This window comes from Melanerpes formicivorus, unplaced genomic scaffold, assembly GCF_026170545.1.
Source record: "Melanerpes formicivorus ecotype bairdi unplaced genomic scaffold, bMelFor1.0.p_v2 SCAF_3, whole genome shotgun sequence".
Classification (NCBI taxonomy): Eukaryota; Metazoa; Chordata; class Aves; order Piciformes; family Picidae; genus Melanerpes; species Melanerpes formicivorus.
The window spans coordinates 41,668,168-41,954,442 of NW_027142355.1; the positions used below are offsets into that span (position 1 = coordinate 41,668,168).

Here is a 286,275-nt window from a genome sequence, read left to right on the forward strand (position 1 = left end):
TATCAGCCAGGGTTGGAAGGGACCACAAGGATCATCTAGTTCCAACCCCCCTGCCATGGGCAGGGACACCCCACACTAGATCAGCCTGGCCAGAGCCTCAGCCAGCCTGGGCTTAAACACCTCCAGGGATGGGGCCCCAACCACCTCCCTGGACAACCCATTCCAGGGCTTCACAGCATGTGTGCAGTGGCTTTTGCAAATGGAAGAGTGAGCCAGGATGTCACAGAAACATCTCACACCTAAAACTCCTGCTTACAGTGCTGGCTGGAAGGACACCTCTAAAGCCACAAGTCCCCTCCAGACACCAAGAGAAGCTTGTCAGGGGCACAGTTCCTCTTGGGACCCTTCTCAGCTTCAGCTCTTCAAAGTGCCCACGCAGAGCTGTGAAAGGAGCAGGCAGTTCCTAAGGCTGTGACAGCATGAAATTGAACATTACTGTTCATTAAGTGCTTTTAGGTGTCTGAGGGCATCACCCAGCCAATGCTGCATTATCTCTAAAACAGAAGCACTATCACCACCCCAGGCAAGCTCCTGCCCGTTTGTACTGCCGTTAGAAAGGAAGTTAAGAAGAAGATACAGCAGTGCAGATATTTTCTGACTTCCTGCAAACCAAATGCAAGAGGATGTTTTGGAAGAGAATTCCTGTGGTACTGTGGGAGGGCTTGCAGCAGGATGGCTGCTACCTTATATTTCATTTTAGGGAAAAAAGCTCCATGTTAAATTGTAGGAACTCATGTTCTCAGGGAATAGTTTGAGGTTTCTACAATATATTTAAATTAAAATGACAATAAATGTGTTTGGCTTGTTTGTCCTGAATGATATCTGAATGTGTGCTGGCAGGAAGAGTGTGCCTATGTTAATTAGTGTTAATTTGCATGAGATGAAAGCATCAGTTGCTTAGCAGCCATGAGACACAGGTTAGAATCTTATCAGTCTGAGTTTTAATTCACACAGGTTAACTAATAGTTGTGTGTGCCACCAAGACACTGCCTGGAAGTGTAACAACTCCATCTGCATGCAGAGGTACACCAACTCACTTTGGGGTTGCAAACAAACACACCTCTGGTAGGGAAACACGGCTCCACACCCTGACAGCATCTAGAGCTCATTAAAGGGAGCTAACATAGAATCACAGAATCACAAAGGTTGGAAGAGACCTCAAAGCTCATCAAGTCCAACCTGTCACCCAACACCTCATGACTACTAAACCATGGCACCAAGTGCCACATCCAGTCCCCTCTTGAACACCTCCAGGGATGGGGACTCCACCACCTCCCTGGGCAGCACATTCCAATGGCCAATGATTCTCTCAGTGAAGAACTTTCTCCTCACCTCCAGCCTAAACTGCCCCTGGCACAGCTTGAGACTGTGTCCTCTTGTTCTGGTGCTGGTTCCCTGGGAGAAGAGACCAACCTCCACCTGTCTACAACCTCCCTTCAGGTAGATGTAGAGAGCAATGAGGTCTCCCCTGAGCCTCCTCTTCTCCAGGCTAAGCAACCCCAGCTCCCTCAGCCTCTCCTCACAGGGCTGTGTTCCAAACCCCTCCCCAGCTTTGTTGCCCTTCTCTGGACTCGTTCCAGCAAGTCAACCTCCTTCCTAAACTGAGGGGCCCAGAACTGGACACAGGACTCGAGGTGTGGCCTAACCAGTGCAGAGTACAGACTGCAACCAAAAGAAACAAGACATGTTAAATTCTCCAGGTGTCTCCTGGCTGCCAGGTATCCACTGCTTACTTTCAGCTTACTAGGCTCAGGCATCCAACTGCTTAAGAAAACCAAAGGAAACAAAGTGTGTCCAGCAGATGACTGAAGGAGATGTGCATGTTGGAATTTTAACTCATTTCTTTGCAAGTGGCTTTAAAGACACTTTACACTTTGCTCAAGCATTCAGAGGATGCATACATTTTCAGTCATTATCCCACACCCTTTCAAACCACAAGAGCAGCTGCAGCATGTTATAACCACTCTTTAAGATAAACAGACACCAAGACACAAAGGGTAGTTCAGATCACGACAGCACATTGCAAATGAGATTCTAAACTGGCAATTAACAACTCATAGAACACATTTCAATATGCCATCAGACTGACCTAAATGATTCACAGCGACCTGGAAGCATGTTACTGCAATGTTTTCTCATCTGATTTGAGATACCAACTTTTCTTTTTTCCTTCCTCTGATTTAGGCCCCATCCTTGTAAAGGGATTATCAAATACCTTGTAAGGGCATGAACCCAGGTGGATGCAACTTTCTACTGCACCAGGTCAGCTGGCAACAGATGGAGCACATCTGTCCCAGAGGAGGGGAAAGATCAGAGTGGATGAGAATGGCCTCTCCCTCAAGGGGAAAAAGATCCTGGGAAGGGAATTGGCAGGTCTCATCGACAGGGCTTTAAACTAGATTCAAAGGGGGAAGGGGCTGAAACCAGTTCCCCCAGGCAGGAGTCTGGGGGTGAGAAGCTGGAGTCAGAGGTGAAACCAGCAGCCCAGCTGAAGTGCATGTACACTAATGCATGAAGTGTGGGCAACAAACAAGAGGAGCTGGAAGCCTTGCTGCAGCAGGAAAGTTATGATGTAGTTGCCATCACAGAGACGTGGTGGGACGACTCACATGACTGGAGTGCTGCAATTGATGGCTACAGGCTCTTCAGGAGAGACAGGCAAGGAAGAAGGGGTGGAGGGGTGGCCCTGTACATCAGGGAGGCACTAGATGCCATTGAGCTGGAGATCAGGGCTGATCAGGTTGAGTGCCTGTGGGTGAGAATTAGAGGGAAGGCCAACAGGGCTGACATCCTGGTTGGAGTCTGTTATAGACCACCCAACCAGGAGGAAGATGTTGATGAAGCATTCTATAGGCAGCTTAAGGCTGTCTCAAGATTGCCTGACCTTGTTCTCATGGGTGACTTCAACCTGCCTGACATCTGCTGGGATCGCACCTCGAGTCCTGTGTCCAGTTCTGGGCCCCTCAATTTAGAAAGGACATCGAGAGACTTGAAGGTGTCCAGAGAAGGGCAACAAGGCTGGGGAGAGGCCTTGAGCACAGCCCTGTGAGGAGAGGCTGAGGGAGCTGGGGTTGCTTAGCCTGGAGGAGAGGAGATTCAGGGGTGACCTTATTGCTCTCTACAACTACCTGAAGGGAGGCTGTAGACAGGCAGAGGTTGGTCTCTTCTCCCAGGCACCCAGCACCAGAACAAGAGGACACAGTCTCAGGCTGTGCCAGGGGAAGTTAAGGCTGGAGGTTAGGAAGAAGTTCTTCACAGAGAGAGTGATTGCCCATTGGAATGGGCTGCCTGGGGAGGTGGTGGAGTCACCATCACTGGAGGTGTTCAGGAGGAGACTTGACAGGGTTTTTGGTTGCATGGGTTAGTTGATCAGGTGCTGTTGGATGATAGGTTGGACATGATGATCTTGAAGGTCTCTTCCAACCTGGTCTATTCTATTCTATTCTATTCTATTCTATTCTATTCTATTCTATTCTATTCTATTCTATTCTATGTTTCCCCTTTCTAAACATTTCTGGCCACAGTAGTTCTTTCTACTGGCAAAAATGTCCTCCTTTAGCAGATCATTTGCCAACAGCCTAGCAGGGAACTAACTATGCCTAGGGCAGAAAATTATGAATGTTTTTGCTTTTCCTTTCAAAAGTACTAAGTTCACAATCACCTCTGATTTAGGGTCTCAGGTAGATTCTCCCTGTATGGAATTTGAATTCACTTTCATTTAAAAATTGCTGTAAATGTTTTCCATATTTCCTCAAGCTAAAACTGTCCTGCTTTAGTGACAGCCTTCTTTCCAGAGCATGAAAGAAATACCAGGATATGTGCTCCTGCTCCTTCTCCTTCATTATCTCTTGGTAGTGTGATATTTAAGCGACTCCAAGACCTTTTAAAAGCTGCACTACCCACAGACATCTGGGGTGAAGGAAGCTTTTAAACTTGGTGAGGGACTTTTAAAAGACATTATCTCAAATCATTGAAGGGATGGCCAAAGCACGTTTTAGGACAGCATTTTAACACTTCCACTCTTGCCATAGTTCATTGAAAACTTACTTTAACTCTGACATTTTAAATCAGGCAGGGACAGAGTTTTAGATGGCACAAACCCAAGCGTGGTGTGAGTGGCCAGGCACAGATGTGTATGAGAGATCTTAGTATTAGGATCAGAGACTGCAGAGGCAAAGGAAACTAAAAGAGTTATCACACAACTCTGAGGGGTAAGAAAACAAATTGATTCCTCTGGGAAAGTGGTTGAGTATGTGTCCAGAGAAGGGCAACAAAGCTGGGGAGGGGTTTGGAGCACAGTCCTGTGAGGAGAGGCTGAGGGAGCTGGGGTTGCTTAGCCTGGAGAAGAGGAGGCTCAGGGGAGACCTTATTGCTCTTTACAACTACCTGAAGGGAGGTTGCAGCCAGGTGGGAGTTGGTCTCTTCTCCCAAGCAACCAGCACCAGAACAAGAGGACACAGTCTCAAGCTGTGCCAGGGGAGGTTTAGGCTGGATATTAGGTGGATAAGTTCTTCATGGAAAGAGAGATTGGCCATTGGAATGGGCTGCCTGGGGAGGTGGTGGAGTCACCATCACTGGAGGTGTTTAGGAAGAGACTGGATGGGGTGCTTGGTGCCATGGGTTAGTTGATTAGGTGGTGTTGCATGACAGGTTGGACTTGATAATCTCAAAGGTGTTTTTCAACCTGGTCCATTCTATTCTATTCTATTCTATTCTATTCTATTCTATTCTATTCTATTCTATTCTATTCTATTCTATCCTATTCTATTCTATGTAGCAGACTCAAAGCAATGCAAGTGACAACAAGGAGCTGTCCACCATCAGTACCCCAGGTAAACCTGGCCACAGAGAGCAGAACAGGATAGGAAGAAAAAGACTTCAAAAGGAAAAGATCAGATCTGAGGAAAACACAGTAACATCTACAGCAATTTTTTTCCTTAGGAGATGCATCATGAGCAGCAGGTAACTAATACTATTTGTTTTAAAAGTACAAAAGCATGAAGCAGCATATTCTGCTAGCCTTAACCCAACTGAGTAATCCTTATGCCAGGGAAATTCATTATTCTTTTCAGAGAGCAAGACATTTCTTCCAGGAAAGCCAGAATCAAAGCTCCAGGAACTTTCAACCACTGTATGCAGACACAGACTATTTGCCCTGACATTAAAAAAGAAATCCCAAAAACACAGTGAGATTAATGAGAAAATGCTTAATTGCACCAGACAACACAGAGGAGAAGGAAGGAGGAAACCACTGATGCTTCCCAGCTGCATTACAAGGCGAAAAAATACCTGCCAGCAGAATGCTGCATTGTGACAGTCAAAGCAGCAATTATCTATGTTCCAGGCAAAAAAAACCACCATGAAAATAATCTATTGCCCTAAGGAATGAAGCAAACATAGCAAGAGATGATAATGCTACGGTGAGGATTACCAAGAAGGCAGAGCAGCCTGCAGAGAGTGCTCATAGCTTGTCTCTAACTGCAAGCTAAAGAACGCTGGCTAGCCACCAAGCTCTGCCATGTCCGTAAGAGCTGCACATGGGGAATGCTAACTGACAGGAACTCTGGACAAAGGGGCAGCAGAGGTTCACAGAAGCAAAAACTTTCTCGGTATTAGATGCATTTCAGCATGGAAAATCCTATGAGTCAACCCCTAATCTAGTATTTAATATATCATTTGAACTTTATAAACATAAGAGGATGTTGGCGTTCAAGGCGGATGGAGGCAAATGAAAGCACAAATTACCTGCAGCAGAATGCTGCTAATTTGCACATCATTAATCTTCCTGCCCCATAATTCAAACACATAATAACAGTAGTCTCTCCTGTGTTTCAGCAGCAGCTGAACAATGGTGCTGCGCTCTCACATTATGCATTCAATTCTCTGGGAGGCAGGGCTGATAATACCAACCATTATTGAAATTGCTTATCTTTGCCTCCTTAGAGTTCTCAGAGAACTGTGTCTGGTATTAGCCATCCAGATGAATACTCTGTGTTGTCCTTAAAGGAGGGTTGGGGGGGGGGTTGTGGGTTTTTTTCAAATGAAAAGCTTGAGAAGATAATTCCCTTCATTCCAAAAATATGGGCTTGTGAATGGGAAATGTGTTTGTCTCTGCTGAGCAGCTTTCTGTGTTAGGGTAGCAGCTTGAACAGGGCAGTAAATGCCTCTTCATGTATTGTTCTTGCTGTCAGTAGAATAACTATGATGGGAGGGCTAAACAATTTCCAAAGCTCTGCCTCATCACAGCTTGTGGAGTTGTCAGGGCTGAGCAGCCAGTGCATGTACTCCCTGCTTGGTGCTACAAAGCATGTTCCCACCTCAGGAAGGTTTTGCACCTGTTGATGGAGCAAAGCCAAGCTGTGTAGATCCTGAATGTGATATTTGGGATGGGGAGCCTGGGGTGGGCTAGGTAGGAGTGAGAGTGCCATTAGGAAGGCTGAGATGGACCAAAAGAGGGATGAGTGGAAAGTAATGGCAGAGGTGAGGGCTGGAAGTCCCAGGCTCACTGTTTACCAGTGGGCAAACCTCATCCCTCACTGGTTTTGTTTCACAACCCACAGATGCTACCTTTCATTACTACTGCATCATTATCCCTGGGGATCTCTGTGCTGGACCCACAGCTCTGCCCTGAGGCTGCACAAAGGAAACAGATCCATTGTCTTTTCCATAACTGCAGATGATACACACTATGTACTAATAAGAGCATCATGAAAGTCATAGAAGCAGGCAGCAGCTGGGATGTGTAAAACTGAAGGCATAGAGGTCTGAATTCACCTCTCTTACACATATACACAAAGGGGCAGCCTTTAAATATCTGATCCCATGCAGGTTTTCCACAGGGTGCCTCTGAGGATCTCCATATGCAGCAGACCTTGCATGGACAGCCCTCTTGCTTCTGCTGCCACTGCTCCCAGCTCTTTTTGCTCCCCACTGGTCACAGTTTCTTCTGAAAACAGAGCAATTAGCTTTCATACAGGGTCTCCAGGGTACTATTGGCAATGATCATTTTAAATAAAAGCCTCTAGCTGGTGAACAAACACAAAGATCAATATGCACAGAATAGCCTCTGACTCCAGCTGTGCTCAGCCTAGTGCAAAGCCAGAAAGCAGCGTGTCAGATGAGCACACAGTCAGTGATCACCTGTGACAAGCTGGCTTTACATGGCCAAGGAACAGAGAGGAACAGACCTGGGAAAGGAATGGTTGCTGGTTGTTTATTACTATTACTACTATATTATGATCAGTATCAATTATCATTATTATATCTGGGTGATCAGAGCATGGTTTTCTATCTGTAGATCAATATTCTTTGGTTTATCCAACAGGGATACTCAATATTCTTCAATAGAGAGGAAAAAAACCAAAACACCAGCATGTCCAGTCAATCTGCACCCTTTCTTTCAGGGAGAAACAACCTATTTCATTTTCTATCAGGGTGTTTTGCAGACTTGTTTAAAGTCCTTGCATACATGTCAGTTTTTAAATGAAAACACCATTTCATACTGAGATGATAGCAAGTTTAATTGTAAAACTCATGGACACCAAGCTCTTACCAGGGTTTCCCAGGAGAAGGGAAGAATCCATACATAAGGGTTAAATTCAATAGAATAGAATAGAATAGAATAGAATAGAATAGAATAGAATAGAATAGAATAGAATAGAATAGAATAGAATAGACCAGACCAGACCAGACCAGACCAGACCAGGTTGGAAAATACCTTTGAGATCATCAAGTCCAACCTGATCAGCACTATTCTTAGTATCATACTATCATAGTAGTATCATAGTCTCAGTCAGGGTTGGAAGGGACCACAAGGATCATCCAGTTCCAACCCCCCTGCCATGGGCAGGGACACCCCACACTAGATCAGCCTGGCCACAGCCTCAGCCAGCCTGGGCTTAAACACCTCCAGGGACAGGGCCCCAACCACCTCCCTGCACAACCCATTCCAGGGCTTCACCACTCTCATGGGGAAGAACTTCCTCCTCACATCTAGCCTGAATCTCCCCACCTCCAGCTTCATTCCATTCCCCCTACTCCTATCACTCCCTGAGATCCTGAGCAGTCCCTCCCCAGCCTTCCTGTAGCCCCCTTCAGATACTGGAAGGCCACAATGAGGTCACCTCAGAGCCTTCTCCTCCAGACCGAACAGCCCCAACTCCTTCAGTCTGCCCTCACAGGAGAGGTGCTCCAGCCCTCTGCTCATCCTTGTGGCCCTGCTCTGGACACGTTCCAGCACCTCCAGATCCCTCTTGCAATAGGGGCTCCAGAACTGGAGGCAGTACTCCAGGTGGGGTCTCCCCAGAGCTGAGTCATTCCTCCTCACAAGCCATTTCTATGCAAAATTGGATCAGGATCAGAAGCTAAACCAAGATATTATCTCTGCAGCATGTTCATAAATACTTAATTCTATAAGACAGCAGATTCATAAAGCACTCCAAAGGTTTGTCCCTGTTAAGACATCATTGTGGAATTAGGAGTTTCTCTGGGTCACAACTGAGTGCATGCCAGCAAGTTAGAGGAATTCCCATAGCATAGATGTGAAGCGTTTGAGGCATCTAAAGTTATGCTTTAGCACATCTTCCTTCTTAACTACATTCAAAAGGGAGTCCTTCTAGAGATGGATAGAGAGCATCATTGATAGCACTGAGGGATAGTAGGAAACCATCATTTGATAACTACCAGACACACCTTTCACTCTTATTCAAGTGATGCAGGGTTTGAAGGTGCCTCTTGAGATCATCTAGTGCAAGCTCCCTGCCAGAGAAAGCTCACCTGGAGCAGGCTGCACAGTACTGTGTCCAGGCAAACTTTGAATGACTCTAGAGATGAAGACTCCTCCACCACCTCTCTGGGCAGCCTATTCCTCATGTTTAGATGGAACTTTGCATGTTCAAGTTTGTGCCCATTAATTACCTCTTGTCCTGTCACTGGGCATCACTGAAATGAAGAACAAGCCCATCCTCCTGACACCCACCATTTAAGCATGGATAAGATCCCCCATCAGTCTTCTCTCTTCCAGGCTAAGAAGCCCCAAGTTCCTCAGCCTTTCTTCATAAGTTCTTGTCCCCTAATCAACTTCATAGCCCTTTGCTGTATTGTCTCAGTCAGCTCCTTGTCCTTCTTCAACTGGGGAGCCCAAAAAGGGACACAGCACTCCAGATAAGGTCTCACCAGGGCAGAACAGAAGGAAAGGATAACCTCCCTTGACTGATTGCTATACTCTTCTTGATGCCATTATCCTTCTTGGCCACCAGAGCACATTGCTGGCTCATGGGTGTCTTGTTGTCCACCAGGACTCCCAGGTCTTTTTCCACAGAGTTGCTTTCCACACACCCTCTATACACAGTGTCTGACACTACAGACCCAGCGAAAGAGAAGTTATCTGACCTGTTTCTCTGTGCACTCATCAAGACTCCAGAGGTGGTGGATGTCTCCCACTCTGTGTAGCAGGAAAACTCCCATCCTGCCCACAGGAACCCCCCAGGCTCTGTGGAGTGTGCTCCATGTGCAGATGCATAGCAGCTCTGTCCAGGAGGGGTTGCTTATGTACTGAAATGTCTCCATGTTCACTGTGCTCCTGGGATATGCCAATAGCTTTCTAGTAGATGCCTTCAGTCCAGCCGAGCCTCAGGGTGCATCTGAGCCTCACAGCCACTTGCTGCAAATCAAACCAAACACCATCCTGTGTGCTAAAGGTAAAGACTTTTGGAAAAGACAGAGATAAAATGCATTTAAAGGTCAAGCAAGGAGAAAACCAGAGCCATTTCAGAGGTGGAGAGAGTTGCAGGCATTTTACACCAGGTGCTCAGAGCAGCAAGAGCTGCTCCTCAGTGTAGGTGGGATGTTGTGAAGCAGTGGGCTGGTCCTGGCATCTTCCCTACCAGCAGACCAAACAATGTTAACCACACACCTTCACAAACATATGCCTGGTCAGAAGTGAGCCTGCTGACACAAGGAAGATGATGATGGCTGCTCAGGGAGGCAGGTGGTTAGGAAACAGGGGCAGGAGGGCTCCCAAATGCCACCATTAATTAGTTCCCGAGTCAGGAAGCCACAGCAGTCCATCCCAGTCAAAATCAAACAAGGATTTGGGCAGCACAGAGCCTGAGTGACATGTTAACCATATTCACACCTCTCCAGCACCCCTCTTCTTTCCACATCCCCACCCACAGCTGGGCCCACAGGGACCTCCCGAGCAGTAGCATCTTCCCAGTCACTGTGTTCCCTGAAGGAGCGATGGCTGGCCCCAGCCAGGGGCTGTGAGAGCATGCTTGCCTGAACAGACCGCCTCCAACTGTACCTGCTTGCACGGGGCACTTCCCCACCATCACTTCCCAGCAGGGAATGAGGATCACCTCATCCAGAAACACCAACTTTCCTTGCTGTGAAACCAATGCAGCATGCAAAGCACCTTCCTTTTTGTTTGTTAAATCCTCTGCAGGGGGCAGCAAGCCAAAGCAATCACTGACACACATCCCCACAGAAAGATAAACGTGAAATTAAACTCACTGAAATCACAGAAAGAATAAACTGGGAGAGGAGCATACCTCCACCGATTAGTTAATTTTACAGTACACTAAGTCAGGCTATTTGCTGATGGATTTTGCTGTGTTTGATTCAGTTAACAAGCAGCCCCCTTCCTCAGGATGGACTGGCTGGCCACAGCTGCTTCCCCAGAGATAATGTGAGCAGAATTTCCATACACTAACTGCTCTAGCTCCTCAGTAGACAACTAACTCTTAAACCACTGATGCTGGATTTGCCTCTGTGCTTGGATGAGAGGAAATCCAAGATAGTGGAAAGTAATAAGGAAAGATCCATGTTCAGGCTCAACTCCCCTTAGCTGCATGCAAATGTGACTAAACATGCAAAAAGGCTGCTGCTGAAAAGCCACCACAAAGGTCTGCAGCTAATCATAAATAGCTTATGAGCAAAATTGAAGTGAACCTTTCACACTGCTACCAGGATTGCAAAGGAGCATTTCTTGATTGGACTGGCTCCAGGCCAGGGTTTTCTAGAGCCACCAAGATGATGATAATTTTGTTGCAGAGCCACAGTGTGAGCAGGAGGTGGGATCGCTTCCAACCTGCACCTCCATAGCTCTGCCTGCAGCACCTCAAGTACCCACACGCATCTCACCCTTCCTTCCATCTGCATCCCACGAGTGGAGTCTGTTACTCTCACAAGCACTCAGCAAGACTCCTGCCTGGGCTGGGAGATGCTCTGGAAGGCATCCAGGCAACATCCCATGAATGGCAGACTACATATTTTGCAAACGGTGTTCTGAAATGCTCTAATTCGACTCAGCTCCCATGGGATTCACAGCTCAGTCACTGCTGGGTGCCTTGAAGAAAACCATCCATGGGACCCAGAATGCACAAGCTTTGGGCAGTGTCAACGCTTCTTCTGGGCAGGGGGGAGAGAAGGGAAGGTAAGAGATTGCCCATTGGAATGGGCTGCCCAAGGAGGTGGTGGGGTCACCATCGCTGGAGGTGTTCAGGAGGAGACTTGATGGGGTGCTTGGTGCCATGGGTTAGTTGGTTGGGTGGTGTTGGATTGGTTGACGGGTTGGATGTGATGATCTTGAAGGTCTCTTCCAACCTGGTCTATTCTATTCTATTGCCTGCCCCAGCACACACTCCTTTTCCTCCTCCTCACCTGAGAGATTTTCTTCTCTTCTGCCTCCAGTACTGTGTGGTCATTTCCCTGTGCAAAGCTGCCTATTATGTGCTGGAAACATTTCACATCCAGTTTCTGCAGGAATAAACTCAGCAGGAGCAAGGAAGTGAGAAGTTAGAGAGCAGAGCACTTTCCAGCATGCTCAGTGAAGTGGCTTGTGATGGATTTTTACATTCTCAGTTACTGGCCCATCAAACAATTTCTTCAGAAGTGCTGGTTGCTCACCATCCTTTCCCCAAACGACATCAGCAGCAGCACACTGTGTAAGTTCCAGCTTTGCTGGTAGGGCCCCATAAAGACTCAGGTCTGAGAACACCTTTCTCAGGCTCTGCACCAGAAGAAGCAACACAGGATTAGGACCTTAGTAGCTAGTATAAGCTGATATTAAATCCAACTGTACTCAACCTGCTGGTCACTAAACCCAGTCCTCTAAGGGACCCAAACTTCAAAGTTCTTAGGCACACAGCTTGCTTCTGCTGGGTCAAGGTTTGGGCAGATTTCTTGCCTGTGGCCTCCTGCGGTCATGATCTCTTTGGAAAGTCAGACATGAAGAAGTGTGACACTGCTGAGAAAATTCAAAACTTCCTCATGAACCTTCCAGCTTCCCCCTCCCCAGAGAAGTCTCTTCCTCTTTCAGGCTACCTATGCCCTTTTACCCTCCTTCCTCTGCGATGTCTTGAACTTCTAAGTCCGCTCACCTCGCTTTCCTGCCTTGACTCATATCTGTCATGGGGCTTTTGCCATACCTCACGTGTTACAGCCTCACAGACACCACCTTCCCTCACCCACAGAGCTGTAGACTCCAGGCAGGATTCCCTCACCCTGGAATCCCTAAGAGACAGCAATATCTGTGGCAAAGAGGAACAGAAACTTACAGTCCCCTCACCCCACTGGATGCACCGGCAGACCCCTGGTGATAATGACAAAGGACAGGCAGGCTGAGCTGGAGCAAAGTGGCAAAACATGATTAATAACAAAGTCATAGTAAAAGCAAGCCAGATGGCAACAGCATCATCCATCAGCAAGCAGGATTTGTGGGGAGGGACCTGCTGTCATCTGTGCCTTGAAAAACCCAAAGGCTTGTAGGAATTGTGTATAGTGAGGATGCCAGCGCACCTCCTCCCCCCAGCCCTTGTCCACAAGTCTTACCTTGCACCTACAACTAGCAGCATCTGACACACTGCTGAGCACCACTTTGGGCACGGTGGTGACTGGACTAGCACTCTGCAGAGGCAAAACCATGAGATGTAGGGCTCACACTGAGGAACTCAGTAACATTGCTGACATTTGCCCTCTGAGCTTGGCACAGATGAGTTCACAGAAGACACGCCTTGGTAAACAGATTTCACATGTAAGGTGTTACACAAGGGAATGAAATGTGAAGCAGGCACAGGGATTCACAGTTATAGATATGGCCCTTGTCTTTAAAAAAGTACCATTATAAAGACATTACCACCCCCTGGAAGCACATACAACCCCAGTCTGCAGTACTTTAAGCTCCCTCAGATATCACCTGTGAACACCATCCTGCAACATGGTCTTTGGGATGCTCAGCATGCAAGTAGTTTGACAATAGTTTTACATCGTCAGCCCTTCCTCAGAGCTAAAAAGCACTGCAAGAGCAACTCAAATGTAGAAGGCTTGACCTGCTTGCTGAGCATACCAGATCAGTCCAGGTGACAGCAACCTCAACTAAGCGTTTTTGTCTGTGATATTTCCAAGAAATTGTTTCAGAGATGAAAAAAATATGCAGTGCCATAGAGAGAGAGATCTGAAGAAGCTAATCCTTGCTAACCCTTCACAATAGGATTATGGTTACTATGATCCAGATGTAGTTTAACATCCCTGTTTGGGTACGCTTAGTTCTTATTGTTAAGATTAAACTCTACTTCATTGTACTGAATCTGGCTGATCATCACAGAATCACCAAGGTTGGAAGAGACCTCAAAGATCATCGAGTCCAACCTGTCACCACAGACCTCATGACTAGACCATGGCACCAAGTGCCACATCCAATCCCCTCTTCAACACCTCCAGTGACGGTGACTCCACCACCTCCCTGGGCAGCACATCCCAATGACCAATGACTCTCTCAGTGAAGAACGTTCTCCTCACCTCCAGCCTAAACTTCCCCTGGGGCAGCTTGAGACTGTGTCCTCTTGTTCTGGTGCTGGGTGCCTGGGAGAAGAGACCAACCCCTTCCTGGCTACAACCACCTTTCAGGTAGTTGTAGAGAGCAATGAGGTCACCCCTGAGCCTTGTCTGGAACCACCCTAAGAGGCTGTTCCACGTAGACGTCAAAAGTGTGTAGGGATGTTTTGTTTTCTCCCAATAAACTCTGAGACTTTCCTGTCTCTCCCATTTCAAAACAAAGGGGAGAAATTAGTTCAAAAAGTATATTAGAAAGAGAATGAAATGGTAAATCTGTACCAAGTGGAAGGGGGCTGTAGCTTTAGACTATGAATCAAGCCCATGAATTCCAGACTGGTTTTTTCAAGGCTCCTTTCCCCACCTCCGCTCAGAAGAACAAGCAGGGATACAATTTCTAACACCTTTTTTTATCATTATTTAAGAAACTTTTGGCACAGCAGATGACATCAAATGTGTTAGCTGCCTACATTTGCAGAGATGCCCAATGAACTTCAATACCATGCTATGAGCCGAATTAAATTGTCTGCTACAGGCAAGCAAACTTTTCTAGGCAATCTGTTATTTGACACACTCCAACCAGTAAAGCCTGCTGTGCCATCTGCTCTGTATAAAGTGCACAGTACATGCTTTACATGTTCTAAACTTAGCAGTGAGCCACAGTCAACATTTCTAGAGTGGGGATCCCCAATAAGAAATGATACCAGCAGCTCTTGCCCTTTTGGCTTCCTGTTCAAGATCTCAGAAAATCCCTGTCACAGTATCACCAAGGTTGGAAGAGACCTCAGAGATCATCGAGTCCAACCTGTCACCACAGACCTCATGACTAGACCACATCCCCACATACTTCATTGCCCTTCCAGACAGACTCAGTGTCAGGAAGAAAAACAAAAAGAAAAGAAAGTGTCTTCTCAGAATAGGTCTTGCTGCTGAACTCAGGAGTAACTTTAAGGACTAAGCACCAGGGTCAGACCTGGGGCTTTTCGAGCTCCCTAACACTACTGTAGGATGGAAGCTTTACAGATACTTGCACACAGAAGTTACATGCTTTAATTTCTCTTACCTAAGGTATGTGATTTGGAAGAGTCTTGGTGTGAGAGCTGTGTTTCTCTTCTCTGTGCTGTAATTGTCCCCCAAACAGCCTCCAAGCTCTGCCTTAGATGCCCAGCCTTCTGCCACACTGCTATTGAGAAAGGCCAGCATCCTGACAGTGTTCTTTATGTGCATAAAACCTGCAGAGTGCATGTAGAGCAAACCTGAAGTCTGCCTAATCCTACCTGCCTACTGCAAACCTCAGACATCCCCAATTCACACCACTGCACACAGCAGCTCAGCAGCAGGTGCATTCCCACCCCTACCAACTGGCATCCAGAAACCCCACTCCAGCCCACAAAAGCACCCCAGTGCACAACAACTGCATCAGAGGAGTCTAATCTGCTGGAGTTCTCAAACACCCAGACATTTTCAGAACCTCCCTGCTCAACATTCTCCTGCCAAAGAACACATCCAGGGAAGCTGTCTGCATAGAGGGAGACAGCCGTGTCCTGCCTGCCTTGCCTCACGAGGTGAAACAAGAACAGCAAATTACCTCATTACTGTGATCTGCACACACTTCTGCATCCCTAACATCCTGGGTCACTCAAAACAGCACTTTATCTTCTTTTTTTCCCCCTTTTGTATGTTGGAGGAAGGAGAAAGGAATTCTTCTGGCGTACTGCTGAGAAACGTTTTAAACCTCTACACACAGTATCCAGCTGGTGTCTCCAGATTTTTTCACAGCTTTTTTGCATTGCAAATATAACTTCTCTAGAAGATTCTCAGTGACAGCCCAACAGCTCTGAGCACAGGGAGGAGGAGCTGGCACTGCAGAAGGGCAGCTGTTTGGCCACCTGGGCCAGCGTCACAAAGGGGGCACAAGAGGGAGGAAAATTGAGGCTGGGAGAACAAGGAGTCAGGATGCCAAAGTACTGAAATATGCAGGGGAAAGAATGCATGGCAAAGACAGATGCTAGGAGGATTCTGTAAATTGAGGCTGACTCATATTTTTGTGTCATTTTAGTTGGTGTGGCTGTAGAGGAACCTGACAAAATACATAGATCTGATGCCACTCCAGCTTCTTTATATTATTATGACAGTATCAGCACATAATGTGGTCCAACCTGCCTAAACTATATTCTATTTCACAACAGAACTGCTTCCTTCAGATGCATTCAGGGTCATATCATATGCTTCCAACAGCCTTTCTTGCAAAATCATCCACAACCAGAGCTACTTTGAAACTTGAGGCTTTTTTCACTCCTATACATTTTATTTTTCCTGGCTTTTGGTTCCTAAAACTCTGGTTAATATTTACAGGCTTTAAAACACATTATGTTCTCTCACCTAGGGTCGAGCTGTCATGATCTGACAGGTGGTCCTGAGAGACATCCAAGCCCAGGAACCACCCAGACCCCATCGTCCCACTACACATTACACCAAAAGCAGGCCCTTCAGTTTCAGTCCCTAAGACGTAGGCTGCCCTTGCATGGAAGTGATAACTGAATGTGGTGCTTCACAGTTTTCATTAAAGGAAAATGCTTCTCCACTGGGAAAAGTGTGTTATAGACAGAAAAATAAAGAAAGGCAGAAAGCAGAATGGAGTGCAGACAAGGTGGAAGGAGATGGGGAAAGTACCGCATTTGCATTGCACCACTGGCGTTTCAGCCTATGGATTCCAACTTTCCATTGGGGTTGTGCCCACAACAGTTAGAGTCTGCCTCCATCACCCAAAAGAAACACAACCACACAGCTGCCATGGAGCTCCTATGGCTTGAGAACAAGCCCAGCACAGACTGCAGCTCTCCACAGGAAATCAAGCCCTAAATGGGCACCCAGAACACAAGTGCAGGGGACACCATCAACACCTGAACTGCTGTTCCCCAGCATTTCAGGACAACAAGCTTTTAGAACCCAAAAGTAGCTAGTTCCCATCCAAACATCCAGCCACTGTTCTACAGACAAGATTCATCTGGTTTTGACTAAGCCATTCCCTTTCCATAGAATCATTCAGGCTGGAAAAGACCTTCAGGATTGTTGCCTCCAACCATTAGCCCTACTCTCCCAAGTCTGCCACTAAACCTTATCCCCAGGCACCACATCTACACAGCTCTAAAACACCTCCAGGGATGATGACTCAACCACCTCCCTAGGCAGCCTGTTCCAATGCCTGACAACCCTTTCAGTGAATGGCCAGCCTACACCTTCCCTGGCACAGCTTGAGGCCATTCCTTCTTGTGCTATCACTAGTTACCTGGGAGAAGAGACCAACACCCACCCCTCTCCAACCTCCCTTCAGATAGCTGTGGAGAGCAAGAAGGTCTCCTCCTCAGCCTCCTTTTCTTCAGGACTAAACAACTCCAGTTCCCTCAGCCACTCCTCGTGACACTTGTTCTCTAGGCCCTTCACCAGCCTAGTTGCTCCTCTCTGGGCATGTTCCAGCACCTAAACATCTTCCGTGAACTAAGGTGCCCAAACCTGAACACAACCCTCAAGGTGTGGCCTCACCAGTGAAGAGGGATACTCACCTCCCTGGTCCTGCTTGCCACCCCATTTCATGTACAAGCCAGGATGCCATTCTCGTTCCTCTAACATTTATCTCATGTTATTTTACTGACCTGATGGCAATATTTGTGACATTTAGTAAATACAGCATGAGAAAGGACATCTGTGGCTAAGTCCTTAAAGATTGCAATTCCTGCCAGTAGCCAGAGCAGGATGGCTCAGGGAATTCCAGTTGTAATGGAATGACATGGAGGGGGAAGGCTTAGAAATCTGGAGGCTCCAAAGGGAAAAGCCAACAGCAAAGGTGCCCTGAGGTGCTTTGTCCAAATCAAAATGCCAAAGAAACAGAGATGCTTGGTTGTGAGGGTTTTTTCCATTTCCAGAGCCTACAACTGACTGATGGAGACACCAGGAGTACAGGGACCTCCCAGTCTACACTGCCCCCCACTTGATTTCATTAATTCTAGTCTCTAAACTCACTTCTCCCTAGCTGATCTGTGTCCTGGCTCACCTTGTCACCATCCTAGACAACTTCAAGTAGCACAGGGAACCCATCCATCCCCACAGCAAGCAGCAGGGCTCATGTACACTACCTTCTTTGCCCAAAAGTAACACTTTCAACCATTGCTTGTTAAGGTATTAATTGACAACACCACAAAAAATCAAATGTATTTAATTTGCTTAAAAAGATATCCATTGCTTTCATTCTGGGGGGAAACTTCAGAAGCCTGAAACAGGAAGAACAGCAAGATCTGGTCACACAGACAGAAAACCACCCATGCCCTTTGGTCTGATGGAGAGGAAGAATTTGAATCAGCTGTTTTCATGGTTTGAAAGCCTAATTGCCAAAGAGACTTTTGGAAGCTACTGAGAGGATATTTCCCTGCAAGAAGCAACAGAAAAGAATCCATAGAAAAAGAAGAAAAGGGGAAAAGGAATGAGGAAAGAAAAGGATAGTCATCCAGAATGGGCTCCAACACATAGGTGCTGCTCCCACCTGTCAAGTGCATTTGGGGGCTGCCAGCCTTTTCCATCTGTCCAGTTCCCAATGAGGCACAGCAGCAAAGTTCCAGCTTTGCTGGAGGTCTGTATCCACACATGGGCATAAAGAAGACAGCAATGTAATCCCAGAAGAGGTAGCTCCTGAGAAGTGGGGTTTGACAGCAGGGACAGATTCCCAGTTTGCTTTCCCAGGCTTCACAGGCAGTCCCTGTGACAGTCCTTTGATCCCATCAACAAAACCTCTGTGCATCTGCCACTTGCCTGGGAGTGGTTGTGGTAACTCTGCCCCTTCCACCCACACTTCTCTCCACACAGGTCCTTGCCATTCCACCTCTGGAAAGACAGCTTTCTAGTCATAAGGCTGGGTCATTTGGAAAGGCAGGAGAAGAGAAAGATGATAGCAAGCAGGAGCTAGAAACACTTCAGCCCTGTTCCACATCCCAGCTGTTGCCTGTAGACTCTGCACCACGTGTTTTTGAGACAAAGGAAACAACAGGAGCAGCAGTAGGACTCTTCTCTGCCTCAGAACTTCTTGCACCATGTGCTGGTTATGTAAAAGATAAACAGACTCCATGTTCTCTCTTGGAAACAGAGCATGGCACACAGATCAGACTGGAGACCAAATGTTGAAGTCACTGATGACAGAAAGTTAAGTCATAGAATCACAGAATGCTAGGGGTTGGAAGGGACCTTTGGAGATCATCTAGTACAATCCACAGGATCACTTAGGGCAAGCCAAACAGGAACACATCCAGGCAGGTTTTGCAAACCACCAGAGAAGTATAATCCAAAGCTTCTCTGGGCAGCCTGTTCCAGTGCTCCATCACCCTGACAGTAAAGAACTTTTTCCTTATGCTGAGGTGGAACTTCCTGTGTTTCAGTTTGTGCCTGTTACCCCTTGTCCTATCACAGGGCACCACTGAAAAGAAGACTAGCACCTTCTTCTTGACACCCACCCTTCACATTTGTAAACACTAATACAATCCCCTCTCAGTTGTCCCAGGTCTCTCAGCCTTTCCTCATACAAGAGATGTTCTATTGCCATTATCATCCTCATAGGCCTATGCTGGCCTCTCTCTAGTGTTTTCCTGTCCCTCTTTGAGCTGGGGAGCCCAAGACTGGACATAATACTCCAGACCCGGTCTCACCAGAGCAGAAGGAGAGAAGAACTTCTCACAGCCCGCTAGACACACTCCTCTGAATGCACCCCAGGATACTACTAGCCTTTATGACCACACAGGCACATTGCCGTCCCATGGACACCAGGATTCCAAGGTCCTTCTTCAGGGAGCTGCTCTCCAGCAGGTCAACCCCTGACCCATACTGGTGCATGGTGTTATTCCTTCCCAGGTACAGGACTCAAAAAAAAAGGCAAAATATTTTAAAACATCTCTTCTAAAAATGACATCTCAAGCTTTCTGCAACACAAAGATGACAGAGTTCTCAGGTCAAGTGGAGGCTTTGAAGGCATTCTGATTTTAAACCCCTGTGAAAGACCAAGAGTGACAGCTTACATAAAGTGCAGCTAGCCTCACCACATCCAGAGGGAGTTGCTGGGCTGCCTGGGACAGTTGTCAGACAAATTCAGCAAGAAGTCTTAGAGGCTTTTGAGAGTCCCCATAGCACAAGCATGCTGTCAGAAGTGACAGAAGCTGAGAGTTTCACTACTGCTGCCCATGATGGCCTCTACTACCAGCTGCAGAAGTCAGGATCTACCTACCTCTTACCAGAGAGAAAGCACAGCAGTGTTAGTTACTCTTACAACATGCTTGACACAGGAATCACCATTCTTATCAGACAGACATTATACTAGAGCTGAACAGGCTGAAGCTGGCCATAGTTTGGCATTAGCTTAGCAAGGAAATAACAGCAACTTCCCATGGCTATGCAGGAGAGTCCTCTACTACTGCACAGTCTCACATCAGCATTGTTATTCTGGATCCCTTTTCCACAGCTGAGCAGGCAACTTGTGAAACTTCTAACAAACAGCTGATAAGCTCAGGTTCCATTTCAGTTATCTATTCATTTGATGACCAGTCCACATATGCTTGCATGACAACAGCTGGCCACTGTGCCCAAAAGGTTTTGAACTTGACCTTCAAGCATGTCCACAATCTTCCCAAAGGTGCTGTGGTGGGTCCTTCACCTCTCTAGTTTCCAGTGTGAATCAGAAGCAGGGAAGTGGAGTGGTTGCAAAAGCAGCTTCCAACTTAATCTCCAGAAGCAAATAATCCACAGTGCAGATGAAAAAAAGCATTGTACTTCACTGCAGCATTAGGGAGGCTCAGAGAGAACAAGAGACAGAGCTGGAGCAAGAGCTCCAGCCACAGAATGACACAGTACACTGTGTGACTCAGGTGGTGCATGTGAAATTTCACAGGGATACATACTTGTATACAGCACGGAACACAGCAAGTGTCAAACCAGTTTGTGCACACAAACAGTGGCAAACAGCTGGAAACTGAAAAGTCAGAGCATCATTTAAACAAAAACATATAAAATTAAAAATAAGAGGCAAAACCAAAATAAAACCAGGCCCAGGATCTCTGCCTTGCTCTTCATGTTTCTTTGGTCTTGTATTTGGAATACAAGCAGTAGAGGATCCGCATGGTAGACTTCAGGTCTCCCTTCACAATATCTGTAAGACCCAGAAGAAACAACAAAAGCAGACAGGAAGGGTGAGCAATCACTGGAACAGAAAGACACTGCAGCTGCCAAAGACAATCCCCCACCTCCTTCCCCAGTTACAAGGTGAACTTAGACAGTCTAACAAGAAGCAACACAGCAACTACAGAGCTAGTAAATTATGTGCTTATTAAATTAAGGAAAAGGGGGGAAATGGGTGCTTGCTGGGAGTCTGGATACATAACACATAGCAAGAAATAACTATGCACTAGCAGGGAACAGATCAGATCAGTTGATAGGTCTATTACAGATTTACTTTGTAATGGTTCTTCTGTGGCAGGAATCATGTTGGAAATTACTCACTTTTATTATGTTTTTAATTCTTTTGGTGGTGGCTGTTGTAATGTTTCCAGTGCATCATGCTGCTCTTGGATGCTTTTCATTTCTTTGGCTTGGGGCTTTTTTTCATTCAGGTTTTAGCTTCTGTGCTCTTGGCTAAACAAACTGCCCTTGTATTTAATAACTGCAATAAGAGAGGCTAACTGATTTAGAAGGTTTACTGTTGTTCTTACAGTGCTGTAAATCACTGCAAGAAAGACTACCAATTAAGTAGTAGTAAATTAGATCCTTGAACTCTCTAAATAGTGTAGCTGTGTTTAGTGCCCCTAAATCATACTGAATTCAATCACTATCTGAGGATTATCCTGGTGAACCTAAAGGACCTGTGGATGCTGGCACCAATATTCCCTACACTGATCAGCTCTGTGTCTGAGGCAGTGCAGAATAGCCAGAGGAAAGGAGAGACAGAATGGTTTTAACTCCTTTCTTACAAAAGGTGGCTCTCAGCACGGAGATTATTCTTTTCAAAGTGAGCATAACTAGCTTCCCAAGCTTCTAGCTCTGTGTAGCATGGCAACACCCCACAGCTCGTGCATGCCCATCGTGCCAACATCATCAAAGCCTCGGTAGAAAAAGAAAACAAAGAAAAACCAAAGTCCTAAACTGTGTCCTTGCCTCTCATATGATGCCATGGGTTATGGACTAAACACATGCAAGAGAGGAACACGAATGTACATTGACTCGGCAAGGAGAGCATTCGCTTGGGTGCAGGAGATCAACGTTCAGCTCTCAGGTCTGAAGGAGGCAGAAGAGCAACTTCAAAACTCTATAGTTTACATTCAGGACACTGACCCACCAACTCTTCTGGGTTGCAGTGCTTCTGCTTTTCAGAACACATTCTGCAAGATGTCTTCCCACACTAAACAACCTTGGTCTTAAAGTGTTAAAACTGTTTATGAGATAGGGGAACAGCTTTCCTTCCAGTTCAGCTGCTGGAAGTTCTCCTGGAGTCGCCACTGTTTGAAATCTTTAACAAATACCAACTACTTATAAAGCTGAAGTTTATTGTAAAGTGGCTAAGATTATAACAATACAACACTTGCAGCATAGAAACGTTGCTGAAAATAATTCTCAGCTTTGTCACTGTTCATTCTAACTGAGCAGCTATAAGGCAACTGTGTTATTAAACGTGTCACTGTCACACTGCAGAGCCTACTTGAATTACTCCACTATTTGCTAAGCCAGGATGTTAGCCATTCTATTCCAGACAAGTTTCATGTCATGACTCACCTTCAGAGTTCACAGGGAAGTCCAGAAGACCTCCATCTGCCAGCAAGTCCAATGCAAGGTTAACGTTGTGAAGCTGTTGATGAGAGAGAGATTGAGCAATACAGCAGGATATATTTTTCACCCAACAGTACAGTGGCCTGAAGATGTTGCAAAGTATTTCTCTAGTGGCTGAAGATACTGATTCATATAACATATACTCATATTCCTCTCCTCAGTCTTGATGGAGTGCTTTTCAGAATTTCTACCAATTATCATATAAAATTGGATGCAAAAAACTCCATCTCCCAACACCACCTCTCCCATGAGGTGAGCAGAAGAATCCATGTATTTAAAACCAGACCTTGCATGTGAAAGTCTTGTGGTAATAGAGGTTTCCACAGGGAAAACAGGCTGGACTCATAACTGGATCTAATAGATGCAAGGAATTTGTTTCCATATTTGCTCACCACATTTGGAACCCATTAAAAAACCCCAAACAAACCAAAACACAAACGGGAAAAGTTCTCTCTATTTAATTCAGAATTGCAAAGATCAGAAACCTTTCAATCAGCTCTACTTGGGAGCTGGAATTTCATGCTTTAACACACAAAAATGTTTGTAGACAATAACAGAAGTGATAATACCTTTAATATTCACAGAATGGTTTGGGTTGGGAGGGATCTTAAAGATCCTCGAGGTCCGACTCCCCCAGCATTGGCAGGAACAGCTTCCACTAGACCAGATCGCTCAAGGCCTCATCCAACCTGGTCTTAAGTACCTCCAGGGAGGGTGCATCCTTGGGCAACCTGTTCCAGTGTCTCACCATCCTCACCATAAAGAATTTCTTCCTAATATCTAGTCTAAATCTGCCCTCCTCAAGCTTCAATCCATTCCCTCTTGTCCTACAAGCCCTTGTTAAAAGTCCCTCCCTGGCTTTCTTGTGGGCCCCCTCCCGGTACTGGAAGAGCACTATAAGGTCTCCCAGGAGCCTTTTCCCCCCAGGCTATATTACTGCTGCTAAATTAAGCACACATGTATGAATGAAGGCTGAAGGGCTGGGGCTTTTTTCTGATTTTTCCTCACTGTTTCTCTCTACATTCCCCACATCAAAGCAGTACCACACACATATGCTGTAGTTACACATTATTTGAGGGTGGTAGAGCAATGGAACAGGCTGCCAGAGGGGCTGTAGTCTCCATCCCTGCAGGCATCCCAAACCCACCTGGATGAATTCCTGGATGGTTTACTCTAGGTGATCCTGCTCTAGCAGGGGAGTGGAACTAGATGATCTATGATTCTATGATCTTTAGAGGTCCCTTTCAATGACACTCTTCTGTGATGTCATTATTAGCTTCTAACAGCAGAAGGGTAGTGGTTTACTTGGCTAGCAATTAGCAATCTCCCTTCCTCCAATGAAGTGACTAGGTCTAGACAAACTTCAGATTGTCTCTTCATGCATTCCTTTGGCTACTGAGCAATTTATGCTTTCAGAGGTACATCAGAACTGCTGCCACGCTATCCCCTGTTGTCTTCTGACAGTAAGCACAGGAATCCTCCATAGGTAAGCTAAGCAAGAGCTGTGTGCTCCAAAGTAAAGCAACAGGTTCATCTTTTACCTAGTTCTCTGGTTTATGATTAACTGAGACTGACAGTTTGGATTCAGGCTTGTTTTCTTCCTTTGGCAGCCAGGAGACCTTAAGCTCATACAAATCTACCAAGGACCCTCCATATTTTTCATCTCCTGTCTGCACAAAGTTCACCTCTAATTTCAGCTTGATCTATTTGGTGACTACATTCCTTGTCTCAAAGTACATGTCCTTCTCAACATGAGTGCCCACAGCGGGGCTTTCTTTACAGTTACTTGTCAACCCATCCATATGCAGTGCTGTCACCTTGAGCTGCTGGGTGGGTCACATCCCAAACTTCTGCTCCTGCTTTACTCACCCCCGGTGCTCCTCTAACGCAGACTCCTGCCCTCTCTATTTCTTGTTCCTATTTCCACTTCAGTGTCACTGTTTCCATCCCAACTTCCTCTCCTTGTGCTTCATTAAGTCTGTGTACCAGCTCTGACACACCGGGTTTCAGCATCAATGAAAGTTGATGCAACACACTGATCCTAACAGCACCCTTTCCATAACACAAATAATAACATGCCTCACAGACTGTGTTCTTATGCTTTATTATACCAATTAATGTCTAAAGTGACAGGGAGTTAGAAAGCACAGGGGAACTGGAAGACATATTTTATGTACAAATGACAGTCAAACTAGGGTGACTCAATATTTCAGGTTGCATTGTCATCCCACTTTTCATCTTGAGATGAGTATCACAGGAGAAACAAATGGTAAATACCACTTTGGCAAACTCCCCAACAGTCAGTCCAGCACTTGGAAGCAACCTTGCTAAGATGAAATTACTAGGATGCAGGGAACTGCACTGAACCAGGCTCCAAACCCATTATATCCTTCTCTGAGGCCAGTGACCAGCATGTACAGGGTAAGAAGTGGAAAGTCTGAGCTCTGATTTGTACCTGAACTGTAGGGGCAATAATTTCTTCAAGTGATCTGTGAGCCTTGAACAGGGCTGGTGCAAAAAGGTAAAGGTTGTCTATCAAATTTTACATTAAAAAAAACCCAAACACTTCCTCTGAATAAACACAATGGAAATATTGAACATTCATTTCCAAGTCAATGGACCAGAGCAAACAATTTTAAAACTGAGGGGAGAAGGAGAAAGGCAAGAAAAACAATTCATAGGAAATGCTTTGATTTTGTTTGATTCAACCCTTCAAAATATATTTCCCTTGTTCCTAGATTGGGACTCTGAATTCTCCTAATACCTTAAAGGGTCATCAAGTGACAGCAGAGAACTTTTGACAAGACTTGAACCCACATCTCAGACAATTGTGATTGTGATAGTTTGGGTGGATGAAAAGCTCCACAAGAGCATCTAGTAATTAGCATGGCAGCTGAGAGAATTTTCATTACAAAGAAATGTTGTCCAGGGAGGTTAGGAGATTAGCTGCAGGGAGGTTGGGAATGAAATGAAAGCTTCACCTGTAGGGAAGGGAAAGGGGGGAAGGGGGGAAGGGGGGAAGGGGGGAAGGGGGGAAGGGGGGAAGGGGGGAAGGGGGAAAGGGGGAAAGGGGGAAAGGGGGAAAGGGGGAAAGGGGGAAAGGGGGAAAGGGGGAAAGGGGGAAAGGGGGAAAGGGGGAAAGGGGGAAAGGGGGAAAGGGGGAAAGGGGGAAAGGGGGAAAGGGAAAACAGCCACCAAACAAAAACCTGCCACTTTTTACCTTCAAAAATCTGAAGGTGAAATGTAGCCACAGCTGCAGCTGACCCAAATGAAAACTCCCTACCCATGCCAGGGAGAATTTGAAAATAGCTAAAATATTTCAATGTCTTAGATCTGTGGAGGAGGCATTTACACAGGCAGCCCAGCATGCACTACCTCGGGGCTGATGCTACCTTTTCCTTTTGAAGAACAGATGAAATCTGCCTGGCAGAGGTTGAAATAAAGGAGCCAAGTAAGTCTGGATGTGTAGATTACAGCCTTAGGGAAGGGAAAGATGCAAATTCTCAAGAGCCTCCTGAGCACAGAAGGAGTCTTCAAAACGTCCTGGTCATGTCTTGATGGAGGTATATTTTTAGGACAGCATAAGGAAACCGATAGGGATCCAGTTCTGCTGTGTAAGAGGTGTCAGCCACTTAAAAATGTGGCTTGCAGGACAGCCTTGTAAGAGATTGCATATTGATTCCTCATCACACAGAGCCTCTGCATTTCACTAGAAGGCTTCAGAGGCACGTATCTGTCAAATAAATGCAAGCAATAATAGCTTGCCTCCCTTGAGGGAACACATTTGAAGACGACACCAACCTGTTCCAGGATATTTTAACATCAAGTACCTGCATTTGTACTGCCCCAAACCACTACCCTGTAAACACCGTGCACACACATGGCTGACTTCATACACAGCAGCAGTTAAAGCAAGAGGCAGAGCTCTTCACTGGCATATGGAAGACGTTGGAAGCCTCAAGCTCAAAGCAATTAAACAACAACCTACCATCTCCACAGTGCTGGCTGGAGTCAGGAAGAAATCCCTTAAATTCAGAAAGTAACCCTCCAGTTGTCCAATTAACAGAAGTAAGATAACACCATCTGCAAACTAGAGGAAGAACAATCTGTGTATTATTTATGATGTTGGCTTTCAGTGAGATACTCCAAGAAATGCTATTCTAGTGATAAAAGAACTTTAGTGGCACTCTGGCAAGCAGACAGCCCAATGACTCAAGTCCCTCAAACTTTTTTTACAGTGAACTCTGTATTTAATTACACAGGACTCCCAAGTTCATGTTAGAGAAAATATGGCCTCGTGAAAGGACAGCTATTAAAGCACACAGCTGCAGATAGGAAGAAACTTCAGACGACCACAAACAGCAAACACATGCCTATGAATAAAAGAGAGTTGTGCCTAATGCCTGAGATTTATGACAAAACACTTGCAGAACTTCCTTTCTCTCAGCTGCCAACTGGTGAAACCTAGAAGAGCACTGGAGCACAGCTCTGCTTTTCATCCTCCCAGCATAAATCACAGGGACTGTCACAGCACAGAGGTTTTGAATGCCTGGAGCAAAGCGAGAGCAGTGGGCTCATTTCTGTGTGCAGGTTTGCAGAGGCACGGACTAAAAAGGCACAAGGGATGTCCCCAGGCTCATTTCCCACCACTCATTCACCCTTGAGAGAGGTGTGGGAAGGATGTTGCAGTTCCCTGGCTCCATGCAAGCAGCTGTCCACTCTCCCCACAGACACTGGCAGTGGAGGAGGATGATGGAGGAGAGCCTGGTGCCTCTCTTCACTGATGCCCAGGGAGGTGATCTTGAGGTGCCTAATAAGAAGAGCTTCTTGTGCAATTTCATGAGCACTAAAGGAGCTCAGCATCCAGAGGATTTTGGAACTTTGAAATATAATGAAAATTTGACCTTCCCACCATGAAGCAAATCCAGAATTATAAATCTCTAAGCACCAGCAGTCAACTTGGCCTTTGGTTGAATTGTCAGAACTATAGTGGTGAAACCCTGGAATGGGTTGTCCAGGGAGGTGGTCGAGGCCCCGTTCCTGGGGGTGTTTAAGAGCAGGCTGGATGAGGCTCTGGCCAGCCTGATCTAGTGTGGGGTGTCCCTGCCCGTGGCAGGGGGGTTGGAACTAGATGATCCTTGTGGTCCCTTCCAACCCTGAATGAAACTATGAAACTATGAAACATCTTTATTTCTATCCCAGTGGAACGAGCATCCAAAGGAGGTGGGCAGGCTCTGAAAATTACTTCCTGTAGCATTATGAGGGCAGCAGTCAATACAAAGTCAGAGACTAATCTGATACCTGTTGCATGAAGTGAAGGGTAAATGAAGGAAGAGATTAATCCCCTTACATTCTAGCCAGGTCTCAAGGATCAGAGCACTAGGGGCAGCTGGAATCATCTCTTAACAGGGATGCTAATTAAGATGTGTTGCTGCAGGTCTGACACCACACACACTAGCAGCCCAGTTCTGCAGTAGGACTGGTCACTGTATAAAATTGCAATGACAAGCATAATTACCTGGGGTAAAATGCACACTCAGTTGTAGGTGAGGCTGCAAACCCTACCAAAAGGTGTGAAGCATGGGAGTGAGCTTTCCAGTTGCACAAATGTTCCTGGATGGGCCTTTCAGCCTTGATGTCTTCTGCTAGGAACAGTTAACTGTGGCCAGGAATAGTTAATTGCTAATAGCTAACTTGATGGAATGAGTCCAGAGAAGGGCAACAAAGTTGGTGAGGGGCTTGGAACACAAGCCCTATGAGGAGAGGCTGAAGGAGCTGGGGTTGCTTAAAGGCCTGGAGAGGAGGAGACTCAGGGGTGACCTTATTGCTCTCTACAACTACCTAAAAGGATGATGTAGACAGGCAGAGGTTGGCCTCTTCTCCCAGGCAGCCAGCACCAGAACAAGAGGACACAGTCTCAGGCTGCGCCAGGGGAGGTTTATGCTGGAGGTTAGGAAGAAGTTCTATACAGAGAGAGTGATTGCCCATTGGAATGGGCTGCCTGGGGAGGTGGTGGAGTCACCAGCACTGGAGGTGTTCAGGAGGAGACTTGATGGGGTGCTTGGTGCCATGGGTTAGTTGTTTAGGTGGGTTGGATTGGCTGATAGGTTGGACGCGATGATCTTGAAGGTCTCTTCCAACCTGGTCTGGTCTATTCTATTCTATTCTATTCTAACAAGCAGGAGAAAGGGAAAACCAGGACCATACTTGGCCCCAATCCACATTTCTCCTCAATGTCATCACAACATGGACCACTGGAACTTCACCCAGCCTCAGTGTCTGTTCTGGCAGAAAATAGCAAAGCTCACCACAATTGTCTGTTCCCAACAATCTGAAGCTAAAAATAATGGTTGCTGTGCCAAGTTTCAAATGGCTACAACAAAAAGGAGGAACCCTACTGGTGAAGTGAAATGCTCAAGTGGCTGGCCAAGCATGGTTAACGTGCAGCTCAGAGCAGGCTACCTGGGATTCGATGTCCTTCAGATTTAATCCTAATTTTCCAATGTGCTGGTTGACGAAGTGCAAAAACACCTAAAGAAAACAGAAGAGGAGGAGAGGGTGGAAGAAAATATTGATTTTTTTTTTCAGTGAAGTCACAAATTGCTTTACTTTCCACATTTGGGTGTGTGTCAGAAAAGTAAATTACCTTTTTTACAGCATCCAGTTTCTCTGGAGCACGGCTGAATAATTCATCGAAGGCATCATCCTCTGTATCAAAACAACATTAATTAGTATTTGGAAGGACTGTCAGATCAGAGTCGCCCCAGAAGGATAAAGTTGCTCATACCTTACAAACCAAGGAGGAAAAAAGGCAGAGGGAGATGGGGGAAAATTCTGATTTTCTATTTATCAGAGGACAGAGGGAGAAGCTTCCCTTCAGCCTGACTACATCAGAGAAAACAATTTACTTCATTCACCTCAGAGATTTTTGCCTGCAGAGGCTCTCAAGATTCATGCTGCCACCAGAATGAGCAGTGGCCAAGTTTCACATCTCTCCAGTCTGCCTCTTCTCAGCTATGCTTTTTAACCTTGAACCTCTGAGCTAAAATATTGTGTCCTGGGTTGAGCCTCCGGCTCAGGACAGAAGGCAGGATTTACCCCAGAGGAGTCAATAGCAACACTCGTGCACAACTGGAAGTCAAATAGAAGTCATATTTACAAAAGTAAACAAAGTACAAAAGATATTGAGGGGAAAGGATGTATACAACCAGGCAGGCCTCGTGAGGCAGCAAAAACCAGCTTCCTGCCAGCCAGCCTCCCTCCCACACAGCCGGAAGAGAACGCAGCAGCTAAGAGCCAAAACGCCCAGAGCCAAGAGAGACCTGGCCAGAAGGTCTGCTCTTTATATAGGGATAACACAGGAAGAGGAATGGAATAACATCACACAACATCTGATGCCTCCCTCTGGGGACCTCCCACCCCCTCAGGGGAGTTCCATCTCTATGGCATAACAGTTAATCCTTAACCTACAATGTATGGTAATCAGAGAAGAGCTCTACACTTTACTGCTCTCCCCCAACAGAAGTGTCAGCTACATCAAATTTGCAGGAAACCAGTCCCCCTCCCATACAAAAATCCACAGAGTGTATTTGGGTTTGGCAACACTGTCCTTCCTCTGAAAATTCACAGACCTCAACAGCAACTGGTGCTGCCAGCCAGCTTAAAGGCAGGCAGCCAGCCAGGGCCAGAGAGCTAGCACGAGTGCAGAGACTTCCAAGGAAATGAGATTCCCTCTGCAAATGCCCACCCTTGCCTTTATTTTCAGAATCATGGAATTATTGAGGCTGAAAAAGATCTCTGAGATCCAGCCTATGACCCAACACCGTGACATCAGCTAAACCATGCCACCAAGTGCCACATCCAACCTTGTCTTAAAGGCAGAGGCAACTCCAGTGATGGCAACTCCACCACTTCCCTGGGCAGTCCATCCCAGAGCCTAATCAGCCTTGCTGTGAGGAAGTGCTTCCTAATACCTAACCTAAACCTCCCCAGCACAGATTGGTACCACGCCCTCTTGTCCTGTCACTGGATGCCTGCAAGAAGAGCCTGACCCCCACCTGACTGCAACTTCCTTTTAGGTCTCCTCTTCTCCAGGCTGAACAACCCCAGCTCCCTCAGCCTTTCCTCACATGACTTTCCCTCCAGCCCCCTCATCAGTCCGGTCATTCTCAGCACAGGATTAGTGAGAGCAGACTACATCACCTCACTATCCCAGCCACAAGACTGCTCTGATTCAAGAAGGAACAAAGCAGCACAACTAAATAGGGAACTGATTTTTATAGTGCAGGAAAGCAAAAGGTAGCTTTGCTTGTGGAAGATTCCTCTCGGAAGGCTCCACTGTGAAAGGGTTTTCACTGGTTACTCATTCTCCCCACCAAGGGACTGTCACAGGAGACAAGGAAAAGGAAAGCTAGGAAAAGGAAAAGGTGAATCTATCAAATAAATCACTGAGGAGCAATCTGAAACCCATGACAGTCTCACATCCTAGAGTACCCTCTTCTGGAGGTGGACATGTTTCACACCGTACAAGCACCAAGGGTAAAAACTCTGGGGACACTGTTTACACTGAGCTGCCATCCCTAATCGAGTGCCAACCAGGCTTCAGAAACTCTGGCATCAACAAAAAGCTCAGTTCTCAAGCCATTATGCTCACAAATAGTCCCAACAGTGAATGAGGTCAATGTGCAAATCCAAGACAGAATTTTTTCAGTTAGCAAAGATCTTCAAAGACGGAGTCCAACCGTTATCTAACTCTGCCATGTCTGGCACTAAACCACAGCCCTCAGCACCACATCTCTGCATCATTTAAACACCTCCAGGGAGGGGATTCGACCACCTCTCTGGGAGCCTTTTTCAGTCTTTCAGAAGCTTTTCAAGGAAGAATTTTCTTCGAGTAGCCTACCTAAACCTCCCCTTGTACTGGGCCCCTCAGTTTAGGAAGGAGGTTGATTGCTGGAGTGTGTCCAGAGAAGGGCAACAAAGTTGGTGAGGGGCTTGGAACACAGCCCTGTGAGGAGAGGCTGAGGGAGCTGGGGTTGCTTAGCCTGGAGAAGAGGAGGCTCAGGGGAGACCTTATTGCTCTCTACAACTACCTGAAGGGAGGTTGTAGACAGGCAGAGGTTGGTCTCTTCTCCCAGGCAAGCAGCACCAGAACAAGAGGACACAGTCTCAAGTTGTGCCAGGGGAGGTTTAGGCTGGAGGTGAGGAGAAAGTTCTTCACTGAGAGAGTCATTGGTCACTGGAATGTGCTGCCCAGGGAGGTGATGGAGTCACCATCATGGGAGGTGTTCAGGAAGAGACTTGATAGGGTGCTTGGTTGTATGGTTTAGTTGATTAGGTGATGTTGGATGATAGGTTGGACACAATGATCTTGAAGGTCTCTTCCAACCTGGTCTGGTCTGGTCTATTCTATTCTATTCTATTCTATTCCTTGAGGCCATTTGTCCCCTATCAGGTTTTCTCTGTTAGTTCATCAACCCAATGCTTCATTTCTTGTTTCACCTCCCATCTGCTGGCTGCAATCCATGGACAAAGTCACCAGCCAATTTCCAAACCCCATTGTGCTGATATGAACAGACATCAGCAGAGTACACTTGGAGAAGAACAGTAAGAGAAAGGCATGAATCTCCTTTACTTCTAGTGGGAGCACACAGATTTTATCAGGAGGTAGAAATGGATTAGAGTGTGGGGTGTAATAGCGAGACACTGCACTTGGCCAAGGCAGTACTTACCTGACTGAGCTCCTGAATTCTTCCTAAAAGTGCAATAAAAAGCAAGAATTAGAAAAAGCATTCAGTAGAACTAATCTTATTCCTAAGCAGAGCTTATCTGGGGCACCAGCTATCTCGTAGAGCAGGAGACAAGGCACAAAGCACCATTAGCTGTGTGTCAGAGTAACTTTTCAGGAGAGATTTTTTTAGGTACTGTGTGTATCTGCATAAGCTCCCAGAATTGTATAGATGAGAGTTTAACTGCCCCACAGACCAATGGACATGGTTAGGCCATACCTTGAGTCCTGTGTCCAGTTCTGGGCCCCTCAGTTTAGGAAGGAGGTTGACTTGCTGGAAGGTGTCCAGAGAAGGGCAATGAAGTTGGTGAGGGGTTTGGAACACAGCCCTGTGAGGAGAGGCTGAGGGAGCTGGGGTTGCTTAGCCTGGAGAAGAGGAGGCTCAGGGGAGACCTTATTGCTCTCTACAACTACCTGAAGGGAGGTTGTAGACAGGCAGAGGTTGGTCTCTTCTCCCAGGCAGCCAGCACCAGAACAAGAGGACACAGTCTCAGGCTGCGCCAGGGGAGGTTCAGGCTGGAGGTTAGGAGGAAGTTCTACACAGAGAGAGTGATTGCCCATTGGAATGGGCTGCCTGGGGAGGTGGTGGAGTCACCATCACTGGAGGTGTTCAGAAGGAGACTGGATGGGGTGCTTAGTGCCATGGGTTAGTTGATTAGGTGGTGTTGGATTGGTTGATAGGTTGGACACAATGATCTTGAAGGTCTCTTCCAACCTGGTCTATTCTATTCTATTTTATAAGCACAGTTCACAATATCCTCTTCCAATAAGCTGCTCATGATATTAGAGTTTGAAGACACTCTAATGTATAAAAGATGAGAGTAGGAAAATGACTTTCTAGTTTCTGAAATGATGTCCATATTTTCTCAGTATATAAATGGCATCCTACTACTTACCTCCTTTATAATCATTGCAGTATATCACAAACTCAGCAAGGTCAAACCTTTCCTTCACAGTAAAATAAGAACAGAACTGCCTCACGACTCTTTGTTATGACACAAGAGAAATGAAAGTAGATTTAAACCAGGGTGACTCTGGAAAGCTTCCAGTTTAGTCTGGGAAAGGCACATTTACAGTACTCAATTTTTAACATCATATTTGCTGTTGCATTCCACAGCAATGGCAAACAATCAGTATATAAAAAGTAAAGCAGGGCATTATCCCATAATCACAGGATGTTAGGGGTTGGAAGAGACCTCCACAGAGATCAATGAGTTCAACCCCCCTCCCAGGGCAGGACCATAGAATCTAGCACAGTGAGAATGCAGTGAGATGGCTCTTGAAAGTCTCCAGAGAAGGAGACTCCACAACCTCTCTGGGCAGCCTGTTCCAGTGCTCTGTGAAACTCACAGTGAAGGAGTTCCTCCTGATGTTGAGGTGGAACCTCCTGTGCTGTAGATTATACCCATTGCCCCTTGTCCTATCACAGGGTGCAACTGAGCAGAGCCTGTCCCCTCCCTCTTGACCCCCAGCCCTCAGATATTTACAAACATTTATTACATCCCCTCTCAGTCTTTTCTTCTCCAGACTGGAAAGCCCCAGGGCTCTCAGCCTCCTCTCACAGGGCAGTGCTCCAGTCCCTTAATCATCCTGGTAGCTCTCCTTTGGACTCTCTTAAGTAGATTCCTGCCCCTCTTGAACTGGGGAGCCCAAAACTGAATGCAATATTCCAGGTGAGGTCTCACCAGGGCAGAGCAGAGGGGAAGGAGAACCTCCCTCGACCTGCTGGACACACTCCTCAGTGCACCCCAGGATCCCACTGGCCCTCTTGCCCACAAGGGCACATTGCTGACCCATGGATATCTTGTTATCCACCAGGACTCCCAGGTTCCTTCTCCACAGGGCTGCTCTCTAGCAGATCACCTCCCAGCCTGTACTGGTGCAGTTTGTTATTCCTTCCCAGATGAAGGACTCTGCACCTATCATTAGGTTACTCTTTGAAGAGGGGAAAAAAACCAAACCAAAACAAAGACACCAACACCCAGTTGTCATGCATATGCATGCCTGAGCTTTATGGTTTTTGTCATCATCATGACCCCAGCTACTTTTTCTAAGGCAGAAAACACCCACAGCATTTCCTTTGTGATTGACAGTGCAAACCCCAGCTATAACCCCTCTCACTTGTTTTCTGTGATGCATTCCACCGCATTTGCTGTCTTCAGTCCTCTGGAGGTGTTCTGTTGAAAACACAGGAAGTATTTTTGGTTCTGTTACCCAAAAAAACCCACAATAAAATCAATCTCTAAGCATTAAAAGGTTTTGCATTGCTTATTTGTTGCCTTAATATGAATAGCAAAGGGCACTTTTTCAAGGAGTCCCACACAATTAGCACAGGTGCTCGGAGATGCTGCTGCTCCCTTCTGCTTTCTTCCTGCTTCAGCCAGAAGTTACCAACTGCCCCCATCAGAGGAAGTCAAATGAAAAAGCAGAGAATCCCTTCAGCTGGTGAAGTTCAGAGGCTGGCATGTTCACCTGGAGACCTGATGAGAAAGCATCAGGCTGCTCTGGGCAGGCAACAATTTCCTTGCACACCTCAGTGCATTAAGAAGCCTTCAGTTTTACAGTGCTGGAGATGGTCACCTCTGCTTATAACCACCTCACGCCATGCTCTGCCACCCTTCATCAATCTCCCTGCAGAGGGCTTAGGTTTTGTGGGCTGCTTAGATATAGATGGACAATTCTTGCTATTTCTGGAGTGCTTTGGGACATGGTGGTGTTGGGTTAATGTTTGCACTCCACCTTAAAGCACTTTTCCAGCTGAAATGATTCTATAGCACGCCACAAAACATCAAAAAGCCTCCTAGCGCTTCAACCCAGCTTGCAGTCCAAAGAAACAGCAGAGCTTGGTATGCCTGCTGCTTTATTCAGGCACCTGCCAAGCATCTCTCACCAAAGAAAAGTCCTCACTGTTTGCCACTGTCTGCTTTCAGGCAGCAAAAAATGGCAAGTCCTTCCTGAAGTCACATTTTGCAAAGAGACCAGGCCTCCTCTGGTCTCCTTTGGGCTGCCTGAACATTTCCCCCTTCCTGCCTTTGACCCTGTCTCCAAGCTATGCCTTCATGGGTTTTTCTCACTTTTCACCTAATGATTACCATTCCCATGAGGGGCATTGATTTCTCCTACAGGGATTCAGTTCACTACCCCAGCCCCATCATATCCTTTGCCTCTCTTCTTTCCCAGGGTTAACAGCTTTATCCAGTGCTGGGGTTTCATAGATAATGCCTCCAAGTTCTGTGCAGCCGAGGCACTCACAGCCACATGGACTAGACACTAGAATGAGGGCTGCTTTCTTCAGGTCTGGGTTGTCACTGACCATAGGCAACAAGGCACAGCATGGACTTCCATTAGGTACCAGAGAAACCACTCCTGCTGAAGTTCTCAGCTGGGAGGGAACCACAACGGCTACCATTGCAGAACCAAAGCCAAGCTGTCTCTCCATGGCACTTTTAAACCTCCTGATGTGACACACACAGCTCAAGGGCATGCCTTGTTTCAGTTCCAGTTATGATCCTCCAAGTTAGCTCATGCCACACAGACCACATGCTGGACTCCCCACAGCACTGAATTGCAAACCCTCTGTTAAAACTGTAAACACAGCAGCGCTAACCTTTGCAATGTATCCCAAGCCGAGACATTTGCTATCGTCCTGAAGCACCGGAGAAAGCCAAAGAGGAAGAAAGCACACAGATCTCGGCTCACCAAAATGGGACCCCAAAGGAGGAGAGGTAAAAAATCCCTTCCCCTAAAGAAATAAATCCCCAGAAGGCTTCTATTTTAACACTCAGCCAGTACAAGCAGAACGTCTCTCTGCCTCTTTGCGAAGATCAACAGCTGTTTCCAGTTGGGACCGTTCCCTTTTTTGTGTGATGAAGAAAACTCAGCAGAGTTTTTCTACCCTTTCAAAGACACAACATCTGAACTGTGCACAAGCAGCAGTCAAGCCCAGCAAACTCAGAAATTAAAAGTCACAGTTCACAGGAAATCCAAGCATCCCTTTCACAGCTGAGCAGACATTGCTCCCTCATTCTAAGCACATACAACAAATGCTGAAATTACAGTTACCTCAATGGTGATTGTTTCCACTTGAACACCTGAAGGCATGGGCAGGTTGGGGTCGAAGTGCTTTGCTATTGCAACCAGAAGATGCAATGTGCTCAGCAGGTCCTTTGTCAAGATAGCTATGCCACATGAAAAAAGAAAACAATCTTTAATGTGCAAAACAAGGAAACCTTTCTCTAATAACACGAATTCTCCCTGTGCGGAGGAGAACCTTGAAGTCATGCAGGGCCATAACAGAGGTGGGACGTCTGATTGGGGTTTCTATATTTCCACAGTTCAGCAAAGCCACACTTTGCAAGTCCCTTCTGTGAGACACAGACAGATGCTAAGAACTGTTAAGTGGTGCCCAAGACACATATTTACACAGTGCAGCTTGCACAACCAGTCAGGATCAGATATTCCCATCTCACTTCTGATCCAAGCCTGAAAACAGGCTGCTCGGTTACATTTCTGGCACCTTTTTGCCTCGTAGCAGCCTTACAGCAGAGGAGGCCCCATGACAGATAGTTTCCTCCACATTCTCTTTCTGCACCTACATTCCACACTCCACTTCAGCTGGCTTTCTTCTAGTTGCAAACTCTTTGCCACAGCTTCCAGAATCACAGAGAGCTTCTGCCGCTGCTTTCTTTCCGTCAACGCGATCTCGTCAACATCCAGCTTGAGAGACCCTAGGTTTTCTTTTGACAGGAAGAAGATGGAGGTGTTTGAGCACCACCACAGGAAAAAAATTAAAACCAAATCAGAACCACAACGTGACAGCAAAGCTCAAAGCCTTGCTTTAAACGTTCAATACCGCTTAACAGCTTCCACAAGCCCGGACACCTTGAGCGCTCTGAAAGCCTCAGTAAAATCAGTGAAGCTCTGCAAAAGGGAAAGGACTCAAGACATCCCCTGCAGCATCATCCCCCAACCCTAGCAATCCACGTCCCTCCTTCTTCTGCTGTAAGCTGCAGGAACCCAACAAGAGAATCTTTTCTGTGGGTACAAAGCTCAAACTCACACATACAGAACAAACCCCGGCTCATTTCTTAGGCAAGTCAACCACAAATATAAGCCAATCCTGTTCACAGTGCTGCCTTCAGCCTTGGTGAAAAAGTTACCATCTGGAAGACATCCCCAAAGAAAGTGAAAGGGAAAAGAAAAAAATAAGTAGGGACAGGAGAGATGGAGAAATAAAACCAGATCAACAGGCTTGTCCATGAGGCAACATCTTTATACAAGCACTTCACTAGATTTTCATCAGTTCCAGGCTAGTGCTTTAGAGGCCTGTAATTTCACACCTCAGAGTTCACCTTGCTATTATGTTAACCATCAGCCAAAAACACTTTCTTAGAAGAATCTTATAAAACCCCTAGTAGATCATCATGCCTCTGTTCAGAATGACAGCTGTCACAGACGGCTCACAGCTTTCTCTTCTAGCAGGAAGCAAGGCTCCAGCAGCTCACAGCTACTGTGATCCATGAGGTTTATTCTATCATCTGCAGGAGCAGGGAAGTCATTGTGCCCCTGGACTCTGCATTGGTTAGGCCACACCTTGAGTCCTGTGTCCAGTTCTGGGCCCCTCAGTTTAGGAAGGACATCGAGACACTTGAAGGTGTCCAGAGAAGGGCAACAAGGCTGGGGAGAGGCCTTGAGCACAGCCCTGTGAGGAGAGGCTGAGGGAGCTGGGGTTGTTTAGCCTGGAGAAGAGGAGGCTCAGGGGTGACCTCATTGCTCTCTGCAACTACCTGAAGGGAGGTTGTAGCCAGGAAGGGGTTGGTCTCTTCTCCCAGGCACCCAGCACCAGAACAAGAGGACACAGTCTCAAGCTGTGCCAGGGGAAGTTTAGGCTGGAGGTGAGGAGAAAGTTCTTCACTGAGAGAATCATTGGTCATTGGAATGTGCTGCCCAGGGAGGTGGTGGAGTCCCCATCCCTGGAGGTGTTCAAGAGGGGATTGGATGTGGCACTTGGTGCCATGGTCTGGTCATGAGGTCTGTGGTGACAGGTTGGACTTGATGATCTTTGAGGTCTCTTCCAACCTTGGTGAGACTGTGATCTGGAAGCTCCTCCATGATGTGTTTGTGAGATACACTCAAAGCAGCAGCTTACCCAGAAGATGATGAAGTACAAGTCCATCATACAGATCTTCTTCCAGACTTTTGACTACTATGTGCTCCTCTTTCAGAGTTGTGTTGATCCAGTCAATCAATAACTGCAGAGAAAACAAAGCAGCCACTCATGACATTCCTGCTGCAATTACACTCTATCCCCTTTCCACAGTAGAGCGCTCAGTGCTCTATTGCATTGCGCCTCACTCTTCAGTCCCTTATCTCACACCTTGGGCTGTTCTCTGCCTCCACTTCCCTCCGTGTGCTCTTTGGTTGTTTTTCTCAAGGGAAATGAAATATTCTCCCGAGCTGTGAAGTGAGATGGATGTCTCATGCAACATTTCTCTGACTTTTGTAGAAACAGTTATACATGCAGAGAGACTCTGTGCCCACTGCCACAACGGAAAAGGCTTCAGAGTAGACTTCCAAACCCCTGCTTCTGTTAACCATCACAGAGTTCACACAAATTCAGTGGTCAAACAAAACCTTTTAAGAATGTATTGGTTGTTTCTCCTAGGAATCCATGTTCCCAGCACTCCTCCCCCTCCTCTCCTAGTTTTGCTCTCATCTTCATTCTGCAATTTCCTCCTAATCTGTCCCAGATACCTTTTCTGGGAGGAGAGCAAAACAAAACAGCACAGCATTCTGTTTGTTTGGCTTTCTGAGGTGGCTGCCGCCCTTTCCAATATCCTTCCTGCCTTTGCAAAGGGAAATTGCTCAGGAAGCCAAAGCCTGGCTACAGCTGGAAAGGAACCACATTCCCAGTTACATCCCTTGGCCCTGCAGGCGTTTTCTCAACCACTGTGCTCCTACACAGGTGACCAAACTTGCTCCTCCTCACTTTCCCAAGCATGTGTTTCACCCACATATGAGGACAGAAACAGAAGATGAACTGCTGAAACAGACCTGGAAAGCAGTAGCCCCAGCTGGCTGCTACAAAGAACCTTTAAAAGAGGGATGAGTATTGCTTGCATTGCTACAAGTGAGCCTCTGGAGTTTCTTGTGTGGATAATATCCTTCTCACTTGCAGGGACAAATTAATAGCAGGTCCCTCTAAGTTACCCAACACCAGCAAAAATGTAAAAAGAAATTTGGGGAAGAAAAAACATAATAATAAATAATCTCTGAGATGCTCAAAACCACCCCAAGGAACAAGATGGCCTGGCACCAGCACTTGCCCAAACTAAGAGTCTGTCAAGGTGTTTGTAATATACTTCCACAGCTAAGAAGTAAAAGGTTTCTGGGGCAGAAAGCTGTGCTCCTCAGCTAGTGCTGGGAAGTCAAGATCTGGCAGTGCTTTAGATGTGAGAGTGATAAAGCAGTAGCCCAGACCTAATGGTGCCACAAAGAATTCCGCTGAGCACAGATGTAGAAGGTCCCTTGTTTGCTCTCTGGGCTCTAAACAACCCCAGCCTGCAGCTCACAACTCTGCATTCTGTCCTGTGGTCAGGGCCCTGCTCAGCTGCACAGCAGAGCACTGTGTCTGAAAATGAGTAGCACAGTATGACCAGGGTTGGAAGAGACCTCAAGGATCATCCAGTCCAACCTGTCACCACAGACCTCATGACTAGACCATGGCACCAAGTGCCATCCCCTCTTGAACACCTCCAGGGATGGGGACTCCACCACCTCCCTGGGCAGCACATCCCAATGACCAATGACTCTCTCAGTGAAGAACTTTCTCCTCACCTCCAGCCTAAACTTCCCCTGGCACAGCTTGAGACTGTGTCCTCTTGTTTAACCCTCCCTGGGCAGCACATCCCAATGTATAGAGGGAAAGGAGAAAATTAATACTTCAAGATGTTTGCTATGGGCCCCTAAAGGTAACCATTTCCTATCCTGACATGCAACTGATGTTTGAGTAAGTACAGCAATACATTTCAGATTCCTTGGTTTCCCAAAGTCACCTGAAAATGAAAATGCAGTGGAACAGATTCTGCCTCCCAAGCAAGCTTCTTTGTTTTCCTTACTTCTCCTTTGATAATGCCGCCCTGACCCCCCTCCACCCCAGCCTCTTCTCTAGAGGAACTATGACGTCTTTAGGTTAATGGGCATGCAGGGGACCCTTGGAGCCCAATTTCCACCTCCTCATGATCTGAGGAAATTAGATGGCAAAAAACATTGTTTGAAGAGATTGAAAGGAGCTGGAGTAAGCACTGAACCTGACAGAAACCTTCATAAACTGAGAAAAGCTCTTCACTTTTGACAGTCTGGAAAGAATAAACTCAGTGTCTCTGTAGACAGCATCATTGCTTCTTGCAGCACCACCACCTTGCAGATTCTCTCCTTTGTACCAAAGCAGTGTGAAAGCCTGACCAAAAACAATTAAATCTCTGTGGTCAAGTGTGCATGAAAAGTCAAGGGAATGCACTACAGAAATGCCACACAATGCACACACCAGCACAGAGGCTAAGAGGGCTTGTGTTATATTTACAGCAACTTTACTCTCTCCATAATGCAAGAAGTGCTGGTCTCTTCTTGCATGCCACTTTTCTTCCTGGAAATGTCACCATTCCAGGCTTTCCCTGGCCTATGCCAGCAGAGAAATGCAGTGAGTGAGCACACAGGGGGGGCTTTCAAAATTACTTGGACATAAAACCATGAAATAGGATTCTTCCTTCAAAGTTACCTCAAACAGACAACTACAATGAAGTAGGACCTGGGTACTTCTGGTGTGGCTCACACATATGTCCCAAGTTAGGAGAGGTGTCACGTAAGAAGAAACTCAATTTTTAAGCCATTGTGCCCTGGTACTCTGCACTGGTTAGGCTGCACCTTGAGTCCTGTGTTCAGTTCTGGGCCCCTCAGTTTAGGAAGGACATTGAGAGACTTGAAGGTGTCCAGAGAAGGGCAACAAGGCTGGGGAGAGGCCTTGAGCACAGCCCTGTGAGGAGAGGCTGAGGGAGCTGGGGTTGCTTAGCCTGGAGAAGAGGAGGCTCAGGGGTGACCTCATTGCTCTCTACAGCTACCTGAAAGGTGGTTATAGCCAGGAGGGGGTTGGTCTCTTCTCCCAGGCAACCAGCACCAGAACAAGGGGACACAGTCTCAAGCTGTGCCAGGGGAAGTTTAGGCTGGAGGTGAGGAGAAAGTTCTTCACTGAGAGAGTCCTTGGTCATTGGAATGTGCTGCCCAGGGAGGTGGTGGAGTCCCCATCCCTGGAGGTGTTCAAGAGGGGACTGGATGTGGCACTTGGTGCCATGGTCTAGTCATGAGGTCTGTGGTGACAGGTTGGACTCAATGATCTTTGAGGTCTCTTCCAACCTTGGTGATACTGTGATACTTTAACACACAGCAGTGACCACTCTTGGGTGGTGCAGGCATTTGAAGCTTGATCCTGTATGGCTCTAGCCACCCTGGCACTGTGCTGAAGCAAAAGCTCTTGCTTGCTTGTGTGGAGCCCAAGTACCAAAGCAGAGTTTGTCCTGATCTGTAGAGTGGAGGACTGGAGCCAAAGAGTTTGGTGATTTGCAGGGCTGAGCATTATTCAACAAGTTAAAGCAACCTGAGGAGAGGCTTAAGCAATCCAGTAAAAGCAGCAGTACCAGCTTTAATTCTTCCAATTTGGGGTTTTTGCTTGAGGTTGGTTTTATGAATTTCTTCTTCTCACCTATGAAAGGAAGCAAAGAAGATACATCACAAATATTAGGTGTGACTAATGGACATTTGCTGTGGAATCTGCTATCATCTCACTAATACTCAGTATCACCCATTCCCATATGCAGAAACACTTTTCTTCATATAATTGCTTCCTTATGAGTGAGAAAATGGTCTAACAGGGTACTAAGACTGCTGTTAAAATTAGCTGATGTGAATTACATTGCAGCATAAGATCTGGATGGATAATTAATGAGAGAGGCAAACAAATGTGTATGACATTTGAATTCCAGCTAAAGAACCAGCTAGAGTTTGTGTTGCTTCGTCATCTGTCTCTAGAGAGCCAGCAGCCAAATTGCACTCCCAAAGCTTCCTCACTGCTGCTACAATCGTGGGACCACTGCAGAGAAGTGCACAATTACATACAGAGCACATCTTCTGCTTGGTTCTTCAGGTCATTCTTCGGACCTTTTTCTCTCCTGGCTGATACAGCCCATACCTTGAGCGATGACATTCTCAGCTAGGAATTCATTGACTTCAGGAGGCTGTATAAATGCATTTAAGAAGTCTGGGTCCATTGTCTGTTCTCACTCCTGGTAAACTACTGAAAAACAAAACAATAAATATATATATATGGGAAAGGAACATGAGCAAAGGCATGTGAAGATCACAACTGTGAGGAAAACAAAGCAAACAAATGGACTGGGGTTTTTTCAGCTACTGTTTCATGAGGTATGGATTGCCTATCAAAATGAAATGTGAACATTCAGATGTACCTAAACAAAAAAGATATAGAGAACTTTCCTTTGTTTTCTGTTAATTGCCAAAACATAGGGAAAAAAGCCCTGAAGTACTAAAACTGGCCTTAAACCCATCTCATTCTGTTTTATCTGGATTAGGGGGACCCTACTTCAAGTGACACAGCCTCAGTTTCCAAGGTATCAATAGATTGCTGCTAGACTAGTGACCAATACTTAAGCAGCATTAAACCAAGTTAAATTACTGAGATGTATTTATCAATCTAAGCTGTGCCCTTTATCAGGCCAGCTCATGCAGCTGCTGGGAAACAAAGGCTTATTTTGGGGTAGACAACACCATCTTCATGTAGGATTAAACTAAATGGCAGATGTGACTGTTTCATTTTAAACACATATTGGAGAATGACTTTCTTTCCCAATCCAGATGTCTTCAAGTGACAGCAGAATGACAGTACACAATCTACCTCATCAAACCCCCCAAAAGTATGGGTGGAGTTTTCCAACAGAGCTAAGTGGCTGTGTTAGAGGACAGCAGATATTAGAGAAAGGAATGGGGTTGTCAGACCTGAGTGGAGAGGCTACATAGCCATGGAATAGTCTGGGTTGGAAGCGAACTCCCAAGGTATCACAGTACATTAGAGGTTGGAAGGGACCTCCAGAAATCATCAGGTCCAACCCCCCTGCCAAAGCAGGATCACCCAGGGTAGTTGTGCACCACCAAGATGAGGCTGCCCCCCTCCACTTGACACCCACCCCTCAGAGATTTATGCACACTGATGAGATCCCCTCTCAGTGTTCTCTTCTCAAGACTAATTAGTGCCAGGGCTCTCAGTCTCTCTTGATAAGGGAACTGCTGAAATCCCCTAATCATCCTCATGGCTCTTTGCTGGATTCTCTCCAGGAGGTCCCTGTCTCTCTTGAACTGGGGAGCCCAAAACTGCACACAGTATTCCAGGTGTGGTCTCACCAGGGCAAAGCAGAGGGGGAGAACCACCTCCCTAGACCTGCTGGTCATCTGCTCCAACATCCTCTGCAGTAAGCAGGGGCATACTCCACTAGATCAGGTTGCCCAGAGCTCTATTGAGCCTCCCTTGAGTATCTCCAGGGATGGGGCCTCAATCACCTCCACAGGCAACCTGTTCCAGTGTTCCACCACCCTCATGGGAAAGAGCTTGTCCCTGACATCCAATCTAAATCTAATTTGAAACCATTGCTCCTCATCCTATGCTTTTGTAAGCAGCCTCTCTTCATCCTTCTTGTAGGCCCCCTTCAGGTACTGGAAGGCTGTTATTAGATCTCCCTGGAGCTTCTTCTCCAGGCTGAACAACCCCAACTCCCCCAGCCTGAAGTGCTCCAACCCCCTGACCATTTGTGGGGCCCTCTTCTGGACTCCATCAAATCCCTGTCTGTACCTCCAGATGAAGTTCCTCTCTATCATCAGCAGCTACCTACAAATAAGAGGTTGGCAATGATACCTTCCCACTCTAAGAATCTGTGACTCACATCACAGTGCGAGTGGGGAGAAGTCTGATGTTTTTAGCCATGGCTATGGCAAAGTAAGGCTGTGCCATGCTGCCTACACAGACAACACAAAAGACAGAGCCATGCTTTCCAAGCAGCTTACATGGTAGGCAATGTTCAGTTTTAAATGCTCATTTTTTGAAAGCTTCATGTTTGCATAAAAAAATTTCAGTCACATCCACAAGAAAACAGAAAAGGAAACCTTAGCTTGGCAAAGACTGCAACTCAAGAGGAAGTCATAGCCAGTAGAATCTGAACAGCCTGTTTTACTATGCTTGGTTGGAATTCACCCCCCAACAAAAAACTGCCAGAGCAGCTCAGCTGAAAGGAGATGAAGCTATGTTTACCAGCCAAGCTACATCTAAAATACAAAGCACAATGAATAGGTACCCAATGTGCAATATTTACACTTTATAAAGAGCACAACCTTCCCCCTGGACAATACCAATAGCTTCCCCCTCCCTGCTCCCTTCCTACCCCCTGCACATGAGACAAAAGAAAGAGCAGAGATTTGCTTTTAGTACTTAACCACAAGGAAGAGCCCAGCCAAGGTCAGCAGGAGCACCAGTCAGTACCTGCCAGAGTGAGGAAGCCAAGTTAGTGTGCAAAACTCACTCTGGTAGGTATCAGCCCAATGGGATTCTTTAGAGCCTATCATTTTCCCCTTCTGCATCCAATGGCAACTTATTTACATTCTATCACTTTCTGTTCAAGATCTGTGGAAAGTTTTCCAGGCACAGCCTAAAACCACCACATTTACTAACTGTATTACAGAATCTTTTAGGTTGAAAAATGCCCTTAAGGCCACCAAGCCCAAGTGCAAACACTACCAAGTCCTCCATTAAACCATGTCCCTACATACCACATCCACGTGGCTTTGATATCCTCAGGAACAGCAGCAAGCATCCACTCAGGGGAACAGCACTTGGAGATTGCAGAGATCAGCCTCTGCATCCCTGTGGCAGCTCAGCAGAGTGGCAAGGCTTGGTGTGCTGCATGGGATTTTGTTCACCTGCAGCTGGGTTACACATGGCCAGCAGAGCAACCCCTGCATCGAGCTGGCTGCTCGAGAGAGGGGGTGACGTGGGGGTGGAACTGCAGCCTCAGCAGACTATTTAAATGTCCTCAGCAACCAATCAAGGTCAAACAAGGTGGGGTGGGTGAGTCATCTGGGCATGTGGTGGAAGTATGCCAGTTAGTCACATAGGTTGGAAGAAATATGGTTGCAAGCCAGGCAAAAGCTGCTGACACAAGAAATGTGGTGACCCAGACAGTGGTCCCAGGTAAACTGATCAGTGTCCAGGCCCCTGGCTGTGGGGAGCACCACAGCAGTGACCCTTGCAGTGACAGACTGCACAGACAATGCCTGCCTGAGAGCAGCTCAATGACCTGATCGACCAGGTAGTTGTAGAGAGCAATGAGGTCTCCCCTGAGCCTCCTCTTCTCCAGGCTAAACAACCCCAGCTCCCTCAGCCTCTCCTCACAGGGCTGTGCTCAAGGCCTCTCCCCAGCCTTGTTGCCCTACTCTGGACACCTTCAAGTCTCTCAATGTCCTTCCTGAACTGAGGGGCCCAGAACTGGACACAGGACTCAAGGCGCAGCCTAACCAGTGCAGAGTACCGGGGCACAATGACTTCCCTGCTCCTGCTGGCCACACTGTTCCTAATGCAGGCCAGGATGCCATTGGCCTTCTTGGCCACCTGGGCACACTGCAAATACCTCAAGGGAATCCAGGGGAGCTCTGCTAAGAAAATGATGCAGATAACTGCCCAGCTGAAGTGCCCCCACATGAACACATGCAGCATGGGCAAGAAACAGGGCCAGTTGGAAGCTACTGTATGGCTAGAAACCCATGATCTGAGCATTCTGCCAGGCCAAGAGAATTGGTATAAAAATAGCAGTTGGATGCTTTTGCACATCAGTCTGGTAAAACAAGAGGAACAGGTCATGCAGAACTGGTTTCATTATGGTGGCTGCAAAACCAAATGCTGTCTCTTAAAGGGGCTTGTTAAAAATAGGATAGGAGAAACTGAGTCATTCAGCACTCAAAGGATAACTGAACTATCGAAGATGAGGCTTCCCAGATGACATGAACAGAGAGAAAAGCCAGTTAACACAGAGCAACCCAAGGACAGCTTAGTTGTGAACTAAGGTTTCTGGTAGCTGTTATGGCTCACAAAGTCCTGCTCATCAGTCTACTGTAACTGTCCATGTGAACCACAACTTGCACCAACTCAGCTTCTCTGCAGTACTCCCTTATGGAACTAGGTCAAGTAAGAGATACACATCAAAGCCATGTGTGCTGCCTGCCTCAGCCCTGCTGTTTGTTTGGAGAAGGAACCTAAGCACCACAAGGCAGTCTAAACTTTGGAATTCTGTAAGAAAAGGCCTGAAATGCAGAGTTTGCAACAGCCTAAGTTCCTATTCTCAGGCCTCAGTCCTGTGGGCCCTACTCTGAGTGTTAAAATCGCTATAGCCTGCAAGACACCTTGCCTGCTCTCCAATCCCTTACAGTACCCAAAAGCAGAACCTTAGGAGAGACACAACCAAACAAACAAGTAATCCAGAACAGAGCAAGCAAGTTCAGATACCTCTCTAAAACACTTCCAAGAGCCTGCACCTCAGCCTTCCTAAATTGAAACTGGCATCCTGCTAATTAGGAGCTGTCAACACATTTACTTTCCAAGAACTTCTCCTTTGCCCCTCGAATATGTGTAAGCCCCAGCACTCAGCAGTGCAGAGATGAAGAGCATGGCATCCCCCTGCCTGAAGCAGCCCCTCCTGTTGCTGCTCAGCCCTGCCAAGCAGCACCTTCTCCTGAGGCATCCCCGCTATGCACAATGCAAAGACAGCAGCTGATTCACACTACTCGCATCGCTGTTACTACTCTGTAACTACCCTACACCCTCAACAGTCATCTCTCTCCAAAACTGAAGAAACACAACTTGCATCTCACTTGTCCTTCCCAGGGAGACCACTCTGCTGCTTTCTGAACTCTCTCCCAGTGCTATCATACAGTTTTCTTAGGTGCTGGGAAGCAGACCTGCAGGAAGGCACACTGCAGCCTCTCATCATTTGCTGTGCTGCTGCCCATTCCTAAGATAATTTGCTTTTTTAGATCACTGTTTAGCACCAAGTCAACAGTTGAACAGACCTATTACATCCCCAAGATCTTATTCCTCAATAGCAGTGCTCTGCTAAGTGCCCATCGGGAGAGCTAGAGTCAGGCATCCCCCCACCCCTCTCATTGTTCACTTCACATTTACTCAACTTGATTTCCCACCCCTCAGAACCTGAGAGGTGCAGCTCCTTGGCTTTTCATAGACTCGTTGCTTATTACTAGTAATTAGTATTCACAAGCAGGTTTTCATGTGACAAGTTCACTATTTGTGAGGCTTGACACTAGACACCAGCATTTCATTTCAAAGGATAACACACTGCAGGAACAACAAAGAGGAAGACAGCTGGGTCGGGACTCAGTTGTGGGGTTAGGTGCTTAATGAGAAACAGGAAGCTAGGAAGAATTTGGTTCTGGCATGCAAGCTTCCATGTTTGCCTCATTCAGCCTCTGCAGCCCACCTCCCAAATCTGCTGTTCAGAGCTGTGACTCACAGGCTGTTTTTCCCAGCTTCCATGCTCCTGCCTGTATTATTTGTCAGTGCCTGGAGAGCTCGTTGCAGGAGACAGCAGCTTGAATGCGTTTCACAATGGCATTTCTAAGTAAGACTGAGGTTCAGTTATTGGCTATTCAAATGAAATGCTGTAATTCCATCCTTCATCCTCTGTTCCTGAGACAAGGTCACAAACAGTACAGGACTGCCTTTTCCCAACCCAAGTAATGTTTTATTTCTCCTCTGTCACCTGCTGAGGCAGCCACCAAGCGAGCGTGTCCCAGGTCGAGAGCGAGACGATCGCAGCATTGCAACGCCACACTACCAAGAAAACAACTAATTCTCTAGGTGGGTCAGAGCAGCTCACTTCTCCTCCAGCAGCCTTCACACATTCTGGCTCCCAAGCAGCCCCAGTGTAAAGCACCAATGAGCTGCCAGCGGTTTCTGGTACTTCACCTGCTGCAGAATACACACAAGGCACTTACCAACGATACCAAACCATTCCTAATGTCTTATTTTCTGCTTGAAAAGAAAGCCCCTGCTCCTGCCTGGGCAGGCATTGTCCCAGCAAAAGCTGTCAAGTGAATCTCACAAAGGAGGAGAGAAAGCCTCATGAGAAGTGCTAAGATGAACAGTAATATTTCTGCCTTCAGAAAGCCAGAGAGAAACACAACCCATGTAAAAAATACACACTGTGTGCCCAGTTTCAAACTTACTTTTACTTCCTTGTTGAGCACCAGACTTTTCGAGAGCTGTGCTTGTTCCTGGGCATCAGAAGAGATGTCATCTTAGCAGGAGCAGTCCATGTGACACAGAAAGCCTTGCAGCTTAAAAAATAAATAAATAACAAATGGAAGGGGCAAAAAAAAAAAGAATCTCTAAGGAGCCCAAAGAGCTCCTGGCCCCAGACTTACAGTTCCCTCCTGCAGTACTCCTCCAGCAGCTCACCCAGGAGCTTCTCACAGCAGGTATGATGCAATCTGCAGGGAGAGGAGACGGGCTCTCCAGGCTGTGCCCCTGCACCGAAGCTGCAGGCTGCCCTGTGGGCTGGTGCCAAGCCCCCGCAGTACGGCCGAGGGAAGCTGTGCCATGCGCTGCTGCCTGCGCTCAAAAGCGAAAGCACGGCCGCATCCGGAGCCTCATCGCCTCTCTGCCTGCTCCCTGCTGGGGACTAAGGTAAACAGAGCCACAAAGCCAGGAAACGTGCACCTCCACAACTCCTGCAACACGTGCTGGCCCTTCCACGGCACTGCATGGCAGAACTGCCTGCTAGCGTGCTCCTGGGGCAGCACAGGGCAGTTTTTCCTTGCACATAACAGCCAACAGGTGCAATCATCATGCTCCATTACACCTCTCAGTCATCATCACTTGAGCATTTGCTAAAGCTGATCAGCACTACTCTTAGTGTCATAGTAGTATCATAGTATCAGTCAGGGTTGGAAGGGACCACAAGCATCATCCAGTTCCAACCCCCCTGCCATGGGCAGGGACACCCCACACTAGATCAGCCTGGCCAGAGCCTCAGCCAGCCTGGCCTTAAACACCCCCAGGGACGGGGCCTCGACCACCTCCCTGGACAACCCATTCCAGGGCTTCACCACTCTCATGGGGAAGAACTTCCTCCTCACATCTAGCCTGAATCTCCCCACCTCCAGCTTCATTCCATTCCCCCTAGTCCTATCACTACCTGAGATCCTGAGAAGTCCTTCTCCAGCCTTCCTGTAGCCCCCTTCAGATACTGGAAGGCCACAATGAGGTCACCTGGGAGCCTTCTCTTCTGCAGACTGAACAGCCCCAATTCCTTCAGTCTGTCCTCATAGGAGAGGTGCTCCAGCCCTCTGATCATCCTTGTGGCTTCATACTTACTATAAGGAAAAACCTAGGCAGAAGATAAATTCCTTTGTCCTTAGAGAGCTAGAGCTACCAGGACCCAAAATAACTCACCCAGACCAGGAGCTGTCTCCACTAGGCAGTATTGCTGCTCCTCCCTGCCTTTTCTATCATTGATTGGAGAGGGAAAGTTCCCTACACCAACCACTTTACCTGAACATTCCCTTCAGGTACATTCATTGGCTCCTCCAGAAAGCCAAAGCAACTCTGCAGGCCTCTGTGTAGTCTCTGAATGAGGCAGTAGGCAGTGACACTCATTAGGCTGCTCTGGTTTAACACTCTTAGGGGACCAACCGCTGTGCTCAAGGTCCATGCAACAGACAAGAACAGATAGTTAAGCATGAGCTAAATGGGACTGTGGTGGGGAGTAAGCTCTAGCAGTGGCTCTATCATCCAGTGATGCCTCCCCAGCAGAGAAGGGAGATCAGGAAAAGGAGAGAAGACCCACATCTTGAAATGAAAACTGATTTAATGCAAACAGCCAAGCTGGTATCTGTGTCAGTGCAAGAGATACAAATCCATACTCAGCTCAGCAGAAGTGCAGCAGTCAAAATATTCAGGAAGGCAATCCTCAAGTCCAGGAAAGGGAAGAGGAGCAAACTGAGGAGAAACCCCACCAAGAGGCTCCCCTCTCCATAGCAAACTCTCTCTTCATGGTCTGGGCTACACCTGTCAGCCAACCCAAGCCAGCTGTCCTGGCTGACTCAGATCTGATAATGGCATGCAGCCTATGGCTGGCCTTGTCCTGGCATTCTGGCCCAGCAAAACCAGGACAGGGATGAAGGGCAGTGGTTTGAAAGCAGATGTCCATCTGTGATGGTTTATTAGCAATTGAGAACTTATTCCCAAATTTTGAATCCAAGGGTAAACTTCACTGTATTTCCTGAGCAGGTAACAAGCACAACACATCAAATGAGCAAAGACCCAAGCAGGAAGGTCTGGGAACTTGGGACAAATCCAGCTTCATCTCAGCAGGCAGAAGGAGCAGGAAGAATGAAATGCTGGAAAAAACATCTGTAATTACTAGGTCTCTCTCTACTTAACTGGCAGATCAAAAGACCTCTTTCCTGAAAGCCTCATTTATGGGCTCTCAAGGCTTTCCAAGGCTGTCAGTGACAAAAGCACAAGACTGAAATATATGTGATGGAAAAGCATCTTTTTTTTCTACAGAAACTGAGGTTGTCACCACTGTGCTAAGTTTCCAGTTCTCTGGCTGGAGAGCTGAGCAGGGATAAACTTAATGAAGTTCAACAGGGCAAGTGTAATGTCTTGCACCTGGGAAAGAACAACCCCATGGATTAGTACAGGCTGGGGACGGACCTGCTGGAGATCACAGCATCATAGTCTCAGTCAGGGTTGGAAGGGACCACAAGGATCAGCCAGTTCCAACCCCCCTGCCATGGGCAGGGACACCCCACACTAGATCAGCCTGGCCAGAGCCTCAGCCAGCCTGGCCTTAAACACCTCCAGGGACAGGGCCCCGACCACCTCCCTGGACAACCCATTCCAGGGCTTCACCACTCTCATGGGGAAGAACTTCCTCCTCACCTCCAGCCTGAATCTCCCCACCTCCAGCTTCATTCCATTCCCCCTAGTCCTATCACTCCCTGAGATCCTGAGCAGTCCCTCCCCAGCCTTCCTGTAGCCCCCTTCAGATACTGGAAGGCCACAATGAGGTCACCTGGGAGCCTTCTCTTCTCCAGACTGAACAGCCCCAACTCCTTCAGTCTGTCCTCACAGGAGAGGTGCTCCAGCCCTCTGATCATCCTTGTGGCCCTTCTCTGGACACCTTCCAGCACCTCCAGATCCCTCTTGTAATAGGGGCTCCAGAACTGGAGGCAGTACTCCAGGTGGGGTCTCCCCAGAGCTGAGCAGAGGGGGAGAATCACCTCCCTTGCCCTGCTGGCCACACTTCTCCTGATGCAGCCCAGGATCTGGTTGGCTTTCTGGGCTGCAAGTGCACACTGAGAGCTCCTGGTGAGCTTCTCCTCCCCCAGCACCCCCAAGTCTCTCTCCTCAGGACTTCTTTCCAGCCAGTCCCTGCCCAATCAGCAAAGATCAGTGAAGGTGAAAAGGACCTGGGGGTCCTAGCGGATGGAAGGTTGACCATGAGCCAGCCATGTGCTCTTGTGGTCAAGAAGGCCAATGCCATTATGGGGTGCATTAGGAGGGGTGTGGTCAGCAGGTGGAGAGAGGCTCTCCTCCCCCTCTGCTCTGGTGAGGCCACATCTGGAATATTGTGTCCAGTTCTGGGCCTCTCAGTTCAGGAAGGGCCTCAGGGAACTGCTTGAAAGAGTCCAGCACAGAGCCACAAAAATGATGAAGGGAGTGGAACATTTCCTTTGTGAGAAGAGCCTGAGGTTGCTGGGGCTCTTCAGCTTGGAGGAGACTAAGGGGTGACCTCATTCATGTTTATAAATGTGTAAAGGGTGAGTGCCAAGAGGATGGAGCCAGGCTCTTTCAGGTGATGCCTAATGACAGGACAAAGGGCAATGGGGGGAAGGTGAAGCACAGGAAGTTCTGTGGAAACATGAGGAAAATCTTTTTCCCTGTGGGGGTGACAGAGCCCTGGAACAGGCTGCCCAGGGGGGTTGTGGAGGCCCCCTCTCTGGAGATACTCAAAACCTGCCTGGATGCATTCCTGTGTGATCTACTGTAGGTGATGCTGCTCTGGCAGGGGTTGGACTGGATGATCATTCTGGGGCCCTTACAGCCCCTGACATTCTGTGCTTCAGTAGGACAGCACCAGCAAACTCTGTCAGAGGTGCATTTATTCCATGCTTGTGTGCATCCCTTCCTGCCAGAGTCTTTGTGCATTCCCAAAGCACATCCCATGCACACACACCCCCCTGGCCCTCACATAAAAATAGCCACTGAGAAACAATTCAAGGAATCAACAGCACTCCCATCAATAACATGTTCTGGTAGTGCATCTTCCTGCTTCTCCACACAGCCTTGCTTTACTGGAGAGCCACTGGATGCTCTCTCCACAACAGAGCACAGGGAAGCACGTAGGCATCTAAAGAGCAGGGGTCAAGAGGATGGGGCTGGGCTCTTTTCAGTGCTCAGTGATAAAAGGAGGAGCAACAGATGCAAACTTGAACACAGGAGGTTTTGTTTAAACATAAGGACAAACTTCTCCACACTGAGGATGCCAGAGCACTGAAAGAGGCTACAGAGAGAAAATGCACATCCTCCTTCTCTGAAGAATTCCAAAGCTTGCCTGGACACATTCCTATGCAACATGATTTTAGGAGAGCCTGCACAAGCAGGTAGGTTGGACTTGATCTCTGGAGGTGCCTTCCAACCCCTACCATCACAGTGTCACAGTATCACCAAGCTTGGAAGAGACCTCAAAGATCATCCAGTCCAACCTGTCACCACAGACCTCAGGACTAGACCATGGCACCAAGTGCCACATCCAATCCCCTCTTGAACACCTCCAGGGATGGGGACTCCACCACCTCCCTGGGCAGCACATCCCAATGACCAATGATTCTCTCAGTGAAGAACTTTCTCCTCACCTCCAGCCTAAACTTCCCCTGGCACAGCTTGAGACTGTGTCCTCTTGTTCTGGTGCTGGGTGCCTGGGAGAAGAGACCAACCCCTTCCTGGCTACAACCTCCCTTCAGGGAGTTGCAGAGAGCAAGAAGGTCTCCCCTGAGCCTCCTCTTCTCCAGGCTAAACAACCCCAGCTCCCTCAGCCTCTCCTCCCAGGGCTGTGCTCAAGGCCTCTCCCCAGCCTTGTTGCCCTTCTCTGGACACCTTCAAGTGTCTCAGTGTCCTTCTAAACTGAGGCCCAGAACTGGACACAGGACTCAAGGTGTGGCCTAATCAATGCAGAGTCCAGGGGCACAATGTCTTCCCTGCTCCTGCTGGCCACACTGTTCCTGATGCAGGCCAGGATGCCATTGGCCTTCTTAGCCTCCTGGGCACACTGTTGGCTCATGTTTAGGTGGCTGTCAATCAGCACCCCCAGGTCCCTCTTTGTTTGGCAACTCTCCAGCCACTCTGACCCCTATGACATTCTATGACTCTGTGTGATTTCAATATCACTCTGGATTTACTTGGGCCTCTGGCTTCCCAAGTCCTCTGAAGACACATATGGGACTGGCTTTGGCATGCCAGGCTTCCCTCCCCTCTGTCTGTGGAGGAACTGGGCTCTAAGTCTTCAAACATTGTCAGAGAGTGGAATTCAGTTAATTTTTGTGGAAAAGAATTAAACACCTTGACCAGGTCCAGTAGCTGAGCAGCACCAAAGAAGAAGTGGATGATGAAATCACTCATTGGTGTCTGCTCACACAACCCTATCACCTGTACCGAGCTCCAGAAGTCAGAGATTGCTGCTTTGCTCATCATCTACCCAGGACCCTTGCTGAAGAAGAGAGCTGAAGCTCACCTTTCAAGAGCTCTTCCCATGGACCTGCAACAAAAAGAAGAAGAAAAAAGCCAAAGGTAGGAAGCCAAGTGATTGACATTTATTTCTTTCTTTATTGGAATAAATAGCACAACTGCCACAGAGCATGCATAACACTCTTGCTGGGATCTTTAGCAAACAGAGCATTGCATTTCAGTTTGCTTACAGTACACAACTCTTGTCACAAAGGCTATGACAAGTCCAGAATTTTCTCTGTAAGGCTGGTTTGAAGTCGTTAGAAAGCCAGAGTAAAGACTGTTAAAAAGAGTAGAAAAATCCTCTTTAAAAAAGACATTAATACTGAAAGCACTGGGCTGGGAGGAAGAGGGCTCAACAGTCCCAGGAGGTTTAAACTGAGCTCCAAAAATCTGCCACTGTTGGGTTTTCATCTTCAGAAACAGGATGCAGCTGAGGAGTAGCTGTGCTGCTTCTGTGTTAATAAAGCTCACTGCAAGTCAGTATGCTGAGCAGATGCATCTGAAAGGCAAGTGCTGTGCCCTGGAAAAGACAGATGCTCCTTAAGCACTGACAAATGTGGGTGCTGTAATGCTGCAGAGCATTCAGCTTTCCAGATGAGCTCAAGAGCATTCAGATCTATCCCACTGCCTCCCTGGGAACAGATCTAAAACTCCAGCATCACAAAGAGTCCTTGAATAAAAATGTTCACTTTGACTTATCTTTTTGAGAGGAGAAAGTATCACACATGGGCAACAGAGAGGATAGAAGAGCAGGAGTTTAAGGCAGCTTTACCTACATTGCTCTTCCTGGAAACTGGATTGATCAGGATGAAGCTCCAGTTCAGCTAAACCCACCCTACTGTCAATCTGGTTAACAAGAAGAGCAGCACCTACAGGAAGAGAGACCTGGCTGGACAGCAAGGCAGCAAGGAATGCAAAATGTATTTTCCCTCTGCAATGTTTGTCCACAGACTGCTGCCCAAGGGATTTCTGGCACAGTCCTCACTGACCAAGGGAGAGTTTTCCATTCTCCAGACTTTCTCTCTTACCTCCAGGGACTGGGATTCCAGCCTGTGCCCGTCTAACCAGTTCCTGACTGACCTGACTGAAGCTCTATGATTGACAGGTGACAGTGGCTCTAGCAAACACATTTCTCCTAGACAGGAGATGAATCAAAAAGTGGACACCAAAAAGATCAGCTGCTGATCCCATTGCCAGGCATATTCTGTGGGAGCAGTGAATGGCAATAACACTGAGTGGCACAAGATTAACACAAAAGCTGAAGCTCTGGCCATTAGCTTCAGACAGTGCCTGTAATCCCCCCCATCCCCACTCCCCCAGCAGCAGAGACAAACCCTTATTTTTAACAGAAAAGGGTCCCCTTCCAAACACATTTCAGTGCTGGCTTTCCATTGCTGACAATTAAGATGGGAAAATCACCACATACCAGTTGCAACCAAGGAGTATGCAAAAGAAAGTGAAGTGTAGGACTGAAGACTCTCCAGCCATGAGGAAGGTCTCACGTTTGCCCTGCTCAGTGGGTGAGGGGTTAGTGGTATATTTCCTTTATCAAAAGAACATTTGTTGATCATCACAAACAACAGAGCCAACAATATCTTTGGGTAAAAGTGTGAAATGCCTACATCATTTTCAAGTGACCTAGAGCATACACTTGTGTTACTTTCAGAGGGAATGTCAGGCACACAGCTATAGAGAGACCACAGCTGCAGAAAGAATGCATGAGTATAGCATAAGGCACAATGGGAGCATGCAGAGGGAGTTCGTTGTGATTTCTGCCTAAGGAGGTTGGAAGAATGAAGACCTCAGCAGCTTCCAGGATCATTCAACATTCTTGTACTTTGTGAAGAGGTTGTATAGAACCCTGAGAGTAGACTTCAGATCCAAGTTGACAACATCTGTGGGAGGAAAGGAGAAATCCTTAATTTGCTTTTCATTCTCCTTTGTTTGTCTTCAAAGGAGCAAAAGTCCCCACGTGCCTGCACCAGTGAGATCAGCAACAAAAATCTCCAGAGCCCTGATCTCCCCAAGCCAAGCTCCTGAAATGTCCCATGTGATGTACTCCAAGCCACCTTCAAGATAACACAGCCACAGCTAGCTTCAATGGAAAAAAGAGAAAGAAAAGAAGAAGAAAGGTAATTCCCTTCCTCATCTTAAACTGGTTACAGAGAAAGGCTACCTTTGTCTGAGAGCTGGGATAAAGACTTGGGGAAATGCTTCCACTGACTTGACTGGCCAGAGAAGCAGGAAACAGCCACATACATCATGTGAGATGCTGAACCTCACACATTCACAAGTCTGCAATGTTACAGCCTGCAAATAAACAAAGCCTGAAATCTCCTAGCAGAGTCAAAGGTTTCTATGATCTAATAACCCTTCTTACCCTCCTAGGCCAGGGAACAGGTCTGAAATAGTTAACAACAAAACCCCAACTCTTTTCTGCCAGTGCCTCCCAACCTATCACTATACTAAAATGCCAGGAAACACCACAGACATGTCATCCAGGAGCTATGGGGGGGAGCACAGCACAGGGAAGGCTGAAGAAGTAAAATAGCTGAAAATAATGCTGTAAGAAAGGAGGAGGAAGAGGAAGCACAAAGACCATAGTAAATAATATATATGGAATTAGAAGTAAGGAAGGGCAGATAATGAAATCCTTCAAAGAACTAGGGAGACATCAGTTACCAGCTGAAGCACAATGAATGTGAGATCCAAGGTAAACATTTGCTGCCTGTGTTGAAGAATCATTGCTAGGACCTCTCCACCCTTCTTTCCCACCCGGTACTGGATAGGATAGCATCCTAACCCCCACACTTTATCTATTCTTTTCAATAACCTCTCAAGCTTTTCTTTCTATTCCCTTTTCCTGTATAATTTTACATATTTCACTTAGCATTTGGTGTTTTTTCCTCCTGCCCCAAAGAAAGTGTGTCCAGAGAAGGGCAACAAAGCTGGTGAGGAGCTTGAAACACAGCCCTGTGAGGAGAGGCTGAGGGAGCTGGGGTAGCTTAGCCTGGAGAAGAGGAGGCTCAGGGGAGACCTCATTGCTCTCTACAACTACCTGAAGGGAGGTTGTAGACAGGCAGAGGTTGGTCTCTTCTCCCAGGCAACCAGCACCAGAACAAGAGGACACAGTCTCGGGCTGTGCCAGGGGAGGCTCAGGTTGGAGGTCAGGAGGAAGTTTTACACAGAGAGAGTGATTGCCCATTGGAATGGGCTGCCCAGGGAGGTGGTGGAGTCACCATCACTGGAGGTGTTCAGGAGGAGACTTGATGGGGTGCTTGGTGCCATGGGTTAGTTGATTAGGTGGTGTTGGATTGGTTGATGGGTTGGACACGATGATCTTGAAGGTCTCTTCCAACCTGGTTTATTCTCTTCTATTCTATTCTAACTCCCTGAAAAAACAGCTATCTTGCCTGGGTAACTGAAACACAAGCTGCTAATTTTTCCAGGTATCATAGAAAGTTGCTTCCCACCACAGCATTCCCAGTAAGGTAACACCCAGAATCAGCATTAGTTCCTCTTCAGAGACCCAGCTTATCTCCTAAGACCCAGTACATTTTAAACCCCCAGATGCATTTCCAGTGTAAATTCAGCCCTGGGAACCAAGACCTTGCAACAGCCATACGTTTCTAAAGCTGGGAAATCAAGGCAAACACCTGGAGAAGAGAGAACTGCCAGCACATTTGACCCATGATGCTGGTTGGATAAACAATTAAATGCCAAAAACCTGGCCCAGACACTTAGGTTTGTAGTGGCCAGGGATTTGTAGTGTGTCCTTGCCCCATTCCACCCAATTAGTTTTCTTTTCCTCAGGCCTGGAATGCTTCCAGAGATGGAGAGTCCACAACCTCTCTGGGCAGCCTGTTCCAGTGGTTTGCCATCCTCAAAGGCAAGAACTTTTCCCTTATGTTTATGTGGAAGCTCCTGTGTTCCTCTTTGTGTCCTGCCACTGGACAGCACTGGGCTCTATCAACCTGACACTCCCCCTTCAGATACTGCTAAGCATTAATGAGATCCCTCAGCAGTCTCCTCTTCTCCAGGCTGAACAGCCCCAGCTCTCAGCCTTTCCTCATAAGGCAGGTGTTCCATAGGAGTCCCCAACTCCAAAGAAAGCACTGGACCCTGTTCTTCCATGTGGCACTGCACTGCTGTGAAAATTTAGGGTCAGAAGGAGCTCCTGTGGTGACACAGCCTGACCTCATGTGCAACACAGTCCTTAGAGAGCTGTGTCTTGGAAATCCTGCATTAAGCACGAACCAACCAGTGGCTGAATTAAAACATATGGTTAACATTGCATGCTTTGGGTTTGGGTTTTGCCCTTTGTAAATCCTCCTGTAGTGGAAATTCCACATCCATCCCAGAATGACATAATCACAGAAAACATCTGGTTGGAAGAGACCTCCGAGATCATCCAGTCCAACCTTCAGCCCAGCACTTTGGGTCAACACTAAACCATGTCCCTAAGTGCCAAGTCCACATGCTGCTTAAACACTTCCAGGGATGCTGACTCCACCACTGCCCTGGGCAGACCATTCCAATGTCTAAGGACCCTTTCTGTGATAAAGTATCTCCTCACATCTTAAGCCTGAACCTCCCCTGGAGCAGCTTGAAACCATTTCCTCTACTCCTGTCGCTTGCCACCAAGGAGAAAAGGCTGCCTCCTCCTCGCTCCAACCTCCATCCAGGCAGCTGTAGAGAGTGAGGAAGTATCCCCTCAGCCTCCTCTTCTCCAGACTCTCTAACTTCTATTTATAATTACATTTTCAATCAATAATACACTTAAGCATATTCTGCTGCCTACCAAATGCACACACCTTATCCAGAGCAAATAAAAGATCTGCTCCACTGGTGCTAGTGTGAGGATTCCCTCGTGGGAAGGAAATCCACTCTTTTAGATCAGCCAATTAAGCAATGGAAATAAAATAAACCCACAAAAGACAAGGACAAGCTTTCAACTGGAGAAGTCTTCCCCTAGTTTTTTTGAGAGCTTTTGTCTCTCAGAACAGGTTTACACAGCTGTCCCAGTCTGCTACTGCACTCTGCTCAGCTCTTCTGCTCCAAACACTGCCACTCCTGACTGGGCATTTGCATTTCACCAGGTTCCTTGCCCTCCTCTTACATCCACCGACTCAGCTCCAACACTCAGGACACATTCACTTTCCCAAGTCAGTCTTGTTTCACTGAATCCCTCAGAAGGACTTTTCACCCCCAAATTCAAAAGAGCAGCACTGACAGGATACACACATGCATTTAGTATTGGCTTCTGCCCTTTCCCCTCACCATAACTACCTCCACTGCTTTTTACTCTATTTATTATCACCACTTTGTCTCATTTTAAGTCAGACTGAACATTTCTTGGGGGCTCCTTTTCCTTTTTCTTTATTCTGCAGAAGCCTCTAACACATGTAGCTTGGAACATCAGGCATGAAAGTTGCTCATTTAGCAGTCATAAAGTTTGAATTCCTCTTTTTATCCCTAGCAGCGTGTCCATACCTTCAGGGCGAGCTTTGGGCTTCTTCAGTCCCCCATCTTGCATCAGCTCAAAAGCAAAGGAAACATTATGGACCTGAAAGAGGCAAAGTGTTAGACAGGCATTAAAACCCCTCCAGCCAGACTGTATCACTGCTTTATTCTCTCTGCACTTGACACAGAGAATGATCTTTCTATTTGAATCAATATTAAACATGAAGGTGTTTAAGTGTGGGCAGAAGGTACATATCAGGGACTAAGACACTGAGGGTTGTATCTTTGTAGGGCAAATATTCACTTTTTGATACAGAGGAGGTAATTTGAGATTTCCCAGGTTAAAATGTATAAATGTGAGTAGGTACCACAGGAACCAAGAAACTCTGTTAAGCACTGATCTCGGTCTCTGTGGCAGAGGCAGAGAGTTCCCAGGAACAACCACAACAGAGTTGCACTTGTTGAGTTCTTCCTGCCTGTACCCCAGAGCAGAGTTTAACACTACATGGCAAGAGATCACTTGCCATCCAGAGCACAAGGAATGTAACAGAAGTGAGATAACTGAGCAGAGATGAGAAAGTATATATGGGTCTGTAAGAAACAAGATCACTAAATGGAATTGTTTGCCAACAACATTAGTCTTGCATGCATTATCCTCAGCTGCATATCAGACAGCATCTCAACATTATGGGGTGCTTGGTGCCATGGTTTAATTGATTAGGTGGGTTGGATTGGTTGATAGGTTGGATGCAATGATCTTGAAAGTCTCTTCCAACCTGGTCTGGTCTGGTCTGGTCTGGTCTATTCTATTCTATTCTATTCTATTCTATTCTATTCTATTCTATTCTATTCTATTCTATTCCTATTCAGGAGCCAGGCTGCATGACCTTGTCCTACTCCCTTAGTCCCTCAGTGCCCTGGCTGCCTCTACTTGAAAACAGAGATAAAAGTCAAACTAAGTTTCTCTAATGAAGCAAATGCTTCAGACAATGCTTGATGGTGCTAGTTCCCAGACTTCCTCATGCAGCAGATCTGTAAAACAAGCTAAGTACCACTGTACAGAAGAAGCTTCCTGAACAAACCACCAAGGATCACAGAGGAACATAAAGCCAAAAGAAAGAAAATGAACCGAAAGGAAAAATGCAAGAAACTGGGTGTCTTTTAATCCCTCCTTCGAGAAGCAAACCTTATGGTGTACAGAGATCTGCACAGCATCTTTCTCATCCATGCTTACTAAAATTTGAGCAAGGCAATTTGCATTATGAAATCTGTGCATTTTTGTTACTGCAAATGACAGTTCTGGAGACACATAGCAAGGGGAAGAGATTTAATTAAAGCTACTCATCTAGAAAATCAGAATTACACATACAAGGCTCCCCCATTGGGGCTTACTGCACAGGACTCTGTCAATCTCTAGTTACTTGCTCAGCCTCATCCGTTGTGACAAAGCCAATCATTTTAAAGACACAACTAGTTATTCTTAGAATAGAATAGAATAGAATAGAATAAACCAGGTTGGAAGAAACCTTCAAGATCATCATGTCCAACCTATCATCCAACACCACCTAATCAACTAACCCATGGCACCAAGCACCCCATCAAGTCTCCTCCTGAACACCTCCAGTGACGGTGACTCCACCACCTCCCCAGGCAGCCCATTCCAATGGGCAATCACTCTCTCTGTGTAAAACTTCCTCCTAACATCCAGCCTAAACCTCCTGCTGGCCACACTGTTCCTGATGCAGACCAGGATGCCATTGGCCCTCCTGGGCACCTGGGCACACTGCAGGCTCATGTTCAGCCTACCATCAACCAGCACCCCCAGGTCCCTCTCTACCTGGCTGCTCTCAGCCACTCTGACCCCAGCCTGTAGCACTGCCTGGGGTTGCTGTGGCCAATGTGCAGAACCTGGCACTTGGATGTGTTCAATCTCCTGCCCTTGGACTCTGCCCATCTGTCCAGCCTGTCGAGGTCCCTCTGCAGAGCCTCTCTACTCTCCAGCAGATCAACTCCTGCCCCCAGCTTGGTGTCATCAGCACATTTACTGATGGCCCAGCTGACACCAAGTTAGGTGGAGTGTTGACCCGCATGATGGTAGGGAGGCTCTACAGAGGGACTTGGATAGATTGGATCAATGAGCCAATGTTAATGGGATGTGCTTCAACAAGGCCAATTGCCAGGACCTGCATTTGGGTCACAACAACCCCAAGCAGTGCTATAGGCTTGGGGAAGTGTGGCTGGAAAGCTGTCTGGCAGGAAGGGACCTGGCGGTTCTAATCGACAAGCAACTGAATATGAGCCAGCAGTGTGCCCAGGTGGCCAAGAATGCCAGTGGCATCTTAGCTTGGATTAGAAGTGCTGTGTCCAGCAGGAGCAGGGAGGTGATTGTCCCCTTGTCCTCATTGTCCTCACTCAGCTCTGGTGAGGCCACACCTTGAGTATTGTGTCCACTTTGGGGCACCTCAATACAAGAGAGATGTGGAGGTGCTGGAGCCAGTGCAGAGGAGGGCAACAAAGCTGAGGAAGGGCCTGGAGAATAAATCGTATGAAAGTGACTGAAGGAGCTGGGGCTGTTTAGTCTGGAAAAGAGGAGGCTGAGGGGAGACCTCATTGCCCTCTACAACTACCTGAAAGGACATGGTAGAGAAGCTGGTGCTGATCTCTCACAGGTAGTAAGTGATAGAACAAGAGGGAATGGCCTTGAGCTGCACAAGGGTAGGTTTAGACTGGATGTTAGGACAAAAAATTTCACAGGAGGAGTGGTCAGGCATTGGAATGTGCTGCCCTGGGAGGTGTGTGAGTCACCAACCCTGGATGTGTTTAAAGATCATTTGAATGTAGTGCTTGGGGATATGGTTTAGGGGTGAGCTTTGTAGAGTAGGGTTATCAGTTGGACTCAGTGATCCTGAGGGTCTTTTCCAACCTGAGTGTTTCTGTGACTCTGTGAAGCATACAGTACACACCACCTACCACTGGTTTATTAATTCCAGACATTTGTGAACTTTAAGTCTCATATGATGCTGGCAACCAAATATTTTTCTTCCTTAACTGTGGTAAATTTACCCATCCATTTCACAAGTAACTTTAGTCACATTAACTATCAGGTGTCACATCTTTGCTAAAGCTAAAGCTAAAGCTCCTGAAGAGAAGAACATACCAGGTTCCAATTTACTGGGCACAAAGAGAAGGAGCACAATGACTGGGGAACATGTGATAACAAAGCAAAAAGGAATATAGGGTTTCTACCTACCTTTTGATCAAAACTTTCAGGTGTTAAGTAGAAGTTGTGAAGTGGAACAAAATAGTCCTCAAGGAGACCCATGAGCAAAACCAAGTAAACACCATCTGCAAACTAAACAGAAAGGCTGCTGACATGCCTGGGTGAAAGCATCTGCTTTCAAATCAGCATTCATAAACAAGCAGAACAAAGAAGGCTTGGCCCAAATTATGTGCCTTGATTTCTACCAGTGCTTTTTGCTAGTACAGAAGGGTAAGATGGTTCAGGAGGCAGAGACCGCTCTTTTCAGGCATAGGAAGGAACTGACAGCAGTGTCAACAACTATTTAGGGCTTTGCATCATCTGTTCCTTGGATTCACCTATGCCATTGCATCCATCAGTGAATCAGTCTTTTCTTAAGAGCCTGTTGATACAACTGCTTTAATATCAGTTCTCTAAGAAAACCAGAGGATACAAAGCCTTCTCCCTACATCTGGAAGCATTATTTCCCCTGCTCTCACTTCCTGAGCAGAACAAGGAAGCCCATCAGTTACTGCTATGGCATTAACCCATGCAAGATCATAAGCCAATGACTAAATTGCCTACAGAGAGTAAATAGTTCTAAGCAGAAGACATTAAGAGCAATTCACCTGTAAGTTGTTTACAATGTCTGCTCTGTAGCTGTGCAGATTATTTGGTCTGAACAGGTGAGGGCTGAAAACAAAATCTTTATCTCCAGCCAGCTATCTATTCACTAGGATACTGAATACTCTGGGCTGAGGTCAGACTATCTCTCTGTGTTCTTGCCTTTCCTCATGTTCAATTTTGCTAGCTGGAGGAAACATCACCTTTGCCACAGTATTTATCAAAACTTTTTTGATGTGAAAAAACCCCACAACCACCAACATGAACAAACAAGCCAAGAGACCAGAAAACAGAACCCCGCTTCCTGGGGAAAGTGTTTGCACATTGCACACTCCCAGTGTCACTACTACAGTACCTGGTCATGTCAATCAACATTCCTTTTAAGTTGTGAGTGTTGGCCATTCAAATCTCTGCCCTGAATCAGAACTTGAAATTAAGTCACCCCTCTCACAGGTAGGAAGTTTAACTTCACAAAAGAAGGGTTATTTTCAAGTCAAAATAGATTGCTGACCCTTTCACTAAATACTAAATCATATCCTAAATGCTTTCAGCAATACCATCCAGTATTGCTTGCAGACAGGACAACTGCTCCTGGCTAAGGGGGGTACTGTGTGAGCCTCATATGGCCTATGTCATACCCTCTAACCTTTGAGAAAATACATTGCTGGGGACTTCCAAGGCAGTAAGCAGCAATTCCTTACAACACATCAGATTTAGCCACCCATTTACTTCAGCAAATCTATAAAATAGCAGTGAATGACTGGTATTAAACTAACAGCAGCTTGGGCTCAAATCAAGTACTGGCTCTGTCCAGCCTGATCTAGTGTGGGGTATCCTTGCCCATGGCAGGGGGGTTGGAACTAGATGATCCTTGTGGTCCCTTCCAACCCTGAATGATACTATGATACTATGATATTCCTGAGTTAATTCTCTAGATGTTGTGCTTGTTTTATAAGTGGGTGAGTAAGATAACCATCTCTCCCCAGTTCAGCAAACTCTGGCAACACTCTCTGCTTCTGCTTAGCCAAGCCCATCCCTGAAAACGGCTTCATTTTACCTGTAAAGGCAGAACTACCCCGCTGACACTGAAATTCACACTCACTTAAGGTTTCTAAGCATATTCAGTACCCAGCTGTGCTCTAGAAAGAGGGAACTCCACAGGAGACAGTGGTTGTTGACAGTCACCTCCACTAGCTTTAAACAAACTAACCTGGATGCTACTGGCAGTCAAGCCACTACAGCATAGGAGTTCCAAGTCATTAATCCACACTGCTGAAAAGCAAGCACAGTGCATGTGCTCACAAGACAGCAAGGTAAAGAGGAGGATATGAAGGCCTTTGCTGCAGCAGCAAAATTGTTTCCAGTCCCACTCTGATGTGATCAAAGCTCACACTGATATCTCTACAGTGAACTGCATGCTGCAGTCTGCACTCCTCCCAAGAATTGCAGACAGCTCACACCAGTTCACCATGAATCACCACAGCTAGAAAAAACACAACCCATCATCCACCCATAACTGCACCAGCTGCTTTGCAGCACTCCTTTCATCCAAGAGACAGGCTGCCCTGAAATCCACCCATGTTCTACAGCCTTTAATAGGACCCAAGAACCTCACATTATAATACAAATCAACAGCAACACAGAGTAAGGAAGGAACAAAGAAAGGAAGCATCAGTGAATGTCATTGTTACTTCAAAGACAGAGGCCTTAAGCCATCAATTAATGTGCCCAAACAGAAACAATTCCATCACAAGGTCTATGAAGTGAGGGCCTAGATTTGGAATTCACAGTCAAATATTACATACAAACCCCCCAAAGTCTCCTACCTGGGTTTCTAACTCTGTTACTTCCAAATTCAGTTTGTTCAAGTGCTTGTTCACGAAGGTGATCAGAGACTAGAAAACAGGAGAATCAGCCATGTTAGACACGCCAGTCAGTGTGGGTGTGAAAGGGTTAACATCCAATGTTAAGATGCTCTACTGAACCTGCAGGTGTGCTGTTTGTTCCTGTGCAAACAGGCACCTAAACCCGAGAACAAGGTAGCTGCAGTCATTTCCTTGCACCACGTGCCAGCAGCCAGCAGAGGGTGCTGTAACACGCAGCTCACTCGCACATAAAGCCTCCAGCGCCACGGCTAAAAGCTGCGATGACATTGGGTCTCCTGTAGGTTCTTGATGAAGACGAAGCAAGCAGTAGGTGCACTGATTGTCCACGCTACTCTCTTCAGGCTGCTAGAGAAGATGCACTGCCTGGCAGCAAGGCATCTACAGCACTGTGCTGAGCCTCCCAAGAGAAGATGCCAACACCGCCCTGCACGCACCTGGGTTCCTGGGTGATGTGCGCATAGCAATAGCAAATTACAGGCAGGATACAAACCAAGTCTGGCATTTCTGTCTCCCCACAAAGCAGGCACATAAGATCCTGTTGCTATGAGCCAGATACATGCTCATACATCAAAGCACAGAGACCTGCCAACCTGCCTACAACATCTTCAAAAGGGCCAGTGTTAACCCTTCGATTGCATGGACAGAGTTATCTTCATTCTTTATCAGCTTTCAAAACACTCTTCCAGAAGATGCTTCAGCCTGGCGAGAAAAAGCCTTCCAGAAACTTCAAAGCATTATTTTAAATGCATACATCCTCTGTTTCACACAAAGAGAAAGGGCAAATCACAGCACTGATCTTCACATACCACTGCTCTACTAAAGAGCTTAACAGCCCTGGTGGAACTAGCTGATGGAACAGTTGGAGTCTCTTCTTTATGTGCTCTCTAAAACTAAAAAGCTGTCAGAAATCAACAGCTACTTTACCCCTCCACTATGGCTAGCACAAAGAGCAGTGTCAAGAATATGTTTGCAGATGTGCTTTGCAACGATGCACAGCCTTGGAGGAGAGACCAGAGGCCATATGAATTAGTGTTAACTAGAAGAGCTCTCTGACCAAAGCAACTCTTCCGTAAGAGCTTTACATAAACATGAGCCAGCAGTGTACTCAGGTGGCCAAGAAGGACAACGGCATCCTGGCTGGGGTAACAAATCACATGAACAGCAGGATTAGGAACGCCCACACCTTGAGTACTGTGTTCAGTTTGGGGTCCCTCAGTACAAGAAAGACACTGAGGTCCTGGAGCAAGTGCAGAGAAGGGCAGCAAAACTGGTAAAGTGTCTGGAGCAAAAGTCTTGTGAGGAGCAGCTGAGGGAACTGGGGTTGTTCTGATAGATAGATAGATAGATAGATAGATAGATAGATAGATAGATAGATAGATAGATAGATAGACAGAGTGAAAAGAGAAGAGAAGAGAAGAGAAGAGAAGAGAAGAGAAGAGAAGAGAAGAGAAGAGAAGAGAAGAGAAGAGAAGAGAAGAGAAGAGAAGAGAAGAGAAGAGAAGAGAAGAGAAGAGAAGAGAAGAGAAGAGAAGAGAAGAGAAGAGAAGAGAAGAGAAGAGAAGAGAAGAGAAGAGAAGAGAAGAGAAGAGAAGAGAAGAGAAGAGAAGAGAAGAGAAGGCAAGGCTGAGGGGAGACCTCCTTGCTCTCTACAACTTCCTCAAAGGAAGTTGTAGCCAGGTGGGGGTTGGTCTTTTCTCCCTAATATCAAGTGATAGAATGAGAGAAAATGGCCTCAAGTTGCACCAAGGGAGGTTTAGGTTGGATTACTAGGAAAAAAGTCTTCCCTGCAAGAGTGGTCAGGCATTGGAACAGGCTGCCCAGGGAGGCTGTGGAGTCACCATCGCTGGAGGGGCTCAGAAAGTGTGTAGACATGGCACACTGCGACATGGCTTAGCAGGCATGGTGGTGTTGGGTGGACGGTTGGATGTGATGATCTTAAAGGTCTTTTCCAAGTGAAACAATTCTATGATATTTAGCAAACCTGTTTACAGGTGAATCACATTTCAGGGCACTGTGGAAAACATCTTCCAGTTGGGGACAATCATCTTTAGTACAGGAATGAACTGAAAACCAAACAGCAAGTGTCTCTTAGGGAGAATGGGGCTGATGACACACACAACCCTGGCAGCCAGAGCCTAGCAAAGGGGTCACTACCACCAGGTGCTCAAATACTGCCAGAGCAGTTTTTTATAGCCTGCATCATTTTTATTGCCTCTAGCAGCACTACCTAGAAAAGCCTTGGCCAGTAAACCTGAGCAATGAGAGCAGCCTGACCGAAGATAATGAGTCCAGGTATCATCCAGCTTTGAAACAAGCAATCTTTGGGGGATAAACACCACTGTCACTGTTTCAGAATCCTCTTTTGGATCTTTTTGGATCTCTCTCCAAAGCATAAGGGGGAGGAAAAAGAAAAAAAGGTAACATAGAAACTCAAACCTGAATTACAATGTTTTACCTTCTTGACGATGCTGAGTTTGTCTGGAGCGTGGTCAAAAAGAGTGTCAAAGGCATCGCGCTCTGGATTGGGGGCGGACAAAAGCAAAACAAAATCAATATGCCTCCAACAGCTAAGTATGGGAAGCAGCTTATGCTTCCAAAGCTTAAAGGTTGCTCTCAGAAAGCTGCACAACAAGCTAGAAGTTATCATCTTAATTTGGTGTCTGTCTAAATGCCAGAGTGAGCTGCCCTGGGAAACCTAGAGGCAACTGGAAATGAATACAACATTCATTGATTTCCTTCTCATGCCCCGCATGACAGGTACACAGGTGTCCAGAGAAGGGCCACAAGGATGAGCAGAGGGCTGGAGCACCTCTCCTATGAGGACAGACTGAAGGAGTTGAGGCTGTTCAGTCTGGAGAAGAGAAGGCTCTGAGGTGACCTAATTGTGGCCTTCCAGGATCTGAAGGGGGCTACAGGAAGGCTGGGGAGGGACTGCTCAGGATCTCAGGCAGTGATAGGACTAGGGGGAATGGAATGAAGCTGGAGGTGGGGAGATTGAGGCTGGAGGTGAGGAGGAAGTTCTTCCCCATGAGAGTGGTGAAGCCCTGGAATGGGTTGTCCAGGGAGGTGGTTGAGGCCCCGTCCCTGGGGGTGTTTAAGCCCAGGCTGGCTGAGGCTGTGGCCAGGCTGATCTAGTGTGGGGTGTCCCTGCCCATGGCAGGGGGGTTGGAACTGGATGATCCTTGTGGTCCCTTCCAAGCCTGACTGAAACTATGAAACTATGAAACACAGGCAGGTGGAGGAAAAATGGAAATGAAACATAAATCCTAACTTAAATAATGAGCTGGTTTAAAAACAAAGGCCATAGAAAGTGCTGGAATCTGGCAGGTTTTCCAGGTTTGAATTCTTTTCACTCACAGAACATATTTTTATAGTTCAATAGGCAAAGCACATTTACTGTCCAAATGTCTTTGGTATCTGATGTTACTCAGCACCTTCTTCTCCAAGTATCATTAATCACTAATATAGATGCTCTGCAAAAGGAGAGATGTTAGGGTGCACACATTTTAACTGGGGATCCCAGAAGCCAAATGGCTTGTTCTTCATCACAGACAGTCCCTTACAGGACCCCACACCTCTTTGGTGAGAAGCGACTTCGTGTCACTAACAAAACTGAACGCAAAGAGAGAAGTCTCTCAGCTGCAACAAATCTTTCTTTAGAAGACCTGTGATTGACAAGATCCAAAATCTAGTCAGCACAGAAGAGACAAGATACTTCATGCTGAAGAATTAGAGAGGGTTGACTGGTGCTGGAAAGTGGGCAGATAGGCAGAGCTTTCTCAGGTCTCGTACCATAGACATTAACTCCAGGAATTGCCATGGATGCGCTTCCACAGAAGCTAAACGGTCACGGTACAAAGCAGGTGTTATTCTTGTGGCTGGGGCTTACAGAGGTTTTTACTTAAAAGCCACTAACAACAGCACTAGGAAATACTGCCCTGTGTTGGGTTTTTTGCTATTCTTTACATGGTAATTAAAACAAATCAATGGCAAGCAGTCCACAGAGCAGAAGGAGGAGCTGGTTCCACTCATTATGCTCCACAGCTCTGTGGAGTAGCAAAATCTGCCCCTGCAATGCATCCCACCCTCACAGAAGTGCTCAATCCATTGTCTTCATCAGCTGATGGAAACCAGACCAGATGCCTTTGCCTGGCACAACAAGAAGTTTCACAGACAGCTGCTTTACTTACCAAATCTTCCCATCATCATCCTGCAAGGGAGAAGATGCAAAAACATTGCATTAGTTCATGAGCAATGGCAAGACCCTGAGCTCCCCAGGCCTTGTCCTACAAGACGCTGAGGGCTAACCACTCCCACCAGGTCAGGGGCCTGAGCTGATAGATCAGACCCAGCATGCTGCAGAGTGTCCCCAGCAGACCACCAGTGATGTCAGGGAGATACATTAGAAATGAATGGGTTTGTACTTACATTGTACACATAAGTATGATGTCTTACCCATAACTATTTTAATGATGAAGGGTGAATGAACAAATGCACTTCTATGTACAGTTTACACACATAGTCAGAGAGTGGTCTGGGTTGGAAGGGACCTCCAAAGGTCATCCAGTCCAACCCCCTCTGCAGTAAGCAGGAGCATCCTCAACTAGATCAGGTTGCCCAGAGCCCTGTTGAGCCTCACCTTGAATATCTTCAGGGATGGAGCCTCAACCACCTCCCTGGGCAACCTGTTCCAGTGTTCCACTACCCTCATTGTAAAGAACTTGTTCCTAACATCCAATCTAAACCTACTCTTCTCTAGTTTGTAAGCCACTGCCCCTCATCCTGTCACTGCAAGCCTTTGTAAGCAGACTCTCTCCACCCTTCTTGTAAGCCCCTTCAGGTACTGGAAGGCTGCTATTAGGTCTCCCTGGAGACTCCTCTTCTCCAGGCTGAACAATCCCAGTTCCCTCGGCCTGTCTTTGTAGCAGAGGTGCTCCAATCCCCTGATCATTTTTGTGGCCTTCCTCTGGACCCTCTCTATGTCCATGTCCTTCCTATACTGAGGGCTCCAGAGCTGGACACAATACTCCAAGTGAGGTCTCACCAGAGCAGAGTGCAGAATCACCTCTCCAGATCTGCTGGGCAGCACATCTTTTCATGCAGCCTAGGATGTGATTTGCCTTCTGGGCTGCAAGCTCACACTGTCTGCTCATGTCCAGCTTCTCATCCATCAGCACCCCCAAGTCCCTTTCCACAGGGCTGTGTTCTATCACCTCATCCCTCAGTCTGTATTGATAGTGAGCATTGTTCTGCCCCAGTTGCAGAACCTTGCTCTTGCTTTTCTTGAACCTCATGAGGTACACCTGGCTCCACTTCTCCACCTTGTCCAGGTTCCTCTGGATGATATCCTGTCCCTCTGGTGTATCCACAGCACCACTCAGCTTGGTGTCATCTGCTAACTGAATGATGGTGCCCTTGATCCCACTGTCTATAGCATTGGTAAAACTATTAGACAGTACAGGTCCCATCAGATACTACACAGCTCAGCAAGGACATCTATCTATCTATCCATCCATCCATCTACCTATCTGTCTATCTGTCTGCCTCAATGTAATCTGTTTTCTCTCAAGAAAGAAAACACACATCATATCTGGATATTATGTACATAAAACTGCCACAAATGAATTAGACACACAGCTAGTGGCATCACCAGACATACACAGATGCTGATCAGCTGAGAGTCAGGCTCTGCTTTGCACAGAGGCATCTGACAATATTCAATGAATGTTGAACTCTGCTGAGCATTTTCTGTAGCTACACAAACATTAAACAGTGAATTTCTTAATACTGTGTAGTATTAAATGATTTAATGAAGTATGTGTCTGAACACACATGCAGATCTGGAAATATGGCTCTTGCTAACAAATCTCTAAACCCCACTCCACAGATCACATCTCACAAACCACATGTGAAGGAGAGGACAGGCATAGTGCAAGAGCAGAGGAGTGAGGGGAGGAATTTTGGCCCACAAACCTCAGGCAGAGCTCTCATCCTACCAAACCCACTAGGAGATCTTTAATGTCTGTGCAGAGATGTTGTGATCTCATTTGTGAGCGTTTCCATCTGAAAGATCTCCCCCACTGAGCTAGCCACATGGTGCTTCATTTATCTTCAGAGGCACGAAAAGCTGGGCCAACGTTACAGGGAGCCAATACACTGATGAACTGGAGGAGGGCTCGTGTAAGCCCCTTGTAGATGAGTTGCAAAGGAAAATCTCAGCTTTTATTTGCAGCCAAAGTGCATGTCTAGCCTTCTCATTAGAAAAAGGCTTGCAAACACATACAGCAGAGTGATCTGTTACAAAACCCAGAGAGGGAAGAGGTTCATTCATTTGTTTGTGCTGAGCTCTAGTCCTGAGGTACTACAAAAGACAAGTGATAATCTCTCCTGGCAATTTTAACAAGGAAAAGTATTTCAAAGCTCCATGTTTCATGGAATAGAATAGAATAGAATAGACCAGACCAGACCAGACCAGACCAGGTTGGAAGAGACCTTCAAGATCATCGTGTCCAACCTATCATCCAACACCACCTAATCAACTAACCCATGGCACCAAGCACCCCATCAAGTCTCCTCCTGAACACCTCCAGGGATGGTGACTCCACCACCTCCCCAGGCAGCCCATTCCAATGGGCAATCACTCTCTCTGTACAGAACTTCCTCCTAACCTCCAGCCTAAACCTCCCCTGGCGCAGCCTGAGGCTGTGTCCTCTTGTTCAGGTGCTGGTTGCCTGGGAGAAGAGACCAACCTCTGCCTGTCTACAACCTCCCTTCAGGGAGTTGTAGAGAGCAATGAGGTCTCCCCTGAGTCTCCTCCTCTCCAGGCTAAGCAACCCCAGCTCCCTCAGTCTCTCCTCACAGGGCTGTGTTCCAAGCCCCTCACCAATTTTGTTGCCCTTCTCTGGACTCGTTCCAGCAAGTCAACCTCCTTCCTAAACTGAGGGGCCCAGAACTGGACACAGGACTCGAGGTGTGGCCTAACCAGTGCAGTGTACAGGGGCAGAATGACCTCCCTGCTCCTGCTGGCCACACTGTTCCTGATGCAGGCCAGGATGCCATTGGCCCTCTTGACTGCCTGGGCACACTGCAGGCTCATGTTCATCTGTCCAGCCTGTTGAGGTCCCTCTGCAGAGCCTCTCTACCCTCCAGCAGATCAACTCCTGCCCCCAGCTTGGTGTCATCAGCAAATTCACTGATGATGGACTCAATGCCCTCATCCAGATCATCAGTGAAGATGTTAAAGAGCACAGGGCCCAGCACTGATCCCTGGGGCACACCACTGGTGCCTGGCTGCCAGCTGGCTGTGGCACCATTCACCACCACTCTCTGGGCTCAGCCTCCAGCCAGTTCCTAACCCATCGCAGTGTGCTTCTGTCCAAGCCGTGGGCTGACAGCTTGGCTGACAGCTTCTTCCCCCCAAATACCTACATTGTGCCTTCACTTGACAGGCAACAGCACTAGGCAGAAATTAGTTTCCCCTCCAGAATGAAAGGGACCAAAAAAAGAACCACAAAGGCCCACAAAGATCACTTCCAATGAAGAGCTGAAAGCTTCTGTAACTCCAGACCCTCAAGACCACGATTTTCTCTCTCACAACACATTTGCAGAGATCAAGGTATTTCTATGTGTGTCTATTAACTGCCACATTCAGGGTTTCTGTTAAATTTAGCAGGGGCTGGGGGAAGATTACAGTCTCTCCCCTTTGTAAGTTGTCTCACATCATGCACACAGACATATTCCCAAGCTGAATTGTTCTGTGCTTACTCTGTTGTAGTCGTCAGCTCCTCCGTAATGTGAGTGGTCTGAAGGAGGCCTTCGCGTTTCTGCAAAGGAAGGTGGAGTTAGAAACTGAGAAGGCAGTGGTAAAGGAGAAGCTCATTAGGGGCTCTCTAGCATTCAGCATCTCTCAGAATCCCAGAGGAGAAAACTGGATAAAGCTTGCTCACAGAGTTTTGTAGAGCTAGAGGTGAAGCAGCCGACACAGGAGGGCTCCCTCCCATCACAGTGGCATTTATCAGGCTGACAGCCAAGTGGATGTTTGTAATATGGAGATGTGTGTGTGTGTGTGTAGATATATATATATATATATAGAGAGAGAGAGAGAGAGAGAGGGAGATTTGTAGCCAACAAACCCACTAACAATTCTGCTCCTCAGACCAGAGCCAACATCACACTGGAAGCCAAATCAGAGAGAGTTTGTCATCCCCAGCTTAAATTCCCCAAGGGCACCCATTCATCTCCTGGTGTCAACCAACAGTTTTACACAATTGGCAGCTGGTCTCTCTGGAGAGATCTGGAGCTGAACTAACACGAATGGCTGCCCCAGACCAGGGCTCTGGTGTGCCAGCAAAGCTTTGTTGGCATGAGGGCAGCTCTCCTGGAGCTCTCCTAGCACCTACGGAGGCCACCAGTCCGAGGAAGACATCCACCAAGGAAATGCAGGGAGCATAAAACACCCAACTGCTGAGTTCACAAAAACTAGTGCTTTCCTGCTAACAGATTTCCTCTGCTTGGGATCATTTTCTGCGTGAAAAAGGAGTCCCTTACCAAACAGAGATAGCATGCAGTGAGATTCAGCCTGAACACAGCTTTATAACAGCCTTCTCAGGGCTTTGAAGACACAGCCTCCTGACACTGGCAGGATCAAATGTCCCTGAGCCTCTCTACAGTTTTGGAGACATAGCATGTGCCTCTCAGAGGCAGGAAGAGTTTTCTCCTGAGTCAAAAACTTTCTTACCATCTCTATGGGTGCCTTCCCAAACTATGGGATATAACTTTGTAACTGAATGGGAGGATTTCTGTGCTTCCTGATCTATGCTTAAAAAGCTGACACAAGTGGCTCAAATCTCAGCAGCCACCTAGGATTCAGACCTGTCAGAATGATTCATGGCAGGGTTAATAAAGCTGCTAGCTCAGATAAGCAGGGAAACCACACCTGTCAGGCACAAGCTCCATGCACATAGGACATTGCATTAATTTTTCACCAGCTGAACCCCAAACAAGAACTTCTTAGGGAGGACAGATTTGAAGTGAAACACATCCTTCCCCAGGAGCAATCCAGGAAATAAAAGCTGAAATCTAGACACCAGTACAAAGAAGAACTGCCCTTCCCCTGCCCTACTCAACAAATGAAGGCAGCATTGCTTTCTCAAGCCACCACCCAGGGAACCTGGCTGACAGCACAGTAGGAGCCAGCCTCCCACTGCTGTGCTCTCACAGCTCCATGCCTGAGCTGGGCCCTGTGCTGGATGCTGCCAGCTGGCCACGTCTTCACAGCCTCTCACTTCCCTGCCATGCATACAACTCCTCCTGCTCCCATGAGGGAGCCATGGGAATAGTACCAGAAGGTTTGGGGAAACAAGCCAGGATGACAGCATGGATGGAAAAATGAAGCAGCATCTGACAGGGCAAAGTTTTCTTGCATACAAAGCAATGTTGTCTTTATTCCACCCCACCACATCTCTACTGTAATTAACACAGGTTATGGACCTTCCAAGCATCAGGTACTCCAAGGAGAAGATCCTATGAACCTTGAACAAAAGCTCAGTCAGTGGTGACTAGTGCATAACATCTCCCAATGCCTGACTTCCCAAGAAGTGGAAACAGCAGCATTTCTGCTAAGCCCCTTCCAAGCAGCTGAGCATGCTGCTCACACAGCAGGCTCAGATCCCCTGGCCTTGCTATCCAAAAGCAAATGTCATTCCCGGATAAAACTTTGAGTCCTTACGCCACTGCCACCAGACACGTTTGCTCTTCACTGTGTCGTGCCTCTGACCTTTCAGCCTGCAATTCAAACTGCAAGGGAATTACTGTGAAAATACCTCAGATCTCCCAGCAGTACCAAGGTGGTACATGCTGCAACAAAAAGCATTAGGATGAGGAAAGCTAAGTGCAAAAGATGGCAGCTCCTGAGCCCTGTAAGAATAAGCAGCATAGTGAGCCCTAAAAACAGCTGCTGTGCTGGTTCACACTCGGTTTGGTTTCCCCAGGCAGGGCATTGCTTTGTCCTGCAAGTTTACATTCCAAATATCCAGGACTTTCAGTTCCCACTGAGACCATGCATTGAAACCACCAAGTTTCTCTCTCCCCTGCCTTCAGTGAGGAGAGCTGGAACAAGAGGCACATGCTGAGTGACACCAGCATTAAACTGTGCATCATCTTGGACTCTCAGCTTAGCACCTGGAGTAGCTACGCTGGGTGAGTCCTGTAGATGCTCTAAGCAATACTGACAGAGAAGTAAAGCCTCCTCCCACCTAGAAAGGCCTCTCTAAAATGCCTGTGGGTTTTGAGCAAAGGGCAACAAGGCTGGGGAGAGGCCTTGAGCACAGCCCTGTGAGGAGAGGCTGAGGCAGCTGGGGTTGTTTAGCCTGGAGAAGAGGAGGCTCAGGGGAGACCTCATTGCTCTCTACAACTACCTGAAGGGAGGTTGTAGCCAGGAAGGGGTTGGTCTCTTCTCCCAGGCAACCAGCACCAGAACAAGAGGACACAGTCTCAGGCTGTGCCAGGGGAAGTTTAGGCTGGAGGTGAGGAGAAAGTTCTTCACTGAGAGAGTCATTGGTCATTGGGGTGTGCTGCCCAGGGAGGTGGTGGAGTCCCCATCCCTGGAGGTGTTCAAGAGGGGATTGGACGCAGCACTTGGTGCCATGGTCTAGTCATGAGGTCTGTGGTGACAGGTTGGACTTGATGATCTTTGAGGTCTCTTCCAACCTTGGTGATTCTATGACTTTTCTTATTTTCACAGTGTAAGCACAGCCCTTTGGGCATGAAGCACCACATGCATCTGCACAGCGTGAGGATGGCTCAACAAGGCTGATAATGATAACCTTAAGTCAGCAGTGAAAGTGAGGCTTCATTAGCTCTGAGAATTTCAGTGTGGCTGTTTTCTTGCACAATACTTCCACAGCATCTTGCAAGGTTTTCTAGCTGTGGGGCCAGTTCTGCAAAGGATGCCTGTGAGATAGATAGAATTAACCAGGTTGGAAAAGACCTTTGAGATCATCAAGTCCAACCTATCACCCAACACCATCTAATCAACTAAACCATGGCACCAAGTGCCTCATCCAGGCTCTTCTTAAACACCTCCAGTGATGGGGACTCCACCACCTCCCAAGGCAGCCCATTCCAATGGCCCATCTCTCTTTCTGTAAAGAATTTCTTCCTAACATCCAGCTTAAACCTCCCCTGGCACAGCTTGAGACTGTGTCCTCTTGTTCTGTCGCTGCTTGCCTGGGAGAAGAGACCAAGCCCCACCTGGCTACAACCTCCCTTCAGGTAGTTGTAGACTCTTACAAAGAAGTCACTTAACGAACTGTTGATTAACTCCTCCTTTAAATGCATATTCAAGCAGGGGGAGACATTGAAATCCAAACTCTCACAGAGCAGCTGTGGTCTAGGCTGACAAAACCCTAGTGACCATTTGGATCTGTAAGGAGAGATCATTCAGCAATAAATCATAATTGTTACAATGATCTTCTTAATTATTGGGAATAATATTAATGTCATTACCACTCTTCTGTGTGTCATTAGTACAACAAAGGCTAAACAAAGTCCATTTCAAGGGATCTGTGTTACACCACCAGTTGTATTTGTGGATTGATTATGGATGCTGAACTACAAAACTTCAACTCCCAAACTACAAAGCAAAAGTTGTTGTTCTAGCAGAAACGTTACTCAGTTTGTTCTGTGCCTTGCTTTCCATTTAAACAAACTCTTCAGGGCTTCAAGCTTCTTCTAGCAGTGGGACAGCAGGGTCAGACTTAAGACCTGTTGTGTGGGGCCAGCTGAGGTAGGCTCACAGACAGACACTGCCATTACCATGTCCAGGACTCCAGGCTTTAGGTCTCACAGCCTTTCAAGCTTAAATTAATGGGGACACAGGAGCTCTTCCTTTCCCTTTCTTTCCCTAGGTTCTGTCAGCCTATACCTCATTCTGCCTTCACCTCAGCCTTATCTAGCTCCACATGCAGTGACTCTGGTGAACCAGATGCTGTCAGTAGCTATCTCCTCTCTCCCTTCATCAGGCAAAGATGTGAAAACATTTTCTTCACAGCCTTCCATCTCTGCTAGAGGTGAAGGGTCCTGAAGCTTGAAATAAGCACAAGGAAAGGGAGGCTTTATCTCTCTGCCTAAAGTTTTTTCCCAATTTACCAGTTACAGAAGCCACTTTGCTGTGCTGGACAGGAGGAAAGTTCTATCATCAGGGGGTCAGAGGCCTGTTGACTCTCTTATGTTTACATTTTCCTCCTTACCTTTCCAAGACATTCAGAAGAAATTAAACAAAACCCAAGCAGTCTCCTATCACCCTTCATGTTACTTTATACCTAACCCATCATTATTTAAATGAAGCAAATACAGAAGCCTAAAAGCAGTTCAAAATCACCTCTTAAAGATTATGCATCCATTTACTCTGAGCCAAGAGTTGTTCCTTTACATCATACCCTGTGCCTCCAGAGCATTCAGGCAGGGAGCCTGGAAATGCCATTAGTTAAATGTAAAACATAATGAGGCTTGCTTTATCAACCACTATGCAATCTCATCTTCTGAAGAGATCCACACTGCCAAAACAGAGCCTGAGATCACTTCATCTTCTTCATTCTTTAAAAGAAACCCACTGCAGCCTGACAGCTCTAAGAGTAAATGACACAAACAGAAAGCACTTCCACAACCTGCTGCCAGCAGCTGAGCTTGCCTTGCAACAATGGCACTGAGCACCACAGCACTCACGGCCTGATCAGTGCTGGCTGGAAGAGCTCTGGCTGCTGTTTCAACAGCTGCTGAGAAAAGCTGGGCTTGCATGCTACAGACTGTACTGCCACAGGGTTTCATCTGGGATAGAAGAAGAGATAGAAGACAAGAGCACATCTGCTCCAACAGTCTTTGCAGAGCGAAAGGAAGCGGTCAGCACCAAGCACAGAAAGGAATAACTACAGCAGTGTCTAGGGCAGGAGGTTCCTCAGGTCAGACATCTTCTCCATATCTAAGGAAAGCTAACTAAAACACAATGCTGTGAAAGAAATGATGGAAGTCTCTCAGCATGCCAAGGAAAACAACATGTCTAAGTCTATACAATCAGCCACTGAAGAAAAACAACATCAGTAACAGTCTCCCCCGACTAGGGAGACTCTACGTGCTGACACTCTTTCCTGTGCTGCTTGTGTTTCAATGTCTTCCCTGCAAAAAAAGGCATGGCACATACTGTTTCCTAAAGTTCAAGAGATCAGAGATACAACTCTCTCCTCCACAACATCCCACCACGTTTTCAGCTGGATGCTGCAATAGCAGACAGTGGTCCCACACATATTACAGATAGGATGTTCTTGGGAGTCACACTGAGGCACATCAATAAATGCATTCCTAGGGCTTGGATTAATGAAGCAGCTTGGACAAGAGTTTTCTAAATGAGAAGAGACTGAAGTGCAATGGATGGAAGCAGCCCAGGACTGCAAAACCAGAACAGCAGACCGACTGTGCTGAGCTCATACTCACCCGCACAACCACCACTTGCACAGACACGTGTTCAGGCAGTCGGATGGGAGCCCGGAAGTGCATTGCCAGAGCTACCAGAAGGTGAAGAATGGAGATCAGATTTTTGCCATGGATTGCTGCAAGAAAGAAGGAAAATGAAGCAATTGAAAAACTACTGAGGCCCTACCTTAAACAGACATCTCTGGGAAAAGGCAGCAGAAAGACAATGAAAAATGCCTTTGGTGACCACCAAGGCCTGCAATATAATTTTACAGGCAGCAAAGACTAGAACCAAGCCTCTCCTTAAGTGACATGCCTAACTTAAGAGTCCAAGCAGTTAGGCTCCCTCTCTAACCTATGAAGACAAGCAGACTCAATCACTTGCCTTCCACTGAACTGGAGAATATCCTTTTATGCTCACTGTGCTGGTCTGAAGGATTAGATCACCCTCCAGAACTGACTGGCTAACACCCTGTTCCTATCTGTGGGGATTCAAATTCAGAAAGTGAACCAAAACTTCCTAATAAAAGCATATCCTTAAAGGAACAAATAGCTTCAATTATCCCTTGCACAGCCATGTAGATCTTAAAGACCACAGAAGAAGACAGCAGTTACAATCCATATGTGGATGTGGTAATGCTCTACACAAATAAGTAATGACACCAAGCTGGGTGGCTGTGCTGATCTGCTCGAGGGTAGGGAGGATTTGCAGCAGGACCTGGACAGGTTAGATCAATGGGCCAAGGTTAATTGCATGAAGTTTAACAAGGCCAAGTGCTAGGTCCTCCACCTGACTCACAACAACTCCATGGTAAGCTACAGACCTGGGGATGTGTGGCTGGAAAGCTGCATCTCAGGAGAGGGACCTGGGGGTTCTGGTTCATAGCTGACTGAACATGAGCCAGCAGGGACAGCAGAGACTCAGAAATGGTGAGGCCACACCTTGAGCATTGTGTTCAGTTCTGGGCCCCTCACTACAGGAAGGACATCAAAGTTCTGGAGTGTGTCCAGAGAAGAGCAATGAGGCTGGTGAAGGGCCTGGAGCACATGGCCTGTGAGGAGGGGCTGAGGAAGCTGGGGGTGCTCAGTCTGGAGAAGGCTGAAGGGAGACCTCATTACTCCCTACAACTCCCTGATGGGAGGTTGGAGAATGGAGAGGGCAGCCTCTTCTCCTTGGTGGCAAGCAATAGGACCAGAGGAAATGTTTTCAAGCTGCACCAGGGGAGATTCAGGCTGGATGCTAGGAAATATTTCTTCCCAGAGAGGATTCTCAAACATTGGAATGGTCTGCCCAGGGCAGTGTCAGTGTCACCGACCCTGGAGGTGTTCAAGCAACGTGTGGACCTGGCACTTAGGGACATGGTTTAGTGTTGACCCTTCCGTGCTAGGTCAAAGGTTGGACTGGATGATCTTTCAGATCTTTCCAACCAGATGTTTTCTGTGATGTTAAAAAACTCATTGCAACAGAAAGCATCTGCTTAACCTATTGACTGCCATGTCCTCCTTGCCCAGGAGGCTGAGTCAGACAGCACAACAGAGCCCTTACAGTCAACATTCCACTTGATCGTCCAGCCGTGGGGTCGGAGTAGATCATGGACAGCTTCCAGGACTGTCTGCAACTTCTGTTTCTGCCCAATTTCAGACTGGGTCACTTCTGCCACATTCAGCTTACGGTCAGCCAGCTTTTCTGTATTGGAGAAAAAGAACAAAAAGAACAGGCAGTGTTGGGCTGAACAAAGGCTTGAATGGGAGTAGTGAGCACAGAGCAGGGCAGAGCTGGACTCTGCTAGAAACTTTCCAAGAGAATAATTTTCCTTAGGATGCAAAATAGCTGAAAGCAAACCTTTAATCCAAGTGTGTCAATTCCAAAACCTGTGAGAGAAAACTAATGAGGTCTGGCAGAATGTGCTTAGCAATCCAGAGTCACAATATGTAACAGGCATCAATTTAGTGCTGATATTTATTGTACTTCCCATTGTCTTTCACTGTTGCATATTGGCACAACACAGCCACAGGGTTTAATGGACTGCACAGGTTTAATGGAGTATTCTTATAACAAGTTCTGCCAGGTTCTGCACATTGGCCACAGCAACCCCAGGCAGTGCTACAGGCTGGGGTCAGAGTGGCTGAGAGTGGCCAGGCAGAGAGGGACCTGGGGGTGCTGGTCGATGGTAGGCTGAACATGAGCCTGCAGTGTGCCCAGGCAGCCAAGAGGGCCAATGGCATCCTGGCCTGCATCAGGAACAGTATGGCCAGCAGGAGCAGGGAGGTCATTCTGCCCCTATACACTGCAAGGCCACACCTTGAGTCCTGTGTCCAGTTCTGGGCCCCTCAGTTTAGGAAGGAGGTTGACTTGCTGGAGTGTGTCCAGAGAAGGGCAACAAAGTTGGTGAGGGGTTTGGAACACAGCCCTGTGAGGAGAGGCTGAGGGAGCTGGGGCTGCTTAGCCTGGAGAAGAGGAGGCTCAGGGGAGACCTCATTGCTCTCTACAACTACCTGAAAGGTGGTTGTAGCCAGGAAGGGGTTTGTCTATTCTCCCAGGCAGCCAGCACCAGAACAAGAGGACACAGTCTCAAGCTGTGCCAGGGGAAGTTTAGGCTGGAGGTGAGGAGAAAGTTCTTCACTGAGAGAGTCATTGGTCATTGGAATGTGCTGCCCAGGGAGGTGGTGGAGTCCCCATCCCTGGAGGTGTTCAAGAGGGGATTGGATGTGGCACTTGGTGCCATGGTCTAGTCATGAGGTCTGTGTTGACAGGTTGGACTCGATGATCCTCGAGGTCTCTTCCAACCTTGGTGATACTGTGAGACTGTGATAGTGTGATCAGGAACACCACCACAGGCATGACATTCTTTGCCTCTGGCATGAAGAGACAGCATGAAGATGGATGGATTCAGCACAGTAAGTCTTGCTCTTGCTGAAGAAACCAAGGCACCACTGAAGAACAACATCAGACTGGGGCTGAGCTGTGATAGATTTAGGTTGGGGGAGAATCTTTTGCTCTCCAGTCAGAGACAAATAGGAAGAAAATGAGGAAAAGTCAATCCATTTGAGGTCTCAGGCTGCAGGGTGCACATGCCCACCTTTCCTAAGGCCAGCTGGCTGGCTGGCTGGATTCGTAACTAAGCACTTGCTAAATGCATGCAGGTCTGAGGGTGGAAGCATGGCCTCCACAGGGAGCATAAGAAGCAGTGATACCCACAAGAAACAGCTGCTGTGAAGTGCACCACCAGCTGCTGAAGCAGAAGTGTCTATCTGCTATGAAATACAGCTGCATTCAAATACTGCCCAGCTAAAATGAATCCTACACCTCTGCTCCCCACCATGCCTAGAGGGTCCCCACTGCAGTTTAACCAAGCAGCAGTAAAAGCACTCTTCTCTTACTCCTTGAGCTATTTTTGAGGAGTTTTAATTGCACACAAAGTTAATTGCTGTAACCAAAATGCTGCAGACCTGCTGTTTAAAGGGCATGAAAAAGCAACTCAGTAAGCAGCATCAGTGGAGTTAGCACCACTAAGTCCTCTAGCCCTGCTCTGACATGTACATCCCACAGCCCAGCTCACTCTTGGAAACATGTCATAAGTAAACTGAGAGCAGCCTGACTCTCTGCCCCCAAGAAACTGTGCCTTTACAAAGCCACTTGAAGCTTCAAGTCTCTTTGTTTGCTAAAAGCACTCCATAAATCACTGCAGCATCGTAAGGTTTTCTCCACTGAACACACACTGCCAAGATGTAAGGGGGCTGCAAAATGTCATTTGCTTAACTGAGTGCATCCTTTAATGAACCACTCACACATAAGTGCACATTATGGGGATGTGACTGCTGCTGTGCATTCTCCTTTTCTTTTTCCCCTAAACACAATTCTGTCAGGGCTTTAGAACAAAGCTCCCAGGCCAGAAGCTCTCAGAAGCAACCAACACAGACAACATTTTTGACCAAAAGGCTTCTGCTGTAAACATAAATTTCTTCATCTTTTTTTTCTGCCACATATTTCAGCTGTCTAGACTATACTTAGTCCATGAAACAGATAGGTAGGAATCATCTAGATTTCCTCCCCTTTTAGCAGGCAGCCTGAGAAGAGCAGATGGAGAATCTGACACTGGAGCTATCGGTGAAACAATTTGCATCCTTAGTGGGAGAGTGGCTTACTGCACAGATCTGCTGCTGTCTGCAGCTTTGGGCCCCTTCCAGTCTCTGGGGCTGCCTTCTCTTGCATGAACTCACCTAGCAGCTTTTGCAGCACCTGCCCATCATAAAGGTCTTCTTCAAGTTGTTTGACAATGATTCTTTCCTCCACCAGCACATCATTAATCCAGTCAATTAGAACCTGGAAAAAGAAGGCAAATGTCTAAAACCAGCTGATACTTTATCCTCCCAATCAAGGCAGTGATAAGGAAGAGAGCAGAGCAAGAGTCACTATATTTATGCATTGCCAAGTTACAGAGAAGTAACAAAGACATGCTTTTGCTCTACTGTCTTTAGTTCAGGTCTTGCAGCACTGCAGTTAGAGTTACCTCCATTTTTCCTCATTAAAATGTTTCCTTATCACAACAATTCTAAAGCAAGTAGCCAGCAGCAGCTCTGCAACATTAATCTTTGCCAATATCTGTGTTCTCCAGGTCCCAAAGCTCAAGTCTTACCTGTTTTATGTGAAGAGCAGACCTGCCAAAAGATGACAACACGTGTGCCCACGCTCCCACCACGTTGTCTACCCTGAAGAGGTGTGAGTGGTGTGCCAGAAAAAAGAGGTTCAAAGAGTGAAATGCTCCTACTAACAGAAGCTGAACAGACTCACTGGCTAGATTTCTGCCATTGCCAACAGGACAAGGCATTTTATCTCAAGCTATTGCAGCATACAGAAGTCTGCCATTAACATTTTGGTGGCCAGATAAGCATTCTACACATACCCATTAGTCTCTACATGCTGACCACTGTAACTAGTGCAATCACTCGATCACCTGCAATGAACACAAAGAACCTTTCAAAAAGAAAAGGAACTGAGTTAAGTTTTCCAGGTGCCAAAGACAATAATTTCCAAGCAGTTACAGGAAGAAACAGCCTTGCCCACTGGAGTTGGCAGTAGTGCTTTCCTCCAGTTTGTTACTTGAAAAATTGAATTACTTTCTCAAAAGCAATACAATTCTGTGAGGGGAAGCCACAGTAAATCCTGCTAAATGCTTGTCTCCACAAGAGGCAAGAGTGTTGCCCATTGCAGACATGCCAAATCCAGCTATCAGAGTGACCCAAAGCAGTAAGCCTTGCTCCAAAACTCAACAATTAGAAAAAAAGGAATATAAAGTTGTGGATTCTTTACAGACACTTCTGATCAGTGAGACTTGGACAGGCTGCAGAGCTGGCAAAGGATGTGCTCTGCACCAGTACTACTGACCCATTGCTCTGCTGGGAATGCAGGGATCTTATCCATCACTCAGGCCATTCCCTCTATGATATGGCCTCTGCTGTGCAGGTACAGCTACCACCACTGTTCTAACACATGCTGCCAACTTCTTCCACATTCTCACAGCCATCTAGCACCGTTTGTTAGGCAGGAGGGTCATACAGCTTCTCCATCTCCTCCCCCTGCTTCATGGGCCCCTCCTGCAACACCTTCATGGTTTGCACTGAAAATGAACTGACAGTTGCACTTTGTCTTGAGCAGCCCAGCTGGGTGCCATATTGGCTACCCTGTGGCACCTGGGGTCCTAATTGAACAGGGGGTATTGCAGCACTATGCCCTCGAAGGTACAGTCAGCAAATTCAAACACATACTTTAAGTTAGCTTTGCTCTTGTCATTTGGCAAACACTGGGCAAGGAATAAAAAGAAAACCATATCTTTCAGATAGCAGGAGCAGATGCTTTTGAGGCACCATCATTGGAGGTGTTCAGGAGGAGACTTGATGGGGTGCTTGGTGCCATGGGTTAGTTGATTAGGTGGGTTGGATTGGTTGATGGGTTGGATGCGATGATCTTGAAGGTCTCATCCAACTATTCTATTCTATTCTATTCATTTCTACATATATATATAAATAAAACTCATCTCTCACTCCCTGCCTGAATTTTCAGCTTTAGTGATGGTGCTGCTCAGCCATCTAGCCAACTGTGCTTGATTACACAGCAGAGCAAATGAAGTGAGCAGAAGAAAGGCTGCTGGCTGCAAAGGGAACTGAATTGAATGCATCCTAATGTTATGGCCAACTGTTTTTAGAATGCCATGGGTGGTGATAACAAACAATGCTTTCAGGCATCATTCTGGCTCCTGACAAATTTCATAGGTACAGGAGGATTTACAGTGGTTATTTCAGCACCCAACCTAAGCAGCCTTCGACAACAGGATGCACTGTGTCTTCCCTTGAGCAAGAGTGAGGAATTAGGCTCATTTTAGGCTTGGTGGGGCTTTTTTCCTGTGGGTGTCTCTGTGTTGCCACAACACTATGCAACCTGTGTCTCCAGTGCATCTCCAGAGTTACAATGGCTCTGTCAAAATCACTTCCAAACACTCACACAAGCTCTGGCTGGTCAATGCACTGTGCTTGTAGTTTCTATGGCGTGAGGCTAGCAGAAACTAAAACAACATTTTGTGGAGACAAAGAGAGGATAAATCAGTGTCAGTATCAGGTATCTCTGCTGCTGCTTTGCACTGAGAACCACTTACCCAACTGCATGTGAGTACAGAACAGAAACACTCAAAATCAATGGTGGCATTGGCAAGTCTAACTGGTGTTGAAAGAGATTTGGGTTGGCAGGAGTGAAACTAAGTCATACTGCCAGATTGCAAAAGGCTCTGCTGCTGCTATTGACACATTCCTCTCTAAGGGGAGAAGAGAAAGCACCACTTTGAACTAAAAAACCTCCATCTATTAATCTCCTCACTCACCAGTCAGTGGAGACCTTGCAGTTGAAATTCTGTGGAACAAGCACTCTCTTCTGCTGGCTGCTCTGTACAGCACTTACCACAGCTAATTCTCACCCATCCCTGGGGCTCTTGGAAAATGTCATTAACCACAGAAAACAAGGAATAAATTGTTCATTTTTTGGCACTACCAAACCCTGGTTTTGCCAACACAGCTCCAAGCCTTACAGATTCACCCCAACAGAGTGATAAATATTTCCCTAGCTGAATCTCTGTGAAAGCTCTCAACTGCTGAGATGCATCCAAACGATTAGCAACTCTCTAAATGACATCATTTTCAAGTAGGCACTCCACAGGACACATCTTTCCTTTGAGGATGATCTCAAAGAATTAATCTCCAGTTACATGCTCTTCCCTGCACCAGCCTCTCCAGTGCAGCTGGCATTAAGTTGCTCTCTTCATGCAAGTGTGAATTGAAGCAGTGAGCTGAAGTCTGATCCTGCAGCATACAGTAAGCACTCACTCGTGTTCTCGAGTGCTGCTCTAGCCTCGGTTTTCCTTCCCCCTGAAGGCTTCCAAACTTCTAAACTGGGAAATATAATCTTGATAGAATAGAATAGAATAGAATAGAATAGAATAGAATAGAATAGAATAGAATAGAATAGAATAGAATAGAATAGAATAGAACAGAACAGAACAGAGCAGGTTGGAAGAGACCCTCAAGATCATCGTATCCAACCCATCATCCAGCACCACCTAATCAACTAACCCATGGCACCAAGCACCCCATCAAGTCTCCTCCTGAACACCTCCAGTGATGGTGACTCCACCACCTCCTCGGGCAGCCCATTCCAATGGGCAATCACTCTCAACAGGACATCCAGGGAAGACTCACCAACTCATATCAAATTCAACAGCAAAATTCACAATTTAAAAGTAATTCCAATCTCAGGATCCAGTTTCCTGCACCACAGAGTGGTTCTGGTTTTTTCACTGCAACGACTCTGCTTCAGTTGAATTGCTCATGCTAATCCTGCTGCTCCAACAGCAAAGAAACCACAGTCCAGTTTGCAAGATCATCATGTCCAGCCTATCATCCAACACCACCTAATCAACTAACCCATGGCACCAAGCACCCTAGCAAGCCTCCTCCTGAACACCTCCAGTGACGGTGACTCCACCACCTCCTCGGGCAGCCCATTCCAATGGGCAATCACTCTCTCTGTGTAAAACTTCCTCCTAACCTCCAGCCTAAATCTCCCCTGGCACAGCCTGAGACTGTGTCCTCTTGTTCTGGTGCTGGCTGCCTGGGAGAAGAGACCAACCTCTGCCTGTCTACAACCTCCCTTCAGGTAGTTGTAGAGAGCAATAAGGTCACCCCTGAGTCTCCTCTTCTCCAGGCTGAGCAACCCCAGCTCCCTCAGCCTCTCCTCACAGGGCTGTGTTCAAACCCCTCACCAACTTTGTTGCCCTTCTCTGGACACAGTGCAGCAAGTCAACCTCCTTCCTAAACTGAGGAGCCCAGAACTCACAGGCTCACAGTCTTTGCAACAAACAAAACCAGAGACTGCTGTTCTAAAACTCAGACATCTGTTTAGCGAGGCACACTGTATAAAATATGGACTATGTCCAACCCAAATGCCCTTTGGTTAGGAAGTTCTAGAGGCTGAAACACATCCTAGCTAGTTTGTAACAAACCCTAACTCAGTCCACTTTGGCTCAGCCTCTGAATAATGTGATTCTTCATTCTGTTCAGCAAGACTATAAATGAACAATGGAACTTTACTCCAGAACTACCAAGAGAACTCTGACTTCTAGGATTTGCTTGCTTCTCTCAGTGTTGCTTCCAGCCTTACCTTGTTGAGCTTTGTTTTCACACATACTTCAGTAACAAATGACTCCTCAGCAGTTCTCTTGTAGACTCCATCTCACTAGTTAAAGGTTTGAAGGACGTAACAGCAGTTTCCTACCTTGATCAGTTCCTTGAACTTGGGGTCCTCTTTTGAGTTGGGATCAATCATAGTGCGTTCCTCATTCTCCTCTGTCCAAGTAAAATGGGAAACTTTAGTGAGATCCACTTTAAATGCACACTGCTGAAATCCTGCAGCCATTCCTAACCATGAACCGGCCCGTCAGCTGATCAAGAAATGACAGTGTAGAGTCATCAGCAAGGAACTATCTGATGATCAAAGTGTCAGTCAGATTTAGACACACAGAGGAAGACAATGGAACCTTAACTTCCCTAAAAGAAGATGGTTTCCACTGACCATCCCCAGCTCAGACCCTGCCATGTGCAGAATACCTCAGGAAAATCACTGCCCTCTGTACCCTGTGAGGCATGTTAATATCAACATGCCATGAAGTGCAGTAAACTACCTTTCTCCCTCTCCTCCATTTGTATTTCCTTTCTGTTTGAAAATATCTGTCCCACATTACACCATCTTCAGGAGTAGAGCAAGCTGATGGCACTACGCTCAGCGCAGCTGCTGAGACTCGGGCTGACAGCTTGTGCCTCCACTCCCTGGCTCCCTGAAGTTTGACCATGCATGCAGCCCTGAGTCCATTAATTCCTTAAGCTCTGGTTAAGCTGGAGAATGAAAACTACTCCAAGCTGTATTTGTGCATGGGGGAAAAATACAAACTAGATCTCTCAGGTGCAGTGTCTTCTATTTCCTCTTTTGCTAGGAGATGAAGAGAGATGGAGAGTGTTTGTCAACAGCCAGCAGGACAACCACAACAAGCATGAATAAGATTAACCTTTAGAAGGGATGATTTGCTACAGAAGTGTTGGTAGCAAACCAACTTAAGCTCAGTAAGACTAACAATCTGACAGCCCTGGGGAGAACCACCCTCACATGTGTACCTGCTACCATAGGTATGGACACTGGGATTCAGGAAGCAGCTGGAGCAAGCCTCACATTCCAAGTACTGGTGCTTGCTTCCAGGTAGCCTATCTCTCTCCCTGTACCCTTCAGTTTAGCTCCTTTAGCAGCCAAGTGGTAGCTGTGATCTTGGTTAGATTTGTTCCTTTCATTGGAGAGCAAACCTTGGCTACTACAGAGCAGGCACACAAGGATGGGTGGCAGCTAACAGCTACCTGAGGAAATTCCTTCCAACTAAACCCCACGGATTTCTCCTCAGTTGCATCTTGACAGGCCCTACAGAATCCTGTTTTCCTACTGATTTCTCAGTTCTTTCCAGCATGACAACAAAGGAGGGGGTTTGGTGTGACTGTTGGTCAGGCTATTGCCACACTGCATGGAGGACTCTACCATCTAACTGCTTGTCTTAGACTTCCTCTGGGCGTTTGGGTTCAGCGCTGTCCAGGCTCCCCAATCTTCACAACAAAACCCAAGACTCTGCTGTCTGAACACACTTGACAAACGTCCACAAACTACCAAATACATGAATTTCTGTGCTGCTCTTAACTCTTTACTTCCTCATTACTGCCTAGGATGAGTCAGGCAATCTAGTCAGAAGGAAGTGACACCCACTACACACCCAAACTGCTGCTAACTGAAACCCTGAACAAGATTCGACCCATGATTGTAAACACCTCTCCACAGAACACTGCTTAAGGCTCACTGATGGCCTTCAGGAGTGGTCCTACGTCTTCTAAACTCATACATACTTTTAGTGGTACCCAGAAGCAATCACCTGGGGACACTCCTGTGAGAAGGTCTCCTTCCAGCCTCCTCTTCTCCAGATGAAACAAGCCCAGTTCCCTCACTCACTCCTCAGAAGTCCTCCAGCCCCTCCACCAGCTTCATTGCCCTTCTCTGGCCAGGTTCCCACACCTCAAGGTCTTTCTTGTAGTGAGTGCCCCAAAACTCATCCCAGTACTCCAGGTAGTGCCTCAGCAGTGCTGAGTACAGGGGCATGATCACTTCCCTAGTTCTGCTGTTCACACTACTCTGGATACAGGCCAGGATGCTGTTGGCCTTCTTGGCCATTTCAGTCCATGCAGGCTGTCAGTCAGCACCCCCAGGTCTTTCTCTACTGGGCAGCTTTTCAGCCACTTTTCACCAAACCTGCACTGCAGTGAGTGGTGAACTTGTAGCAGTTGAACCTGTGGCAGTGAAGCTGTAGCACTGCAGTGTAGTACATGCATTGAGGAAAGGCAGTCTAAGGGTTCCATGGGAGCCACAACACAGATTTCTGCCACAGGCTTTCTGTGACTTGGCCCTTTTGCACTTCACTTCCCTATGACAAGCAGAGTCCCTCAGGGATCAGCCCTGGGACCAGGCTTGTTCAATATCTTTGTGGGTGACATGGACAGTGGCACTGAGTGCACCCTCAGCAAGTTTGCTGATGACACCAAGCTGTGTGGTGCAGCAGACAGCTGGAGGGAAGGGAGGCCATCCAGAGGGACCTGGACAGGCTGGAGAGGTGGGCACAAGCCAACCTCAGGAGGTTCAGCAAGACCAAGGGCAGGGTCCTGCAGCTGGGTCGAGGCAATCCCAGGCACAAATCCAGGCTGGGCAGGGACTGGCTGGAAAGCAGCCCTGAGGAGAGAGACTTGGGGGTGCTGGGGGAGAAGCTCAACAGGAGCTCTCAGTGTGCACTTGCAGCCCACAAAGCCAACCAGAGCCTGGGCTGCATCAGGAGAAGTGTGGCCAGCAGCCTGTGCTCAGCTCTGGGGAGACCCCACCTGGAGTACTGCCTCCGGTTCTGGAGCCCCTATTCCAAGAGGGATGTGGAGGTGCTGGAAGGTGTCCAGAGAAGGGCCACAAGGATGATCAGAGGGCTGGAGCACCTCTCCTGTGAGGACAGACTGAAGGAGTTGGGGCTGTTCAGTCTGGAGAAGAGAAGGCTCCGAGGTGACCTCATTGTGGCCTTCCAGTATCTGAAGGGGGCTACAGGAAGGCTGGGGAGGGACTGCTCAGGATCTCAGGCAGTGATAGGACTAGGGGGAATGGAATGAAGCTGGAGGTGGGGAGATTCAGGCTGGAGGTGAGGAGGAAGTTCTTCCCCATGAGAGTGGTGAAGCCCTGGAATGGGTTGTCCAGGGAGGTGGTTGGGGCCCTGTCCCTGGAGATGTTTAAGCCCAGGCTGGCTGAGGCTCTGGCCAGGCTGATCTAGTGTGGGGTGTCCCTGCCCATGGCAGGGGGGTTGGAACTAGCTGATCCTTGTGGTCCCTTCCAAGCCTGACTGATTCTATGACACTGTCGACACACAGAGACGACAACACTTCCCTGTCAAAGAAGGATGTCTGAGATGCACTTGGCCAATGGCTTAATGGAACTGAAGTAAATCTTTTGTGGATAGATTCAGCAGTATTTTTTATCTATTTCTTTGAAAGCTTCAACTTCCTATCTCCCTTTAGGATGATGACAGATGAACTCCAGCTCCCTCTCAATTCATGAACAAGTCAGTTTCCCATAGCCTGTCTGGTTTAGGTATCTGCATAGTTGATGCCGTTCTTTAAATGCCATTTTTGTCCCTTCTGATTTGTACCCTCTGTGTGACATGCAACAGTTCTCAATTCTCATGCCAAATTCTCTCAGTTTCAACTGAGCACTCTATGATCAGCAGTAAAGCAAAGGATATGGGGGGTCACAGTGGCCACCTTCATTAATAATCACTTAGTTGAAGTCTGTAGCACAAATACTTTACCTAATAGTGTGTCTTCTGGATGGATGTCCACAGTGCTTGGGTTCATTGGTGCATTGATAGCATTTTTGCCCTCTTCTTGGAGGTCACTCACTGAATAGGGAGGGAAAAAAAGAAAGACTGTAATCAATGCAAAGTTTGCAGATACGCAGGGGTTTGTTTTCAGAAAATGAGAAAACAGCTGGTAGGTCCATGTCAAAAGAGGCCCACTGCTTATGGAGTAAGAACTGCAGCCACAATGGAAAATAAAATCCAAGTAACACCTTTGTATAGCTTCTGATCAAACTGGGCTAGCAACTAGCTGAAAACATTTCCAAAAGACCCCACAATTCTGTGGTAGGAGCAACATCAGAGTGCAGGATGGCCCAGACCTAGAGCAGACAGCACACTGCATAAACAAGCTCCTTTTCGGGTAGCACCACCACCACCTCTTCCAGCTGCAGAGCTCCAGGAGCTGCAACCTGCTGCTGGTCTTAAAGCAAGCCTCAGAGAGTCACAGGGAGCCACACCATAGAAAGATGAAAATGTGTTCAGTTCTAGCATTGCCAACAGCTGAGAACAGAGTCTGATGAGGAGAACACCAATCTGGCATTTGTGATTTCACGCTCTTGTCTGTAACCTAGAGCTCTCCTTTGGGAAAGCACCCTTCAGCAATAAAATGGCTATTAAAATGCTTCTTGATATCCTGCCACAGGAACTGAACTTGAGGTCAAGTACTGAACAGCTCTTTAGTAACTTCACACAGCTTGACAGTGAGAAAAGCAGTGGCAATGTAATAATGCTTTAACATTCTCCAAGGCCACATCTCCTCCTAAACTCAGCTACTGATTATCTATTGTAAGGCAGGCTATGGAAATAAGAGCATCTGAAACAGCAGAAACAAAGACACTACAACAGCCCCATCTATTCACTGACAGTTCTGTGCTGGCATGGTCTAAGATGGCTTTTGGCAGCATTTGTGGTGTTCCAGTGTCCTCTGGAAGCACTCCAAGTGCCATAGTCTTCTCAGGGAAAACCAAGGACTTCCAAACAAAGAAGGTCTGCTGGACAAACTTTTCTGGGGCAAGAAAAGGAGGAACAGTTAATAAATAGTCACAGTATCCCAAGAAGCACTTCCTTCAAGAGCAGTGCCTGTTCCCCTTTCCCACTGGAAAAATCAAACCACAGGCACACTGTTTGCACACACTCTGCAAAGGTTACAAAACCCTCTAGCAGGTATTGGCTTTTGTCTTGCTTGATTGAAGGGGAAAACACAGAGATCCTGCTGCTCCAGGGGAGGACAGGGAAGGATAATACTCTATAATGCCCATTCCTTCTCTCATGGATACCTGAAAGGGGTACTTCAAACAAGTTACCACACTTTTTTGACTGCAGTCCCCAAACATGAGTCAATTCTTCTTCTTGGCATGACCTTGAACACGACTGAAACCCTCACTTGTTAATTGCTATTCTTATGTTCTCCAAGCAACAGACACCAGGCTCATACTTTGAGACCTTATGGTTGACAAAGCACACTAGGAGCAGCTGGTTAGAGAAAACATGGCACAAAGCCTGGGGAAAGGGGGGGCTGCCAGCAGTAAGCATGGCTTGCTTGCTTTGTGCATGCTCTACAAAGGGAGAGAGCAGCATCCTCAGCTGCAAACAGAACACAATGCTCCTACCCTGTGATGCCAACAGGCATACAGCCACCAGAAGGGACAAGAAGAGTTATGTGGAAACTGGGTTTTTAAAGTCCTGCTAGCACTCTAAATGTTCACCTTCAACTTCAATCAAACTTCTTTTAGATGTGCCAGCCTTGTTTCTAGGTGCAGCTCTCTCTTCATTCTCACAGCACTGCTGTGACTCTGGAAACTCCGAGCATTCAATGAGGTTCAGGCATTGCTGTTCTCAAGGCTCTGCAAATGCAGAAGACAGCCACCCAGCTTCTCTGGGCAGGGAATGTATAGCCCTGCCTCCAGTGTGTGCTAGGGAAGCAAACTCATGCATACATTTCAAGCCAGGATACTCTTAAAGCAGTTGTATCACCAACAGCTGAATCAAGATGAGACACTTGCCTTTCTTTTTAAAGCTAGGAATGGTCTCCACTCTTCCTAACACAAATACCTTAGTTTTGAGCAATCTGCTAAACTGAAAGAAAGCATTAATACCAATTTGTGCATTAAGCCCCCAAGCCTCACAGCATGAAGAGCCACATATAAACCCTTACAATTTGCCTCCAGATCCAGCGGGGCTGGGCCAGATACCACAGAGCAGAGCGTCGTGAGCTACAGCTACCAGCAAAGCAGGGTTATGGCAGCAGAACCGAAATGCAGCTGCCCAAGGAAAGCCCTGCTTACAGACAGCCTGTACACCAGGTCCTAGGCAACCAGCTTAGAGAGATTCTTGCTACAAACACAGTGTTTCCTACCTCCTTTTTTGCGCCTCTTACACAGCAGCCCTGCCATCCCAGCCCCGGCAGCCCACACGGCTCACAGGCGAACTGCAGGCACTGTCTGCATGATGAAGGGGCAGCGGCAACTGCATGAGGGGTTGCCACCTAGGGACTGCCAAACCTATGTTAATTCAGGCATGGTGACTCAGGAGGAGGTACTAAGATAGCCTCCCAGCTGCTAGGTGGAGGGGGAGGGAGGACACAGCACTTGGCTACGGACTCCCAGTCAGCAATCCCTCCCTATCCCTGCTACTTCTGAAGGAAGCCAAGTGCCTCCCTTGTCCTGCTGCTGGCCACCTAAGGGCAGGTGCCACAAAGAGAGTGTTTTCTCTGCAAGGAGCTTCCTGAGAAAGTCATCTCCACCCTCTGAGCAAAGCACAGTTGGGTTCCACACCTCGACAGCACGCCCCAGGAGCACAGAGGCTCACACAGCAACAGCCAGCACGCAGAGAAGCAGTTGCACTCAGGGACCTAAATTTGCCAGGGTATTTCCAACTCCTGCTGCGCTCCAGGACCCTTTCATGTTGCATTGGAAATCTGCTGAGGACTTTTTCCCTGCTTGCTACTCTGCAGTAGTCACTTATCACTGCAGAGCAAACACAGCCAGGAAAAGGAAACCAAGCCACAATGCCGAACATACTAAAAAAAAACCCAACCAACCACCCCCAAACCACAAGAGCAGAGAACCCACCCAGGAGCAAGGGCAGAGGACAGGTCAAGGAGCCAGCATGGAGCACCCCGGCGTTAGCCATGCTCTCCCAACCCCAAAGGGACTGCAAGAATGGATGGCTGGTAATTGCTTGTCAAATATCAGCCTCCTCGACTTTGTATGGGCAAAAGAAGCTTTGCTGTGAGGTTTATCACAGCTCCTTACACCTCATGAGCCAGGCAGGCGAGGCAGCATCTCACCAGTAGAGCAGAGCTGTGCTTGTGCAACAGATTACCAGTCACAGCAGGCCCCACACAAGGTATTACTGCTCCTTGCCTGCTCTCCCTCAGTCTGCCCATTCACAGAAGGTACTCTTCTCTTCACTTTCCCTTACCCATAGGCAACAGCTTCCTCTGTTGGGCTGGCATTGTCCTTTGCTCTCTAAGTCTGTATAAAGTACCTTTCTCCAAAGCCTGATCATTGAATTTCATAGATTGGTCAGAGGAAACCTGCAGCAGGGCAGGGGAAGACAGGATGGGGCAGGAAATTGAGGACAGGCTGGAGTAGTATCACTTAGTCCAGGCTGATCTCCATCAGGAGCTTTCCTGTATCTCTTGCCCCAGGCTGTTTTGTTTGCTCCTGCTGGCACTCCATGCCATGCCAGGGCAAAGGTCTCCCTCATACAAGCAGCACCAACATCCAGGGAATGCTCTCCCGCCTACCAAAAAATGTCTGCCCCCACCTCTTCCTATGACCCAGACTGTGCTGAATGGTTACAGCCTGGATGGAAAACTAGCTGATGGTCTAAAGGATTCAGCTGTGAATTTACACCAGACTAGTCAGGTGTCACCACAGGCACAGAAAGGTGATGCCTTGGAAAGGTTTCTGGCAGAATTAGCTATGATTTCTGATAGATACCTGCTAAAGCCTCCCTCCCTTCTAGCTGAACATCTACTGTCTGAGCAGATCCTGAACTAACAGGCAGCGCTAGTCACAGAAGCACATAACATCAGGGGTTAGAAGGGAACTCAAAAAATCACCCAGGCCAACCCCCCTCTGCCAAAGCAGGATCACCCAAAATAGGTCACACTGGAACACATCCAGCAGGGTTTTGAATGCCTCCAGAGAAGAAGACTCCACAAGCTCTCTGGGCAGCCTGCTCCAGCATTCTGTCACCCTCACAGTGAAAGTTTTTCCTGGAGAAGAGGAGGCTCAGGGGAGACCTCATTGCTCTCTACAACTACCTGAAGGGAGGTTGTAGCCAGGAAGGGGTTGGTCTCTTCTCCCAGGCAACCAGCACCAGAACAAGAGGACACAGTCTCAAGCTGCACCAGGGGAAGTTTAGGCTGGAGGTGAGGAGAAAGTTCTTCACTGAGAGAGTCATTGGTCATTGGAATGTGCTGCCCAGGGAGGTGGTGGAGTCCCCATCCCTGGAGGTGTTCAAGAGGGGATTGGATGTGGCACTTGGTGCCATGGTCTAGTCCTGAGGTCTGTGGTGCCAGGTTGGACTCGATGATCCTCAAGGCCTCTTCCAACCTTGGTGATACTGTGACACTGTGATATTTACATGGAACCTCCTATGCTCCAGCTTGCACCCCTTGCTCCTTTTCCTCTGAACCACTTCAAGACCCCTTTGGCCAGCAGCAGCAAATTCTAAATGTACCAAAGGATGGGCAAGTGGCCAAGGTATTCAGGCAAAACCTGAGGATTTCTCTCAACCAGAAACTTCAATTCATGAGAAAAAGTGACTTCTCTGGCAATCCCCAGGAAAGCAGCTCTCTGATGCTTGAACAGCCTTCTGGCAGCATCAGCAGTCAACATGATTTAGTTGCACTGGAAGCCGTGCTGGCCTTGCAAACACACTAATACAAGGAATGGACTGTGTACACACAGGCTGTGCAGCCCTGCATCTCTAAGACAGGGAGTCTGTCTTGCTGCATGAGAGAAAACTGCACAGAGCAGAGGCAATTAGCTGTGGAAGGTTGGAAGTGCTACCAGGGCTGCCAAGTATTTCTCACAAGCCAGGAAAGGGCTTTTAAAGTCATCAGGAGTGCTGTAAAAAAGAGATGCCCCTGCTTTATCTCTTTCAGAAGAACGAGCAAGCTGACATCAGCAGTTTGATCCTTTCTGCCTTCGCTCTTCACACTTGTAGTGTCATTCTCAAACGCGTCAACAACAGCAGAGTTCACCTCTGAAGTCTTTACTATCCACTGTCTTATTAAAAAATGGACTGCAAGCCTCTGCCTCTTACAAAAACAGATGGCAAATGCTACTTAATTTTAGCTCTAGTGGATTCTGAGTGCAAGGCTGAATGCCACAGGTCAGAAAGCAGCAGCTGCTGTGACACTGATCAGGGGGCTCTGGATACAGTGCGTTCCTTTGCGTTCAACAAGCGCCAAGCTGGCTACTCCGCATCACCCAACCACTACTTCTGCATGATGGTGCTTTATTTGGTGATTAAAGCCTAACTTTGGGAGCTACTAGACTGCTTTGTTACCTTTGGCTCCAGTACAGATGACTTGCTTAAGTGACTTTGTCATCCTCTTCGGTCGGAGCCGCACAGAGACGGGAAGCGTGCGACGACCACGTAACTTCAGCGGCACAGGAAGCTCTCTTCCTGCTTCCAATGTCTTACTGCTTCCCAAGTTTCCTTGCTCTTCCCAAGGACAAAACCATGACTAGCTGCACTTTCCAAGACACTGACTCACCTGCCTGGAATTCATATCCCAAGAGTTGAGATAATCACAGGGGGGAAACATTAAACCCAGAAAGTCCGTATTCAAGAATATTTCTGCTCCCTTCAGAGCACAGAATGGTAGAATTGTTCTGGCTGCAAAAGACCCCAAAGATCATCCAGTCCAGCCATCAACCCAAGACCACCATGGCCACCAAATCATGCCCCAAAGTGCCATGCCCTCATGCTTCTGGAACATCTCCAGGGATGGTGACTCCACCACCTCCCTGGGCAGCCTGCTCCAACACCCGACCACTCCTGAAGGAAAGACACCAGTGACACAACCTTCAGTCACTCACACCTCAGGTGAGGTGTGGCCAGGACAAATCCCCCTGATGATGCAGCCAGGCCTGCTATAAAAGATCAAATGGCTGCTGAAGCTCCCCCCTGCCTCAGGAGGTGTCACACCTGAAGGCAACAAGTCCCTGGTGGGAAAGACCCTGCAGTTTCTGTCTCCTAACCTGCTGCTCTGCCTATCACAGTATCACCAAGGTTGGAAGAGACCTCAAAGATCATCGAGTCCAACCTGTCACCACAGACCTCATGACTAGACCATGGCACCAGGTGCCACATCCAATCCCCTCTTGAACACCTCCAGGGATGGGGACTCCACCACCTCCCTGGGCAGCACATCCCAATGACCAATGACTCTCTCAGTGAAGAACTTTCTCCTCATCTCCAGCCTAAAATTCCCCTGGCACAGCTTGAGGCTGTGTCCCCTTGTTCTGGTGCTGGTTGCCTGGCTACAACCTCCCTTCAGGTAGTTGTAGAGAGCAATGAGGTCTCCCCTGAGCCTCCTCTTCTCCAGGCTATGTGTATAGGCAGACCAAGACATGCAGACTCTTCACCTGACACCTACAGCTCTTTCACACACAGAATTGCTTTCAAAACTGCAAGCCTTCCAGGAGCACTGAACAAAAAGGACTTTACAAACCCCTGGCATTTTCCAAGAGAAACTGTTGCATTGCAAGGCTTCAAAACCAGCCCCAAACCCAGTGCATGCTGATATGGTGAGACTCTGCCTGTGCAGACAAGCCACACACACAACTCATAGCTCTGCTACTGCCTTAGTAACTGCTGAACATTTACCAAAGGCTCCAGGACCTTTTGGTAGAGACTCCAGGAGAAAGACAGAGCCTCCTAAATTATAATAGAGAATTAATAATCCCAGGCAGATCCAAGACTTGATCAAATCCACACAAAGGCATTGTATCAACAGACTGCATTTAAAGCAGCACTGTGATGAGAAAGGCAATTATTTACACACCTCAGTAGGCAGACAAGGCACTCAGAACAGCCATGGGCCACACAACAGCCAGCAAAGCAAGGCCAGCTAACCATGCTGTTACACTGCTGGAATGACTGAACAGGACAGACAGATCCTTGCTCTGGTATTAATCTGGCAATGATAGCAACCAGCACAGCCAGAGCCAACCCACAGCTGCCTGGCCATAAACAGACAGTGATAAAAGCCAAGATGAGCCCACAGTACCAACACAGAGCCATCATATCAGCAGGAGGCAAGCCACAGCTGCAACAAATGCTGCTTAGCTGCCTTCCACAATGAGAGTCAGGGGGCACACCACCTGGAGGCTGGGCATGACTGTGGCAGCTCTTCCTGCTCCCTTCCAGAGCTGCTTGTCTTTCCTAAAGAGCTTGTATCTATCCATTCCCACCCTCCAGTCACAGGATCCATCCCACCACATCTCAGGGATGCCCAATGTCATAGCCCTGTAGGCATCCTGGGTTCAGTTTTGGGGCCCTCACTACAAGAAAGACATTGAGATGCTGGACTGGGTCCAGAGAAAGGCAACAACTGTGGTGAAGGGTCTGGAGAAAGGGTCTGGTGAGAAGTGGCTGAGGGAACTGGACACAAGCAATCCCTACAACCACGTGAGAGGAGGCTGGAGCAAGGCAGTGGCTGGTCTCTTCTCCCTGGTAACAAGTGAGAGGATGAGAGAAAATGGCCTCAAGTTGCACGAGGGGAGGTTTGGTTTGGCACCGAGCACCAACAAGACTTCTTTAACCAAAACCAGCTCCAGAAAGCAGAATCACCTCACTGCTTAAGGTGTTTGATGCATACAGCCAAAGCAAATCAAGGGAGAGACAGCAGGAGCTGTCAGAAGCAGAGCTAATAGCATCACCCTGGAATAGAGATACTTAGTTCATTCACACAATTCTTCTCTTCTGCACCATGAAGAAATCTGGGAGAAGTAGTTCAGTTTCCTGCCTCCTACAAGCTCTGATCCCACACACAAACCTTCCTGTGCAAGCTCTGCCAGGCAGAACTCATCACATCAAAAAAGTCACTGCTGAGGCCTGTGGTAGCATGTTTTACAACTGAACTGGTTTCCATCCCTCCCCCAGCTTCTTTCCACCTCCTCCTCATGGTTTGACACTTCATTTGTGTGTATTTGAATGGAAGCCCCTTAGGTAACTGCCCAAGCAGTTTTACCTGCCCCAGCTCACTGCTTTCCCGTTCCTTTCCTCCCCACCACCACTTCCCAAAGGCATGACAAGGTCAACAACCACCACCAGAAGCAGTCTGCTGTGCAAATACCAAAACATCTGCTGTTGCCTGGTCTTCTTAAGGTGTCAAGAGAAGTAGAGAGCAATAAACTCACTTCTGAAGCAGGGATGGCAGGTGAGCACAAGACACAGCAGAAAGGCTCCGTCCTCTCCAGGCACAGCTCCAAAGTTCAACAAACAAACTCCACACAAATGCAAATGAAGCTACAGCTATGACTTGCAAGTCCAAAAAAGCAACATTTAGCTTGTGTAACATGATTCTGCAGGAAGAGTAAGCGGAGATAAATGAGGCTGCAAACCACAAGCACTGCACGTGCCTAATTGCCGGAGGTGCCCACACGTCACCCCGACAGCCAAGGAAAACCCTGGAAAGCAAACCCTGTTTGCAACACACATGGTGAGGGTTTGCTGCTCTTCAGTTAATTTGCTAGCTTGCAGCTCAGCAGAGCACAGGACCAGTGGAGGGACAGGCAGCACTCCAGACTAGAAGCTTGAACCTGAACACTCCACACACAGCTCTCAGAGTACCATAGACTGAGGCTGCTCATGCCTAGCTCTTTCTTTCCGGCATCCTACCTGCATCCAAGACACTAAAGCAGTGCACTGAACTGTCTCCTTGTACAAGTAGATGCTGCAAAGTGTAAAGAAGTTCTCTCAATGGTTTCCAGAGAAGTAATGTGTGAAAAAATATTTCAGTTGTTGCTTTGAGCACCAGAGGAACATGCCGAGAGAAGCACTTCAGTGGTAAGGACTGCACTACAGACCTCACAAGAGAAGACAGGCTGGAACTCTCTGGAGCTGCCTTTCTACTCTGCTGTGCACAACAGTGCAGAACTTGGCTCCATCTTCCCAATCATCTCCTGCTGTTTTTTCAAGATGTCCATGAAGCAGTCTCTTCCAGAGAGTGAAGAAGTTCAGCTCCCTCAGCATTCATTGCAGAGACCTGGCCTACTGCTGAAGGTACCCCAGGTTAGCCATGCCTTTCCTGTATTGGGGAATGGGACTCAGTGTATCAGATGGGATCTAAGTGTTGAGTAGAGTGGGATAATGACTTTGCTCACTCTGCTGCTGTGCTTCTGTTAATACAGTCCTGGGTATGGTTGGTTTTCTTCACAGCATTGGCACACTCCTGGCCCATGGGCGCCTCACTTCCCACCAAGGGCCCCCTGGGCCTTTCCAGCAGTGCTGCCCACCAGGAAGGCAATCTCCAGCCCAGAGCATTGCAAGAGGCTCTTCTGTCTGAAGTGCAGGACTTTTTCCTTGCTCTCACTGGATTTCAGAGTGTTCCTGTCAGCTCAGTTCTCCTGCCTTGTGTATAGCTCCCTGAACAACAGCCCTGCCCTCAAGTCTATCAGCTGGTCACCCAGGTTAGTGCATCTGCAAACTGTATGAACAGGCACTTCATCACCTCATCCAGGTCATTGATGAAGATGTTGAAGAGGACACACCCCAGGGCAGACCACAAGACACAGATCACACAACACAGGGGCAGTGCCACAGGTAGCCGCAGAATCGTTACGGCTGGAAGATCGTCGAGTCCACTTGTAACCCATCTACCATGAAACTATCCTGAAGCACCACATCTACAAGCTTCTCTGACACCTCCAGGGATGGCAACTCCACCACCACCCTGGGCAGCCAGTTCCAACTCCTCACCACTCTTCCAAACAAAGACATTTTCCCTAGTATCCAATCTAAACCTTGCCTGGCACACCTTGCACCCATTTCCTCTGGTGCTATCACTAGTTATTTGGGAGGGGACTAGCACCAGCCTCACTACAACCTCCTTTCAGGTAGTTGTCGAGGGCAGTAAGATCTACCCTTAGCTTTCTCTTCTCTAGACTAAACAACCCCAGTTCCCTCAGCCACTCTTCATACAACATGCCCTGCAAACTCCTCACCAGCTTCATTGCTCTTCTCTGGACACACTCTGGGACCTCAATGTCTTTCTTATGCTGTGGTGCCCAGAACTGAACACAGTAGCTGTGGCTTCAGCAGGGCCAAGTACAGGGACACAATCACTGCCCTAGCCCTGCTGGACACACAGGTTTTGGCACAGGCCAGGAAGCCATTGGCCTTCTTGGCCACCTTAGCATACTGCTGCCTCATGTTCAGCCAGCTGTCTACCAGCTCCCCCAGGCCCTTTTCCGCCAGGCTGCTTTCTATCCACTCCTCCCCAGGCCTATAAGTGTTGTTTGGGGTTGTTGTGACCAGAGTGCAGGACCCAGCAGTTAGTCTTGCTAAACCTCATTCCATTGGCCTTAGCTCATTGATCTAACCTGCCCAGATCTCTCTGCAGTGTCTTCCTACCCTCCAGCAGATCAGCATGCTTGCTCACTTTAGTGTTGTCTGCAGAACTGCTGAGGGTGCACTCAACCCTCCCATCCAAATCATTGATATTAAACAGAACTGGCCCCAGAGAGCCAAGGTCCCTGCCAGACCAAATTCAGTACAGATCCAGGATGTCCCTGCAGTGATAGCATTCCTGCAGCCTGCCTAATTTTCCAGTGAAGCCAATTCACTGGAACAATAGTGGGAGCCACAGAGAGGGCAGCCAGTGACAGCCCTTCAAGGGCAAACTTTACAACTCCAATCCTAAGCAGAAAACACAAGCTTGGATGCCCTCAGACTTTGTCCTCTTCTACCATTTCTGAAGAAAATCTCCTCAGTTCTGCAAAGCCTCCAAATCCATCTGCTGGGCTAGGAAAGTCAGAGAGCAAGCAACACTACTCTGTTTTAAAATGACAGGAGTGTCTGCATCTGTTTAATAACACACACACACATCTGCCAAGCAGGCACAGGGGAAAGACACTTTCTGAGGATGACACATTCTGCTGGTTAAACTCAGCAAAAAGCCTCTATACAGACCTCAGAATAGCTCTCCTCCACATCCAGCCCTCACAGCCTCCTTCCTTACTCCAGATAAATGGTGTGTGCAACCATTTCAGCTAATTCAGACCCAGCAGTAAGGCCATGTGGCAGCTACCATGGAAAATGCACTCTTGCTTTTTTCAGGGGATATCACTAGGGTTCAGCCACACGCTGACAGAAGTACTAAAGAAGAAGCTGCAATTCCAGAAACCAGAACAGCCTACATGTTTTGTAGCCAAGGTGCAGCACACAGTGAAAAGAGATTTGTTAAGAGTGTAGATCTGGCCACCAGAAGGGCCTTGGGGACTATTATGAAGCCTTTGTAACCTTGGGAGATAATCACTGAGAGGCAAAACTGAATTCCCAAGGAGGCTGTTGCTCGCCACTAGCAAAGTCAAAACCAGAATCCCACCCCACAGCCTCTCCTCCCAGCCTGAGGGCTCTGGAGAAGGCTCTGCAGTGGGTGCAAGGAAATGAACCATGTGTACAGGACTTACAATCAGAAGCTTCACTGTGCAGATATCTGTTCCTCCAAGAGGAGGAAACAGAGGTTCAGGCAGTCACTGCTCTCAGCCAGTGCACGCTGCCAGGTGTGTGTTATCTCCACATCTGTTTTCCAGAGCAAGACTTCATCAGATTCCAATTACAGAACCCCAGAACTATGCATGTTAGCCACAATATTTTTCCAGCTAAAGCAGACTTACACCACAGAAGTCATGGATCTGGGGTTGCAGCTTTCTACTTAGTCAACAGAAGAGTACAAATTAGGAAATTTACACCTGAACAGAGCAGACTTCACCCTGGAGAAATCACTTGGCCGTGAGCAGCTCGTTGTACAACACAGAGGTTCCTGTTCCCACTTCTCCTCTGAGTTCAGCTCAGGCCCAGAGAAACATGGGAGTCACTGGCACCCACACTAGCACTGTTGGTGTAGATCACCTGAAGACAGCCACTCCTGTGAGGGTGGGGATGGCATGCCCCACCACTGCACAGCCTGTCCTGCAGCAGAGGTCCCAGGAGCCAGTGCTGCTCCTCCCAATGGCACCTGGAAGAGCCCCTGAAAAGCAGAGGCTTTCCCCTTTCTCACCCTTCACCTCCCTCCCTTCCACTTCCCTCTGCCCCACCACAACAAATACCACAACTGCCTCCACCCCTCAGCCCAGAGTGAGAAGCACCCTTGCAGCACACGACAACAACCAGAGGCAGGGGCACCACAGCCACCGGGCTGGGTCATAAAGCAAGGACCAGTCCATGCAGACCCCAGGGAAAACCTGCTGCAGATCCACATGCTTTGCAAGTTAAACAACTCTGCCAGCTTCATCAGCTGATTTTGCTGGGCCCTGAGGAAAAAAAACAAGCTTCATCAGTGATAACTCACATATATAACACACCTCACAGAGCAGGCAAGAGAAAGCATAAGCAACAACCACAGTCACCGTGCAGAGGAGGTCAGTCAGAGGGTTGTGCAGAGGAGGCCATGTGGGCAACTTGACAGCTGACCAGAACAGAGTCCTTGCCATCAGTAACACACAGCTAATAGTACTGGCTGCATCTCATGCTGGAGCCACCTGGTTTGAGCTTCAGGCAGCTGGCTTCTGCAATAAAAATACCCAGATCCCATTAGGTCAAAGAACCTGAAAGTTTGCTGTCATGGCTGATATAATGAGCAGAAGTCAGCATGTGGGGGAAGAGTTATACTTTCACATCAGCACAAAGAGAAGCCTTTGGTAAAAAAGGCTTCCCTCCATTCTTTCCTGGTGGCCTTAATATCTCCTAAAATGACAGTGAGGGGGCTTGAGAGCTGGCCCTTTGCCTGCTGCTGCAGTGAAGACTTATGCCCACAAGCATAAGAACATGGACTGAGAGGTGGTTGTAGCCATGATGGGCTTGGTCTCTTCTCCTAGGCAACAAGCAACAGAACAAGAGGACACAGTCTCAAGCTGCACAGGGGGAAGTTTAGGCTTGATCTTAGAAAGAAGTTCTTCACAGAAAGAGAGACTGCCCATTGGAACAGGCTGCCCAGAGAGGTGGTGAGGTGTACATCCCTGGAGGTGTTTAAGAAGAGACTGGATGAGGCACTTGGTGCCATGGTCTAGTTGATGAGTTAGGGCTGGGTGATCAGTTGGACCTGAGGTCTCTTCCAACCTGGCTGATTCTGTGAAAATGCTGAAAAGGGAACAAGACTGCAGTGCTGAGAAGGCAGGCACAGAGCCTCCTGGATCAACAGTGTGAGCAAGGGTGGCAAGGATCACAAACAGGCCCAGGACTGGGGCCAGTTCCCTTTAATGTCTTTAGCAATGACCTGGACAAGAGGATTGAGTGCACCTGCAGTAAGTGTGCAGATGACACTAAGCTAGGAAGTGCTGGTATGCTTGAAGGTAGGAAAGCTCTGCAGAGGGACCTAGGCAGGCTGGATCAATGAACTGCAGCCAGCTGCAGGCAATTCAACAAAGCCAAGTGCCAAGTCCTGCACTTGGGTCACAACAACCCCATGCAACACTCAAGGCTTAGGGAAGAGTGGCTGGAGAGCTGCCTGGCAGAGAAAGAGCCAGGGGTGTTGACCAACACCTGGCTGAACATAAGCCTCTGTGTGCTCAAGTGGCCAAGAAGACCAACAACATCCCAGCTTGTATCAGGAAGAGTGTGACCAGCAGGGCCAGGGACACCATCATGCCCCTGCACTCAGCACTGGTGAAACCACTCCTTGAGTACAGGGATTCATTTTGGGGCCCTCACTACTGAAAGACATGGAGCTACTGCAGTGGGTCCAGAGAAGGGCAAGGAAGCTGAAGGCTCTGGGGAACAGGTTTTATGAGGAGTGGCTGAGGGAACTGGGGTTGTTTACTCTGGAGAAAGGGAGGCTGAGGGGAGACCTTCTCACTCTCTACAACTAAGAGGAGGTTGGACTGAGGTGACAGTTGGTCTCTTCTCCCTACAACAAGAGGAAATGGCCTCATGCTGCACTGGGAAAGGTTTGGACTGGATATTAGAAGACACTCTTTGACAGAAAGGGTTCTCAAAAATTGGACTAGACCCTCCAGAGTGGTGGTTAAATACCCATCCCTGGAGGGGGTTAAAAGACAAAGAGATGTGGTGCTGAGGGACATGGTGTAGCACCAGACTTGGTAGAGCTACATAATGGTTGGACTTGATCTGGAAGGACTTTTCCAGCTGAAACTGTTCTGTGACTCTGTGACGTTATGGGGGAAGCATAAAACTCCTTAAGGTACATGTCAGTGTCTGGGACATATGAGCCTGCCAAGTCCATCACGTCCCAGGAGCTCTGACAGGGACAACCCCCTCAGGTGCATACTTTCAGGCTAAGATTTCTGATGGTGCCAAAGAAATTTGCACACTTGGCTTCCTTTGAAAACTAACAGTAATTGGGCCCCCAGATCTCTCAGAGCAGCTCTGGAGTACCAGCTCCACTGGCACTTCCACAGCTACTAACTTTGTTATCATCAGCTGTGTCCATGGCACTTGTATGCTTAAGATGCACACACCAAATTTCCCTCCCAGCTGTAGCTGTTGAAGCACCTCAGCCTGCAGCCAGTAGCCTCTGCCTTGCACTGGCCTTGCCACAGGCCACATAACCCTGCATCCCTCAGCAGCACGTTGCTCTGACATGCTTTCACAACAGAAGCAGCTTGCCAGCTAATCTCCAAAACCTCCCAACAGCAAAGTATGATCCAAAGCTCAAAGCAGTCCATTAGAGCACTCCCCCAGCTTCATCTGTCTTCAGATCAGCTGGCCTGGAACTGTTCTTGGAGTACACAGAAAGACATTTGGCACTGTTGTGCCTAAATACATCACTACATCTGTGCTCCTGCATTGCTGACATGCAAGTCAGTGAGGTGCATTTGTATTAGTAAAGAAACCTAACTGCCACAACTCTTAAAAGCCCAAGCACTGTGTGGTAGTTTTCATTCACTTCCAACTGAGCTGGTCTGGCAAATCTAATGCTGGGGGGAGGGGGAAATTTCAACCCACCACACACTGAAGTCAAGATTAAAGCATTTATGATAACACATCATAGAGCACAGGCTGATCTGTCTGCACAGACCCACCAGTGGGACCTTCACATCATCCAGCAGAGAGCACCTGCACAGCCTTTGCCTGAAGTCATGCCTCCACAGCTCGTTCCATTCCTATCAGCTCCACATGCAGCCCTCCACACATGAAAGTCTCCAGGGCTCACCCACACACTCCTCCAAACAGAAACAGCCAGATGCCTGCTTCTGGAAATGTTATAGTATCATAGTATCAGTCAGGGTTGGAAGGGACCACAAGGATCAGCTAGTTCCAACCCCCCTGCCATGGGCAGGGACACCCCACACTAGATCAGCCTGGCCAGAGCCTCAGCCAGCCTGGCCTTAAACACCTCCAGGGACAGGGCCCCAACCACCTCCCTGGACAACCCATTCCAGGGCTTCACCACTCTCATGGGGAAGAACTTCCTCCTCCCCTCCAGCCTGAATCTCCCCACCTCCAGCTTCATTCCATTCCCCCTAGTCCTATCACTCCCTGAGATCCTGAGCAGTCCCTCCCCAGCCTTCCTGTAGCCCCCTTCAGATACTGGAAGGCCACAATGAGGTCACCTTGGAGCCTTCTCTTCTCCAGACTGAACAGCCCCAACTCCTTCAGTCTGTCCTCACAGGAGAGGTGCTCCAGCCCTCTGCTCATCCTTGTGGCCCTTCTCTGGACACCTTCCAGCACCTCCATATTCCTCTTGTCATAGGGGCTCCAGAACTGGAGGCAGTACTCCAGGTGGGGTCTCCCCAGGGCTGAGCAGAGGGGGAGAATCACCTCCCTTGCCCTGCTGGCCACACTTCTGCTGCAGCCCAGGATCTAGTTGGCTTTCTGGGCTGCAAGTCTCTCCCAAGCTGTTAGCATTAATAAAGCATTTAGGAAAAATGAAAGCAGGTATCACTGAACAGTTGGTTTTAAGCAAGGGCAGACTCCAATGAGAAAAGGAAGCCTCTTCCCAAATCCTTGCATTAGCATTTTTAAGAAAAAGGAGGATGAATAATACCACCAACAGGAGTGATGCCCTCCAAGTGAGTGAAGAGGGTCTTCAGGAGCCCTTACAGCTGTGCATGGTTATAGGATCTATTTAACAGGCATCTTTCAGCATCATTTTAAAGCTAAGTATCTCTGCTGGCATTCTTAAGCAGCCACCAGGCAATAGCTGCAGCAAAGGTGCAGCATGCAGAGCCAGAGAGGTTTGGTTTGCTTGCAGTTTGTTTACACAGACACCCCCCTGGAGATCAACTAACAGCACTAACAAGAGAGTTTAACTACTTTGAGCACATCATATTCAAAGGAAAGTTGAGAACCATTTTCTAACCAACTCTCCTATCTCATTGCAGCCAAGGGGATGCCTTACAGACCTGAGGTATACTCACCAATGCAGAAGCAATGAAGCAGAGTTGGTTTTGAAGGACTTTTCCCTTCAGAGAGGGATGACCTGCACAAGCAGCCCCATCAGTTTCAAAGGAATGATACAGAAACTGTTTCCTCCAATTTAATTCTGCTGTTGATCTTATTTCCCCATGTTCTCCCCTCCAGAAACCAAAGTGGATCAAGCAAGATGAGCAGTCCCACTTGAACAACTCATGGGTGGGTCTTAGCACATGTAGAGCTGTGGGAAGTGGGCAGATTATGCAGCACCTTTGCCTAAGGATCAAGGCACCCAAGATAGAATAGAATAGACCAGGTTGGAAGAGACCTTCAAGATCATCACAGCCAACCCATCAACCAACCCAACACCACCTAATCAACTAACCCATGGCACCAAGCACCCCATCAAGTCTCCTCCTGAACACCTCCAGTGATGGTGACTCCACCACCTCCCCAGGCAGCCCATTCCAATGGGCAATCACTCTCTCTGTGTAGAACTTCCTCCTAACCTCCAGCCTAAACCTCCCCTGGCGCAGCCTGAGACTGTGTCCTCTTGTTCTGGTGCTGGCTGCCTGGGAGAAGAGACCAACCTCTGCCTGTCTACAACCTCCCTTCAGGTAGTTGTAGAGATACAGTTTCCTTCCAGAGCTTTGTCACTGCCTTGCCAGATGGCTTTGAACAAGTCACTTCACCTCCCCACCCTCCACCCTTTCTCCCTGAGGAAGAGAGGCACCTGCTGCCATCTCCCTCTTGCCATCTACTGATGAGCATCCACCGAGCTGCCAAGGCGGTGTGCCCGCAGACAAATGCAACAGCAAACTTTCCACAGGCATGCCATCCCCCTGTGACACTGAGCCACACACCCCAACAGCAATGCTTCAACCTCCCTTGATATGCATAAAACCTTCATATTATTCAGCTGCTGCTGCAGTAATTCCACCCCCTGCAGCACTGTCATCTCCTTCCTTCTTTCCCTGCTCTTCTCTGGACCGGTTCCCTCAGCCCTATGCCCAACCTCAATCATGTCACTGAGAAACAACACTAAGCAATTACTTCTGCTGTATTCCCTTCAAGGACTCCTCCATACAGGCCATATAAATACACACAGGTACAGGAGACAACAGCTGACACCCGCTGCTCAGATCTGTTATACAGGGTGGGATGAGGAAAAGAAAACAAAGCTTTGCAAGCAGGCTGGGAGCAAAGCTTACAGAAACCCCCTCCCCTTCACTTCAGTACAAAGGCATCGCCCTCACCAATAGGAGTGGGGAGAGGTTTATTGATTTGGCACTATGTGGAACTACCTTTTGCAGGGTCTGAGAAGAAGCTATGGGACAGTGCCCTGCTAAAGGCCCTGACAGCACGCCAAGAGCTTCCTGAGGGATTCAAAGCAGATTTTGGAGCTCCTGAACATTATTAATCACATTACAGATACAGCACCTCTTGAAAATCCAAGGCAGAGCAAGACAGAGCCATGCCACAGTAACACCAGGCAAACCTGGATTCTTGCAGATTTCCACACACTCTAACGAAGGGCAGGGTGGGAAGTAAAAATCAGGTGGTCACAAGGATCACTAGAACTAACACACCCCACTTTCTGAAGGATGTGTGTCATGACTGGCTGTAAGTGCTCATCTCCATGCAGTGTTCTACCCACAGCCAGGCCCTTTCTCCAGCTGTGTCCCTCCCATATAAGCCCTCTGGCAGCCCATAAGGGTTGGGCTCATCTGCAAGTTTTCCTGCTGCAGGACTTCACTAAGGTCTTCCTGTAGTCATCTGTGACCTATTTTTGACACAACCCACAGCCATTTAATAACCCCTAAGGCCAGTAGTTGCCTCTCAGGGGCACTTTTAGCCAAACTGTGGGTTAAAAATATTCCTGGAAAGGAAGAGGAAGGGAGGAGCCAAACAGACAGCGAGACACCCACCCTGTACTTCCATAGGAAACCGGGGTAGAAACGGCTTCCCCATACGAACAGCAGTGGCTACTGCTTCTTCTAAGCCACATCTGCCCAACACATCAGTTCAATCATAGCAATTCTGAAACATTAATACAAAGAGCAACAGCACAGAGCACATGTTGGAGGTAGGAATTCAAAGGCTTCTTCAAAGAGTGTAAGCACACTATAGAATTGGACTTAAAATGCTGACCAGTTTGACCTGAGGTCTCAAACCTGTCTCACATTCCAGCACTTCCAAAGCACTGTGTCACACCACCACGTTAAAGCAAGAGCAGCAGCAAAGCTACTGACATGCCACAGCAAATACTTTGAATGCTGCCACAATGGCTATCACCAGTGTAGCTGGGAGCCTTATCTAACCTCCTGTAAAGAAGCAAGGGTATGAGCTCACAGTGTCTGCCCTGATAAGCCTATCACACCTTCCTCTCCAAAAATAGACTGCAGTCTGTTAGGAAGCAGTTAGCCCAAAAAGTAATTCTATTGAGTTGGTTCTGGGTTGCCAGACATACCTTGGAGTTATTTGCTGCATGGCTGCCACTCATGATTAAAGAAAGGAAATGGCTTGGGTGACAAATGCCAACTTCTTCAGCACCTGCATAAGGATCATCAAGCTGTGTGGCTCAGAAGCTGTGCACAGAGACACACAAAAGAAAGGATAGATATAACTGGATTATAGCTCTTGCCATGACTGGGTTAAAGGTCATCAGGTGAATACAGCTGAGACAGTGACAGCAAGCCCACATTTATGATGCAAAAGACAGGCTGTGAAAGCAAGAAGTATGTATAAAGAAGATGCCAGCCTGCTTGCTGGTAGAGGCAGAGTATGCAAGGACGACTTCTTGTTGTGGCAAATCAGCAGTCAACATTTACATTTGCTGCTGTGAAGCAGTTGGTGAAGGCAGTTATTTACTCAGGGAAGATCACTCTGACCTCTGCTGGGCCCCTCAGAGAAACCCAGCAGAAACCACCTGAAGAGAGAGAGAGAATGCCCCATGGGCAGAAGGATTCCTAAGCACACAGAAGAAGTTGATTGCATGGCTCTTAGGTGGTTTTATCAACTCATTCAATGAGCTCCACTCAGAGGAGCTTCCAATTTCTTTCTGCTTCACACTCACAAAGACTTAGTTTCTATCCCTGGAATTTGTTCCTGCAGCTGCCCAGATCCTACCACGAGTCATGGACCAGTCTGTCTCCCCACCCCACCACCTCATCACTGCTTAGCCCTTTGCCTCCTCCAGCTTCACAGCCACGGTCTGGACAGCCTACATCTGAGAGCTAACTCACAAAGAAGCTGCAAGATATGAAAGGGCAATAAGCAGTTTCTCCTTACAACAAAGGGCCAAAGCTACCTGCAGCACCACAGCGTGTCACATCCAAGGGGTGGTTCCCCAGGCCTGCAGGTAGCCTTTCCTCTCTTCACACACTCACACTGGAAGAAATACTCATAAAGCTGCCCCACATGCTTCAGTTTCCTCCCCATCACACTGGCAGAAGCATGATGGTTGTGCTTCATATGACCACAGTAATGGTTCCCCACTAAATACCGAGGGCAGTAACCAAGCCAGGCCCTTCCACTGCCAAGAGGCACTGCAGCCAGCAGAGCAGGCAAAGGAATGGGAAAAGTCAGCCAAGCGAGAGGCTGGCCCCTGGTGAAAGTGGTTACCTCAAAAACATCACCTAGCAATGCCAAAATAGAATCATAGAATCAATAAGGTTGGAAAAGACCTCAGAGATCATCAAGTCCAACCTGTCACCCAACACCTCCTGACTAACTAAACCATGACTCCAAGTGCCACATCCAATCCCCTCTTGAACACCTCCAGGGATGGTGTCCCAGCAGCAACATCCCTAAGTATCTGTTTCTTATTGTGCACTATATGAAACTTGAGGGCTTTGGAAGAAGCAAGCAGAGGAAAGCATCCACCACAGCAAACAACATGGCTGGAGATCTCTTACAACCATCAGCATCCTCCTGAGGAGTGGAGAGCAGCTTCTCTGCCACTCAGTCCTTGGCTTTTCCATCTTACTGCTGATGTGGCAGAGGCCCACACGAGCTCCTACACAGCTCAGCATCAGGCCAGTGCTGAGCAAGCAGATCCTGATGCCCCCCCATTTATCACATTATCTGTGCAAGTTAGGCCAGTTTGCAGCCCCTGAGGACTCACTCAAATCTCTCATTTGAGAGAGACACTGTCAACCTGTGTAAGCCTGGAGGCCACCTTTGAATGAGTTTTTCTCCACCACCTTCCTTCAGAAGCAAATGAGATCACAAGTAAGACATGGCCATTTCTGCTGCTCCTCAGCAGAGCCAGTGGGAAAACTTGGACTAAAAATAAAGAGAATGCTAGTAAGCCACACCACAACAGCCAGATGAAAGTAAGCTGAAGCGTGACTTATGTCCCTGCCACGCCTCTCAGGCACTAGAACAAAATCAACACCAGCTTTAATCAGCCAGATAGTCAAAGTTGTGTTAAACCTCTCAGGCAAGGACAATCAGATTTCCTGCTAGCAGGTGGCAGCAGTCTGGGGATAATGCAGGGGAAGTTTCTCCACAAAGCCAGTATCTGGGGAGTCAGGGAAGCAGAGGGGGACAGAGTGCATCATCCTCAGAGGAGACAATGCTCAATAGAACAGCACACTTCATACATACAGAGCTAAACTTTCTTTATCAAATCTAGCAGCATGATGCTGTCTTCCTATCTACAAAGGGGGGAGGAAGAAAAAAAACAGTCATGTTGCTTCAGAGTAAAGAGTGCTATCTCCTCACAGCCTCTGCTGTGAGCAGCCTGCCTGCATGCATCCCCATGTGAGAAGGCTGCTCCAGGGATGGAGTGCCCAGGCGGGTCCAGCCAGGAATGGCTGCATGGTGATGGCTGAGCCACGCTGATATGGGTGCCAGTCCACTTAGGGCTTAGAGTGAAGAAGCTTCTCCAGTCACCCCACACTGAAGAGGGAGGCTGACAGCTCCCTGCCTGGCTGGCACTGGCAGTGACAACCCCAAGGAACACACTCTGGTATAGCCCAATGAAAGCATACCCATTTACACACACACTTACCCACACAAGTGTATCTTGTGGTCAGGGGCTAAGCGGCTTTGCTGAACATACCTGGCTATGAGAAACTGTCTGAGAGGAGTACCCATCTTACAAGCCTATGGATGAAGTGGGCTCGGGGTCCCTCGTGGCTCCCTCAACTCCTAGGCTTGAAAAAATGATGCTCACAGTGTCCTCGGTCACCAGAACTTTATTTGACAGCAGAAAGTGGGTTCTGAGGTTCCCTTCCCAGCTGCGGGCAGGCGGACATAGGAAAAGCAGAGCTGGGAAGCAGTGGTGCCAAGTGGCCAAGCCCGTTCCCGGCCCTGAGGAGATCCTAGATCAATGAATGGCCACCTCCCACCTGCTCCCAGGCGCAGCTACCTCCCGGCAGCCCCGCCACCAGCCGACTCCCTCAAAGCTCGCCTAGGGCCCCGGGGCTCCCGCGGGGCGCAGGAAGCGCTCTCCCGCCGGGCTGGGGCGGGCGAGGTCCCGTTCCTCGCCGGGGCCGCTGCGGGAGCAGAAAGCAGGCACATCGCCCTCCCGGCGGCCCCCTCCCCAGGCGGCGCGGGGCCTGGGGAACAAAAGAGGAGCTCTGCCCCGCAGACCGCAGGCTTCCCGCGGAGGGACGGGACGGGACGGGACGGGACGGGACGGGGAAGCCGCTGCCAGTCACGGCGGCTGGGTGCGCTTTCCTTCCTCCGCTCCGCGCAGGCGAACTCACCCTCCTTGGCTTTCTTCTTCCTCGCCAGCGTCCCGCCTAGCTTGCCTAGGAACGACTCGTCTTTCTTCATCCTGTGGGGCCGCAGCGTCGGGGATCGGACGGGCGCGGCAGACATCGGCTCTGTCGGAGGATGCCCTGCGGATGAGGCGGCCGGCGGAGCCGAACAAAGCCCGGGAGCTGCCGGATCGCCCGGGCCCGCCGGGAACAGAGGCAGGGGAGCCGGCGGGGAGCGGGAGGCGGCGGGGTGGGCAAGCCGGAGCCGCACGGAGGGCAGGGGACGGGCTGGGAGCCACCGCCGGCGGCCACAGCGCCCTGCCACGGCCTGGAAGTCTGCGGGAGGCGGGGGCGGGCCGCCGCACGGAGCCGGCGCCGGGGGCCGCGGGGCGGTGGCCGCTCCGAGCCCAAGCCCTGGGGCGCCTCAGCCACCCCCGAGCGGACGCCGAAGCTTCACCGGCAGAGAGCCGGTTGTGCTCAGATGGCCGGCAAGGGAGCCAGTCCGCAGCCGTGTGTGCGCAGCGGCAGCCTGGCGGGGCTCTGCGGCCCCATGCACCGCCAGACGAGGCATCGGCCAGACCCACGGGGTGGGGAAAGAGCGGGTGAAAGACTGCAGGAAAGCAAAGCCCCGCGTCGCTGCATGGCCACGCCACAGGGCAAGCTCGAAGGCAAACTCTTAGCCTGTGCCATTTGAGAGGGCTCCCCTTTGCAGTTTCTGGCGAAACTGTGTGAGGGCTTTGTGGAATGTACAATAAAAGCAGATCCTGAAGAGTTTATAGTGCGAGGCTTGGACACATCACAGAATGGTAGAGCTTGGAAGGGACCTGTGAAGATTGTGTGGTCCAACCTACCTGCTGAAGCAGTTTCACCTCGATCAGGCTGCCTGTATTTAACTTTAGTCCCCTGAAATAGTGCTATTGACTTTAATGAGACTAGTGAGTGCCTAAAGTCACGCACAGCCTTTGGCCATGCTCTCACGAGCATCTCCCTGTCAGCAGCCCATGCCCTAACAAAGAACCACATTGAATTAATGTGACTTGGCACAAGAACTTTTGTACCAAGACAGATTTTCATGCCTGACCTGACACAGAGTAACACCACACGCTGTATCCTGAGCATAAGTTTTCTGAGCATGTAGTTTCACGAGAGAATCGACCCAAAACAATCCCTTGGCATGAAGAGCTATTGTTGCCCCCCACCTCCAGTTGCTTGTTGCTGTTCTTGTAGAATTTAGGCAACTAATGAATAAAAAACACAAGCCAACAAACCAAAACCACCCTGCCCAGCTTTCCGGTGTTACCGAGCGTGAAGTAACTCAAGTGCAAGTGGCAGCAGAAGGGAAGCAGAGGAAACACATGACTGTGGCTGTGAAGATCCTTTCAAATAGCAGTGCACACTTCCATGAACTTATAATGGCTGTGCAGCCTGATCCTATGATGGATACTATAGTATTTTTTGGAGTAGCTATTAATACTCCACAGATGCAACTCTAAGTGCATTCGACAATGAACACTAATTTCTTTCTTCCCCTCCCCCCAAGATAATGCTCTCAGAGAAAGGGGCAGGACTGGACAGGCACATTTTAATACAGCTTTGAGCGTTGCAATCTTAAAGACATTCACAGCATCACACAAACATGCAGGCTGGTTGGACAGGAGCACACTACCTTGGGTTAGGAACTGGCTGGAGGCTGAGCCCAGAGAGTGGTGGTGCATGGTGCCACAGCCAGCTGGCAGCCAGGCACCAGTGGTGTGCCCCAAGGATCAGTGCTGGGCCCTGTGCTCTTTAACATCTTCATTGATGATCTGGATGAGGGCATTGAGTCCATCAGCAGTGAATTTGCAGGCAACACCAAGCTGGGGGCAGGAGTTGATCTGCTGGAGGGTAGAGAGGTTCTGCAGAGGGACCTGGACAGGCTGGACAGATGGACAGAATAGTATCATAGTATCTGACCCCAGCCTATAGCACTGCCTGGGGTTGTTGTGGCCAATGTGCAGAACCTGGCACTTGGATGTGTTCAATCTCCTGCCCTTGGACTCTGCCCATCTGTCCAGCCTGTCCAGGTCCCTCTGCAGAGCCTCTCTACCCTCCAGCAGATCAACTCCTGCCCCCAGCTTAGTGCCATCTGCAAATTTACTGATGATGGACTCAATGCCCTCATCCAGATCATCAATGAAGATGTTAAAGAGCACAGGGCCCAGCACTGATCCCTGGGGCACACCACTGGTGCCTGGCTGCCAGCTGGCTGTGGCACCATTCACCACCACTCTCTGGGCTCAACCCTCCAGCCAGTTCCTAACCCACCTCAGAGTGCTGCTGTCCAAGCCACGAGCTGACAGCTTGGCCAGGAGTTTGCTGTGGGGGACGGTGTCAAAGGCCTTGCTGAAGTCCAGGCAGACTACATCCACAGCCTGCCCCACACCCACCAGGCAGTCACCTGAGGATGGAAGGAGATCAGGTTGGTCAGGCAGGACCTGCCAGCAGCGCTTCACAAACAACATGCACAAAACAAGTTCTTAAGGCAACAGGATACATCCAATTTATCAAAAGGTTCAACTTTGACCTCCCAGGAGAAAATCCTAACAGTATTTTGGTATCTAAACATTCCCATTCTTTTTTTTTTCCCCATGTCAAAGTGAAGATGGTGCTGGAGAAAAACTAGCAGCAGTTGTTGACATTCTTAACATAGTGTCATATGTTATCTCATAACAAAGCCTTTTTCATGCTCTTTCCTTGTTAGATACGTATCTGCTACAGCAGCTGGTGGATACACACACCGGGAAAGGCTCTTTGAAATGAACCTGACCTCTGTCATTCACACAGGGTGCTTTGAACATCAATGAACCTGTTGCTACAGTTTTATAGGAAGGGAAAGATTTGTGGTGGAATGGAGCTCTGCAAAACTAGGCAGAGCAGCTTCCAGCCTTTGTCTTTCAGAAAGTGAGTTACCAACATAAACAGGCTTAGTTAGGGTGCAACAGCAACAGGTACCAAGGCTAAAGCAATGTATTAAACTGGGGTCTCTTGAAAAAGAGTGGAGTCTCAGTGCTAACTCGACTGGGAAAAGGAATTCAGTCTGGTTCCTTGGAGCTGGCCAGGCAGAGGGGGTACAGGTTGATGGTAGGCTGAACATGAGCCTGCAGTGTGCCCAGGCAGCCAGGAGGCCAATGGCATCCTGGCCTGTATCAGGAACAGTGTGGCCAGCAGGAGCAGGGAGGTCATTCTGCCCCTGTACACTGCACTGCTTAGGCCACACCTTGAGTCCTGTGTCCAGGAATGGGCTGCCCGGGGAGGTGGTGGAGTCACCATCACTGGAGCTGTTCAGGAGGAGACTTGATGGGGTGCTTGGTGCCACGGGTTAGTTGATTAGGTGGTGTTGGATGAGAGGTTGGATGTGATGATCTTGAAGGTCTCTTCCAACCTGGTCTATCCTATCCTATCCTATCCCATCCTATCCTATCCTAATCCTATCCTATCCAGCAGTCAAGTAGTGTGCCAGTAAGTCCAAACCTGTGTCTTTAGAAGACATCAGGCGTATAACTGTTTCTGTATTTCTGTTCTACTCTCCCAGAATTTTCTTGGTGTCATGATTTTAAATTTTCCAACACTCAATAACAAAAAGAATTAAACATTTCTCTGCAGGGAAAGTGGATTCTAGGTTGTGATTCTAGGTTGAGGCTCTAGGTTGAGACTCTAGGTTCAGATTCTCTTAGGATGCCAACTCAGGATTGACAGAAAGAAAAGGGGAAAAAAAAAGTAACCCTCTTCAAAGACAAGTTGTTAGGACTAAAGCAGGGAATCAGTCCCACCTTAACCCACTGGAAGTCATGCCCAGTGAATAGGCAGGAGCTCACTGTTAGCTGGAATCACAACTGAAGAAGTCAGCCAGGAGGCATGCCTCGCACACAAGCACGGGCGGCAGTTCCCACACGGTCACCTGGCTGGGCATTCCCTTTGTGCAGGCAGAACAAGAAGATGCTTCCAGACCCACATCCATGGCTTCACTGACAGCACTGTAACAATCACAACCATCCCAGAGCTGAGAGCTCTGAACCCATTTTTTGTGCTAGACAACCGACTTCAGTTCTTGCAGTATGCAATTCAGGCTGCAGAAGCCATTTCAACATCATTTCCACTCCAGACTCACACTTGGTCACCCCAATACCTGTGAGACTTGTGCTTAGTTTCATAGCTTCATTCAGGGTTGGAAGGGACCACAAGGATCATCTAGTTCCAACCCCCCTGCCATGGGCAGGGACACCCCACACTAGATCAGGCTGGCCAGAGCCTCAGCCAGCCTGCTCTTGGAGGAGTGAAGGCTGTGCAGGCCAGTGAGAACTAAGATCATGTGAACTGGATCCAAAAGCCAATTTTTGAGACCAATCCCTACTATTTAAAGTAACAAATCATAACTCAAAGCTGTAAGCTAAGAGCAACTGGAATCCTACAAATGCCCTTCCATTGTTGACAAGAATCAGAGTACAAGAAACCTTAAGAGCATAATTGTTTAATGTAGTTCCTGGTGGAATCTGAGAGGCAAATCACTCCAATGTGTATCCATAGTTGAAGGAAAAAAGTTAGACCACATCAATCTATTTGAGAGTCTTGATTCCAGTGACAGAGCACAACTGCATACGCTGAGGTAAAACGTTTGTGAGCTATAGAAATCTAATTCCTGCTCCAAACTGCACACCATCACATATCCTGAAAAGAAACAAAGAAGTCATGTAAGGGATACACAAGGGACTGGTTACATGAAAGTAAGACCTCCCTAGCTCCAGACTGCCAAGGTTTGCAGCCCTTGGAAACTCACAGTTGGAATTCCAGCTGACAAAGTGGGGGCTTTGAATAAACACTGTGCCACTCTGCCAGCCACAGGGAGTCTGCAAAACAAAGCCCTTCATTCCCCCACTGCTGTTACTCATTCACATTTCCCATGAGTGACAAGTAAGAAACACAACCCAGCTCCTGGGCAAAACATAGAGCATCTCACACAATACTCACAGGCAAGAACATGTCCCCTGAGCTTTACTGTGTACTCTAGTGTTTGCTGGATGTAAGATAATTGGTGGCTAACAAATTAATTTATCTATGGTTAAACTTGGTTTCATTTTTCAAGCAAAGACATTGAACTCAGTATTAATCTATCAGGAACAGTGTGGCCAAGAGATGCAGGGAGGTCATTCTACCCCTGTACTCAGCACTGGTTAGGCCACACCTTGAGTCCTGTGTCCAGTTCTGGGCCCCTCAGTTTAGGAAAGATGTTGACTTGCTGGAAGGTGTCCAGAGAAGGGCAACAAAGCTGGGGAGGGGTTTGGAGCACAGCCCTGTGAGGAGAGGCTGAGGGAGCTGGGGTTGCTTAGCCTGGAGAAGAGGAGACTCAGGGGTGACCTCATTGCTGTCTACAACTACCTGAAGGGAGGTTGTAGACAGGCAGAGGTTGGTCTCTTCTCCCAGGCAGCCAGCACCAGAACAAGAGGACACAGTCTCAGGCTGTGCCAGGGGAGGTTTAGGCTGGAGGTTAGGAAGAAGTTCTATACAGAGAGAGTGATTGCCCATTGGAATGGGCTGCCTGGGGAGGTGGTGGAGTCACCATCATTGGAGGTGTTCAGGAGGAGACTTGATGGGGTGCTTGGTGCCATGGGTTAGTTGATTAGGTGGTGTTGGATGATAAGTTGGACACGATGATCTTGAAGGTCTCTTCCCACCAGGTCTAGTCCAGTCTAGTCTAGTCTATTCTAATCACTTGTTTTTGGAAGACTTCAGCAAAATCCCATAAGCTGTTTGAGGGCTCATTTCCCCTACAGAAATTAAACCTGCTACACAGCTATTCATACATTTCCACAACTGATCTGGAGTTCAATGAACTTTGAAACCTGAGAAGGAAATTCTTAAGCCAAGAACTCCTGTGAAAGCATCGCAAATAAAGCGAGCTGAAGGAAGAGCACCAAGAGGTGAAAGATCTCTTCATTCTGCTGGTGCTATGCCAGTTTAAAGGCAGCAATTCTCTCTGGCAAAGTCAGATAGAAGTGCAGCAATCTTTAAGCCAGTTACTACTGAAGAAATGTCAGTGAGAGACAAACCTGTCACCAGACTGTACTCCCAGGGGGAAGCAGTAGTTAAGTTCTAATCTGGCAATGTTTCCAAGTCGGAGAACGATCCCAGCACCGTAAGACCATCGGATGTACTCTGCCAGTTTCTGCAGGTGAGCTCTGGGACCATCACCTGAAAGCAAAAGAGCAGAAGATGAAGCCTGAAAGCAGTCTGTAAGGGTAGCCAAGGGCTCACTGGATTTTCAGAGCTGGAATACAGTCTACTTAGGGGCACGTCCTGTAGATTCGTTATTTATTTACTGCCCACAGCTCCCATAAATGCCAAGTGCCTTGGACTCAAACCACAACCATTTTAGCTGGATTGCTGTCTTCATTTCTCACTACAGGGCACCCACTTGCATGAATCTGGAAATGGGTATTAAAGACTTAAGTATCTTTAGTAGGCCTCTAATAGTTTTAATTGATTAACCTACTTTTCAGTTGTGCATAAAGTGTCTCACTCCTACATGGAGGCCGCCTCTCTTCCACCACGTGAGGCAGACATCACATATCAGTGTGTCCCAAAGGTGGTTGAAATGATATTGGAAAGTCACACACAAGTACTCTCAAAGAAGATTGGAATGGAAGAAGAAACCAAAAACCAAGAGTCCCATCAGCTACCACACCCTCATACACCTGCAATGCCACCAGGCTTCACTGACTCCATCCCAGTAAAGGTCACAGTCCCTCTAAAAGATCATCTTCCAACCTCCCTTCAGAATGGTGGAAGACAAGAGATGGTAACTACCAGACTGGACTGTCAACATTGCCAATTCACTGGATCTCTTTCCTCCAAGTTGTGCCAGAATTTATGGAGAGCTCAACACAAATAAACGACTGCCAGTGTGTGCCAAATACACGAGTTATAGCAGCAGCTTGTGAGAGAAGCCAAAGCACACGCAGCAAACACTGTGCTTCTGGGTAAAGACACAGAGTAACTCTCCTTTTTGCTTGTATGTACAGAGAGAAGCAGAGGTTGTGTCCTGTGCCCTTCTACTGAGTCTTACCATAGTTAAGATTGCAGAGGTTTCCAGCATTAAGGAAGAAATGTGTTCGGAAAAGGTCTCCAAACCCTCCCTGACCTGGCCGGAAAGGGAGAGGAGTATAGAGATGCAAGCCGCCAGCCCAGTAGGCTTCTCCTCCCAGATAATCACCTGTTGAGGCAAAGTGTTGGAATAAAAACATTCACTGTGGAATACACTAAAGGAACCAGTTGTTGAAGGCACAAGAACACATCCTGAAGTGGTTTGCCATTGCCCTTCTACCCTTTACAACTCTAGGCATTTGCTTCTAGCCCTCTCCAACCTCACCGGCCGTAGCAGTGACACAGTTCTCTAAGCCTCCCAAGGGAAGAGCCCTTTCATTTCATTCCCTCACCAGACCAGCCTGAGGCAAGCACCTACCTGTGACTTAGAGAATACCTTCTCAACAGCTCTGAATGCTTGCCTTACTTTTAAAAATGAGAACATTGATACAATCAATTAGCTTTAAATCCTACTGAATCTGTTGACAACGGCAAGGCAGCAGCAAAGAATTCACCCTTTGTTGAGCAGATTGTCTGCACATCTTCTGTATCAAACAGATCCAATGTGACTGTTGCTGTGACCAGCTTTTGGGCACGTACTGAGGTTGCTTCCTAATCCAAGGGGCATGCAGGAAGTATGCAATTCTGAACACAGGCTTGGTTTACAAACTGGGCTTATGGCTTAACTAAGAACTGCTGGGCTTTACTCCAACTAGTACACCAAGACAGATCAAAGACCTCTGTTTTCTCTGACTCAAAATGCAGAACAAGTGCAATTCTTTTTAAGCTACATAAAGCTTGAGGACAGAATCTGACTGTGCTGTCAGAGGGATGAGACTTAAAAGCTTCCTACCTTCACTCTGGGGCCCGATGCTGTACATACTGAATCCACGCACGCTTGTTGGTCCACCAAGGTAAAACCTAGTGAAGACAGTCAAACTGAATCCAGTGCTGCTCTTGGACAGATGTAGTTGAAAACATCTGGCTGTACTAGTAACAAGGCTTTTCAGAGTTACAGGTAGCTTGGCAGCAGATTTCAAAAAGATTTAGTAGTACAAGAAAGCACAAGGTAGGAGTGCAAGTAGTACAAGAAATTAGATCTACATCTAAACCTGGATGGATTTGGCCCAAAAGAATAAAACCGAAGTATTAAACACAAAAATCAGTTTTCCACCACTTACAGAGATCAAAACAGAAGGGCCTGCACCAGGAACAGTGTGGCCAGCAGGAGCAGGGAGGTCATTCTGCCCCTGTACACTGCACTGCTTAGGCCACAACTCGAATCCTGTGTCCAGTTCTGGGCCCCTCAGTTTAGGAAGGAGGTTGACTTGCTGGAACGGGTCCAGAGAAGGGCAACAAAGTTGGTGAGGGGCTTGGAATACAGCCCTGTGAGGAGAGGCTGAGGGAGCTGGGGTTGCTTAGACTGGAGAAGAGGAGACTCAGGGGAGACCTTATTGCTCTCTACAACTACCTGAAGGGAGGTTGTAGACAGGCAGAGGTTGGTCTCTTCTCCCAGGCAGCCAGCACCAGAACAAGAGGACACAGTCTCAGGCTGCACCAGGGGAGGTTTAGGCTGGAGGTTAGGAGGAAGTTTTACACAGAGAGAGTGATTGCCCATTGGAATGGGCTGCCTGGGGAGGTGGTAGAGTCACCATCACTGGAGGTGTTCAGGAGGAGACTTGATGGGGTGCTTGGTGCCATGGGTTAGTTGATTAGGTGGTGTTGGATGATAGGTTGGACACAATGATCTTGAAGATCTCTTCTAACCTATTCTACTCTACTCTACTCTATTCTATCTCCAGCACTGAAAAATCAGAATCCTGCCTATCTCTGTTTACTGTAATTTGAAGTTAACACTTAGTATTTATTGTAAATAAATCTATGTCTAAATGGTTTCTGCTAATGATCTTTGAACACAAGTGTTAGGGGGTAAAAACTGTCTAAATAGCCAACCTAGTTACAGCATGGCTTTACTTCTAGAAGCACTTACAGCATTACCTGTGCCTCACACTAAATTCTGCAGATGGTAAATAGCATTTTTCAAGCACAGCTGGCAGAGCTACTACACTGCTAATTCTGGATCTACACTACCCCAACACGAGAATCTAAACCAGAAAGCATGGCTCTGACTACTAGATGCAGTTAAAGCTAAGCAGAAACATTCTGTTCTCCTCAGAACCACAACTGCTGCTGCTCCTTCTCTTCCAATGTAGAGTTTTCTTTATGTCTTATCTGGGTTGACTGCAAACAAAATGGAGAATCATTGAGAGAAACTTGCCTGTCAGCTATACTGGATGGCTTGTCTCCAATAGGCACCAGGATTCCACCCCAAAGTGATGCTGAGAAAACCTTTGGGGAAAAAGAGAAGCTGTTTATGAACACACATTACCTGGGTTTGCTGAAATGAGTGTTAGGAAAATGCTGTGGCTCAGTAACAGGCAGAGCTCCCACTCAGCTGTGAGAAAATTACAGCTGATCTGCCTGTGTCTGTGTGTCTGTCTGTGTGTCCCTGTCTGTGTGTCTCTCACACCATCTGTAATAAGTATTTTCAGGAAACTCTTGACCACTGCTGCCCTCTTTCTCTCATGCAGTGCTACACTCACCTAGCTTCCACGAGGAAGTCTTAATTCTTGAAATGAGACAAGACTGCTGGCATAAATCAATCCTGGCAATTAAACCCCCAGGAGGCTAAGCCCAACAAATAGCTACCAAAAATGTCCAATTATTATTTGTCTGTAAATTAGCCACCTCCTGCAACTCACTATATTGGCATCAAGTACACCTACAGCTTTGCTGATTACCTACACAGCAATTCTTGGGAGCCAAAGCACTGTAACAAACACCTTTCATCATTTGCTCGCTGCCTGCGTACCACCAAGTGCTGCTGCCAGACGGTGAGATCTGAGGGGTAAAACCTCCCCTGCCAGGGGAGGTTCAGGCTGGAGGTTAGGAGGAAGTTTTACACAGAGAGAGTGGTTGCCCATTGGAATGGGCTGCCTGGGGAGGTGGTGGAGTCACCATCCCTGGAGGTGTTCAGGAGGAGACTTGATGGGGTGCTTGGTGCCATGGGTTAGTTGATTAGGTGGTGTTGGATGAGAGGTTGGACGCAATGATCTCAAAGGCCTCTTCCAACCTGGTCTGGTCTGGTCTATTCTATTCTATTCTAATTCTACTGGTATGAATAACATCTCTAATTCTTACAGCACACTCTTGCTCCCTTCTGCACTGAGTGCCCCAGAAGCCTCCCCTGCCGTTACCAGAGGTGACCTCATCAGACAGTGTGCACTTGTCTGGTTGCACAACGCACTGCCTAGGCAAAAGCCAGCTGTACCAAAGTCTACACTCATCGACTATATGACACAAAATGATGTACAGCATGTGGTGAGACACGCTTCACTTTCACTCACAGTGGGGTCACATGAGCAGCCATGGGAAAGAGCAAAGTCCTCTTTGCATAGCCATGAAGCCACTGAATTACCTCACACTGCTTTTCTCAGCTGAAGGTCAGCAAAACTTTGCACGGTGAGTTGTACTCAGCAGGCACTGCCTCTTTTTCTACCACATGCCAGGTGCAAATGTGATACAATAAAACTGGTTGTAGCAAACAGCTTTTATGTGTCCTGTGTTAGCTTCAGTGGTCTAATCCAAAAGTTACATTGCCCTGAGTCACCTCCAAGTGGAAAGGGTGAAGCAGCAGCCACACAGATCCTTACAGCAGGAGTACCTGCAGGAGCAGCTTTGAGTTCTCAGTTGTACTGCTGCTGTAATGCTAACATTCTTCCAGCACCCTACCTTTTCTCTGTTATTTTAGCACTTCTCCAAGAGCTGCCAAGAGACAGAGACCTTCTCATCTTTTTCACTTTGGTTCAGGGATTTTATTGGGTTTTGTTTTGTGACTTCTGATTTGTAATCCTCACAGAGGCCTTATTTCAGCTAGGAGGCCAATTCTCCATTCAGCTAGGAGACAAGAACTTACTGCACATCTCCCTGTGCACATCTCCAGACAGATTATTTGAGAGAGGTTGAATTTTTTTGTAGAACAACTGTTTCCACTCAACACTAAGTCTGTGCTGTTACAGCTGCCTGAAGCTTAGTATCTCAGGGCTCTTGTAGGAAGCTGGACTTCCCGTCCTCGGAAGGACATGGAGCTGGTATGCACAGGAACTGCTCTGCCAACCCAACCAGAACTTAAAGTGGTGATGATGATTTATTTCAAAACCACACAGTGACTTCAAACACAAGGACTAACAGAGAGTCCACACCACAGGATCTGTGATGAGTGCTGCCAACAAGCTGGGATGGCACACAAGCGTCTCATGGCACCACGTGCCTTTCCTGCTGGAACTTAAACTGTTCAGTGTGCAGAAAAGGCTGCAGGGATTTCACTGCAGTGCTAAGCTTGCAGTCTTCTCATTCTTCCCCAATAATTGCACACACAAAAATAATGACATGCTATGTCATCACAATCAGTGGTCATATGTTCATAGTTTACAGTGACAAACAAAACCCAAACACAGATTAGCCAGGCTGCTCATAGCCACCTGGAGGAGACAGGACAAAGACTGCAGTAAGGTACTGAAACAAAACCAAAAATCACCCTGTTAACAAAGATCACAAAGAACAGACACACCCAGCACTGCTTCTGAAAAGTTCACATGGGTCACTATCAAACAAGGCAACCAGCGCCAGAACAAGAGGACACAGTCTCAAGCTGTGCCAGGGGAGGTTTGTGCTGGATGTTAGGAAGAAATTCTTCATAGAAAGAGTGATTGGCCACTGGAATGTGCTGCCCAGGGAGGTGGTAGAGACACCATCACTGGAGGTGTTTAGGAAAAAACTTGATGGGGTGCTTGGTGCCATGGGTTAGTTGATCAGATAGTGCTGGATGATAGGTTGGACTCGATGATCTCAAAAGGTCTCTTCTAACCTGGTTAATTCTATTCTATTCTAAGTAGTTCTTTCCAAAATGCCCTTCAGGTGACTGCACATGGCAAGAATGTCTGCCCCTGTACCCTGCACTGGTTAGGCCACACCTTGAGTACTGTGTCCAGTTCTGGGCCCCTCAGGTTAGGAAGGAGGTTGACTTGCTGGAACGAGTCCAGAGAAGGGCAATGAAGTTGGTGAGGGGTTTGGAACACAGCCCTGTGAGGAGAGGCTGAGGGAGCTGGGGTTGCTTAGCCTGGAGAAGAGGAGGCTCAGGGGAGACCTCATTGCTCTCTACAACTACCTGAAGGGAGGTTTTAGCCAGGAAGGGGTTGGTCTCTTCTCCCAGGCAACCAGCACCAGAACAAGAGGACACAGTCTCAAGCTGTGCCAGGGGAGGTTTAGGCTGGAGGTTAGGAAGAAGTTCTACACAGAGAGAGTGATTGCCCATTGGAATGGGCTGCCCAGGGAGGTGGTGGAGTCACCATCCCTGGAGGTGTTTAGGAGGAGACTTGATAGGGTGCTTGGTTGCATGGGTTAGTTGATTAGGTGGTGTTGGATGATAGGTTGGACGCAATGATCTTGAAGGTCTCTTCCAACCTGGTCTATTCTATTCTATAATAAAGAGCATTTCACTTTCAAAAGACCCAATCAAGGTATCTACACCTTCCATCTTCCACTTCCATAACATTTTCCTGAGTGAAAAACATCCTGAAGACACAGATCAAATAACCTCATTGGTTAACTCAGACCAGTGAGTAAGGTCTCTCTCAAGACTGTACCGAATCCCAGAGCAGTTGCTTGTTCAGCTGGAATTCGAAGTCCTCTTTCAGAAAGCTCACGTCCCCACCCGTGTAGCCAGCCAGCTCCTGCAAAGACATAAGTTTAGGGAAGTTGTTATGGGGATTACATGGGTTTTTCCTCTAAAAGTTCATCAGGTCTACAGGAGCAGTGTTTCTGTACTTCTTTGCACAGAGGAGATGGGATGAAGAGACAACTGAATTTGAAACCAATGGAGACAGCAGGCATGGCCCTCAGAACGAGCTGCACTTCTCTGTGTATTTAACCAAGGCATTGCTTTCTAAGCCATCTGGTAAATGATGGCAAAGTAGAATGGAGCTGGTAAATCCAGCAGCTAAAATGAGATCTAGGGCCAGGAGGATGAGCAGAGGGCTGGAGCTCCTCTCCTATGAGGACAGACTGAAGGAGTTGGGGCTGTTCAGTCTGCAGAAGAGAAGGCTCCCAGGTGACCTCATTGTGGCCTTCCAGTATCTGAAGGGGGCTACAAGAAGGCTGGGGAGGGACTGCTCAGGATCTCAGGGAGTGATAGGACTAGGGGGAATGGAATGAAGCTGGAGGTGGGGAGATTCAGGCTGGAGGTGAGGAGGAAGTTCTTCGCCATGAGAGTGGTGAAACCCTGGAATGGGTTGTCCAGGGAGGTGGTTGGGGCCCTGTCCCTGGAGGTGTTTAAGCCCAAGCTGGCTGAGGCTCTGGCCAGCCTGATCTAGTGTGGGGTGTCCCTGCCCACGGCAGGGGGGTTGGAACTGGATGATCCTTGTGCTCCCTTCCAACCCTGACTGATATTATGATCTCTTACTGTATTTACCTAGACCTTCATACATACTAAATCAGGGCTGAAGAAGCAGGCAGCCAGCTGCATTACACCAGTGCTAGTCAAAATAACTCTCAATTATATCCACCTTTCTCACTTGGAAACTGAATAGTTCACTGCTGCTTACAGGAACACTAGCACTCCTAGTTCCAAAGGCATCCCAAAGCACTCTGCTTCTAAAGCACTGCAGAAGAGAATGCTTCTAGAGCATCAACCCCTGCAGCAGAAAGCCAGCTTTTCTTAAAGCTCTGTAAGTGACAGGAGGAGACCAAAATGATCTCTGTGTATGCTCTTGGCAGTTATTTTTACCTACTCATTAATTATTTATTGTAAGACTCATAAACTTAAGCTAGCAACAGGACCACAGCCTGGTAGTCTTACCTGGCAGTGTGAGAAAACAAAGACTACTTTACAGGGTAAATGCTGTCAGGGATAACATAACTCAGCTAACAAACAATTTCACACTCATGGTGAGATAAAATGGCTCTGCTGTTTGATCAGTGACATACAAATGAAAACCTGCCACCATAAAAAAGGTATCAGGATTTCATCTTTACACTGTGTGCCTTTTACAAAGTAAACACTGAGCAAACTTCTGGCCAAGCCATCAGCGCCTGGCTTGGATGGGAGCACACTGAGATGGGTTAGGAACTGGCTGGAGGCTGAGCCCAGAGAGTGGTGGTGAATGGTGCCACAGCCAGCTGGCAGCCAGCACCAGTGGTGTGTCCCAAGGATCAGTGCTGGGCCCTAGGGATCAGTGCTGGGCCCTGTGCTCTTTAACATCTTTATTGATGACCTGGATGAGGGCATTGAGTCCATCAGCAGTAAATTTGCAGCTGACAGCAAGCTGGGGGCAGGAGTTGATCTGCTGGAGGGTAGAGAGGCTCTGCAGAGGGACCTCGACAGGCTGGACAGATGGGCAGAGGCCAACGGCAGGAGATTGAACACATCCAAGTGCCAGGTTCTGCACATTGGCCACAGCAACCCCAGGCAGTGCTACAGGCTGGGGTCAGAGTGGCTGAGAGCAACCAGGCAGAGAGGGACCTGGGGGTGCTGGTCGATGGTAGGCTGAACATGAGCCTGCAGTGTGCCCAGGCAGCCAGGAGGGCCAATGGCATCCTGGGCTGCATCAGGAACAGTGTGGCCAGCAGGAGCAGGGAGGTCATTCAGCCCCTGTACACTGCACTGGTTAGGCCACACCTTAAGTACTGTGTTGTTGATCAGATGGTGTTGGATGATAGGTTGGACACGATCATCTTGAAGGTCTCTTCCAACCTGGTCTGGTCTGGTCTGGTCTATTCTATTCTATTCTATTCTCACTATCTCCTAGTTAACATATAAATGAAATTCTAACTTCAGTAAGTTTAAACACAAACACCAATCAGACAAATAAAGCCTTGCTCAAAGACACTTAGGGACAGACCCCCACCCCAGCACAGAGTGGTTTAGTAATACCTGATTGATTTTGAGCAGCGCACCTCGCCTCGGCAGAATGGAGGAGTTCCGGGAATCGATAACCATTGCATGCTGAAAAGAATCAAACAGTTATGGTTAGGCTCTTCTGTCTGCTGAATACCACAGAGAGACACCTAAGCTCCTGCAAAAACTGTGTGCAGTGGGAGACAGCCAGAGCTCCAGCAAAGGCTGCTGTAGCTCCAGGGCTCTGGGGGTAAGGTACCTACAGACTAACGCAGTTTGACTTTGAAAGCCACGTCAAACAGATACATACACACACCCCTCGTAGCCAAGGCACACACAAGAAATCACCCATTTTGTGACAGCAACCTGCAAGTGAAATCTCCTGCAATTTGTTATCTAGCAGTTAAAGATGGCAAGTGGACAAAAACTGGTAGGGGGAAAAAATGTATTCAGAAAGAGCACGGTGGTGTTTGTAAATGCCTGGGGGCTGGGGCTCAAGAGGGAGGGGACAGGCTCTCACTTGTACTCTGTGATAGGACAAGGGGCAATGGATATCAACTACAGGAGAGGAGGTTCCACCTCAACATGAGGAGGAACCTTTTCACTGTGAGGGTCACAGAGCACTGCACAGGCTCCCCAGAGAGGCTGTGGAGTCTCCTCTGAAGATTTCAAGACCCCTCTGGATTCATTCCTGTGTGACCTGTGATAGATTCTATGGTCCTGCTCTGGCACAGGGCTTGGACTTCATGATCTCAAGAGGTCCCTTCCAGCCTCTGACAGCCCCTTTGATCCTGTGACTGCAGGATGAGAACATCTGATCCTGTGTTGACTACAGTTCTGGAAAAAGAGATGGGAGGTGGCAGGGAGGGAGGCTCTGCAGAAAGCACACACCAGCCCCAGCACAGTCAAAATGCAACAGGCAGCTGGGAAAGTGTTTTCTAGCTGCACCTCCTGCCTGACTGTGGGAATGACAGAAGCAAAAGATGTCTGCAATAAATCTCACTACCTAGTGAGACAAAAGCTACCATTGGTGAGTATTGAATGACTCAAAACAAAGTGGTTTAAATAATGATGAGGAAAGGAGCCTTACAGAGAGAGAAGATTTAAGAGAGTGTCCACTTTCCTCTCGAACGGAAAAGGATGCTGTCCTAGCAAGGCAGCCAAGCTCTCTCCACACACCCTCCCACTTCAGCGTGTGGTTGGTCTTCCAGATTGGGAACTACAAAGAAAGAATTGAGAAAGACATGGAAAACAAAAATACCACTGAAAAACCTGGAGTAAGCATTTCCCTGAGAACCCCTCCTCTCCACAGCTCATTTACACACCACTCCAGGCTCTTTGGGTTTACTGCCTGGATCAGAGAGAAGCCCTTTTGCAGTTCAGAGGAATGCTAATTCTGCTGCAGCCCAGAGTTTCATCACACAGGTGCACACTGCTTAATCCAACCCAAATGAAAAAGCATCCTGAAGTGAACTGATGCAGTGAGGAGACAACCAGCTGCTTCCCTGGTGTGACACCACAGAGCATTACAAACTTGGAAACAAAAACCCCACAGTGGTGTTTTCCTGTGGCCAAAGTAAGGCTGAATTCTAACCAAGTGGCTAAGGTATATTATCTCTGCCATTTGAAAGCTGTTGACTTCTTTCAGATGAGGACCAGCCAGCCCTGGGAACAAGTGTCTCAAGCCCAAAACAGCCAACCAAACGTTTGCAGCAGCCAGCTGCGAGCGGCGCCAAACGTAGATGGAGCTTGTGCTACACTTACATTAAACTCTGTGGAGATTCCTCTGTCGGTCTCACGAAGAGAGCTCCAAGGAAACTGCCCAGTTACTTTATAGAGGTTAACTGAAAAACTGAAACACAGCAGCATTGGCAGGTTTGAAGTGAAACCGTTTGAGTAGGTGGAGGTTTAACTTATCACACAACAGGTCAGAAACCAGCTCTCCCACGTTAGCAAACCATCACAGGAGGAAAAGGAACTCTCCGTGGAAGACCTTACTAATTGCTTTACATTGCTTCATTAAGATAAGAAGTACTCAAAAAGGCAACCCCTACTTTCTTTCAAACTTGCCAGGCTGTGGTTTGAAGAAGGACAGGCCGTAGGAAGTCTCCTTTGTCCCGTAGGAGAACTGGAAGGTTACCTTTTCTGCACGCCCAAAGAGATTTGGGAATTTGAGCCCCAGCACCTACAGAAAATGAATTAAACAAACAATCAGCTTCACATCTCATACAGCTTGCTGCCTTGCTTCTTGATCACATGCTGAAGACAAGCATATCTACCACGAGAATGAGAAACAAAGCCATTACAAACTGCTCTCAAAATCACATTCAGTTGCAGCGGTCTCTCTGTGCTGGCAGCAAAGGCCATCAGCACAGCACGGGTTGCAGTTAATCACTCCATGGCTCTTGCTGCTGACTAAATCTGCATTCTCACTGCATCATCAGTACTGCTATTATTTCAAGCCAAATCTCTCAGCCAGTCACAAAGCCCAGGGAAGTAAGTCTTTCATAGAATCATAGTATCAGTCAGGGTTGGAAGGGACCACAAGGATCATCCAGTTCCAACCCCCCTGCCATGGGCAGGGACACCCCACACTAGATCAGGCTGGCCAGAGCCTCAGCCAGCCTGGGCTTAAACACCTCCAGGGATGGGGCCCCAACCACCTCCCTGGACAACACATTCCAGGGTTTCACCACTCTGATGGGGAAGAACTTCCTCCTCACCTCCAGCCTGAATCTCCCCACCTCCAGCTTCATGCCATTCCCCCTAGTCCTATCACTCCCTGAGATCCTGAGCAGTCCCTCCCCAGCCTTCCTGTAGCCCCCTTCAGATACTGGAAGGCCACAATGAGGTCACCTGGGAGCCTTCTCTTCTCCAGACTGAACAGCCCCAACTCCTTCAGTCTGTCCTCACAGCAGAGCAGCTCCAGCCCTCTGCTCATCTTCCTGGCCCTGCTCTGGACACCTTCCAGCACCTCCACATCCCTCCTGTAATAGGGGCTCCAGAACTGGAGGCAGTACTCCAGGTGGGGTCTCAGCAGGGCTGAGAAGAGGGGGAGGATCACCTCCTTCGACCTGCTAGCCACACTTCTCCTGATGTGGCATAACGAGCAGCAACCAGCAGCTGCTCTGTAACTGCACACTTTCCAGCTGACCATCACAACAACTACCAGCCAGGCAGAGTTCATCAAAACCACAGCAAAAGCCAAGGGGAAATTATCAGTCCAGAGCACCTCCCTACATTAGTTTTGAGTAGGGAGATACTTTCACAAGCAGTGCTGCTGGCACTACCCCAAGTCATAGTAATTCTCCAGAAACTAGTTAAACACTTTTGCCAGCTCTGACACAATTCCTCACATCCCTTTGGTAGCTCTTAACCCTTCTGCCCAAGGATGCAGCAGGTTTCCTTCAAGCACAGCCACTGCAGAGCTTCCCACTGTTGTGTGCTCTATTTCCAAAGAATGTTAAAAAGCTCCCAAGTCCTGACTGCCTTTGTCTAACACCTGTGGGAAGCACATCAGTCACCTGAACTCCATGATGACAGCTACTATGCAATTATCCAACTAACCAGAAAGAGCCATTAGCATGAAATATTAGATCTCCAGGCTCATTGAAGCAACTGGAATACATGTCAAAGCCACCCAGCTCTTAAGGCAGCAGTTTCTGCTGCCAACACCAGCACCTACAAGTCACATTTTTCTGTCATTCAAATGTTTTACTCCTCTGTAACAAATTAAAACCAAACAGAAGAGTACAAAGAGAAACCCAAGCAGCTTTCAGAGTTTCTGAAGGCACTACAACCAGCAAGCAGACTCCCCACTGCTTTCATTCAGCCCACAGCTGGACTCTGGACACTGCTCCTGGCAGCAGAGCTGCCTGTGCGGCTCTCAACTCACTGAGCTCCTCTCCTCCCTGCACGTGCAAAACACCAGTGCCCAAGTCATGCAGCATCTTATCCAGGTTAAAAATACCCCTAAGCAGAAAAGGATGAGTCCCTTGATCTGGCTTATCTACCAGCCCCAGGCACAGCTGCACTGGGCACATGAGAAAGCAGGACAGGTGCAGGACAAGCACCTGAACACGATTTACTTGCACCAGCACTTCTGTGAAGAGGTTGTTGTACAAGTACAACAGCATGGCTGTTACTTTTGGTGTCAGCTTGGACGTGTTTTTCACACAACATTTTAATCTGATGGATCCTTAATTGAATCAAGAAGTTCCACAGCTTGGTTCTGGAAAAGCTTTCATTTTACACCACAGAACAACTGGGCTAAAATACTTGAAATCAAGGACAGCTTCTCCATCAAATACAAAGCAGTTTGAGAAGAAAACACTTTAAATACACCTCACAGAAACTAAATGCCCAACTGATTACTACTCTCCCCAGCAGACAGTGTCCTAAATATTACCAAGAAATAATTTAAGTTCCTTTTAACACTTAAAAACCCCAACATACTGGGTTGGAAGCTACAGCACACTGCTCTAGCTCAAAACAGGCTTCTGCTGAATGAAAGCCTGGCTAATGGAAAGACTCTTTCCAGACAAAGGTCTCACAAAGCCTTACTAAAGCTGGAGCAAGAAAGTAATTTGGCTTGGATCAACAAATGGCTTGCTGGGCTTGAAACATGAAAGGAAGAGGGATATCAAAACAATTCATCATTACTAGAAATAATCCATACCATGCTGCCTTCATTGTTGCCAACCATAGTGTTGTAGCTTCCAGTTAGTCTTCTCAGCTCCGTTACCTCAAAGGTCACATCTAAACCATTTGGAAGGGCATCATCTCCTACACAGACAAATGTATGTTAGCTCTAAAGACCCCCACAACACCCCCACAAACAGAAGATGACTTGTTTGAAAACCAGTTGCTTTTCATTAGCCAAGTCCACAGGGCAAAGCAGAAGGGCTTGAGAAAGAGACATGGTTTGGGGAAGAGTGCACAATGTGCTAGACCACAGGATGACTGACTTTAGGCATCACACATCTCAGTTATGAAGCAGTGACACTGGCTTGCTACCCCCCCACTAGAGCCAAAGGTGCACATAAATCCTGCATCCCAACAAACAGAAATTACAGAGGCCCAGGCACGGCAAGAAGGACACTGTCAGTATGGCAGAGCTCCCCGAGGGTGCTCCCATTTCCCTCAGGGCTCTGGCTACAGCAGCTCTCCAAGGTACCTCATGCTGCTGGGAGGAAAGGGGACAGCATTCCATCCCCTGGGGGATTACACTGCCTTTCCTTCTCAGTAACAACTTCTGTCTACTGAAAGGAACAGCATTCAGCCTCTCACGCTGTATCAGTTATGGGATGTGTAACACAGGGAAACACAGGACACTTTTTAAAGCTTTTTCTCAAGTGCCCCTCTGAAGCTTTGACTTAAGAGCTATGTAATTACTTCAGCAGGGGAAATGCCCTCATCTTTTCCAGTATATAGTTAGTATTTATGTACTTTTTAGATAAGGACACATGCAAATCCACCTTCCACATAACAATCACAGCATTACAAATCATTTCAGTTGGAAGAGACCTTCCAGGTCACCAAGTTCAACCATTATCTACCTCTACCACATCTGGTGCTAAATCATGTCCCTCAGCACCACATCTCTGCCCCTCTTAAAACACCTACAGGCACAAGGATTCAACTGTTCCACTGTTTGGGAACCCTTTCAGTCAAGAATTTTCTTCTAATAGCAAATCTAAATCTACCCTGGTGCAACCTGGGCAATCACTTGTTACTAGGGAGAATGACCAACTCACTTCAACCCACTATCAGGGAGTTGTAGAGAGCAAGGTCTTCCCTTGGCCTCTTTGTTTGACAGTCTACAGAACCCCAGTTCCTTCAGCTGCTCCTCAGCAGACCCATCCTCCAGACCCTGTACCAGCTTTGCTGCCTGGCCCTGGCCCCACTAACACGGATAGATACATACACTTGTATATATAGCACAGCACAAGCACCTCTGACACATAAAGGTGTCTGCCAAACAGAGAGGGACCTGGGGGTGCTGATTGACAGCCAGCTGAACATGAGCCAGCAGTGTGCCCAGGTGGCCAAGAAGGCCAATGGCATCCTGGCCTGCATCAGGAACAGTGTGGCCAGCAGGAGCAGGGAAGTCATTGTGTCCCTGTGCTCTGCACTGGTTAGGCCACACCTTGAGTCCTGTGTCCAGTTCTGGGCCCCTCAGTTTAGGAAGGAGGTTGAGAGACTTGAAGGTGTCCAGAGAAGGGCAACAAGGCTGGGGAGAGGCCTTGAGCACAGCCCTGTGAGGAGAGGCTGAGGGAGCTGGGGTTGTTTAGCCTGGAGAAGAGGAGGCTCAGGGGTGACCTCATTGCTCTCTACAACTACCTGAAGGGAGGTTGTAGCCAGGAAGGGGTTGGTCTCTTCTCCCAAGCAACCAGCAGCAGAAGAAGAGGACACAGTCTCAAGCTGTGCCAGGGGAAGTTTAGGCTGGAGGTGAGGAGAAAGTTCTTCACTGAGGGAGTCATTAGCTGTTGGAATGTGCTGCCCAGGGAGGTGGTGGAGTCCCCATCCCTGGAGGTGTTGAAGAGGGGATTGGATGTGGCACTTGGTGCCATGGTCTGGTCATGAGGTCTGTGGTGACAGGTTGGACTGGATGATCTTTGAGGTCTCTTCCAACCGTAGTGATGCTGTGATACATGCATGTGTCTGTGTGCAGCAGAGCAAAGAGCCAGGTGAGGAGTGATGAGGCAGTACCTACCCTGGCAGGTGTCAATCAGCACATCCACCTGCCTGAAGATCCCAAGGCGCAGCAAGTTCTCACGAGCTTCATGTGATTTTCTCATCACCTACAGGATGAGAGAAGTAGCTCAGCCTTAGGATCAGAGAACACCTTGGGCTGACAGGGACCCCCAAAGCTCATCTAGTCCATTGGAGCCCTGATGTTTACCAAAAACCAACTAGGACAAAGCAGTAAATGCAGTCAAGGCATAAAGCATTCACAGCTTTTGCACCTCCAAAACAGGTCACTATCACTGCAACACTTGAACATGTAAAGAAATAAAATTCCAGAGTACCCAGTTCAATTCCTGCCTTTTGTTAGCTTGCTTCCCAATTCTTGCAACACTCAAAGCAATTATTCACCTGCTTCAGTAGTTAAATATTACTTCCCTGTGTGCAGAGCCCATGCTTTTGGCAAAAAGCCCAAACACTCTGAATCTGCTTAAACTTAGACCAAACTGAGGTCTAATCCCCAGCCACACTGCAGAATTATTGCAGCCCAGGAGTGCAAGGACACCCAGCCACACTCACACTTGGATCCACTGTGGAGATGGACAACAATCATAACCTGCTGAGATCCAATTTACCTTAGGCAAATTCAAAGTGTCTGTGGTGGTGTAAGCCTTAGCTGGGAGGTAAGAGCTCAGATGGGGGCAAGGCTGAGAATCTCTCCCCTGCTCCCCCCTCCTCCCTCCCAACAGAGAGGGGAAAAAAAAGGGAAGGAGCAAATCCACCAAGCAGTAATTTGGAGTCAGCTTGGGAGGAGAGAGGTAAAGAGTTTCCTTTAAACAAAATAAATATATATGTAACACTAACAGGTAAGGCTCACAAGGGCAAGGAACAAGGATGGATGGGAGGGGGACAAAGAAGAGGAATACAAAAGCAGTCTCTCTCTGAAGAGGCACAGAGGCAGCAGGGAGAAGGACCAGGCCTGACCACATGGCAGAGGAGCAGGAAGGCAGCTGCAGTAGCTCTCCTCCAGGAGAGGCAGGAGCCAAAGGAGAGCTAATGACTGCAATGCCCTGCTTTTTATACCCTAGCTGGGCAGGGAGGGGGGAGTGGAACAAACTCAGCTTCCCAGGGGGGAAATGCCCTGCAGGGAGGGCAAAGCACCCACAAGCCCTCCCCCCTGCTTTGTTCCTTTTCAGAACAGGCATTAACCACCACAGTGTGCCACACACAGCTAGCAATTGACAAATGGGAAGGCTAATGCTGAAACAGTATCAGAGAAGAGTCTGACATCTCAGCACACCTTTGGACAAACAAAACCACAGTATCTGCCAGTATTTCATGTTTAAGCCTGGCTTCTGGATCAGAAGATCAGAATCATCACACCACTTCTCAAGCTGCCCCATGTCTGAAGGGCCTAGCCCAAAACAGGGAAAAGGGGAAAAATGTCATCTGAATTGTTAGCCAGCATGGAGGATTCTGCAGTACTTACATCAATGAGATTCTTAGCCTTGAAAACATCAGCAATTTCATACATGATAATATCATCTTTGGTCCTCCCAAGTCCATCAAAGTGCACATGCTGAACCACCACCTAAGCAGAACAGAGGTTTAAACACAAATACTGAATTTGCATCTCCTGATGGGTATCCAAGTCACCACCTAGGAAAAAGTACTGCTGCTCAAGTGAACAGCCCTGAACATTCCCAGGGCAACCACAGCCAAACTACATCACAGCCTGGGCTGCAGCAGGAGAAGCAGAGCCAGCAGGTTGAGGTAAATGATTCTCCCCCTCTGCTCAGCTCTGGGGAGACCCCACCTGGAGTACTGCCTCCAGTTCTGGAGCCCCTATTACAAGAGGGATCTGGAGGTTCTGTCCAGAGCAGGGCCAGGAGGATGATCAGAGGGCTGGAGCACCTCTCCTGTGAGGACAGACTGAAGGAGTTGGGGCTGTTCAGTCTGCAGAAGAGAAGGCTCCCAGGTGACCTCATTGTGGCCTTCCAGTATCTGAAGGGGGCTACAAGAAAGCTGATGAGAGGCTTCCTAGGGTGTCAGGGAGTGATAGGACTGGGGGGAGTGGAAAAAAATAGAAGTGGGTAGATTCAGACTGGATGTCAGGAAGAAATTCTTCCCCAGGAGGGTGGTGAGACACTGGCACAGGTTGCCCAGGGAGGTGGTAGAAGCCTCATCCCTGGAGGATTTTGCAGCCAGGCTGGATGTGAGCAGCCTGATCTAGTGTGGGGTGCCCCTGTCCATGGCAGAGGGGTTGGAACTAGATGATCCTTGAGGTCCCTTCCAACCCTAACAGTTCTGTGACTATCTAAAATCTTGGGCAGTTGTTCTCATGACATAAAAACTGAAGGGGAAAACCCTCCAACAACAAAGCCAACAGTGGTTGTAGCAGAAGGGTTTTAACTGCTGCATGGGCAAATAAACCACTGCAGAGATCACACTGAGGCATTAGGGTATGTAAGACAAAACAAGGGGGTACTTGTATTTGCCTACTCCTTGTATCAGCTACACATAAGCAAAGAGCTGAAAGAAAAACCAAGCAACCCTAAACCCATTTAAACTCTATTTGTAGAGACATATAATCATTTTGCTTGGGAAAGACCTTTCAGATCAGTAAGTCCAACCACTACCTACCTCTGCCAAGCCTGGTGCTAAGCCATGTCCCGCAGTACCACACCTCTGTGTCTTTTGAACACCTTCAGCACTGCTTGAAACTACACTGCCACTGGAGCAGGGCACTTGAAAATGCATTCAAGATCATCAGGCCCACAATGGTTGATATTTTCTTTAAACCATTCAGATAATTTAAAATCTTGTTAGATAAGGACCTGAGATAGTTTTGTCTTGGAAGCCACAACACGCTCCAAGTTAGCTGGTCCCAAGGGGCTGCAGCCATGGCAGCTCCCTGATTCTCCAGACTTTTCCTTGTATTGTAATTCAGAGGCAGGCATCAAACCCCCACACCTGCAAATCACAGTACCACAGTACCACCAAGGTTGGAAGAGACCTCAAAGATCATCGAGTCCCACCTGTCACCACAGACCTCATGACTAGACCATGGCACCAAGTGCCACATCCAATCCCCTCTTGAACACCTCCAGGGATGGGGACTCCACCACCTCCCTGGGCAGCACATTCCAATGGCTAACAACTCTCTCTGGGAAGAACTTTCTCCTCACCTCCAGCCTAAACTTCCCCTGGCACAGCTTGAGACTGTGTCCTCTTGTTCTGGTGCTGGGTGCCTGGGACAAGAGACCAACCCCTTCCTGGCTACAACCTCCCTTCAGGTAGTTGTAGAGGGCAATGAGGTCTCCCCTGAGCCTCCTCTTCTCCAGGCTAAGCAACCCCAGCTCCCTCAGCCTCTCCTCACAGGGCTGTGCTCAAGGCCTCTCCCCAGCCTTGTTGCCCTTCTCTGGACACCTTCAAGTCTCTCAATGTCCTTCTTAAACTGAGGCCCAGAACTGGACACAGGACTCAGGGTGTGGCCTAACCAGTGCAGAGTCCAGGGGCACAATGACCTCCCTGCTCCTGCTGGCCACACTGTTCCTGATGCAGGCCAGGATGCCATTGGCCCTCTTGGCCACCTGGGCACACTGCTGGCTCATGTTTAGGCAGCTGTCAATCAGCACCCCCAGGTCCCTCTCTGTTTGGCAGCTCTCAGCCACTCCAACCCCAGCCTGTAGCCCTGCATGGGGTTGCTGTGGCCAAAGTGCAAGCATGCTTCCCACATTCCCATATAATAAAACTCTGGGACAAGAGCAACCCAGCATTACTGCAAACTGCTTGCAAATCCCTTATCAGAATATACAGAATGAACTAAATAAAAAGGCTGCCAGCAGCCCACTAGTGAGGATGGCTTTGAGCAGAGCAAGAGGAAGGAAAATGTCAACAGCAGATTAAGGTAGTGCATGGTATCTCACCCCCATAGCATGGCTCAACACACCATGGGCCACGACAGACATGGTCTAATGTACTTAAGAAGGAAAAAAGCTACTGGCCCCTGCTGAAATTAGCATTTCTCTTAGTAATACCATGCACCTGGAGGGACTTCACCCAGGCCTGGCTCATAGTGCACTCCAGGAGACTGGGAGCAAACCAAGCAACTGCCCTTAAGCAGTGCTGCAGAAGCAACAATCTTTTATGAGAAGAGAAGGGAAAGGAGCACCTGGAAAGAGGTCTTTTGGCTGAAAGGTGAATTTCACTAACAGCTTCTGTGGCAGGGAAAAACAGAACAGGAACTAGACAACATCAGATCACATTCACAGCACTGAATGTAACTCACATCTCAAATCACAGTTTAGAAAGTGTCCCTAAGAAAAGCAAGCAAGACATTTCTCTCAATGAAAGAACTGAGGATGCAGCTCAGCTACTCACATCTTTGTTCTCAAGAATTTCCTGCTTGGCCTCAGGTTCAACTTCAACCAGTTCAGCTTCCTCTCCCAGGGCACCGAAGTCTGGCCCCGGCATTGGAAGGGGCTCCAAACTCTGCAGTCACAAACAAAAGCACAGAGAATACACAGAATAAACCAGGCTGGAAGAGACCTTCAAGATCATTGTGTCCAACCCATCAACCAATCCAACCCACCTAATCAACTAACCCATGGCACCAAGCACCCCATCAAGTCTCCTCCTGAACACCTCCAGTGATGGTGACTCCACCACCTCCCCAGGCAGCCCATCCCAATGGGCAATCACTCTCTCTGTGTAGAACTTCCTCCTGACCTCCAGCCTAAACCTCCCCTGGCACAGCCTGAGACTGTGTCCTCTTGTTCTGCTACTGGCTGCCTGGGAGAAGAGACCAACATGCATTTGTGATTTATGATGTCTGCACAGGACATAAATTCCAGCTCTTGACACTGTGCTCATCAGATCTTGAGGGGAAAAAAAGCAAAAGAGAAGGAGTGAACTGAGGGGTTAGTTACCTGCCTGCCTGCTGCCACTGTTAATGGCAATAGCTTTCCTGCTGAATGCTTTCTCAGAGAATAACCTCCCTTGCAAGGCACCTTTCCTGTGTTAAACAGGAACTCTACCTTCTTAAAACCCCAAATCTAAAATAAATAAATAAATAAATAACAGGGTGTCAAAACTTGGTTTGTGAGGTGAGGGTAAAGGCTCAACAATGAAAAGAAGGGAAAACAGAAGTGTTTCCAGGATGTTACTTTGCATGCAAACATGCAGTGTATAAACAGGGAGTGATAGGACCAGGGGGAATGGAATGAAGCTGGAGGTGGGGAGATTCAGGCTGGAGGTGAGGAGGAAGTTCTTCCCCATGAGAGTGGTGAAGCCCTGGAATGGGTTGTCCAGGGAGGTGGTTGGGGCCCTGTCCCTGGAGGTGTTTAAGCCCAGGCTGGCTGAGGCTGTGGCCAGGCTGATCTAGTGTGGGGTGTCCCTGCCCATGGCAGGGGGGTTGGAACTGGGTGATCCTTGTGGTGCCTTCCAACCCTGACTGATACTATTATCTCTTACTGGATGTACAGGGGCAGAATGACTTCCCTGCTCCTGCTGGCCACACTATTCCTGATGCAGGCCAGGATGCCATTGGCCTTCTTGGCCACCTGGGCACACTGCTGGCTCATGTTCAGGCGGCTGTCAATCAGCACCCCCAGGTCCCTCTCTGTTTGGCAGCTCTCAGCCACTCTGAGCCCAGCCTGTAGCCCTGCATGCGGTGCTCTTCGGTGCTTCATTATAGCGGCAGCTGAGAGCGGCCCCGGCGCCTAGCCCCGCGCCTGCCACCAGCCGAGCCGCAGCCCTGCCCGTGGCGAGCCGGGGGTCGCCGGCCCGGCTGCCCAACACAGCCTCAGGCTGCCACCGCCAGGGCGTGCGCGGAGCCATCGAGTGAGGCGGGGCACGGCAGCGCACGGCGGAACGGCCCGCTGCTCATCTCCTGTCCCCGGTGAACGGCGCTGTACCCGCCCGAAGAGCACGGCCGGCGCTCGTCCCCCTCCCCATGCTCGCTGTGAAGGTCGCGGACGGTCCCCCGGCGACCTTCCGGAGAGGTCCAGAGGTGAGCGCCGGGCGGGGCCTCTGAACCGCCCTTCGCCGGGCTCTTTTCCCGCCGCCCCGCCCCGCGGCGCGGCGCTTACCCGTGCGTGCACGGTGCCCATGGCGGCAAGGAGCGGCAGCGAGGAGCCGTGCGGGCTGAACAGCTGTAGGGAACTCAAGGCCGTGGCACGGAGGCAGCCATGACACACAGCCCCACCTCGACTCCCATTGGCCGGCGGAACGGGAAGAGGCGGGGCGGAACGCGCCCTCCCCTGTTGCTCCAGCCCTGCAGAGGCGCACGCGCAGGCAGGAGCCGGGAACGGGGCACGCGGGGGGACAAAAGAGCGGCGCGAAAGCGGAGCCGTCTCACCGGTACCCTCCAGCAGCAGTGCGCCGAAGCCCAGGCGCTGCTGCCTGTTGGAAGTGGGTGAGCAGAACCGAGCGCCTCTGGGCTCACAGGCAACAGGAAACTCCGTGGTGTGCTGCACCCCATCTTAAACTGACATCAAAGGTGATGTCAGAAATTACTTGGTGCAGTTGTTTGGCAGGGGTACCTGCGCTGTGATAAATGACTGAATGTGCTCTGACAAAGGAAAGCCTGAGAAACATCGAGGCGTCCACAGAAGGACAACAACGTTGGAGAGAAGCTCTTCCCAGGAGTGCCTAAGTGGGGTTGTTTAATGTAGAGGAGGCTACGGGGAGACCTTGCTCTCTGCACCTCTCAGAGGAGGCTGGAGGAAAGTGGAGCCCCGTGCCTTCTGCACAGAAAACTCAGGATGCTAGAGGGTGGTGTTCACAAAGCAGACCGAGGCTGTTCTGTAGAACTTTACTGGAGTAAAGAGAGAGTCCATGGCCGAGATCCGTGTGGGGTGCTTCAAACTGCCAGAGGACACAGCCTTCTTTTATCTCAATTCCCAGCCACAAGTGACCCCAGTGGCTGGGGTACTCCCAATGCACAGACCACCACCTACCTTTCCCCTTTATAGGTATTACCCCCGTGTCACACACTGCATGTTCATTAAAATTAGGCTGCCCTGGGAGCTGTAAAGCCTACTAAGCCTGCACACTATCCAAAAGCTTGGGTTCTGTACAGTTCCTCTTCATTTCTGCTGTCATTGAAGGACACTGTTAGTTAAGGAAAGATACATGAGGAAGCATCAGAGATGAGGATGCAGAGACTTTGCTAGTCATAAGCAACAAGGATGTGGTGAAGTTACTGAGATAAACCAAGCTGTCCCAGCTCTTTCCTGCTAATTTGCTACTTGCAAGGCTACCTCCTGGTCCTCTCTTTGTTATGTCAAGTTTCATAGAGTAGCATCTTCATTTGTAAAGACATTTTATGTCTGTCTGATCACTTCACAATATCACCAAGGTTGGAAGAGACCTCAAAGATCATCAAGTCCAACCTGTCACCACAGACCTCATGACTAGACCATGGCACCAAGTGCCACATCCAATCCCCTCTTGAACACCTCCAGGGATGGGGACTCCACCACCTCCCTGGGCAGCACATTCCAATGACCAATGACTCTCTCGGTGAAGAACTTTCTCCTCACCTCCAGCCTAAACTTCCCCTGGTGCAGCTTGAGACTGTGTCCTCTTGTTCTGGTTGCTAGAGAGAAGAGACCTGACCCCCTCTCTCTAGTAACAAGTAACGGAATGAGGGGAAAGGCCCTCAAGGTGGGCCAGAGGAGGTTCAGTTTGGATATTAATCAGAATTTCTTTACTGAGAGAATGGTCAGGCATTAGAACAGGCTACCCAGGGAAGCGGTGGAGTCACCATCCCTGGAAGTGTTCAAAAATCTGCAGACATGGTTAATCTTAGAGAACTTTTCCAACCTTTATGACTCTATGATTCTTCCTCTGGAACCCAGTAACAACTTTATGTGGTTTTAAGTTAGTTGTAAGTAGCAAGTACCAGATCACAAAGAACACAGGGTTTAAATTAAGGAGACTTTCAGGAGCAGCTGGAGCACGAGCAAGCACCTCTCTCACTGCACAACCATTGCATCTTGTAAACATGCAATGAAGTTCACACATTCTGATTGAGCTGAAATACATTCAAGAAAACTCAGAAGCCTTGGGACCAGAAGGGATTGTCTTTTTATTGTAGAAAAGGGAAACTGAATTGAAGTTGTACACAACACTGGTGATTAACCTTGGTTTGAGTGTAGGTAATAGGACAGACCACAGAGAGGAAGCAAAACTTGGCATTCCTGCTGAAATTCTAACACACAGTGGTAAAACTTAGCATTTTGCAGAGTATTATAAAATTCCAGAAAGGGTTAATATAAACAAAGCCCATACAAAACAGATCTTGTGTCTTTTGATTGTAGTTAAGAGGAACATTTCCAACTTGCCTTACAGATTTGAGGTTCTATACACAGATGAGATCAACAAGAGAGTTGAGGTAAAATAGCACCAGTCTTCTGTAGTATGGAAAGGAGAGCCTGAGACTTTCTCCCATGTCTTCCACCGTTCTAAAATCAATTTTACAGCTGTAAAATGTAGCACTTCAAGCTCAGGGAAATCACAACTGAGAACTACTTGATGGCCAGTCCAGTTAAGCAATGCTACATTTTGCTATTTGACAGATTCACGGACACAGAAGTTTGCACTCCAAAGTTCTCTCTCCCGAGTGTTGTCATCTCATCACTGCTTCTCCCTGCACAAGACACTTCAGGAGGTGTCTCAGTCTCTTCCCTGAGCTGCACAGGCAGAATTCACATTCTTGAATGAGCAGCTTTCAGATGTCACATGCCAGCCCCCAAACACATGCACAAACTCAACTATAAAGCCATCATTTATTTACTTCTCCTATGTATGCATCCACACACTGTGTCGTCTTGATCAAAATCATGCAGAACCTTTGTAGTGAAAATAGCTTGTAAGAGCTCCTTGCTCAATCCATGTGTGATCTGGCTAACTTTCAACCTATTGTTTGCACACAGCTCCCTGGATATTGGTACTCCCACCAAGTCTTCATGTTTGCTGCTTCTACCAGCCAGCCCTGGAAAACTTCCTCTCTGAGACAGGAAGGGCTCCTTTTTTCTTCTTCTCTCCTTTAGTAAGAGGGAAGTGAGAGGAGGGAATAAAATCTCAAGGTGCATGTTGGGGGTGTGAATACAAATGACTGAGAGCAACCAGGCAGCAATTAGAAGCTCACTTCACCACTTCCTAGCCATTGATTTTTCTTGTGTTTACATAAATGTAAAGTTGAACACCACCTCAACTCAGTGGTTGCTGCTAATCACAGTCACTATTTTACCTACTTTTCAATACTTAAGTATTAAGCCCTTATTAAGTACAAAAAAAAAAACCCCAACCCTCTGAAATCACTGAAACTGTAGGTGGTTCCACTTCAGGAGAACAAATCCCATTTGTTATGTCTTCCTCCCTGGAAGGGGCGGAGGAGCCCTAAAGGAGAGGCGCAACAAGGAACCTGTACAACCTCCTACAGTAATACTGCTTCTGTGGCATCTCCTGCACGCCACTTCTCCACAAACACAACACACTATGCTTAAACATAAGGCAAAGACCCTGGAGGCCAATTACCAGGAAAGCTTTTCTGTATTTCCCCTTAAGGAGTACAAGCCCAATGTCATGTAAGTGCTATAAAAGTCCCCCGAAAACATAACCTTAAGGATTCTCCTCTTTTAAAAAGGTTCTGTTAGCAACACTTGTCTAACAATGTCTAAAGGATTTACACTTTGTTTAAAATGTGTCTCCAGAGAGAGACTCTTTACTACCAATATCCCTACCACTCATCAGCTGGTACAGGACTGTAGTCTGTTCCTTACTACAGCAGCCACTGCTTTCAGAATCCCTAACACGGTAGAATTCCTGAGGCAGATTTGTCAGAGAGCTGTAAACAAATAACCTTCCAAGACTTATTGGCAATGAGCAAAGTGATCTTTTAAGCCTTCAGAATGTGAATTTCTCTGCCAGATGGGAATTTTGAAAACCTTTGGGATCCAAACTAATACTCTGGAGCAGTATGGAAACTTGACTCGGAGGAAGAGTCAAAATCTACCTCCAAGCCAGATTCCTCACAGCTTGGGAGAAAACTGGGGTAGGAGTTCAAGTCGGAATGCTCCTGCGTGTTGGCAGCTGCACTTTTCAGAGGTGAGTGCATGAAGCATGAAGATTCCCAGAGCCAGGTTTCAAGGTCCACAGAAGAGTGAGGCACTTTGAGGTGGCAGTATGAAGAACGAAACTCCATAGTAGATGGGACAGTTGGATGCTTTCCCAGTGATGTGTAAGTGTCTTTCCTGTTCAGAAAAGAAAGTGTTCTTAGTGTTTCAATGACATTTTTGTTGCTGTTTGTATGGAGATTCCCTGTCAGGCATCTAAGGAAGAACATTAGAATAGAAGAGTCAATTGTAAATGAAGTCAGTGAGTGAGGATCTGGAACAGGAAAAGGATCTCAGAACAATTGTATCTAGAAGAGGGCCCTTCTGCCACTGCCTGTTACTCTCAGTAGCAGGTATAAAAACACTTACACTAAGTCATGCCACTCTGATAAGCTCAGAAGAGGAGCCCCAAGTTTGTTCATTCCCTGCTAAACAGTATTGATTTCCCCCCAGCTATCCTCATGGAATTCCATTTGCTGGTTTACCAATCACAGCAATAAGCAAACACTAAAAGTCTTTACAAGTGAAGTAGCTAATTATTACCAACCTGAAACAGCTGGAACAGCTTTCCTGCACACTAACCCAGCACCTGAACCACCAGGTTCATCTTTACCAACTCAAGAAACAGGAAGCTGAATTTGTCACTATGAATACTCTTTTTTTGTCCCCCCTCCTCTTCTTTGAAGCTGTCTCCCCTCTCCTGCACTGCCATGGGGACAAAAAGCCAAAGCAATCTGCAACACCCTCTCTCACACACACAAATCCAACTTATCGTACACACACTTCAACACCAGCTCCTGCAGCTGAAGTTTAGGTGCCCAAGATGATACCACCCACCAGGTTAAGCTTGCTAAAGGGATTTGCAAACTGTTAATAGCACAAATTCTCATGAGATTTAAGCTTGGTTCCAAAACACAAGCTAGACCTGATGACATCAGGGGGGAAGCATAGAAAAAAAAAGTAGGGGGATCACATTCTGCAAGAGCAGCACCAAGTCCTGGGCAGATGCTGAAACAGTACAAGCCCACAAAGTCACCTGTAGAATGTGACCCAAGATTCTACACAAAGCCTTGGGACTTAGCTGCCTGTAGAGGGAATCCACTTCAGGAAGGCTTCAGAAAGCTTTGAAGTGTGACAGTGCAATCACTTCAGTGGGAGCTGGTCACTTAAATGCCATAAAAGCATTCAGCAAAACCCACATCAACTGCCAGGTTCTGCTTTAGGGCCAGGAGCTTCTCTTTCCACAGGAAGAGAAACAACAGTTCTGGCTAATCATAACTCAATCACCAAAGCACCCCTCTAGAATTTAGGTCTGGGACAGTCTTGGGATACTGTGTCTTCCAAATGCTCATTTCAGATGAAGAGTATCACAACTGGCAAGGCTAGGATACCAGCAACATCCAGAAGCTGCTAAAGAAGGCTAAAAGCAAGAACATAACTATACCCACATTTATGGTGTGAAGGAGCCAGGAATCTCATGAAGAAAATGAGAGGGAAATGAAGCTGGATGGCAGGTGCTATGAAATAACTGATGAGACGATGGTAGCAAATAAACACCAAGAACTAGACTTCTGCCCAGAGAGATGGCCTCAGAGCTAAGCACTGTTGTACAAAACAGGGCTTTAACTGATCTCAGGGAGAGAGAAGAAAAGCTATTTGCATACAGGAATGAAAAGCTTCTGAATAAAACTGAAAGCTGTAGATTGACAGTGTCTTTACACCCTAATGTTACAAGGCACCATTTCATATTTCCAGAGAGGGAAGGAAACCCAAGCTTCAACCTCATGAAGTCATCCATTAAAGCCAGAACCATTCACTGGTAGATTCTGACTACTTGTAAAAGGATGGAACACGTGACTCAGCTCTTTCATGACACCAATCCAGAACCTGGCAAATCTTCTTAGAAGGAAGTAGGATCAAGCAGTTGTTCTCAGATATATCCAACCTGACTTTCTGATGAGTCTGTGTAAAGCACTGCCAGGGCAAAACCTGCACCTTGGCTTGTTTTCCTTGTGTAATTTTGTTACTAAAGCCAGGGATGCCAAAGCTCAGGAGCTCATGGCACAAACAAAATGGTGTTTTACATTCTAATTCAGAAGGGTACTGTACATAGCCCATGGCAGTGCAGTGCCACATCTCCAGTGCCACTTACTGTCTGTTGGAAGCCTTTATGAAGCATTTAACAATTCTGGGCAACTCCTAATAGCTTTTTGGGTCAATTTCTATCCCAATCCTCCTACTTCCCCTGCAATTCCAGGAATTGAGAAAATCATCAGAATAATTTCACCTACTCTGCTGAAATCCTCCTTTATGCTTTTTCAGACCAAATATTAGGAGACTACCTATTTCTAAGCATTTAGGGCCTCAGGGGGTCTGTGTTCCTCTACTTGCAGCACCACTCTAACACAGCTGAGCAACTGCCCGTTCCAGCAGCAAGTCCGTATGTCAGCAGGAAAATCTAACCTCAATATTGGCCATGTTCATTTGGTAAGAGTTTGCAGGGCAAATACTACACTCCCCAGAAAAAAAAAAATGAAACCAGCAATAGTATTCTTAGATTCACACAGAGGTCAGCTGTCACCAATTTCTCCATACAAGCTGTGCAAAGTCCAACAGAAGTAAGTCTGGAAGGCCAAATCTCACAGCAGCTTGGTAAGGGAAGCATAATGAACCAGGGTACAACCAGATCAGAGGGTTTTCCCTTTCACAGAGCCAGAGGCTCCTAAAAGTTTTCCACACACATCTTATGTTAATTCATTCCAACAATCTTAAAGAGAGTGTCCTTCATAGTAATCTACTTTTCATCCTTCCCTGCCCAGGCTCCTAAGAATCTAGCCTTTCACACCCTTCCCAGTTCTACCTGATGCATCCCATTCAGAACATCCAGAGCAGCTTTTTCCTCCTCATTGCTCCAGCTACCACAGAGCAGAGCAAATCCAAGCTCTCTGCTCTCAGTCCAATGCCTGCTCCATAACTCACCTTAAAAAGAATCAGTCTACCAACAAGGAACTCCACTACATCTACTCTACGTAGCAGCCATGAATCAGTTATAAAGCAGCAGCACCAGGAAACACACTGAAACCATTCTGAGGATTAGAGCAGGGAGAACTGGTTTGTATTACCTTGGAGAACATTATTCAATCCTGTTTTAAGAAAGAAACTTAGTACTTGAAGCTCTGACAAAGAGAGAGGGACTTTAACAGACTGCTGGCACACAGCAGCACACCAACTTACCTGGCTGGAGGAAACAGCTTGGTTTTTGCGTGGGAATAAACAGTACCAGCGATCTGACAGAGCTGCTCTTGCATCCATCGAACATCGGCGGGCATGTCAGGAAACCAGTTCACTAGCCTGCAATCACACCCAAAGCACACACCTCTTTGTCAGCAGAAGATCCAATCTGCACTATTTCCTTACATACATGCCCAACATCCCCAAAAGTAAGGCTGCTTTCGTTCTCCCCATCCACCCAAGTCTCCAGACACTCCCAACCTCTCTACATCTCCGTCTCTCTCACTCACTGCTTCCCTACAAACTAGGAAAGGCAGCACAGAGCCCTGCAACTCTGATCTATGATTCTGTACTGAGAGGCTGCCCCATATCTGCATTCCATGCTTTGTGACCAGTGATGTGGAAGCCTGTGAAAACTCCCTGTCACTGCAACACCTTTCAGGATGGGGGAAGCTTTCTGGTCAGATTAAAGTTAGGTTGGAGAAAAAGAAAGAAACAAAAAGCACACGGGAAGAACAAATAACAGGCAGAAACACAACAAGGTCAGGAATGTATTTTTTCTTTACAACATCCTTAACAAATCAGTTACACCTGAGGGGAAGAAGGGGAAGAAGTCTCCTCCTGAACACCTCCAGTGATGGTGACTCCACCACCTCCCCAGGCAGCCCATTCCAATGGGCAATCACTCTCTCTGTGTAGAACTTCTTCCTAATCTCCAGCCTAAACCTCCCCTGGTGCAGCCTGAGACTGTGTCCTCTTGTTCTGGTGCTGGCTGCCTGGGAGAAGAGACCAATCTCTGCCTGTCTACAATCTCCCTTCAGGTAGTTGTAGAGAGCAATGAGGTCACCCCTGAGCCTCCACCACTCCAGGCTAAGCAACCCCAGCTCCCTCAGCCTCTCCTCACAGGGCTGTGCTCCAAACCCCTCCCCAGCTCTGGTGCCCTTCTCTGGACACCTTCCAGCAACTCAACATCTTTCCTAAACTGAAGAGCCCAGAACTGGACACAGGACTCAAGGTGTGGCCTAACCAGTGCAGTGTACAGGGGCAGAATGACCTCCCTGCTCCTGCTGGCCACACTGTTCCTGATGCAGGCCAGGATGCCCCTGGCCCTCCTGGCTGCCTGGGCACACTGCAGGCTCATGTCCAGCCTACCATCAACCAGCACCCCCAGGTCCCTCTCTGCCTGGCTGCTCTCAGCCACTCTGACCCCAGCCTGTAGCTCTGCCTGGGGTTGCTGTGGCCAATGTGCAGAACCTGGCACTTGGATGTGTTCAATCTCCTGCCCTTGGCCTCTGCCCATCTGTCCAGCCTGTCGAGGTCCCTCTGCAGAGCCTCTCTACCCTCCAGCAGATCAACTCCTGCCCTCAGCTTGGTTTCATCTTCAAATTTACTGATGATGGACTCAATGTGATGGACTCAATGCCCTCATCCAGATTATCAATAAAGATGTTAAAGAGGATGGGGCCCAGCACCGATCCCTGGGGCACACCACTGGTGCCTGGCTGCCAGCTGGATGTGGCACCATTCACCACCACTCTCTGGGCTCAGCCCTCCACCAGTTCCTAACCCAGCACAGAGTGCTGCTGTCCAAGCCAGGGGCTGACAGCTTGGCCAGGAGTTTGCTGTGAGGGACAGCATCAAAGGCTTTGCTGAAGTCCAGGTAGACTACATCGACATCCAGCAGGCAGTCAGCTGATCACAGAAGGAATCAAGATGCCACTTGATTTCTAGAGTGGCAGAATGCCTGCAGCACTGAGCTCCCAAGGAGTAAGTTTTCAGAAGTGTAGTAATTGCAAAATGGCTCTTTATAAGTTCCTTACCTGAGGGCCACAGAGTAAGCAGACTCCACTGGCAGCGTGTATGGGAGCAGCAGGTAGGAGATCACCCGCATTGGGAACAGCTTCGAGAACTGAGCACAGAATCCATTCTGCTCTTTGCAAGCTTCCTGCAGTGCTTAAGAATAATTGTTTAAAAAGTGTTACACTATTTGAAAGCAGCTTAAATAACTTGCTCCAAGTTTGATAACCTTCAGTCAGTGCCATGAAGTGTTACTGAATAAGGCTTAGGCAAAAAGTGAAAGAAATGCAGCTCAAGAAACTCTCACCAGAAATCTCCTCCATGCTGTTTTAGAATATAGGAAACAGCCTCAAAGAATTGAGAGCATTTACAGATCAGCTCTGTAAAAATACTTTAGATAACATTCCTGTCTTGTTAAGAGACCAACTGTCAGGAGTTCAAATTCTGCATCTTCCAGTTACACAGAGTGGTACAAAATGGCACACCTCCAAGTTTTGTTCTCCTGGGTCACTGGGATCACAAGTTTCCTATTCTGAAAATACACATAAGCATCTAAAAAACCCAAACCAGATCAAAGTTACAGGTTAAAGAAAGTAGAAGAAAGTCACTTCTGCTATAACAGCTCGTTTAAAAAAGCAGGAAAGCCAGAAGTCTGTCTTAAAAATAAGATGGGACAACCAGTGTCTGGATTCTGTGTTCCTCTAGACATAACCATGCCTTGAGTTACTTGTCAGTGTTCCTGTGATTGAAATCTGCCAAGCAGAGGAGCTGACTGCCATCCCAATAACCAGTCACAGCAGAGTCTGCATCCTGTGATTGCAGTTCACCTCTAGCTGGAAATACACACTTACAAAACCACTGAGCACATACCCAGTTTATCCACAACTAAATGAGGATTTGATTCACACCTCTGCAGTGTTGGAAGTAGTTCCTTCCTCCTGCTTCAATCTTATTTCTGTAGCTAAATCCAAGCACACTTAATAAGCATTCCAAGAACTCTGAACTTTTAATTTCACAGGCAGTTAAAGGATTAACTAGAAAGCACCTTCTGCAAATTGTGAGAGTAAGCAAGCAGGGGAAGAAGAACTCCTAGTTTGCCATTTGAAGTTACAGGAAAGGGTCTGAAGAGTCTACCTTTACGAAGTCTAGGAGGCAGACTCTCAAATATGCTCTTCTCCAAAGGCCATGGATTCTGCTTCAGCTGCTCATCAAGTACTGCCATTTTCAAAGTTTCTGCTCTGTTATTTTCTGCCACTTTTTTCTTCATGTGGTCAGGGTGCTGCACAGCCTCGGGAGGGTTTCTTTTGGTGAAGGACAGGTGGATGTAAATTGAGTCACTCAGAATACCTGGAAGAGACAGGAGCTTCCACTCACTCTCCACCCACGGGTCTTCAGAATGCACAGGTTACAAATACTGTACAGGCATCTGTCCAAAGGCTTATCCTGAAGGAACAGATCTATCCAATGGCAAATACACTTGCTTTTATAATCCCACAAAGGTCTAACCACACTTCTGAACACTCCTTTGCAGCTTCAGGTCTTAGTTTAAAATTGGTTCTTAGAGGAAAAAATGAACAATTAACTGCACTGGGCACATACAGTCACTTATCAGAAGGTGTTTTCAAGCAGTGAAGTAAGTGATTTACAAGAGAGAAGGGAAACAGATGTAATATTTAACTGGAAGAAAACACCTGAAACACCAGAAATTTGACTGGGCAGGTATCACGTGAGTACTTCAAGGAGAAGGAAAGCAAGCAGGCTACAGTGTTTTCTTAAGGATGTTTCCAAAGTACAGATCTAAATCAACATTGGTTGCCTTGCAAAACTGCTTCCAATTAAGAAATAGTACTGATAATTACCTTAGAAACAAGCACTTATCTAGTAGAGCACAGCATGGGAAACACAAGAAGGCTGTTTCTATTCAGCTTCCAGAAAACCATTATGAAGTTGTTTGTATATGAGGACTAACAAGTTTGACCAGGATCCATACCTACATCCAACAGAACCTGTGTCCTACCTACAGCTACTCCTGAAAGACAAATGAGAAAAGAATCTATAAAATCAGTTTAGCAGAAAACTTCTCTGAAGTGTTATGGATGGATGGGGAAAATTAACTCCTACAGCTGAAATAACAAGAAAGGAGATGCATAATAAATGAGTTGGGAAAGGTTGTAATTATCATTGATTAAGCTTTAAGGAAGACAAACCTGTGACAGAACAAGAACAAAAGGGATCACAGGATCAGCAGTGTGATAAAGGAGGAGAATAGTGCAGTACACAGAGGACATAGGGAATAGACATCAAGGAATTGCTGCAAGGAATGTCAGATGCTGGTGTCAGATGCAAGTTTGCATGCTCCCAGGTGCAGTACAGCAACAGAACCCACAGCCACAAATGACAGGCTTTTTGTATAGCCTGTGCTTTTAATCACCTGGTAGAAGGTATAAAGCAAGACTGTCATTAAATATATCATACTGCTACTAGAAGAGCCAAGCTCTTCAGCAGAGCCATCAGTTCTTTGAGACAAGAAAGCTCTTCCAAAAACCCCTGACTACGTAACATGTAGTCAGGAGCATAAGCAGTGAGCACAGCAAGCTGTGACTGCATTACAATACTGAGGCCCACCTCCAAGAGCACAAACAGAATGTCACTTTCCATTCCTCTAATCCCACCCAGTGACAATTTGCTTCTGCAGCCAAAGACTGCAGGGGCCAGGCATATTTACTACATAGTTAACTTCATGCTAAGCTCAAGTTCCCGTCTTTAAATTGATTGTCTCAGTGTGCAAAACAGTAACATTTCTAAATATGAAATAAGTTGCCAGAATTCTAGGAGAAGAGCAACTTCAAATTCTTCCTAAAGTGATCTGGGTTCCAACCACTGTAAGTTTATTCCAAGTCTTCTCCTAAGGTCTTCTTGATCCAGACTAAGGATTTCTGTGACTGAGTTTATGTTGTTAGCCAGCTCCCAGTCCTGGACTAAGGGTTTACACAGAAATTCCCTTGGATGATGGCAGAGAGGAGGTGATAAGAAGATACAGGTTTCACAGGATGGAGAAACAATAGCTTATTCCTTTCCTTCACAATTAATACCAAAGAAACTAGGAATATAAGCTAACTAACAAGGAGGCTGAATGCGAGGCAGCAGTGTGCTCAGGTGGCCAAGATGGCCAACAGCATCCTGGCCTGTATCAGGAATGTGTGGCCCACAGGACTTGGGAAGTGATTCTCCTGCTGGACTCAGTGCTCAAGGCCACACCTTCAGCGTTAGGTTCAATTTTCAGCCCTCACTACCAGAAAGACATCGAGGTGCTGGAGTCTGTCCAGAGAAGGGCAACAAAACTGGTGAAGGGTCTGGAGGACAGGGCTGGTGAGGAGGGACTAGGGGGAGTTGTTTAGTCTGGAGAAAGGGAGGCTGATGGGGCACCTTCTCACCCCCTGCAACTACCTGAAAGGAAGGTGGAACAAGGAGGGGGTCAGTCCCTTCTTCCTAGTAACAAGTGATGGGATGAGAAGAAATGGCCTCAAGTTGCAACAGGGAGGCTCAGATTGGATATTTTATTTCACAGAATCATAGAATTAACCAGCTTGGAACAGACCTCCAAGGTCATCAAGTCCAACCTGTTACCTAACACCATCTAGTCAACTAAACCATTAGAAGAAAAGCCTTGACTGTCTCAAATGCTGGAATAGGCTCCTCAGGGGGGTGGCTGAATCCCCACACCTGGAGGTCTTCAGAAGACAAAGATATGTGGTGTTAAAGGACCTGGTGCAGCACCAGACTTGCTAGTTAGATAATGGTTGAACCCAATGACCTTGAAGGTCTTTGCCAACCTTTAATGACTCCATATGATTTCCCCACCATTAGAATTCTTTGGCACTCTCACTTACCAATACCTTACCACTGACTTCACAAACTTAAGAGTTCAATTTTTCCATGCCAGCACAACTTACCTGAGGTGAACAGTTAACTTTTACCACAATCCCTTCAAAACCCATCAAAGATGTAGCCCCTTCTCGGCTATACACAACCCCCTCTTGCCTCTGTTGTCAAAAATAAACCAAACCAACCCAGCCCAAACCTCAGGTTCAGACCAGATCATCAATAATTATCCTCAGTTGTAACATACCATTCTCTTTCAAGAATTTAAGAGCATCAGAATATCCTTGCTCACAGATCTCTCCTAGTACCTGTAAAAGCACAGGGTGAATGAGTCAGACAAGCAAAAGGAGATTCAACTTAAAGCTCACCACTTGGCAGAGTTTAAAGCCTCTTCCATTCCTCCTCAATTCATTCAAGGAAATTTTACCTGAACAACTTCTGTAATTCAATATATTCAGGTCAATATGCCTGCTGTGATGATGTGTATGAACTTCTCTTTCAGCTATTACAGGTACACTTTTAAGGACAGCATTCTAATAGTTAGTAAGAATTGCCTCTTTGTTTCTTTGACTAGCATTGCAGCAGCTGTAAGCAGCAAGGAAATCAGGTGGCTTGGATTATGCTAAACCCCTTCCTTCTTGGTGCTTCCCACCTTCCAAAGCTATGAGGAGTCAGCTGAGCAATTCTTACACTCAGATTCAATCTTCCATACAAAAACATCTTTCACCAGATGTGATGCCAGCTCACCTCCTAGACAGAGAAAACCAAACCAGCCCAAAACCTGAACAAATATTAAAGCCTAGGTGAGTAGAACACACGGCCCAAAAGCTGAGTGCCCCCAAAGCCCTCAATGTAAAAAAAAAAGTCTATCTGCAGCAGTCAGGAACATTGCTTCTCCTCTGTATTACATCCCAAGCCAGTTGGCAAAGCCTGCTTTCATTTTTTCAGCTTCCACAGCAGCAATTCAAAAGCACTTCCCCCATCACATCTGCAGTTAACTGAGCTCAGCAGAGTTTAAAGGCACCTTGGCTGCACCTAGTATTGAGAACTTGGGACCAAAGGATGAAGCTTCCAAAGTTCTGAAGCACTTGGTGAGCAGGTGAACATGAAAGGACCACAAACTGACAGTTATTAATGTACCAGTGTTGATTTTATGATGGAATCCTGTGCTAACTGCCAAATAACTCCTGAAGGCCAGCAGCAGGACCCCCATTTTCAGTCAGAGAGACCAAAAATAAGGAAAACTTAGACAAACTATGGAAAAATAGCAACAAATGCCAGCAGGATAGTTTGTGCAACTAGATGAAATGCTAGGATTCCTGTAGCTCTCTGCCAAAACAAGGCTTTCCTGTGGGAAAGTGCTCTAGGAAGGGTGTAATGGCAGTGACTTACCTTCGGTTCTGGTGGGAAGAGCGCTTGGGTTAACCGATAGAAGTTCCCCAGGCTGAACTGAATGCTGGTGTTGGTCACGTTCATCTCGTGGAAGTTGGCAGAGTTACCCTTGGGGCAGATATCACACTCCCCAGCAAATGGTGAAACTGTGATGGTATTCTTAGATTCATAGTGAGGTAAGTTGTCACTGATGCCTCCATCCACATAGCGCTAGAAAAATTGCCAGAAAGGAGGAGTCTGAAAGGCTGAAAGTTTCTGACGAGCAGACGTCCTGTGCAGCCTTCCTGCCACAGAACAGCCTCAGCCTATGCTCTAAGGCTAAATAGCCTTTAATTCCCACCCATCATTCCATAGACAGTCTAAGAGTAGTCTATTTGTAATGTTTCCTGTATGTTTCAAGTGGACTTGCTCCTTCTTAAAGATCATAATCCCACACAGCATGCAGAGAAAGAGTAGCACACCTGACTCTTCTTCCTCAAAGGGCAGCACCAACCAAAGACCTCCCAGGGTAGCTCTTTGGAAATATGAAGAAAAGAATGGCTCTACACTTCAAAGCTCAAGTTCCATGATACTCAATGATTCAGTTAGGAGAACAGTAACTTAAAATTGCTTTTATTAATTGCAATTTGATCTAAAGCAGTCAAAAATAGTGTGACACGAAGCAGCTCCGAGTAACTATGGGCGATGCTTCAGCAGCCCTGCCAATGGTTATGGATTACAGTTATGCTTTGCATGCAAGTTTAGAAACTGTTTCAGATTATGCTTGTGTCTCCTTCAGGTTCAGTGGCCCCTTTTGTGCAATGTTACTGCCTCATCACCTCATACATCCCAGAACTGAAGAGTTCCACGGTGGGGTACCAGTCTATGGTGCAGCAGCTGCTATGGCCAAATCCAGCTCCTCCAGTCAAGCACACTAGCCATCTTCCCAGTGGGACCAGTTGTGGCCACTTTGTTCTGACAGTCACCAAAGACCACTCTGCATTACCAGCTTTGCTGGCTTAGAGGTTCTATTTTCCTTCTTCCTAACCAGCTAAGAGACATCACCTGTAGGTGCTTGTAAAAGGTAAAGGTAACAGAGCAGGTGTCACCAGCAGAAACAACGTGGATCACCAATGTCATCTGCTCTGACACTCCCTCCTTGACTATTCTGAGAAACAGATTAGGAATTCTGAAGAGGACAGTTCAGAGTCACTAAAAAACCATACATCTACCCTACTCCAGAGCAGCCTGGTCCTACCTGTCAGATTTCTTGGATGCTCTTTAGAGCCAGCAGCACGCAGCTACTGCCAGATTTCCTCTGGGTGAGTAACGCAACCAGCAAGGCACGTGTGCAATCACCAAGTCCTTTGTGTTTTGGCAGAGGAGAAGCCACAGCATGCAGCCTTCTCTTGGAGTTATGAAAAGGTGGAAGCACACACCTGAGTCACTCTTCTACAGAGCTAATGGGTGGAATTGCTTGCAGTTGCTGGCTACCTGTTCCCCCCAGTAACTTCTTTTTAAATCAAAAACCATTGCTGTGCTTGAAGACTAAAAAGCCACCCAACAAAACTCACCCCCCACACAAAGGCTCACAACTGGCAGTTAAGGCTATCTGTCAGTAGGTAGATTTCAGTCTTTGTTTTAGAGTAAACATGCATAAAGCACCAAGCCACCAAAGATGCTCCCAAGTTTACATACTTAATGTTCTACTGTGTTTAAAGCCTACACACTGACCTCTGAGGTCTTTTCCAACCTCATTGATTTATTGATTCTATGTGCAGCTGTGCTACTCTTACCAAGTTACATAACAAACACTTCTTCAGCATTAAAGTAGCACAAAAATCACTGGAAATACCCAAAGGAAACCATGATTCCTGCCTCCCCCTTCCCTCAAACCTGGATCAAATAAAGCATCACTTGGGGCATTTTTGCAACCTGAACAGTCTTTTAAAACAACATTGCTGTCTGCTGACAAGGACTGAGCAGCCAGATTAGCCTGGATCCACCCAAACCTTGGAGCCAGTCCAACGGCCTGTTTTCATAACACCTTTAATCTGGGAGAGTTTAAGGAGACACACAATGTTTAGCACTGCAGATAAAGACAAAATCCTATAGAGCTCTAATCACTTTTGCTTAAATTTCAGCATGAAGAAGAAAATACACCTCATGTGTCTCCTTGCCCTTTCAGCACTCCCAGGTGGCCTTGAGAACAGCCTCTAATCAACCACTGTTAACGATGTTTTAAGGTTGGGTGGGGGTTTCCCTTAATAAACATTTTCCCCCTTTCCTTGTGTAAGGAACACAGAAGGTGAGAGGAGAGCAAATTCAAGTTAACACAACACTGCAACAAAAAAACCATGAATGTTACTGCCTTGCTTTGAAGCACAGCCCTGCTCCCAGCCCTGTCACAAAACCTACCCCAAACTACACCAACTTCTCCGTAGCTGTTGCCCCTTTAACAGGGGATTTGTGAAAACCCAGCACAGCCATGAAGTATTGAGAGGCTTTGTACCCAGCAGTTCCTGGGAAGTAACAGCACAGACTAATATACTGACACTGACTTTAAAAAGCTACCTTTCTTACACTGACTACAAGTGACAGAAGACCTTGAAAAGCCTCATTTACAATTAACTGAACATGGGACTTCAATCCAGTTTTAAGGCCAATCTACCTAAAGAAAGAACACAAAGACATACAACAAACCATCTAACAAGGTATATGACTCTTCCTGTAAATTTGTGTAGGTGAATAACTATCACATTTTACAGTAAATATTCATCCTTGCTAGCTTAAAGAAGCCTCCTCCAATCACTGCATCAGCAAGCAAGACATTTAAGAGCTTGTGTGTGCACTTCACAGGGTGGAGATGAAATGTGTCTTCTGCCACACATGTAGTGTCTCCTTGCTTTCCAGAAAAGTTGGAAAATACAGCTAAGCACTAGAAGCTCTGATGAAGGGATTTACTTTGAAGCAGGATAACAACAAATAGAAAGATGCCTGCTGCCTCTGAGCGATGTCGGAAGAGCGAGGATTACCGTTAGACCTTAACGGAGACTTACCACACCTCGAAACGATGGGGGAATGAGGCCACAATAAATAGGGACAAATGAGCTGCAGATCAAAGCCTGCAGAAACATGAGACACAAAAATTCAATAGCAACTGTCCTATTATCAAAATCATCATTTCACTTCATCTCTAACAAGAAACTGAGCAGTGTCAAACATTCTGTCAAGCACTATGAAGGTATTCCCCATCTCTTTAGAACAGAGCCACACTCTCTCTCTATATATATATATATATGTATAAAATACATAATACAAAATTAAAATCAACCAAATGGCATCTGTAAGACTCACTAAAAGACCATTTCAAGAGATGCTAATTGATAAGGAATAAGGTTATGATCATTCACTCAAGTTACACATTCTCTGAGTAACAGAAGTGAGACACAGTATCACCAAGGTTGGAAGGGACCTCAAAGATCATCCAGTCCAACCTGTCACCACAGACCTCACCAAGTGCCACATCCAATCCCCTCTTGAACACCTCCAGGCATGGGGACTCCACCACCTCCCTGGGCAGCACATTCCAACTCTCCAGTGAAGAACTTTCTCCTCACCTCCAGCCTAAACTTCCCCTGGCACAGCTTGAGACTGTGTCCTCTTGTTCTGGTGCTGGGTGCCTGGGAGAAGAGACCAACCCCTTCCTGGCTACAACCTCCTTTCAGGTAGTTGTAGAGGGCAATGAGGTCTCCCCTGAGCCTCCTCTTGCCAGGCTAAACAACCCCAGCTCCCTCAGCCTCTCCTCACAGGGCTGTGCTCAAGGCCTCTCCCCAGCCTTGTTGCCCTTCTCTGGACACCTTCAAGTCTCTCGATGTCCTTCCTAAACTGAGGGGCCCAGAACTGGACACAGGACTCAAGGTGTGGCCTAACCAATGCAGAGTACAGGGGCACAATGCCTTCCCTGCTCCTGCTGCCCACACTGTTCCTAATGCAGGCCAGGATGCCATTGGCCTTCTTGGCCACCTGGGCACACTGCTGGCTCATGTTTAGGCAGCTGTCAATCAGCACCCCCAGGTCCCTCTCTGTTTGGCAGCTCTCAGCCACTCTGACCCCAGCCTGTAGCTCTGCCTGGGGGTGCCATGGCCAAAGTGCAGCACCTGGCACTTGGACTTGTTAAATGCCATCCCAGCCTCAGCATTCTGGGATAATATGAAACTGGCTTTGTGAGTGATACTAAAAAAGTTTAAAAGCTCTTCTTGACTGTCTCTTGACCACTGCTTTTAGCATAACGACCTGAAATCTGATTCATGAAGGATACAGCTTCATCAGAGACACTAGGCTTTAAGGGCATGTATCCATTGTAAGGCTGAGCTCTCACACCTATTAACTAAAACAGTTTGTAGACACAGTCACTGGGGCAACAAGTCAGTCAATTTAGCATAAGGAAGCATGAACTCATCTTTAAGGTACTGTCAAAGTCAATATCTTAAACCAGAAATCCAAGCAATGCCATCACATGGATTTAAGCTCACAGTAACCCTCAAAAGTTGCCAGAAACACACATACCTGGACAACTTCTTCTTTTGAGTTGAAATGAGATACCAATGCATTTTTGCCATCTGACACTCTGGTGAGTGAAACACACAGTCTGCCTGATGTCAGCTGGTGAGCGTTCTCGGGAAGGTTTCTCATCAGGCCATCTCTTATTATCTTTATCACATTAAATGAGGGATGAAGAGGGCCAAGATTTCGCTTCCTAGCTTCTTTAGCTAATGCCAGGACATCTGCACAGGCTTGAGCTGAGAATAAAACACATTTATTTCAATAGCAGAAGATATGTCAAAAAACCTGCAAACTTCCAGTCATGAAGCACGCCCAGAGCTCCAGCTGGCTAGCATGAGAATTCCAAGGGCTTTTACAGACAGCTGCTTTAAACAAGAGTTTAGGAATTTTCTGAGGGGGGAGAAAAGGTCACTTTAGGCATTCAAATAGAAGTCCTGGCAAACATTCAGCCACTAACTTACTTACATATGACACTTAAGAAACAACAAATAAAACAAACAACAAAAAACCTCCCAGAATCCAAAGATGACTAACTTCCACAAACACATCTGCACAGACATTCCACATAGAATAGAACAGACCAGGTTGGAAGAGACCTTCAAGATCAGCATGTCCAACCCACCTAATCAACTAACCCATGGCACCAAGCACCCCATCAAGTCTCCTCCTGAACACCTCCAGTGATGGTGACTCCACCACCTCCCCAGGCAGCCCATTCCAATGGGCAATCACTCTCTCTGTGTAGAACTTCTTCCTAACCTCCAGCCTAAACCTCCCCTGGCACAGCCTGAGACTGTGTCCTCTTGTTCTGGTGCTGGCTGCCTGGGAGAAGAGACCAACCTCTGCTTGTCTACAACCTCCCTTCAGGTAGTTGTAGAGAGCAATAAGGTCACCCCTGAGCCTCCATGAATACCTAGAGAGCATGATGCACAGATTTACAGTTCACAGGATGTCTACTGAAGCAGAGCACTCAAGTTCATCACAGCTAGTAAGACTTGTTGGACTTCAAACAAGTTGAAGATTTCAGGGCATCATTTATCCTTGTTTATACACAAACTCTACAAAGGCAACATCAAATGTGAGCTTATGGTAAGGAACAGCAGGAGGGTAAGGAATGCAGAGGAGATCTGCAACACCTCACCGAGGTAAAAATGCTTCTGTTGAGATGGAGACCTATCTGTAACACATCTAAGGCTTTTTTCACCAATGAAATCAGCAGGGAAGTAGATCCAACCACCACAGAAGCCACAACTATTCATGCAAAGTGTTGAAATAATGTTACCAGTCAGACACCTGGTCACACTAAGAGCAGCACCTCAGCAGCCTGCAGTGCTTGCTTTGAATTTTCAATGCCATGCTCCTCCAGAGGACACTTCGAGGGAATTGCCTGAGGAGAGGGGGTGGGGAGGAAGGTCAAAGCAGCAGGTTATTAACCTGTGTGATATGCCACAAGATGATCCAAAAAATTCTCTCAGAACTGGCATGTTTTAACTTCCAGAGAGTCCTTCCAAAGCAGGGAAGCTTCAGCCGAAGTTAAACGTTTCCATTCCAGGAAACAGTTTTGCTTAAGCCAAACTTACCAAAAGGTTATTTTTCCTCCTCAAATGAGCAGCATCTGAAACTTTCTTGTTCTCAGCCCAGTAAACCAAGAATCGGTGCTCAGAAGAATAACCCTTAAAAAGCACCCCAAACCTGAGGTGGGAAACAGCGTTTTTACCACAGTGTTTGTTTTCGTTTCGCACTCACAGCATGCAGCCTCGGGCCATGCATCTGCTGATAGCAGGAGCCTGACCCCACCGCAGAAGGCAACAAACAGTTTAGACATAGCTCACTGCTCATGGCCAAATATTTACATTAGCAGAGCAGAGTTCCCATGCAATTAAAAAGCGGCACAACACACAGGCTGGCAAGTGAAGAAGGTAGTTCCAAAACCCGAGAGGAGGTCAGTATCCACTTCCAGCAGGTCCATTTCTGATGCACTCAGATATAAGCCATCAACTCCCCACCCCCTTTTCTTTCTTTCTTCCTCTTAATAAACTCATTTAGCAACATTCAATCCTCTAAACTTTCTAGAGAGATAAATCAGGCACATTTCAGAAGTCTGAGACAGTGAACTACCAGAACCCTGCCCTGCTATGCAGTGTTTTCCCTTTTGCAAAGTCAGTACCTTTTTGAAAAGGCAGAGCAACCAATTCACTTGCTAGGGGCATTAAAAACAGCCCCAGGGCACTGGGTGTGTGAAGCAAACGAAAGGAATGGAACAGGAATGGACCAGGAATGGACCAGGAATGGAAGAGATCTTCAAAATACACACACTCACTTCTCTACCAAGTCTTTTCCCAGCCAGCTTTCTGTCACATTTAAGCTCAAGCTATTACTTAAGTCTGAAGCCCAGTAACTCATTTTCAGTGGAGGTCTGCTTCCACAGGAAAAAAGTGTACAGCAAACCAGTGCCCTCTACTACCATTGTGATTTACTTCCCACTGTAAAAAAAGGTCAGGGAAATCTCAGCTGCCTTTACACACCCCATTAAAGGGCTGTGAAACTGATGACCTGTGACAATTTAGATCTGAGTCCTTCCCCTTTCAGCTCCCTTTTGTAAAGTAATTACCCATCAAAACGAAGTTGGATTCCACATCTAAGAATTTCTACATTTGAGGTAGTCTTGGGGCAGGGGGGGAAGAAGACAAAAATCAACTTTACATATTTCATCTACTGTTACCTATTTTAGACACTGTTACTCTGCTTAGAAGCTTCTTGTGTGTTGTGTCTATCCAAGAACATGGGATAGTAAACCAGAGAAAATGTAAACAAAGCTGTTCACTCTTCATACAACTTATGACCACACCTGCAAAAGTAACACATACTGGGTACTAAAATGTATCACCCTAAGGGAAGCACACAATATGAACTAATGAAATGTACTGAATTACTAGCTTAGCATATAAGCTTCTTCAGGGACTATTTACAACCCTCTGCTTTCACATACAAAAAACTAACAGCACAAAAGCTAAAGAACTAACATGGGAACGTTGGCTTAGTTTGATGAATTTCCAAAGGGGCATAGCTGGTTTTGAAGCGTCCTTCAACATCCCCAGTTGCCTTTTAAAACACAACAAAAGGTTCCAGAGGAAATACACTTGCCCATGAAACACAACACCTCAACACCCCGGGCAGTGATTGCACATACTAATTTTTGTACCTAAAAGCACTTCAAATATTGAAAGTGGCTTCTTTAAATCATTTCCAGCGACTCATAACTTAAACTTTGCTGCATATGAAAAATAAGTAGTCTTTGTGGATAAATATGATTTGCTTGAAAGGCTGGTGTTGGGCTTACAGCCACTCAAGTGGCTGAGGCTGAGGAGAGGCTGAGGGAGCTGGGGTTGCTCAGCCTGGAGAAGAAGAGACTCAGGGGTGACCTTATCACTCTCTACAACTACCTGAAGGGAGGTTGTAGACAGGCGGATGATGGTCTCTTCTCCCAGGCACCCAGTACCAGAACAAGAGGACACAGTCTCAGGCTGCGCCAGGGGAGGTTCAGGTTGGATGTTAGGAAGAAGTTCTACACAGAGAGAGTGATTGCCCATTGGAATGGGCTGCCCGGGGAGGTGGTGGAGTCGCTGTCATTGAAGGTGTTCAGAAGGAGACTTGCTGGGGTGCTTGGTGCCATGGGTTAGCTGTTTGGGTGGGTTGGATTGGTTGATGGGTTGGACACGATGATCTTGAAGGTCTCTTCCAACCTGGTTTGGTTTATTCTAATAAAGGTTTATTCTAATTATTCTGTTAGGGCATTACAGCAAAATCAAACTGTAAAGTTCAAGCGGCCCAAGTTTACTGCTAAAGCTTTGGAGGAATTAAGCATACGTGATCAAGATCAGTGGCTAAGCAACAGGAACAAGCACTTCACAGCATTACTCTCTTACACACACAAAGAACTTCTGTTCTAGTCACTGAATTATTCCCTGAGAAATTTAAAACCAAAGCCCAAACCTTCTCCAAATTCTAAGCAAGCACTCACTGGTTTTCCTTTTTCATCTGTAATTAAGGTGAAATGTGAATGTACCAAAGCCAGCTCTAAACTCAGTAACAAAAACAATGAGTGTCCAGTCATGAACTAGACTTCAACAGGAGAACCATTTTCAGATTTCCAGGTATTCCATACAATTTTTTGACTGCAGTCATCATCCTAAGCAACTTGGTAGTTCACTTGTACCGAGCTTGTTGTAGTATCTTGCATGTCTAATTCACCAGATAAACACACTCTGGCTCTCACAAACCCTTGACACATAGAAGGCATGCAGTAGATTCCCTGATGCTAGAGTATCAGCGCTTACTACACAACAGAAACATGGTTACAAACTAACATCCTTCATCCAGTGTAAATAAAACACAAGATTAACTCTATTACTTAAATCACAATTAAAATCAGGTATTTTAATTAATCAATCCACTGTTTCTAATCATGCACCCAAGCGACCTATGCCATATATGCTGTGCAAAGATTAAAGAGGAAAAGCATGTTAAAGCTAACCTAAGCCCTGACCTCAACTCTCTTAGCCTTACCCCAATAAAGCACTAGAGGAAGCAAGTTAAAGCTAACTGAAACTTCATGTACGAAGGTAACAGAGGAGACGCAACAAAGGGCAAGTATTTCCGTTTCAAACTGCCAACAAGGTTAGTCTGCTTTGAAGGCTGTTAGGATTCTGCTGACTGCCGCTCTCCCAACACTGCAATTCTCTGCTTTGCACAGAGGCAAGAGAGCTGTCATCGACCCGGTATTAGCGAATTCCGAGGCCAGGAGGCACAGAAACGGCTTAGGTGGACACGAGGTGGCCCTATTCCTGGAGCAGTACTGAAATACGCGTTAAAATCAGATGAGGTTGCCTCAAGACCATTTGTTGAACCAAAGAGGCGGCTAAATAGCCATCCGAGGCAAGGACATGCTAATTTCACACCTGCCTCTTACCTCACTCTCATAGGAACGCAGCGCTTTTGTGCGCTCTACTGAGAGGTGAGAACAGAGCCCTTCGGATTTCATTTCCTACAACGCTTCATAGCCCTTCTGGGGCTAGAAAACCAGCACGAGCGAAGAGAGCCAGCTCCGCAGGGAAGAGCAAACCCAACCCCGCGCCACCCCGCGCCACCCCGCGCCACCCCGCCACCCCGCGGCTGCCCCCGCCAGCCCCGCGGCTGTGTCCCCGCCAGCCCCGCGGCTGTGTCCCCGCCAGCCCCGCGGCTGTGTCCCCGCCAGCCCCGCGGCTGTGTCCCCGCCAGCCCCGCGGCTGCCCCCGGAACCCCGCGGCTGTGTCCCCGCCAGCCCCGCGGCTCTCCCCACCACCCTGCGGCGCCGCCAGGCACACGCCCCCTCCTGGGCCACTGCCGCCCGCCGCCGCCACGGCAACAGCGGCCGGCCAGCCTGCCACACCTGCCCACTCCCGCAGGCCCCCTCGGCCTGCCAGCCAACTCCCCTCAGAACATGGGACTCCCCCACGCCGCCACCACCACCGAAGGGCGGACCAGCTGACCCAGAGAGCCGCCTGCGACGAGCACGGCTCCGCAGAGAGCGCCGGCGGAGGCACCGTAGATGTGCCGGGCGTCGCGGATGACGTGCGGAGCGCGCTCCTGCAGGCAGGTGGCAGCGCCGATGTGGTAGACACCCAGGAAGCCGCAGCCGGCGAACGAGACGCTCCAGCCACGCTCGTGGTCCAGCATCGTCACCGGCAGACAGAAAGGCAGAACACAGAGAGCGCAGCTCCCGCCGCAGCCGCCCGGCAACTGGAGCGCGAGCAGCGCCTCCCTCCTACCCGTTTGTACGGCGGCCGCGCCCCGCGCCACCGGCCTGCGCAGCAGCCAATCCCGTGCTTTCGCTCGGCCCGGCCCTGTGGCCTAAGGGCGTCTCAGCCAACCCGAGGACAGATTGCAGACGAAGCCCTTCCCCACCCCGGTCAGAGGGAGGGCGCGCGATAGGCGGCGGCGCTGCCCCCTCGGCGCCCCGAGACCGCTCGCCTTGGGCGGCCTCTGCGGGTTCCCCATCCCCTCCTGCCCCCGGCTCTGTCCCCAGGGGCGGCTCTGTGCCCAGGGGCGGCTCTGTGCCCAGGGGCGGCTCTGTGCCCAGGGGCGGCTCTGTGCCCAGGGGCGGCTGGCTTCTCCCTGACCCCGAGCGCGGGTCTTGTCCAGCGCACCGCAGCCGCGCCGTAGGGCGCAGGCTGGGTGAGGTAAGGCTCTGGCAGAGGGGCTGTGGTAACGCCCTTGGTCTTCGGCTAAGAAAGACAGCGCTAGGAGCTGCTGCCGCTTCTGCTCCCGGAGGGCTGGCGGGACGCGGCACAGCCCCCGCAGCCAGCCTGCCAGCAGCGGGAGGAGCATCAGGACTGTTTCAGCTGGAGAAAACCTTTAGGACCATCGAGTCCAAACGCTGTCTTTACGAAGTCTGGTGCTGAACCATGTCTCTCAGCACCACAGCTCTGCGGTTTTTAAACGCCTCCACAAATGGGGATTCAAGCACCTCCCTGGGGAGCCTGTTCCAGTCTTTGAGACCCCTTTCAGTCAAGATGCTAATTCTAATATCAAACCTAAACCTCCCTTGGTGCTGCTTGAGTCCATTTCCTCTTTTTCCATCACTTGGAATAGAATAGAATAAAATAAAGCAGGTTGGAAGAGACCTTCAAGATCATTGTGTCCAACCTATCATCCAACACCACCCAAACAGCTAACCCATGGCACCAAGCACCCTGTCAAGTCTCCTCCTGAACACCTCCAGTGATGGTGACTCCACCACCTCCCCGGGCAGCCCATTCCAATGGGCAATCACTCTCTCTGTGTAAAACTTGTTACTAGGGAGAAGAGACCAAGAGCCACCTCACTCCAGCCTCCTTCAAGTAGTTGTAGAGTGTGAGGTCTCTGCTCTGCCTCCTTTCCTCCAGCCTAAACAACCCCAGTTCCCTTAGCTTCTTCTCACAAAACCTGTTCTCCAGACCCTTCACCAGTCTCATTGCCCTTCTGGCCACACTCCAGGACCTCAGTGCCTTCCTTGTAGGGAGGGGCCAAAAACTGAACCTGGTACTCAACGTGTGGCCTCAGCACTGCTGAGTACAGGGAATAATTCCTGAATGAATATCCAAGGCTCAAAGGAACATATCCTGCTAGTGCATACTAGCAGCAATCTTTCATGACCTGCCATCAAGGAAACTGTTCAATAATGGTGCCATAAACTTGGAAGACAAGGCAATTCATTGTGGTATTACTAGCCTTATAAAGGGAAGATAATAGACTATTTTTTTTCTGAATAACTCAACCCATGTTCATGTTGTACTAATATTTTACAGACAGAAGTACAAGTAAAGCAGCTAAATGCCATCTGAAGTGTAGAAAAATGTCATCTGACAGAGCTTCAATAGTGCCCCGATGACAGGCCCATCAAACCCAGCCATCAGATAATGATGGGCTTTTGGAGTTTTCCTTACAGCATCTTTATGCACTTGAAGACTTCCAGAAAAGCTGAAGGACACCAAGTGATTGACACAAAATGAGTAACATGATCATTTACAGTGGCCTTCACAGAAGTGCTTAGTGCAGTGCTGAATTGTGATGTCCAGCTTAGCTGCAGACAGGCCCATTAGAATCACAGAACTGTAGAATGGCTTAGGTTGGAAGGGACCCTAGAGATCTTCTACCCCAACCTCCCTGTCGTGGGCAGGGACACCTCTCAACTACACTTGCCTGCTCAAGGCCTCATCCAACCAGGCCTTGAAGACCTCCAGGGAGGGGGCATCCACAACCCCTGGGCAACCTATTCCAGTGTCTCATCACCCTTGTACTGAAGAACTTCTTCCTAAGATCTAGTCCAAATCTACTCTCCCTCATCTTAAAACCTCCTTCCCTCTTGTCTTGATAGACACCCTTATGAAAAGTCCCTCTCCAGCTTTCCTTCGTGGTCCCTTCAGGTATTTGATGGCAGCTGTAAGAGAACCCCAGAGTCTTCTCCAGGCTGAACACCACCAGCTCTCTCAGCCTCATCTCACCTTTGCAGCCCTCCTCTGGACTTGCTCCAACAGCTCTGTGTCCTTCTTATGATGAGGACACCAGAACAGACAACAACCCAACCCAATATCTGGCATGTAAGTTTAACAGGTGTGCCACCTATCCATCACTTAAGCACCAAAAGCTTCTCCCTTAATCCTTTTCATTTAGCTGTCACGTTAATTACAATACAGGTGTGCCATTTTCCTAAGATACAGATTAAATCAGATCTCTTGTAAAAGAGTGAAACTGATGGTGCCAGGTTAGCTGAAGGCATACAGTTTATAGGAAAAGGAGCCACAGAAGATGGAGCACCAACAGAAGGTGACAAGAGCACTGCTGGACAGGTGGCAAGTCATCAGGTCTGACATCTTGGCCAGCCTTGGAAAGCTGATGAGAAATTCTGTCACTGGAAGGAGCAGGCTATGAGCTCCTAGGGATGGTTTCTAATCCCTCCTTGGAAGCAGCAAACTTACTCTATGACCTTTTTTACTTTCAGGCATTCATTAACAATCACTGACCTCTCACTTTTCATAAAGCAGTTTAGAGGGGATGGATGGCCCATGGTAGCCATTTTCATGAGAGAGGTGGGTAAGGACACAGCAGTGAAATTGTCCCAGTATCACTCAGCAAGGCCAGCCTCAAAGTTCAGGAAGCTTCATTTACCCAGAAACACATTTTCTGAGGAAACAGAGAGCATCTCTTGGTGCAATTTAGGTGCCTTTGGTGAGTAAAGCAACCTTGTCTCGTGGCTGAAAGCCTTGTTCTCCCCTCCCTGAAAGAATTCAAAGAGCAAAATGAAGGGACTGCTTACACTCCCTTTGAGCTTTCTTATATGGGATGCTGCAAGTTCACCTCTCATTTCAGTGTGTGCAGAGGGTAAAAAGTATGAGCTGTGCTGTCCTGGTTAGTCAGCTAACTCCTGTTTGTTCCCCTGAAGATGCTGCTCATCTGTCATAGAAATTCTAACCAACAACAGACTGATTTTACTCCTTTTGTATGATCATCCTATGTGGGCAGATCATAATGAAAACCTTTCTGTATTGGTGGTCAGAAGACTGTTAAACAGCCTTTAAAGTGCAAGAGCTACAGGACAGGAATGGAGTTGTGTTGAGTTACAGAGGTAAGCTAAGGACAAGCACTGAGCCTAACCTGGACAAGGAATCCCATTACCTTCCCTGTGCTAAGGCCCCAAGTGCACACTGCACTGCTTTCCTCCCTGACCTCTGCTGCTGGGCTGTATGCTGGGGAGTGGGTTTGGGGAAAGGATATTTACATTCTCCTAAGTTTTCACTGGTTTTAGTATTTGCAGCACCAACTGAAATCCCCCCACCACACATGACACTGGCCTTCACAGGGCAACTACCCTTGGCACAAGCACTGTTCTCATTCCAGCATTGGCTTCCATTTCTGTTTAAAACAATGGCATCAACCAGCATAGACCCAGGCAGTTGGTAGGATTTTTCCCTCTTCACGTGTCCTGTCACAGCCTATGAAGCTTGCCAAGGTCTCAAGTTAACTGATCTCAGGTTTCTTTGGCCAGAGCAGGAAAGTAGGTCATTCTAGTGAAAGTTCCTGACCTGCTTTTTACCTTGGGCCTTATCTAGGGCTTGAGCAAGATGTTGGGGTTGGGGCTAACAGTCTGGTGTCTGGTACACATCTAATACAATGCAGCTTCCAAGCTTCACAGCATAACCCTAATGAGTGCTTTGAACCAAGCCAAGAGGTCTGGCCTCTGAACTGCAGTTGTGGACTGTGAACTGACAGGATTTGGTTTGGGAAAGGGGAAGTCATCTGTGAAGATCTGCATGAAAGGAGCAACACAAACTCTAAAACTAGAGAGAGATGGCAAACTCTGGAGGTTTCTTTAGGCTTCTGCCATAATCTTTTTAAAAGAAAAATGAAAATCAAGCATTCATTTCACAAACCTTTTGCTAGGAGGCCCTTCTGTAGAGGTAGGCCACTGTTTCTCTTTCATATGGATGAAACACGGGGACAGTACGGCTAGCTTTGAAAAAATCTCTTTACACACCCCATTTCCAGTTGTATGCTCTTAGAAAACTGGGAACTTCATTTTGGAAGCTCTATCAGAAGCATTTGCTCTGGTGACTTCTGCTGGTGATGTGTAAACTTCTTTGTAGCTACTGCTGAATCTCAAACTGAAGTTCTCAAATCTAGGTGCACCCCAGGTCCTACTGCTGCCAACTCTTGCTTGCTCCAAGTAATAAGGAAGAAGCAATGAGGTGACCCAAATGCAGAAAGGAAAATACAAACTGTGTCAGCTACCAAAGGCCATCAGGTGCATTTGCTTGGCCAGCTTGTTTGTATATAGGTCTGTCTCAAACAGAACTTGCTTGAAAGGACAGCAGAGTAAGGAGCACATGCCGTGTGTCATGCAGTCGGCGTCACGGGGGCTAGCCAATCCACTCACCAAGAATCAAGAGCTATCCACCTCATGCTGAAGGAATGAAGAGAGTGACTGAGGCCTATGGCCACAGTCTTGCACTGTCAATTTATTTCTAGTTCTATAAGTAGGAGAAATCACAGGATCACAGGATGCTGGGTGTTGGAAGGGACCTCTGGAGGTCTTCGAGTCCAGCCCTGCTGCCAGGGCAGGACCAAAACCCTCCAGCATTTTGCATATTTCATATTGGAGGGTGGATGGAAACCAGTGTAACTGGTTCTGGTAGGGGAAGCAATGAACTTTCATATCTTGAATTCCTTGGTGTGATCTGTGTTTTTTTGTTCTCCAAGTTAAGCAGATCACTCCTAAGGTCACCTCAGGTCTGGTGTCACAAACATTGCCTTTGCTCTTTATAATTTTGAAACTATTGCTTGGAAAAAATAGCCTAATTCCATTTCCCATGAACATGGCCTAGTTATTTCTTTTCTTCTCACATCATTATTTTTTCATAACATTGCATGTGGCAACAATTTATTGCAAAAGATCCCATACCCTGCAAATGAGACACAGCAATGCCCATGCCCAGCGCTAACTCTCAGCCTGGGGGTTTTACTGTGTTGGTGTTTTCAGGGGTTACTTTGGAAACATCTGTTATTCTTTAAGACTAAATAGTAAGAGTATGGGTAACAAACTGGGGAAGAAAACCAGAGAGCCACCAGAGGTAGGTGTTTCACACCTGGTCTTACAGAGTGTAGGTTCTGTTTCTGTTTGCAGTGGGGCTACTGTTTTCTCTCTTTAGCTGTGTCATTTCTACATGAACTATATCATTATTAACATCATGTATGTTGCTGTATCTGGTAGCTGCTGAGTGGCAAATGATGTTGCATCAGAATAGAATAGAATAGAATAGAATAGAATAGAATAGAATAGAATAGAATAGAATAGAATAGACTAGAATAGATCAGGCTGGAAGAGACCTTCAAGATCATCGTGTCCAACCTGTCAACCAATCCAACACCACCTAATCAACTAACCCATGGCACCAAGCACCCCATCAAGTCTCCTCCTGAACACCTCCAGTGATGGTGACTCCACCACCTCCCCAGGCAGCCCATTCCAATGGGCAATCACTCTCTCTGTGTAAAACTTCTTCCTAACCTCCAGCCTAAACCTCCCCTGGTGCAGCCTGAGACTGTGTCCTCTTGTTCTGGTGCTGGCTGCCTGGGAGAAGAGACCAATCTCTGCCTGTTTACAACCCCCCTTCAGGTAGTTGTAGAGAGCAATAAGGTCACCCCTGAGTCTCCTCCTCTCCAGGCTAAGCAACCCCAGCTCCCTCAGCCTCTCCTCACAGGGCTGTGTTCCAAACCCCTCACCAACTTTGTTGCCCTTCTCTGGGCACGTTCCAGCAAGTCAACCTCCTTCCTAAACTGAGGGGCCCAGAACTGGACACAGGACTCAAGGTGTGGCCTAACCAGTGCAGGGTACAGGGGCAGAATGATCTCCCTGCTCCTGCTGGCCACACTGCTCCTGATGCAGCCCAGGTTGCCATTGGGCACACTGCAGGCTCATGTTCAGCCTACCATCAACCACCACCCCCAGGTCCCTCTCTGCCTGGCTGCTCTCAGCCACTCTGACCCCAGCCTGTAGCACTGCATGGGGTTCCTGTGGCCAATGTGTAGAACCTGGCACTTGGATGTGTTCAATCTCCTGCCCTTGGCCTCTGCCCATCTGTCCAGCCTGTTGAGGTCCCTCTGCAGAGCCTCTCTACCCTCCAGCAGATCAACTCCTGCCCCCAGCTTGGTGTCATCTGCAAATTTACTGCTGATGGACTCAATGCCCTCATCCAGATCATCAATAAAGATGTTAAAGAGCACAGGGCCCAGCACTGATCCCTGGGGCACAGGCCTAATATCTTGTCATAAGGTCTAATAATTAGCACCTCACAACAGATGCTGATAGATTTCAGCAAAGCTTGGTCTTGACCAAAGGAAATACTTCAATAAATACTGTTTTGTGCTCTGGAGACTCAACATTTGTCTTCCCAATTATAACACCAACAGTAATTAAAGCATTATTCTAGAGATAAATATGCACATAAGGAATTATTCCTCTGGCAGGTTATTCCCCAAGAGTGATGAAGCACTGTGAATTTCCTCTTGCAGCCAGGAAATACACATGATTATTTCACATCCACCTACTTCGAGAGGTTACCATCCTGCAGAGAACTGGTGGACACAAACAGCTGTTTCTTCATTCACCACCCCAGAGAGTTGGTAACCCCTGAGAACAGTTTGGAATTAACATTTGTCATAAAACAGTCATCAGTAAGCATGCTTAGCATGCATTAGCCCCTTCTTAACACTGAAAAACGTGAGAAGAATCTCCAGAGAGGAGGCTGTGGAGCTGAACACAGAGGTGATTGCTGTCAGCAGAGTGTGTGGGTGAGATATAAACATACACACTCTGCATAAATAACAGCCCCTGTTGGAGCAGGGCTGGTTCTCCTGAGTCTTGAAATATCAAGGATCTTAAATTCTTGGATTTTTTTTTTTCCCTTCCAGGGGGAGAAGGGAAGGAAATTATACCAAACAGTTGCACCTTGCAGATCACAGATGGTGAATCAAGCCACAGGCTGGCTGACAGAGCCACATAATGCCAACACAAAGGAGCAGAGACAGCACGAGTGCTGCAGAAACTTGCCCAAAGCTGTTCATGCAGTGTGAGCTTTTGGGCAACAATACCAACCTAAGCAGTCGCCACCGGCCCTCTGCCACCCTTGGCTATGCTCACACTTCTTCCTGGAGGTTAGGAAGAAGTTCTACACATTGAGAGTGATTGCCCATTGGAATGGGCTGCCTGGGGAGGTGGTGGGGTCACCATCACTGGAGGTGTTCAGGAGGAGGCTTGATGGGGTGCTTGGTGCCATGGGTTAGTTGATTAGGTGGTGATGGATGATGGGTTGAGTGTGATGACCTTGAAGGTCTCTTCCAAACTGGTTTATTCTTTCTATTCTATTCTAATCTAGTCTATTCTAGTCTAGTCTAGTCTAATCCATTTTCTTACACACAAGCACCCACATGCAGTGGACTGGCTGGAGGAGCTATGCTGCCAGAAGAAAATGTGTATTTTCTTCTGAGGCTTCTCTCAGCTGAGACCATTCTGCTGCTGAACCACTGATGCTATCACCATGAAGAAATGTCCTTGCTGCACATAACAGCAGGCAAGGGGACCTGAGAGACAAGGGGTGAGAGGGTAGGCAGCCTAGATGAGGGTGATGATGTACATCGTTTGCTGCACAGTGTGCAGGGACCTTTCTCTGTTGAGTTCAGCTCTATGGAAGGTTTGAGGGACATCATGAAAGTTATCCCTGTGTTTGAAGGTGCTGGACAACTGACTGGTACCCATTATGGTCAGTCACACTAAATTAATTCTGTAGCCTCCTAAAAATTGGGAGGAAAGAAAGAGACAGTTAAGGGAGACCTTTTCTGAAGACCCTGTTTGTGGAGCCCGAAGTTTGGAACAACTGCTCCAGAACACAGCTAGAGTAGAGTGGCTGACACCGTCACAGCTGGATACAGCTTCATCTATGGGCCAAGCAGCTGTGATACAGGAATTCTCCTAAGTGACCTTCCTCAGCCAGGACCTCAGTTTTAATCACTGAATTAGAGGAGGACTTGGGGAAAGCTCTTCATCCTATAGCTGTGCTTTAACAGAAACAGACAACTTTTTCTCTATAGAGGAAGGAGGTTATTTAAGGTCCACGAGGAAAGCATCTAAGCTGTGCATCTCACACTGCCTTAACCATCCGTGCTCACCATCCTCCTGTGAGGTATTTTAGGCAACTAACTCTGCAAGGCTCTGGCTGTTATGAATCTCATTCTGAAGAATTCACCATCCTTCCCAAGTGTTGCACAGGAAATTTAGGCACAACCTTAATTCTAGGCTGTAAATTTTACCCCAGTGAATCACGTGTTTCCAGACAGCTAAGAAAATGGCAACTACAACAATACCTAATTCCTTTTGGGGCCTAATTACCGTTTCATTTTCATCTAGATGGCACTAGATACAAACTAATTGTCTATCAGACAAATAATAATCTATACAGCAGAAAACAAGAACTAGTTAAGCTCCCAAATTCCCAAGGAATCCTGAAGAAGTTCACAATCAGCAAGAATATTGCAGAAGCCTTTCAGTGCCACTGGTTGTTTAAATGCCATTATGAATCAACAGCTTCCTATCACTTGTTATCAGGATTGAGAAAGAAATGCCAGGTCCAGAGCTTCAGTTGCTGCAAGACATTGCAGTCGTATTATAAACCTGCTGGTTGAGTGCTGGGCCCCATGCTTGTTAACATCTTCACTGATGATCTGGACAAAGGGATTGAGTTCATCAGCAGTGAATTTGCTGACGACACCAAGCTGGGGGCAGGAGTTCATCTGCTGGGGGGCAGAAGGGCTCTGCAGAGGGACCTTGACAGGCTGGACAGATGGGCAGAGTCCAAGGGCAAGAGATTGAACACATCCAAGTGCCAGGTTCTACAGATTGGCCACAGGAACCCCAGGCAGTGCTACAGGCTGGGGTCAGAGTGGCTGAGAGCAGCCAGGCAGAGAGGGACCTGTCACCACAGACCTCATGACTGTGCCATGTCCAATCCCCTCTTGAACACCTCCAGGGATGGTGACTCCACCACCTCCCTGGGCAGCACATTCCAATGGCTAACAACTCTCTCTGGGAAGAACTTTCTCCTCACCTCCAGCCTAAACTTCCCCTGGCACAGCTTGAGACTGTGTCCTCTTGTTCTGCTGCTGGTTGCCTGGGAGAAGAGACCAACCCCTTCCTGGCTACAACCTCCCTTCAGGTAGTTGTAGAGAGCAATGAGGTCTCCCCTGAGCCTCCTCTTCTCCAGGCTAATCAACCCCAGCTCCCTCAGCCTCTCCTCACAGGGCTGTGCTCAAGGCCTCTCCCCAGCCTTGTTGCCCCTCTCTGGACACCTTCAAGTCTCTCAATGTCCTTCCTAAACTGAGGGGCCCAGAACTGGACACAGGACTCAAGGTGTGGCCTAACCAATGCAGAGTGCAGGGGCAGAATGACCTCCCTGCTCCTGCTGGCCACACTGTTCCTAATGCAGGCCAGGATGCCATTGGCCTTCTTGGCCACCTGGGCACACTGCTGGCTCCTGTTTAGGCAGCTGTCAATCAGCACCCCAAGGTCCCCCTCTGTTTGGCAGCTCTCAGCCACTCTGACCCCAGCCTGAATCCTGCTTCTCTATGAAGGATTACTGCCACTTGTTCTTACAGACTCGGGCTAGTGCCAAGCTGAAAAGCCACCTATAGGCCTTTATCCATCTCAAGTCAAGCATCTTCACTCAGGTAACAGCTGCTGGCACCTGCAGACACCCACTGTTTTCACACCAGAACTGTATCAAAGTGTTCCTAGGGCATATGACTGGCTGTTTTTTTTTTGGTCATAATTATCCCTTTTTTCAGTCAGATTTGCTCAGTCCCCTCGTGTGGAGGGACCCCCTGTGCTCTGGGACTTCCTCTCTTATCCTTATTTGTAAGATTCTTTATTCTGAAGTAACTAATTATGCAGCTTTTATGGTAGGTGTTCTTCTGGGCCAGGAGTACTGACATCTTTCCCAGCTCTGCTCCACTGCAAGACCAAGGACTCCTGGCTCTCTGTTACACTCACATTTCATCCCTTTGCCCCTTGTCCTGCTCTTGATTTCTGTTCCTCCTCTGCTTCAATGTTCATATGCTCCCCATTTTCCTTTCCTTCTCCTGCCACTTCTCTGATCCTAGGCTTAGCCAATTCAACCAGTTACCTTCAGAAAGACAGAAGTGGATAGTTTGCAGGGTTAGGAAGCTGAACTGGCTTAGCAGGGAGCAGCTAACAACTACCTTTTTGGCAGGTGCCAGCCAGTGGATTGTCTCTGTTTGTAGCACAACTTCACCTTAAGGTGAGGGTCAGTGCAGCAAAGCTGTGGGTGCTGAGGCACATTTGTAATCATCTCATCTTGTGCCTTGTTGGCAGCCCTTGCTTCCTTCCCTTTGGTGTGCAAGGGAGAGGGCACAGCACAGTGCCAGCCAAAGCTGGCAGTCAGCTGCCTCCGACACAGAGAGAGACTAACCTTAACCTCCTCTGCCTGCTGCCATCCCCAAACAAACAGGCCATGAAAACCAGACTGCTGCTGTGTCTGCCTTCAGTCCTTTCAGAAGGCTAGTCTTCTGTAGTTTCTGCCTCTGCTGTGATGAAAGATTGACAGGAATGGGTGGTTTTGGTCTGTATCTCTCACCCCCAGTTCTGCTCTCTGTATAGCCCAGGCACACAGAGATGCCCCCTGATTTACTTCCAATATTGGTACATGTGCCTTCTGTGAAATACTGCATGGGGCCACACCACTTACATTTTTAGCCATCTGAAGTTGTGAATGAAACAGTAACTCTCACCTGCTCATGCCTGAAGTTCCTGTCCACGTACTGGGAAGACACAAAATCCCTTCCTCCTCTTCCCTTCTTTGTACTACTTTGCCAATGTAGGCCACTGTGTCACACCAGCCCCCCACGCTCCCTGCTCCCCCCCTTCTTCCCCAGATGCTGAAAGTTGGCTGGCTGTAGGGAATGTGGCTGTGGAGTAATATGTCAGTTGTGAAACAACCAGGCTCTGCTCTCAGCTCGCAGCTGGTACATTCAGAGGAACTCTTAACTTCAACTTTACTCCCAGTCTTAGATCTGGCCCTGACTTGCCATGTGGAATGTGTTATATTGTAGGGGTAAATATAGTGATTGCCCTTTTCCTAGCTAAATATTGACTTTGGTCAACTGAGGAAACAAGGTTTGTTTGCTTCAGTCAGTTGCCAAAGCAAAGAATAAAGTTTATTCTCACTGGAGTCAAGCTCTGAAGAAGAAAATTCCCTATTTCTACCCACACCTCTTCCAGGTTCAGAATAAGATGCTAAAGTCCTGACAGATAGCAGATCAACCTTTTTATCTGCCCCCTCTCAAAGGGTATAATATCAATCTCACTGCACAAGAGATGAGGCTGATACTGCTCATTCCCAGGAAAAACAGCAAGGCCACAGGAGAGCTGTAAGGAGTGCAGCACGTGCCAGGCAGAGGGTTCACTCTCCTAGAGCAAGCTTTTCTTTCTTTGAACACACCAACAGGTTTGTTCCCACCACAGCAGAAGCATCCCATCACTTCTGGATGTTACAAGGGAGATGGGAAGGAGATTATAGAGGAGCTCAGAAGAAACTCCACTGCATTTTTTTCTACCACCCAGGCATGCAGCAATATACCTGAAGATTAGCTGGGAGACGAGCAGGAAGAAAGAGTACAGGCAGTTGGGATAAACAATCCTGCCTTTAGGTGACCTCTCTGAGTCTCATTTGTTAGCAAGTTCAACACAAGCACGAGTTCTGAGCATCTGGAAAATAAAAAGGCAATGCACTTGGTAGCTTTAGGCTTTACCTTTCATTACATTTGCCAAGAAGAGCTAGAAGCTGAGCATGATGTCGTGGGAGCATTTCACAGTTCAGCTAGCTAACCATGCTTCTGCACACAAACTTTCCCTGTATCATCAGTAAGCTGTCTTTCTGGCATCATTCAAGGCACATAGATTGATCTCTCTCCACTCAGAGAAGACTTCCATATGGCCTTGCCTACCTTTGTTGCACCACAAAAATAACATATATCTCTATATCTCTATATATCTACAGAACTTACAGCATAAGCACTAAACTACAGTTGTAGGTCTGCTGCTGCATCACAGCTGAGGTGTTATTCTAATACAAACCATCAGCATCAATGGTTTAACTATGTAGCTATGTCTGTGGTGACAGGTTGGACTCAATGATCTTGGAGGTCTCTTCCAACCTTGGTGATCCTGTGATACACAGATGCTTGCAGACACACTTTCTCACCTTGGTGTCTGCTTACATTTTTCAGCCTTTTGATGAGGGCCGTTGCCCTTCTGGGCTGCAAATGCATTGTTGGCTCATGTCCAGCTTCTCATCTTCCAGTACCCCCAAGTCCTTTCCTACAGGGCTGCTCTCAAGTTCATTTTACCTGAAGCAAAGGTTTCCCTTTCTGTTTGCTACCCAGATATGAGAGGTTATTTCTTAAAGACACTCTTAACACCTGCATGCTGTAAAGTCAGAGGCTTCTGGCACCCTGGAGCAAGGCAGCTGGCCTAGGTACATGTCTAGCTGGTGAGGGACAAGGTGAAGCTCAGAGGGGAAAAAAAATCAGCCTTGGGAACATTGCTTTGTAGACACTTGGCTCTGCCCTCTAGGCTTAGGAAGCCTGTTGCAACAAAGCAGAGTGACTGCTCTTGACACCAGGGAGCTGTACAGTACCTGCTCAGGAGTCTACAGATGCTTTTTCTGGTGACTCACTACAGGAACTGCTAGAAGGGAAGGTGACAACAGCTGGGTTTACATTACTAGGGCTACCATCTTCCTGGCACTAGGGCTGCTGTCACTCGTGCTTCCACCTGACCTTGAATGCCCTTATCCCTTGCCCTTTGCAGGCAGCAGATTCCTTGCTGTGTTGCTGCAATGCTGGCAGCACTCCTGCCTTCCTCCAGCACGTGCTGCAGCTGTGGCCCCATTAATCTGCCCAAAAGACTTTTCAAAGTAGAAACATTGATAAACATGGAACTTTCTCCTGCTGTCAGGTGCAAGCAGTCTATTCTCTTCATAGAGAATATCCCCTAGCAATGGGTAAGCTGTGCAAGCCAGCCCCTGACATCAATAATCCCAGACCTGTCTGCCCAGGGAAAATTAAAAACCCAGGGGGAAAAAAAACAACAACCAAACAAAACCCCACACCCAAACAACAACTTCTTCATGGATGCCTTCTTAAAGAGGCATTAAGAGGTTTATTGAACCCACAGCTAAAAATACTTTAATGTAGGTCACCAGGGATGGGTCACCTGAGAACAGTTATAATTCTGTAATTCTTCCAAGGAGCATCTACCTCTCAGCTCAGGACCTCAAAACCTTTCACAAAGCAGCACTGATGAAACACATTCCTACAACTCCTAATCTTGTCAGTTGGCTGTGGTGTCCCCTGCTGATGATATCACAGCCATCTGAGGGGATGCAGCCATTCCCTTCCTTGTTATCACAGCACCACAGTATCACCAAGGTTGGAAGAGACCTCAAAGATCATTGAGTCCAACCTGTCACCACAGACCTCAGGACTAGACCATGGCACCAAGTGCCACATCCAATCCCCTCCTGAACACCTCCAGGGATGGGGACTCCACCACCTCCCTGGCCAGCACATCCCAATGGCCAATGACTCTCTCAGTGAAGAACTTTCTCCTCACCTCCAGCCTAAACTTCCCCTGGCACAGCCTGAGACTGTGTCCTCTTGTTCTGGTGCTGGTTGCCTGGGAGAAGAGACCAACCCCTTCCTGGCTACAACCTCCCTTCAGGTAGTTGTAGAGAGCAATGAGGTCACCCCTGAGCCTCCTCTTCTCCAGGCTAAGCAACCCCAGCTCCCTCAGCCTCTCCTCACAGGGCTGTGCTCAAGGCCTCTCCCCAGCCTTGTTGCCCTTCTCTGGACACCTTCAAGTCTCTCAATGTCCTTCTTAAACTGAGGGGCCCAGAACTGGACACAGGACTCAAGGCGTGGCCTAACCAGTGCAGAGTACAGGGGCACAATGACTTCCCTGCTCCTGCTGGCCACACTGTTCCTGATGCAGGCCAGGATGCCCTTGGCCTTCTTGGCCACCTGGGCACACTGCTGGCTCATGTTCAGGCAGCTTCTACTGCTAGCTTTAGTGAAGCCAGGGCTTTAGTATCAGTCTTCTGCAGAAACCAACACCATTCTTTCTTTTTCCTTTCTGAGAAATCATATGAGACCAGAGCTGTCCTCACACTTCACCTGGTCTCCTGACTGAAGCCATAACATACTGCTTCCACACTCTGGATTTCTTGCAAAGAAAACCCTGGTGCTGTCTAAATTCTATTTCACTCACTGATATTCTGCCAGCCAGAAAATCATTCAACACTATTAGACCTTTTATTTCCTCCTCCTAATAAAAACTCTGAATTTACAGAAGAATGCAGCTTATCCTCCATCATCATGGTCTGCTTTGCAAGGGGAATGGGCAGCCACAGGAGTAGTCAAAAGTAACAGCTGAGAAGCTGGCAGAGAAGCAAAAAGAATGAACAGCTGAGGTTCATTCAGGGGAAGGAGAAGAAAAAGAAGGCAATGGAGGAGTAACTGAGCAAAAGGAAGTGTGAGAGAATAGCAGTCTGAAATCGTTCTTTAATGGGTTAAATTTGTTTGTGCTGTCATTGCTTCACAACAGGGATCCTTAAGTTTAATGCAAACAAAACAGCTGCTTTAACTGAGTTCAAGAGGCAGTCCTGAACCTATTGAAACATTTCATTCTGTGTTAAACAATGTTTGAGATGTCAAGCAAGGTTGATTAATTGGTAGTTTCCTGGAATGACAAAATTAGGTGAGAGAAAAGCCCAGTGCAAGAGAACTAGAAATGGATTGAGCTTGTTGTGCAAGAAGTAATGCTCCCTTCCAGGCCAGATATGCAGAATCTGGCAGGCTCAATGCTTGCTGAATTCTGACAGCCCCATACAACACATGCCTGGCTTTTGCCCATGCAGCACCACAAAGGAGAGTTTAAACAAGAGTTAAAAAGGTTAAGCCATGCAGCACCTAGAATTGGGGAGAAGAAACCTCCCTGTTACAGCTGAAGTGCCATTCTTTCCTCTGCTTGCTTTCTCCTTGCATATGTTCTTTACTCAGGTATATGCTATCCTTTTTTAGACAAACCCATTTAAATCTAGTCAGGCAGAGGTTGGTCTCTTCTCCCAGGCAGCCAGCACCAGAACAAGAGGACACAGTCTCAGGCTGTGCCAGGGGAGGTTTAGGCTGGAGGTTAGGAAGAAGTTCTACACAGAGAGAGTGATTGCCCATTGGAATGGGCTGCCTGGGGAGGTGGTGGAGTCACCATCACTGGAGGTGTTCAGGAGGAGACTTGATGGGGTGCTTGGTGCCATGGGTTAGTTGTTTGGGTGAGTTGGACTGGTTGATGGGTTGGACATAATGATCTTGAAGGTCTCTTCCAACCTGGTCTATTCTATTCTATTCTATTCTATTCTATTCTATTCTATTCTATTCTATTCTATCCTATTCTATTCTGAATCCAAGCCTGCTTCACCCCTGTGAGAGATGGCAAGCAATGTAGTTTATGTTCAGTGTGTCCCTAGTGTTAAGACATCTGGCATCCTTAGCCACAGCCCCCAGTTGGAAACCATCCCTTGACAGAGAGAGCAGCAGTTGCAGTGCCATCAGCCACCGCAGTTTCAGTCTGCCAAAGCAGATTCCGTTGTCCGAAACTCAACAGTTGGGTTTTTTGTTTGGGGGGGCTGTGTTTTTTTGGTTTTAGTGGTGGTGGTTGTTTGGTTTTAAATTTCCTGGAGTTACACTCCTGTTAGGTGTGTTCTCTAGCACTGGGAATATTGCCAGGTGGAAGGCAAGGAGGGGATACTTCCTCGTGATTTTTTACAACTAAAGCAGTATTGATTTCGAAACCTGGCAGTTCTGACACTGGTAGTGATGATCACAGTGCAAGCCAAAAGCAACAGAATCCCTAAAGACCAAGCACATGCTATTTAACCTGGCCACAAGTTCATGCTGTACATCTGTGGCATCTTCATCTCCCTGACTCACCTTTCTGGAGGTCACTGGTCCCACAGCAGAGCTGACAAGAGCAATGGTAGTATACACTACATGCTTCAATGCAAAGTCACAGAGTCACATAGTCACCTAGTCACAATGCAAAGTCACACAGGCTTAATTGGCTGACTATGCAAGAGTGACTGAGCTAGCCTGGATGGCCTAGTAAAGCAGCTGAGGGTGCTCACACACTTGGTGCACATTGCCATGGCAGGACTCAGGCAGATTCTGGGGGAGCAGGGACACCCATCCAAAGCGTGACATCTTCCCATGACTCATAAAGACATTGAAGGACATTGAGACACTTGAGCGTGTCCAGAGAAGGGCAACAAGGCTGGTGAGAGGCCTTGAGCACAGCCCTGTGAGGAGAGGCTGAGGGAGCTGGGGTTGTTTAGCCTGGAGAAGAGGAGGCTCAGGGGTGACCTTATTGCCCTCTACAACTACCTGAAGGGTGGTTGTAGCCAGGAGGGAGTTGGCCTCTTCTCCGAGGCAACCAGCACCAGAACAAGGGGACACAGTCTCAAGCTGCGCCAGGGGAGGTTCAGACTCGAGGTGAGGAGGAAGTTCTTCACCGAGCGAGTCATTCGGCATTGGAATGGGTTGCCCAGGGAGGTGGTTGAGTCATCGACCCTGGAGGCGTTCAAGGGGAGATTGGACGTGGCACTTGGTGCCATGGTCTAGTCATGGGGTCTGCGGTGTCAGGTTGGACTCGATGATCCTGGAGGTCCTTTCCAACCTAAGTGATACTGTGATACTGTGATACTGTGATAAATGACACCAGATCAGGTGGGAGTGTTGATCTGCTTGAGTGCAGGAAGGCTCTACAGAGGGATCTGCACAGGCTGCATGGATAGGCTGGGGCCAGCTGTGTGAGGTTTAACAAAGCCAAGTGCTGCATCCTGCACTTGGGTCACAACAACCCGAGGCAACGCCACAGGCTTGGGGCTGAGTGGCTGGAAAGTTGCCTGGCAGAAAATGACCTGGGGGTGCTGGTTGACAGCTGGCTGAACATGAGCCAGCAGTGTGCTCAGGTGGCTAAGGAGGCCAATCCTGGCCTGGATCAGGAATAGTGTGGCCAGCAGGAGGAGGAAAGTGATTTTGCCCTTGTACTCAGCACCGGTGAGGCTGCACCTTGAACACCGTGATCAGTTTTGGGCCCCTGACTCCAAGCACACCGAGGTGCTGGAATGGGTCCAGAGAAGGGCAACAAAGCTGGTGAAGGGTCTGGAGAACAGGTCTTGTAAGGAGCAACTGAGGCAACTTGGATTGTCTAGTCTGGAGAAGAGGAGGCTGAGGGGAGACCTCATTGCTCTCTACAACTACCTGAAAGGAGGCTGAAGTGAGGTGGGGATTGGTCTCCTCTCCATAGTATCAGGTGAGAGAATGAGAAGTGGTGACCTGAAACTGTGCCAGAGGAGGTTTAGGTTGGATATTAGGAAAAATGTCTTTACTGCAAGAGTGCTCAGGCATTGGCACAGGCTGCCCAGGGAAGTGGTGGAGTCACCATCCCTGGAGGTGTTCCAGAAAGGTGTGGACATAGCACTCTGAGGCACGCTTCAATGGCCATGGTTGGACTCAATGAGCTTCAAGGTCTTTTCCAACCAAAAAGAGTTTTATGACTCTGTGAAAATGCTGGCTCTTTCTTCAGGTGAAGTTCACATTAGGCAAGAGTAAACAGTGATTAGAGTCAGTACTCCACTTCCAAACTAAATCTAATTCCAGATTAGATTCTAATTCTAATTTAGATTCTAAATCTAATTCCAGAATAATGCAGGGTGCTTACTCTGCACAGCCTGCTCTGGGGAACCTCTACCAGCCAGCTGCGACTCACGGTGTAAATGCCCATGCAGTTTAGGAAGCAATGGCTTTTGAACATGCAGCCCTGCATTATTAATAAGACATTGAAGCTTGAAAATGGATTTAGGGCTATGTGTGAAAGACAGAGCAGACCTGCCCAAAGAGCCACTAAAATGATAAGGGATTGGAACATCTGCCTTGTGAGGAAAGGCTGAGAGAGCTGGGGCTGTTTAGCCTGGGGAAGACGAGACTGAGGGGGGATCTCATTAATGCTTAGCAGTATCTAAAGAGCAAATGTCAGGAGGATGGAGCCAGACTCTTCCCAGTGGTGTCCAGCAACAGGACAAGGAGCAATGAACACAAAGTGCAACACGGGAAGTTCCATGTAAACAGAAGGAAAAAATTCTTCTCTTCGAGGGAGGCAGAGCACTGGAACAGGCTGCCCAGAGAGGTTGTGCACTCTGCATCTCGGGAGGCATCCCAGAGCTGCCCAGATATATTCCTGTCTGATTTACTCTAGGTGATCCAGTTCCAGCAGGGGGTTGGACTAGATGATCTTCAGAGGTCCCTTCCAACCCCCAACCCTGCATTCTGTGACTCTGTAAAAGAGCATTTCCTGCCCAAAGGGCTGAAGCCTTCCCATGCCTCCTTACAAAGCAAAGCAGTTCAGAGTACCACCCTCACCTCGATCTTCTGAGCAAAACATACAAAGCTGTGCTTTGGAAGACTATAGCTCAGCAAAAGAAGAGTAAGCACCTGAACAGTTTCACTGATAAAGTTCAGAGAGTGTCCCTGTGAGGTTTCCTTCCCTCAGTAACTGTTTCAAGAATGAAAGGTGGCTGTTGTAAAGCACAGGGGGTTGGCACATCAGTGCCAGCTGCACAGCACTGCCTAACAGCACTGTGAACATTGCAGCTGCTACATGAAGGCACCCTGGCTTTGTATGAGGCTTACAGAACAAATTTCCTCAAAGCACACTAGCATGGATACCTGGAGTGAGAAGCTCTCCTCATATTTTCCTGGTTTTCTGCTCCTGACAGATCCCTGTGCGCCTAAGACCCTTGCAGTAGCTTTTAGATTCATAGCATCATAGTATCAGTCAGGGTTGGAAGGGACCACAAGGATCAGCCAGTTCCAACCCCCCTGCCATGGGCAGGGACACCCCACACTAGATCAGCCTGCCCAGAGCCTCATCCAGCCTGGCCTTAAACACCTCCAGGGACAGGGCCTCAACCACCTCCCTGGACAACCCATTCCAGGGCTTCACCACTCTCATGGGGAAGAACTTCCTCCTCACCTCCAGCCTGAATCTCCCCACCTCCAGCTTCATTCCATTCCCCCTAGTCCTATCACTACCTGAGATCCTGAGCAGTCCCTCCCCAGCCTTCCTGTAGCCCCCTTCAGATACTGGAAGGCCACAATGAGGTCATCTCAGAGCCTTCTCTTCTCCAGACTGAACAGCCCCAACTCCTTCAGTCTGTCCTCACAGGAGAGCTGCTCCAGCCCTCTGCTCATCCTCCTGGCCCTTCTCTGGACACCTTCCAGCACCTCCAGATCCCTCTTGTAATAGGGGCTCCAGAACTGGAGGCAGTACTCCAGGTGGGGTCTCACCAGAGCTGAGTAGAGGGGGAGGATCACCTCCCTCGACCTGCTGGCCACACTTCTCCTGATGCAGCCCAGGATCTGGTTGGCTTTCTGGGCTGCAAGTGCACACTGAGAGCTCCTGTTGAGCTTCTCCTCCCCCAGCACCCCCAAGTCTCTCTCTTCAGGGCTACTTTCCAGCCAGTCACTGCCCAGCCTGGATTTGTGTCTGGGATTGCCTCGACCCAGATGCAGGACCCTGCCCTTGGTCTTGTTGAACCTCCTGAGGTTGGCTTGTGCCCACCTCTCCAGCCTGTCAAGGTCCCTCTGGATGGCCTCCCTTCCCTCCAGCCTGTCTGCTGCACCACACAGCTTGGTGTCATCAGCAGACTTGCTGAGGGTGCACTCAATGCCACTGTCCATGTCCCCCACAAAGATGTTGAACAAGCCTGGTCCCAGGACTGATCCCTGAGGGACTCCGCTTGTCCCTGGCCTCCACTGGGACATGGAGCCATTGACAGCCACTCTTTGGGTGCAGCCATCAAGCCAGTTCCTTATCCATCTAGTGGTCACCCATCACAGCCATGTGTCACCAGCCTGGAGACCAGGATGTGGTGCGGGACAGTGTGGAAGGCTTTGCTCAGCTCCAGCTAAACGACATCAGTTGCTCTGCCCTCAGCTATTAATTTTGTCACCAGCTCATAGAAGGCCACCAGGTTGGTCAGGCAGGATTTGCCCTTGGTGAAGCCATGCTGACTGTTCCCAATCACCTCTCCACTACTCTTCTGAGTCAGTAGTGCCTCCAGCAGGATCTGCTCCATGATCTTTCTGGGCACAATTGCAGTTGCAGTAATCCTCTCTCCAAATCACCTCCATGATGAAAGTATTCCTCCTGTCTCAGTCTTTGAGAACAGCCATCACCAATTTAGTAGCTACTGGCTTGGAGTTAAATTGCCCAGGGGGTTTTCTCTGCACTAACAGCAGTTGAAAGTCATTTATATTCATCTGCACATAGCTTTTTCAGGAGCACCTTCTGTCTCACTTGGCAGTGCTTTCCCATAGGCACCCAAAGAAATCTCCTCTACTACCCACTTCAGAGGAGTGGCTGTGGCTGAATCGATCCTGAGATCTGTCTGCTATTTCATACCTTGCTGAGTAGAGCATCTTAAATTATGTGTAGAACATCTCCAGTTATGTTCTGAGCTGGATTTGATATGACTGCTTAGTGCAATCCAAGACAGACAGTTTGAGGACCTCTCTACCATGAGTTTAAGGAACTGAAGAATGAAGCAACAAAAATGTCATTACAAGCATTACCTGTTGGGCAGGTGTGTACCACTGTGTACTAAACTGATCACAATGGCATCACTTTGCCAGCCACTGCTCCCAGCACTCTACCCAGTGCCAGGGAAAAGAAGCCAAAGACTTCTGGAACACAGCTCTGAAGTGTTCCCTCCTCCTGGCCCCAAAACCTTTCTGGTCTGCAGCATTCAGAGGAAGCCTGGGGTGATCATTCTCACCCACTGCATGACCCAGTGAGGCCACAGTCCAAGGGGATGGGTGATGGGAATTTGAAGTCACAACTGTTTATCTCATCTTTGTTTGCACAGGCCCTCATTCAGTGACTTCAAATGTAAACACAGGAAAGGCTTATCTGTGAGAAAAGGAGACTTGTCTCTGAGGCCTAGCTCAGTTCAGCTGGCATCTGAACACAGACTCAGACTGGCCACAAGCCATGCAAGATACTGAACATCACCAGAAGAGCTTGCAGTACTGGGTCAGAAACTCCCAAGCCTCTCAGTGCAGAACTTAGCAGGCAACAGCTTCTTTCCAGCAGCCTCTTTCCCCAGCAGTTGTCTGTGCTGGGGCTTGCTAGAAACAGACTGAATTGTCTCTAAACCCTATCTTATGCAAACAGTATCAAATGCTTGGGCATCCTGTGGATCTGGTCACAGAGTCACTAAACTTGCAACAGAATCATAGCCCTGCAAAGCCATTGTTGATTTTCTGCACACTCCAGGGAGTACTGGAGTGGGAGCTTGTGGCAGAAAGGACACCACACTGGACCTGTGGTAAACACTTGCACATTGAGCTCAGAAAAGGCTCTTACAGGGGAAGATCCTTTAAGTGAATCCACCATAAAGACTCCAAGATACTAAGAGAAAGACATTCACTACATTTTATAAGTCCAGAAGGAGGGGTTTAAGAACTTGAGTGAGGATGTCAAGTAAGCTAGAGAAAAACTGGGATTAGAAACTATGACATCTACTTCCCATCTCCATGTTTCAACTTCACAACAAAACACTCTCCTGGGGTACATCTGGTTTGTATTGTTTCTCTCAGTAAATCTGCAGATGACACCAAGCTGGGGGAAGGAGTTGATCTGCTGGAGGGTAGAAAGGCTCTGCAGAGGGACCTCGACAGGCTGGACAGATGGGCAGAGGCCAAGGGCAGGAGATTGAACACATCCAAGTGCCAGGTTCTGCACATTGGCCACAACAACCCCATGCAGTGCTACAGGCTGGGGTCAGAGTGGCTCAGAGCAGCCAGGCAGAGAGGGACCTGGGGGTGCTGGTTGATGGTAGGCTGAACATGAGCCTGCAGTGTGCCCAGGCAGCCAGGAGGGCCAATGGCATCCTGGCCTGCATCAGGAACAGTGTGGCCAGCAGGAGCAGGGAGGTCATTCTGCCCCTGTACACTGCACTGGTTAGGCCACACCTTGAGTCCTGTGTCCAGTTCTGGGCCCCTCAGTTTAGCAAGGAGGTTGACTTGCTGGAACAAGTCCAGAGAAGGGCAACAAAGCTGGGGAGGGGTTTGGAACACAGCCCTGTGAGGAGAGGCTGAGGGAGCTGGGGTTGCTTAGCCTGGAGAAGAGGAGACTCAGAACTCACCAGAAGAAGAGGACACAGTCTCAGGCTGCACCAGGGGAGGTTTAGGCTGGAGGTTAGGAAGAAGTTCTACACAGAGAGAGTGATTGCCCATTGGAATGGGCTGCCCGGGGAGGTGGTGGAGTTGCCGTCACTGGAGGTGTTCAGGAGGAGACTTGACAGGGTGCTTGGTGCCATGGGTTAGTTGATTAGGTGGTGTTGGATGATAGGTTGGACACAATGATCTTGAAGGTCTCTTCCAACCTGGTTTATTCTATTCCATTCTATTCCCTTTCAAGACCAGGCCTACATTTCTAACTCATATGATCAGTGCCAGAGATACTAGTGAGAAGAGTCAGAACTGATCTTTTCAACTGCAGCCTCATGAGGTTGTTGGTTGTTGGTTTTTTCCCAGCCTAGTACCTCTGCCTTCTTAGCACTCAATACCTACATTATGATAATAAAGGTAATTAATAGCAGGTTACTATTTCCCAAAGGCTCTAAATTGTAGTTAGCAAACAGGTAAGCTTGCTAAGGAAGGCATAATACATGATGTAAGAAAAACATACAGAGCTATTTGCCAGCCTAATTAATGAGCCTGGGTAACTCATGTTACATATGGCACACTCTTGAGAGATTGTGACCTCTGTCCTCATTACAGGTTGTCATGGAGGCAGCCACAAAACAGACAGCAACAACCACCTGAAAATGTGGCTTTGTGGGCATTAATCATCACTCCTTCCAGCACAATAAAATGGCAGCTCTGGATGTCAGTCAGGATCCTACTGCTGCACAACCAACTGCCTTGGCTAGGAAGGGATGAACCACAATGTGTACTCAGAAAGGGAAAATCTCCCACCCAAGGTATGCACAGAGACCCAAACTGGGGGTGAGAGCTCCTCAGACAATACCCCAGTCTAAGGGGAGAGGAGCCAACTGCCAGGCTGCTTGCTGCATGAAGACCAACTCCAAATGTCTCCACAGCAGGACTCCATTTATACCTGAAGTCGAGGGTTCACTGTGGTCAGTTTCTAATTAGCTGGAGGCCTAAGTCCTCCAAAGCACAGCAAAGCAAGGTGGGAGCTCCTGGGCCCAGAGACAGCATCAGGCTGCTCTTTGTCAGCTCCCAGCAAGTCCTCTGTGTTTGTCAGGGCAGCTGTACCTGCCACACAGGTCCCCCAACAGGAGATGAGTGCACTCATTTGCAGAAGACATCTGAACTATTCATGGGTGTTTTCATGATCCAGCTGATGATACATCCAGAATAACCATGGCACCACCACACATCAGCAGGTACAGTACCACAGCCTATGACTGCGTGTCTGAAGAATCTTATTGGCTATAAGGATTAGGATCAGGATGGAGCTGGAGGTGGTATGGAACCAAAAGATCTCCTCATTTTGCAACAGGTGGTGTGGACTTGGCAGCTGGAAGATGAACTGCTTCATTTCCAAACACAGCAGTGGCACTGCAGAAGCCTGCTCCTCCGCCTGGAGTAATGCACAGTAGTGATGTGGTTTGGTAACCTCCATTACAGACACCTGTGTGCACTCATGCTGCCAAGAATTAATCCTGCTCTGCTCACAGAACCAGTAGTGGCACCTTTCAGACAGGGAAGGTTCAGTCCCTTGTGTATACAGTCACTCCTGGATACCTGAGGGTTGTTCTGCCCGTGCCTTATGCAAAGCGTGTGGGCAATGCCACGAGCGTTGCTCACGTCTCTTCCTGCTCCCTGTGGGGAGAACAGAGGAAGAGTCTCCCTTCCTGCATCACACAAGCCTTCAGGGAGTGCTCTTTGCACAAGGAGCAACAGGCAGGATCAGAAAGCAGACATGTCCTGAAGAATACATCAGGATGTTCACACAAAGAAGCCTTAGCAAGCCAGGTGGGAAGCGGAGTCTGTCATTTGCCAAGTGCCAATAGCTGTTCTGTCTGCACTCCATTTACATAGTCAGAAATGTTGTTCAAACACTTGTAGGAGAAAACACCTCCCTCCCTCTCAGAGTTTATGCCTGCTACTGCATCAGTGTCTGGAATAATTGTGAGGAGGACTGACTTTGTCCTGTGTTCATCAAGTGACAAGAACATGCTCCACAGCTGCCACTGGTACTCTCTGCGCTGTGAGATGTAGGAAGCACATTTTGATGCTCTGAGTAACTATCTGCCTCAAGACCTCTCTCACCACACTTCCTTCCACTTTTCCAAGTTCTTTCCAACCACTGTGCTTTCCCACTGCTGAGTATTCTTCTAGAATCTAGCAGCCATTCTCCCTCAGAGTGGCTGTATCAGCAGCAATGGCTAGATGTCTAGGATATTTACCCCCAGAGACTGTCATTCTGGACTGCCTGCAATCACACAAAAGGAGACAGACCTTACAATTCCTCTTTCTCCATCACACACCCAGGAATCAAATGGCTGACTAGGAAACAGTGCAGGAGACAAATTCAGTACCCAGACACCAAAACATCCAAAGCTTGCTCTGAAGATGGAAATGAAGCACTCCAGTTGCATGATAAATCACACAAGGTAACAAAGATGTTAAACAGCACTGGTCCCGGTACTGACCCCTCAGGGATGCCACTCATCTGAGTGTTACCATCCAGCCAATTCCTTACCCAGCCAGTGCTCCACCCTTCAAGTCCATGCTTTTCCAATGTGGTGAGCAGGGCATTCTTGCAAAGAGGCCATCTACATGAGACATTTTGTCATCACTTAATGCCTGACATAGAACAAAGCTAGTCCTTACCCCATCATTGCCCCAGCAGTTAAATATAAGCAGCAAGCATATATGTGAGAACCATATAAGCCACCTGCTTAGCATCCTAGATAAAGGTTTGTCTCACCACAGTTCTGAGGTGTATGTTTTGAGGCTTGGCTGATATAACTCACAATATCAGACTCTCTGGGAATACCTTTGAGAATGAGTCTAACCTTGACAACCATCATGGGGATGTGCTCAGATGCAGCCAGAACATGAAGGAGAAACCTTGACAGAGGAATTGTCAGCACTGAGACAGAGTGACTATTTTCTTGACCATCACACCTAGCTTGACTCAACTCTGTTCTGAGGTATGAGCTGACTAGTTAAGTGCATATGTATGTGATACACACACACATGACCACACAGGACAGGGTCAGGTGTGACCCTGGTGTTATTGCCGCTCTCTAGTCCCACTCAAGGGTTGTACCATTTACCACCTTTGCTACTGACACACCACTGCAGTGAAGCATTAAAGCTCACAGCCAATGTAGGTATGTGAGGAGTCACACTCATGCTGTCGGGGCTCATGTAATTCCAACCACATGCTCCTTGATGTCTGTATTTTAAGGCCTAGTCAACATTTACAGTTTAGTATGGAGCACAGTATTATAAATATCCATTCTGACCTTCCTTTAGGCCTCTCCTGTGCCCTTCCACTTCCCACTCCTCTCAGTTTCTGTGTCTCTTCTTTCTGGGACCTCCTGACTGCAACAGACTCAGAGTCAAGCCACCATCCAATCTTACAAGTAACCTGGCACATTCATTTCAGCATCCAGATCCTTCCACCTCCCTCTGGCAACCATGTCCACATTCTAGACCACCTTTATGCTGCCTGTGATCATCCTGTTCCTTCCCTGACATTCTAGCCTGTTCACTTCAGTAGCAGGGAGTGTTTCTCTTTTTCAAATGCTTTCCCCTCAGCTTCTCTAAACCCTTTGTCCTCACTGTTCCTCTTCCAGAAGGTCACTGGAAAGCTGCCTCACAACTGTGTGCATCCATTCATTTTTCAGCATTGATGCAGGGAAACTTTTGCAACGAGTGTGTAGCAGAGACTGCTCTGCTGTACCTTTCTGAAATCATCTCTAGGATGGCATATTTATTACCCTCTGAGGTAAACAGTCTAGAACCATGACCAACATCTGTGATGGTTAAAGCAACTCTAGCCAATCCTCAGGAGCCCAGCTGAGCAGCTCCCTTCTTTACTGTGACCTTTCATTGCTATCTAGGTCCTCACTGTACCATTGACTGCACAGCTGTAGTAGTTCCCTTTCAAATATTTGCTTTCACATTGTAAGCCTGGACACCAGGTTTATATTGTCATAATTTCTAGGAGATGCAGATCAAGTATCTGAGTGGGTTTACAAAAGTGCCTGAGAGTAGGCATTGCAAAGCATAGCACAGCCCCTAGTCCAATACCATTCTGAGCCTTTAAACCCACAGACAGTTGCTCAGATGCACACAGAAGGCCAAGGTGCAGTCTGGAAGCAAGGAAGCCTCCCTGTGTTTGCTCCCTACAACTACCTGAAAGGAGGTTGTAGCCGGGGGGGGTTGGTCTCTTCTCCCATGCAACCATCACCACAACAAGAGGACACAGTCTCAAGCTGCACCAGGGGAAGTTTAAGATCAAGGTGAGGAGAAAGTTCTTCACAGAAGGACTTACTGCCCATTGGAATGTGCTGCCCAGGGAGGTGGTGGAGTCCCCATCCCTGGAGGTGTTCAAAAGAGGATTGGACATGGCACTTGAAGCCATGGTTTAGTTGTTATGAGGTGTTGGGTTGATTGGTTGGACTGGATGATCTCTGAGGTCTTTTCCAACCTTATTGATTCTGTGATTCGCCCTCCCTGCAGGACGTTTTCCCCCTGGGAAGCTGAGTCTGTTCCCCTCCCCCCTCCCTGCCCAGCTAGGGTATAAAAAGCAGGGCATTGCAGTCATTAGGCCTCCTTTGGCTCCTGCCTCTCCTGGATGAGAGCTACTGCAGCTGCCTTCCTGCTCCTCTGCCATGTGGTTGGGCCTGATCCTTCTCCCTGCTGCCTCTGTGCCTCTTCAGAGAGAGACTGCTTTTGTATTCCTCTTCTTTGTCCCCCTCCCATCCATCCTTGTTCCTTGCCCTTGTGAGCCTTACCTGTTAGTGTTACATATATATTGTTTAAACAAAACTACCTCTCTACTCCCAAGCTGACTCCAAATTGTTGCTTGGTGGATTTGCTCCTTCCCTTTCCTTTTTTTCCCTCTCTGTTGGGAGGGAGGAGGGGGGAGCAGGGGAGAGATTCTCAGCCTTGCCCCCATCTGAGCTCTTAACTCCCAGTTAAGGCTCAAACCACTACATAGGTAGATGCTGACATGAGATGTAACTTCTATATTTCACTGTATAAAGATCTGTTAGGACTTTCAGCTGGCGTGCTAGATTTGTGGGAATACCTCCTAGGGCCCAGACTTGTTCAGCTTTGTAACAGAGGAATGCCTGCTCATTAATGCAAAACTCAGCTAAGGGGGTTGATTACTGGTTGATTTGATGTTAAGGAGTTTGATTACTGATGTCAGTGACACCTATGAGGCCACACTGTGAACATCTCCAATGAAAACTAGTGCAGACTGAGTTAGAATTTTTTTCCCCCCAGCTACAAAAGTTAGTTACACTGCAATTTTTTTCCCAGAGTAAAGAAGTGCCCTCTGCTTGAATAGAAGCTGCTGTTAAAAACTCAAAATCAAGGGAAGATGGAATGGAGATAAAAACATGCAGATAGCTAAAGACATCTACAACCCACTGGGGAAACATTTACAGTGTTGATAGCTAAGTTATGCAATGTATCCTGCACTGTCCTGTCTGCTGGAATTACCATTGCCCAATCTGCGGTGGGGAGTTGCAAAACTGCAGTTCTTACCTTTCAAGAAAGCAAAGCCATCCATCCACAACACTAACTTATTTCCTGCTCATCTGCTTCATACATGATCTTTGCTTTGACTCACCAAAAATACTGGTGCACCTCTTGCACTTTGCCTTTGAAGGGATACCACAGCTTCCTGACTGTTTTGGTTATGTGCTTTCTTCCCCCCCTGTTCCTGCCCTTGTTTCACATGTACTGTATATGATGTGTCATCAAAGTGATCACGTTTTGGCCATTCAGGCTGGTGGTAAGGCCTTCTGGGAAGTGTAGTGCTAAGGATAAAGATGATACACAACTTCTGTATGTACACATGATCCAAGTCTGCTGAACTTGGAATGCTTTAAGGTGTAATTGTAGGAGCACTGTGAATCTGTGATGAATATTATATGGGAAAGACCTGTCTCAAAGCTGGCACACAGGGATTTGCACTGCTCCTGAATTTAACACTGAGTGGTCTTTTGCAGCCTGGAGAAGAGGAGACTCAGGGGTGACCTTATGGCTCTCTACAACTACCTTAAGGGAGGTTGTAGACAGGCAGAGGTTGGTCTCTTCTCCCAGGCAGCCAGCACCAGAACAAGAGGACACAGTCTCAGGCTGCACCAGGGGAGGTTTAGGCTGGAGGTTAGGAAGAAGTTTTACACAGAGAGAGTGATTGCCCATTGGAATGGGCTGCCTGGGGAGGTGGTGGAGTCACCATCACTGGAGGTGTTCAGGAGGAGACTTGATGGGGTGCTTGGTGCCATGGGTTAGTTGATGAGGTGGTGTTGGATGATAGGTTGGACACGATGATCTTGAAGGTCTCTTCCAACCTGGTCTATTCTATTCTATTCCGGGACACTGAACAACTGGCTCTTACAAGTAGCAGTCATGAACACTTCAAAGAGTTATCCAAAGCCTTGCTTTCTGACTGTATTGATCGGTGTCACATCAAAGAAATCATGATTTGCATCAATCTTCTCTCCTAGAAAGATCATGAATCTTGTGCCTGGGTAGTGAGAGGCAAGAGATTTATCTGCCTTATGAGGTGGATTATGGCACTTAAACTGTTTGGACAGGTGGAAATTAAAGCAGAGGGAGACTGAATTAGTTAAGGCTACATAGAAATCCTAGGTGGAAAGGGATCAGATTCTTTACTACCTTGCCTATGAGGCCAGAGCACTCATGCCTTGTTACAGGTTCAAAACAAAACAAAACAACCAAAACCCACCACCAACAAAAGATGGTGAATGCCAATTAACAGTTTGATCATCTACCACATTCAGGAGGAGGATTAATTGCTGTGTTATGATCACATGCTCAAACCTTACAGAGCTATGGCTTGCATTTGGGTTGAGTTGGAAAAAGCCATTCCTGAAGGTTCATGTGTCACTGAACAAATGCAAAGGGCTAACAGGCAGCAGTGTTTGATAAACACCAACCCACTGCACAGCTGCTTTCCAAGTTAATACAATATCACATTCTGTTAGCAACATAGCACCATATCAGCTTCATGTAATACTTATGGCAGCATTTACAGATTGCCTGTCCAAAACTAAACTGCAGCTGGCACCTCAACATGTGCAAACAGTTGAACATGCTCCTCCAGCCTTGATACAGGTTGCTGTTACAGTGGCTTGATAAAAAGGCAGACAAAACATTGTCAGGTTTATCTTGGTTTCTTTTTCATCAAATAGATTTTGAAAGCTGCAACTCCATTTTCTTTCTCCATCTCAAGAAAAGGACATTTGTTACTGTATCTTCAGCTAATAAGTAAGCACATCTGACAGCAAAGAGAAGGAGCTACCCTCCGACTCTTCAAAGGTATGTGAATGCTGTTTGTAGTGACAGATCACAGAAACACAGACGTACCAAGCCAGCACAGGAACAGTCTTGTTCCATAGTTAAATACTCCTTCCACAGATCTCAAAGTGATAACATTTCCCTAAGGTTTGCACCTCTTTCTATTTCTAAGACCTTACAATTTTTCCCAGGATTCTTCTTAACCTTACCCGGAAGGGAGTCCGGTGATTTCTACGGCGTTGCTCTGTTTACATCCTTGTTTCTTCCTGCTGCTTCATGGGGACACTAATTTGCCACTTATGGAATGGGATAAACCAGGTTGGAAGAGACCTTCAAGATCATCACGTCCAACCCATCAACCAATCCAACACCACCTAATCAACTAACCCATGGCACCAAGCACCCCATCAAGTCTCCTCCTGAACACCTCCAGTGATGGTGACTCCACCACCTCCCCAGGCAGCCCATTCCAATGGGCAATCACTCTCTCTGTGTAGAACTTCCTCCTGACCTCCAGCCTAACCTCCCCTGGCGCAGCCTGAGACTGTCACTAAGTAGCTATGGCTGGGATCAGTTACATTGGAGAATGGCCTAAGTATTCTAGAAAAGGCTGGGACCAGGTCCAGAGAGAGATACTGTTAAAAATTTTCTTTTAAACAGGAAAAAAATAATCTGCAGAAAATCACTTTCTAGGCTGCAGGTTCTGATTCCTTCCACAATGCTTCTCTACTGCCAGAGGAAATTAAACTTTCCAATGTGATTCACCTAATGCTGCCTATTTCACTTCTAGTTAGCTTTACAAACAAACCAAAGGATCATTCTCAGGTCATTTGCTTATATCCTTGGGTGGCTGAATGATGGTATAGCAGCCTCACTGTTTTTGTTGTAGACAGCCTGTTTGTGAATGAGGAGCTGCCTCCCAGTGCAGGGCACTGGCTGCAGCCTTTTCTTTACAGGAAATTCCCAAACAAACAGTTTTCAGGCATTTTGTCATTCAGCTGTCTTTGAACTCCCAGTGAAGCTGATGTGTCTCAGATATGCCAGACCTGAGTAAGCACGGGGCATGGAGCAAACTCTCTATGCTTTAATATCCACATAGAATAGAATAGACCAGACCAGGTTGGAAGAGACCTTCAAGATCATCGTGTCCAACCTATCAACCAATCCAACACCACCTAAACAACTAACCCATGGCACCAAGCACCCCATCAAGTCTCCTCCTGAACACCTCCAGTGATGGTGACTCCACCACCTCCCCAGGCAGCCCATCCCAATGGGCAATCACTCTCTCTGTGTAAAACTTCTTCCTAACCTCCAGCCTAAACCTCCCCTGGTGCAGCCTGAGACTGTGTCCTCTTGTTCTGGTGCTGGTTGCCTGGGAGAAGAGACCAACCTCTGCCTGGCTACAACCTCCCTTCAGGTAGTTGTAGAGAGCAATAAGGTCACCCCTGAGCCTCCTCTTCTCCAGGCTAAGCAGCCCCAGCTCCCTCAGCCTCTCCTCACAGGGCTGTGCTCCAAACCCCTCACCAACTTTGTTGCCCTTCTCTGGACACCTCCCAGCAAGTCAACCTCCTTCCTAACCTGAGGGGCCCAGAACTGGACACAGGACTCGAGGAACGATGCATGAGGAGGCTTCAGTGCTAAGGATGCCAAGACTGTTTGTTAATGACAGGCAATAAGATGAGGTGAAATTGCTGAGCTGGCACAAAGTGCCCCAGCCCATCAACATTTGAAGACGTTTTCCAACATTGCTCCCTTTTGCGCTCTTCACTGACTCCTGGTTTTGTTTGTATTATTTCAAGCTGCGCATTGCAATGTCTCTGTTTGTAAATGTACCTCTCTATCCCATCAGGCTGAACCCTGAGTGCTGCGGGGAGCAAAGCAGCTGTGGCGCCGAGAGGAGAGTCTGTGCCCCTTACTCACTCCGTTAATCCTGCGGTCGCCTCCATGCACTGTGCCGGGGCTCAGTGAAGGGCCGGGGCCAGGCAGCTGCCCTTTCCTGCAGCCTCTTCCCTCCCCCAGGCTCCCACTCTGCCCTCCTCAGTCTGTGCCGCGGCTCTGCAGCAGCACCGCGCAGCCTTGCGGGCTGAGGTGGAAGCGGGGCCGGCAGGTGCCTGCCTCCGGCGCCGCGCCCCCAGCCCGCCGGTCCCGGGCGCCAGCGCCGCGCATGACATCAGCGCGCGAGCCCCGCGCTCCCGCCTCCGCCGTGCGTCGGGGCGTGCCGGGGGCCGGGGCTCGCGCGCTCGCCAGCCCTCGCGCCTGCCGGAGCGTCCGCTCCACCGCCCCCCCCCCCGCCCCGGCGGCCGGCAGCATGGCGGAGAGCGAAGCCGAGACCCCCAGCACGCCCGGGGAGTTCGAGAGCAAGTACTTCGAGTACAATGGGGTGCGGCTGCCGCCCTTCTGCCGGGGAAAGATGGAGGAGATCGCCAATTTCCCGGTGAGGGACAGCGACGTCTGGATTGTCACCTACCCCAAATCAGGTAGGCGGGCGGAGCCCCCCTCCCCCGCCCAGGCCGGGGCTGCCCCTGCGGGGGGTGGCGGGAGCGGCTCCTCTCCGCAGCCCGCAGGCTGTGGGCTCTGGGAGGGGCGGGCGGCGTCCCCCCGTCCGCCCCGGGCCCTCGGGCGGTGCGCAGCGGCGGCGATGCCCCCGGGAGGCCCGGGCGAGGCCTGCGCCCTGCCGCCACCCGCCTCCGCGGCCGGGGGCTGCGCTTCCCAGCGGCGCCCCCCGAGGACCTTTGGGGTTGAGGGCACCGTCCGCCCGGGCCCAGGCACCGGAGGGGCTTACCCGCCCGGGGCGTACCCACCGGGGGTAGGTAGAAACCGGCGCCAGGCGCCGCCGCTGCAGCTCCTCGCCTCGGTGAGCCTGGGGCTTGCTGACAACTTCTGGGGGGTAAAGGTGCTGCTCCTCCGGGCAAGGCAGATGTCGCTCAGCGTTACGTGTGGAGAAGCAGGAACACAGATAGCCTATGTGTGGCTTTCTGGTGTGACCTGCAGGTTTGCTGTCTGCTCCGTAGCCCTCGGGTTTGTGCGCCCGAGCCATCCACCCAGAGCGTCCTGGGAGAGCGTGTGCTCCAAGTACATCATCATCACCACACTGTCTTATTGCCAGAAATAGCTCTCGCTAGCAGTAGAAGTGTGAATTTCTCCAGGAAATGCATCCTTTGGCTGTTTTACACTGCTGGGGTGTCTGTGTTTAGAATGATAGAATCCTTTGGGTTAGAAAAGACCTTTAAGATCGTCGAGTCCAACCATTCTCTAGCTGCCAAGCCTGACGCTAAACCTTGTCCTTCAGCACCACATCTCTGTATCTTTCAAACACCTCTCGGGGTGGGGATCCAGCCACCTCCCTGGGGAGCCTAGTCCAGGGTTTGGGAACCCTTTCAGTCAATAATTTTCTAATGCTAGCCTGCCTAAACCTCCCCTGCTGCAACTTGAGGCCGTTTGCTCTTGTCCCATCACCCATCACTGGGGAGAAAAGACCGACACTACCTTGCTCCAACCTCTTTTCTGGTAGTTAGAGTGAGAGGGTCTCTCCCTCACCCTTCACCAAACTGAATGACCCTAGTTCCCTCAGCTGCTCCTTATAGGACCTGTTCTGCAGAAAACAGAGCATTTCTTGATGCCTTCTCCTCTCCATTTCCAAGCAAAAGTGTTTAACCAGATGGGGATATAGTGCAGCCTGCAAAGAGGCAGACAACGTGGTAGCTTTGCAACCCACCTGATAAAACCAGATGGGCTCTTCCTCATTAAGTGCATCCTTGAGTGACTATGTTCATGACAATAGGATGATCTCTTTCTAGCCAATTCAAAGTCCACTGGCGGCAGCAGACGTTAGCTCTGTAAAGACCCTCGTAAAATGATGCTTGAGTAGAGTAGGTTGCTGACTTCCTTCACTGTGTACTGTCTGAGTGGCTGTTTCTTGGTGTGCCTCTTCAAATGTGTACCAGAGCAGCATCTCTGTTGTTGTCATTTCTCAAGCTGTTTCAAATCCCTCTCTTAACATCTTAGTTTTTTAATATTTCATCAGTAGTGATGCTGTGAAAACTGGCTTGAGCTTGATAGAGGCAGGCATCAGATAAGGAAGGGGCAGTATGTAGATAGATGGCCTTTAAAATGCTGGGGTTGGGAGCAGCTGCACCTTTATTGCTCTTTCAAACTGCCTTTAGGTTTCCAGCGTGCAGCAAGAGCACTATTAAATGTTTTTCAGTTTCTAATATCTCAGGTTTGCTAATGTGAGTTTACAGTGTTCTTGTGTTCATATAGCAGCACACCTTCGTATGGGCAGATGGTTGGATATCCTCAGCTAACCCCAGGTTCCAGCAGCCAAGCACAGTTACAGCTAATGTGTCGTTAGACGATGGCTTGGTTTTGATGGCTGTAGAGCTGGCCGTGGAAAGGCAGCTCGTATAGGAACATCACATTAAGCCTCTTGGCACCCTAGTGGAGGCCAGCGATAGAGAGCTGTCTGCTTGCAAAGGTTAGTGCTTGCTACAAGAATATTTACTAACATTCACTGGGAAAGAAGGAAAAGGAAGATTGATAACTGGGATGCCAACACTGAAGGTACAGCATTGTGGAGGAGCAGCTTTGGGATCAAATTGGGTGTCATAGTGTTTTACTTGGCCAGGAAGGAGAATGCTTATGTCTTGAGGAATCTCATGTCCTTGTGTGGGAATGGGCTCTAGAACTCAGTGAGAGTGTCTGCAAGCTCCACCTCGAGGTAGCATAAAATGTGAGTCCCTTGGAACTTGTTTTGCTAGCTGATCCTATACAGCTTAGAGCCTGGTGCCTTATTTAGGGCTTCTGAATTCGTTATCTGGTCTGCTGACTGGGGACAGGCAACGTCCAGCTGGAGACCACTGACAAGTGGCATCCCTCTGGGGCCGCTACTGGGACCAGTGCTGTTTAACCTCTTTGTCAGCAGTATGGGCAGTGGAACTCAATGTACCCTCAGCAGGTTTGCAGATCACACCAGACTGTGCGGTCCAGTTGACATGCTGGAGGAAAGGGATGCTATCCAGAGGGACTTGGTCAGGTGTGAGAGGCGGGCCCAAGCCAACTTCATGAAGTTCAGCAAGGCCAAATGCAAGGTGCTGTTGCCTGGTCAGGGCTATTCCAAGCACAAGTACATGCTTGGGTGAGGAGTGTCTTGAGAGCAGTCTGAGGGAAAAGGCCTTGGGGGTGCCAGTTGATGAAAGACTCAACATGAGCCAGTAATGTACTCTTGCAGCCTGTGTCTTGGGCTTTATCAAAAGAAGTGTGACCAGCAGGATGAGGGAGCTGCTTCTCTCCCTCTGCTCTGCTCTTGTGAGACCTCACCTGGACCACTGCATCCAGTTCTGGTGCCTCCAGCATAAGAGGGACATTGAACTGCTGAAGTGGGTCCAGAGGAGAGCCACAAGGATGAGGGCTGGAGCACCATCCCTATGGGGATAGGCTCTAAGAGCTGGGGCTGTTCAGCCTGCAGAAGAGAGATCATCTGGGGAGGCCATACAGCAGCCTTCCAGTACCTGAAGGGTGCCTCCAAGAAAGACAGGAAGGGCCTTTCTACAAGGGCTTGTATTGATTGCATGAGAAGGAATGGATTGAAGCTTGAGGAGGGCAGATTAAGATTGGATATTAGGAAGAAATTCTTTACAGTGAGGGTGGTGAGACACTGGGTGAAGTTGCCCGGGGGGAGGTCATGTATGCCCTCTCCCTGAAGGTGTTCAAGGTCAGGTTGAATGAGTTCTTGAGCAACCTGGTCTAGTGGAAAGTGTCCCTGCCAGGTGGGTTGCAACTAGATACCTTTAAGGTCCCTTCCAACCCAACCCATTCTATGAATCTGTGAACCCCAGGCTCCTCTGCACTAACAACGTGTCACCTTCCTGTCTCACTCTCCTTGACAAAGTTGTTGCTGTTTACTGGAGCAAAGCAGTATTTTCAAGCAGTATTTTCATTGCTGTAGTCAAAAAGAGATTTGCAGAACAGATTTCATGCATGATATGTAATTATTTGGGGGGAAATACTTTGGCTTGTCTTGTTAGTCTTTAAGACATGCAGACCTCCCAAGTGACACGTCACACACTTACCCCAGCTCTCTTGGATTTTCCCTTTCCATGCTAGGTGGTCAGAATTCCCTCCTGGGACTGCATTGCACTTTACTAGCAGAGAGTATGGACTACAAAGGCCCTGCTTAAAGAGACAAACCAGGAATAAATGTTGCTTGTCCTCCTGTTTGAAATTCTTTCATCTTTCCTTAGGCACAACCTTTGAATTGAATGAACTGACAGAAGGGGCTCCTTTGGAAAAGCTTTCTTAACTTAGGAGAATTCAATGGATCATTTATAGCATTGTGCATCCCAAAGCAAAACTGTGCATCAGTGTGGCTGCTGCAGAAAATACTCTGAAAGTATATGGAATAAAGACCTTCTGGAGTCAGTCCAGAGAAGGGCAATGAAGCTGCTGAAGGGTCTGCAGAACAGGGCTGGGAAGGGGCAGCTGAGGGAGCTGGGGGTGTTCAGTGTGGAGAGGAGGAGGCTGAGGGAGACCTCATTGCTTTCTACAGCTCCCTGAAGGGAGGTTGGAGCCAGCTGGGGGTTGGTCTGGCCAGGCTGATCTAGTGTGGGGTGTCCCTGCCCGTGGCAGGGGGGTTGGAACTGGATGATCCTTGTGGTCCCTTCCAACCCTGACTGATGCTATGATTCTACTATGATCTGGACCACTTGTCTGGTTTTCATTATTAAATTACATTTGAGCAAAATGTTGAGACTGTTTTTGAGGGCAGAACCACTCAGTAGCATCAGATGGGTCCAGTGGGGAACTCCTTTGTTGTTCTTTGTTGTTTTGTTCAGTGCTTCACCAGCTCTCCCTCTGCTCAAACTGCAAAGTACATAACAGTTCTGTCTGCTAGGTGTGCAAGAGGCCAGAGCTCCTGGCTCTGACTGAGCCCTGTGCTCCCATCTAACAGCAGAAAGCTCCATCAGCAGCTATTGACCATATGCTGATGGGTCTGGCAAAGAAAGTATACAAGTGCTTTGTTAGGGTCAGGGCTGCTTCAGTAAAGTGGTATGTATGCCATTTTGAAGACTCTGTGAGGCTAGATGCTACAGCTCTAAACCTGTGAAATGGAGATAGTTCTTGGATGTAGTTACAGACAGTAGTGAATTGGGAGTGACCCAGGGACAAGCTGGTCCAGTAATGGTAGAAAATGTAATGTAGCAGTGGCCTTACTGGGACTAATGTAATAAGCCTAATGGAAAATGACTCTGCTTTAATGTGATTTCCACTGATGGATACCTGAATAATGTGACTCCTTATAGCTTTAATTATTCTTAACACCTGCATCTAATCAATGGTAACAGCCTTTGGGAGCTGCTGGACTAGGGGAAGCTTGTGGCAGGAATCCAGAGACTCATTTAGACATGTCATATGTGAGTGTGCATCTGTGCTGCACAATTGAAAGCCAGGTGTGGCAGTGCTCTTGAAATGAAGTTTCATCTTCCATGTAACTTTGTCGTGTAGAACAGCCAGGCTGGGATTGACAGGAGCTGCCAGTGTAAGGTGGAATACCTTCTGTATGGCATTAAATAGTGGGAGCTTAGGCAACAGATTGCTTTGCAGATAAGATAGAGATGCAGTCTTCACAGGAAACCTGTGCCTCTGCCACAGCTCTTCTTGAAGCCTCTCATGGCCTGTGGCCTTTTTGTACCCTAGCTGAAAATTAGAATTCTTCTGCAGGGACTTAAACTACAGAATGAGTGAACAGGCAGATTCCTGCACGGTGTTCCCTCAGTCACCATGGCAAGAACTAGGGTAGGTGTCTTTAAGGTCAGTGAGTTCAGCAGGATTAAATCAGGCCCTAAAGTGTAGTACTGAGTCCAGGCCCACTTCATGCTTTCCTGTGTCCTGTGGTGCTAACCCCTGGCTGTACATCCTCTGCCCCTTTGCTTTACTCATAGGTGGTGTGCAATAGCTCTCTTAATGTCACCTTTTATGCCTTCTGAATGAATGTGCATTTTGCATGCAGGGGTCAAAGCCCACAGAGAAATGCCCTTTGCAAGGCTGCTCATTTGAGGAAGTGAGTTATTCCCAGGGTGAGGGTTTTGCCAAACCATTTTCTGAAGTTCTCTGTGTGTGGAAAATGTCAGTTGTTGGGCAAGTACCAACCAGTCCAGCCAGTTCATCAGAACTCATGCATTTAGTGCTGGACAGCAAGGTCAGAAGAGCAAGTGCTGGATCTGGCCTGTGCACCCCAAGCTGTGTGGTGCAGCAGACAGGCTGGAGGGAAGGGAGGCCATCCAGAGGGACCTGGACAGGCTGGAGAGGTGGGCACAAGCCAACCTCAGGAGGTTCAACAAGACCAAGGGCAGGGTCCTGCATCTGGGTTGAGGCAATCCCAGACACAAATCCAGGCTGGGCAGGGACTGGCTGGAAAGCAGCCCTGAGGAGAGAGACTTGGGGGTGCTGGGGGAGGAGAAGCTCACCGGGAGCTCTCAGTGTGCACTTGCAGCCCAGAAAGCCAACCAGAGCCTGGGCTGCAGCAGGAGAAGTGTGGCCAGCAGGGCAAGGGAGGTGATTCTCCCCCTCTGCTCAGCTCTGCTGAGACCCCACCTGGAGTACTGTGTCCAGTTCTGGAGCCCCTATTACAAGAGGGATGTGGAGGTGCTGGAAGGTGTCCAGAGAAGGGCCACAAGGATGAGCAGAGGGCTGGAGCTGCTCTCCTGTGAGGACAGACTGAAGGAGTTGGGGCTGTTCAGTCTGGAGAAGAGAAGGCTCTGAGGAGACCTCATTGTGGCCTTCCAGTATCTGAAGGGGGCTACAGGAAGGCTGGGGAGGGACTGCTCAGGATCTCAGGGAGTGATAGGACTAGGGGGAATGGAATGAAGCTGGAGGTGGGGAGATTCAGGCTGGAGGTGAGGAGGAAGTTCTTCCCCATGAGAGTGGTGAAGCCCTGGAATGGGTTGTCCAGGGAGGTGGTTGGGGCCCTGTCCCTGGAGGTGTTTAAGCCCAGGCTGGCTGAGGCTCTGGCCAGGCTGATGTAGTGTGGGGTGTCCCTGCCCATGGCAGGGGGGTTGGAACTAGCTGATCCTTGTGGTCCCTTCCAACCCTGACTGATACTATGATACTACTATTTACCTGCCTGGAGGTGTTCTGTGGGTGTTTATAGATGGCATTTTGAATCCCCATTGCAGCCCTGGATGTTTATAACTATACATTAGCCTGCAGTTAATGTGATGGCTTTGGCTTAGTGAAGTGCCAACCCCAAATTTGCACATTACCTCAAGGACAGCTTTCCTGTGTGTGCAACCAGTGAGTTCTCCTCTTTCAGATTCTTTAATCCTTACCTCTGGTGTCATATGAAAGTAGCCACAGAAAGTTAAATTGAGTTGTCTGTGATTTTATTTACTTAAGAGATTCTGTCTTTACAGGATGTGCTCACGTTCCTCATTGCATCTGTTGCTAGAGTGCACTGCACACACTGTGGGTTCCTGTCTTTTCCTATGCTGCATGCTGCTCCCACTGCATGCATCCCACTGTTTTACCCTCCATTCAGGCCCTGGTAATCCTTCAGTGTCAGGGACACTGTGCTGCAGGGCTTTCTTCTGCAACGGGGAAGCAGTTGTTTGATGCATTGGCCATTAAAGCAGTGACAATCACAGCCACTGGCCTGGCAGCCAGATATAGAGGGTGTAATGTAAATCCCACTTCTCTTGTTTGGTTCTCCACTAAAATTCATAGCTTTCTGCTTGTCAACATCCAGAATATTCTTTGATCAGGCCCGGCACTCACAAGTTATTACACCTAAGGCAAAGGGAGGCTTGAACCACTGGGGATGTAGACACACAGGTTTTCTTTGGCATTGAAACTGATCTCTTGTTTGGTCACCTTCACCTGCCAATCCATCTTAGCTGTCTGTGGCACCCTGTTATAAAAACATTTGGCAAAATGTCTTGATTTAAGAGGTATACCACCATGGAACTGACCTGGATGACTGGGCTTTGTGTGAAATCTTGCTTTGTTTATGTTGTGCAGTCCTACCCTTCATAGGTTCCTCAGACTGTAGAAACCTCTTGTCAGAGGGGTTGTGTTTCCCAGGAAGATTGGTTGCTGCTTGTTTAAGGATTATTGTATTGCACAGTAATACTCTTTATTATTCAATATAAAGACAATTACTGCTTGACTGAGATTACATAGCTGCACATGACCTATGCTTCAGGGGGGTCTTCCTGTCTGTAGACATCTAACCCATCAGCTAACGTGTCTGCAGTTACCTGCCCTAGCAATCAGGAGGTAGGTGAGAGGTCTGCACAGAAGCATGGCCATTTAATGTTATGTCAGTGTATCTCTGTGCCTGTGTCCTCTTGTTACCTGCCTGTAAGCATACTCCAGCTATGGCTTGGTAAGCTGTGCTTTTTAAGTCCTCTTTAGTACCTTGCTAATGCGTGCTAGGCTTGCTGTCTAACTAGCTAACGTGTGCTAATAGGCTCTGAAGGATGTGACAGACTGCCAGGCCCAAGCACAATGAATCCAGCTCTTACCACTCAGATCCACACAGGTCCAGCACTACTGACAGTCAGTCCTGATTTGCACAGTCACAAGTGAGGGCAGAATCAGACTGAAAGATTGCTGAAGGATGAGCCTAGGCTGTGGGAGTTTCCCGGCTGGGAGCTGTCAGACAGTGACGTGAGGCAGCTGCGGTGAGCTGCAGAGGTCTGGTGATGGCCTCCCTGTGCACACCAGCCTGCACGGGATGTTTGTGTAGGTGACTTGCCCTCATTTCCTATGTGTCATATGGAACTCCTCCCAGGAGTTCTGTTATTACTTTGTAACCTCAGTTTTGCAGTTGCACAAGAGCTGGGTTCTGCTGTCACCCATTTACAGTCCTGTTCTCTTTGCAGGATTTTCGTGCCTTGAGCTTAATACATTTTTGTTTAAAGAATGAACATGAGATTCCTAGCCCCAAGGCATGCCTTGAGAAATCATGAAGTTGGTTTGAAACATCTAGTGATTTGGGGTTTTTTTTTGCACAAAATACATTTCAGCTTCTTCTTTGATACCTAGCTTTTGGGGCAGTGTTAGGCACACTCAGAAGCACATCTCTGTGACATAGGAAAACTATGATGATAGGTTGGACGCGGTGATCTTGAAGGTCTCTCCCAACCTGGTCTATTCTATTCTATTCTATGTTGCAGTTTCATGAATGTGGCTAAGCAAGTCAGGAAATATCCTTACAACCAGAACATGGTATTAGCATTTTCTCCTTCCCAGTAACTGGGTTTGTCCTACATAATTTGTAAGGCTGTAATGCAATGTGAATGTGCACCTGTTCTCATACCAGCTGGCCAGAAAGAACAGACATCTCGCACAAAGAGAGCAGCAAACTGCTTTGGGTGATGGAAATAGGTTTTGTGAGTTGTCCTTTCGCAAACTGACCTTTAGGGCCCATAATTGAATCTGATTTCATGCTCCTGGTGATTGGAGTCATGTTCCTTCCACTGATTACAGGAGTAAATACTCTGCTTAAACTCACTCCACTGAGGACCACTTAGGTGCAGAAAGCAGCACCTGTAGCCAAGTGGGTTTGGGATTTGGGGCCACTGGGTTCCTCTGCTTTGAAAGTCTTTGTGAATGGGGTCTAGATTTTGTTTTGTTTATGTATGGCTCAAAATACCTTCTGGTATTGACTCAAATATTGCTGGGCAGAGAGGTGATAGATAAAAACATGGAATACTAGGTAACTGAAGACAATGTTAAGTTTGCCACTGATGCATTTGAATTGATTTTGGTGCCAGCAGAATTGAATAGGTCCTTATGTGCTTCAACCAGGAGATAAAGCTGGAGAAGAAAAATGTGCTGTTCAGGAAAACTTGGTTTTGTTATCCTCCTAATACTGTTTCTTTCATGAGCCTTTTATCAAACCAGTGAAGAGATGTTCCTAGAGACAGAGCAAAGGCTTGCAGAGAGGAAGGAATCTCCCTCTCCCTGATAGGTTTTGCTGGGTCTTTTGCAAACGAGCAGAATTGCTGTCCTGCTCTGAAGCAGTGCAAAACTCAAGCAGCATGCTTTTGGAAAGCAGGCTGGGGGGTGGGGGCAAAGGAAATTTTGCCCTGTGTAAAATCTCTCCTCTGGACATGTGAAATCACTGTTGACTGGTCTAGATGATAAAGACCTCAAAGACTGCAGAATTAGAACATAATGTAAATGAGCCAAACCCAGCAGCCATCCTCATTTCATAGTGAAAGTAGTAATGAAAGGGAACAAAATGCCTGAACATTGGACTGAATTAGATTAAGCATGCATCATTTTTCATTCTTATTATGCAATGTTTGACTAAATGAATACTTTTATCATCTTGGGTACATTAGGGATTCACACCCTGTACTGAGGGGAAGAAACTACCCCCTGTGTTGTTCCACCAGTGCTGCTTTGTCAGTGCTGCAAAGTTTGGTACACTGTGATAGGACTTTCTGGCTAGAGATTCTGTGACCTTGGGTATGTCAGATTATCTTTTTGTCTGCATTTTCCACTGGAGAGATGTGGATGTATTTCTTCCCTAGCAGATTTATTCATGTGTAAGGACAAGCAACTCTCTTGGACAAAGGATATCACCTACTATCTACATTCTTATGGAGAAACTCAGGAATTATGGCTCTGAAATGGAATGAAGCATCTAGGTATGAAAGCAGAGCACAGAACAATGCAAGTATGTAGGAATGTGTTTTTCATGCTAGTGGGAGGGAACAGTGAACATGTACCACCCAGCATCTCATCACTTCAGCCTTATTCAGAGGTTCTGTAACACCCTGAAGAACCCAAGAAGGTGAGGCACCAGACTCTTATAAGAGAAAGCCCCTTTGTGTCAGATGTTAATGTTGTAGTGTATTGCAGATTCAGAGGCAAGAGAAGTGTTTTTCTCTGTGTGCAGACAAGACAGCATGGCAGAGGAAATGGTCCATTACTGTCATATCTTAGCCAGATTGGGCTGCTAGGCTTAGGAAAGCCACTGGGAGGTGAGTGAAGGTGTACTGAGGGAGGAAGTGTATTATGGGGCTGAAAGTATGTAGTAGAAGCTCAGCTAGTTGAGTGTGAGGCCCAGATTGAGATGGTAGAGGGTAAAAACTACATGCTACAGGCATTGCTAAAATTGGATTACTCCATGCATACATAGCTGGAGTGCACAATGATCAATGTCAGTGCTTCTGTTGAATCACCAGTGCTTGCTTTCAGAAACAGTCTGTGCTCTTCAAGGAATTTAAACCAGGTTGGAAGAGACCTTCAAGATCATTGCGTCCAACCTATCATCCAACACCACCTAATCAACTAACCCATGGCACCAAGCACCCTGTCAAGTCTCCTCCTGAACACCTCCAGTGATGGTGACTCCACCACCTCCCCAGGCAGCCCATTCCAATGGGCAATCACTCTCTCTGTGTAAAACTTCCTCCTGACCTCCAGCCTGAACCTCCCCTGGCGCAGCCTGAGACTGTGTCCTCTTGTTCTGGTGCTGGCTGCCTGGGAGAAGAGACCAAGCAGCCAGCGCCAGAACAAGAGGACACAGTCTCAGGCTAATGGACTAATGGAGTCCTTGAGAGTGACTTTATGAAAAACAATGACTTGTCATTACAGCCAAGTTCTTTCCTGCATTGTTCTTCCTGGTACAGCGTTGTGTCACCTGTGGGGAGTTAGACACAGTGGGAGAAGTTTCTGTTGGCGCTTAAGTGAGGTCCTGCTGGGGTAATGGATGATGCAATTTAGGTATGTTTTTCATATAGGCTTTAAAAGACTGGGAAAATAGGACTACCAGAAGAAACAGGAGAGCTGGATACCACTGAGGTAAGGTTGGGGTAAGGGTGTGTACCTTCTTATGTCTGTGTGCTTCAGAGAGGAGGAGAGATGGGAAATCCATCAGTCCACCTTTTGCTCATCCCGGGGAGCAGGTACCGTTCTCAGTTTATATGGCCAAAGCTTGCCAGGCAGTTTTAGGATGTTTGAGATAGAATCTGCCCTGTAGCATATATTAGCCAATAAAAGTTCTCTTCTCCCCTGAATTACTGTCTTGTTGGCCAAGCCTTTGTTATGACTGCATGATTCTACATGCTCACGCTATTGTCATGAAAGGCGTGGTGCCTTGGAATTGAGTCATGAGGATGCCCATCAAAGGGATGAGCCTGGGAACAGAGGTAACAGCTGAATGGACTGGGCTGACTTTAGGCCTGGTGAACCCTGAATAAGCGTGGGAAAGGTGAAAAGGGATGTCATCCTGCCAGCTGCTAGGGGAGCACGCAGGCTTGCCTGTTATTTCCACATTTCTGACACCTTATACTATACATTTCAAACTTTGTAGCTGGAGAGATGGGTGTTGTGCTGTCTTATACCATGGGAGCAGGTTTGATCAGAGAGCAGAAACTGAAAGAAATCATCTAAGGGTAGATGTCCCCTTCCAAAAGTATCTGCGCTAGTGCAGCCTGTTAGTGTGCTTAACCTGCTGCTTGGTGGTTCTCTTCAAGTACCACCTGCAGGGTGGTTTGTGTGGATGCATTCTGGTGTGTCCCAGGCAAAATTTGCTAGGTGAATTGATGCCAAAAATAGGCCCTTTAGCTAACTCATCTGGTGAAATGAATTGGAGTAGCTTCACACAAACTGTTTCAGTGCTGATGACTTCTGATGCAGGCAGGCGTGCTGAACATCTGTAATCACTGACACATTTTACCAGCCCAGATGAAGCTTAAAGAGAAGAGTAAAACCCTTCTCCCTTGGAATATCTGATACCAAGAAATACCAGTTACCAACCCATATCAACTGTCAGTCTTACAGTGCCTATAGCAACATCTGGGACACCTAGATAGGGTGAAACCCTTGTTGTGGAGACAAGCATGACAACACAAATCATGGCTCACAAATCAGAAGGCAAATAAAGCCAAACTCGTGGCTTGGTTTTAATCCAGAGATTTTGACCAACTCCCAGTTCTTAGAGCTGTTAATTCACTACTTAGTCTTTGCTGCAGTGCATGAAAGGATGTTGTGGCTTACTGAGAGGGACAGGGAAGAAAGACTGTCTTCAACAAGAGCCCTTGCTTTGGGGAAGTCTGTGTGCTAGGACAAATGGGGATAGGCACAGCTTAGATGCAATGGTTAAGGAGTATGTGAACCTTCAGGTATTTTTCTTCTGGTTTTATAGGTTCAGAAGTAGGCAACGTAGACAATGCAGATACCTGCTCCACCATGGCTGTGCTAGTAAACTAGTATGCTAGACAGGCTGTCATCTACGCTGTTTCCTTGCTGCCATCTTCCCTGACAGTTTTGCTCTCTCCGAGGCAGTGCTGCTCCTCAGCATGGAGTGGGAGATAGCTGGGAGCCAGAGACTGTTCCCAGAAAGCTCTTACCAGCCTGCCTTGTTTTGGAAAATTGACCTCTGTGGATTTGAGGTTGGCTGTCCCAGAGGACAGGCCCTGGTGTGTTTTATGTACTGGTGTTGCTCCAGCTCAGGAGCGTCAGTAGGCCTTCGCCACCAAGGTGCTTCTGTTGGTGCTCAGGCATGAGACGTCCTGCAGCCCCTGCCTTGCTGTGGGGAAGTGGAGATGCCTCAGCAGTCAGGGCCTGATCTGAGATGTCCTGTGGTCGATCCTGCACTCTATTGACTGGTTGGTGTGCTAATGTAAGGCAGAGCTGGAACTCAGGCCATTTTTTCAAAGGAGTGCTAATGCATTAGCTGAAAATAACCAGCTCCTTACAGCAGGGCTTTAAGACACACAGCAGCAATAATTCTGTGGATAATACACAGAGGAAAACACTTCAGCGACAACTTTGTTACCAAAGAGAAAGTACATTTTAGTACCAAAGAGAATCCAGGTTTCATGTTTTGCTGTTTGTAGCCTCTAGTGAAGCACATTTGAAGCGTGACTCAGACATTAATGGACCCATGCCTGCATTCTCTGATACAAGTCTGGTGAAGGACAGAGCAGAGTTTAGACTGCTGGGTTTGGTTTAAAGCCAGTAGTTGCAAGTGGGAAAAGAAACTGATTAATCAGTCTGAAAATCCAGGATTCTGCTTATTGAAGGCTACTGGAAACACTGTGATGTTGGTAATATGACATCACAATATCAGTCTTTATTCTGAATCCTGAGTCTCTTCTAGGAACAGATGATTTGGGACATATATCACAGTCTATACATTTATTTTGATTATTGAAACCCTAACTAATAACAAAAATCCTTATTCTTAAGCCAGTTGGAATTCCAAGACATAGGAGAACTTGCTCACCTGCAGATATACACTGAGGTTGGTGAAAGCAGAAGGAGCTTGCAGGCAGTTAGACCATCTGTGTGGGGATTTGCTTTATAACAGTTGCTAGGCCAATCTGATAGCTTTAGGAGTGGTAATTTTTGATGAACATCTACTAATGCCCTAAAAGAGCTGGAATGATAATGGGTGTGGTGCACTGTGTTGTCTGAAACTTGATCAAGCACTGGCAAATCAAACCAGGTGCAGCTAACTGGGAGTGCTAGAAGAATACTAACATTGGTATTTCTTTAGTTTTCCATATGGTTTACAAACAAGAGGTAAATAAGAGCAGCATTACCAAAGCACCCCTGAGCTGCAGGTTTGTCCTGTGTTAGCTGAGATGGAAGGGAGAAAACTAAAACAAACTACATAAGAAACCATGTAGGGAAGCAAAACTTCACAGGAAATGTTACGGTTTTGTCCTTGCTATTTCAGTTTGAAGAAATCTATGAGGTTTGCTGGCTGCATGGGAGTGTGCCAGTGGCCAGAAACTAATGAGAGGAACCAGAGAACAGCTGCAGTAAGGAATATTTCTCCCTCCTACAGTGAGCTTATCTGACGTCAAGACATTTAGTGCATAGAAGCAGAAAGGAGTGGCTGTGGTGTGCCAAGGGTTTGGCTGTCTTGCAGTGCTTTGTGCTTGCTGCTGCAGCAGCTCCACTTCCTGATGAGCAGGGGCAGTATGGCCATGAAGTGAGTTTGCTATTGTTGTGAGGTGTTGGCCCTGAAAATGAGCACAAACGGTGAGTTCCCACTCGTCACAGGGGCTGGTGTAGGTGTGATAGGATTCCTAATGAGTTCTGGTTTCTGTGCATCACTAGGCATTGCAGAAAGCATAGTGCAGCCCAACTAGCAAGCTTTCAGACTGCTGGGACTGGGATGCTGTTGTGCAGAGTAGAAATGCAGGTAATTTAAAAGGCTCTCCTAAAATTCTGACAGTACCTTATCAGAGCTGTTGCCCATCCCATCAGCTGCAGCTCTTTGTTTTCTCCTGAGGTGTTCTATTGCTAAGCAGAAGAGCTTGTCAGGGAAGAGTGTTTCTCAGGTACAGTGCTCTGAAGTAACTCAGATGCTGACAGGCTGCACTGTAATGAGGACTGGATAAAGATAAATGAATGACATCTCTTCTGGCAGTATGACCTTGGAGGTGAGAAGGGCCAGTGGTCTTCCTCCAGGATGGAAGGTGGACCTGCTGCAACTGGAAAAAGCAAGGGTTGAATTGCTGGTACTGAAGAATGTTGCATCTAGTGCTTCATGCCCAAAGGCTGACAGATGAATAATGTTTGTCAGGGACTGTTTCTTCTTTCTGTACCATCCCAAGTGAAGCATGCACATACATGCACATACATGCACATACATTCAGCAACACAAGGAGAAAATGATGGAAAACACCAGAGCTGCACCAGACCCACTCACGACCTCCAAGAAACACCTTGTCTTCATATGCATACATGCTGCTGTTTCCACTTAGCGACCCAATCCTTTCATTTCACTTAGAAAGTAACCCCCAAGTGACAGTGAGTCATTGTTGGTAGCAAGACCAGAAGTCCAGGGAGTATAAATGCTGGGGTTTCTTTTTCTCCATGTTTCTTCTCTTCAAGAAGTATCATAATTTTCCCTTCTGTTAAGAACATTCCTGTGGGATGTGGATCTGACCAGGTTTTGTGATGGACTAGGATTATCAGAGTCAATTCCCACAACTCCATTGAAAATCTCCATTTCAGCAAGTGGCTCTAGCTTCCACCCATAAAAGCAGAGTGAAATGCAAGAAAAACCCCAGCATAAACCAGATACCCTGTGTGCTACCCAACTCCCACCTGTTTTGCCTCCTTTCCTGCAGGAAAGAGTCAACACCCCAGAACCTGGAACCCAAAAGCAACCAGAACAGGAAGCCTCCCATGTTACAATCTGCCATGTGGCTGTTGCTAGGTTAGCCCATCATTTCTAAACCCAAAGAACTTGGCTACCTGTAGATTAGCTTGAGTTGGTTTTAATTCTGATAGAGAGGTGAGGAGGTTATTTGCTACAGGAGATTCCTCTGCTCCTGACTGGTGGGTAAATTAAAATAGCTTGGAAAAACCCCAGCAAGAACCTTTGCATTACCATCACCCACACAGACAGCTGTCAAAGACTTAATACATACTTGGAGTGAAGCTGTTAATTGTGGATTTCTGAGCCCAACCATGTATTTCATAAAATAACATACATCTAGTACTTCAGTATCAGTCTTGGTGACTTTGAGTGAGCCCAGCCCTTATGCTCATTAAATATTTACTCTGGCATGAGACATTCTTGTTCTCCATAACTTACCTCTGTATCTCCAGTTTCTCCTGCAAAGAAAAATGCTATTGCAGCAACCTTGTTCACAGTCTCACAGTATCACCAAGGTTGGAAGAGACCTCAAAGATCATCAAGCCCAACCTGTCACCACAGACCTCATGACTAGGCCATGGCACCAAGTGCCACATCCAATCCCCTCTTGAACACCTCCAGGGATGGGGACTCCACCACCTCCCTGGGCAGCACATCCCAATGACCAATGACTCTCTCAGTGAAGAACTTTCTCCTCACCTCCAGCCTAAACTTCCCCTGGCACAGCCTGAGACTGTGTCCTCTTGTTCTGGTGCTGGTTGCCTGGGAGAAGAGACCAACCCCTTCCTGGCTACAACCTCCCTTCAGGTAGTTGTAGAGAGCAATGAGGTCTCCCCTGAGCCTCCTCTTCTCCAGGCTAATCAACCCCAGCTCCCTCATCCTCTCCTCACAGGGCTGTGCTCAAGGCCTCTCCCCAGCCTTGTTGCCCTTCTCTGGACATGTTCAAGTCTCTCAATGTCCTTCCTGAACTGAGTTCATGAAAGGAAAAGGAATAACTGTATGGGGATAAACAACACCAGGAGGACTCTAACCTTTTGTTACTCAGCTGTTCTCTGGGCAAGAAGAAGCCTTCTCCATTGTGCTTCCAAATGCAGAAGGGCCATGAGGTTAAGGTAGAAGTATGCTGAAACTTCAGGGAAGCATCATGTTCCTCATCATTCTCCCATGAAGTTGATCAGATAAGGAGGTGGTGAGGGCCAGGGAGTGCAGTCCCCATGGCCTTACCTCGCTCTGCTCAGCCTTGTGGCCACCCGCTAGACCTGGCTGAATTGCAGTAGTTCCATGGAGCACTGCAGCCATGGGAAATGTCATATTCATGTCAGTGTGTGTAGTTAGGAATTAACTAGTGAGTGTTACAGGTTACTTGCCATTTACAAGTTGTTTTCAAGTTAGGACAGAAGCAAAAACCATGATCCCAGGATTTACAGCTGATCTTTCGAAGAGCACAGGATGTTGAGGTGGGCTTGGACTATGTCAAGAGTTTGGGAACAGCCAGTTGTTCCTTTAGGCAGCATGAGAGAGAAGAAATCAAGATCTCATTTTCTATAGTGCTCACAACTCTTACATAATTGTTCTGTCTATTGCAGTCTCCAGAATGTCCCGTGCCCAGATGAGTGTTGTCTGAACTGCAGGGTCCTTTTCCTGCTAGACTGCATTGCTCTCCCCTCAGTCCATCCCTCTCTCTCACCTAAGGCCCATGCCTTCGTAACTTCTGTCAAATATCTCTGAGCTTTGGTTTGCCTTTTCTTTAGGGATTCCTGAAGGTAATTTCAAAGAACTTCCCTGTTCACATGTTTCCTGGGAATTCCTATTCATTTTCTTAAGTGCAGGCATTAAGGCTACAAGATCCAATGAGTGCTTTGTAAATGTCCTCAGCCTGGACAGAGGTACACATTCGAGGCTTCTAAAGCCTGTGCCTAACTCACTGTGCAGTGATGTGTTCAGTAATTTATCCAGTCCATAATGTGCAGGTTTAGAAGAGAGGACACTGGCAGGCTCCCAGCAGGGCCACCAAAGCACTTGGTGAACTTGGATGAGCTCTGCTTGCCTCTTTTGTTTTTTTCACTTCTAAAATGGAAATCCTACAAGATACTGCTCTATTGTGCACAGCCAACATTCAGTACCACAGTGTCACCAAGGGTGGAAGAGACCTCAAAGATCATCCAGTCCAAGCTGTCACCACAGACCTCAGGACTAGACCATGGCACCAAGTGCCACATCCAATCCCCTCTTGAACACCTCCAGGGATGGGGACTCCACCACCTCCCTGGGCAGCACATCCCAATGGCCAATGACTCTCTCTGTGAAGAATGGGAGGATTGTTTTTAAATGCTTTCCAGTTTGCAAGTGAACTGACTGGGGGACAGAAACAAGTTATTACTGAAGAAAGATCTCAGATCTTTGACAGGAAAGGAGATCTTCAGGTGTTTAAAATAAAACTAAAGGATCAGGCAGACATATGGTGTTAAAACATCACAGAAGGGTCTGGGTTGGAAGGGGCCTCCAAGGGTCATGTAGTCCAACCTTCTCTGCAGTAAGCAGGGGCATCCTCAAATAGGTCAGACTGCCCAGAGCCCTGCCAAGCCCCACTGTGAATATCTCCTGGGGGGGGCCCAAACCACCTCCCTGGGCAACCTGTTCCTCTCTTCCACTGCTCTTATGGTGCAGAACTTGTTCCTAACATCCAATCCATATCTAGTCTTCTCTAGTTTGAAGCCATTGCCCCTCATCCTATTACTACAGGCCCTTGTAAACAGTCTCTCTCCATCCTTCTTGTAGGCCCCCTTCAGGTTTTGGACTTAGCTGACAGCAGACTGTTAAGAACAAAAGCTATCATTATTTCTATGTCTAGGACTCTCTTCCTATGCTTCTGTTTAGATAAGAACTGTAATACAAGTCTGTTCTTTTTCACTGTTTGGTTTCTGCAGGCACAGGCTTGCTCCAGGAAGTGGTCTATCTAGTGAGTCAGGGAGCTGATCCTGATGAGATTGGACTGATGAACATAGATGAACAGCTTCCAGTCCTAGAGTACCCGCAGCCCGGTCTGGACATCATCAAGGTACAATTCATTGCAAAGCATGTCTTTCAGCATTTGGCTATCTTCCTCCTTGGTTTCCTTTTCAATCACTTCCCCCTGTGCCCTTGTCCTTTTTGTCACTGGACTTGCTCAGTTTGTTGAAATGATTCAGAGTATCATTAGGTTATTTTAATTACTGAGCTTTGTTATACTCTGTTGAAGATTTGTGACATTTCTTCATGTCCTAAATAAGTTGGCAATAGGTTTTCCAAATAGAAGTTCCAGGCCTGCCTTGATTATGTAAACATAAGCTGACCAAAGGAGGCAAATTAGCTTTGATTCCTTCCCTGACTTTGCAGAAGAGGAGCTACAAACGCAGAGATTGATGGATCTGTAGGCCCATTGCTCTGGGTTTACACATCTGAACCCTTAGGAGACCCAGGATCTGTGGATCCACAGACTGTCTGTGTGATTTGAAGAGTCTGGAATATTCCACATGAAATGATTTCCACACTATTAGGAATCACTTGGAGACTGGTGGCCTGGCATATCAGTGTGATCTTATCATTGCTGTAACTACTTTTGATCTAGATATATCTTGGGATGATTAGGCAAAATGCTGGGCTCCATTCTGTAACAGCCACAGTGCTGGATACATTGAACTAGTTAAGACCAGCCTGATCTAGTGTGGGGTGTCCCTGCCCATGGCAGGGGGGTTGGAACTAGATGATCCTTGTGGTCCCTTCCAACCCTGACTGATACTATGATACTATGATAAGACTGGCACAGCCATAGATAAGCTGCTTCTGGTCAATGACAACTGCAGCATCAGCCTACTTCAGTCTGAAAGTATGGAGGACACTCTTTCATCTGGGTGACAGCTGGTCCAATGAGACCTCAGCACTACCTTGATGCAAATAGTTGGTGGCAATAGCAAGAGGATGTGTTTATGATTACACATTTATACTCTGTGCCACCCACCCCATCCAGTGTGGAACTATGCAGTTTTGAACTGTGGGAAAATGATTTGTTTCATAAGAGAAGTTAGTCTCAAATTCCAGAAGAATACTCTGGTAGAAAGATGTGCACCCACTCAGATCAACCTTTGGGTTGTCTGGACCTACTTCTGAGGATGAAATGAATCACCAGAGTAAAGTTCTGAAGTGAAGTTGTTAGGGGTAGGGGTTTTTGCCAGGAATTTTAGAGGAAGCATCACTGCAAACAAAGGTTAGAAGGTTAGCTTGACACTAAGAACCTTCAGCTGTCACACTCTTCCTGAGAAGGTCCTGGAAATGGAAGTACTTTGACAGTGAAAGGAGGAAATAAAAAAGTGCAACAAAAAAGCCAAACAGCAACAAACCCCCAGACACATTATTCAGCCTTGTGGTATCTGGAAACCAAACAGAACTCCCTGGCCAAACTTCTAGTCCCAGACCCCTACTCATTTAAGAAGTGAATTTCTGAATGTGACTGCCTGCAGTGAAGGCCTTCAGGTGTGGCAGTTCCAAAAACCAATGCACAGTAAGAAGTGTTCTTCTCTGGTTTGTTCTAGGAACTGACATCTCCTCGCCTCATAAAGAGCCACCTCCCGTACAGGTTTTTGCCTTCAGACCTCCATAATGGCAATTCAAAGGTAACAGTGGCATCAAATCAGAATGCTATTTGCTTAACTAGGTTGGCAAGACTTATGTAAGTGCTTTGGGCAATGGGGTGGGGAAGAGGCTTTCAATAACATGATGTTTTTCCCCCTCTCTCCCCCGCCTTGACATAGGTAATATACATGGCTCGCAACCCCAAAGACTTGGTGGTGTCTTACTACCAATTCCACCGCTCCCTACGGACCATGAGCTACAGAGGAACCTTTCAGGAGTTCTGCAGAAGGTTTATGAATGACAAGTGTAAGGAGCTGTTCTCTCTGCACATTTATTTTCATCTCTGCATCCGTTCTGCAAGTACTGAAATGAAGTGGATAAAGGTGCATTTGTTTTGCATACACAGCAAGGGAGTCGCTGCAGACACTGCTGCATGGACATAGATATGGCCAGACAAGTCATGACCATGCCTTAGAAAGACTACAGGGTTATCTGACCCCACGGGCTCAGCAGGGCTTCATCCAGGCATAATTCTGACCTGCTTTTCTAAAATCAGTGTGCAAAGTCCCAGGTACCTTGTGAAAAGTGGTGAATACTCCCAGGGTCACTTGATTTCAGTCAGTCCTCACTGGAAGCATAGAATCACAGAATTGTTGTGGTTGAAAAAGACCTTTAAGATCATCAAGTCCAACCAGCATCTAACTCTACCAAGTATGGTGCTAAACCATGTCCCACAGCACCACATCTCTGTGTCTTCTAAACACCTCCAGGGATGAGGATTCAACCACTTCCCTGGGGAGCCTATTCCAGTGTTGGAGAATCCTTTCAGCGAAGAAGTTTCTTCCAGTAGCCAACCTAAACCTGCCCTGGTGCAACTGGAGGCCATTTCCTCTCATCCTACCACTTGTTACTAGGGAGAAGAGACCAACACCCACCTTGCTCCAAGCTCCTTTCAGGGAGTTGTAGAGAGCAGTGAGGTTCCCCCTCAGTCTTCTCTTGTCCAGAGTGAACAACCCTAGTTCCCTCAGCCACTTCTTGTAAGATCTGTTCTCCAGGTAGTAGCTCAGGAGTCTTTCTGTTCCTCAAGGTTGGCAGGTTTTTCCCTGGTAATTCCTTTAATATTTTTATTCAGAGAAGTGTGTCCAGCAGGTCCAGGGAGGTTCTTTTTCCCCTGTACCCTGCCCTGGTGAGACCACACCTGGAATACTGTGTCCAGTTTTGCACTCCCCAGTTCAAGAGAGACAGGGATCTGCCATAGTCCAGCACAGAGCTATGAATATGACTGGGGGACTTGCACATCTCTCCTATGAAGACAGACAGACAGAACTGGTGCTGTTTAGTCTTGAGAAGAGAAGGCTGAGAGGGGATCTTAAAAATGTCTATAATATCTGCAGGGTGGGTATCAAGGTGAAGGTGCCAGTCTCTTGTCAGTGGTGCCCAGTGGTAGGACAAGGCACAACAGCTGGAACACAGAAGGTTCCACCTCAGCATGAGGAGAAGCTTCTTTACAGAGGGTGCTGGAGCTCTGGAGCAGGCTGCCCAGAGAGGTTGTGGAGCCTCCTTCTCTGGAGGCTTTCAGAACCCAGCTGGATGCATTCCTGTGTGGCCTGCCCTGGGTCATTCTGCTTTGGCAGCAGGATTGCACTTGATGATCTCTGGAAGTCCCTTCCAACCCCTCACATTCTGTGGTTCTGTGATTTGACCAAAAAAAATCAAGGTTTGGCCCTTGCAAGATACCATCAAGAATCTGTAACTTCCAAGAGACTGATCTGATCAGTAAGCTGAAGGGAGCCCCTTTAAGAGGGCAGCTGCACATGGCTACTGTCTGAAAAATACCCCTCTGTGATGAGGCTGCAACAGCCTGCTCTACAGCAGCTCATCACCTGCCCACCCAGTACCTCCTTTGAGCAAAGGCTGTTTCATGATGCACCTGCACTGTGCAGTGCACAAGTAGCCCTGCTGCACTAGTTCATTAAACTTACAGGGAGGGCAAGCCCTGCATTTTCAGCTCACTGCCTGCCACTGGGCTTTTTGCCAGTGGATTGCCACACTTTCTGGCTAGAAAGAGAAAACTAGTTTGCTGTCTTCTATTTCTCCACAAAACCTTCTCTGTGATACCCTAATGTGATGCCAAGAATTCACCAGGTACCTTGTACTCTGAGAGCAGGACCTCCAGATGCAGTGCAGCAAGCTTCCATTCAACGTGGAATTTGGAGCTGATGCTGAAAGAGCTGCACAATACTGAAGGGAATCAGACAGTAAAAGCTTGTCAGTGGAAGGTATTTAACAGAGATTAAAATCCTTTGCTACTTTCTCCTGCAGGTTTGTGCAGGGGAGGATAAATACTCTCCTCCTGTTCCAGCCTATCTTCACCTTTCTCTTTGGATTCCCTGAGCATGGGGTGTTTGTCAGTAGCTCACAATCAGAAAATTCTAGACATATGAAAGACACATTAGAAGGTCTCCTAAGAGATGAGAAAGGTTCTGCACTCTGCCATAAAGGCATCCCAGGAGTTATTTATATCTTCATATTGTAGCAGCAGGCTACACGGCCTGCCCGAGTCAGTAAAGCATCACAGCACGTTCTGTGTCCAGAGCTGTGCTAATGGAAAGCTTTTGGAATGCAGGAAATACAGCATGTAGCTAAATGTTTGCATTTTGTGGAAGCAATGCAGCAGGTAGTTGTAGAGAGCAATAAGGTCACCCCTGAGCCTCCTCTTCTCCAGGCTAAGCAACCCCAGCTCCCTCAGCCTCTCCTCACAGAGCTGTGTTCCAAACCCTTCCCCAGCCTTGTTGCCCTTCTCTGGACACCTTCCAGCAACTCAACCTCCTTCCTAAACTGAGGGGCCCAGAAGTGGACACAGGACTTGAGGTGTGGCCTAACCAGTGCAGAGTACAGGGGCAGAATCACCTCCCTGTTCCTGCTGGCAATTGATAGGCTCAACTTACTAAAGTGACCACTACAACCAGTCTGTGCATGCTGGTGGTAAGTGCACTAACTGCAAGGGGTCCAGCTTGAAGTTAATACATCCCAGGTAACGTCTGACAAAGTTGGAGACACAAATCTTTGCAATAGCATTAAGAGACAATAAAAATGCCAGCAAAAATTTCAACTCTGTATTGAATGCACAGTTCTTACCAAAAAAGGCATCCCTGTCTTGGTTGGAGGAAAAAGAGCACAGTCCATCATGGGCTGACCCTGGCTCTGCTAAATGCAGTCTTTGCCTCCACAGAGGTGCTCCTCTCATGGCATTTTGTATCCTAACCCCTGCTGTTTCTGTCTTCTAGTTTGACATTGAGCATGACTTGGGTGGAGAGTTGAGTAACATCATCATGTTATGTTTAGCATGTACTTAATCTGGCTCATTATCACACTAAGAGATGTCAACTTTCACAGAATCACCAAGGTTGGAAGAGACCTCAAAGATCATCGAGTCCAACCTGTCACCACAGACCTCATGACTAGACCATGGCACCAAGTGCCAACTTTAATGTTCAGTTTGCAGTTGATTAGGCAAAGGTCTGCCCTTGGTCACTATAATCACTGAAATCTGTTTAAAAGCTGCACATTTTTACTGGTTTAGTACCATAGTATCAGTCAGGGTTGGAAGGGACCACAAGGATCATCCAGTTCCAACCCCCCTGCCATGGGCAGGGACACCCCACACTAGATCAGCCTGGCCAGAGCCTCAGCCAGCCTGGGCTTAAACACCTCCAGGGACAGTGCCCCAACCACCTCCCTGGACAACCCATTGCAGTGCTTCACCACTCATGGGGAAGAACTTCCTGCTCACCTCCAGCCTGAATCTCCCCACCTCCAGCTTCATTCCATTCCCCCTAGTCCTATCACTCCCTGATATCCTGAGAAGTCCCTCCCCAGCCTTCCTGTAGGCCCCCTTCAGATACTGGAAGGCCAGTTTAGCCTTGCTTCATTAGTTTTAGGCAAAACAGGGTTGTGTTACCTTCAGAAGACCTCCTCCTTCAGCTTCCTGGCAGGCCACCTCAGTGGATTTCAGCCTTTCTCCCAAAGCACACTAAATGAACCTGCATTCCTGTTACATGGCAGGCTGAGCATTTATCCCACAGCATCCACCCCTTGACTGTGGTCACTCAACACCCAATCCCAACTAGTGCTGCTATATCAATTTTGGGAGCATCCCTTGCATTGTACTTCTCTTCCTCCTCACCTCTAATGTGACAAACTAAACTTGTTTTCTGCCGTGCCTACAGAAATTGGGTGGAAGCGTTCAGAAAATAGCAACGGAAGAGAACAGGTCTTAGGTTGAAGGGGGCAGAAGATGTAATGATACATGGAAGTAACACTACTCAGGTAGTGATAGGACTAGGGGGAATGGAATGAAGCTGGAGGTGGGGAGATTCAGGCTGGATCTGAGGAGGAAGTTCTTCCCCATGAGAGTGGTGAAGCCCTGGAATGGGTTGTCCAGGGAGGTGGTTGGGGCCCTGTCCCTGGAGGTGTTTAAGCCCAGGCTGGCTGAGGCTCTGGCCAGGCTGATCTAGTGTGGGGTGTCCCTGGCCATGGCAGGGGGGTTGGAACTAGATGATCCTTGTGGTCCCTTCCAACCCTGACTGATACTATGATATTCTCTTCAGTACATCCTACATTGTGGGAATGACCATGAAGCATTTTCCTAGGTCTTCTTCCTCCATCAAGGGAGGACAATGGTTGCTAGCCATTCTTTGTCTGCAAGAGAGGATGCTTCAAGGTGCTCTCCACAGAAGGCCTAGCTTCTTCGTGAAGGAGGCTGCGCAGTACGAAATGCTAACTGCAGGCACTCACACGGGCTGGAGGCACTGGAAATTTGTCTTCTGTAAAGTTACTTTTGTGTAATGTTTGTGTTGGTTCAACCTGTGCTCAGTAGTCAGGTGTTTGTTAATAGTGAGCTCCAAGGAGTCTGTCATGAAATAGGGCGGCACTCTGAGTTGAAGGTTTTGTGCTTAGGTAAGTTAGTTCTGCTGAATATTCCAACAGGAGGGAAAACCTCTTTCTTTTCATGCTTGTTGTGCATGGCAATGGGTCCAAACCAGACACTCTTCTCCTGGGGCTGTGCACTGCTGCAGTTAATTCCTTTTTCTCCTTTTTCTTTTCTTTTTGGGAAGGACTTGCTAACAAAAGTGTTACTTTTCCTCACGCCAATCCTAATATCTCTGTAGTAGGGTATGGTTCGTGGTTTGAGCACGTGCAGGAGTTTTGGGAGCACCACATGGATGCCAATGTCCTTTTTCTCAAGTATGAAGATATGCATAAGGTAGGTTGGATGAAGCAAAAAGATGTTTTAATTATGTTTTATATTGTAGTGTTTAAAACTCACAATTGCAACATTTGCTTCCTGTGTCAGTATTTGGCCTCCCTGATGTCTGATACCATCCAGTAGCTTCTGTGGAGTTTCAGTCCTTCCATAAGCCTAACAAGTTACTCAAGAATCTGCCTTGATCTGCAGGCACTACACTGCTTGCAGAGAGGGCAGAGATGTGTAACTGCTCAGTGCTTGCTGTGCTCAGCCATGGGCATTCATTAAAAGAAATACCTTACCATAGAATAAACCAGGTTGGAAGAGACCTTCAAGATCATCACATCCAACCCTTCAACCAACCCAACACCACCTAAACAACTAACCCATGGCACCAAGCACCCCATCAAGTCTCCTCCTGAACACCTCCAGTGATGGTGACTCCACCACCTCCCCAGGCAGCCCATTCCAATGGGCAATCACTCTCTCTGTGTAGAACTTCTTCCTCACCTCCAGCCTAAACCTCCCCTGGCACAGCTTGAGACTGTGTCCTCTTGTTCTGGTGCTGATTGCCTGGGAGAAGAGACCAACTTCTGCCTGGCTACAACCTCCCTTCAGGTAGTTGTAGAGAGCAATGAGGTCTCCCCTGAGTCTCCTCCAGGCTAAGCAACCCCAGCTCCCTCAGCCTCTCCTCACAGGGCTGTGTTCCAAGCCCCTCACCAACTTCGTTGCCCTTCTCTGGACACCTTCCAGCAAGTCAACCTCCTTCCTAACCTGAGGGGCCCAGAACTGGACACAGGACTCGAGGTGTGGCCTAACCAGTGCAGTGTACCTTGCTGTGTGCAGTGTATCAATGAGGAGAGAGAAATGTATCACCAGCATTTTGTCCTATATATTTGGCATCTATTCTGACTGTTTGGCTGTTAATGTGTTCTGTGACACAGCACTGAAAACAGTTAGGGATGTTCATGAAGCATAAGGTAAACATAATTATTGCTAATGAATAGTAACTATTCATCAGTATGCTGGCTAAGAAACCTGCCTTATTTTTCAGCAGAAATTCAGTGGGAATACCACATAGAATGTTGGGTTGCATTTCTTGCTCCAGCAATGTACTTTTTAGAACCAATGAAAATGCCTCAAAATGTTTATTTCACTGGAAAATGAAGGCAGATGTAGGAAGGGCAACAAGGCTGGGGAGGCCTTGAGCACAGCCCTGTGAGGAGAGGCTGAGGGAGCTGGGGTTGTTTAGCCTGGAGAAGAGGAGGCTCAGGGGAGACCTCATTGCTCTCTACAACTACCTGAAAGTGCCTGGCTGTCAGCTGGTGACTCTTTGGGCCTGGCTATCTAGCCATCTTTTAACTCAGCCAAGCATTCACCCTTCCAAGCCATGAGCAGCCAATTTCTCCAGGAGGATGCTGTGGGAAACAGCATCAAAGGCTTTGCTCAAGTCCAGGGAAATAACATCCACAGCCTTTTCCTCATCCACTACCTGGGCCTCCTTGTTGTAGAACGAGATGAGGGTCGTTAAGCAGGCCCTGCCCTGCAGAAACCCATGCTGGCTGGGCCTGATCATGGGGTTGCCCTGCCCACGCTGTGTAATGGCACTCAAGATGACCTGCTCTGTGACCTTGCCCAGCACTGAGGTCAGACTGCCAGGTTTGTAGTTCCCCAGTCTGCCTTTTGGCCCTTGTAGATGGGCATCACATTTGCTCATCTGCAGTCAGCTGGGGCCTCCCCACCTAGGCAGGACTGCTGCTAAGTGATGGAAAGTGGCTTGGTGAGCCCGTGCACCAGCTCCCTCAGTACCCTCAGATGGCTGTTGTCTGGCCCCATAGATTTGTGTGTGTCTAAGTGGTGCAGCAGTTCACTAACCATCTCCTCCTGGGGGCCTCATTCTGCTCCCCATCCATACCTACCGATTCTGGTGCCACACCCTGTCCTTCAGCACCACATCTGCCTTTGTTAAATGCCTCTTGGGGTGGGCCTCAGCCTCCTCCCTGGGGAGTGTGTGGTTCAGTGTCTGAGAACCCTTTCAGTTAAGAAGTTTCTTCTAACAGCCAAGCTCCTCTGGTGCAACTTGAGGCCATGTCCCCTCGTCCCATCACTTGTTAGGAGGGAGAAGAGACCAACACCCCCTTGGCTTCGGCCTCCTTTTGGCTAGTTGTGGATCTTGTTCTCTGCTGGCCTGTCTTCCCCTAATGACTTGGAATGTGCTTATTTACACCACACTGGGAGGTGGCAGTGCTTTAAGACTGGTGATTCTGCAGCTTCTGCATTTGCATTTGTCTCACTCCTCAAGACATAACTTCTTTTTGTTTACTGTTGAAGCTCCTTTGAAAAGGCTCATTTAAAAGCAACTCTTCCAAATACTCTCTTACAGGACCTAGCAACAATGGTTGAGCAACTGGTGAGGTTCTTGGGAGTTTCTTATGACAAAGCACAGTTGGAATCCATGGTGGAACACTGTCATCAGCTAATTGATCAGTGCTGTAATGCAGAAGCACTTCCTGTTGGCAGGGGTATGTTTAAACCCACAGTAAAACTCCTTGTGGGAATTGCAAGAAAGAGCTAACAAATCAGTCACCTCCATGATGGGCTCTGATGCTGGCAAAATACTCTGTGAAAGTGGTGGGAGGTAACTGGGGGTGCAGTTTGGGGGCTGATTTGTCTTGAAATGATAATATTGTGTAGAGCTGACTAAAAGGATGGAAACATCCACGGTATTAAACACACAAAATCACAGACTGGTAGGGGTTGGGAGGGACCTCTGGAGATCATCTAGCCCAACCCACCTGCCAAAGCAGGTTCCCCTAGAGAACACATCCAGGCAGGTTTTGAAAGTCTCTGGAGAAAAAGACTCTACAACCTCTCTGGGCAGCCTGTTCCAGTGCCCCACCAGCCTCACCATAATGGAGCTTTGCCTTATGTTTAAGCAAGACCTCCTGCATTCCCATTGGTATCTGTTGTCCCTTCTCCTATCACCCCTGAGAAGAGCCCAGGACTATCCTCTTGACCTCCAACCTTGAGATTGCTTCTCAGCCTTCTCTTTTCCAGGCTAAAGAGCCTCAGGTCTCAGCATCTCCTCGTAAGATGGGTGTTCCAGTCCCCTCATCATCTTTGTGGCCCTTGGCTGGGCTTTTTGCAGTATTGCCCTGTCTCTCTTGAACTGGGGAGCTGTGAACTGGACACCATACTCCAGGTGTGGCCTCACCAGGGCAGAATAGAGAGGGAGGAGAACCTCCCTCCACCTGCTGGTTGCATTCTTAATGCACCCCAGGATACCATTGGCCCTCTTGACCACAGGAGCACACTGCACTTCTCATGGTCTCCTTACTGTCCACCAGGCCTCCCAGATCCTTCTCTGTGGAGCTGCTTTCCAGCAGGTCAATCCCTAACCCAGGTACAGGACTTGCCCTTGTAGAGCTTCATGAGGTTCAGCTCTGCACAACTCTCAAGCCTATTTGTTGGGTGGCAGCAGAGCCTTCTGGTGTGTCAGCCACTTCTCACAGTTTTGTACCATCAGTGAAGCTGCTGACAGTGCACTCTGTTCCTTCACCTGGGGCATGAACATACTGACCATGCAAACCACTGTTGGTGTCTTTGGCTTACTTCAATTGGTTAAACCATTCAAATGCAGGAAAGACTGCACTGTTCCTTCAGGCCTTTGGCATGTCCAAGTCCACTCAATTTCATGCAGTTTATCCTGGCTTAAGCCCTTGTGTTCAAGGACACCAGATTGTCTGGAATAGCACTTTGAAGGCATCAAATGCCAAGGAGCTGTGGGTTTCCTTGAGAGCTACTTTGTTTGTCTCTCTCAGCTGATTAAAATGTTATCTTCTAGGTGTTTGTTCTGGTGAGGTCTTTCTCTAGGACGCTGAAGCACCCTTTCAGCTGCTGATGCACCTGTCCTTTGATGATCTCAAGAAATCAGGTCCTCTCTCAGTCCTCCTTCTGGTAAACATAATCTCAGTAGCTCTCCCTCAAATGATTGTCTGCAGGCTGCTTTGTGGCAGAACAGCTGGAGGTCTTCTATGCCACTCTTACAAATGCTTTACCCAGACATAAAGTGACTTTATCTACGGACTGACTCCAGTTTTAAGTGGAACTTTCCCTTGTTTCTCCATCCACACTGGTACTTTCTGCTGCAGCACTGAGCATCAAGCACGTGTTGCTCCTCATGACCACAAAGTCTTTTTCAGAGGAACTAATTTGCAGGTTCTTGTCCCTTGCTTGGGGAGCATGACCTCAATACTTTGTTCTTAGGTGTCTGTGTAGGAGCCCTTTCCACACTACCCCTCTCTCAGCTAACTTTCTCGTTATCTGCTGATGTTATCAGCTGTAATGGTTAACATTCATTCCAGTCTGATAAAAAGCCTGCCTATTGTCAGCCCTTCCTGCCTTCCCGTGGGGTTAGCCAGTTCTTCATTCATTTATCATGCATTCTGTTGACATGACATCATTCCACTAAAAAGCACTCTGCATTCAGCTGTACTCAAACTGTAATCTTCCCAGCGCTCAGGTTTGTCTGAGCCCAGCTTTGCTTTCCCATGAAAGCAGGTTGCCTGCTTTCCTGTAGTCCTTTTGCATCTTGCTTGGCAGAGCCTCATGCCAGTTTCCCATTACTCAGCTCAGACTGTCGTCAGAGGAAGTGACCAGATCCCATCTCCTGTTTCTGTGTTGGCACAAGTGTTTCAGAATGCCATACTTGTTCTAAAGCCACCTGCTGCACCTCCTTGCTTGTGCCTGTGGCTTTGCACATCTGAGATGGAAAGGTCCTTAGTACATTCCCCAGGGGCTGTACACTCCAGCTTCTACAGCAGCACCTGCAAACACCATTCCTATGGGCAGTCCTCTCTCATAAATTCGATATGGCACCTGGTTTTGCCCTTGCTCACTTCTTGTATGACTATTAGGAGTCCTTGAAATAAATACCTCAAGTTTGCTGGCCTGAGGTAAAATTCCAGCGAAGACAAAGGAGTTTGTAGTTTCACTGAAAGACCTAATACATTCCCTATCATTTCTGGTAGTCTCCATGGAATGGTGTAGTTGCCTGCACATAGTTAATCTTGCTGTCAACTCCTACCCTACCCTTCCCTTAGTACTTCAAACTGAAAATTCATCATGTAGCCCAACTTGTCACTGGAGTGGGAACACCAGACCAGCTCATTGGCAGTGGGATCTTACAGCCTGCTGTCTGATCACCAACCTGCTTACCTGCTCTGAAGACAAGATCAAAAATAATCAGCCTGGTAAGACATCCTGAGGGCCCAGGAGGAAATGTTTCTGTCAGTGCAAGATTTTACAACCAACAGAGCTCTGTTTTCTCTTGACTTGCATGTAACACAAAACCCTGGGTTTCTTCTTCACCTCCACCATCTGTGGAGCAGCCTCACTGCTTACTGGCTTTGTGCAGCTCCAATCTCCACTTCCTGTTCCATAAAAGAAAGGTGAGGTTGTAGTACAACAGAAAGCAGAGCAGACCTTCCACGGGCAGAAAGGGCAAAGCCTGTCCCTGCTGGCCGGATTGCCTCTGTCCAGACCAAGAGGGTGATGCCCACTTCTGCTGCATGCAGTGCTCCATAGGTGGTGGTAGTGTGTGTTGTGCTGAAGTGGAGCCTGCAAACCCCAGCCCGCTCCAGGGGCAGAGCCTCTCACTTAGGCCACTGACAAACTGTTACCGGGAAGCCTCCATGTTGCAGTAGAGAACAAGCTACAGCAGTGGATGTAATGTTGTGTCACTTGGTCACTGTGTGCTTTTGCTTACAAATGTCCTTCTTTGGAATTTCTTTTGTTTGCTGTCTCTGCCTTTTAAACTGTTTTGTTACTCCAGAATGCAGCTTCATTAGCAGCACTTTGGTCGTTCTCTGTTTGTTTCTGTGACAAAGAGTGGTGGCAGGAACGTGAGAGCTTGTTGTACTTTGGTTCAGATATTTACTTTGTCATGAGTTACATTTACTTTATTATTTTGCTTTATTTTAGTTCTTCATTTTTTTTTTCTTTTAGCACATTGATCTTTACTCTGAAGATAACCTTGGGCTGCTGTGAAAGCAGAACAATGATTAGATATGTTACTTGTATTTGACTCTTATCACATCATAATTTACACAGTTGCATGATTCAAATCATACCAGGTGGGTGACTTTTTGTCAAGCTATTGATTCATGTGGCAACACCAAAAAAACCCTGTTACAACTAATCTGCTGTGTGTGTCCTGGATAAAACTTGTCATTTGTCTGTGAATGTCGTTAGGGGAGCTCAGGATTAAAAGGCTTATCTTTCCCAAGCAGAGGAAGGACGTGTTTGATTGCTGCTATTGAAAGAGAAGCAGAGGCTTTTAGCTGTCATTCTGGACTTCATGCAGTTAGAGTTGCAATCAGTATCAGATGTTTGGTTGCAAGTGTTTTCTCAGCTTTTCTTCTTTATAGAGGAGAAACTTGGTGAAAACAAGAAATTGTGCATTTTCAGTGGGTTTCAGGTTCTTTTGGCCTTTGGATCCAGAACACAAACCAGAACACTCATGCCTTCAGGAGTTACAGGACAATCCTGATGTCATAAAAGGGCCTTTGCTGCCTAAGCTGTACCATCATGTTAACATGCAATTTGTAGATGCTCTGGACAGTTTTGGATTCAGTTACAGAGTTGCATCATAAAAGCAATGGTAATTAAATTAAGTGGGTATTCTTCTTATGCATCAAATGCATACCTGAGCTCTCTGCCTGTGGTTTTGTTCTTGCTGTTATGATTGAACTGCCTTATAGCACTAGCCCAGATCTTCTTGAATTGTTCCAGTTGAACAAGCCTGGATTTTGACTATTTTTTATGTCCAATGTAAATGAGAATTTGGCCTCTCAGTCTGGTTCCTCCCTGGGGGGTTTATTCACCAACAATGTGAATTGAAACCCCCTTAAATACATTTCCTGAACCAGTGCTTAAGGCTGTGGCAGCCTTTGACCGGTGGGTTAAGCAGGCTATGTTGCTAGTTGAGCTCAGTAAAGCAGAATACTCCATACAAAGAGTAAGTCTCTGGTGTCCATACTCCATCTACCAAAAGCTTCTATTCATCATGTACAAAATGAAAATGTGGATGGCATAAAGCTGGGCATGGCACTCGTTCTCCTCTCTGGACACCATCTAGGCACTCACACTTAACAAATCATACTCTCCCTATGGAGAAATGTAAATTCATCTGTTGAACTCAACTTGAGCCATGAAATACTAGCCATTGGCAGTGACAATACTACATCTCAATGATCAGAGGTCAGTAATCAGTTTAGTATTCTGCATTCCATGGGCTTTCTGGATAGGTCTCTAACTGGTGTGTGCTGAAGGCACGGTAATTTGGGGATGTGATTCTGGAACGTTAGCTGCTGGCATTATGAAACCAGCCAGTTTGCACAGAAAGGAGAAAGCCCCTTTTAAATGTACACCCAACCCCAAACCTGTATCCATGTCTAGTTAAGGCTAGAGCAAAAAAATCTCTCAAAGCCCTGCATGATACTCACCTGCTGCAGGTGACAGGGTGTGTGGGTTTGTATTAAGGCTTTGCACAGGTTGTAGCAAGGGAACTAAGAAAGACAGTGACCAGCTTTAGGTCCCAGCTGAGCTGTCAATGAAAGCTAAAACTGATCAGCAACTTGGTGCCCTTAGCATTTAGATTGTGGACATTTGGTGTGCTGTTGCTCTCTGACTTGTGCTCCTTCTCTCTGTTTCAGGACGAGTTGGGCTATGGAAAGACATCTTCACCGTGTCCATGAACGAGAAATTCGATTTAGTCTATAAACAGAAGATGGGAAAATGTGACCTCACATTTGACTTCTATTTATAAAAACTGCATGCAGATGGTATCCAAATATAGCTAAAAGTGCTTTATGCATTCATTTATTACCTGCTGGACAAACTACTGTAGCTATTATGTGTAATGAGGTTTAAAGAAAGAAAAACAATCCAAGTAAACCGTATCAGATACAAGTATCTCTGATCCTAAACAGCTGTTTATCTTCTAGTCTGTTAATCACCTGTCCACGTGCAAGAACTTCCTAGCCAGTGCTAGAATATTCAGCTGTTATGGAATGTATTATATACATATAAGGTATGTACCATATATGCAATTAGAATGTACACCTTTTCAGCCCCCACACTGAGTATTTAATGTGTTTTATAAAAGCTTTTCACTAGAACCCAACTAAATGTCCATAGAGCAAATTAAAAGAGAAATCCAGAGGGAAAGAAGTGACCAGGCCAAAACTGTATGCTAGGATGATCTCAGGGGTTAATCGTCACATTTATTTTTATAGCAGCTTATCTCAAGTATAAATCAATCCCATTCCAAAATAGTAACTGATCAAAGTGGGGCTCACATTAGGTTCTGCACACCCTTACCAATATAACAGGAGTAGGCTCCATGCACTGGCATGCTCTGCAAGACAGGCCTTAGAGAACACAGCTGCGCCTGTGGCTGATCCCCAGAGCCAGCCTTGCTCTCACGGGGGCAGCACACAGCTGTCTTCCTGGTGGATGCAGCTCAGCGCTGTGCTAGCTCAGCAAAAGCTTCTTGAACCCCCGATTCCCATTCAGGCCCTCAAATGGGGCTTTGTTTAAAGCAAGGCATCTGGTGCAGGGTCTTGAGGAATCAGTCTCTGACCCCTGTGTAGATCCTACATCCTGTGTAGATGTGAGTCTCACCCACTAAGTACAGCAAGAGAAGATAAGGTGCTGCATATCCTCTAGTTCCACTACAGAGTTAAGAGCACTTAGCAGTGGTTATGGTTCGTGCAGTGGTTACGGTTTGTGCTCCCGGACCCCCCCAGACCTAAGTCTGTGTGATGGCAGTGTGAGAGGGCGCTGAGGCCTCAGCAGCAGCGCAGCAGGACAGTTTCACAGCACGCCAGCGGGTGGGAGTATTGCACAGATCTTCATGCAGAGCGCACCGCAGTCATTGGTAGCCGTGACTGCTCTGGGCTGCCAGCAGGACTGAAGTTCGTTTGCAATTTTTAAAGATGTTTATTTATTTCCTTTGGCAGGTGCACTGGCAGCCTGAAGCAGGCTACTCTCACTCTGAAACTCCAGCAGCACTTTGCCATTCTGTTAGGTACCGACAGGTAGGCGTTTTCCAGGTGCTCAGCTGCAGGAGGCCCGTTCTTGCTGGTCAAAGATTCAGGCTCACCAAAGCTGTGAGGAAGGACTAGCAGATTCTTAGTGTTGCAGTTCTGTTGGGAAACTAACTGTCAGCTCAGTGACTGGCAAGTGGTGTAGCATGATGTGGCTTGACAGCACTTTTCTTTGTATATCTGTGAGTGGAAATGCTTTCAGTGAAATTTTATTTCTATTTTTCTATTTTTAGTACTGTATGACTATTGAGCACTACACATCACACTCCTGTGCTTGCTTGCTTACTGAATAAAAGATGTGTGCCAGGCATTGGCTTTGCTCATTTCCTAGATGGCCTACTCAGGCCCAGTATCACAGCAGTACCACAGTATCACCAAGGTTGGAAGAGACCTCAAGGATCATCAAGTCCAACCTGTCACCACAGACCTCATGACTAGAGCATGGCACCAAGTGCCACATCCAATCCCCTCTTGAACCCCTCCAGGGATGGGGACTCCACCACCTCCCTGGGCAGCACATTCCAACAGCTAATGACTCCCTCAGTGAAGAACTTTCTCCTCACCTCCAGCCTAAACTTCCCCTGGCACAGCTTGAGACTGTGTCCTCTTGTTCTGATGTTGGTTGCCTGCGAAAAGAGACCAACTCCCTCCTGGCTACAACCTCCCTTCAGGTAGTTGTAGAGAGCAATGAGGTCACCCCTGAGCCTCCTCCAGGCTAAGCAACCCCAGCTCCCTCAGCCTCTCCTCACAGGGCTGTGCTCAAGTCCTCTCCCCAGCCTTGTTGCCCTTCTCTGGACACCTTCAAGTCTCTCAATGTCCTTCCTGAACTGAGGGGCCCAGAACTGGACACAGGACTCAAGGTGTGGCCTAACATGAGCTCTCAGTGTGCACTTGCAGCCCGCAAAGCCAATCAGATCCTGGGCTGCATCAGGAGAAGTGTGGCTAGCAGGTCGAGGGAGGTGATCCTCCCCCTCTACTCAGCCCTGGTGAGATCCCACCTGGAGAACTGTGTCCAGTTCTGGAGCCCCTATTACAAGAGGGATCTGGAGGTGCTGGAACGTGTCCAGAGAAGGGCCATGAGGATGAGCAGAGGGCTGGAGCACCTCTCCTATGAGGACAGACTGAAGGAGTTGGGGCTGTTCAGTCTGCAGAAGAGAAGGCTCCGAGGTGACCTAATTGTCGCCTTCCAGTATCTGAAGGGGGCTACAGGAAGGCTGGGGAAGAACTTCTCAGGATATCAGGTAGTGATAGGACTAGGGGGAATGGAATGAAGCTGGAGGTGGGGAGATTCAGGCTGGATGTGAGGAGGAGGTTCTTCACCATGAGAGTGGTGAAACCCTGGAATGGGTTGTCCAGGGAGGTGGTCGAGGCCCCGTCCCTGGGGGTGTTTAAGAGCAGGCTGGATGAGGCTCTGGCCAGCCTGATCTAGTGTGGGGTGTCCCTGCCCATGGCAGGGGGGTTGGAACTAGATGATCCTTGTGGTCCCTTCCAACCCTGAATGAAACTATGAAACTATGAAACTATAACCAGTGCAGAGTACAGGGGCACAATGACCTCCCTGCTCCTGCTGGCCACACTATTCCTGATGCAGGCCAGGATGCCATTGGCCCTCTTGGCCACCTGGGCACACTGCAGGCTCATGTTCAGGCAGCTGTCAATCAGCACCCCCAGGTCCCTCTCTGGCAGCTCTCAGCCACTCTGACCCCAGCCTGTAGCTCTGCATGGGGTTGCTGTGGCCAAAGTGCAGCCCCTGGCACTTGGACTTGTTGAATGCCATCCTGTTGGACTCTGCCCATCTGTCCAGTCAGTCAAGGTCCCTCTGCAGAGCCCTTCTGCCCTCCAGCAGATCAACTCCTGCTCCCAGCTCGGTGTCATCTGCAAATTTGCTGATGACTGTCTCAATGCCCTCATCCAGATCATCAATGAAGATGTTAAAGAGCATGGGGCCCAGCACTGATCCCTGGGGTACGCCACCAGTGCCTGGCTGCCAGCTGGCTGTGGCACCACTCTCTGGGCTCAGCCTCCAGCCAGTTCCTAACCCACAGGTTTTTGTACAAACCACAGATCCTCTTCCTTACCTCTACCTCTTACCTTAAGACAGAAGAGCCACAGAAAAGATGGCATCAACTCCAGTGACCACCTGACCCAGTAAGTGGCCTCTGAGAGCGGCCTGTAACAGATAGTATGTGAGAGAAACAAAGGGCAGAGGACTCACAGCATGGTTTTTAATAACCCTGTAGCCTTCCACATGGCTTTTCCCTCATGCTGGTATTGACAGCATCCCGTGGCAGAGAGCTCCTCTCAATACACACTATGAAAAGGTTGGTTTGCCCAGAGCTTGCCAGCAGACTGCAGTTTGGTGCTCGGCGGCTCCCGCGCTACGGCAGATGGCACAGTCGCCGTGCGATCCACACGAGGTGTCGCACGCTTTTATCTTGCACCTCTGAGACAACTCACTCCCTGCTGGGAAGTCCTACTCCTCTCTCATGCAGGAGACCAAAACCAACAACCTACCACAAGCTGAAGGAGAGAGGAGTAGAATTCCTTCTTGCTACACAGGAAGACAAAATCTCCCCATGGCTCCTGCGGATCAGTCAGAAGAAAATTTCATTAGTACCAAAACCCTACTTGAATCATTTGATCCTGGGGATGGAGAAGCAATGAAGTGGGTGAGGGGTTTGGAACACAGCCCTGTGAGGAGAGGCTGAGGGAGCTGGGGTTGCTTAGCCTGGAGAGGAGGAGACTCAGGGGACACCTTATTGCCCTCTACAACTACCTGAAGGGAGGTTGTAGACAGGCAGAGGTTGGTCTCTTCTCCCAGGCAGCCAGCACCAGAACAAGAGGACACAGTCTCAGGCTGCATCAGGGGAGGTTTAGGCTGGAGGTCAGGAAGAAGTTCTACACAGAGAGAGTGATTGCCCATTGGAATGGGCTGCCTGGGGAGGTGGTGGAGTCATCATCACTGGAGGTGTTCAGGAGGAGACTTGCTGGGGTGCTTGGTGCCATGGGTTAGTTGTTTAGGTGGTGTTGGATTGGTTGATGGGTTGGACACGATGATCTTGAAGGTTTCTTCCAACCTGGTTTATTCTATATTCTATATTCAATACCAACTGCCTAAAAAGCTTCTTGCCTTATGGAAGACACCAAGGCATCCTGCTCTTGTTGCCAGGATCAGCCTGTCTCCTTTGTTACAGCAGATGACTACGCCCCACCCCTCAAAGACAAGAAATGTTCTAAGGCCACTTTTTAAACAGCCAGGTATACAAACATGCCACTGCCCCCCTGAGACTCTGCAGAGGGACACCAGTGACTGGGGGGGGAGGGGGAATAGCTAGTTAGGCCAAAATGATACTTAGCAAAGACAGTAGCAGCCTCTGTGGTAATCTGTTCAGCACCAGACTTGGCAATTAGATAATGGTTGGACTAGATAATCTGAAGGGCCTCTTCCAATTGAAACAGTCCCAGGATTCTATTCACAGCACCACAGTATCACCAAGGTTGGGAGAGACCTCAAAGATCATCCAGTCCAACCTGTCACCACAGACCTCATGACTAGACTATGGCACCAAGTGCCACATCCAATCCCCTCTTGAACACCTCCAGGGATGGGGACTCCACCACCTCCCTGGGCAGCACATTCCAATGGCCAATGACTCTCTCAGGGAAGAACTTTCTCCTCACCTCCAGCCTAAACTTCCCCTGGTGCAGCTTGAGACTGTGTCCTCTTGTTCTGGTGCTGGTTGCTAGGGAGAAGAGACCAACCCCTTCCTGTCTACAACCACCTTTCAGGTAGTTGCAGAGAGCAATGAGGTCACCCCTGAGCCTCCTCTTCTCCAGGCTAAACAACCCCAGCTCCCTCAGCCTCTCCTCACAGGGCTGTGCTCAAGGCCTCTCCCCAGCCTTGTTGCCCTTCTCTGGACACCTTCAAGTCTCTCGATGTCCTTCCTAAACTGAGGGGCCCAGAACTGTCCATTTCCTGATTTCAGCATTGATGCCCCTGCCCTGAACTATCTACACATAAATCACTCCTCTATAAGACAGGAGAGGCACGGCAATCTCAGCAGGCAGACTGGAACAACAACCCCTTCTAGCTCTTAGGTTTGAACCATGCATAGGTGCTGTACACCCAGCATCCTTCTGGAAGGAGCTATCTGCCCATGGAATTTGAGACAAGTTTATACAAATACAGGGCAATCTCCAGTGCTTTAGGATGCCAGCACGTGGCTATTACACCTAGCAGTGGAGCTGTTACCATAAACTGATTTTACAAACAGTGAGGCTGCCTGCACCGGTCAAAGTAAAGGAAGGAGATGGCTCTGTGCTCCCTGCTGGCAGAGCACCCCCCGTGAGGCTCTTTGGGTGAGCCCTTGTGGTGAGCCCTTGTGGTGAGCCTAGCTGTGCCTGTATGATCTCTCTGGATTTTGACACTGCATCAATGGGTAAAACTGTAAACCACTTTAGCTGGAGTCCTCACTGTGCACAGGTGAGAGGCCCTGGCAGTGCATGTTAGAAGAGTTTCAGATGCAACCAGCTCCAGCTGTCCACTCTACCTCTCTGCCAGCAATGGCCAGCAAACGCGTGCTGGCTCCTCAACTACTGTCATTTACAGGCTGAGACATTGATTTACAATAATCTGGATGCTGGTTTCAGAAGAGAGGCAGATTTGTGAACTGCAGCTGCACAGACACGTACTGTCCTGTACAGAGGTACTGCCCTGGCGTGCCCAAGCCCTTGTCGTAGCTCTTCCGTGAGAGGTCTGCAACCAGGCGAATGCCATTTCTACCTGGGACCAGTCTGTTTCACATATGGACCCAGCTTCACCTCTGAAAGGTGGTCCAAAAGGTGGAACTGTGTCCCTCAGCAAGAAGGAGACACAGCCCTGCACTGCCACATGGAGAGAAGGAATATTGTAGGAGTGAGTGCCGCAGTGAGCCGCGCCGTGTGACAGCGTGCAAGATGCAGAAAGAAGAGTAATGCAACGGCATCTGACTGCTCAGACTGATTCCAATCACAGTCACTGATATGCCAACTTGCTTGATGTGTGTGGTACGAGTGATATTCAAAGTAACTGCCACACAGACGTGAAACCCACTGTCACCATCTCTGTCACACACTCAGCCCTTGCCAGCACTCGACAGAAGATGACAGTTTAACCCTTGCATGCAGATAACAGTAGCACAGCTGGTGTAACAGTGTGCTAAGACTTCAGCCCTCGCAGGCCTTACAGCTGCTTCCTCAGCTCTGTGAGAGAGTCACACGAGAGAGCTCTCAGAACTCGCGCGCAGGAGCAGGCAGAGCAGAACAAAGCCCAAGGAAAGTGTTTAGGTTCCAAGCTCCACTGGGAAGGAAGTCAGTGGTTTATGTTTGCCCATGCATCACACCATCAAACATTTGGGGCTGAATACACACATAAAGCTTGAACAGGGGAAACAAAGAGGATGCTGGTGAACAATCCCCACCCAAGGCTTGCACGACTCCAGGTTTTAACTCTTCCCAGGGCATTCAAGCACCGCTCTGGTTTGCTTCTGGGACTGCAAGGCCTCCAAAACAGGCAGCTCTCACCCTCCTGAAACAGACAATCCTGGGAATGTTGCAACAGACTTTCAGTTCTGGGGACTGGCACCGCTCCATAGTCAAACTCACAGAGAAAGACCCACTGTGGGCTACCAGTTCCATTCTTTATCCACACTGCTTCAGTCATGCTCAGGATGATCTGGATGAGGAGGTTGAGTCAGTCAGCAGCAAATTTGCAGATGACACCGAGCTGGGAGCAGATGTGGGTCAGTTGGAGGGCAGAAGGGCTCTGCAGAGGGACCTTGACCGACTGGACAGATGGGCAGAGTCCAACAGGATGGCATTCAACAAGTCCAAGTGCCAGGGGCTGCACTTTGGCCACAGCAACCCCATGCAGAGCTGCAGGCTGGGGTCAGAGTGGCTGAGAGCTGCCAAACAGAGAGGGACCTGGGGGTGCTGATTGACAGCTGCCTGAACATGAGCCTGCAGTGTGCCCAGGTGGCCAAGAGGGCCAATGGCATCCTGGCCTGCATCAGGAATAGTGTGGCCAGCAGGGGCAGGGAAGTCATTGTGCCCTGTACTCTGCATTGGTTAGGCCACACCTTGAGTCCTGTGTCCAGTTCTGGGCCCCTCAGTTTAGGAAAGACATTGAGAGACTTGAAGGTGTCCAGAGAAGGGCAACAAGGCTGGGGAGAGGCCTTGAGCACAGCCCTGTGAGGAGAGGCTGAGGGAGCTGGGATTGCTTAGCCTGGAGAAGAGGAGGCTCAGGGGAGACCTCATTGCTCTCTGCAACTACCTGAAGGGAGGTTGTAGCCAGGAAGGGGTTGGTCTCTTCTCCCAGGCAACCAGCAGCAGAACAAGAGGACACAGTCTCAAGCTGTGCCAGGGGAAGTTTAGGCTGGAGGTGAGGAGAAAGTTCTTCACTGAGAGAGTGATTGGTCATTGGAATGTGCTGCCCAGGGAGGTGGTGGAGTCCCCATCCCTGGAGGTGTTCAAGAGGGGATTGGATGTGGCACTTGGTGCCATGGTCTGGTCATGAGGTCTGTGCTGACAGGTGGGACTGGATGACCCTGGCAAAGCAGGGAGAGGCTCAGCACGGCCCCAGCAGCGCAGCCAGCAGGACTCCGCCTTGCTGTTGCCAGGGCAACGGCCTGGCGCTGCCAATCAGGCGCGCGGGGCTCGTCACTGCGGCAACCGCGCGAGGGGCCCCGGGGCTGGTACGGGGCTGCGCCTGCCCCGAGACTGGGGCTGCCACGGGACTCCACCTGCCACGGGACTGCGCCTGCCACGGGGCTGCGCCTGCCCCGGGACTGCGCCTGCCACGGGACTGCGCCCGCCACGGGGCTGCGCCAGGGGCCATGGGGCTGCGCCTGCCACGGGACTGCGCCTGCCACGGGACTGCGCCTGCCCCGGGACTGCGCCTGCCGCGGGCCCCCCGTAACGGCCAGGGGCCAGGCACAGAGCTGAGGCTGGCCCACAGTTTGGGGTCTTCATTTTTTCGCCAGTTGAAGGCTGGGAGTTGTCTCCCTCCTGGCAGTCACCAGGGGCTTCTCCCGCGTGAGGGCGCTGCTCGGCAGCGCCACCTGCCGGCCTCCCCATGGCCCGGGCTGCCTCCCCGCGGACCTGCAGCTGCCCTTCGCTCAGCGCGGGCGCATCTTCCTCTTCTCACTCCCCACTTTGCTTTCTGGAGCTTGGGAGGTGCAGCCAGAGCCCTTGCAGGGAGCAGGGAAAGTGATGGAGCAGATTGTCCTGGGGGCAATCACTGCGCCCCTGAAGGATGGCCAAGGGCTCGGGTCCAGCCAAGGGCAGCTCCTGCCTCTCCAACCTGAGCTCCTTCCATGCTCAGGTGACTGCCTGGTGGATGTGGGGCAGGCTGTGGATGTGGTCTACCTGGACTGCAGCAAGGCCTTTGACACTGTCCCCCACAGCAAACTCCTGGCCAAGCTGTCAGCCCCTGGCTTGGACAGCAGCTCTCTGAGCTGGGTTAGGAACTGGCTGGAGGCTGAGCCCAGAGAGTGGTGGTGAATGGTGCCACAGCCAGCTGGCAGCCAGGCACCAGTGGTGTGCCCCAGGGATCAGTGCTGGGTCCTGTGCTCTTTAACATCTTCATTGATGATCTGGATGAGGGGATTGAGTCAGTCATCAGTAAATTTGCAGATGACACCAATTAGAAGCAGATGTTGGTCAGAGGGCGGAAGGGCTCTGCAGAGGGACCTCGACTGACTGGACAGGTGGGCAGAGGCCAACGGATGGCATTCCACATCCAGCTGCATTCAGACCGCAGTGACGAGGGAATGATAGAGTTTAAGATCCCCAATATGCCAAAGAGAGTGCTAAGCAGACTCACTGCTCTGGATCTCAAGAGAGCAGACTTTGTCCTCTTCAGAGATCTGCTTGGCACAGTGCCATGGGATAAAGCCCTGGAGGCAAGAAGGGCCTAAGGAACCTGGTCGATATTCAAGGACCATCTCCTCCAAGCCCAGGAGCAGTGCATCACAAAAAGGAAGAAGGCAGTCAAAAGTGTCAGGTGGCCAGCAAGAATGAACACGGTGCTCCTGGACTTACCTGGGCAAAAAAGAGTCTATAAGCAATGGCAGCAAGAACAGGCCACAGGGCAAGACTACAAAGAGGTTGGCCAAGTAGCCAGGGGTGAGGCTAGGAAAGCAAAAGCACTGAGAGAATTAAACTTGGCTAGGGACATAAAGGGGAATCAGAAGGATTTCTTCAGGTACATGAGGAACAAAAAGGAGGCTGGGGAAGGTGTGGGGCCTCTCCAGAAGGGAAATGAAGACCTGGTCACAATGGATACAGAAAAGGCTGAGGTGCTCAATGCCTACTTTGCTTCAGTATTACAGTCTCACAGTATCACCAAGGTTGGAAGAGACCTCGAGGATCATCCAGTCCAACCTGTCACCACAGACCTCATGACTAGACCATGGCACCAAGTGCCACATCCAATCCCCTCTTGAACACCTCCAGGGATGGGGACTCCACCACCTCCCTGGGCAGCACATCCCAATGACCAATGACTCTCTCTGGGAAGAATTTCTCCTCACCTCCAGCCTAAACCTCCCCTGGCACAGCTTGAGACTGTGTCCTCTTGTTCTGGTGCTGGTTGCCTGGGAGAAGAGACCAACCCCTTCCTGGCTACAACCTCCCTTCAGGTAGTTGCAGAGAGCAATGAGGTCACCCCTGAGTCTCCTCTTCTCCAGGCTAAACAACCCCAGCTCCCTCAGCCTCTCCTCACAGGGCTGTGCTCAAGGCCTCTCCCCAGCCTTGTTGCCCTTCTCTGGACACCTTCAAGTCTCTCGATGTCCTTCCTAAACTGAGGGGCCCAGAACTGGACACAGGACTCAAGATGTGGCCTAACCAGTGCAGAGTACAGGGCACAATGACCTCCCTGCTCCTGTGGAAAAATTGTGGAAAAATCCCTTGTAGTGCTGGTGTGCCCTAAGCCAACAATGTGCCCTAAGCCAACAATGTGCCCTAAGCCAACAATGTGCCCTCACAGCCAAGGGCAGGGGCAGCCTGGGATGCAGTAAGAGTGTAGCCAGCAGGTCGAAGGAGGTTCTTCTTCCCTCTACTCTGCCCTGGTAAGGCATCATTCTGCATCCAAGTCTGGATTCCCCAGTTCAGGAAAGATAAGGTACATCTGGAGAGAGTCCAGTGGGAAGTGACTGAGATGATGAAGGGAGTGGAACATCTACCTTATGAGGAGAGGCTGAGAGAGCTGGGGCTGTTTAGCCTGGAGAAGAGCAGACTGAGGGGGCAATCTCATGAATGTTTACCAATATCTGAAGGGGGAGCAGCAGGAAGATGGAGCCAGACTCTTCCCAGTGGTGTCCAGTGACAGGACAAGAGACAGTGGACACAAACTGAAGCACAGGAGGTTGCATGGGAACATGAGGAAACAATTTTGTACTTTGAGGGTGGCAGAGCACTGGAGCAGGCTGCCTGGCGAGGCTGTGGAGTCTCTGTCTCTGAGGGCCTTCCAAATCTGCCTGGATGCATTCTGTGTGCTTTACTCTCGGTGATCCTTCTCTAGCAGGTGGATTGGAACAGATGATCTTCAGGGGTCCCTTCCAGCTCCTCCCGTGCTGCGATTTTGTGACCCACGCTTACAGAGCTGTTGTATTTGCTGTGCAATATTCTCTGACTGCTGTTTTCCTATTTAGCTCTTCTGTTTATACTCACATCAGAGCTTGCCTCAGATTTCCTGGGGTGAAAAAATAATAATAGCTCTTCATAAACCAGAGTTAATTAGTGTAATGAGCTGGGGTCTGGTACATGCATTTTTCTCCTGCATAAGCCTAAAAGGCTTAATCAATGTCTAATCAACTGCACTGCTTAATAAAGTAGCTGGCTTTCTTAATGAAAAGGTTGTGGGCTGAGTGATTTTTAGAGCCCTTTAATGTTCACAGCCTTCAAGGTAATGGCCAAAAATGCTTCCAGAGAGCGTTCTGTGTTACTTGGTGTGGCAAGACAGTCTAGCTGACCGTGGGATAGGAAGGCAACTTGAGTTAGGCTAACGAGGAAAATTAAGTGCATGCTAAACATACATGACTGTTGCTCAGCTCTCCTCCCAAATCATGCTAAACATCACCTAGAAGGCAGAAACAAGCCTGGGCCAGGGTATAAAATCCACAAGAGGGACATCTCTTTCATGAGCATGCAGTAGGGCCCCTGCACCAGTGGGGGTGTGTGGGCACCAGTGCCAGCACCACTGCAGGGGTGCAGTGTGGCCAGCATCACCAGCAGCAGCTGCTGGGAGGGCAGGGCAGAGATGAGGATGACGAATGGGCTGTGCTTCTTTTCATCCACCCATGACAGGGACACCTTTCGTGGTGAGAGTCACCTTCAATACAGGGCTTAACTTTCACTAGGGCTTCTGCTGCGTATCAGAGCTGTCCCACAGGTCTGCATCCCTGACTTTGCTGGGTGTGACCCAGGATTTATTCACATGAGATCATCTCAGTCACTGAATTTATCACTGGCAATCCCCAATCTCTTTTGTGTCTTGCTTCAGTAAATGAACATTTAATTGGCTCAAATTTCTGAACTTGTGTCAGAGCAAGTCCTCACTGGGGTGCTTGGAAGGGAGGCAAACACTGAGTCTCCTAAGCATTTCCAAGAGTCCTGGGCTCCAAGCCAGGCAGCCACTGGGATCTTACCCATGACATTGGAGTTAGCTTACCACTCTAGTCTCCTGCTTTAAACTGCATATCCAAAAGTGCTGACACAGGAGATGGTATCTAGCACACGCACAGAAGGAGTAGCCTCCTTTCATCTAGTCACTGCTAGTCAGCAGGAACTATCTCCATTCCTATTTTTAGCAGCAAATTAGATCTTCTGTCAAGAAATTAATGTTTGTCTCTTGTTGCTGTTGCCAGCCACACTGCTGCTTTTTGTGCCTTGTCTGGTGCATTCCATAACTCTGTTTTAAACCCAGGGCCAGTGACAACTACAGAAGACCTCAGTGTCTTGCACCTTTCCCCTCAAAACACTGCTTTTATGCCAGGACCTCGTTCTATACAAAACTGAGCATTGTGTGGCACCAGGAGGCACTCAATTAAATCAGCCCCAGGTCTGTACTGAAGTCTAAGTCCTTAGTTCTTTCTGTCCTGTTTGATTAGGGTTCAGTGGTGCCTTTCAGTGTGGCAAGTTGCAGTGGCTGAGGAGCTCTTGTGCTGTTTAGGGTTTGGGGCACATTAAGTACTTTGAGAGCAGTCCTCTGTGAGGGACAGACCCAACATGTTTGCTGGATTCTGTGGACATTAACAAAATCAATCTAGTTCTGGTGGAGAGAGGGTGGAAAAGGGAGCCATGCCTCTTCTCAGCCAGCTCTGGTTCCTCCTGTTTGGATTTGAAGAAACAGGGTCTTTATGTTCATCCCTTCTTTGAAGTCCATTGGAACTTGAGAGAGGCCTTCTTTGGACCACTGTCTCGTGTCTGTTCTGAAGTCACTACAAGATCCCTCTTGCCAATTACAACACATTGCTAGATTTGATACACATCTCATCCTCTGGGAACTCAGTTGAAATGACTGTGCCCTTACCACAGGAAGCTCGTTTTCTGGAGCAGTAAGATTCATAGTTTGTTCCAATCAGGTCTGAATTTACTGTGACACCCAACGTGGACATTCCTCTGGCAAGTGGTTTGTAATGGCTCTCATGTGAGCCTTCCTCTGTCAGGATTCTTGTCATTTTGCCTCCTTTACTTGCCACGTAGCTTTAGGTTTAGGGTCAGGTTCAATGCAGGAGTGAGGTGTGCCATCTCTGTTCATTTTTCTGAAGCTGTATCCAGCTGTGAACTCGAATGCTTTCTTATGTTGGAATGGCTTAAAGTTGAAATGAAATGTGGAAGGCATCCGTGATTGCATGGTCTCATTGCAAGGAAGGGATGAAAATGAGGTAAGATTTGGCTCTCAGAAAACGGCAGCAAAGCTGTAAATAACAAAACCCTGTATTTTGCCACCTTTCTTTTTGCAAATGAGGCATCCTCTGAAGGCAGTTACATTTTATTTGAGAGCAGATTGTAAAGTTTGGAATAAACATAAATCCCACGAACCAGCCCCGGTGCTCAGATCTGTGTACAAATCCTTTCATTCAAGTAGAAGGCAGTTACATTTTCCTAGCTGTAGCTGAAGTTGTCTCTTTGTGAATCCAAATGTAACATCAGGCCAAATCTTTTGGTCCTTTTTTAGTTCTTATTCAAGGCTAAAGAGAGGCAGAGGTGTCTTATGCAAGGCACTATATTGCTCTGTCAAGCATTTCCACTCTCCACTGCTTGTTGTGTTTATAATGAGAAAGGGGCTGGCACGTCCTAAAGTACTTACCAGCCTCTGTAGAGAGACAATGAATGTTGACCCCACTACTACATGGCACCTCCACCCAAAGCTCAGTGGCTGAATAAAGTCTCTACATTTTACAAGGCAGAGATCCTCTCTGTAGTTTGAAGTGGGAGGGCTGCTGTCATGAAATACATCTAGGAGCTGTAACTTCATTTATTGTTTTATTAACTTACAAACTTCAGTGTATATTCCAACATAGATTCCATTTTTGCTGTGGTAGCAGAAAGAGAAGCCCCAGAATCTTTTCTTTGTGTAGTTATTTGTTGCTTTCAAATCAGTGTACTCACTTACATATTTCTAGACAGGACCTCATTTCTGCTGTACTCTCAGAAACCCCTGCTTTTCTCACACTTAGGAGTGTGCTGCCTGATATATTTTACAGCTATGCCTGTGAGCTCTGTCCCAGATCCCACAGTATTCTGCTGGGATATTGGGCAGATCTTACTTCAAAAGACAGCTAAAAAAGAAGATGAACTGACAAAAGCAGTTCAGATTTGTGATGTTGGTCTGACCCTGACAGTCACAAAGGCTGAATTCAGGAGAGAGATTGCAACCTTTCTCTCCCCTCTAGCAGAGGCTGAATTTGCCGCTGTGCTGGCAGAGGTGCACTGCATCATTGCTGTTTGTAATCGTGTAGAGGCTGTTCCTATTTATGTCAAGCACAACATTTCAATGGGAGCAGGTTCCAGAGCAATAACCTCAAAGAAAAGATGCTGGATGTGGTCAAAACCATCTTCAAGTGAATACCATCAAAACCCTGCAACAGCAATGTGAGCTAAATTTAACAGCTGGTGGGAGAGTCACTGATGGCTGAGCTGCCTGCTCTTGTTCCCTTCCCTTGTTGCCAGTGTCCCTGTGCCTCCCCAGCAGACACCAAAAGCTCTCACACACAGAACAAAGGGCTTCCCACCATGGCATGAGATCTGCTGGTGACATCAGGCTCAAAGGCAAGAATTCATCTGATGGCTCTTTTTGCCAAGTCCCTGCAATTGGTGGGATAGAGGAGAACACTGCTTGTGCTCCCAGACCCTTAACCATCTCTCCCAGGTCCCTAAAGTCTCTCTTCATTGCCTGTGGACTTCTTGGTTTAAGTTCATCTCATATTAGCAATGGGCAGTAATCCAAAGACTGAAGCAGGGTGGGATGTTTTCTTTTTACATCCTTGGCCCTTGTCCCAGGAAGGCAGCAGACTTCCCTAGGTAGGTCTGGTCTGCTGGCAGGGCCATCTGTCCCCTGCAAAAGTGAGCCCCCTGTGACGTGGACATGTCTTTTTCTTTCTTTACTGGGGCAGTTTTGAGGCTTAGTCTGACTTAGTATTGGCAGCTTCACTGAGTCAGGGGACTCTTTATCCTCGCTGGTATTTGATTCTCCCTGCAGAGCAGTGGATCAATTTGCAAGAGCCCCTGTGGAGGTGGGGTAGGTTCTGAGCTGATGCCTACCACACCCGGCCGGAATTTGTTGCCACTCTTTCCTGTCCTCTAAGTCAGCCTGTGCAGCAAGCTGGAGAGAGGATTGAGAGCTCTCTGTATCCTCAGCTCTCTGCTCTGGTTGGGAGTGTTTCAAGGGAGGTAGAGTTTGGCTCCACCAGTCTATCTCCCTCTCACACTCCTTTATAGTCCTCAGCCTTTCGACTGCCTCTTGCAGCTCAGCCAGCAGGTCGATCAGGTCATTGAGCTGCTCTCAGGCAGGCATTGTCTGTGCAGTCTGTCACTGCAAGGGTCACTGCTGTGGTGCTCCCCACAGCCAGGGGCCTGGACACTGATCAGTTTACCTGGGACCACTGTCTGGGTCACCACATTTCTCATGTCAGCAGCTTTTGCCTGGCTTGCAACCAAGAAGGCAAATGATACAAGTCACTGACTTCCCAAGTTTGATAAGTAAATGTGATCAGGAATTCCTGACTTTCCATATCCCACAAAAGTGACAGAATTGTGATGATCTTATCAGTTATGAATTCCTTCACACTTCGTCATACAACCCAAAGAACAGAGAGGGAAACAGACTATGTTACAGTGCAGTTCTCTTCTGTTGCCCCAAATGGAATTTGGCAAGTGCCTAAGGAAGTTTTCTTCTCTTTATGGCCTAAATACTGAATACTGAAATGGCATCCTGGCCTGCATCAGGAACAGTGTGGCCAGCAGGAGCAGGGAAGTCATTGTGCCCCTGTACACTGCACTGGTTAGGCCACACCTTGAGTCCTGTGTCCAGTTCTGGGCCCCTCAGTTTAGGAAAGATGTTGAGTTGCTGGAAGGTGTCCAGAGGAGGGCAACAAAGCTGTGAAATATGAGAGAGTTGAGAACTCTTTATTTTACATGATTGCTGAGGTTGTAACTTCTTGGGGGAGGAATTTGCTAGAAATTAAGCTCATCCCCTGCTTAATTCTAAGACAGGTTGCTGGGAGAAGCAGTAAAGCAGAATACCCAAACTAGAACAAGACCCTAAGGTAGGTTTGGTTTTGCCATTTGAGAAAAGAATGAATAATGCAAATGAAGTCTAACCCAAGATCTGGTATCACTTATCCTTGTGTACTGAAATGCAGATTCCAATATTGGCAAAGGCACTCTGCTTACCTTGACTGCCTGACAGAGTTCATGGAAACTGCCAGAAGTCCTAGCACAAGTCCTAGCACAAGTCCTAGCACGCTCAACAGGTACCATACTATGCTGTCCTGAATTGCAGCCATGAATCACTTGTGAGTTGTCTAGCTTTCAAGGCAGAACCTAGCTGCTAATGTGAGCTGGTGACATAGAAATAGGATAAGCTTTTTCCTCACATTGCTTCTGGTGTGTGTGTAATTGCTGTAGTTGCTGTAGGAATATCACCTGATTGCCAAAGGGAGGGGAATGGTCTCCTAAACTGCTGGTCTGCTGCTGCAAAAATATGAACCCTTAAGACTAATCAATCTTTTCTCTACAATAACAATGCAAGTTGCCTATGGAAGAGGTTGTAACCGGTTCACTGCAATAGAGATTTGAACACATGCCACTCAGCTGGACGTGTCTGTAAGGGAAACACAGCAGCTCAGCCCAGGGACCCAGTTATGGGAAACTGATCATGTTCCAGGATCCCATCCTGCAGGAGTAAAGAACTCCTCTTTGCTTCAAATGCAAGCAATCTCCCTGTAATGAAGTTGACAAGACATCAGCTGTATGGGAGCTGGGATTAAGATTCTTTCCCTCAATGAAGCAAAATAACCCCCCACAAATCTGTACTCTCACAGCACCTTTCTTAGTGGAGCACTAAATGTTGTTCATATCACCCCCCCTCCATTCAGTGAAATAGAAAGGGTGAGGTTTTGCAGGGGGATTTCCTTCAGTTTGTCCTGTGGGTTTGGCCTTCAACAGAGTTGCCTCAGCAAAAGTTCTGTAGTTCCAGTCCAACTTTTTTCCCAGTAAATGCAAAGCTAAGAAAATGCTCTGACCAAGAGAGAATGAGGGAATGGAATACTGAGGATACAAAAGTGGGGTCAGGGCTTTGAAAGGAAGCGGGAGGACGAAGAGGAGCAGGAAAAGAAAAGAAAAAGGGAGAGACCTAAGCCACTTTCTCCCAGAGAGACAGGGGAGCTTAAGAGATTCTAATTAATTAGTGAAAGCTAATTAAATAACAAATGCTGGCTATTTCCTGGCATAAAAGGTTAATCTTTTCTTTATTGCATGAAGTTTAAAAAAGGAAAGGTGAAGCTTTTTGTACAGTTGGATTTTCTTCCAGTGTGCATGGAGGATATATAAGATGTCACTCCTGGTTTCCTTTTAAGCTCACTACAATGCGGAAAGCAAGGGTCATGCTTAGTGGATCTTCTCTGTTGGCCATCTGGGTTTCGGAGAACTGCTCCGGGCGTCTGCAAAGGACGGAAGGAAAACTCAAGGCAGGCCACCGGAGCGCTTGCTGCCATTGCGCCACTGGAGGGCAGCACAGGGGCTCTGTTCCAGGAGTTTGGCCAGGAGGCATCGGCAGAGCCGCTTGCTTTCCCTATTTAAAGCTCAAAGTGCCGCTGAAATGCTGGCGGAGCTTGGCTTCTAGGACTTAATCCCGCAAATACAGATGTGAATAAAATTGGACAAAGGTTTTCAGAAGGCTGAAGCCAGAAAAGGATGCACAGGGAGTGGAATGTGGCACCTGCAGAACCCGCTAGTGAAAGTAAGCTTGGCTGGTAATCGATTCTGAGACCTGCTCTGCTGCTTGATGAAAGTCAAAAGGTTTAGGAAACAGAAGCTAAATGAGGTGATGTATTTTTTATTTTTTAAAAGAGCTTTAAAAATGACTGATGAGCTGCATCTCAGACTCCTGCTGGGGGAGAAAGGGCAGAGGAGATACACTCACTATTCTCTGGAGAACTCTGGACGGGCACAGAGGAGAGTAGAACACTGTCATTATGACTTTTGTGATGCTGGGACTCCCCCCTCGTTGGGACAGGATACTCTGCCATCCCAAGGGCAAGGTCAGGCTGCTAACATCCCTTTGTGTACCTTCTGGCACCAGACAAAAGTAATCTTTCAAGAAAAACTATTTTACACTACCAGTCCTCACACTTCTGGTAGAAGAGCAGCTGGCATGTCTCTGTTCTGCTCAGGGATCCAGATTTGTGGTGGTTTCCTCCAAGAGCAGTGCAGAGCTATGAAGAGTAGCCCCAACAAAAGTGGAATGGAATGGAATGGAATGGAATGGAATGGAATGGAATGGAATGGAATGGAATGGAATGGAATGGAATGGAATGGAATAGACCAGACCAGGTTGGAAGAGACCTTCAAGATCATTGTGTCCAACCTATTATCCAACACCACCTAATCAACTAACCCATGGCACCAAGCACCCCATCAAGTCTCCTCCTGAACACCTCCAGTGATGGTGACTCCACCACCTCCCTAGGCAGCCCATTCCAATGGGCAATCACTCTCTCTGTGTAGAACTTCCTCCTGACCTCCATCCTAAACCTCCCCTGGCACAGCCTGAGACTGTGTCCTCTTGTTCTGATGCTGGCTGCCTGGGAGAAGAGACCAACCTCTGCCTGGCTACAACCTCCCTTCAGGTAGTTGTAGACAGCAATAAAGTCTCCCCTGAGTCTCCTCTTCTCCAGGCTAAGCAACCCCAGCTCCCTCAGCCTCTCCTCACAGGGCTGTGTTCCAAGTCCCTCACCAACTTTGTTGCCCTTCTCTGGACTGGTTCCAGCAAGTCAACCTCCTTCCTAAACTGAGGGGCCCAGAACTGGACACAGTACTCGAGGTGTGGCCTAACCAGTGCAGTGTACAGGGGCAGAATGACCTCCCTGCTCCTGCTGGCCACACTGTTCCTGATGCAGGCCAGGATGCCATTGACCCTCTTGGCTGCCTGGGCACACTGCAGGCTCATGTTCAGCCTACCATCAACCAGCACCCCCAGGTCCCTCTCTGCCTGGCTGCTCTCCAGCCTCTCTGACTCCAGCCTGTAGCACTGCCTGGGGTTGCTGTGGCCAGTGTGCAGAACCCTGGCACCAGGCAGTCAGCTGATCATAGAAGGAGATCAAGTCACTTCCTTGCATTTGTAGCTGTTCACAGTGCAAAACCAAAACTCTTGCACAGATGTCCCTGTGGTGGTATTTCACCAGTGCTGTGATGCACTCTTGGTTTGTGGTAATCTAAACATTTGTGCTATAGTTATTTTCAGCCACACTCACCAAACAATGCCATTAAGTCAGCTTTAATTTCTGCTGACAGAGAAAGTATGTTGACCAGGGTAATAACCCAGGGTAATAACAGAGACATCATGCTCAAGTGTGAATTCATGTCAGATAAATAGATGTGCTGACAGCAGTTCAGTAATGCATTGGAAAGGTTGTTGCCCTGTTGTTGTATCATGAAGCTATGGTCCTGCTCGTGTGCTTAGGGCTTTTTGTTGCTGTTTTGTTGCTTTATGGTAAAGTACTAAGTAATATTTTAAAAGCCTCTCTAGTCCATGCTGCAAATCTCTTTTTAGCATCAGAAACCTAAGCACTCTTCTCTTTCAAGCAGTCTTGCAACAAATCTCTGGAGCAGGGCTGGCATTTTATTCCTTAGCTAGTAGATGCTTGTGGCTCGTGTAACAAAACAGGCTAATTGTGCATCAGATCATCTCATGGAACTCTTTATCTCAAGCCAGGGGCTTTTTGGTTTTGGAGTGCATTTCTTTCCCTCCCTTCTGTGTGTGTGGGTCTTGCTTGTGAGAGCAGGCTGCCTTAAACCAGGACAGCAAGCTGACCTAATGTTCCATATCATGTCTAACAGGAGATACAATTTGCAGGGCCACAGAAGAGTGTTCCATGCCTTCTAGAGCGCCCTGTGACAGTCTGTTGGCTATATCCTTCATCACAGAGAAAGGAATACATTAAACATAACCTGATGTAAATTCCAAGGAAAATCCAGCCTCCTGCTGTGCTTGGCCCCTAATTTGGGAGGGGGAAATAAAATCTTCCTGCTTTCACAGCTGTTATTGCACCTCAGGGCTGCAGCAGTATTTGCAACACATTTGCTTCCCTTCCACTCGGTAGGACATGTGAACATATCCTCACTCTACTCTGAATAAAATATTAACATATCACAAGGCTGCTAGGACAGATTGTATCCAAGACAATCTTTTCTCATTGTAGAAAAGCCTATCAATCATAACTTGCCATAGTTCTATTAATGCCAGAGCTGTTATTCATTTGGTTACATGCAGCTGACTGCAGAGCAACATTTACATTTCCACGTTAAGTGTTTCCTAGCACAAAAGAAACTGATGAAATAACTTCTTATTATAGAATTTCTGGGTTGAAAATATCTCCCCAAGTCCTGATTGGAAGGGTATTTAATTTGCAAGGTTCTCTGTTGGGGCTTTTTTTTAACAAGGTTGTGAAACAGAGCTGTTATGTATATTTTAGTGCATTAACAGAAAACATCCTTAATTAAAGGCAAGGTTACTGCTACAGATCTATACCAGGAACAATTCAGCTACAGATGCACTGCAAGATATGTGAATGTATGATCTACACAGACAATTGTTCAGATGCACTGCAGAGCTCATTTAGTCTTTTAAATATTTATCTGTAACATATCACAGTGATGATTCCTAACCTAAACCTTGCTCTGCTTTTGTTTGGAGGCACATTGTCACTCAAGGACTCATTTATGTTTGTAACTCTAATTGGGGGTTGAATTTTTACTTGCATGTTAAAGGAAAACAAACAAACACAAACCACAAAACCTAAATCAACAACAACAAAAGACACACACACCCCCAGGTTGAAAGTAAAAAGTTGCTAATGTCCTCAGTGAAATACAAAACAGTTATTTTTTTCTCTAGGCAGAAAGGCACAGTTAAAGCACCTACCCCAGGTACCTGGGGTTAGACAGTATAACTAGCATGATGACCAAGTCCAAGAAAATCAGCAAGTTGCTCAGAGCATCTTCTAAGTCCGTGGGATGTCATAGGGGAAGCTTGAGTTTCTACTGTCCTGCACCTAGAAACCCACAATCAAGTATTCCAGGGCTGTCCTTGCCTGCTTGTATGACACCATAGGATAGGATAGGATAGGATAGGATAGGATAGGATAGGATAGGATAGGATAGGATAGGATAGGATAGGATAGGATAGGATAGGATAGGGTAGGATAGAATAGAACAGACCAGACCAGACCAAGTTGGAAGAGACCTTCAAGATCGTTGCATCCAACCCATCAACCAACCCAACACCACCTAATCAACTAACCCATGGCACCAAGCACCCCATCAAGTCTCCTCCTGAACACCTCCAGTGATGGTGACTCCACCACCTCCCCAGGCAGCCCATTCCAATGGGCAATCACTCTCTCTGTGTAGAACTTCTTCCTAACATCCAACCTGAACCTCCCCTGGCGCAGCCTGAGACTGTGTCCTCTTGTTCTGGTGCTGGAAATAAGCCTTACTGCCTTGGCAGTCATTCTGACTTGATCAATAAAGCAAAACTAACCCATGAAAATATTTTGGCTCTTTCAAGTGCCAGGGCAAAAGTCTAGGTTTCATTTTGACTATGGAAGTCCTTTCATAATTTCTAGTCAAAAATAGTGAGATGCTACTCCTGAAGGCCACTGTCTTGGGAAATCAGGGTTAAAGGAAAGGGCAAAAACCCCAAACAACTGATTATGAAGGAAAAGTAACTGCAAATTGTAGAAAAAGAGCACAACCTGCAAGATCCACAGCACTGCCTCCTGAGAAAACAGCAGCCTGGGAAAGAGGGCCAAGTGCTGAGCAGATCTGTGCCTGGATGAAAGAGCTCAGGGTAGAAGGGCAGCAATACAGTTGGGATATTTGTGCACTTCTTTATGTCCTGTGAGTAACAAGAGCCAGAACGTTCATGCCTGAAGCCTAGAATCTCTTCCATGCTCCTGAGCAGCTGTCGCCCTGGCTGCATGCTGCTGTTGCCCTGGCTGCATGCTGCTGTTGCCCTGGCTGCATGCTGCTGTCGCCCTGACTGCATGCTGCTGTCGACCTGACTGCATGCTGCTGTCGCCCTGACTGCATGCTGCTGTCGACCTGACTGCATGCTGCTGTTGCTCTGGCTGCATGTTGCCCTGGCTGCATGTTGCTGTCGCCCTGACTGCATGCTGCTGTCGACCTGACTGCATGCTGCTGTCGCCCTGACTGCATGCTGCTGTTGCCCTGGCTGCATGCTGCTGTTGCTCTGGCTGCATGTTGCCCTGGCTGCATGCTGCTGTTGCTCTGGCTGCATGTTGCCCTGGCTGCATGTTGCTGTCGCCCTGACTGCATGCTGCTGTCGCCCTGACTGCATGCTGCTGTCGCCCTGACTGCATGCTGCTGTTGCCCTGGCTGCATGCTGCTGTTGCTCTGGCTGCATGTTGCCCTGGCTGCATGTTGCTGTTGCCCTGGCTGCATGCTGCTGTTGCCCTGGCTGCATGCTGCTGTTGCCCTGGCTGCATGCTGCTGTCGCCCTGACTGCATGCTGATGTTGCCCTGGCTGCATGTTGCCCTGACTGCATGCTGATGTTGCCCTGGCTGCATGCTGCTGTTGCTCTGGCTGCATGTTGCCCTGGCTGCATGTTGCTGTCGCCCTGACTGCATGCTGCTGTCGCCCTGACTGCATGCTGCTGTCGCCCTGACTGCATGCTGCTGTTGCCCTGGCTGCATGCTGCTGTTGCTCTGGCTGCATGTTGCCCTGGCTGCATGTTGCTGTTGCCCTGGCTGCATGCTGCTGTTGCCCTGGCTGCATGCTGCTGTTGCCCTGGCTGCATGCTGCTGTCGCCCTGACTGCATGCTGCTGTTGCTCTGGCTGCATGTTGCCCTGACTGCATGCTGATGTTGCCCTGGCTGCATGCTGCTGTTGCCCTGGCTGCATGTTGCCCTGGCTGCATGTTGCTGTCGCCCTGGCTGCATACCGCTGTCCTGGCACAGCAGATACCTGTTCAGTGAAGAGCAGCTTGCCTTCTAAGCACCCAGAGCACCTTGTTAGCACCCAGATCAGCCTTCTTCTCCTTTACAGACTGCAGTGCCACTGAGCTGAGTGCTAGGACTCCGGAAATAGGCCCAGGCTATGGCTCTCTCAGTAATGCTTGCAGAAAGACACAGCACTGCAGAAAGGTGCCAGTTCATGGGACACAGTGGTGCTGGATGTTAAAAACATTGTTTGAGCTTACAGCTTTAATTTTTTATTCACAACAGCAAAAGGAGTCTCCTGACGTGAGGCAGCCCCTCTCAGTAATCGTTTTCTTAAGAAAGGAATCCAGCAAGTATGAGAAAAATCTCCAAACCTCAGTTTGTGATACTACAAAGATGTCTCTCTGCACATCCATTTCGTATGGAGGTCTTTCACTCTGAGCTGGCTGGTGGCACTAGAAATATTATACTAGCTAAATTCACAGTATCATAGTATCAGTCAGGGTTGGAAGGGACCATAAGGATCATCCAGTTCCAACCCCCTGCCATGGGCAGGGACACCTCACACTAGATCAGCCTGGCCACAGCCTCAGCCAGCCTGGGCTTAAACACCTCCAGGGACAGGGGCCCAACCACCTCCCTGGACAACCCATTCCAGGGCTTCACCACTCTCATGGGGAAGAACTTCCTCCTCCCCTCCAGCCTGAATCTCCCCACCTCCAGCTTCATTCCATTCCCCCTAGTCCTATCACTCCCTGAGATCCTGAGCAGTCCCTCCCCAGCCTTCCTGTAGTCCCCTTCAGACACTGGAAGGCCACAATGAGGTCACCTGGGAGCCTTCTCTTCTCCAGACTGAACAGCTCCCAATGTTTCTTTCAAGGTTACTGAAATGCTGTGATCCACATTTACAATGAGGCTGTTCATGCAAAGGAGAATACAGAGAGGCCTGAGAGGTGGTTTGGTTTGTGTACCAGTTGAACAAACGTCCAAGCCTGCAGCAGTCGTGAGTGGGTTGTGAAGGGCTCTCGATGCGCACGCGCACCGGGACCACCTCACTCCTCCTATTCTTCTTTCCCCTCCCCCATTAATTTTTGATTTTATGTTTATGAGGATATGAAAATAGTCTAATTCTTTTCTATCTGGTTTGGGCCTATCTTTACCAGCTGGTAAATAGGAAATGTTCACTGTAGGAAGCCAATACTCTTCAGAGTGTAAACAGATGGAATCAATATAAAGTGACAAGTTAGACTGTGCTACTGAGAATACAGAGCCAAAACTAAGAGCATAACAGTTAGGATACTTATTTTGTTCCAATTCATTTGCTGCTGAATAGCACTTCATATATGCACAGCTGTGTCCTTCCGTTTTTAACTTTCTTTCTTCTGGTCTGATGATGACAATTTCAAAGAAAAACTTTAATTAAAGATTTTACACAAAATGGCCCAAAGCAGAATACAGAGAAAATGAGCACTGATGTGTTTATAGCAAGAGGAGAATATTTTGCAGGCTTTTTTTCCCCCCATTCTTTCTTTGTTTTTTAGCAAAACAAACAAAATCTGATGTACGTCTCTCTGGGCATGTAACATGCCAGATTGACAGCTCCTTGCAGATTGAAATCTTCCATTTGGCAATAAGGTATAGAGCCATCCCTCTAAAATCTTCCCCATCATCTGCTTTCTTCCCTTGGTGCCTGTTACAACTGGGCACCATTAAAGGCAGGGAGCGTAAGTGTACATCTCCGCATGAATGCGCTGGCCAAAGGGAGGGGGCAGATGGGCAGAGAGGCTGCTGAAGACTGCTATCAGAGTGGCTCAAGGCAGGGTGGCTGAGGGTCTTCCTTCCCCTGTGCTGGGCAGCTTGCCTCCTGTGCACCTCCTCCACTCTTCAGAAGGGTGTTCTGGAGGCTGTGGATCTGATATGTGGTCCCTCCAGGGATGGGTGGTAGGGTGGTAATCTTCCAAGCTGTCCTGTGTTGCAGGGCTTGCCTTCCAAGTACATCTGAGCTCTATTCCTTTTGCCAGAGAGAGTGCCAGGTGTTGTAGTATGGCTTGTTCTTTACTAATTTATGCATTTTTGACACATTTTCACAAGAATGGAGGGAGGCAGCATGTTTTACCACTTTGTCCCCAACTTATTCCTTGCAGCATATTTCTTAGTGCTGCCATTAAGATTTTGCTATTTTTGCTTTCTTGGCAGATAATAACCCCAGATTTCCCATATGTTGTTTATTAGGGTGACTGCATGGCTCTAATGAGGGGCCAGCAACCACAAGGTTTGCTTCTGATCCTCATGTCAAAGGCAACCAGCTTTTGTTTCCTGCAGAAGAAACAGAGTCTGTCCCAGTCCCCTTCATGCATATCCCTCCAGTCGAGCTATTGCGGTGCCTGCGTGCAGACCTTGCTGCAGAACTTTGCTCTCAGCCAGCCAGCTGCCTTCTCTGCAAAGAACACATTTTCTCCCAGCCATGATGCTGATGGCCAATTTGTCTCAGGGATTCCCTAAAACCTCTTTCATACTCATTCAGCATCAGAAAGAAGATGTATCATAGAATCATTTTGTTTGGAAAAGATCACTGAGTCCCACCGTTATCTAACTCTAGCAAGGCTGGTGCTAAACCATCTCCCTCAGCACCACATCTCTGCCTCTTTCAAGCACCTCCAGGGGTGGGGATTCAACCCTCTCCCTGGGGAGCCTATTCCAGTCTTTGAGAACCCTTTCAGTCAAGAAGTTCCTTGTATTATCCAACCTAAACCTGCCTTGGTGCAACTTGAGGCCATTTCCTCTCATTGTATGTTACCATAGGTGAAATTCAGGAGTTAGTGGTAATGGAAATGCGTGGAGGCTCCTTGGAGATCTCCTGCCTACCCTTACCAAATCATCTGAGCCATCAAACAAGCTCCAGAAAGGCTGGGAGAGGGAAGTAACTGCTGCCTGACACAGGTGGCACCTTCCAATGTGTGTGGGACAGAGATGTTGAAGAAAATGCCTTAGTAGACAAAGAATGATGACACTTGTGTGGGGAGCAACTTGAACGTCAGTGACCTGTGGCAGGAAAGCATCTCACAGCAAGCTGCACGAGGCAGTGCCTGGAAATTCCTCCTGTTGCAGTGCCTGTGGAGGGTGTGTTTTCAGTGGCTATCCTTTGTGCCTCTGAAATATAAGATTTTAAATATTCATTGTCTTATTTTCTCCCAAGGGACCCCCAAGTGCTTTACATGCATAAATGCTGCTGAAATAGGGCCTGCTGGGTTGGAGAGCAGCAGCCAGCTGGCATGTGTCAGTGACAACAGAGCTGGTATGCAGCTTATCTAACCTGTAAGGACAAATGGTCGTATCAAGCTGGCAGAAAAATCTACCAGTGGTGCCAGGCACCACAGCATCCAAACCTGCGTTCCACTCATTAAGTCAAGCAGTTCAGTTGCATCTGATCACAGGGAGAAATGAATCCAGATCACTATATTTCCTTCTCCCTGAAAAGCTTGGAGTTGTAGTGGAAATGTTGTGCCAGTCATGGCAAGGAAGAGAAATCCAGGCCTACTCTGGTGAAGTCTGATTCTGTCTTTGCATTTTAATTTCCTTTGTAGTTTTATATCTATCACTACAGGAAAAGACTTCTTAATGAATAAAAACTTCATCCTCTTCCACCTTTTTTTTGTCAGGCAGACTTGCCAAGGAGTAGTCAAATCTGCCTGATTCATAGCTAATTACTTTGGCAATCTTTTCTTACTTGAGTGGATGGTTATAGCCAGAAGTAGGCTGATTCACCCTGCCTGAATGCTCTGCAGTGGGATTACTGGACTTGGAATCCCAACCCCTTCGCTGAAAACAAACAAAATATGAAATCTTGGCTCCCACAAATTACTGACTTCACCACCATCAGGATTCCCTCCATGGATGCTCCTCCTGCTTACTCCTGGTAGCACTGTGGAGCATACACAGCTCAGCTGGATTTGTTTCTGTCTCAGGCAGCCGCATTTGAATGAGTGAGTAAGGAGCAGTGGCAGAATCTTTATTCTTGCTGCTATTATGTGAGCCAGAAAGAACACAGCCTGACTCAATTCCCCAGTTGCATTTCCAGAAATAGGAGTTTAAAAGAGTGATATTTTTAAACACAAGGCTTTATTCTCATTAGCTGAACAATTGAACACAAAATAGTACTCTAATTGTCAGTTTTCAGTTAGGAAGTTTACTTTGAAGTCCAGGTTGCTAAGATCTTTAATAGACTCAGAGAAAACAGTTGCAATTGCTGGAATAGAATAGAATAGAATAGAATAGAATAGAATAGAATAGAATAGAATAGAATAGAATAGAATAGGTTGGAAGAGACCTTCAAGATCATCGTGTCCAACCTATCAACCAATCCAACACCACCTAATCAACTAACCCATGGCACCAAGCACCCCATCAAGTCTCCTCCTGAACACCTCCAGTGATGGTGACTCCACCACCTCCCTGGGCAGCCCATTCCAATGGGCAATCACTCTCTCTGTACCCCTAGGTCCCCCTCTACCTGGCTGCTCTCCAGCCACTCTGACCCCAGCCTGTAGCTCTGCCTGGGGTTGCTGTGGCCAATGTGCAGAACCTGGCACTTGGATGTGTTCAATCTCCTGCCCTTGGCCTCTGCCCATCTGTCCAGCCTGTCCAGGTCCCTCTGCAGAGCCTCTCTACCCTCCAGCAGATCAACTCCTGTCCCCAGCTTGGTGTCATCTGCACATTTACTGCTGATGGACTCAATGCCCTCATCCAGATCATCAATGAAGATGTTAAAGAGCACAGGGCCCAGCACTGATCCCTGGGGCACACCACTAGTGCCTGGCTGCCAGCTGGCTGTGGCACCATTCACTACCACTCTCTGGGCTCAGCCTCCAGCCAGTTCCTAACCCAGCTCAGAGAGCTGCTGTCCAAGCCATGGGCTGACAGCTTGGCCAGGAGTTTGCTGTGGGGGACAGTGTCAAAAGCCTTGCTGAGGTCCAGGCAGACCACATCCACAGCCTGCCCCACATCCACCAGGCAGTCACCTGATCATAGAAGGATGTCAGTTTGTCCCATGTATATATTTTCTTTCAACCCCTGAATCTTGATTGTTGTTATTTGTGTGTCAAAGTGAAAAAAGGAATGCTTCAGTATTTGCAGAGCAGATAATTTGCTGGTGTCCTGGAGCTCATGGACACTTACACACTGCATTCCTGCCTTGATCTTTGATACCTGGTTTTCAGCAAACCTCTTTTTCAGTCACTGAAGAAACATCATCCTCTGCCTGTGTTTGGAACACATGAATCATATCTGAAGTTCACTGCTTTGCCTAAAAGAGTTTTGAAGTTTACTAGTGCCATTTGAAAGGGAAATTGCCTTAGACACTGAGTGCATGCAAAATGCTCCTCTCTCACGGAGCGTTCTTGGAACGTTTCCTGCTGCGCCAGGGCAGGTTGTCCTGTGCTATCCAAAGAGGTGTAAAATGGCATTTTGCATTATGTTAGCAAAGCTTCCCAGTGCCTGCTTTTTGTCAGCTGTGTCAGTGCTGGGGGTTTATTCATTGAGGATGTCCATTGTAATTTGCACAGAATGTGAGAAACATCGCTGGGTGCTGCAGATGTTTTGCCTACAGCCATGCAGAGGCACACACTGCAGAAAGTTCTTGAGAGCGCCTGTTTTGAGAGGAAGGACACAGAATTTGAAAAGTAAGTAAAGCAACAGCCATGATTTTTCTCTGAGAGAAATAAGGACAATAGATGATGAATCTTTTGTGATCTGAGCAACCTGCTGTAGTGTGGGGTGTCCCTGCCCATGGCAGGGGGCTGGAACTAGATGGTCCTTGAGGTCCCTTCCAACCCTAACAATTCTGTGATTCTGAATGACAGATGTCTGGGGGCTGCTTGCAGCAGGCTAATTTGGCAGATTACCTTGTGTATGCAAGTTACAGCCTTCAACCTTGCTCTGACTGAATGGATGCAGTAGTGTGCAAGGATAAATATCTTGGCAATTGATTATGAAGGGATGAGTCCTGCATCAGAACTCATCCCAAAAGGTTTGATTTTCAGGGTGGGGTTTAAGATGCTAGAGAGGTAATGTAGGACTCACCTTCCTTGAAGTCTCCCAGAGTAATGCTGAGGGTGGACTTTCTTGGCCTCAGACCAGGACAGAGTTGAGGAGTCTGAATGGAGGTTATGGTGCCTACTCTGCTCTGAGAGGTGGGTAGAAGAGATAGTGAGAACACCAGATGCTTCCCAGAGTAAGAAGAGGAAAGGATACCCTTGCTCTGCTTATAAGAGGTGTTAGGACATCTTTTGCCTTGACCCTGTCAGTTTCTTTGGCTGACATAGGATATACATAAGATCTCTTGCAATATTATTCAGCAGAACAGATGTAACAAGAGGGTATCAGTGAGAGGAGAAAGCAGAGAGTCATTGCTGCTCACTGGACAGAGGACCCTGATAACCAGGTGCAGAGTGCAGTCTTGCCTGGCAAAAAGGCAGCAGCTCTAATCAGCTGTTTCATGCTTCTGCTGAAGTTCTGCAGGTCGTTTGTGTGACTGTTTTTTGACTATGGAGCAGAAGCACACTGTTGCTTTAAATTAAGTGGTACCATGGCACATCTCTCTATTCTGTGTAGCTTGAGGCAGTGAACAGGGCAATGCTGTATCATGGGTACTGAGCTCTGCTTTCCCTTTCCTTGTCATGGTTTTCATGTGAAGTGATACAGCAAAATGGAAGCCTAGAGGCTGCCTCCAAGCACTGTGAGGCCAGAAATCAAAGAGTGGCCTGATTCAGTGGCTCAGTCATCCAGGCCTGCAATTGATCCACCAGGAGCTTCAGAAGAAGCAACCTTTAAGGGCTGTGGTTTGCACAGCTACATGACAGAAAACCAGAAGTGTGATGTGAACCTTGATTAATGTCCTACAGTGTTTGGAAACTGGACTGCTTTGCTCATCTATAACAGAGCAGTGTCTAAGTGTTAATACTGGGAGTCTGTTTGTGCTTTAGAGATGATGGATCCAGCACCCCTAACAGTCTGTGACAGAAGCTGTAGCAGAGCTCGCTCTCACACAGAAGGGATGTGGGGATGTGAGGTAGACAGAGCTTTGCCTGCAGTGGGGATTGTGGGAATAAGAAAGCCCAAATGTGATGAGACAGGAGAGTACATATCCAAAGAGGATGTGGAATGCTTCCTTAATATGTTTGGCAATGTGTTGCCATGAAATCGTGCTTACAAGGCACTTACAAGGCACTTCAAAGAAACCAAGTGATGACAATGCTTGCAAATGGGTGCCAATGACTTACAGGGAGATCAGCTACAGACTGCCTCAAACTGATATGAATCTGATGCTACCTGCTCTGTCTCCAAAGGCTGTTTAGTGTCCTGATTTTGAATGACTTTCTGTGGGGTTTTGAGTCTATGAAATTTGTCAGCAAATCCCACTGGAGATACTCTTTGCTGGAGAGAGACCTAAAAGTAAGTGAAGGGAATTAGGGTGATACTGCAGCGCTGGAGGGCTTTTGTTTGGATATTTTTCCCCCCTTGTTAGCAATATCCAAGATTTTTATTGTTTGTTCCAGTTCCTATTGCCTGGCTACACTCTTTCACTCTCTGCATTCTTTTTGTGGTTGGGATACTTTCCAGAATTAGATATCAACAAAACCAAATAAATATTTTGGTACAGAGAATTATAGAACAGAAGCAATACTCTTGGCAATGCAAAATCCAAATTTGTGCTGTATTGGACAATAAACCTTGTGTTTGGCACTGCAGGCTGGAAGGGAGCAAATCGATACAAATTTTGCTGCTTCTCATGAGCAGTGAATGGAAAAAAGTCCTGTGTCCAGTTCTGGGCCCCTCAGGTTAGGAAGGAGGTTGACTTGCTGGAGCATGTGCAGAGAAGGGCAACGAAGTTGGTGAGGGGCTTGGAACACAACCCTGTGAGGAGAGGCTGAGGGAGCTGGGGTTGCTTAGCCTGGAGAAGAGGAGACTCAGGGGAGACCTCATTGCTCTCTACAACTACCTGAAGGGAGGTTGTAGACAGGCAGAGGTTGGTCTCTTCTCCCAGGCAGCCAGCACCAGAACAAGAGGACACAGTCTCAGGCTGCACCAGAGGAGGTTTAGGCTGGAGGTTAGGAAGAAGTTCTACACAGAGAGAGTGATTGCCCATTGGGATGTGCTGCCTGGGGAGGCAGTGGAGTCACCATCACTGGAGGCGTTCAGGAGGAGACTTGATGGGGTGCTTGGTTTCATTGGTTAGGCTGCACCTTGAGTCCTGTGTCCAGTTCTGGGCCCCTCAGTTTAAGAAGGACATTGAGATACTTTAAAGTGTCCAGAGAAGGGCAACAAGGCTGGGGAGAGGCCTTGAGCACAGCCCTGTGAGGAGAGGCTGAGGGAGCTGGGGTTGCTTAGCCTGGAGAAGAGGAGGCTCAGGGGAGACCTCATTGCTCTCTGCAACTACCTGAAGGGAGGTTGTAGCCAGGAAGGGGTTGGTCTCTTCTCCCAGGCAACCAGCCCCAGAACAAGAGGACACAGTCTCAAGCTGTGCCAGGGGAGGTTTAGGCTGGAGGTGAGGAGAAAGTTCTTCACTGAGAGAGTCATTGGTCATTGGAATGTGCTGCCTGGGGAGGTGGTGGAGTCCCCATCCCTGGAGGTGTTGAAGAGGGGATTGGATGTGGCACTTGGTGCCATGGTCTAGTCATGAGGTCTGTGGTGACAGGTTGGACTTGATGATCCTCGAGGTCTCTTCCAACCTTGGTGATACTGTGATTAGGTGGTGTTGGATGATAGGTTGGACGCAATGATCTTGAAGGTCTCTTCCAACCTGGTCTCGTCTCTTCTCTTCTCTTCTCTTCTCTTCTCTTCTCTTCTCTTCTCTTCTCTTCTCTTCTCTTCTCTTCTCTTCTCTTCTCTTCTCTTCTCTTCTCTTCTCTTCTCTTCTCTTCTCTTCTCTTCTCTTCTCTTCTCTTCTCTTCTCTTCTCTTCTCTTCTCTTCTCTTCTCTTCTCTTCTCTTCTCTTCTCTTCTCTTCTCTTCTCTTCTCTTCTCTTCTCTTCTCTTCTCTTCTCTTCTCTTCTCTTCTCTTCTCTTCTCTTCCCTTCCCTTCCCTTCCCTTCCCTTCCCTTCCCTTCCCTTCCCTTCCCTTCCCTTCCCTTCCCTTCCCTTCCCTTCCCTTCCCTTCCCTTCCCTTCCCTTCCCTTCCCTTCCCTTCCCTTCCCTTCCCTTCCCTTCCCTTCCCTTCCCTTCCCTTCCCTTCCCTTCCCTTCCCTTCCCATTTGGGGGTTTTAAAGCTTTTTTATCAGAAAAAGACTTCTGAAGAACACATAATGGTACCAGGTAACCTCTGAATGAAACAAGAACATATCAGAAATGATGCAGAGATAAATGTAACGTTTGTTTTATTTTATTCCTGATGGAGTATCACAGACATTTCTTTGGAAGAAGCCTATCCAACTTGAGAATCCTTAAATATGTCTAAATTATGCCTGAATTTCTATTATGGATAAACCTTGGAGCAAATGAAAATGCATTCTTCTCTCAAAGTACAAGTTCCTGTGTAATTAATGCTAATAATATGTTTAAGGAAGGAAACTAATATGTATATATATTATATATAATAAAATGCCTTTCTTTTGAAAGTGGGGTTAAAATCATAGGTCAAATTCCCTTCTGTGATGATAATTTTTGCACTGATCTAGTTAAATCTCAAGGACAACATAAAACAGATGAGTGTACTCTGCTCCTCTCTCTGGATGTTAATTAATGTACAAAAATTATGCCTTCTCTAATCACCCTGCCCTAAGCACACTGTCCAGCTCAGTGGCTTGGGTCACGTTCCCTGAGTTTTGGCTGGACCAGAAGTGACTGGAGAGGCACGAACAACCCAAGAAATCAGAATCTAAATGTCCTCTGCTATTTTAAGTATATCCATGGATCCCTCTGAATTCCTGGTAGAATGGGCAAGCAGCAACTTATTTTTCTCACATGCTGAGAGCCTGAGTGAGTCACTTTACCACTCCAAAAATCTGCGCTGCAGACGGCAGTGCTGAGGAACCGGAACCCTGCAAAGCGACTGGCAAAAGGGAACGAACCAAAAATGGTCTCCAGATCGTCACCAGCTACAGTGCTTGACAAAACTCAAACCACCCTGGGCTGCTTCGGTGTTTTGTTTGCTTGCTTGCTTTAAGAGAGTCGATAAGCAGGCAGGTGAAAGGAACAGTAGCAGTCTTTTTTCACTGGTATGAATTACCTGTCCTCCTTGCTTCCCAGCCCGCTCCCTCCTCGGGCTAAAATGCTGATTTCAGCAGAAATACATGTTCTGTTTTCCAGGTTCCTGGGGAGGCTTCTGTATACTTCTCCCTTTTTGGAGATACTCAAAACCTGCCTTGATGCATTCCCATGTGATCTGGTAGAGGTGATCCTGCTCTGACAGGGAGGCTGGACTCGATCCTTTGAGGTCCCTTCCCACCCCTAACATTCTGAGATTCTGTGATATCTGAAGAGCTTTAAAGCTGTGAGTCTGGGGACATTCTAGGGCCCTGGGTGCTCAACTAGCTGCTGGGCTATGTTTGAGATGATTGTCTAGCACATTTCTCTGGACAGTTTATCTTTTGTGGCATGGACCTGTGTGCATCTGGTTTGATAGGACCTCTGCCTCTGCTGTTCTCCAGGCTCCTGGCTTTTTCCCCATAATGCTGTTAGGGCTGTTCTGGAACACAGTCTCAAGTGTCTCAATTAACTTCAATGGACTTTGGACCAGTCTTGTAATTATTAAGATGTTGTTTTTTTCCTCTCAGGATCCTGACATAAGGTACTGCCCATACATGTCTGTTGTGCTGGGGACACTGACTGTATAGTTAGGGGAAAATGCAATTTTTCAGAGATGTGCTTTGGATTCACAAAGTCATAGCATTTCTTTCAGCCCAAATCCAGACAGAGCAATTGTATTACCCCACTAAAAGGATGTAATAAAAACCCCCAAAGTCTAACAGTCTCTGCTAGGAAGAAATCAATTCTTTTTGGATGGACCTGACATATAATGATTTATGTGATTATCTGAAAAACATAACTCTCCTTAGATCCAGATCCCAGGATTTAGGCTTGCATAGCTGGGCAATCTTGATCATTTAGGCCTAATGTTCAGGAAAGTTATCCAGGGTTCATACCAGGACTCCCATTCACCAGTTTTGTGGGGAAAAACACTCATGATAAATATACACATATATATTTATACACACACACACACACACACATATTTTCTTAACATCCCCAAAACACCTTGAATGAATCACAGAAACATTCAGGTTGGAAAAGACCCTCAGGATCACCAAGTCCAACCAAGAACCGTACTCTACAAGGCTCACCCCTAAACCATACCCCAAATCACCACATCCAAAGGACCCTTAAACACATCCAGGGTTGGTGGCTCACACACCTCCCTGGACAGCCCATCCAATACCTGATCACTCTTCCTGTGAATTTTTTTTTCCTAGTGTCCAGTCTGAACCTACCCAGTTGCAGCTTGAGGCTGTTCCCTCGTGCTCTATCACTAATTACCTGTGAGAGATCAGCACCAGCCTCCCTACAATGTCCTTTCAGGTAGTTGTAGAGGGCAATGAGGTCTCCCCTCAGCCTCTTCTCTTTCAAACTAGACATCCCCAGCTCCTTCAGTCACTCTTCATAGGATTTATCCTCCAGGCCCTTCCCCAGCTGTGTTGCCCTCCTCTGCACTGGCTCCAGCCAGGCAATGCAAACTTTCACTGCTAGATAAAAGACAGAAAACACAGGAACAACAGCCACCTAGCTTCTTCCTGTATGAGTTCACTGGATTTAATTTAAAAATCAGAGAAAAGGAAGGAATGTAGCAGCAAGTTTTAAACATTGAACTGAAAAGCTTTTCCTTAAAAGTCACGTGCCCAAGATGAAGCTGTCCCCAGGCACCTTTAATGTACTCAGGTGGCAGTTATGCAGCAAATAACTCAAGGTTATTTTCTTTGGCAGCAATTTCAGAGCAAATCTCTGTGCAAAGAATGTTTTATTTTCCTTGAACAATGGGCTGGATTCACAAAAAGTAGAATGGGTGCATTTGTTTCTTTTGCAAGTTGCACAATTAGGAGGTATTGGTATGGGTGCAAAAGTAGGAAGCATCAAAATAACGAAGAGTTGTGCTTATAATTAGCATATTTTGATAGTTAGGGAGTGCATTGTCAGCTTTGATGGTTTGAAAAGTACTAACTTAAACATATAACTTGAGTGGAAGTGTTGCTTAAGGAATAGACACTAAACTGAAAACTAAACCCAGACTTTAAAATACATAAAATAAGCATCTTTGTGCTTAGAAACATAGAACCATAGCATGCTGTGGTAGGGAGAAAAGTTCAGTTCTCCCCCCACACACACAAACCACAGCGAGCTCAGTTGGAGAAGCAAATGGAAAGGGCTGTATTTTTACAAGCAGAAGGACATGCAATGGATGTATACAAACTACACAGTATTTACAGGAGATACAGAAACACACAGGAAAGAATGTGACACACAAACTCCCTCCGGAGGAGGGTGCCCCCAAAACCCCTTTCCCCCCTTCTTCCCTTTTTCCAAAAAGGATTAAAGAGAGAAAATGGATGTTAAGGGAAATTCTGTTAGTTCAAAGTAGATGTTAAGGGGAAAAAAAGTTAGTTTCTTATCTCATTAGTCCAAGGTCAGCACCACCAAGAACAAAAGAAAGAAGGCAGCTGCCCAGACTGACTTGAGACTAAAATCCTTAAAGCTACATTCCTACTGATCTACCAATGAAATTTGGTTAGAATTAGCTTTGTTTTCCTTCTTACACCAAAACATTCAGCTAGAGTATTCTGTAGCTCTCCTTTCCTTAAAGGCACAGCCTAAAACTGTCACACATGCTTTGTGTTGGGAGAGGCTTTTAAAGGTCATCTATTCCAACACTCCTGCAAGTGACCAGGGATATCTTCATCTACATCAAGGTCCTCAGAGCACTGTTCACTGTTCATACTGCCTCTCAGGACAGCAGGTTTCAGTGTTTCACCACCACTTTCATTGTAAAAAATTTCCTCTTTATATCTACTCAGAATCTGTTTTCTGCAGTGTTGGCAAGAAGGCCAATGGCATCCTGGCCTGCATCAAGAACAGTGTGACCAGCAGGAGCAGGGAGGTCATTCTGCCCCTGTACACTGCACTGGTTAGGCCACACCTTGAGTCCTGTGTCCAGTTCTGGGCCCCTCAGTTTAGGAAAGATGTTGAGTTGCTGGAGCGTGTCCAGAGAAAGGCAACGAAGCTGGGGAGGGGTCTGGAGCACAGCCCTGTGAGGAGAGGCTGAGGGAGCTGGGGTTGCTTAGCCTGGAGAAGAGGAGACTCAGGGGTCACCCTTATTGCTGTCTACAACTACATGAAGGGAGGTTGTAGCCAGGTGGGGGTTGGTCTCTTCTCCCAGGCAACCAGCACCAGAACAAGAGGACACAGTCTCAGGCTGTGCCAGGGGAGGTTTAGGCTGGAGGTGAGGAGAAAGTTCTATACAGAAAGAGTGATTGCCCATTGGAATGGGCTGCCTGGGGAGGTGGTGGAGTCACCATCACTGGAGGTGTTTAGGAAGAGACAGAGTGGGGTGCTTGGTGCCATGGGTTAGTTGATTAGATGGTGTTGGATGATAGGTTGGACTTGATGATTCCACAGAATCACAGAATCACTAAGGGTGGAAGAGACCTCAAAGATCATCAAGTCAAACCTGTCACAAAGGTCTCTTCCAACCTGGTTAATTGTCCTCTACTCTACTTCTATTCTATTCTATTCTATTCTATTCTATTCTATTCTATTCTATTCTATTCTATTCTATTCTATTCTATTCTATTCTATTCTATTCTTTCCATAAATTGCAAATGGAACTTGCCCCACCAAGCCTTGCCTCCTCCCCCTCAAAGGGTTAACCCAAAGACAGCTAGAAAATGAGCAGAAATAGGACTTTTGTTTTCCTATCTTGTTAAAGCCAAAACCAGAGCCCAGCTTCACAGGAGGTGCTCTCATTTCCAGTGGGATGGAAAATTGGGGAAAGGAAAAAAAAGAAGCTGTAGTCATGATTCAAGGGAGGGTGTGAATTCTCTAGAGCTCAGTGCTAGAAGACAACCTGTTTAGCCTTTAAAGAAAGAGTTTAAGAGATGACTACATCATATGGTGTTGTACCTTCAATAGACAGATGAATTCCAATGAAGAATCATGCAAGCAATTCTTCTGCTATTAGTCCTTGGAACACTTTAATCAGGACTAACTAGATGCATTTTTATCAGACATGCTTTAATCAAACACAAGTTTTGTTGTATTTGCAGACTAATTGTGGTGGTAAATGCAAGGGAAGTGAAGAGAAGCTTAGTTGCTTGTGACACACAAACTGTTCCAATGGTACCATTTTAGCTTCAGGCAATATATGAGTCCCCTTTACGCCACAGAATCTTAATGTTCCTTTAAAAACCCACATCTTTCCTGGTTTCATGATTAGGAAGATAAAACATAAGCATGAATCATAGACTCATGGAATGGTTCAGGCTGGAAGGGATCTCTAAAGGTCATCCAGTTCGACCTCCCTGCAGTCAGCAGGGACATCCTCAACAAGATCAGGCTGCCCAGGCCCTCATTGAGTCTTACCTTGAATATCTCCTGGGATAGGGCCTCGACCCCCCTGGGCAGCCTGTCCCAGTGCTCCACCACCCTCATAGGAAAGAACTTCTTCCTGATATTTCCAATCTAAGTCTGCCCTTCTCTAGTTTGACAGCAGTGTTTTCTGAAGGGGACTGGAGGTTGCCACTGGTCCTTGGTTCTGTAACAAACTGCCATTCTGAAAGGTGAAAACCGCTCACTCGTTCCAAGCACCTCGGTACGCCCTGAGGGTGCCAAGCGTACCAGGGATGTCACTGCTGGTCAGGAGAGGTAAACACGTGCAATCAGAGATTAATTTCCAGGCTGTAGATGTTAATGCCATGTGGAAATGAGTTCTAACTGCCAAGTGAGGTTCCCTTTTAATCCAGATGAGGGTAGTGCAGATTCTCCAGCTTGCTTGTACAGAATCCAGGCGACTTGCTGCAGAGTTGAGATCTGACTTATCCTAAGTTGCACTGGAATTTGTTTAAGTACATAATAATATTTTTACATTACCAGAAATACCCTTGTGTGGATGTATTAAAATTCATGTGCATGTAGATGGCCAAGAAAATGCACTCTGTGTAGGATTTGAATAATATTATGCAGACAATCTTGGGCAGAGGAAAGAGACCAGAGAAAAATCTGGTTGGAAGATAGAGAAAAAGTAATTCACTGCTTATTTGTTTCTCTTAATCTGTTACCTATTTTGATACTGAAGGCTTCATAAATTTTGTGGGTTGGTTGTTTTTTTTTCGGTTTACTACAAATGTGATCTAGAATATCTGAGGAATGGCTCTTTATCTCTAGGCTGTGGAATCATTGCTGTCTTAGACACTCCAATGTAGTGGATTATAAAGAATTTCTGATGAAGTTTGGCATAAGTACAGACACAGATAAAGGAAAAACGTGCAGCAAATGAAGCTCAAGGTATGTGCTCAGAAAAGGAGTGGAAATGTGTCCAATTCCATCAATAGAAGTATTTCTGTTCCCTCAATGAATTTGGTTTGCATTTGTTAGGACACTGGTTGCCTTTCATTCTCAGCAGGTACAGCTACAAAAGGGAGGGAACCAAAGCAAATCTCCCTGCCTTGGGAAATTCTACCAAATGCATGTGAAAACTGCCTGTAGCATCACATGGTGGCACACTGCACAGGCCAAAAGTGGAGATCACCGTTACAGGCAGAGAAAAAACCCAGGTAAAGCATTTGGTACTGCAGTGTGGAATGCTGTAGCTCAGTTTCCACCCAGTATTCAGTCATAGTGCACTTCATAGGTAATCCCAGAACCACAGAATGCTAGGGGCTGGAAGGGACCTCATAGATCATCTAGTCCAATCCCCCTGCCAGAGCATCAGATCTCCAGAGAGGCAGACTCCCCAGCCCACCTGGGCAGCCTGTTCCACTGTCACCCAAGTTTGTACCGAAGAACTTCCATTCCAAGGCAGTAACAAAACAGTGAACTTGGGAGGGTTGGGGAGGTCAAGGTGACAGTAAGATGCTTGTTGCCAGCATGACAGTAGTTTTAAGCATAGCATCAACCTAGTGTGGGGTGTCCCTGCCCATGGCAGGGGGGTTGGAACTAGATGATCCTTGTGGTCCCTTCCAACCCTGACTGATACTGTGGTACTATGAACTTACGGAAGTGTTGGGAATGTCTTTGTAGCATCAACTTAAGGAAGGATGTTTAAGAAGGATCAGTGTTTAGTAATTAAGTCAGTTTGTGAATGTGTACAGGCAGGTCCTCTCAGATGTTCAGATCAGCATAAGAATACACACAAAATGTTTGAAATTGCAAGAACCAGACAGTCCAAGATGGAACAAGGAGGCATTCTTGGGTGAAAGGTGATTGACATGGAGGATGTGGGCCATGGAGGAACTTAAAATGAAGTCATTGGCTTATGCTTGTTGTCTAGGGAAGGAAGAGTCATTGATAAGGACAAGATGCTGTTGTTTTCCTCAAGCACAGTAAAAGTGAGTTTCGGTAATGCATTGTTAGATGAATGGAGGCAGTGAAGAGATTTAGCCCTGTACATGGATGAAAAAGATTATGTTTGAGGTGGTGTACAGTAAAAACCTGCCACATTTACCTGTGGTATGACTGTGAGGATCTAGGGGATGGGAGTTTAAGAAGTTACTCGAGATAGTGAGAGAGACCCTTCCAGTACACTCAAAAATCTCATTCTGTCTCCTGAAATGTAATTTAGTGTATACACCAAAGTGTTTTCCCCATCACACATGCACACATGATATTGGGGCACTGTTATGTTTCATTAGTGTGAGGCTAACTGCTAATTACTCTTTCATTTATTTTTGTTTAAGAAGAAGCATTTAAACTTCCCTTTGCTGAAGAAAGCCAGTAAAGACCTACCAATAATTAGCAGGCTAAAGAGCATAGAACCATAGAATTGAATCATGGAATTGTTAAGGTTGGAAGAGACCTCAAGGATCAGCCAGTTCCAACGCCCCTGCCATGGGCAGGGACACCTCACACTACAGCAGGTTGCTCAGAGCCACATCCAGCCTGGGCTTTCACCACCTCCCTGGGCAACCTGTGCCAGTGTGTCACAACCCTCAGGGTGAAATTAGCTTCCAACATCTCTTTCATTTCTACAGTGCAAAATGTGGAGCTTCATGGAAAGAATTGTAGAAGACCTGAAAAAGTAAGCTAAAATCTGTCCTGGTCTAGAGAAGAGATCCCAACTGCCCTGATGTCTGAATTATGATTGTGCTGACAAAAAGTCTTCCATTGGGTGGCAGGAACTCTTTTTGAACCAATTTTGAACAGATGGCCTGATGTTAAGAGGGCCTAAATGCCAACAGTTCACATTGCCTGCAGTCAGATCAGAAGACAAACTCTTTTAAACTCAATACTTAGTACATTAATGATACTTTTTCTTCTCACCATTTCACATGGCCATGGCCTGACTGCATAGAGGTTTGTAAGCTTGTGTAGTACTTCCAAAGACTGTTTTGAAACCATTGCTAGAAGTAAATGTAACTACCAAAACCAGAGGGCTTCTTTCCCATCAGGGGGACTGAAGTTATCAAGAAATAATCTTACCAATTAGGGCTCCTCCTCCTTCCTAATACTTGCTGTACCTAGCATTGTACGTGATTAACCCCTTAATTAATCCATCCAATTAATGGGGCCCCACCCGTTCCACCATAGGATGCCTCAGCCATTCAGAGACCTTGGCTGTGGGGTGTTCCTTCATCCCTACTGTGATCTGAATTCACCTCTTGCCCTCTGATTCCCAGTTTCATCTCTTTCACTCACCTTCTCTGCAAGGTGGGAGCTTGTACATGTAGAGTGGTTATAAAGAAATCACCAATCAAGCACTGGTTTAAAAATAGATTTAAACCCCAGATGAGCTAGTGGTAGCCTCTCTGGCTAGAGTAATTTTGAACTATCCATCAAGTCTGCAATACAAGGAAATGCAAGTCGTATCTCAGGCTTGGTTTAATCTGCTTATATGTAAAGATTTACCCAGTTAATAAAACCAGTCTTTAAGAGCTTTAGGTGGCTTTATTTCTCTGAAGCTGACAAAACTGTGGACTTTACTAAATCAGTCTTCTGAACAGCACTGATCTGCCAGAAAATCTAAGAGAAGGAGCAGAAGCAGAAGAAAAACTTTTCCTACAGTCTTTCCCACATGAGCATGCTGTGACAGAGTGTGGTCTGGAGGGCACCAAGAGGGCATGTAGAGAAAAGGTAAGGGAGTGCCACTAATACTCTGGAACACTTTGACAGGTAGAGAAACAGAGCCAGGCATCAAAAGAAAAGAAAAGTTGATTATACCAACTTCTTTTCTGAATAAATTCCACGTGCAGGGTTTCTTGTTTGCATTTAAAGCAAGCTAGCAGCAGCAGCTCTGTTTTATTTTGTGTGCTCCAGTCTTGCTTGTTAGATACACAGCATTAAAAGCATATGTGTTAGACCTCCAGATTCCTTTAGGCTAAAACAAAATGAGAATGCACTGAGGCTTGATGGCTAAGGTGTTTCATATTGTGAATTGCTAGCTCGCTCTCTCAGATCAAACTAAGTCATGACTTGCACTGAATAATGACTGCTTATCATTGCCTGGCAATTATTCCCTGACCTGCAGGAAGGAAATTATTAGTGCACAGTGCTACTGTAGAAGCACTTTTTTTTTTTTCCCTATGTGGTGACAAGCTTAAAAGAGAGAGTGGAGCTGGGATAGACATGGCAAGTGACCTCTCCACATGCCCTTAGATGTGATCTTAACTGAGGAGGGTTGAGAAGTGTGAGAGTGGAGTGTTACTGTGTTCCATCTGCTTTATGGGAAGGTGAAAAGAAAAAGTTCTAACATTCACTCTCATCCCTTCATGTCATGAAAATCCTGACTCTCTAAGGAAAGAGGCTTCAAGACTGCATTCTGTACTACAAACTCATTTACACAGGCATGTGACTGTGCTTTCTCAGCCTTGAAAAGACAGGAGAGGAGAGACAAAAAGGGCTACAGAGATGTTCACCATCGTGACCCTTTTTCATCTTGTTTGTCTTTGATATGGAGGTGAGAGCCTCGACTGGAAGCAGAGTGCACCTCACCTTGCATGCCCTCCCAGCCCTTGATGTTTATTCTGGGTATTCTAAAGCCTCTCTCTATACATTATCTTTACACTGTGATTTTTGCAGTTTCAAATGAACAATAATCAGCTTAGAAGCAGCTGGGGTGCTTGTCAAAGAATGGCAGGTGGAGAAGAGCCTCCGGGATGCTTCCCACATTCAACAGCCTGGTGTGAGCTGCCGTTACAGGAAAACAAACCACTCTTCCTGTTGTTTCCTGAGCCTTATCAAAACCTGCAGTAAGTCAACTTTCAGGCATTTTATAAGTCCCATAAGCCAAGCCACATCCAGAGAGCTGCTTTGCAGCAGCCCATGAATTAAAAACATAACCAAAGAAATGTGTGATATGTTTACACCACAGCTATGTTAACCGTTCCACGTCTATTAACATCTTTCAGCATGCGCTGCGCTGACGATCCATTTTAATAAGGGCAACTTTGATCCTAGGCTATGGCTGTGGATGGTTGTTAAGTCACTTGAAGACAGATGTTATCAAAAAGGCTGACCCACCAACTATTTTTAGCTCTGAATTTGTAGGCAGAGTTATTGTCTGAGAAGCTTGTCTGAGTTGTCATTGGAGAGCGTGTGATTGGGAATACTGGTTTGTAGTGAGCTTATCAATTAAAGATCTGATGGGCAGAGCGTGCCTATTTGATCACTTCACAGAGAAGAATGTTTGAAAAGGTCTTGTAAAAAATGCATTCTTGTTTTTAAATCTTCATGAAGTTGATTTTTTCCTTCTGATCAAACCACTCTAAATTACATTCATTGCAGCTGTGCTCAGCCTGTCAGGACATTGAGAAAGCCGTCGGAGCAATTGAGTCAGTCAGAATGGATTCTTGAGCTCTCTTCCAACCTTGGTGCTACTGTGATACTGTGAGTTTTGTCTTTGGATTACTTGAGGTCAGTCATAAATGGCTTTATCTTTCCTTTGCCAAGAGCTAATGAATAAGTAAGAATCATATTCTTTTCTTAGGGGATATTCTTTAGTGCTGCTGCCTCATGACTTTATTGCCACTTTTTGTAACTGCCATTTGACTTGTGCCTATATTGCAGCCTGTGTGGCCAAGCAGATGAAAGCTGGAGGAGCTGTGCACAAACTCAAAGGGTATTGCAGTAAGGTGTGTGGGTTTAGTAGAATAGTTACTGCTGTCTTACTTCTATTTGCTTACATATTTGTATTTCATTTCATTAAGGGAGCATTACTCCTCCATTCCAGTGTGGTGTGGGATGGTGTGAATTTGCTAGAAGAGCAGCATCACCACTATTAGCAGCATATTCTCATGGTGACAGTGTGACTTTACAAGCCTCTCCTTTCTGAATATGCTGTGGTGGCAAGGAATGAAAAGGAAGCAGCGAAACTGAAGTGAATGAATAAAGGAATGCTGAAAGCTTTCACTCTGTGCTTCCAGCTGTCAGTGCTGGCAAAAGATGACTGAAGGAGCACTTCTCTGCTACATAATAAAACATTTTTGTACCTGGAAATTTGAATTTAAACTAAAATGAGGTAAAAAATATTTCTAATGAGGTGTTGGCTTCCAAATGTTTTGATTAAAACTCCTGTGAAGGCTGAGCCCAGGCCAGCTGCTGGACTCAAGTCAGGGCACTATTTTACTTTAGGTTGGCATTGTTGTAGTACTACAACCAAAACTCAAATCCTCTTGTACAGAAGGTACATGGACTGAAAACATTTTCCAGCCTAACCTCAAGGATCTCAGCAGAAAGAGTTTAGGCCACAGGACATTTTTCAAACCAGTTTCCTGGTTATGATCCCTTCAGCAGTTGACTATCTTCCTAACTCCTGTTTGCTTTCTAAAGTCAAAGTATCACAGGCATGCATCTTTTTGTGTCTTCTGGTTACATCTGGAAAGCAGCCCTGAGGAGAGAGACTTGGGGGTGCTGGGGGAGGAGAAGCTCAACAGGAGCTCTCAGTGTGCACTTGCAGCCCAGAAAGCCAACCAGAGCCTGGGCTGCAGCAGGAGAAGTGTGGCCAGCAGGGCAAGGGAAGTGATCCTCCCCCTCTGCTCAGCTCTGGGGAGACCCCACCTGGAGTACTGCCTCCAGTTCTGGAGCCCCTATTGCAAGAGGGATGTGGAGGTGCAGGAAGGTGTCCAGAGAAGGGCCACGAGGAGGAGCAGAGGGCTGGAGCACCTCTCCTGTGAGGACAGACTGAAGGAGTTGGGGCTGTTCAGTCTGGAGAAGAGAAGGCTCCCAGGTGACCTCATTGTGGCCTTCCAGGATCTGAAGGGGGCTACAGGAAGGCTGGGGAGGGACTGCTCAGGATCTCAGGGAGTGATAGGACTAGGGGGAATGGAATGAAGCTGGAGGTGGGGAGATTGAGGCTGGAGGTGAGGAGGAAGTTCTTCCCCATGAGAGTGGTGAAGCCCTGGAATGGGTTGTCCAGGGAGGTGGTTGGGGCCCTGTCCCTGGAGGTGTTTAAGCCCAGGCTGGATGAGGCTCTGGCCAGGCTGATCTAGTGTGGGGTGTCCCTGGCCATGGCAGGGGGGTTGGAACTGGATAATCCTTGTGGTCCCTTCCAACCCTCACTGATACTATGATGCTATGATCTAGACTGAGGTCTCCTATGATTAATCTTTTGTGTTCTGAACCCAAAACTATGAGAAAACTGCCAGAATAAACTTTATATTTATTGGCAGCAGTACCATACAGCCCCAGGGAAAGGAAGAACAATTTAACTCTTACACAGCTTTTTGTTCCTAAAATACTGCTCAAGTTTCTGACAGGACAAGGCACCTCAATTACACAGCATAAAGAGGTCAGCAACCAGATCATGCATTAGTGCTTAAGGATTCCACAGGATATAGTTTATCTATATGGTATATAGTTTATCTGTTTCAGTTGTTGGAAGAACAGAATCAGCTGTGTTATTTTTCTCTTTATGTGCACCAGTTAGCTGTAAAGAGCTCAGTGCAGATAGATGTTTTACAGCAGCAGGTGCTGTATGAGAGTGTCATCTGCAGCTGCCATATTGCTTTGTGCACCCAGCAGACAAACCTGATTTGCTTCCAGTCATTCACAGTGTGATGTCACAATGATCAGCTATTACTTTGTAAAACAATTGCTATTATAAGTTGTGGTGGGTTGTTTTTTTCCCCTCATTCATGTCACTTGTTAGTTTCAAGTAAATCTTCCTCTTAAGAGCAGTTGCATGGTGGAAAGATTTCTGCACACACTCTTCCGCTGGAGCTTACTTTAGCATTTGAAAAATAGAGTGACATTTTAATGATGCTCTGAAAAGAAATGTTCAAGCCTGTGTGTGCTGGATCCCTTAGATGCTGTTTCTCAGATAAATTAATTCAAACACCCCACCAGGTGAATGGAACAACTGCAAAGGATCCTCACAGCCATCTCCTTTTAATAATGAAGTAACTTTATTGTAATTGATAATAAACATAATAGTAATTGATGGGCAAGGGACATCATTTCAAGGTTGTTAAAGATTCTGGTTTATGTACTATGACATGAGATGTGTCAGGGAGCTGCTTATCAGAAATGATACTTGACAGCATTTTATCATTGGCTGAGGTATTTCCATCTCATGGACTCCTGATATAAAACTCAGGGCCCACTGAAGTTGATGCAGTTTTGCCTGAGACTTCGGCTAGGATTTCATCCTTGACTGGTTTAGGACCAGACTACCCACACACTTACCTCTTGGTGTATGTCCCTGCTGCAGCAAGATCAATTACCTCAGAGGCAGACCACTGAGGTGTACTTCATTCAAAGGACATCACTCATCTGAGTGCTGAATTCTCTGAGCTCCAGCACTTCTGCTTTTGAAAATGATTTCCCTTAGAAGTAAAGCACTGTGAACTTGAGGCTGTCTAAAGAGCTGTGTAAACTGAGGGAAAGAATTTCACAGGATTTCTGCATTCCCACAGACGAATATTTTGGAGCTGTGCTGTGGGTTGTGTCCCTCCACAGGTTGAGGGGTGTGAGTGAAGGGTATGCTTGTTGGCAGCTGGGAGCAAATCATAGATGGGCAGTGGCTATGCCAACAGATGGCATAACTTCTAAGACTTCACTGGCGGCTGCCAGGAGTTTTAATTGTTGACTTTTATTGGTGATAGGAAGTAAATCATTGTGTTCAGCTGGTCAGGGTTTGGGTGAACATAATATCAGTAAATAACACAAGGATAGTGCTCAGCAGAAGAGGTCAGTTTGAACATTTTTGTTCCTCTTAGGCCTCATTTCTTTGACTATTATTTATATAAAGTGTCAGGTGCAAAGGCATTGATGGTTAAAAATACCTCAATGGGTAATATTTTTTGAAGAATCCCTGTGAGATGACATATGGCTTTGTTTTACCAGGTATCCATCTTGTTCCAGCTCTAAGCAGTCGATTCTGTTGGAATTATATTCTTTTGAACTTGGGCATAGCCATTAGCACCCTCCCAAAAATCATGCAGAATTTAGTTTTATTGCTTCAACAAGTCAGCTGACCTACCACAGTGGATGAAATGCTGGATTGCCACTCACAAAGTATGAGTTTGGGGGTTTTTTTTTGCTGTTATTTTTTGGTCCCCAGAGGGGAATATGTGCCTCAAGTTATTCTACCTGTGTCATCTAAATATTGTACTCTAGCACAGCCTAAAATCTGAGAGCTGGTGTTATAGTTGTAAACACAGATTGCTTTCAAATGACAAAAGTATCCTGAAGTCCTTCCTGAGTTTGTATTCTCACAGACTTTGTCTAAAAGGAGCTTTCTTTGATTGAATCCATTAAACTTTATGTTGGGGAGTTCCTGTTGGGGAGTTCCTCCTCAACCCTGGCCTCCCTGAGGGGCTGATTCAGGGTGAAACTTGCAAGAGAAGAGAGCTGTGTTGGTTAGCCACAGGCAGAACTGGAGGAGCTCCACAATCTGTAGAATGGGGGAAACTCCTAGCACTTGGGAACTGATCAATGGCATCACAAATCATGGCTAATAATGCCAGCCCTTCACACATCTGCATTAGTACTACGTCCTAAGTTCCCTTCAGCTGCCAGGGTTTTGGCAGTTGGCACTGTGAAGTCTGAGATGCCATTGCAGGGCTTCTGAACAATGAGGTGGAAGTGGAGAGATCTGTTGCTCTGAGTGACACAGCTTTGGCTGGTTGCTCAATCTCAGCACAGAATTGCTCTCTCCACTGTGATTTGAGTGATTTAGTAGACCATGGACATTTGAGTGTGAAGGGATCTCAGTTGGGGTTTCAAAATAACAGTTGTTATCCTGGCCTTAATTTCAGAGATCATCTGTTATTTCATGCTGTTTGTTTCATACTCATTTATCCAAGACAATAATCAGAGATGAAGTATCAGTCCTTCCCACTGCTTTTTAAAATAACCCATCCCTCAATAGCAGAGTTGGCAAAGCCCTTCCCTGCAGGGATTGAAATGGCCTCCCTCATGAAATCTGAATGCCAGTACTGCCTCTGTCTTCATTTGCTTGGAGGCTTTGGTGCTTGGCCCTTTGCAGCCCCTCTTCTGGGCTCTGACACAGTTGTGCTGCTCATGCAGCGCTCAGCCCTCGAGCTGCTGAGACATGCTTGTGTCTGTACTACTCAACAAGCAGGACCACACTAAAAAGTCAGGCTCCCTCTCCACCCATTAAAACCCCTCTGCTGTCAGGTTGCAGTCAACAAAAGCCTGCATGCTGTGGTCATTGTTAACTTTTGGGGTTGAGCTTTGCTGGCTGAGTTTGAGAAACTACTATTCCATTCCATTCCATTCCATGCCATTCCATGCCATTCCCTGCAAAGCACCATCTGAAGCAGGAGTGTGTTCAGCCTTGCTTGTTGGAGCTTTCTGTAGTACCACTGAAACTGAAGAGGGGACATAACAATGGACTGGAGGGTTGTGGGATCAGGTCCTTACTGATTTTGATTATTCCTGGAATATGATATTAATTAACTTCTCAGCATTTTTAATGTGGTTCAGCACTCCCAGTCCTGTGGAAGTGTGGTGGGTTAATGCCCATCCTGAAAACAAAAACCAAAGCAGGGGGGAGGGCTTGTGGGTGCTTTGCCCTCCCTGCAGGGCGTTTTCCCCCCTGGGAAACTGAGTCTGTTCCCCTCCCCCCTCCCTGCCCAGCTAGGGTATAAAAAGCAGGGCATTGCAGTCATTAGCTCTCCTTTGGCTCCTGCCTCTCCTGGAGGAGAGCTACTGCAGCTGCCTTCCTGCTCCTCTGCCATGTGGCTGGGCCTGATCCTTCTCCCTGCTGCCTCTGTGCTTCTTCAGAGAGAGACTGGTTTTGTATTAGGTTTTTTTTCCCCCTCCCATCCATCCTTGTTCCTTGCCCTTGTGAACCTTACCTGTTAGTGTTATATATTGTTTAAAGAAAACTCTTTACCTCTCTGCTTCCAGGCTGACTCCAAATTATTAATTGGTGGATTTGCTCCTTCCCTTTCCTTTTTTTTCCCCTCTCTGTTGGGAGGGAGGAGGGGGGAGCAGGGGAGAGATTCTCAGCCTTGCCCCCATCTGAGCTCTTACCTCCCAGTTAAGGCTCAAACCACTACAGGAAGTTTTCCAGTTTGGATACAATGATCATCATAACATTTTAGAACAAAAAGCCCCCAACATAGAGCTGCCCTTAGTGGTTTCTCTGCTGTTATGGACAAATCATGAGAAGGGATGCACTAATACTGTCACATTCTAGCCATCTGTAATGTGAACATCTATGCCCGAACTGCTCCTCCTAGACTTCATTCCATATTCACTGGAGAGAAACAATGGACAGGATTCATGCAACGAATTTTAGATGGCTGCTTCAGGATGAGATAAATCCTGTCCTGAGAGTGCCTCTTTCTCCCCAGTGACTATAAAGGAAGCTTAGAGTGACTCATTCAGGTGCAGGCATGTGGTGAGGGGCATTTGCTGAGATGCATTCTCACTTGGGGCCTGGTTCTTCCACATCCAGACATTTGGAAAGAAGTTGGCTCAGTTTGCATATTCAGTAGCAAAGAAAAGCTATGCAAGCTTACTCTAATTCTGGATGTTGTACACATGGATTTTTACAACGATGATGTGATGTTCTCATTCAGTTTTTTTCTTGGAAAGGAGAATGTTTTTCTCAGCAAATCTCTTCAAACTTATTCTCTTCCAAGAAAAAAGAAAGCAGGTTTGAACTAAAACCTAAAGGTAGATGGCATGGCAAGAATTTTTAGAGGAGGTCCACGATCCTGGAAGCACCTTTGAAAACAAGCAGACATTTCTTATTAAAAGAAGGGAAAAAAGAGTCAGAAGCAGGTTTTCTGCGTGTGAGAGTAACCTGTGGGGTACATATTTATTGATAATGAGAAGTGTATCCACTCAGTGGTCACGCTTGATTAAATTAAGTTTAAAAATCTTTTGGCAATGCTTTCTCTAACCACATTTTAATTTGAAATCCTGTCAAACCCTGAGTCTTAATGAGGTGATTTATTCTTCCTTCTCTGAGAAGAACATAATGAGCAAAAGAGGGTGAGACATGAAAGCCTTGCAGAGACTGTCTTTTTTCCCCCTTGCACAGTAAATCCAGCAAGAGGAGATGAAGCTTCCTCCAGTGACACTGTTTTTCAGAAGCTGTGCAGATACATCTGAGGTACTTCTCATTCTTTAAAGCAGGCATTCCTTGTGCTTGATGAAGTAAGAGCAATTATTTTTAGGTGTTGTCTCAGTTAATTACTCTTGCAGATAAGCATTCATGTCTCATCCGTGCTTCAAAGTAATGTGTTGGTTGTCTGTCCTTTTGTTTCTTGTTACAGCAGCACACAGAGGCTGCCCAAGTTTCTTTAACATAGTTATGTGCAGCTGGGGACTAAATAATCTGTAACAGCCTCTCTGATAAACAAAAATTATTGACATCCTACCTGTTCACTGCAAGTCCTGTTGCCCACTTCTTTAATCATCCTGGAGGCTGCCTTTGAGTCTCTGCTAGTTTTCCTGTATCTTCCATGAAACATTATGACAGGAATGAGAATTGGTGCTTCCCTAGAAGTGGCACCAGCAGCAGAAAAATAAATAACTTCTCAGATGCTGCTGAGTGTTCCAAGAACTGCCTGCATGAGATTGAACACATCCAAGTGCCAGGTTCTGCACACTGGCCACAGCAACCCCAGACAGTGCTACAGGCTGGGGTCAGAGTGGCTGAGAGCAGCCAGGCAGAGAGGGACCTGGGGGTGCTGGTTGATGGTAGGCTGAACATGAGCCTGCAGTGTGCCCAGGCAGCCAAGAGGGCCAATGGCATCCTGGCCTGCATCAGGAACAGTGTGGCCAGCAGGAGCAGGGAGGTCATTCTGCCCCTGTACACTGCACTGGTCAGGCCACACCTCGAGTACTGTGTCCAGTTCTGGGCCCCTCAGTTTAGGAAGGAGGTTGACTTGCTGGAAGGTGTCCAGAGAAGAGCAACAAAGTTGGTTAGATATTTGGAGCACAAGCCCTGTGAGGAGAGGCTGAGGGAGCTGGGGTTGCTTAGCCTGGAGAAGAGGAGGCTCAGGGCAGACATTATTGCTGTTTACAGCTACCTGAAGGGAGGTTGTAGACAGGCAGAGGTTGGTCTCTTCTCCCAGGCAGCCAGCACCAGAACAAGAGGACACAGTCTCAGGCTGCGCCAGGGGAGGTTTAGGTTGGAGGTTAGGAGGAAGTTCTACACAGAGAGAGTGATTGCCCATTGGAATGGGCTGCCTGGGGAGGTGGTGGAGTCACCATCACTGGAGGAGTTCAGGAGGAGACTTGATGGGGTGCTTGGTGCCATGGGTTAGTTGATTAGGTGGTGTTGGATTGGTCGATGGGTTGGACACGATGATCTTGAAGGTCTCTTCCAACCTGGTCTGGTCTGGTCTGGTCTGGTCTATTCTATTCTATTCTATTCTATCCTATTCTATATCACATTGGCAATTTATTTATGCTTCGATTACACACTCTGACCTGCAAATCTTTAAGGCCAACTGCTTCTCATCATTAAGATCCCTCTTCTATTTGGGCATATTTTCTCACTTTCTCATTGTAGGACTTTATTAGAGAGCTTCTTCCCAGTCATGCTGTGTCAGTGGTTTGTCATTTTGCCATTCCTTTTGTCTTTCAGTCTTCTGATGTTTCCAAGGTTTGGATATTCCAGGTTATTTATACACATGCATATGTATATAGACACATATGCACAGAGGGAGACAGAGCTGTTTTTACTGTCTATACACATACCCAGAGATATATTTTGCTTTATCTATGTGCATAAAAAGGATGTATGGCACAGGACTAAAAATGAGCCCCTGCAAGACTCCTTAGAAACAGCTTTACCTGAAAATGAGTTGTTTTCTAACATTCCATTTGCAGGTTTCTGCTCTCTGCTTCTGTTCTCTGTTGCATTTGTCTGATATCTGCCATTGTCATCCCTAGTGTTTTCATTTCTTAGCCAAAATGGCACACCCAGGGCATGAGTAAGGTATATTGCCTTGGGCAGCAGACTGCCTCAGCACAGCAGCACAGAGAGGTCCCAATGCCTGTTTTGCCTCTGCAGCGCCCTGGACAGCCCTGTTAGCTGCTAGAGTTCCAGATGTGTTAATTCTCATCTATTGGCAGCCCTATCTTGCCTGGTACTGTTGGTTATCTCAGGATTGAGCATTATGTCCTGATTACAGAGTCACAGATTGCATTGGGTTGGAAGGAACCCTCAAGAGTCATCTTGTCCAACCCCCTGCAGTCAGTAAGGACACCTCCAACTACATCAGGCTGCCCAAGGCTACATCAGGCCTGATCTTGAACGTCTCCAGGGATGGGGCCTCAACCACACCCTGAGTATTGTGTCCAGTTCTGGGCTCCTCAGTTCAAGAAGGACATTGAGACACTTGAACATGTCCAGAGAAGGGCAATGAGGCTGGGGAGAGGCCTTGAGCACAGCCCTGTGAGGAGAGGCTGAGGGAGCTGGGGTTGTTTAGCCTGGAGAAGAGGAGGCTCAGGGGAGACCTCATTGCTCTCTACAGCTACCTGAAAGGTGGTTGTAGCCAGGAGGAGGTTGGTCCCTTCTCTCTAGCAACCAGCACCAGAACAAGAGGACACAGTCTCAAGCTGTGCCAGGGGAAGTTTAGGCTGGAGGTGAGGAGAAAGTTCTTCACTGAGAGAGTCATTGGTCATTGGGATGTGCTGCCCAGGGAGGTGGTGGAGTCCCCATCCCTGGAGGTGTTGAAGAGGGGATTGGATGTGGCACTTGGTGCCATGGTCTAGTCCTGAGGTCTGTGGTGACAGGTTGGACTGGATGATCTTTGAGGTCTCTTCCAACCTTGGTGATACTGTGGTACTGTGATAATCCCTGGAAAAGCTGTCACAGTAGTTTACCACTCTTGTTATGAAGAACTTCCTCCCTAGGTCCAACTTAATATCTACCCTGCTCCAGTTTAAAACCGTTGCAGCTCATCCTATTGCTACAAACCCTTCTAAACTGCTGCTGCCTTCTAAACAGTCCTTCCCTAGCCTTCCCATAGGTCCCCTTCAGGTACTGAAATGTAGCTAAAAGGTCTCCCTGCAGCCTTCTCTTCTCTATGCTGAACAGCCCCAATTCAGGCTGAAGCCTGTCTTCATGGAAGAGGCACTCCATCCCTCTGATCATCTTTGCAGCCCTCCTCTGGACCACTTCAGCAAGTCCATGTCTCACCAGAGCAGTGGCAGAATCACCTCATTGCCTGCTGGCCACACTTCTTTTGATACAGCTCAGGATATGATTTGACTTCTGGGCTGGGCTCATCTTCAAGTCTATGTCTGTGTTCCCTCTCCCCAGTCTTCTTCCTGCTTAGGGTTGTCTCTGCATCCAAGTGTATCCTATCACACCCTCTTGTTGCCTACCAGCACCGTTGTGAAGTGTGGTAGCTCCCAGAAATGCTGATTTCCTTACTTGTGAAATGAAATGCCCTACCTACTGCCTTTGACACTTAGGATGAGAGCAAATGGCCTCAAGCTGCACCATGAGAGGTTTAGATTGAACAAACTTCTTCACTCTTCACTGAGAGGGTTCTTGAACCCTGGAATAGGGTGCTCAGGGAGGTGGTTGAGTCCAGAGATGTGTTGCTTGAGAATATGTTTTGACACCAGACTCGGTAGAGTTAGATAATGGTAGGACTGGATCTTAGAGGCCTTTTCCAACTGCAATGATTGTATAATCCTGTGAAGAGGGAGTGCTATGAAGAATGTCCAGTCTCATGTGATCAACAGGAGAAAAGTCTTGTGTGCCATTTTTCCTTTTCACACTAAGATGTGCAGAGTGACATTTAGCAAATGCTTCTCTCCTGCTCGGTTGCTGCAGGTGATAGTCCAGCAGAGCAGTGATCTCACCAGTGACCTCACTCTCAGTGGCTAAACGTGGGAGTTTGGAAGGTGCCAAAGTACTTAGGGAACTTTTTGCATGGGCTTTGAGGTGTTGTGAAGATTGCACATAAACCAAGTGAAGACATTCCCTCACGTCTTAGAGTTAATAAAAGTGTGTTTCCTGTTCTTTTTACGCAGGAGATAGGAACAGATTTGAACTTGAGTGTCTTCTGTTCCAGGACTGAAATGCATTCATGTTCTTATCTGAAAGTTTTTATTACATTCATGCAGCATGCTTCTGATTCCTCACCACATCACTGCTCAGCCCGCCCCCAACTGCCTGCTCCCTTTCTCTTCCAACTGATGTGGCTTCTTTGAGTTGCTGGCAATGTGTTGCAGCCTGTCATGCCATTGGCCCCTTCCAGCTCCTCTATATTCTGAAACCAAACTCCCAGCATAGCAGCCCTGCTTTCTAATATGCAAGTTAGAGATACGATACTCCCTGTGAGTGCATTACCAATCTGACTTTCAAATGTTGAATCAGATTGATGTTTAATAAAAGGCTGAGTGGAGCACCCTTTGATGTTCTTTTGTGCAGCTTCC

The 286,275-nt window shown here is 47.6% G+C and overlaps 5 protein-coding genes across 10 annotated transcripts; 1 reads left to right on the plus strand and 4 right to left on the minus strand.

Annotated features, from left to right (window-relative positions):
• Positions 1-18,027: 18,027 nt before the first annotated feature.
• PARVG (parvin gamma) lies at positions 18,028-49,174 on the minus strand. Of its 2 annotated transcripts, none has more exons than XM_068170704.1 (14): positions 49,013-49,174; positions 48,815-48,925; positions 42,708-42,812; positions 42,157-42,221; positions 38,616-38,718; positions 37,063-37,203; positions 36,530-36,645; positions 34,589-34,644; positions 32,412-32,434; positions 29,327-29,388; positions 29,143-29,211; positions 26,669-26,770; positions 22,627-22,699; positions 18,028-21,010 (listed from the first exon to the last, which is right to left on the minus strand). In XM_068170704.1, the coding sequence occupies exons 3-14, from the start codon at positions 42,784-42,786 to the stop codon at positions 20,931-20,933; spliced, it is 969 nt and encodes a 322-aa protein (XP_068026805.1). In that variant the 5' UTR covers positions 42,787-42,812; positions 48,815-48,925; positions 49,013-49,174; the 3' UTR covers positions 18,028-20,930. The 2 variants fall into 2 exon arrangements, with proteins under 2 accessions (XP_068026805.1, XP_068026806.1); XM_068170705.1 differs by adding an exon at positions 45,017-45,062 and having other exon boundaries at positions 48,815-49,174.
• A 5,291-nt stretch (positions 49,175-54,465) lies between these two features.
• Positions 54,466-114,398, minus strand: PARVB (parvin beta). Of its 3 annotated transcripts, none has more exons than XM_068170737.1 (13): positions 113,851-114,398; positions 91,523-91,612; positions 87,877-87,947; positions 83,280-83,382; positions 80,605-80,745; positions 79,080-79,195; positions 73,359-73,417; positions 69,785-69,804; positions 68,050-68,111; positions 65,535-65,603; positions 63,097-63,198; positions 59,877-59,949; positions 54,466-56,278 (listed from the first exon to the last, which is right to left on the minus strand). In XM_068170737.1, exons 1-13 carry the CDS (start codon positions 113,963-113,965, stop codon positions 56,202-56,204), a joined length of 1,098 nt encoding a protein of 365 aa, XP_068026838.1. In that variant the 5' UTR covers positions 113,966-114,398; the 3' UTR covers positions 54,466-56,201. The 3 variants fall into 3 exon arrangements, with proteins under 3 accessions (XP_068026838.1, XP_068026845.1, XP_068026844.1); XM_068170744.1 differs by lacking the exon at positions 113,851-114,398 and adding an exon at positions 99,958-100,039; XM_068170743.1 differs by lacking the exon at positions 113,851-114,398 and adding an exon at positions 93,927-94,035.
• A 3,937-nt stretch (positions 114,399-118,335) lies between these two features.
• Positions 118,336-141,823, minus strand: SAMM50 (SAMM50 sorting and assembly machinery component). The gene is made up of 15 exons (XM_068170745.1): positions 141,694-141,823; positions 139,985-140,095; positions 137,091-137,192; positions 135,630-135,717; positions 133,593-133,699; positions 130,969-131,099; positions 130,679-130,766; positions 130,005-130,133; positions 128,951-129,022; positions 126,666-126,752; positions 123,239-123,309; positions 121,814-121,881; positions 120,944-121,090; positions 119,928-120,069; positions 118,336-118,548 (listed from the first exon to the last, which is right to left on the minus strand). Exons 1-15 carry the CDS (start codon positions 141,712-141,714, stop codon positions 118,503-118,505), a joined length of 1,410 nt encoding a protein of 469 aa, XP_068026846.1. The 5' UTR covers positions 141,715-141,823; the 3' UTR covers positions 118,336-118,502.
• Positions 141,824-143,671: 1,848 nt separating this feature from the next.
• Positions 143,672-166,403, minus strand: LOC137460337 (1-acylglycerol-3-phosphate O-acyltransferase Pnpla3-like). The gene is made up of 9 exons (XM_068170748.1): positions 166,101-166,403; positions 160,576-160,808; positions 159,066-159,131; positions 156,028-156,237; positions 154,883-154,943; positions 151,888-152,100; positions 150,777-150,909; positions 148,960-149,076; positions 143,672-145,863 (listed from the first exon to the last, which is right to left on the minus strand). Exons 1-9 carry the CDS (start codon positions 166,285-166,287, stop codon positions 145,572-145,574), a joined length of 1,512 nt encoding a protein of 503 aa, XP_068026849.1. The 5' UTR covers positions 166,288-166,403; the 3' UTR covers positions 143,672-145,571.
• A 32,262-nt stretch (positions 166,404-198,665) lies between these two features.
• On the plus strand, positions 198,666-233,789 carry SULT4A1 (sulfotransferase family 4A member 1). 3 transcript variants are annotated; one of them, XR_010992812.1, is made up of 8 exons: positions 198,666-198,857; positions 217,441-217,571; positions 219,082-219,162; positions 219,301-219,427; positions 224,293-224,387; positions 226,753-226,891; positions 232,085-232,461; positions 233,393-233,789. XR_010992812.1 is itself a non-coding variant. In XM_068170749.1 (7 exons), exons 1-7 carry the CDS (start codon positions 198,689-198,691, stop codon positions 232,195-232,197), a joined length of 855 nt encoding a protein of 284 aa, XP_068026850.1. In that variant the 5' UTR covers positions 198,666-198,688; the 3' UTR covers positions 232,198-233,789. The 3 variants fall into 3 exon arrangements, 1 of the variants encoding a protein (XP_068026850.1); XR_010992813.1 differs by lacking the exon at positions 233,393-233,789 and adding an exon at positions 230,376-230,503 and having other exon boundaries at positions 232,085-232,170; XM_068170749.1 differs by having other exon boundaries at positions 232,085-233,789.
• The last annotated feature ends 52,486 nt before the right edge of the window (positions 233,790-286,275 follow it).

Bases quoted from the DNA above. Each gene is read 5' to 3' on its own strand.
- PARVG (XM_068170704.1), bottom strand. From the start codon at position 42,786: ATGGACCCAGACTTCTTAAATGCATTTATACAGCCTCCTGAAGTCAAT. The intron at 38,719-42,156 runs GTACTGCTGCTT...TTTTCTCTGCAG, and splicing joins AATTGGAAGAATTAAAGCTG to TTATTGATTGACTGGATCAA. The intron at 32,435-34,588 runs GTGAGAGGGGTT...TTGCACTTTTAG, and splicing joins GAATGCATCACAGAAAACAA to GAAGAATTCAGGAGCTCAGT.
- PARVB (XM_068170737.1), bottom strand. From the start codon at position 113,965: ATGTCTGCCGCGCCCGTCCGATCCCCGACGCTGCGGCCCCACAGGATG. The intron at 68,112-69,784 runs GTAAGTAAAGCA...CCCCCAATCCAG, and splicing joins GATGATGATGGGAAGATTTG to AGCGCGATGCCTTTGACACT. The intron at 63,199-65,534 runs GTAGGAGACTTT...CTTTCTGTTTAG, and splicing joins TAACAGAGTTAGAAACCCAG to TTTGCAGATGGTGTTTACTT.
- SAMM50 (XM_068170745.1), bottom strand. From the start codon at position 141,714: ATGGGCACCGTGCACGCACGG. The intron at 129,023-130,004 runs GTAAGGCTCCTT...GATTCTTTTCAG, and splicing joins CTCTTAAATCTTCTCTCTCT to CATGCAATGGTTATCGATTC. The intron at 120,070-120,943 runs GTAAGACTCAGT...TTTTGCTTTCAG, and splicing joins CCTCTGCAATCTTAACTATG to GTGATGGTCCCAGAGCTCAC.
- LOC137460337 (XM_068170748.1), bottom strand. From the start codon at position 166,287: ATGCTGGACCACGAGCGTGGCTGGAGCGTCTCGTTCGCCGGCTGCGGC. The intron at 154,944-156,027 runs GTAAGTCACTGC...GTGCTTTTACAG, and splicing joins TCTTCCCACCAGAACCGAAG to GTACTAGGAGAGATCTGTGA. The intron at 150,910-151,887 runs GTAGACTCTTCA...ATTATTCTTAAG, and splicing joins GCCTCCTAGACTTCGTAAAG to CACTGCAGGAAGCTTGCAAA.
- SULT4A1 (XM_068170749.1), top strand. From the start codon at position 198,689: ATGGCGGAGAGCGAAGCCGAGACCCCCAGCACGCCCGGGGAGTTCGAG. The intron at 217,572-219,081 runs GTACAATTCATT...GGTTTGTTCTAG, and splicing joins CCGGTCTGGACATCATCAAG to GAACTGACATCTCCTCGCCT. The intron at 224,388-226,752 runs GTAGGTTGGATG...ACTCTCTTACAG, and splicing joins AGTATGAAGATATGCATAAG to GACCTAGCAACAATGGTTGA.